This window comes from Neolamprologus brichardi, chromosome 18, assembly GCF_056152115.1.
Source record: "Neolamprologus brichardi isolate AB-2024 chromosome 18, ASM5615211v1, whole genome shotgun sequence".
NCBI classification, from domain to species: Eukaryota; Metazoa; Chordata; class Actinopteri; order Cichliformes; family Cichlidae; genus Neolamprologus; species Neolamprologus brichardi.
Window position 1 is genome coordinate 24,674,832 of NC_142121.1, and position 276,934 is coordinate 24,951,765.

Below are 276,934 nucleotides of genomic sequence, written 5' to 3' on the forward strand. Positions count from 1 at the left end.
AAAAGTAACTATTGCGTTACTTTAAAAAAAAAAAAAAAAAAAAAAAAAGAAAGGTTAAACCCTCTGGGGTCCAGGGTATAATTGGCCATTTTTGACTACTTTTGATCTACATTTCACCTTTAAAAACTATTGACTTTGTTGGGTATCATTCTTTTCAGGTCAACCTCACATATCTGAATTTACAGTTATGTTTTCATTTTGACATACTGTATTAACACAAAATCTAAAATCAGACAAAAAACATAAAATCTGAGCAGAAAAAGTGATATTTGTACTGTACCAACCACAAACATGTTTAATGAATCATATTTCATAACTTTAAATGCAAATATAAATTGTCAATTTTAAAAACATATGCACAAGTTTTGCAAACAACAAAGTTATTTGCAGCCATTTACCTTTTACCTTGATTTTCTAAATAACCATTTCAAACTATTTACAGAACAATCAGCTGTTCTGCATTCAATAAGATGCTACACAAATTATTTGTGCCACTCCAAAAAAATTAACGCTAAACGTCACAAATCTCTCACATCTCAAAACTCGCTCTCTCGCTTTCTGCTGTCTTTATCTCTCTCTCTCTTTCTCTCGCTGTCATTCCTAAAAATTCCCCCACTTCCTAAACAACCAAATATCATGTTGCCATATCATTTTTTGACTGGTTGACATGGTGCATTTTTCCACCAAAACGAACAGGCTGTTTTTTTGTTTTGTTTTGTTTTTTTGGTCATAAGCAGAGAGGCTTGCTAGCGCTGTCCTTAGACAGCAAACATGAGGAAACTATTGAGGAAAAAACACAATTTAAAAACTGTTATATATCACCTTGTTGCTTTGTCATCTTAAAGTGGTCGTGTGATTGGCTAACGACGACTACTTTATTCTTCCTCAGTCAAACAGCAGCACTCATGCGATTGCTTTGCCCCCTAGTTCCAGGTGTTGTGCCAAAAAGTGATCACAGAAAGTGATTGCCGTCAGCGAGAGCTCCCGCAGCTGCTTAAAGCTGTAGCGCCTAGATTATGGTAAACTGAACACAGCTTCAACCGTCTGTTTGTTAAAAAATAGTAACGCGACCACACCGCATTTTCTTGTTAGTAACGGTAACGCCGTTGTAATTGAATAGTTGAATAGTAATTAGTTAGATTACTCGTTACTGAAAAAGTAACACCATTAGTAACGCCATTAGTAACGCCATTAGTAACGCCGTTACTTGTAATGCCGTTATTCCCATCATTGACAAAGATTCAGAAAAACATCACGTTCTGATTTATTTTTTTTTAATTTATGTACATTTATTTATTTGGATGGGCTCAGTCTAGATTTTCCACAAGAAAAACATCATGTGCAGTGAAGCAAATCTTAGCTTTGATGCGATATCATCATCGGGTTGTATGGTGCTTCTCTGTCATCTGTGTTTATTTTAAGGATGGATGACTCAACTTCTGGAGACCTGAAACTGAGCACGGATGGAAACAAACCCTTATTTTATATATGCACTGTTAGCTTTAATTTTTTAATATTTATCTTATAATATTTATCTTGGATTTTATACAAGTTTAAATATTTTAGATGTCAGCATGTTTAAATTAATTAAAGTCAGGGAGTTCTTCCTCTTCTTCCTCCAGCTGCTGCCTTTAGGGGTCGCCAGAGACAATCATCTTCCTCTAATGTCCTTTTTCACTACATCCATGGACTTCCTCTGAGGTCTTCCTCTTGTCCTCCTGCCTAGCAGCTCCACACTGAACATCCTTTGTCCAGTATATCCACTATCCTTCTTCTGCACATGTTCAAACAATCTCAGCCTTGCCTCTAATTTAGTCTCCAAACCTTTCTTATATACTCATTTCTAATCTTCTCCATCGCTCCCAACATCTTTAACTCTGCCACCTCCAGCTCCATCTCCAGTTTTTGTCAGAGCCACCATCTCTAAATTGTACAGCAAAGTCAGGAAAACTAAATTACAGAAAATGTTACAATCATTCCATATTACATTGTAGACATTTTTAGAGCCTTTACTTTTGTCTATTTTGTGTAAAGATGTGAGGTTTGTTTTGTTAGTGCATGTTTAAATGCACAGTGGGCACTTTTTAAACTTACCTGTTTAAGTTTAAATCCTTACTTACTATAAGTGTAAAAAACAAAAACAAAGGGGGTGATGGTTGATCTCTGGAGAATAAGAATTTGGAGATATTTGACCTGAGTAGAGAGAAGCTGTAAATTGAGGACCCTCCTTCTGGTTTCTGATCAAACATTTTCTAACAAACACGACCATTTTTGAGCCACCAGGTGGCAGCAGAGTACCACAGTAGATAGTAAAGAGCATCACACAAAAGTAGAAAATCAGTCATCTAATTGCTTCGTTCTTTATTTGTTTTCGTCAAAACACACAATTTACCAACACTGGTTTTCACCTTGTGTATTATTTGCTCGAGTTATTACTTGAGTCTTCCTCCAAAAGCTGAAGGCAGACCCACATGACTGACACCACCCTCACTGTATCACTGAGATCAGGATCAGAGGAAAGGCTCTCTGCTTGATGGTCGCATGCATCTGTGTTCATGTGTGCGTGTGTGTGCACTGTGCACATGTGTGCAGGCATTTGATCAACATCTTCGATTAGATGTCCACTTAACAAGTCAGATCCCCACCACTAGCTCCCTCATTGCCGGGGGAGGGTCCAGGGTGCCTCGACCCCCACCGTAAAGGTCACTCTGCAGAGGTTAAAGGTGATCATGCACACACACACACACAAACACACACAAACAGACTGAAAGTATCACTCCCCCTCTGCTCCCATCTCTCTTGTGCAGTCAGTTTCTCTGCCCTCCTCCATCACTCTCTTTCTCTCTCCCTTCATCTTTCCTCTTTTTTTTGTCTCCGTTCTATTTGAAATTGATTGTCTCTACCATCACAAAGACACTTGGCTCTGATTGATTGATTGGTAAGGGAAGAGGGAGAGAACATCGACACTGGGGCTTCAAGAGCTCTAAGGTCTGACTGAAGGAAAAAGCAAATGACGCCATTTTAAAACACTGGAAGGAAGCGTATTTCAGCTGCCTGGCTGTCTGTTTGTTTCAGCTTTGACTGTTTCCTAAAGCAGACAAACAGCCAGGGTGATCAAATTTAGATTAAATGCAGAAAAATGAAGCAGAGAAACTCCACACACACACTCACACTCGCGCCTGTGGTATGAAATGATGATATATAGAGATGGAAGTGCAGGGACTACTGGACACAAAGGGAAAGGTTACAACAAGAGGGGGAAACACACAGTAATGAATCTCAAAGACATACAAATATACATATTTTATACAAATACACAAACAGCACATAAAACACACAAGGGTAAAAAGAATGTACTTGAAAACCAAAACCCAGCTTTTTTTGTTTGTTTGTCTATAGTTTGTTTTCCCCCCAGTTTCTCCCCCTCACCTCCACCTGTGGAGGTACAGTTCATCCCGCAGGTTATATACACTAATATAGGATCCATGCATAAAAAGAAACGCTCGTCCCACTCCTAAATGACAGAGGTGCTTTGGTTTGTTCTTTTTGTTTTAATATGTGAATCACTTCAACACACATAGGAAACAATTTTCAAACACAAACGAACAAAAAGAAAATGATGCAAAACAGAAATCATTCTGTCTTTGATGTGTTGTTATTTGTTGATTTCTTCTTTTCTTTTGCTGCATGTGTATTGTGTCATTGCCTCTTTTTTTATCCCTTATGCACTTTTCTACACCCATGTCATGCCCCTTCTTTCAGTCTAAAAAAAGGACTCCATTCAAATCTACACACAATTTAAAAGGAACAAATAAAAAACTGGAAAGCTGTCAAACCAAAAACCAGCTTAAACTCCACACTTTGTTTCATAGAAATTCTAAATAAAACCCCCCAAACAATCGTTTTGTTGTGACTTTAATGTCACGCTCATTGCTAAACATTGTCCTTATTGTTTCACTACATTAACTTTTACAGTCAAGATTTGAGGTATATCAAGATGAACTGTCTACACATGCCTGCCTTGTTGTAATGCTACCCTGGAAAGAGGGACCAGCGAAGAGGGGGGAGCGGGGGAGGATCACCAATGTGCATCATGTGTCGACAGCAGATGGAAGGTTTCTTTTATATATATTTTTTTGGTTTCTGTTTTTTTCTGTTTTCAGACCAGTTAAATTGAAATGGTGGCCAACGAGAGACAGGAAAGAGCAGGAGTGAAGGGCTTTGTAAACAGTTAAATACACACACACACACACACGCCGACTCTCGGATTACAAATGACACAAAAATATCTCTGGGAGGAGTGTGTGTGCGTGTGTGTATCGTGAAAAGAGGACTTGGTGAGATGATATGATCTCGTCGGTGTGTAAAAAAAAAAAACGGAATGGCAAGCGATCGTTTCCCCTCACCGTGTGAAAGGAAGTGCCGAGAGTCCGAAAAAGTGGCCCTTTAATATCACGAGGACCGCTCCAGTGCTGCACCCCCTTCACCCAGTGTGTCCCCCCTACTCCCCCTCATTTAAACATGTGTGTGCATATTTGTGTGTGATCAGAGCAGTCCATCCCCTGGTTGAAGGAAAAAGGCACTCAACTCTTCCCACATAACAAACAGGCTGTGTTTGCTATGCAGCACGACTGCTCCGTGGAAGTGCGTGCATCCAAATCTGCATCTGTCTGCAACTCTGCATGTGTGTGTGTGTGTGTGTGTACATCCCAGGTCCAGTGTGAACACAGCAGGTGTGGATTATCTTTGGTATTTACGACTGGGTCACTGTCTGGTTATTTTCTGCGAGGTAGCCACACACACACATATTTCCCTCACGGACACTCTGCTTTGGGTTTTAACTTTTTTTTTTTTAAAAAATGCAGTTTTCCTCCGTCTAGACTCCAAAATCATTCCCAAATAACAACAACCTGTTTCCGTGCACTACACCTCCCAGTTTATGGGTTTATGGAGTAATGTCCCTTGCTACCTTCCAGTCTCATGATGGGCCTCTGATGCTCCCGCCTCCCCTGCTTCACCCTTCCTCCTCCTGTCTGTGTCTCCTCCCTTATATGATTATCTCCCGCTAGAAGATGCTACACAACAACTGGCTTTGCCCACACACACACACATACACACAGAGAAAAAAATGTTATAAAAAGACACAAAAAAATCTGGCAATTCATATGGTGACAAAAGAAAAACAATCAGCAGAGGAATGCAGTGACTGTCCATTTCAAAGAGGTCAAAGTTTAAAGATCAAGGAAGAGGTCCTTCACATCCACGCAGTCCGTTTGTTCCATCAAACAGGTATTCACAAATATGCACAGTTTGTCTCTGTTTGGTATCCCTTCCTTGTCTGTGCATAGGATCAGTCTATGACATGATGATTTGTCTGTTTTGATTCTGTTTCATTTTTTTTTTATTTTTAAGTTCTTACATTTTGTCAACAAGGTGCTTCTTTATATATTGTTTCAGCACGACATAGCACAATAGTCACGAGAAAGAAACCATGTGTCTATGGTACTATTATTACCCGCATCAATTAGTTGGGGAGGGGGGAAAGAAAATGAAAGAAAGACACATATCAAGAGAGTAGATAAATTGAGAATAGATAAGACAGAGAGAAAGAGAGATGAAATTAAAGATTATTTACAGACATTTCCATTGTGTTTCATGTGGATCACATCAATGTTTTTCTTTTCTTTTCTTTTTTTCGTTTTTTTTTCTGAGGTATGAAATAGGCAAACGTGCCGTATAGTGCTCACAATTTGTAGGTGTGTAATGACACAGACCAGACACTGCAGGGCACACTGGGGGTGGGGGGGACTAAGTGGGCTGCGTCTGTTCTCTGATTATCATAAAGAGGCAAACATCATTGGCACTCAGGATCCTATATTGTGACATTTGACCTCTGTGTTTGGCCGCTAGAACAGAATGCACCCACCTTCCCTCACTCCCTTCACTCGAGGACAACACCTTTTTTTTTATGTGTGGCATGTCATCCCTGTTTGATTGTTCTCCTTTTTGTAACCTGAAAATAACCTTTCAAGTGACTATGCAGTCTGTGGCCGTGCAGCCACTCAGTGTATATAAAGAAGCAAACATTCAGCATGTGTGTCATTGGATGTTTGGATGAGTGTGTTTGAACCATTTCTCCTCCTGTTTGGTTCTCTGGGTGTTCAATCTGCAGCTGTGTGGGGAGCAACGCCAGCGCGCTGAGAACAGGTTGGCGTGTGGTTAGACTGGGCAGCAGATGGCGCTGTTACTCCGACGTGCAGCGGGCTGAGTGGCTGCAGAGGAATAGTAATAATAATAATCATAATAATAATAATACACCCCCACTGTGGGCGAGGTGGTACGCACAGGTAGCGGACGACCTGCGGAGATCGTTTCACATATACGTCACACATAAACGCACCTCTCAATCAGTCTCAGCGTGGCACTGAAACGCGGGTGTAGCTGATCGCAGGCCTACAGATACACCTGCTGTATGATTATTTGTGAAGACCTCTCCAGGCCTGCTGTCTTTAAAGCTACTTGTTTCCTGACGCAAAACCCTCTCTCTCTTTCTCTCTTTTCCATGTTTCCACGCACACCCACAGCGCGGTTAGTGTAAATGGATGCTCTTTGGTTTTTCAGGATGGTTTTTTTTTTTCCTGACGGCTACATGTGGTTGTTGGATCTTTGGTTTCAAGAGTCACATTTTGAAAATGCATGTTAGCCCCTAAGAGTCGGGTCAAAAGATAACACCGAGAAGGTCTGATCCATCTGCACAGAGTCCTCGGTACTCTGAACAGATGGATCAGTTGAGTGGTCTGAAGCCACAGCGCTCGGTAGCTCTGCAGTGACGGAGAGTCTTAGCGGAAAGGAACCCTCCATTCTCTCTACATCCGTCCTGCAGACGTCAGGCCTTGGAGAAGGAAACAGCAGAGGAGGTACCGGGTTGGATTGGTGAGGCGCCGTTATTGTTGTTGTTGTTGTTGTTGCTGCTGCTGCTGTTTCCGTGGGGTGTGTGCACGTGGCCGTGCGCCACGAGACTGTGATCCTCTGCGTCCCAGCGCTCTGGACATCGGCGGCGTGAGTTCATGAAGAAGTTGGAGACGGTGGAGAGCTCCAGGCCCAGCTGCTGGGAGATGGTGAGCTGCATCTCCTTGGAGGGCCGGCGGTTCTCTCTGAAGATGGCTACCAAGGTGCGACGCTGCAGGTCGGTGAAGACCAGTCGCTGCTTCTTTGGCACCTGGTTCCGCTCCCGTCCTCGGTCCTCCTCCTTGCGTTTACATGCTGGAGAGAAGAAGGAGACGGATAAAGGGAGGAAGGGAGAGAAGAATAACATGTTATATGTGTGTCACATATATAGGAGCACAAAATACATATGATACAGATAATTTATACATTTAACATAATACTTAGGGAACAAAAAGTTCCAAAAAATAGCAACAAAAAGCAGAGTGTAGAACCAAAAAGTTTAAAAGTGGTTATTTATGATCATGTTTCAGTGTGATGATGAAGTCCTGATGCTTAAGCGGAATGTGTTTAGGCCTGTATCACGATTCCTAATTGGCTATTTGAAAAGGGCACATTATGGGAACAGATTACTCTGTGTGTGTGTGTGAAACAGGAGCATGCGCAAGCTACAAAAGAAAGAATAAGCAGGAAGACAGAGAGGAGAGGAGCAGATCGAATTTAAATATTTAAAATGTGATTGAGTCTATACTACGGGCTGCCTTCTGAGTGAGAAGATATTAAACTATATTAAAATAATATCTAAACCTCACAGGTTTCTGTTTCAGGTGGGGTTATCCTGATATCAATGACAGAGTTTTTGAAGATTTCCAAACTAATGTTCCGCATTTAAAATCCAATATTATTGCTATTTAGGTTGCCAAACACGCTCTAAGTGTTGAGATTGATTTCCGAACAGGTCTAGTTTTGTCCATTTAAATCACAAATTTAGCGAGGGTGAAACTTGCTAACAGCGGCCTTATCTTTAAGCTGTGCCGTGTCTTCCCCTGTTCAAGTCAAATTTGAGACTTGGTTAATTAAGCGGGGTTTTTCTTGCACCATTTATATTAATAACAGGACTGAAAATGAGCACTCAGATCTCTTACTGTTCCTGAATGCTACACTACATATTCTCGTTGGTTACTACCTGGTGCTGCAGCAGAACATAACATGAACAGTAACACTCAGAGGAGTAAACATCTTGCTCATTGAGACGGATCTGAAGTATCTCTAGACTTTTATTTCAAATGTGTGGTGACATGAGATAAATCGTCAGGCCTGCGGAGAGGGAAATATGTCTAAAACCTGTGCAGGCCTGAGTTATAACTCACCTGCATGCGGATGTGAAGTATTTATGTATGTAAACAATTAGGCTTGATTTGTGACTAATCGAGAAATAACGCGGTTATGGTGAATAGAGTAGTGTGATCGTGGATGTGTGAGTGCCTTGCTGAAACTGGTGGAGATGTGAAATGCTGACAAAGAAGCGGTCTGCCGTGCCTGGATGCACCGTCAGTAGGCTCGGCTCTGGCTGTGGAGACTGGAGGGAGTCTGTTCTGTTCTGCTGCCCTAAAAAGCTGCAATGATCGATTTTCCGCGGTTTTCTCCCGAACACGTGGTCCAGTAATCAGGGCTCCCTTCCCCACCCGATCGATCCCCATCGATCCGAGAGAACTCGGTGGTGTGTATGTGCGCACGCGCGTGTGTGTGTGTATTGGGGGGGACGTGCGCTCGGGCTGGGGAGTGTAGCTCGCGAACGCGCCTTGTGACAGACAGATGAGAAGAAATTGTTAATCTTTGGAAGAACAAAGAAAATGTGGCAGTCATCCAGTCTGGGTGCTTTTGAATGGGGGGGGGGGGGGGGGGGGGGTCTCAGATAGGTCACTGATTACATAGTTTTTAGGCCATATAAAGTGTGTGCGCGTGCACGAGATTGAGTTTGGGGATGTGCCTTAAAAAGCGCCAAGGAATGATCACTGATATTTACCCCAGTGCCAGTGCTGGATGATTGTCAGTGTTTGTGTGTGTGTGTGTGTGTGTGTGTGTGTGTGTGTGTGTGTGTGTGTGCAGGGAAAGAATGAGAAGAAGGAAAGGTGGGGGTGGGGGCAGAAGATAAATACGACTGGCTGCAGTGTGGAGGTGGTGGTGTATGCAAATGATTGATGACTTTACAGCAGGTTTAGACAACAGCAGTAAACAGATTTGACTGTGAGGTGGGGATCAATATAAATGTGCACATGTGTATGCATGACTGCGCGCGTGCACGTGTGCGAATGGTCATTGTTCACGCTTTGTTACTGCAAGCAAAGCACAATTACCAAGATATTTTTCCTCAGCTGAATGTAGGTTATGTGCTCGTCCCTGCATTGTATCCTCCATCCCTCCTCTCGACTTCCTCAACTCTTTTCCTCTTGTTGTTTTTCTCAATTGTTTTAATTTGCCCCCGGATTGATAGCCCCCATATTGATTGATCCGCACTTCAGAACCATTTCATGGAACGTTTATTCAATTGGTTCAGGCCCAGCCATGCCAGAATCTCCTGAAGGCTCTCTAAGTGCTGTCTCAAACCAAACTCAATACTCCCTAATGTAATGACTGAATGCTAGTGCTAATATAGTGATAATTTAATATGTAATGCCTGTTTTCGAACAACTTGTGCTACCGGCCATTTTACAATGCCAACACCACTCTGGGTCTCCTCCATCAGCTCAGATGCTGCTCTGCAGCACAGAGGCCTGTGTGCAGTGCCTGCAAAACACATCTGCCGAGGAGTTAGCACTAGGCCTGGGCCCGCAATGGTCAGTGCATATCTCAGATAATCAATCAATTTCAAATGAGACTCCTTGAACGTCCCTCGCCGCGGTAAGAAACACAGGACCACAGGGAAGGAAAAGTGGGGGCTACTCATTAAAGCGGCCTCTCTTGAGACAAGAACCAAACTGTTATTGGTTATCTTTAGTGTGTCTCATTACTAAATGGGCTTTTCCGAAGAGACAAGCAGTCTCAAGTGGCAGTTGCGCATGTCATCTCTTTCATATGTCCCTGGTGTCAGCGGTGCCAAAGGTATCAGGGCAACCGCCACTTTGTTTAATCTCAACCGCTTACTGATCCAGAGATGAACTCGCTGGCCGTTCGGTGTGTTAAGCTGCACTTGTGCCTCGTTTAAGAGCACCTCGGCTTTATGACTGTGGCTGCCGGTGGCTGCTGTCTCTGCTTTCCCTTTCAGTGTGTGTGAATGTGCGCAAGTGGGCAGTAAGTGTGCACACATGCGCGAACCTACACGTTTCAACACTCTGCTTAGAATAACATAAACAAATCGTCAATTACCCGATTAAAATTGATTGGACTGATATACACTCATTCTGTTTTGTTTCTAAACTTTAGCTGCTTGACTTTAGAGGTCCCACACCTGTCACGCACACCACTCGTGACTGGCTCCTGTAGCTCCTGATCCTGTGTTAAAATGAGATTTAAGGCGAGCATCTGGAAACTTTCTTGCCAAAAACTCTGCACAGTAAAGGTCAATTGGAAACAACAAGAGGTAAAAACACATTTTAGGTAGTCGTGTACGAATAGAGTTTTTGTGTGAAGACTCTCTAGCTGGTGTGCATTGAAATGTTCAATGTGCAGGAGGAAACATGAGATCCTCCGATGTCATCAGCTTTATGTCCTCAAGCCTCGAGAGATGAAAGCCAATAAGTGGATGTGAGTTAGAATTAAAAGATCTTCTCTGGCCTGTGTTTCCTTTGATTTGGGAAAATGAAAATGCACAAGGCAACTCGTTTAATGTTACAGGAGAGTATTGTGTGCCTTACCTGTGTGTGTGTGTGTGTGTGTGTGTGTGTGTGTGTGTGTGTGTGTGTGTGTGTGTGTGTGTGTGTGTGCAGGTGGGGCGTGAGGGGCAGACGGTGAACTAACCGCACCGTGCTGCTGCTAGTCGACGCCTGGACGGACGGATGAGATCGGGCTTTGTGTGCGGTGAGACGGGCCCTCTCCCGCCCTGGACGGACTACTGCAGGCGAGAAACAGTTTGGTGTCAATCACTCTCTGTCACACCTCCTCAGATGTACGGTTATTGATTATATTGATCAAGCTATAGGCCTATTCATTGCATTGCAGGGAAGTAAAGCGCCCGAATGACCCCTGCTCCCACCACAACACTGCGCAAGGATGAAACCAAACCGCCTCTTCGTCCTTTAAAACGGGCCACCCTCGATTGATTAGGATTGGCTTATTTGAAAGCTGTCGTTTATTTCTCAGCTAAAGCCCGTGTTGTCCTGTTGAGACTAGTGATCGGCAGCTTTACAGAGTATTAGATCCTGTCTCGTAGTCCATAAAAGTCATGTAAGCCCTGTAAACCAAGTTTTGCGCCTCTTCGTTTTTCTAAGATTTGTGTTTTTATTTTGAAAACGGAAAAACTAAATGCAGCATTCTCTCCACGGAGCACAAGCCTCAATCAAATATTTCGACAGTTTTTTGAGACCCTGAACACGGCGAATAAAGGAGAACAAAACGAATAAATCTTTGTAAACTAAGCTACAAAGAAGCCGCTGGGAAATGTTCCCGAAACGCTTAGAAAGACTTACAATCAAGCCGTTGTTTAATCTAGTAGAACTTTATTTCTTCGATGATGACTGATTCATTTATAAACTTTATATTCAAGCTTTAAATATTGGGCCTTCAAAGTGATCTCTCTGTTTCTGTATCGCGTTATTAGTTATTATCGCGAAAGTTTAATATAATCTCAGCCTTTGATGTAATAAAAGCAACAAAGAAATAAAAGGAAAACTGCACAACATGTCTCTGATTTAGTAAGCAGTGTCCCGTCTGTAACAACACAAACACACAACCACAAACTAACCAAAAAATATTTTTCAAGCACTTAAAAATACCTGGTGTACTGTAACTTATGAATGATATTATTATCTGGTCCCTATAAACAAGGACTATTAATGAACAAACTTTCTACTCAAATTAAAGGGAAATTCTAGATAACGATAAAATGAGTTGTGGCTTACACATATCTCCGAGACAAACGCTCTCTGACACACAGAACATCTGCAGGGACTCTAAAGTCAAGTCAGTTTAATTTGTGATAACTTTTAAGAAAGAGCTAAAAAGATTAAAAGGTCAGAGCTGAAAAGCTGTAATTCAGTCCTGACTAATGCAGTTTCATTGTTTGGGTGTTTGCACCTTTAACACCGAAATGCTGCTGTGAGGGATTAGAAGGAGCTGTCCTTTCAGCACCACCAGGCCTTTTACAAACTGCCATGAGCAACATAAGGTTTAACAAAACAAGGTGCTGCAAATGGATAATTAAGAAACTACTAACAGATGTTTATTTATGTGTTTATTATTTAACACAAGTCCTGATTTCTACTCTAAAGAAGGTAAATTTGATATATTTCAACCACATATCCTCCTTATGGGCATCAGTTCTTAAACAAAATGCATCACCTTCTTATTACCGCACATCTTTTTTCTATGTATTCTACAACCAGCTCATTTTTATTACTTGTATGCGAATTAAAATATTTGGCTAGAGGTTGTTTTAAATGTTTATGAAGCTATATAGAGCTTCTTTTTGTGTTGTACTGTATTGCCAATCTAAGTCGCAGCACATTAAGCCGCAGTCATACAGTGTGTCAAAATATTTGACACCACTGTGCCAGGAATGGCTATTCAAAATGAGTTCTGTCTGTTACAGAGAGAGATGACCAGAGAGCAGGGATGAATTAAGGCTGGGAGGCAAAGACTCTGCTCTGCTGGTACAGAGCCAGAAAAGAAGGAAGGGGGGAGGCATAGAGGGAAGGAGAGAGAGAGAATATGAGAGAGCCGAAGAGAGCAGAAGAGAGGAAATCAATACCGATTCAGAGCGAGTCAGATAAGCCTGAACAATGTATAGTGCAGACGCACTCTATAACCCAGTCTTACACACACACACACGTGTGCATGTGGAAGCATTTGCACAGACATACGCGCATGCATGTGTGCACACGCACTCAATGAAATGTGCTTGCAGGCCTTCCATAAAGATGCATTACAAACCCCATAAAGCATAGCAACCTTTAAAATCAAATGACATCACAACCTTGGATTGCTTTGAGGATTCGCTGACTTAAACAGAAAGCACTTACTCTGTCTCGGCAGGCAGCTGGATGCTCTGGTGCCCTTTGTCTACTGTAAGACCCTCCTAGGCTGTGATCTCTTTGTGTTTGTCTTTAGATATCATCCTTCCAGCCCCGATTTCACTTGTTACAAATCTACAGTCGTGTTTCTTTTCTGGCTTCATAAATATCTGATTCGAGTTCACAGCAGTGGGAGTCTACAGCATCCTTGTTGGTGTCAGAACTGTGCTATTGATGTTTCACAGGATGTTTAGGGTGTAAACAGCATTTTTGAAAACCACTTACACACCCTGTGCTGTGGGGTTTAGGCAGGAAGACTGCTGTGTGGTCCTCAGCTGTTAACCACAGATTTGACTTTGCTTACCTAGAAGATGCTGTTACAAGTGCTAACACAACCGCTGTCTGCCTCTCTCTTTCTTCCCCATCTCGCCTCCGTCTCTCTTATACTTATCAATTATTAAGGTCGGTATTGATCCTTTCACTACCCTGCCTCTATCTGGCTGTTCACACAAAGCCCAAACCTGCCTGCCCTTACTCAATCAATGGCATCTCCCAGCTCCTGCAGCCCTTTTTTCCACATGTCAGTTTTGTTTTTCTTGCTTCTGCACTTAAACCAAGTTGACTGAAGTTTTGTACATTCCAGTTTTTACCATTTGGATTCCTCAGAAAATATGAGAAAAAGAATACCAACATTAATCTCTAATGGCACGAGTAAGTTTGATGGGCATTAAGAGATGGCTCTGGTAAGAGGTAAGAGGATAGAAAATGGCTCATTGCATTGTTTGACTAGCTCTCATTTATCCTTTCCTCCACTGAGCGTTTTGTTTTGTTTTTTTGTTTTGTTTTGTTTTGTTCTGTGGCGCCGAGCTCCTCGAGCCAAACAACCTGCCCGTCTGCCTGTTGCCAGGTTAACCACTGAAAGATTAGTGATATTATTGTCATGTGCTGCAGAGAAGAAGAGAGGAGAGAGAGAAACACAGAACGAGAGCACCAGGGAGTGGGAGAGAAGGGGGTTGGGAAGGGGAAACGGCCTTATTGATCTCCTATGTGCAAAGCCAGGCAAACACTGAAAGGACAGAGCAACACTATTAATGACACTCAAAGCCTCAGCTTCTAATCCTCATCTATCTATCTATCTATCTATCTATCTATCTATCTATTGTGCTCATATTTCCTTATTGGATTGCATTATCTTGGCATTTCACTGATACAGTGAAATCTTATTGGTTTGGACAGCTATTCCTTTCAGTAGCACCATCTCATAACAAATATGTCATTTTAAAGGGGGGAAGGGAAACATTTCCTATTTGTTTTGTTAGTTTTTGTGGCTTTCAGCTTCACAAACTCTATATTCTCTACATTTTCTTGTTTGTACTTGTCCACATTATCAATCTCCGCCCCAGTTTACAATCAATATTTCATCAGAACAGTTTGTGCAGCTCAAGGTTGCTTTGAAATAGATCTGGTGATCACATCTATGAGCTGCAGTAGTATTTTTCACATATTTTATTTTTTAAAATAAATATTTAGGTCTACATGTTTAATTTTCTGAATGGACACCGGGTTGGAGTGTTAGTGATGTTGTTTGACGTTTTAAAACACTGAAAATCACAGTTTCATTTTGCTGTCCCGAGTTAATTTTTTTAAAAAGGAACCCTGTATCATACCTGCCCCTGTTCTAAATGTAAAGCTCGTGCTACATGGCACTAAATGAAAAGCGGGAGAGATCTTGCGGTTATTGCGTCTTTCAGCTCCGATACGGGCATCGATCGGTGTGCCACATTTAAAAGGGAGAGTGGGAACTGGCGTATTGATCAGGCAGCCTGGGGTCACCCCGCTATTCTCGCGCGCAACTGGTTGGCCCGGTAGCCCCACCGAAGCGCGCGCGCGTGCGCACGCACAAACACAAGCTCGTAAAACAGGCGTCTTGGGAGGACAACTATTTCGAGGTTTTATTGTGAATCAATTGCGATTTGCTGTGTGTAGATCAAAAGCTACAGGCCTGCAAATTTAGTTTACAACAGCAAGTGTGGTGGACGCAAATGTGCTCAAAGCAGTCGCTATCAGGCGATACAGTGGGATGCAAAAGTTTGGGTAACCTTGTTAATAGTCATTATTTTCCTGTATAAATCGTTGGTTGTTACAATAAAAAAAATGTCAGTTAAATATATCTTATAGGAGACACACAGAGTGATATTTGAGAAGTGAAATAAAGTTTATTGGATTTACAGAAAATGTGCAATAATTGTTTAAACAAAATCAGGCAGGTGCATAAATTTGGGCACTGTTGTCATTTTATTGATTCCAAAACCTTTAGAACTAATTATTGGAACTCAAATTGGCTTGGTAAGCTCAGTGACCCCTGACCTACATACACAGGTGAATCCAATAATGAGAAAGAGTATTTAAGGGGGTCAATTGTAAGTTTCCCTCCTCTTTTAAATTTCTCTGAAGAGTAGCAACATGGGGGTCTCAAAACAACTCTCAAATGACCTGAAGACAAAGATTGTTCACCATCATGGTTCAGGGGAAGGATACAGAAAGCTGTCTCAGAGATTTAAGCTGTCTGTTTCCACAGTTAGGAACATATTGAGAAAATGGAAGACCACAGGCTCAGTTCAAGTAAAGGCTCAAAGTGGCAGACCAAGAAAAATCTCAGATAGACAGAAGCGACCACTGGTGAGAACAGTCAGAGTCAAACAACAGACCAGCACCAAAGACCTACAACATCATCTTGCAGCAGATGGAGTCACTGTGCATTGTTCAACCATTCGGCACACTTTACACAAGGAGATGCTGTATGTGAGAGTGATGCAGAGGAAGCCTTTTCTCCGCCCACAGCACAAACGGAGCCGCTTGAGGTTTGCTAAAGCACATTTGGACAAGCCAGCTTCATTCTGGAATAAGGTGCTGTGGACTGAAGAAACTAAAATTGAGTTATTTGGGCATAACAAGGGGCGTTATGCATGGAGGAAAAAGAACACGGCATTCCAAGAAAAACACCTGCTACCTACAGTAAAATATGGTGGTGGTTCCATCATGCTGTGGGGCTGTGTGGCCAGTGCAGGGACTGGGAATCTTGTCAAAGTTGAGGGACACATGGATTCCACTCAGCATCAGCAGATTCTGGAGACAAATGTCCAGGAATCAGTGACAAAGCTGAAGCTGCGCCAGGGCTGGATCTTTCAACAAGACAACGGCCCGAAACACTGCTAAAAATCCACTAAGGCATTCATGCAGAGGAACAAGTACAACTTTCTGGAACGGCCATCTCAGTCCCCAGACCTTAATATTATTGAAAATCTGTGGTGTGAGTTAAAGAGAGCTGTCCATGCTCGGAAGCCATCAAACCTGAATGAACTAGAGATGTTTTGTAAAGAGGAATGGTCCAAAATACCTTCGACCACAATCCAGACTCTCATTGGAACCTACAGGAAGCGTTTAGAGGCTGTAATTTCTGCAAAAGGCGGATCTACTAAATATTGATTTCATTTCTTTTTTTGTGGCGCCCAAATTTATGCACCTGCCTGATTTTATTTAAACAATTATTGCACACTTTCTGTAAATCCAATAAACTTCATTTCACTTCTCAAATAACACTGTGTGTGTCTCCTATATAATATTTTTAACTGACATTTTTATTGTAACAACCAACGATTTATACAGGAAAATAATGACTATTAACAAGGTTGCCCAAACTTTTGCATCCCACTGTAACTATTCCTAGAGATCTGAGGGAAACATAAATAGATTTGTTTGCTGTCTTTACACAAATCATATTCGCTTCCGGTTGAAGGAATTGCGGGTATGGTTAATTACGTTGATGAAGCTGCTGTGCCTCTGCGCACCTTTGCTGGCTGAACTGTCCGTGGTGCTGAATCCTTCTATTTTATTTGAGAGGCGACGGTGGAAGACTGAACGCTTTTTATGTGAAGTAATAATGCTGAAGGGATTGTATATTACCTGCTAGCCTGAGAGCAGACATCCGCTGGAACTCGGGCTCCTGCAGCCACTTCCACATCCTCCTGAAGGTCTCCCGTCCTGACTTGAGCTTACTCCAAGGTTTGGGGTTCCGTAGCAGGTCCGAGAGGGTGCCCTGCGACCGGCTTAAGATCCTCTGGGCGAATATGGCCTGCGGGATGGAGTAGCGCTTCAGCTCTGCTGTTATTCTCTGTGCCACCTCCTTAGTGTTGATCTCCTCGGCCTGAATGCCTGACCCTGATACTCCTTGGCTGGGTCCATGGCCGTGTCTCTCCCGGTCCCCCAGCATTACCGCGCCGTTTGCTTGCGAGTGAAGGTGACCGTGCGGGTGATGATGCATGCCGCTGATGTTGGAGATCATGCCGTGGCCATGTCCCCCTAAACTCCTGGCCAGATGCTCTTGGTCACTTCGGGACAGCATGGATGCGTGGGTCTCGAAGCCTGACACCGGAGAAAGCATCTTGGGGTCGGCGGGGAGGTGCGCGCTGGGCCCGTAGGCTGAGAGCGGCTGCTGGGAGTTGTGCAGAGAGCCCAGCCCGCTGGAAAGCGGGGACAGCGAGCCGTGGCCCATACCGGACACGGACATTTCTTTAGAGTAGTGACTGTACAGATTGCCCATGGAGGTAAGACCACGGTGGTCGTCCCGCATCAGCGTGAAGCTCCCACTCACGTTCCCGGCCGAGAGTCGTTGGTGGGCGGCAGCATGGTGGTGTGAATGCGGGTGGTGAAACTTGTCCGCCACTGTGGATATCGGAGGTAGATGCTGCAGGGGGGTCAGGGTTGTGTATGTGTTGCTAAGGCTCATCCCGGTTTCGCACATGCTGATGGACGGGTGTAGGTGTCCGGACAACGCGGACGGGTCTGTCCGGTAGTCTCCCCCAGACCCCTCCAGAAGCGAGGGCATGCCGGAGACCATGGCCGACCGCGCGCCGGGAGCGTGCGAGACCAGATTCCGGGGAGTAGAGCTGGGGGACGGCGATGGCCGAGCATGCGGAGAGTTCATGAGGTCTCCCGCCTGGGAGTGTGACGAGACGCTGTGAAGGTTCTCCATGGTGAGCTCCATGGCTGAAAGCATATATGTTCCCTTGTCCCACCCTCCCACCGTCTCCCCCTGTCTCTCCCTCTCACCGCTCTCTCACTCTCACTCAAACACACGCACTCTTTCTTACCCTCTAGCCCTGCCGGAGCAATAAAAATACCAACCCGTTAGAATGCCAATCCATTGATAACAATTATCCGACCAGTCCGGTGAGGCGAGGACGAGTTCTGTTCTGTCTGAAGCAGACACGGGACCGAGCGCCTCAGCGGCGTCGTGGCGTTCATGTGGCTAGGAGCTCTCCAGGGCTGTATCTCATCTCTGGTCCAACAGCGCTTCCACTAAGAGCAGGCTGAGCCTCGTACCAGAGAGCTGGGAGCGCGCATCTGTGTATTTAAAATATTGTGCGGACACGAGCAGAGTCCTCCTCGCGGTCTACCTGACCGAGTTTAAAACACAACGAGTCTAAATACAACAAAAAAAAATTGAAAACAAAAAAAACAAAATATCCGAGTTTTATCTGAGTCTGCATGATTATAGTTTGCAGAAGATTTAAAAATCCCCCATAGAGCAGAACAACCTTTGTCATTTGATAGCGCGTGCATGCGCGCCTTCACCTGTGTGCGCGTGGCAGACAGTCAGGACAGGTGAGGTCCAGTGACGCGAAATTTGTGTAAAATACAGTTGGTATCTGTTTATGGACGCGGGAGTTCCTAACAGATAAACTTTGTTTTCCCACGGACTGTATGGTTTTGCATTTATGCGCTTAGTGATAAACCTGATCGAAGTATTGATTGACAGAGATTAATGACGTGGCACAGGCCGGTTAGGGTGGTGGAGGGGGCGAGTGAAGGAGGTCACAAAGTTAGGATCGCAACGTTGCAGACCAATAAGAGAAGAGCTTGCTCGTTTGTTCACCAAAGTTCAGCAAATTGGGATTTTCACCTCAGTGACGGATGCGCAAAATGACGAGATTATTTTTATTCCCAAATTGTTCGTCAAGATTTTACAAATTAAAAATTAAATAAATGACAGTTTAGGTAAATGACGGGAACATTTTAACAGGTAAATAAATATACAGAACCAATCAGAGCACAGCTTCTTGACTTTTGATCGCGTCGTAATTTTATATGAAATTAGTAATTTGAAGCAATTGAAAGTGAAGCTGTAAGGTCTTTATTGAACATAATAATAATAAGAACAAGAACAAGAACAAGAAGAAGAAGGAAGAAGAAGAATTGTACACTCATCTTTGCAGACATATATTTATTATTATCTGTCCCTAATTGGACACTCGGACAGTTTCTCGGTGCCGGTGACTGATGTTTATACCATCCGCTTCATTCAGCTCCGACCGATATGCAGATGCTGCCCGTCTCTGTGTGTGTGTGTGTGTGTGTCACTTGTAAACGGTTTCCTTAGACATCTCAGTTTTAATATTGTGCCAGATTTGTGTTTATTTATTTATTCATTCATTTATTTATTTATAGTTTTTCGAGGCCAACGTGTTTGTATTATAATATTTTATGTATTTGTTTTGTTTTATTTTAGAAAGAGAGAAGTGAAGAAACCACAAACCCACGAAAGAAAGACGTGAGAAAGACATCGGCAGTTTTAGGCCTTATCCATCTGTACTGCGGTTAATTTATTACAGAACATAAAATAGATTTTTTCAAAGGCAATGTGAATGAAGTCAGCCAAAGTACCAAATTAGGCAAGATACAGAATTTTAAAAATAAATAAATATTATTATTATTATTTTACCTTATAACCATTTCTGAAGACATTTATGATGAAAATCTATATTTTTTGTGACTGCATGCTGAACTTTGCTTGTTTTTCGATTTTTTTATTCAACGTGGAGCTTTATTTACAGGCCTAAAAATAGAAATTGTGGGCTACATTGTAAATATTTCACACCTTGGAACTGTTCGAAATTAAAATACTTATATGTGATAAGAAAAGCGGGGACACACACACACACACACACTTGTTTTATTAGCAGAGGTGTGCTTTGCCCTCTGTGGCTAAGCTGTCTTTTTTTGGTTTTGTTTTTTTGTTTTGTTTTTATTTATATTTGCAGATGTATTTTTATTAATCAATAATACTGATTGCTATTGGCAAATAATACTTTTTAAGATATAATTATAATATAGAAGGACTTTTTTTTTATTAAAATCAAATCTTCCATTCCAACGAGTCTTTCTGGATTTCATAAAGCTCCGTGGTTAAGCCCCCCCACCCCCCTCAAGATGATATTGATCTCATCGCTCTATATATCGATCATCGATCATTTCAGCCTCCATCGGTGCTGTTTCCTAAACACTGAGGCATTTGTTTGAGATCGTGACAGCGGTGACCTGTAGCGTGTAAATGTTTGACAACAGAAAAATGCTGAAAAAGAAATGTCAGCTGTTTGTTTTCTGTTCAAGACAACAGCGAAAAATAAATAAAGAAATAAAAAGTAAAACCTAAACTCAGCGCGGTTAATAATAATATCCGCCTTGGCCTTTAATTTAGATTCTTGCATTGACGAGGTCCACAAGCAAGAGTTTTTATACCGTTTTTATTGTTTCATTCGTTGTCGGTATGTGGTACCAAGCCGGAGCTAAACGATCGCAACACATTACGCCACACTTTTACGCGCGCGTGTGTGATTGCCAGTGTTGGATGATTGTCAGTGTGTGTGTGTGTGTGTGTGTGTGTGTGTGTGTGTGTGTGTGTGTGTGTGTGTGTGTGTGTGTGTGTGTGTGTGTGTGTGCGTGTGTAGGATGTTGTAGCTGTATATTCCGGGATTTTTCAGCCAGGTATATTGTATTCAGTGCAGTTTTGATAAACGCAGTGTGGATCTGAGAAAAGTCGCGGTTCCTGTTACATATACAGGGAGACTATTATAACAGAGCAATAATAAATGTAGCACAACACAGGAAATGATTAGAACGAAATTAAATGTTTTATATGTAGCTTCTGGATGAAAAGAATCTGCTTTCTACAGTTCATCAGCAGAAGAAAACATACATGGTTATACTAATACACACACAGTGCAGATATTTATCAAAGAAAGACTGACTGGCAAAACCAAAAATGTCCTTTTCTACAAGAACCATCTTGCAAACAAAAAGGCAAACAGGAAAGAAGAGCGGCAGTAAATATATTTGTGCTCAGGTGTATCATTGGTTACCCCGCAGCCTATTTATTGGCAAACACAATAATGGCTTCAGAAACTTTGCTGTATGGTTATCAAAACATGTTAAATTGACTGAATTCTGTGCAAATCTATAACTATTGATTGTAATTTTGTTTCTATGAGATATGCAATCCACAGCCAAAAATCTAAGCCGTCCACGTGAGGCAGAAACACGAAAGTTTACAAAAAATTACAAATTTGAAACGAGCTTTTCAGCGTTTTTTAGCTGGTGTGTTGTCAGGAACTGGTGAACGTGCAGCATCCTGTGGGATAAATCCAGCACAGACATTTCACACTCACAGTTGGGGAGCAAAAAAGTAAAAGAGTGCATGAAAGAGTGTATATAACGAAGAATTAAATGATATATATAAACATTTAAATGTATCATTTAATTCTTTGTTACTTTTTAAGTAAACACGTTTTAATTTTCAAATATTGAGTCAGTCAGTGTCACAGTATATCTTTTTAAAATTCATATAATGAGAAATGCTTTGATAATTTTTTTTTTAACTTTCTTTGCTATCAGAAGAAACCTATCTCAGTTTTTTTTTTTTTTAAATTTAGCATGATGTTGAAAACCTTGTTTGGAGTGAGAAAATAAATGTAATATGCAGTGTTCTGGTTTAAACCTGATATGAAACACTTTATAGATTCATTAAGCGGCGTCTGGGTTTTGCCTGTAACAGTTATATTGCTGTAGTCTGCATATTTTCTAAAGCCTGCTTCTGTCTATAGATAAATTAATTTAATTCGTCTTTGTGTGAGGGAACAATAAAGCCTAAAGACTGAAACTCTGTAGCCTGACCAGAAAAATATGTTGGCCTTATTTAAATGCAATATGACATAGAAAACAATGGAATCATTTAAATATAAAATCCTCATATTTCTGTAGTGTTTGTAAAACAATTGAAAAAAACAAACAAACATAAGACTTAAAGTGCATGTTTGCTTTTGAATGTTTTGGTGCTGTTAAGGACTGTGAAGAATCTTAATGGTTAAAGCAAATTAATTTTAATACTGAAATACAGAATACATATTTTAACTCTATATTTTAAATCAAGGATAAACTCCCTGCTTCAGATCCTGAGACCCCACTTTCTCTTTTATTTCCAACTCTCTTTTTTTTCGGAATTTCACAACACAGTAATGGCGACATTTTCATCAATCACATTTCTTTATCAAGTGAAAATGCACAGGAGTACAACTTCTCTAGCATCCATATCCTCACAGGCACCGGTTGCTAAGTAACAGAAGGAGAGATGTATTGAGATTGAGATAGAATAGTCAATCAATTCTCCTGTGAGGGCTGTGCGTGTGTGTGTGCATGTGTGTGAGAACGCCTGCTGCTGCAGTTTGTTGCAGCCTTTAAGAAAAACACTGAGAACAAATGTGTGTTTTCACAGCTCAGAAGTGATGCAAAAGTATTTGAAATGTCCCTTTGTCGTAAATAATGTAATCTTCCTAATGGATCACAAATGCTAGGAGAGACCACACTTGTCATTTTTAATCCGCGAATATAATGAGAGCGACATCTTCAACCGCTTTATATCCAGAGGTCAAAGGTCACCTCAGCTCTCCTCCAGGGATCTGATCAGTTTTTCATCTGCCATTAGAGGCTTTTGGGGAAAAGTCTTATCTTCACCACACAGAAGCGAAGCAACAGCTTGTTAGGCAAACGTGCCACTGGAAAAACCTTGTGGTGCCCAAAAGGGGCGGATTGGACCTCATTCGTTTCTCCCAAATCAAAGAACTCCACCAAGAAGAGAAATAAATAAAACAATCCTGACCTCGGCAGACTTTGTTTGTCCTGAAACCAATGAAACAGAACAAGATGCAACACATGATGTGGAAATCAGGTGTTGTTTTTTTTTAATTGTGTGTTTGTGGAGCTTTCTACGGATTAGGTGTGCTGATTTTAATACATGGTGAAACAAATAAGGGACTTGATGCTTAGAAAGGAAAATACTTTAAAGGTTCTGCAATCTCTGCAGACAGAACCTAGTGAGTGCGGTCTGTGCCTGGGAAGATGACATGGAAAATGCCCACGATTTTTTTGCCAAAGGCACCAAAAGGATTAACCCAATAACTTCCTGTTTTATAAATTTGAGCTATAACCAAGACAAAAGGAAAGTGTGGATGTAAACCTCTTTTGTGAGCCACCTTCATGCCCACTTCCCTCAGGTCTCCTCCAGCAGGAGGCGAAGAAATATGCCGGTTTCATACACTCCATCGATTTTCCCCTCGAACAAAGACAGACAGGGAGAAAGAGAGAGAGCGATGGAAGCGGTGAGCGGAGAGCAGAGTGAAAGAAATGAGAGATAGATGAAGAGCGTTTACCTCGATGGTAAATTTTCTTGTTTCATCTGCCCGGTGGAATATATCTGGCAATTACTGGCAACTGGAGAAGGAGATGCGAGGATGTGGCTCTATTATTGGGCCAAATTCAAGGTTCAGTGTGCGTACTTCTGAGGGGAACATACTCATCAAGCCGATGTCGAGCTCCAAACGTTGAAAAAGCACCATTTAATGTGAGAGTGAGTGTGACACAGGGCAACAGAAACACAAACGCAGAGCAACAGGAAAGACGGCGAAGAGAAGTTGGGGGGCTGGGGGGGGGGGGGGGGGGGGGGGGGGAGTTGGGCTGGTGTTAAGGTGATTAGTCTGGTGGGTTGGCGATAGAGAGAGTTGATCAATAACCTATCGATCGCCCATTGCAAGTGTCAGGGGGGTAGTGGGAAAGAGAGGGAGGGTGAGAGAAAGGATAGGGAGGGAGTCAGCCCTGGCTTGACTTTTAAAAATCCTTTACTCCACTGATGACAAATAACCCATTAGACTGCAGGAGAGCTGGAAAATGTGAAAATCCCCCCCTGCTGCACACACACACACACACATACATACACACACACACACACGTGCACCTGCTTTGCCCCAATGTTGCAAATATTTCTCGGTTTCAAATAAGCGTGCTACAGACCGTTTTTCAACAAAGCCTGCGTGGAAAGGAAAAATCATTTCTGTAAGTAGTGTGGAGGAACTATTGAGCTCAGTGCAGAAAAGTTACTTAGCAGACCATTACTTCAAAGAATTCCTCAAGGCTGAAATATTCACTGGAGCACAGAGCACTCGATACCCACCCTAAAACCTTTTCAAATGTTCTGCAATAAGTCTGTTAGAAATGGGTGACAAATTTGAATGCGACTGAAAGCAGTGCAGAAACAGAGTGGGCTGTTTGCGCTCAGATTTTTCTTTAAAGTGAGCTGTGAGTTTTGAACTGCAAAATTATGTAAAAACGAATGTGTGTTTTATCGGTGTGTGTCTTGTTTGTAGCTTTGGGGAGATAAATGATAGGAGGTCTTGTTAAAATAATGAGAGGTGCTGAGAAACAGTCTCTTGGGCATCCCCTTTGAGCCAAGAACAGCGTTAATTAGTCTTAAAAAATGAACGCAGAGAGAAATTTATTTTTCAAAAACTATTAGGACCGGGCTAATGAATCCATTTGACAGTGAAGGATGATACTGCATCCCTGTTTTTTACGCTGAGGTAAATGGACTGGTTCTTATATATCTTATTTTCTACTCTTTTTAAGGCAAAACATGATTTATTCCCTTCCCTCACTTAGAGCTAACATTCACATTACTTGGGGTTCAGTATCTTGCCCAAGGATACTTTGGCATGCAGACTGGAGCAGCCAGGGATCGAACCACCAACTACCTCCTGAGCTACAGCCACCGTGTATGTGTCATGTATCATGTATGTGTGTCACCAAGAAAGGGGTCACGGTGTTACAAGGTTTGTTGCTCCCTGGTGTGGTCCAGCCCTACAGGATGGGGTCAGAGGTGAAGAGTCTCTGAGTACTTGGAAAAATCAGAGTATAAAGGACGGCAGCGGAGGATTGAATGGTTATTGAATAAGCCATTATTTTTTATTATCCACCGGAAGTCTTTCATGATGGGTTAAGGGGTCCGAGATTGTTGTCAGGATTTGGTGTGTGTGCATGACGTGTGTGCACAGAAAGAAAAAAACAACAGCTCTTTTCTCATCATGGCACTCAGTTGTAAAACACTTTCTCTTTGCAGAGGCTTGGAGTTCTGATGGCAGACAGACAATGATGGATTCTCCTCGCACTAGGCCTCAGTTCTCAAACAGCCATTATCATTACGGACCCTGCTGACTGCAGGGCTCATTTGGACAAACGGAGGGGGCTGTTGATATTTAAGGGAAGCCACGTGTAAGAGTGATGAGGAAAACATGGCCTCTTTGCCCAGTCCTCTCTTTCTCATGCACACTCTTCTCTTTCTCATCCTTTTTCCAGCTTTCATTTGCCCTATTTTTTCCCGTTTTACTTCCCCTGTCTCTCTTTCTCTCGCTCTCTCCTTCCTGTGTCCTTGTCTCCTCTGTCTCCCCCCCCACACACACACACACACACACACACAAACGTGTACGCTGCCCTCTAAGACTGCCCTGCCCCCACACAGTGTCTCTCTCAAATTAATGTGAAGATATTGACAAGTGATGGGCTTAGAAGGTATAGATCATCAGGAGGGAGAGGAAAAGAGAGACGAGACCAAGCTGAGTGCTCCTTACTAAATGAGGGCTTTCCCTGTTGCTACCCAGCAGCTTACGTCTGTAAGTGGTGGCTGCAGAAGTGCAGCAGTTAATCAGGTGTTTCTCATACTCAGTCTTCAAGAAAGCATGACAGGTGGAGGCGAGAGGTAAAACAATGACTTTTTCAGGCTTACATGCACAAAGTATAAAATAAAAGCCAGGCACATAAATATGTGTCACACTTGCACACTACTCTGTGCAAACTGGATAAAGCTGCTAACAATAAGCAGAGGACCACTTGGTCAATATGCCAGTTACCCAGATGAAGGTAAGGAAAGGGCAAATCATAGCCAATCAGTGAAGAGCTTTCACTGTCCTCTAGCAAGAGCTGACCCCCTGACCCTATTTGATGACCCTCAGGCCAAAGGTCAACACTCCAGGGGTCAGAGGGCATCTCCATAGACTGGCCAGAGAGGCACTGTCATGGCAACAGCACTGCTAAAGAATGGTAAGGTGTGGCCGGCATGTGGATCGGAAGATCCCTGAGCGGTGATGTGATGGTACCTGATTTGTTACAAACTTAAATTTGAGGGGTTTTCCGTTTTATTGTTGTGTACATAAAATACATTTTATATCTCTGCTCTGGTACCTATGGAATTTTGTTAACCTGGGTTCTTTTCTGATGTCACGGCTCTCATGTCTTTGATTTGTCAGCGGTTTAACCGCTTCACTCATTTCCCTCATTCAAATGTGTGTTTGAAACTCAAGGGGAGAAAATAGACAAATTAATCAAATGTGTACACCAGAACTTCTTTTTTCCCCAATAAGTCATCTAAGTCATCCAAAGTCTGGTAAGATTAATGTTGCGACCCTTTACAAGGAGCCTGAACTTTAGCTTTAGAACAAGTGAATTGCCCCATGTTACTAAACCATCTAAAAGTAATTAGTGAGGTAAGTTTTTTCAATGCTTAAATCCTTCATATTTTAAATAAATTATTCCAGTTTACATAACTGATATTTTGTATTGGACACAGCATTTACATACGCAAAAAAAAGATTCTTTCCTCGTGAAGTAAAAATTTTGAATAAAATGTAACTGGACTATATAGAAATCAATAGGGAAGGAAATATATAAATTAATACAATTCAAGGAAATATGCATGGTATACCAATCACATCATTTTCATTATACTAAAATCCATTAAATTCAAATACATTGTTCTTCTGTAACAAAATCACATGGAAATTTTTACATGTAATTAAATTACTAAAAGTCAACAATATATTAAAAATATATTTTAAGTGCATTTTGGGACTTCTGTGTTTCATATATAGCCTGTTCTGGATGTTTATTTCATTCTGTTGCTTCTGTTAATCACCTGTCTTAAGAGCCGGTGTACCCTTTGTACTGGAATCCATGCTGGGTTGCACCATCTTGTGGTGGTTGTGCGCACAGCTCCTGTGGTATTGCTGCTTCTATTACAGTTTTTTCTGATGACTTAAGCACCTTTTTTGTAACTATTGGCTATTTTTGCAAAACTCTACACACAAATAAGAAAACTCTTCACCCAATCAGCAAAACATTGTAGTTTCCTTGTAAAAGCGAATAACCCTTGCTTAACTCTCCACACCTTTGTAAAAATGGTATTTTCGTATCCAACAGTTAACACAAGCCATCACATTAATAAGCACACAATGCACCAACTACACACTGATGGTATGAATAAAAAAACACATCTGGCGTTTGCTTTCTCTGTGCACAAGGTAGGCTATGTCAGTTTGAGCTCATACTTTTGTCATAGGTCTGTAAACATGGAGGGATCCAAACTTCAAGTACTGGTGTTTATTTACACACATCAAAACAAACACAAGTGTTTATTTCCAAGTATAGGATTATTTGCAATCGCCATATTGACTATATGGGTTTCTTGGTCTGCAGTGAACATGCTTCTTCTGCCCCAGCATCTGGTCGTCTAGCAATTCTGTAAAGTAACAATTTCAGTATTTTTACATCTATGGTATTGTTGTGTTTCTCATTGGCATATGGCAGTGCTACAAATCTTAGTGCAAAGTGACTGTACTAACCGATTCTCATTTCGAAATGTCCTTATGATGCTTGCTACAGTGTAGCGGCTCGAGTTAGGCTGAACCCGTTGGCCAGCTTCCCTCAGGGTCACTCCACGGTTGATTACATGGTCCACTATTGTAGCTCTGATGTCATCAACAATTCTATTTCTTACTCTTCTTACCCTTCCTCCCCCCCCTCCTCGTCCTCCTCTTGTTCCTCCTTGTCCTTGTCGTCCTCTTCATCCTACTACTTCACCTCCACGTCCTCTTGCTCGGCCTCCTCTACTTCTCACTCTTCCTGCTCCCTCCATTGTACTCCACACACAGAGCTGTTAGGAGGTGGTGGGTAGGGGTATTGTTGTTTTTTGGGTTTTGTTTTCTTTCTTGGCACAGGTAGGCGGGGCGGGGCTTGATGGCATTCCGGCACACCTGCGGCGCATCGGACGTCATTAGGGAGCGCTTTTATGGAGCTGAATCTCGGACGTCTGGTGTCGGAGTATTGTCGTTTTCATAAGTGGTAACGTGTTGGTGCAAGCTGAATCTGTTGATTCCACGCGATTGAGCTGCATGTTTTAGGATCCATCATCTGTCTGCTTCTCCTTTGTTTTAGCCTGTCCCGCTGCCTGTTCGCCTGCCTAGTTTTCTGTGTGTGGGCTTCTGTGGATCCGTGACGGAGAATTACTTCATACCAGGCTGTGACCACCGCTACATCTGTATGTCGGTGTTGCAAGTAAGTTCTCCAACTCTCCTCGTCCACTTTTAGTTGAACTCTCGGCGATCGACGTACTCTGTAACTTTGTTTGTCCCTCGCTTTTAGGTAATTCCGGTGCGTCATCGGTCCGCCCGCATACCCCGGCTCCGTCTCGTCCTGTCAGCGTTGCTCTCCGTGCACATTTTTATCTGTCACTGTATATAGCCCCTTCCCTTGTAAATATTCCCTCATCTGTGTACATAAACTTGCATCACTACAATCCTGTGCTAGTGTGTTTCTGCCACTAAATCCATTCGGGTAAAGTCCCCTTAACAAGAGCTTACCTGTATTATAGTGCTTAGGCTGATTGCAAAGTGAACTAATGATCTAAAAAAGTTTTCACATGTGACAGTGTGCCAGACAGTTGGCAAAATAGTGTTAATGATAGCCATACATGTGTATAATTTTGCTAGGAGTGTGTTGGAAATTTGGTAATTGAGTGTAAAGCAGTGAGTTGTGTTTAAAGTTCTGCAAAAATAGTGCTGTGCAGTGGATTGTAGCTACAGGTTTGCAAAGTGTGTGTTACAAAATGGCAAACTGAGTGCAAAGCAGTGTTTGTGCTTTTAGTTTTGCAAACTCAGTGAGTGGTTTTGCTATAAGTATTAATAGTATTAGAAATTGTGCCATAAGAATCACAGTTAGGGTTTAAGCATTCAGAAAAAACTGTAAACTTAGCTGCTAGTATATCAAGTACAATTGTGTTAGTCTATTAATTCACATAGACTGTCGACTTACCTATGTGCTCTGTCCCATGCTTGTGTTAAATTGCAAACAAATTGCTCCTACTGGGTCACTTATGGACTTTTAAGTTGGTTGCCAACATAGAGATGTCTGGTTTCAGTGTAATATTACAGTTTTTTCTGAATGCTTAAACCCTAACTGTGATTCTTATAGCACAATTCCTAAAACTATTAATACTTATTGCAAAACCACTCACTGAGTTTGCAAAACTAAAAGCACAAACACTGCTTTGCACTCAGTTTGCAATTTTGTAACACACACTTTGCAAAACTGTAGGCACAATTCACTGCACAACACTCTTTTTGCAGAACTTTAAACACAACTCACTGCTTACACTCAATTACCAAATTTCCAACACACTCCTAGCAAAATTATACACATGTATGGCTATCATTAACACTATTTTGCCAACTGTCTGGCACACTTTCACTTGTGAAAACTGTTTTAGATAATTAGTCCACTTTGCAATCAGCCTAAGCACTATAAACAGGCCACAGGTAAGCTGTATATGTGGAGTACAATGGAAGGAGCAGTAAGAGTGAGAAGAGGGAGAGGACGTGGAGGTGAAGAAGTTGGAGGAGGAGGACGTGGAGGTGAAGAAGCAAGAGGACGTGGAGGTGAAGAAGCAAGAGGAAGAGGACGTGGAGGTGAAGAAGCAAGAGGGTTAGAGGAAGTTAGAGGAAGAGGACAAGGAGGAGCAAGAAGAGGACGAGGAGGGGAAAGAGGAAGGGTAAGAAGAGTAAGAAACAGAATAACTGATGACATCAGAGCTACAATAGTGGACCATGTCATCAACCATGGGATGACCCTGAGGGAAGCTGGCCAACGGGTTCAGCCTAAACTGAGCCGCTACACTGTGGCAAGCATCATTAGGACATTTCGAAATGAGAATCGGTAAGTACTTTGTAGCACTGCCATACTCTAATGAGAAACACAACAGTACCATACATGCAAAAATACTGAAATTGTTACTTTACAGAATTGCTAGACGTCCAGATGTTGGGGGCAGAGGCAGAATGTTCACTCCAGAGCAAGAGACCCATATAGTGAACATGGTGATTGCCAATAATGCAATAAGACTGCGCGAAATACAGCAGCGCATACTTGATAATGACACCATCTTTCAAAATATACACAGTGCAAGCATTTCTGCACTAAGTCGTGTACTTGCACGCCACAGAATAAGAATGAAGCAAATTTACAGAGTTCCTTTCGAGAGAAACACAGAACGTGTAAAGCAACTGCGATATGACTATGTGCAGGTAACCTAGTGTCATTGGTTCTGAATTTGGAAGTGCATACTGTAGTGCTGTGCATGGGCCTGAGGTGTTGCATTTGTTTTGTCTTGTCCAGAGAGTGATGGAACTAGAAGCAGATGCAACGGGACATGAGCTACTTTTTGTAGATGAGGCCGGTTTTAACCTCAGTAAAACCAGGAGACGTGGCAGGAACATTATTGGACACCGTGCCATCATCAATGTCCCAGGACAACGTGGTGGTAACATAACCATGTGTGCAGCTATAAGCCAAAATGGTGTTGTTCACCATCATGCAACCATAGGCCCATACAACACTGCACACATTATTGCATTCCTGGACACCTTGCATGACATGCTCACTGTTCAGAGACCAGAGCAGACCCGAAATGCCATCATATGGGACAATGTTAGTTTCCATAGGGCTGCTTTGGTCCGCAACTGGTTTACAGACCACCCATCCTTCATGGCACTCAACCTCCCTCCATACTCTCCATTCTTAAATCCCATCGAAGAGTTCTTCTCTGCCTGGCGCTGGAAAGTGTATGACCGTCATCCTCATCAACAGGTAGCCCTTTTACAGGCAATGGAGGAGGCATGTGGAGATATTGACCAGCCATCATGTCAGGCCTGGATACGCCATTCAAGGAGATATTTTCCCCGGTGCCTTGGACTGGAGGATATTGCATGTGATGTGGACGAAATTTTGTGGCCAAACCCAGAAAGACGACATGATGTAGGCTGATTGTCTTTTTTTTTTTTTTTTTTTTTTTTTTTTTTTTTTTTTGGTGAAATTCCTATTTTGTGTTCTGACTTTGTCTTGGTTTTGATGAGTTTTAATAAACACCAATACTTGAAGTTTGGATCCTTGTATGTTTACATGACACTATGACAAAAGTGTGACCTCAAATTGACATCTGTACACAGAGAAAGCAAAAGCCAGATGTGTTTTGTATTCATACCATCAGTGTGCAGTTGGAGCATTGTGTGCTTAGTAGATGATGGCTTATGTGTACTGTTTGATACGAAAACACCATTTTTACGAAGGTGTGAAGAGTTAATCTAGCTGTGTTTGCTTTTGCAAGAGAACTACAATGTTTTGATAATTGGGTGACAGGTTTTCTTATTTGTGTGTAGAGTTTTGCAAAAATAGCCAATAGTTACAAAAATGTGCTTAAGCAATCAGAAAAAACTGTAAATGAGCAAATGGTAAACTTATCATTACTCAATAGTCCACGTTTTTGTCTGGGTTCAACCTCACCTAATGGTACAAACAGCATGAAATAGAAAAACTGAGGGGTAAAGTTTTTCTATTGACCTTTCCTGCTCAGCAATACTCAGTTGAGTAAGCCTATTTGTAGGCTGTGTAACTCTGTAGAGGTGTAACATGTGGACTAAAGTGAACAAAGGATATTCAAAAGTCCTGTCCCTAATTGTACACTGTAGCGTTGTCAAAGTAACTGCTGTTTACTGCTAACAGGTTTCCAGTAGTTCAGAGGCATTGAAAAGAGAGAGGTTGGTATGGGAATTTGCCGTGAGAGCACAAGAGCAACAAAACAAACTTTCAAAGAGAAATTGAGAAATAATATTCGCAATTACAGGCCTGCTGCATCACGTTGCTCTTTCTTTCCATGTGTGTGTAGGAATGTACATTACTGTGTGTACAGCTACATAGGTAATGCATATTCAGTTCAAGTTTTGTTTTATTTATATAGAACCAAATCACAACAAAAGTTGCCTCAAGGTGCTTTACACTGTAAACTACACACCCAACAATAATACAAAGAAAACAGAGAAAACCCCGATGACCAAGCCATTAGGCAACAGTGGGAAGGAAAAACTCAGTTTTAGCAGAAAGAAACCTGCCACTTCTAATTTCATTGTACCTGTGACAACAACAATAATGACATTCTGATTCTGATTCCAGCAGAACCAGGCTCAGGGAGGGGCAGCCATCTGCTACGACTGGATGGGTGTGAGTAGGATAAAGGAGCCTCTGTGGAAGAGAGCCAGAGATAATAATAACAAATAATTAAGCAGCCTACTCCTATTGCAGCATAACTAAGGGAGGATTCAGGGTCACCTGATCCAGCCCTAACTATATGCTTTAGAAAAAAAGAAAGTTTTAAACCTAATCTTGAAAGTAGAGATAGTGTCTGTCTCCTGAATCCAATGCTGGTTCCACAGAAGGGGCCAATAAAGAGAAATTAATATACAAGAAATAAGCTCTCTTTTTTTAGTACCTGTCAGTATTCTCGCTGCAGCATTTTAGATCAATTCAATTTTCAGGGAGTTTTCAGGACATCTTGATAATAACGAATTACAGTAGTCCAGCCTAGAGCTATTAAATGCATGAACTGGTTTTTCAGCGTCACTCTGAGATAGGATTTTTCTAATTTTACAGATATTGCGCAAATGGCAGTCCTATTTGTTCAATATGTGCATTAAAGGACATATCCTGGTCAAAAATAACTCCAAGATTCCTATCAGTGTTTCTGGAGGCCAGAATAATGCCATCCAGAATGGGCATCTGTGTAGAAACCGCATTTCTAAGATTTTTAGGTCTTTATGTCTTTAAGACATTCCTGCAGTTTAACTAACTTGTGTGTGTTATCTGGCTTGATCGACAGATAGTCATATGAGCAACAACAATAACATAAAATGTACATTTTAAAAAAGTTAAAATAACATAAAATAATTTGATTTTTTTAAAATAAAAGTCATGGCGCTGTTTATAAAAAAATGTAATTATGTAATTAAATAAAAGGCAGTGACAAACAAAAATAAACAAACAAAAAAAACGTGTTTAGTCTGGATTTATACGAACTGAGATTTGGAGAGCTGGTGTTTGACGCGCGGAGCAGGAAAACTGTGAACTTAGAGTGTTTCTCTGAGTCCACAGTCATTGTTGGTTTCTAACCCTGCGGCAGCATGTGGGAGGAGAAGTTCCTGGCAATCATACATTTTATTCCGACGTTGATGTGAACGCTTGTTATGACTAACTAGGCTTGGTATTAACATTGACAACTAACAGATTCGTTTATAAGACAGCTGTGCAGATGTGTCCGCAATATAACTAATCCTGAAATCCCGATTGATCATCGAGCATTCAGCGAGCAGAGAGTTATCAGTATGTGTAAGCGAAAGAAGTAGTCTAGTGGCAGTTGATATCCTTACATAAGGATATATATCCTTACATAAGGATATGCAAACACGCTTGTGCAAGCGTTAACACCTACCCCTCCAGTTTTACCAGGAAGGAAAAGTGTGCTTTGTGGGATGAAAGGTTCAAAAGCAATTCAATGACTGAACAGTACAGTTACAGTCTGCATGTGTCTGCTTTTCTTCTTTCTTTTTCTTTCTTTCTTTCTTTTTAATTTCTAACACGTCTATGCACGCCGTGTCTGGTTTGACATGTTGCATAAGGTATCTTAAAGCAACTTTCTAGAAACAGTTTGCTTGCGCTCCTCCAGGTTTTTTGCCAGCATGTCAAATGGAAAAATCAGAGACTTTGACGAAATCACGTCTTTTCTGGGCGACTACGGGCTCTTTCAAATTCTCATTATGGTTCTGCTCAGTGTAAGTACAATGCCCGCAGGATACATGGGTGTAATTGTGGTTTTTGTTTCGGATACACCCGAACATTATTGCAGAAGCCCAAACAGCTCCTCGCGCAACGGCACAGAGTGGGAACAGGAGAATGGTTTCCATTACCGGGGCAGCTGGATGGGACCGGGCAGCTGCTCTCGATACAAGCTCAATGAAAACTGGACAGAAAAAGCAGCCGGCTTCAATGACACAGAACAGTGTTTGGACGGCTGGGTTTTCAGCACTGACAAATACACCGCCACCATCGTTTCTGAGGTTCAGTACTGCCTAAATGATCACTGACAGTCAGCCTGTAGTACACGAATTGTTTCGTATGGCTGTGACATTAAAAGACTTCGAGAGCTAAAACATGTAAAAATTGCTTCATGTATTCGAAATAAACTCACTTTATTCTATTATTTTTATCTGAACGTAACCCGAATAACCATATTCTCTCCTTTTAACTGAAGTGGGATCTTGTGTGCGACAATGCATGGAAAGTCCCTTTCTCCACCTCTTTCTTCTTTGTGGGGGCACTTATTGGATCTTTTATTAGTGGACATCTATCAGACCGGTAAGTCTGTCATATAAAAATATGTAATCAGCCTTTGTTTAAAAAACGTTAAGATAAGAAAAGGAGGCTGAAAGATATCGTGGCTTTAACAAGTAGCCTTTGTCTTTTTCTTCCGTCTCTGATACACGAGGAAAGGTTAAAAAATATTTTTTCTTACCTGGGTGAATTGAAAAAATCATAAAAAGCTTTTGATACATGATTGATAAAGTGACCTACAAATAAAACTAGTTGCTTTAAAGTTTTAGGAGGAGGGTTAAATTGTTTTCAGAACAGAGTTGTCCAGATAATTCATGTAAAAATATTTAATACTGCAGTCTGAAAGATGCAGGAGTGTGGCTCAAAGAGGCTCCTAAATTTAGGTCTGTGTATTAAATGTGCATGCTCTTTTGTGTGAGTATGTATTTCCTGGCTGAAAACTATCAAGAGTGTATTTAGAACTCTGCAGGTTTGAGGTTGAAGCCTGCAGAGCTGTTTTCATGTCATCTGAGGCTTGTGTTTGTTTCCAGTTTGGATTCTATGATCTGTTTGTCTCAGCAAGTTGTTTGGTAAACAGATCAAAGATCTGGAAGCAGATATTCAGTCTAAATATCCAGGTAGTGGGCAACATCGCAACATCTAGTGTACGCACTACTGTGGTAGAAGGGAATCTTTTTCTTAGTTCATAACAAGTAAGGATTGTCTCTTTCACTTTTAGTTATAGGTATTTGGGTTGTTTTTTTTTAAATATATATATATATATATATATATATATATATATTATATTTACATATGTATTATTTGATGAGCTGAAACCAAACAATTTTTAACAGTGGTGCTGACAGAAAAAAAATAAAACCCATACCATCTGAGAGAATCAAAAAAGTAGAGAGAAGAAAAACTGATAACCAGCCCAAACTCACTATGATACTGTTATGTTTTCATGACATTACATCTTTACATCTCTGTATTCCCTATTTATGCATAACTTTTCTTACAGATTTGGTAGAAAGCCAGTATTTTTTTTCACTATGATCCTACAAACAGTCACCGCCTTGATCCAGGTCACCTCCGTCAGCTGGGTCATGTTCACTATCCTCAACTGTCTAAGAGGACTTGGCCAAATTTCCAATTTCATTGCATCACTCGTACTCGGTAAGACAGCCCATTTGCTCCTATCACACTTCAAGAAGTCTCGGCATGTATTCTCCAGGGCTGAAACAAAGTGTAGCACAGAGCCATGCTTCTGTTCCTCAGTGTGACGGTGGTTCAAAACCCATTGAAAGGTTGTGCTGTACCAATTCATTCTGGGTCTTAAAAACCCAGTTGTATTGTGTTGAGGCAGTTTAAAGAAGAATTAATCACTATTTCTTGTCTTTTTGTTAAACATATCACATTTACCTAACACGCACCAGAGGAGACACATGTTTCTAGTAGGGTTACATCATCCAGCGTAAAATATTTTTGTGCCAAACACATTGATCCTTCCGCTGTGGTAACATTTTATAAATAAAAGGTCAGCAAATAGAAGCTTTCATGTGAACGAGCAGAATTAAAGTCTACATAAAAGTTTCTTTAACCCCGAGAGGTCTAATCAGCATCTGTGGTGATCCTAACCATAATTTATTATATTATTTAATTTCTTCTGACTATGATTGCCGACTCCTGTTTGTCTGAACAAAGCTGTATTTTTCAGCTCCAGAGGTATCTCCATGAAATCAGATAAAGTGCCTCAAGCATTGAAGGAGCATCCTTTTGATCTAAGGCTGTGCTCCTTGAAAGAAAGGCGTTTTGGCTTTTTGTAGCTTACTTTTCATCTCCAAGGCTCTAGGCTAAAGTAAAATACTCCTTTAAGCCATTGTCTCAGAAAACCAATCCTCTCATGTTTCCTTTCATTAAAGCCCAATTCTTCATCTTTGTCTTGTCCAGGTTCTGAAATACTGAGTAAGTCTGCCAGGGTGACCTACATTCTGCTGGGACACAGTCTTGGGTTTGGCTTTGGTTATGCCTTATTGCCCCTCTTTGCTTACTTCATACGTGGCTGGAGGATGCTGCTGGTTGCTGCTGCCCTCCCAGGCTTCCTATTTATTCCAACGTGGTGGTAAATCTAATGGATGATGATTCATGTGACCAGTGCACAGAGAATTTTATTAGGACTTTGTGCACCCCTGCATTTCAGTGCATTAATCCGATATTAGCAATGCAATTTTAGAGAAACATGTCAGTATTTGGGTTTTAGCATTCAGTTAAAGGTTACGTAAAAAATCTGAATGGGGAAAGATTTTACCATGATATTATTGTAAGTGCTATTGGCTGTTTTTTAAAACATATATAATATTGTGGTTTGATGAAAATGACCAGAGCAGCTGGAGCTGATACGATGACATAGCTAACTCACATAACTGCTGTTTATGTTTGTGGTGTTCACGACATGCCCAGCCTTGTCAATAAGTAGCTAGGTTCCTGTTAAACAAAACTGGAAAACTGAGTCCACAGTTACTCAATTTCCATGTGATGCTGCATGTGGATGTCTCATAACAGCAACTTTGCTTCTTGTTATGAAAAGTATAAAACATATTCACATACATTATAGAAATATTGGATCAGCGAGTGGAGACCAACAGACGTGTTACAGCAGGCAACATCAAAATTTGTGCATGTACTATTTGGATTCAATTCGATGTAGACTGTAAAAGTAACTCTGGAACATTTGATGAATGCAGAGTTAGAACAGAAGTTAGTCAATGCCTGCAAGATAATGTTTTTGTTTAGTCAGATACATTACATGTGCATATTCTGTCACTCAGTGTAAGGAATTAGAATATTTTTTATTTATCCTTCAATCCAACCAGCCAAGCTAAATGAATCTATTTTTTTTTTTTTGGTTTTATTTGTCTTTGTGTGTGTGTGCATCCTGTTAATATATGACATAAAAACAGTTCAAGTGCAAGTTGCATCAAAGCAAACCAGAAGATTTCTGAAATAATGCCCTTTAGGCAGGCAAGGCAAAAATAACCTATCAGCACAAGCATGTCATGCCAATGTCAGGCACGGTGGTGGAGGGTGGTGATTTGAGTTTGTTTTGCAGCCACAGGACTTGGGCACCTTGCAATCACTAGGCCGACCATGAACACCTCTGTATACCAAAGTATTGTTAAGTGAGATGTGAAGCCAGCTGTCGGACAGATAAAGCTTCATCCAAATTGTGTCATGCAACAGGACAATGATTAAAACCACAGCAGCAAATCTGTGACAGAATGGCTGAAAAACAAAAGAATCAAGGTGTTGCAATGGCCCAGTCAAAGTCCAGATCTCACCCTGACTGAAATGCTGTGGCAAAACCTTAAAAGACCAAATAAACGAATGCCCACAAACTGCAATGAACTGAAGCAACATTGTAAAAAAAAAGAGTGGGTCAAAGTTCCTTCACAGCGATATGAGAGACCCATAAAGTCATGCAGAAAACTTTTACTTCAAGTTATTGCTGCTAAAGGTGGTTCTACAAGCTACTGAATCACAGGTTGTACTTAGTTTTCCAAAGGAATGCTTAGAGTGAAAACAAGTGAAAAATATCTTTTTGACACGATTGTATATATACTGGAGGAGTGTCCACCACACAGAGAGAGAAAACAACAATGGACCCAACCCACTACAGGATCTAAATAAACAGGAATAATGAAATAAAACAGATTAATGAACTTAATTAATGAACCTCAGAATTGTTCCTCATATATATTCTGACATGTAGATTTAGTTGCATCTGGTATCACACAGTACATCAAATCCGTACATTACTGAACTGGCGTTACTGAAAACTGTTATGCTGTCAAATCCACTGAGGGTTTTGCTGAGTGATGCAATAAGTCTTTGTTTTCTTTTAGAAACCAGAATGGCACACACATAAAACAAAGTCCAGCCTCACTATCCTTTTTACGAGCGCATGAAACTAATTTCTCAAAAGCAAAGTTCACTCACGATCAGTTCAGACAAGATAACACTGTTGTCAGTCAGCCTGGATAACATTTGGGTGACAGTTGTGATAGATAACGCGTGTTTTCACTGAATCTGGAAAAATCTCGTTTTGAGGTGCATGTTTTGCTATACGCTTTTCACTGCTCTTGTGTGTGCAGCTTGATTCCTGAGTCGCCTCGTTGGCTTTTGCAGAAAGGTCGAGTGGAGGAGGCTGAGCTTGTCATACGTAAGGCTGCCCAGTGGAACAGAGTCCCCGCCCCTGAGGTCATATTCAGAGCTGGGGATTGCTTAGAGCTCATGGTACCATTTTTTTTTTTATTTCCTTAAGCTATGAAAGCCATTGTGCTCCAGTATAAAATATAACTTAAATTGTAGAAATCACACAATACTTTTCCACCATGCAATCTGAAATTATTATATATTCAATGTGGACAGATGACTTTGCTCTATAATGTTCTGTTTCTTTCTGTGTCTAATTCAGCAGAATAAAGATGAAGAAGAGCAGACATACACTTACATGGACTTGATGCGCACCCATAACATAAGGAACATAACAATTTTAGGTGTTTTCATATGGTAATGGGCTTTCCAGAAACATATAGTAATGCCAGATATTGTGTTGCATGTTGTAGTAGCAATAATTATGCTGTCTAATGTAAAACAAACTTGTATTGCTGAGTCTTGATTATGCTTTTTTTGCAGGATCTCTGTGGCCATGGTCTACTATGGGCTCTCTCTCAATAGCAGCAACCTGCATGGAAACATCTACCTCAACTGCTTCATTTCTGCAGCCATTGACATTGTTGTGTATGTAGCCACCTGGCTTCTGATTGATAGGGCTCCACGGCCCACTTTACTCTTCACCACGCTGATGTTCTGCGGTATTATGCTTCTGGTTATAAAACTGGTTCCTGAAGGTATGTGTACAATATCAGCAGTTCCAGGAATTAGCTAGAACACTCAGTAGATTAGCACATTGTTTAAACTTTTTCTAATCACTGCCTTTTTCTTTCCAGACATGCCCATCATGGTCCAGGTGTTGGCTTTGGTGGGAAAGATTGGTGTATCTGCTGCTTACTGCTTTATCTACGTGTTTTTCACTGAGCTGATGCCCACTGTGGTCAGGAACATGGGCTTGGGGATCTGCGCCACAGCTGGACGAATAGGAGCTATCATATGTCCTTATTTACTTTACATGGGTAAGTGTGCTTTCTTTTTGTTTTTCGGTCAGAGAGCTTAGGGGAGGTGCATGGGCATCAAAGCTGAAGCAACAATATCCATGTTCGGGGCTAATCTAGCATTTTAGTATTTCAGTTAGTGTTTCACTTTGATAACAGGGGCAGTGGTTAGCATTGCTGGCTCACAGCGAGAAGAGTTATATCCATGTTAGGGCATTTCTGTGTGGAGTCGGTACATTTTCCTCGTGTGTGGGTAGTCTGGCTCCTTTGTACAGTCTATAGACATGTGTGGGGTTAGGTTAACTGTAGATGTGAAGCATCTATGGTTGTCTGTCTCACCCTATGATAATTAAGTCTCCCAGCGACCCTAAAACAGATAAACAGAAGAAACTGGATGGATGGACTTTGATTGGACAGCCTAACATTGCATCCTGGTTTGATCATGATTTCTGTAATAGGTTTGCAGTTCATGAGCCTGAGTGAAGGAAGCCGTGACAACAGAATTGACCTTAATGTGTAAAATCGACAGAGACCACTTTCAAATGACAAAGTCCACTTTAGGATTGATGGTTTAATAAATAACACTATGCATGCAGTTATTATCAGAGGCCTCATCCTCATTTCTACTGTGACCTAGAGTTGTCATGTGTGATTTAAGTGGTTTGATTAAGGAAGTCTGTTTTCCAACTCTCTTGAAATTATTGTTAGTTGGTTATATTTTTGTATATTCATTTCCCCAATGGTTTTCTCATCTTCTCTGGACTCTGTATATCTTTTTAATTCAGAAATACATCTTGGTAACCTGACCTCCTTCCATTATTGTGTACAAGAGAATGTGCTAACACCATTTTTCCCTTTTTCCGCTTAGTTTTTTTGTTGCCAGTATATTGCTTTATTGGTCTGGTTTTAAATGTATTTATAAATGTTGTAATATAATTCTTAATGCTTGTGTATTGTGCACATCTTCATGATGTGGAAATCCTTTTAACAGTGAAAAGATCTCTCATCGTTCCATTTTAAATGCCTTTTATTTTTCTTGCAGGTGTATACAGCAAGATCCTTCCCTACATCATTTTTGGCACAGCCAGTATTATGGCTGCTGCAGTTAGCATGTTGTTGCCAGACACCAGAAACAGCAAACTCCCCGACCTTCTCATCCAGACCAAACACATCAGACGGTATGTTGTTGATGGACGTACCGAGTTCAGATTTCCCTTTTTTTTTAATGGCGTAATGTTTGTGGATGAGAGTACAGTATAACCATGACCTGAAATTAAAGGATCCGGCTTTTGGTAATAAGTCTGTTACTAATGTATTTGTATTATGCAGTATATATAAATACACTGGCTCGCATCAGAAACATTTTAATTAAAAGGAGCAAAAATTCTTCAGAGCCAACTGAATCACAGCTTTTTTTTAGTGTATTTTAGCCATTCTTATTTATCTGTTCATTCTGCCTTCATTTCTCTTTACATCTTTAAGCTTCTCCTGCTGTTCAAAGGAAACTCTTTCAACCCGACCTGATGCAACTGAAGGCTTCAAAGAAGTGAACTAGAGTGCCATCTGCTGAAAGGAAATCACACAGCAAGTGTGGAAGGACCACATGCGTTTGAAGATGACCAGTATTGTTAGCTTTAAGATGTGTCTGTAGGACTGTGAGAGGTTAATCTGAAGAAAGTTAACTGAGCTTCTTTGTTCTTGTCATGCAGAATTAGTGATATACTTAAATTCCTGGGTTTACACTTTCTCCATCCAGAGTCTTAGATGGTGCTTTTGTTTTTGGCCTACATGATTGTTCATCTGTTTGTTTTTCAGAATGTATTTTTATGCACTCTTGTATTTACAACATTTATTAAAATAAACTGCATCTCACAATGAGGTAGACAAAAAATAAATTGTGTAGATGGTTTTGAAATAGATTTGCCTAATTTGATAAGTCTTCTTGTCTGTCCAGTTTTTGCTGATTTAGAAAAACACCCCTCATTTCATTATATTGTGCTAGGAAAATCAGATTTATTGAAACATGTGTAAAAATACATTCGGAATACAAAAATAGTTTGCACAATTGTAAAGAGCCTGAAAGTGGTACCGCCCTTATTTTTCAGTATGTCCTGAACTCTTTTAAGCTTTCTTAGGAATAGTTCTCCAGGGTTCTTGAACAAGATTCAAGCTCTTCTTTTTTTTTGTTGGCTGTATTTTGTTCTGTTCCCAGTGTTGTGGTCCAGATGAGGCAAATCCATCACTTCCAGTGTTCCACTAAAGACATGATTTTCAGATTGTGTTCATTTGTTTCTTCAATTTTTTTTCTCTGAAGAACACACTGCACACCATGCTGACATGCTGTGTTTGAGCTAATAACTCTTACAATGTGTAGACACTACACTGGTTTCAAAGTGCTTTTTTTGCTTCCATAATTCATAGGTCAGTGTTTAATGGCTTAATACCAATAAGCAGATACATAGTCTTCTGAAAATGGTCAGGTACAACGACTTGGCCAAACCTGAGTAAAAATCAACCAATGTCCAAAGAAAAAAAGAGGGTCTTTCGAAAGTCTGGAGAATTATTGACCATGATAACTTGAAAAAATAATAAAAATAAATAAATAAATACAAGAAAGGCTGGCAGTGTGGAAGGATGAAATAAAGAAATGAAGGCTGTCTTGAGACCTTCGCACGGTAATGTACATTGGTAATCCGAGAAAGAAGCGCAGTCACAATGGAAAGTCTCAGGCCTCCGTTTTGTGCTTCAGGTGATGGTTGAATGGATGAATTGTTAGCCAATCAAAACAGGCAGCTTGGCAAGGCTATAGAAGACTTTCAAGCAGTACCATCAGCTTCACGATTATTTATTTCTATAAATAAATATTTGAAAAGCCTGCATTCCGGATAATGTTCTAAAGAAATAAGTGTTATTAGTGCCTTCAAAGATAGATCCATATGTCTTTGAAGGCAGGTTAACAAATAGAAAGAACTTTAAATCTTTTGTTTTTTATTATTTTACAATATTTTTTACAACTTTGTTATTTCCCATTTTACAAAACAAAAGGCCCTCACAGCGTGTATTCGCTAAAGTCCTTTGTACAAAAGGTTGCACGTTTTAAAAAATGTAATGTAAATACACAAGTTGAGCGATAAAATAACATACGTTTTTTAAAAATCTAATTAAATTTAAATGATCAAATAACGAGACTAATTTACGGGGTTTGTTTAATTTTTTAATTTTTCCTTTTTTACTAAAGAGTTTCAATTCATTCGGCCATCTGTTTACGTATGCTTTGGTATCTGTTGGAAACATTGGTTGGAAGGGGGGTTGGAAGCTGCTCGCGCAGCTGTCTAAAATATCGCGAGATTGCTACTCTGGACTACTTAAGGCTCAGTCTCGACTGCACCGCGCCCCCGTGATCATCCCTGCTGAGGACACTAGATCCCGGTGTCTTCAGCAATAACACACCTACCCCGCTGAAAGAAGATATTGGGATAAAACAGCCAGTTAAGCTAATGTTTCTAACTTAAACAAAGGGGGAAGTCACCGGAAGAAAAGTGAACAAACATCCGCTTGCTTTCGACTCGCGTGAAATGTGCGGCTGTCACGCAACAGCTAGCAGATGAAGTTAGATAGCTAGCTAACGTGTAGGTGCTGATAGTTATGGCTTTAGCTTTGAAAATCTTTTTTTTTCCCTTTACGTTGTAGCTAGTTAATCCTCGATTAATTGGACATTTACATTTTGGTGCAAGTGCGGTGACCATTATGCTAGTTGTCGTGCTACGTCTACTCATCTAACACTAACCTAGCTAGCTAAGACTGGTGTTATATTACCGTATTTGTATTCATAATTTGATGTGTCGCTCTTCTTGTAGTAAATTAGATTTAAGCTGAGTCACAGGTTAAGCCGGCGTTGATTTGAAGACACAATTTAAGTAAGTTTAGCCAGGTTAACTGTCCTACCTGGTAACAGCTAAACAGAAAACGTCAAGTTATTGCAGATAACATATAGTCTACAAGACAGTGTTTGCCTATTATCTAACCTCCCAAATTTGCACGTGCTAATCACAAGCCCCTTGTCAGCAATTTCTAAATCATATAGATTACAGGATCTTATCATCTGTAGCTGAAGAGGAAAGTGTCGCTCAGTCCAAGTTCATATTTTACCCTCAAGTAAACATGGCTCCTAAAAAGAGACCAGTGCCCTTAAACATTGCTCCTGCTAGTGATGGATTATCCACCTCCACGAATACAGAGATTACATCTGAGTAAGTTGATCTGCTGAGTTAAAATTTTGCAGTTGTTTGAAAATATGTTATTCTAAACTATGTCTTAATTATATCAGGGCCAATTTAGAAGCACTGAAGAAAATACTGGCGGAGCTGGACCTGGATGAACAACAAAAGAAAAGATTAGAAGCTTTCCTTACCCAGAAGGCCAAGGTTGGCGAGCTGAAAGATGATGACTTCCATCGTATCTGCGAGCTGGGTGCAGGCAACGGAGGAGTGGTCAACAAGGAGTGCCACAAACCTTCAGGCATAATCATGGCCAGAAAAGTGAGCTTTTGCAATTATAAAACAAAAAGCTGCTGGGTCTTTTATACTTAATCTGGTGATAAAATGCTTGAGTTGATCTTTCTGGTCTTAGTGTTCACCCTTTGATACCCATTTAATATAACACCTTTCTTCTGTGTTTAGCTCATACATTTAGAAATAAAACCTGCAATAAGAAACCAGATCATCAGAGAGCTTCAGGTACTACACGAGTGTAATTCTCCCTACATTGTGGGTTTCTATGGAGCTTTTTACAGCGATGGAGAAATCAGCATCTGCATGGAACACATGGTAAGAGTTAAAAAATTGTATTCCAGTAGTGTTTTGATCCCAACAAAGATATCATCTTTTCTCTTATCTGTTGCTGAAGACTTATAGAGAGGACAACTGGATTAAAAAGTGTTTTTTACCCAAACAATCAAATGATGTTGTCTAAAATCCCTATCCATTTTGCCCAATGTCTTTGTAATTGAATTAATCTGGTGGGTGGGTGTGTGTGTGTATATGCGTGTATGCATATGCAGCAGTAATTTGTTGGAAGTGGGTTAATGAGGTACACAAACTGTGTTAATTCTTTACAGTATACACAAAAAGGATAGAATAATCTAGCAAGTCACTGGCTACATTAGTCGCCTTGAGTTCTTCTTTGCACCTGACAGTGCCTTCTTCCTTGTCCCAAGATATACACTCTCCATCTGATATACTTGTTCCTAATCATGCCAATTCTTGCCACTCTCAATGTACATCTCAGTTCAATCTTCAATTGAATTCCACCTCATTTTCATCATCAGCCCCTTACAGACGCAGGTCTGTTATTACTTTTGCGTAACTGTTTTTAAGAATCAATCTGTTGGCATTTTCATTTACTTTCTGATTACTCAGTCTTCAGTCTGCCTTCTGTTATTTTAGCACTCGTATCACAAGTTGCTGTAATCTCTCTGGTGTAGGATGGTGGCTCTCTGGATCAGGTGATGAAAGAAGCAAAGCGGATTCCTGAAGAGATTCTGGGCAAAGTCAGCATTGCTGTAAGTATATTATTTTTTGCTTTCATGTTCTAATGTGGTAGTAAGTGGTAGACATTAATGAAACAATGTAGTGTTTTAATTTAATTAATTGAGGCATTTAAAAACAACCAAACAATCACGTTCTGTCATAGTTATGTTATTATTTGTATTGAGATTAGGATCAAAATAACCATACTTGCTTTGCACAAGTGCATCTAAACACTTGTCACTCTTAGTTCTGTCATATTGTTTTCTGTAGCATCAAGCCTGTTTAGCGTCATTGACTTCCTTAATTTTTCTCCGTTTTGAAACAGGTTTTGAGAGGCCTTGCCTACCTAAGAGAAAAACATCAAATCATGCATAGAGGTATCAGCATTTTCATTACGTTTACGATTGTATCTTGAATAAGTGAGTTTCATCTGCAAGTATGATGTGGAGCAGTTTCTATTTACAGCCTAGTTTGATCTCAAGTGGGCCAGATCAGTAAAAGAACTGCATAATAACATCTTACGATAATGATCGTTGTGTGCGTGTATGTTTGTTCCCAACTCCTTCTAGACCCCGTTCATTATTAAACTGAATTAAACTTGCTATATACATTTTTTGGAACTAAACTATAGTGTTTTACTCTTTTTGACTGAAACAAGTTGTTGGGCTAGTAATATTTTCCATACAGATTCATTTGGGTATTAAAACTTTCATCACTTTTCCCAGAAAAGCAGTGTGGCTTGTTGAAAAAAAATGAGAATATTTATGATTTTACTACAACTTCAACACTTTGCAAAGCCATCCAGAGAAGGGCTGGGCCATATCATACCATTCACGGTAATACCGGTATAATGTTGGGCAACGATAAGAAAATAAAATATCGCGATAGAATATGGGTAAAACGCGCATGCGCAGTGCCTTTGTTTTCATACGCACATGGTGGCGACGGAGAATGAGAAAGGCGAAAGACAATCGTTGAATGAAACGGATGAACCAGAATTGGTTTGTAAAAATGCTGCAACTTCAGTGGTGGAACTGGTTTAGGTTTCGTCCGTCAGATAGAGAACAAAACACTATTTTTGGTAGAGCATGCTAGCGGTCCATCGTTATTACCGTGTTTTTTGGAAAATACGGCACACTTAAAATAAATCCTTTGATTTTTCTGAAAATCAACAGATTATAATCCCGTGTGCCTTATGTATGAATTCTGGTTGTGTTTACTGACCTCAAAACGATTTTATGTCGTACACGGCGCTTGAAAATCTGTCAAATGTTTTAGTACGACTTTGCTAAGCTACGAAGCCGCACCGCTTGATGGATTGTCGGAGCATTACGGCTATCGTAGGCAGGAGCCTCGCAGAGTGATACGTACTGTGATTCAACATAATATTACCGTATTGTGTGTGTGTATAACCTCTTTTTAAGTTTTGTGGATATTATACATGGTTATGCTGAGGATATGTCCGCCAATTTCCACTGGAAATGCCTTTTGGTTAAACTGTCAGCGAGGAATTTGCATTTGCACTGTTAAATTTTTATATAACTTTAATGCACATAAAAAAACAGCTGCTTGTTTAAGTGAAAATACATTGATGGGGTTTTTATGCACTAATAAAGTTGTGGAGTTGTAAAGTATTTTGTCTAGTGTCAAATATATCGTGAGTTATATCGTTATCGCAAATTTTCAAATGTATATCATGATAAATATTTTCGGTCATATCACCCTGCTCTAAATCAGAGGATCTTAGTGGATGGATCCTTTGGTGGGCTGATTCTGGGCCTCAGGCTGTTTGACATCCATAGTATAGAGATTCAGTTGGATAACATTTTCATGTAATTTTATAAGTAATAAAATGTCCTTTTTATTCTCAGATGTGAAACCCTCAAACATCCTGGTAAACTCACGCGGGGAGATCAAGCTGTGTGACTTTGGTGTGAGCGGGCAGCTCATTGACTCAATGGCCAATTCCTTTGTTGGGACAAGATCCTACATGTCGGTATGTTTGGGTCTGTTTATGAAACCTGTGTACAAGTTTGTTTTGCATCAATGTTCATGTAATGTGAGAATCTTTTTAACTCATTTTAGGTCAGTAACTTAAATAACAGGATTCTTTTCTGCTAATTTTGATGAAGAGATTTATCCACTGATATTTATTTAACTTGAGATTAATGCTTCAGCTGTTTGAACAGTATTCAACAGTTCCATATTACTATAATAAAGAACTGATGATTGTTTTGTGTGTTGTTTATGTTTGATGTCTAGCCTGAGAGATTGCAGGGGACTCATTACTCTGTGCAGTCTGATGTGTGGAGTATGGGCTTGTCCCTTGTAGAGCTGTCAGTTGGACGCTTTCCCATCCCCCCTCCAGATGCTAAGGAGCTGGAGGCCATATTTGGACGACCGATCTTGGATGATACACAGGGACAGACCCACAGCACATCCCCTAGACCCAGACCTCCGGGTAGACCTGTTAGTGGTAAGCTACACAATCATCTGTGTGTGTTTCAGGTGGCTGGCTGAAAGTGCAGTAGGCAAACCTTGCATGCAGACTGCTCCAAGTTTCCACATGAAATCATGTAACTTGCTGATATCAGTGAATTAGACACTCTGATTTATGAACCTGTCTGCTCCGTGATTGCTCGATGCCCCAAAGGAATGTTTGCCATGTTTTTAATTGAAGGTTTTTTTCTGATTGAGTTCTCACTTGTTTTGTTAAACTGACTTCCCCAGGCCACGGTCCGGTAATGGCTATCTTTGAACTACTAGACTACATTGTCAATGAGGTAAGATTACAAGAAGTTATCCAAAGCAGCATTTATTGTCAACCACGTAAAATCACGAAGGAGTCGCTTTCTGCTGTTTATACTACAACATTTTCTTTTAACTTTAAGCCACCGCCTAAACTACCCCATGGAGTATTCACCCCTGATTTTCAGGATTTTGTGACCAAGTGGTAGGACATTTTAAAACTCAACATATTGCTCACCTTTCCTCACTTACACATGTTAAGCATCAAGTAGCATGACAAGTAATAGTGACATAACATTGGATTACACGTTTACTAACTTGATGGATGATCTTGATCTTCTTTGTGTCCAGTCTCATCAAAAATCCAGCAGACAGGGCTGACTTAAAAATGTTAATGGTAAGTGTCCATTTGACTTTAAGTTCCCTATTTTTTTTAAAACAGATTATCACAAAGTAAAATATGTGACAGGCCTAAATCACTATGTCATTTTTATAGTAAAAAACTTCTCAACTAAACCGGCAGTGCTGTTTAACTTGATAGCAACTATATATTTAGTCAGCTGAGTTAGTGTGTTGTTAATATTTGTGCTTTTTCAGAACCACACGTTTATCAAGCGGTCTGAAGCAGAGGAGGTGGATTTCGCTGGGTGGCTTTGTAAAACAATGGGACTGAACCAACCCAGCACTCCCACACGCACTGCAGATTGAGCTATGTATAGTCACTCAGACATTATGTAAAAACATGAAGACACTGCTGCCTAAAACTGTACATTCAGATATACTGTACACACCTTGTGTGACACATCCTCCCTCAGGTGGATCCGTAAAAGCTTCATCTTCAAATCAGCTCTATTGATATTTTATCACATAATTCACATCCCAGGATAGATACTTAAACAATGCACACAAATGATTGTTGGAAGTGTTGACAGCATAGAGTATTAGAGATTTATTCCGTTCAGGATTTTGACTCATTAAGCCACATATCTGGGCCACTGCTGCACTATTATTATTTTTTATTTATTTTTTTGCCCCCAGTAGCTTTCTGACATACAGCAGATCGTACACATACTGTATAGAATTATAAAAGACTTACTTGGAAAGGTTCATAAAACAGAACAAAAGAAATAACCAATATTTGTAATTTCATCCCCAGCCCCCCTAAATCCAATGTAGTTTTCCAGCTTTCTTGTCTGAAATTTTCTGAAGTGCTCTGAGGCTTACGCTGTTTTCACACATGCACTGGAAAATGTTGAAAGAATCCAGTGTGGATACTCACCCAGTTGCTATGTATGGTCCCCCTTACATGCGGCTCCGCTGGGTAATGTCCAATTAAGGGCTGCAGTGCATGTTTGAAAACAGCATTACAGTACAAGTATGTCAATCCCAGTTATTACAATCATGGCTAGGCTTTGTGTGTCTACAGAAAAATATACTTATGAGTTTCTTTATATGTCTGTTATGCAAATACACTGAGAAATTTAAGGATTAGCTTATTTTACTGAACAGGTTGCGCGCATCTGAGATGTTTCTGAAGTTTCTTGCTTTTCTTAACATGGCAGATTTCTACAAATTTTGAGATGTCTTGAGGTGAAGCACAATGTTTCATGCTTTACAGCATGACCCTCATGTCAAAGCCAAAAATAATAAAAAAGTGTTTTTACAAACGTTAAAAATAGTCTGTTCTCTGTTGCCTCTCTGTTATAGGGTTATGTTTTGTGTTGTTTTGTTTTTAAAGTTAAACATCTCTGCATTTTCCTTCTGCAGGTTTCGTATGTTTAGTAAAAGACTTCCTTTGCAAATCCTAGAAATTCAGCCCTGGGCAGATTCTGCTTTTAAGACGGCTGCTTTTATCCGTTGAATGAACTCCATCATGGCTCAATGGGCATTGTCAGCTTAAACAAATTATCTTTTTTTTGTATACCCTCTAATGTAAACAACAGGATGTGGATTGGCCATGTGCATCCTGCGTTAGGGCATTTTGACTTTGTGTCCTGTCACCACCAGTTTAAAAACATAGATTGGGGTAAATTCTTCAGAAACTTGATAAATCACAATGCTTCGGAGATGAATAAATGGTATGCACTGTGACTTCCAAGCATGATGGCTTCATTTACTGAAATATCGCATCTGTCTTACACTTGTTTTACCAGAAGGGGGAAGCATATTGGGTGCATAGTGCTGAGGACCTCCTGAACAAATACTAAAAAATAAAGTATAAGATATAGTAGTCTTCATATCTAAATATATCTGGGCTGAGAGATGCATTGTGAGGGCACTTCTGCTACCAAGTTAACGTTTGCATAATTGAATAAAGCTTAAGCTTGATATTGACCTGAACCACTACCAGGTGAAGAAAAAAAAAAATCCCCCCTCCCTTCCCTCTTATTTTGCACGGACAATGAAAAACTATCTAGTGTTGATTAAGCGCCTTCTTTTAAATGGGTGTCAACTTGCAGGATTAAAATGTAAGACACTGAAGTGTGAGAACGATACAGTGTTGCAGTATGCGGGGTGGCTAAGTGTTGACGGGAGGGGGACTAATGCAGCATAAAAACAGCAAAGTCTGCAGTCATTAATATGCAAATATGCAAATGAGAGGGTAATTAAGATTGGGCGTTTGTCAGTGGCTCTTTGATTGCTAATGAATTCCAATCTGCAAGAAAGGGGGAGGGGATGATGAGCTAAAAATTAGGAAAAAGAACAGGATGACATTGTGCTCCTCTCTCTTTCATACAAAAATAAGGAAACGAGTGCAGCATGAAGGCTTTTACCAAACATTGCAGTTTTTTTTAGCTTGCGTCAGATACTTAAAAGGCCGTCGCTGTTGAAAACGTGAAAGATACCTCTCACTAGAAACGCTGGAGCTAAAAAATCAGTTTCAGCACGAGCAAACATCTCAGAAAAATGGGGAGGGGAGCGTGTGCCAACGACAATTAACCATTCACGCCGTCGGTGAGCAGTCAGCATGGCAGGCTTGAGCCACCGCAGGAAGGTAGAATGATTTCTGCTCATTAAGAGTGATGGGGCTGACCCCTGTTGAGAGATGCTCAGGTATCTTGGTGGGGGATGTGCACTGCCAGCATGGTGTGTGTCACAAACAGTGTTATTTTGGCAAATGGGGACCTGCAGTTCACACACGAGCACACACACACACACACTGCTGTTATTGCTGTTTCAGTGGTCCCCTGACACTTGTACGTCTTCCTCTCTGTGGCATGTGAAATGAAAGGACGTATACGTAAAATAAAAACAAATTAGAAGAGAATAATAGTGTAAGACAGCTGCTCAAAAGGTGTAATGAGCATCAAAATGCTACCACTTTATATATTTCAGTCGGCTACAGCTATGATGCTGTGTCACACAAAAAAATCCCACTAAAAATCTGGATGAATCTTCTGTCAGTGAATCTAATCAGCAGTGTGATGTTCGGGTTTATTTTTTTTTGGGGGGGGGGGGGGGGGGGTTGTGTGTGTGTGTCTTACTAAATTCTTGAAACAGGATTACAAGTACAAGAGCTCAAGCTAATCTATTTGAAATGGTGTGTTAGCAGCTGATCAGAGTTTTGCTCTGTTTGCAGCATGAAAGACTGTGTTTGTGTGTGTGTTAGGAGAGGGGGGGCTGTATTTTTTACAGGAAACAGGAAACCAGAAGTCATAACAGGATGCCCCAGGTTTTGATACTGTACCTGATGCGTGGGTGGCTGCATGGGGGTAACCCATTTACAAAGCCTTAGAGCCTGTGACTAGAAGAAGAAGAAAGGGCCCAGGAAAGAGTAGGTGGTGAGGAGGGTATACGCTTTGGGGTTAGGAAAATGGAGTTCCACTCTAAATATAGCCCTTTCTTTCTTTCTTGCACCATACCGTACAACTTTAACGTCGCATTTCCTCAATTCCCTTTGTCCTACTTCTAAAAAGGCAACAGACCAAAGAACGTTTGATGTTTGGCACAGAGCAGCGATACGATCACTTCCATGCGAATACGTGCACCAACTTTCCCCAGGTGTATTGTAGGAGCTTTGCACTGAATCTGTGACATGAAACTGGTTTTGTCACAATGAGGTTGATGTGCTCACACTGACTTGGCGCTCACGCTGCAAAAAAAGCTAGAACTGGGTTTATGCCCTTTCTGCATTTACCCATCTAAGTGCATGTGTCTTTAACAAAGCAGTTCTGAGCGTGGATGGTCATTTCCTTTGGGCAAGTAAACAATTTGGTTGTAATTTTTGGGGGGTTTTTGCAACACTGAAAAGAAATATTAGGTCTACTGAAAACCTCATGTTGCCTTGACTGTGTATTTAAAAGACAGCAACATAACCAGTCCCATGGATAATCACATACAGGTGTGTGCTTGAGTTGCATGCGTGCAGGGCATGGTGTGAGTGTGTGTGTGTGTGTGAGAGAGAGAGAGACCACAAAGTGGATGGATGAGTTTTCTCGTAAAGGCCAGCACAGATGTTACTTGGGGTTTTTTTTAATTTCCCCCTCAAACCGGTTGAGGTTTTCTCTAGAAAGTCACAAAACAAGTTGTGTTTACATACCCACCAAGGCACAACTGATGAAAAACACCAGCCAGGCTATTTTAGTGAGTTAGACACTGGCCCATGCTATCAACTTGTAATTTCTGTTTGACAAAAGGAAGTAGCCATGACATTCCTTTTCCCCTGCAACTTCTGAACTCGACATGCAGGAACATTTTAGTTAGTTTGTTTTTTATATATCACTGAAAATTAAGTAAAACTATCATACCTTAAAAAAATTTAATATTCTCATAGGTATCATAAGTTAGTCTGTATACACAATAGCTTGTGCACATTACTGTACATATGCACGTGCTTTTTCTCACTTCCTGCGCTATAACACCTTTACCCAAACTGACGTTGACAATGCTATTTTATATTTAATGTTTTCACACATATATGTGATAACTGCAATTAATTAATGGCAAGGTCACCCCGCAGTTTAGCGTCTTAGGCCACGAATTCAAACAGCATGGCCAATTAAGACAAACTTTATTATATTCTCACCCATGTTTACCTTTAGTGAGGATGGACTCCCTCAACTGTTTGACACTTGGGATCATTTTTCGTAGCTCGGGCGCTATTTGAGAACAAAATTAAAATGCAGGAAAGCCCATAGGCAAAATGAGACAGCCCCCGAAGTCGATATCGAAACATATTTGGACGGCCCACATGCCAATCAAAATTTCCTCGCATCCTATTGGTCCTCCCTCCGATATTATCGTTCCATCTTCTGCTCGTCTAGTCTGTTAGGCTTTCCGCTGTCCCCATCCGCCAGCACACATAGACCCCCTCCAAATTGGTCCTCAGATCCTTTTCTGTTTCGTTCGCAGCTACGAAAAGGTGACATTTTGCGGTGTGTACGACCAACGCTGCATCAGTACACAACAACGCTACTGAAGCGTGCTTGGCTCGATTTTTTGTCCTTTTTAGCTGAAATCGGACACCGCTGATGTTATAGCGTCAGTGTCCTCCCGTAGGCTGCGCTGCGGAGTGATATTCCATTGGAACCGACAATGTGGAGGGTGTTAAAATGTCTACTTGGAAAATGAAATGGTTACAGTTTCTTTAACACTGAAGAAACCGAGTAACACAAGAGTTATGGTTCGTGGGACACACGTGTGTTCAGCTTCGTGACAAAAACGACAGCGAGTCGAGGCGACAGAGGAGCGCTTCATATTCTCTTTCCTCATCTTCATCAAGCCACAGTCCGGACCACGGGGAAAGGATCCTATCCCTAACTTTGTTTTTTTTCCTCCTCTTTTTGTACTCCAGCCGCTAATTTCTCCGTGTTGGATGTCACATTGTTAAATTCAGGTAAATGCGTGCTAATATACATTCATAACAAGCAAATGCATTTCAAACAGAAGCGGTTTCTCACGTTGTTAGCGGAGTAATAACCCAAGTTTTTAGCGCATCGTTGAAGTTGTGCTGCGAGTGCCACAGCCGGGAAAAGCGGGGTCCTGGATTTTTCGGCCCGAGCGAACTTGCACTGTTATTAGTAAGTGCCGGGGGCTTGTGTGGGCTGAAAAAGACTTCTTTGTTCACTTCAAAGAGCTATAACATTAACGCACATTAGCATATGACCAGACTGAGTGAGCTCCTCCGGGATTTTGTTGTCTGTACTGGTAGTGTGAGGTGTTTACGGACGCGAACGTTCGCCGTGAAGCGTTAACGCAGACAGGCGGTGTTGGCTGCTTTTCTCTACTTGTGGGAAATGCTAAACATTTCCACCGCTTAGTGAAATGAATTTTATACATTTATTTTAAGTTTTATTGATTTATCCGGGGGCACTTATATAAACCACAAAACTACGTATGTAAAAACACCCCAGTAAAAAAAAAAGTATTACTTGGGTATTATTCATCCCCCCTTCAGCCTCTCAACCGTTAACCACAGCAAAGAAGCAGCGATAAGGTCGCCAAACGCTTTAGTTTCTCTTCCCCACTTATTGTTAACCCCCCGATATTATTTTATAGCGTTTTTACATTACTTATTGTTTTATTTAAGTTTCTACCATTCATCTGAAACTTTAGGAAAGGGGGGGGGGCGAGTCTTTGTGTGCATCAGTGTCTCATTCTGCTGCTCGACGTCAGGGCAGGCAACAGGTTTTTAAGTCCTTTTAAACGGCCCGCAGGATTTTTAACCGAGCGATGAGCCGCCGATGGCTCTCTTGTGAAGCCAGGTTTCACCACTTGCATTGCTATTTCTGCCGTAAAACTTTTTTTCTTGACACCTAAATGGGCAGGCCAAAGGTGGGGGTGCTCAAGACAAGCGTATGCAACTTCCATTTGTTAGGAGGGGCTGAGCACTTATCCCCCATTTTGACCTCAGCTCACTGAGAGAAAATGCTAGATTATATTCTGTCAACGCATTGTTCCTGAACCCACAGTTTCTCCCTACTGGTAAGTCATAATGCTGTTGTGTCAGTATTTATCCTTACACCCTAGTTAGATTTAGTGTGTGCATCTTCTCTTGACTTCGGGGTAAAGTAGGTTTTATTGGCTTTATTGTTAATATCTATTGTTGACAAAGTACTAGGGTAACTCGCAGTATTTGTCTGCTGTAATGGATATGATAGTGGTATTCAAATTACTGATATTTTAATGGGTTGGGCAGTGCAGTTGTAGTTGCCATGCATAACTAACATTAACTGGCTTTCCCCTTTTCTGGTGTATAGTGTTTAGAATAAAAGCCAATCTTCAGTCGTGGCGTTGAAATGTTTTTGTTGTTTTTTTGTTGTTGTTTCTTTTAAAAAAGATCAATCATAATGAAAAATATATTACAAATTATATTAAAGGCCGGCAAGTGTACATCCCACCCTAGCCTTATTGTTGTTGTTTTTTGTTGCTAATTTTAGTATTTACTTATCCTGTTGCTGTCTTCACTCAGTGCACTATGAAAATAACTAAAACATACAGGTTTATTGCTAAATAAAAGAAACAAAAAACATTTTGAGGCACACCAAGGAGGTCTTGGCATCTATCTGAAGGAAAATCACCAGTACTGTGATTAAAATATAGATATGTATTTTTAATTTTAATAACTTAAAACAATTAGGTTTATTTTTTATAATCCAGGGGAAGGAAAAACAACAGAAAAATGCACTTTCTGTTAAGTAAGGTGGTATCAACTCTTACTTTAGATGAACACCATTGGTGATTATGTGCCTAGTCACCCCCCACGGCCCATTTTAAACCAGGAAAAACCCTGACATGTAACACTCCCAGTAGAGTGTAGACATAAGGACAGCCTCCCAGTGGTCGTCATTTGAAAATTCCCGAAGTTTATTCAGTATTACACCGTGCAGAAATTTCAGTGTTCTGTTTGCAGTATGTACTTTTCACATAACCTGTTATTAGTGTTGGCAAATAAGGACCCAAAATTCTACTGTTGCTGGGACTAATAAATTAATTACCTGCTTGTTTAATTTTACAAAATATCTTCAAGTTGCTTTTAGGTACAAATGGGTACGTTGGTACAAAATATTTTAAAGTGGCAAGTTTTAAAACTTGAAAATGTCTTTATGTCAGAGTCATATCTCTGACATAAAGTCTCTCTGTCATATCCAATCATTTTTAAAGATTGCTAAAGGCTGGTTATTTGTGTTTGTTGTAGCCATACTTTACTTTTGCTTACCGCTAATGATCTCTGAGTCAACTCTGAATTTAATCGACATCTCTGACAATATCAAGATTTCCTCCAGGTGGCATTTCTTCTTCTTCTTCTATTTTTCTTTCTTCTTTTTGTTTGTGACTTTGTCCACAGTGTGTAGAAATGATACTTCTCAAGATGTTTTCCCCACTCAGACTGCATTTGCTTTGATATAGGCTGGTACTGTTTAGGTCTCCAAAATAGTGTGTTACCACTTTGTAAATTTTAGTGAAAACAAAACTTAAAACATGTTGGGTTTTGAGGTGGGAGGGAGGAGTTTGAGTTTAGTGCCTGACTGACAACAAGTGCAGAGTGGCCTGTGGCCAACCATGGTCACTCATGTTAGATGTGGCCTACCAAGTTGAGATTTTCATAACTTGGTCAGTATCTCGCCTGCTTTGTGGCATTTGAATGGTAAAAATATAGAGCAGATGAATTTGCAGCTTATGTATATCCACCGTTGCACTATGCTGTTTAAATGACTTCCCTCAGTGCTTTTACGATGCCTGCATTACTACAGTGCGAGAAATTTATTTCATATGGACATTGTAGTGCAGATCCATATATCTGAATTTTTGTAATGTTACTTTATTTTTTTAGAGAGATAAAAAGAGGTTTTGATCAGCCTCAGCCATTTTTACACACACACACACACACACACACACACACACACACACACACACACACACACACACACATCATTTCTGCTGATTGAGATTACATTTTATTTAAAATCCTAACATTTTTTTGTGTCTGTATGTCTCAGCTTTTTAATTGGGGAATAACATGTCATCCTAACCATTAGGAGTGATGAATGGCATGGTGAAAATGACACCGTATTTATACAGGTGAACGAACTAAATGATCAAATTTCCTGGAAATCTGAGCTGAGTGTAATAAGCAGTAAATATTTTTGTCTGGTTACTATATTCATATAAGTAACGTTTCTATAATTGGACCATTTCGCCTCCATTTTTGGATTAGATATTGCAGAAAGCACCAGTTGTCAGAACAGTTAACCATCTAACAAAGAGGCAAAATAAACTTACACGCTCCTTACCTTTGCTTGTAGTCGCTTGCTGAGACTGAAAAGCCCAAGTGAAGAGCAGCAGCAGAGAATGGCTGCAGTGGAAACAGACAAGGAGCTCAGCGACTTGCTGGATTTTACCGCGGTAAGATTTCTCCAGAGATTGCTTGAACTTGTTGATTCAATTCATCATATTCTCACAGATGGCAGATTTTAACTTTCATAACAGATTTTGAACAGTTGTCAAGTGGATTGAAGTATGTATGGCATTCATGTTTGAGCAGGAATTGAAGGACTGCAGCGGGTACATGAGCAGGTTTTATATGAGACTCTTGTTGTCTGTTTAATTTGTGGTGTTAGTCAGGCAAAGCTGCATTGTGGAGATTGCTTTATGCCTGTCATACCTGCTGGTTAAACAGGATAAGATAAAGGATAGGGTAGTATAAATTATTACCTAACTATCCTTCCCACAAATGAGGAGGGAAAGTCTTACACTGAATTCCAGTGGTTTGTTTACAGTGTCGTTCCTCTCTTTCAGATGTTTGAGCTTCCAGTTTCAAATGGCAAAAACCGGCCAACAACTCTCAACAGCCCTAAATTTGGAGGTTCAGGTAAGAAAGAAATCTTTTAGACATTTGTTTTATCTCTGAGCCTTGTTTCAGGTCAAATTTCCTTTAAAGACATAATGATATAAATGCCAATACTGAACAACCGATACCCTTCTCATCTTTTCTCTCAGCTAAAGGTAGTGAGAAATATTGGGGTTTTTTTGTTATGCACTGTAGTACATTTCCTGACAATAATCTGAACCAGTGAGGGGCTTCTTCCAGTTTCAGTATCCGACCTTCGCACACTCTTTGTGTTTTGAATTAAAATAGAATAGGAGACAGTTCCTTCTCACCTTTGCTTCTTATAAACTGTTTTTTCGATCAGACTTTTTGAGAGAACTTCAGGAACAATTGTCATCTTATTTTACATTATGCAGAACAAGCATCATCTCCCTTACACTTCCTCATCCTCACCTTCTCAGCTGTTGCCATTCAATCACGTAAGGACAAAGGCAGAGGGTGGGGGTGGTGGAAGCAGCCCAATTAATCTCCTGTGCTTACTCTGTGAAAAAGTGTATTCCCTTGTCCTGCAATCTTGCACCCTACTTTTCTTCTCCACATAACTCATTTTCACCTAAATCTATTATCTGTCCCAATCAGCAACCCCACCAGGCCGACACTTGCAGTCAACATTAAGACGCATGTGTTGCTTGCAGTGTAAAAAAGAGCCCCAGAGATGCCTATGACATTGCTTTGAACATTTATCTGTATGTGTATTTCCTACAGTAGGCCTGCCTGGGTTATGCTTCATCAAGTTGATTGATAAGGAACAGCAGTTGTCATTCAGTATGAGTCGGCAAACAATCAGTGTCATAGATGGAGCTAAGGCAGTTGTTAACTTGTGGGACAGAACTAAAGAGGAGATATAACAGGATTCATTTTCATTATCCCCTTACATTAGTTTGTTTTTACTTTTAGTTTGCTTCACTCTTAAAAGCCTAGCAAAACCAGCGTATCAACAAGGTTGCACATCAGTGTTGGCTTAAAAGCAGATACAGCAAGGTGACAAACTTTAGCAATTTAAAGACAGGATTTCAAGTTCATCATATTGATTCTTGGCATGACAAACAGGGTTAACTCAATATCCTTTGCTTACACTGGTTGAACTTGTGAGACGCTATCAAAGGGTTACTGATGTATATTTGGGGCACAGTGTTATGTTCTTTCTGCTGTTAAATCATATGATCTATACAGTTCTTTGAATTAGAAAATGTTATGTAGTTAGCTTAGTGTGGCATCAAATTTAGAAGAAAGAGGGAAACATTGTTCCAAAGTTTAAAAGTTCACCTTTGAAAGCTTAAAAATTTGATCAAATCTTGTCAGTCTAAGAGAGTGTGACTTCTGGAGAAACTGGCAGCGTGTGTGTGTTTTGTGTTTTATTTTTTCTTCTTCTTCTTCTTTGTACGATGAAATGACTTCCTGAAATTGTGTCATGTCAGTGATGTTACGAGGTCTGCCACCATCAGCCTAGCCACAGAGACCTATACTAAACCGACCATGTTTCTGCAACAGGCCAAAATACTGTTGCGCAGATTGATTGTTTCCTCTAATCAGGAAATGAGACACATTCTTTGTTGTTGTTTGTGTATCCCAGTGTGTTAAAAGATCCTTGCATTTCATTTTTAGAATGAGAGCTTTGTTTCCTACATTGTTTTCTTTTTTTTAATGTAGTACTAAATTGTACTGTTTTCTGACTTTTGGGGAGTAGGAATGGGTACAGAAACCTAGTAGTAAACAGGCAGCAGTGCTAAACAATTAAGACCTTAATACTGACAAATGTCAGTTTTTTTCTCTGTACTGGAGAAATCATGGCGTATGCTATTCCCAATTCAGAAGAAAGCTGTTCTGCGCAAAGAGCAGTGGCAGCACTGGGTACCAAACACACAAGTTCAGCAAGTACCACGTTCAGTGGGGGACATGAACAGTCTATGGAAACATGGTCTAAATGCATCACATACAGGGATGAGGAATGCATGGTTTTCATCTGCCTTGGCTCTTAGTTCATCTCTCAGTGACCCATGTATGTAGTGTTTGGTTTCATGGTTTAATGATTAACAGCAGGCAGCTGATTGGGTGTTTCTGAATTCGGTCTGATATAATCATGTCATCACTTGTCATTCTGATAGTCACGGTTTCGTTTTCAGAGCACTTAGAGCTTAAGCAGATTCAGTGATAAGATCCATGATTTGTACAGTTGAGATAAGAAAATAAAACTCCAAAACAAAAAAGGTACTGTTAAAACACTCAGCCATTAAGCATTATCATTAGTAGTAGTGCTGTTTAAAACTTAACAGTATAACTAAATATGATTTCTTTTGCAACCCAGCTTACTCAGACTGTTCTTTTGTGTGGAGCAGCTGCTGTTTGTTTTCTTTATGGAGTTCGTTAGATGCCTTTTCCCCCCAGTCTGATTTAGGTTTGGGGTATGTGGAAGTTTAACATGTGGGGCTGTGGGGAGCCTCCCTTTTTAGATGCTTCAACACTGATAATGTCTCTGCTATGGTCTTATGTCCGTTAAAGTCCTTTCACTCGTTTTTTTTCTCAGTGCACTTTCATTTTTTTGGTTGCTGGAAACTGAGAATCCTAAAATATATTTTTAAACTTTGGAGAGAAATGCAGAAGAGAAGGAGGTAAAAAAATTTGCATGAAATGTTTCATTTTTCAAACGTGTTCGTGATTCTCGGATACTGAAAGTCACAAGTTAAATCCTTCCATCTGCCAGTACATTTTCTTACCCACTTATCCAACTTGGAGGCTATTCCAGGTGCCACAGAGTGGGAAGCAGATTTGATCTTTAACATTTTAATCCCTGGCACATATTGCTGTTAAAATTGTTTAAAAAAACCCCAAAACATCACCTGGTTTCAGAAGACATTTTAATGTTATCAAAGCACTATATGGTAGTGGGATAGGGTGGATTGTGTTGTGTTTGAGAAGTTGTCGGTGACTCACAGCTTAAAAACAGTCAGAGCTTTGCTATTGTACATTGTTCAGTATTTTATTAACAGTGTTCACTCTCTTGAGATTTATCTGACATCATGCTTTGTGTCTGTGTGACTCACTTTGCCGAGGGAAGGAAGAAGTTGTGTAGACAAATGGCGCACTCAGTTATAGGTGCCTGGGGCAGTGTTCCTGTAAAAACGAAGACATGTCTGCAAGTTTGGTCAATGTATGTGCTTGGGTTTTGCTCATGAAGCCTATGACTCAGGCTGGCTGTCTGTTTCCAGTGTCTTTCTTCCTGTGTAATTATAGACTAGCCATGCTTAAAGGGGCGTTGCATGCTGGGAGGAGAAGTGCATTGGGGTTCTCCAGAGACTTTGTCTGATGTTACTCACCCTTCTCTTCGTTTTCTCTTTCCAGTTGTGGTAATTTGTCTGAATAGCGCGCTACTCATTATTTTCTCACGATTGTAGCACTTCAAATGGCATTAGCGGAAATGTGGTCTGTAGAGAGCTATATAATTTTGTCCTTTTTTTTTTAAATTCGTAGCCACACAATTGCTCAAAATCCTGTGGATGTTTATGTATGATGAAGTTTCTTGCAGTGTTGGCAGTTTGATCATTTTTATCTGTTAAAGCACTCTAAATTTTCCTATAGAGCTGGATGAGCATAATTTCCGAAAAGGAGGATGTAGATGAGTAACACATTACAAAAAAATGATTTGTCAGAAACATGAAAGCGCTGTTGGAGGTAGTGAGGAGGAGAATAGAAATACATCCAGTATGTGCTTTTGTCAGAGAGAGGGTCACATTCTGTGGTTTTGACAGATTTAAACAGGGTTATGACTGTTGAATTCCTTTAAATATAGAGTAAGTACACAGATTTATCTGTCTGTATGAAATGACACAAGAATCCCGCATGAAAACAAGATGATATACATTTGAGAAAATAACCAGACATCACAGTTTTTCTGAATCAGATTAATTTCATTCATTTTTATTGCATTGATAGTAAGATTCTTTTGAAATGGTAGTAGTTCAGAAAGGGTAGGTTCTGTTATAAAAATATAATAAGTAATGTCACTATTTTAATTACTTCATCAAAGCAGTGCAACAGATTTGATTACTTTTTAAATAACTTTTCTAAAATGTTTAATTGGGGGACTGATTCTGGTTTTTAGTAAGTTATATTAACTTACATAATTAAATTATGTAATGCCCTGTAAATATCAGGTCACAAACCTTTTACTTACTATATAGTGGCAAAAATCAGGACACGTGTGTGTTTTGCATAATATGCTGAGGTTGGAGAAAACCATTGGGAAGCAGCAGCGTGGCAGGAACAAAAATCAAGCTGTTTTGAAAAGGTAGCATTTCTTCTTCTTTTCTTTTCTTTTTTAATAAAAAAGGTGCATTTATTTAAGTTTTAATTTATTAATTGATTTTTTTTCATTGATTTTTTTTTTTTTTTTACTTTTGACTCTTGACATCATCACCTGATACTGTTAAATTTGCTTTTACCATCAATTACAACATGTGTTAATCCCAGTAAGTGCCTAGAAGAAGGACCGCTGCCTTACACAGGTCTTCTAAAATGACAGGATTTCTAGAGGTTTCTGAAAATCAGACCCCATGAGAGGTTTTAGTTTCTTGCTAGAAGGTCTTCTAGCACAGTCTAAATCACAATTTCTCCACATGGATTTTGTTGAACATATGGTCACATGATCCTAAATGTTTGTGGGGTTTTGTTTTGTTTTTGCTGCAGAGATGTGTAGAAATATTAGTATGTACGTTACATAGAGAGAGTGTGAAATGAGCGTTGCCTCCTGTTTAGTTGCAGCATTTATGGACAAACATGGCAACAGTGACAGTGTAAATTAATACTTTCAAAAGCACAGCACTAATTAACCTCACCCATCACAACGCGGTGGGGTTGATTAGAGCCTTAACAATAACAAAAACATGAAATATACATCGAGCTAAATTGGATATCAAAGTTTGATGAAAGTGTAAACAAATTAAAAAGAACATAATGTTATGAGATAGCTCATTACAGCAGCTAAAAATTAAAAGTAGCTTAATTAAAACACAGTTATATATAGTTGATGAAATACAATTTGACAAAGCAAATGTAAAATGTCAACTTGCACAAATAGCTGAATAAGTATATTCACAGTCCAGGAAATCTGTTTTCAAAATCAGTTCGCAGCTGTTCTTTGTCTGCCAAGCAGTTTTTAGGTTAACAAAATAAGCTGAACCTCTGAGATACACAGTGGGTCCAGTGAATTTTATTTAAATTGTGTCACAATCAATCACTCTTTTGCCTAAATTAGTAAGAGTAGGAAAGCATGGACAACACATTAAAGTAGTTTTGTTTTTTTGTTTTTTTGTTAAAGCAATGCGGCAGTGTGGAAAAACAGACCACTTGGTAAATAATACCATTGATTAAAAAAAAAAATATATAGATTGACCATTACAAATCAGGTTTCTCTTTCTTCTAACTTGCTATTTCTATTCCTGTCGAGGAAGAGAAGGTGCCACATATTAATGTCCTGCTAATTAGCGAGATAGTTGTGGTGTGGTGCGTGATTCTGAATGTGCAGTATTCATGTCGATCGGTCAAATAAAGCAGCTGAAATACTCCACTGCTCTGTAAACCCACATTTCATTCTAATATGCTGAAACCGTGAAGTGGAAATTTGATTCTTTAAATAGTTGCAGTGTATTTATTTCATTTTTAAAAAATATTTTCAGAAATGCAGTTGTTATACACAACAGTGTAAAATAGAAAACACTGAATTGAAGCCTTTTCTTCTCTCTATTGTGGGCACTGATGATTTACAGTAATAGTAATTCTTTTACACATTTTCTTTATCATCTTTGATTGACATGAAGAGTGACAGCCAGCCATAGAGAGGGGACAAGACATTTTCTCCTTCATCTCCTATTCTGCTGCTGCTGTTTGTATAGATCACAGTTGTCACAGCAATCTAGCAGCTCTCGGCAAAGTGGACCCATCACTCTGCTGTACTGCTGATCCTGTCATGATTCTAGCCCCCCTCTCCCCCCTCCGCTTTTTAATTAGACAACAAAACAAAAATATGAATATTCATAGACCTGTGCTTCATTAATATGTACAATTATGCAAATCAGTACGCAATTAAGCTTCAGCTTCCCCCCCAGAGATGCCGTGTTGCAGTACGAGAGGAGATTGAGAGCAAGGGGACAGGCAGGAATTTCTGCTTCACCAATCTTTAAAATCACCCCTTTCAAACACATTCACCTCTTTGAACGCTGAGGTGCTCCGGCCAGGGATGACTTGTGCAATTTGTGCGAGATTGAGACCTTGAGTCTGTGTTAAGACGAAGGTGTAGGCCAAGTGTGTGAGAATAGATGAGCTGTGAATGACTGTTGCCATGGAAAATGTAAAAGAGTGGAGTGGGAGAATGAAGAATGTCGAGGATGATTCTGGGAGCCTCACACTGGGTGTTAATTATTCAAACTTCCTACAGCTCATATCCACGCTATGTGACAGCACTGTCACTATGCTGTCTCTGTGTGAGCTGCAAAGTGAAGCTCCTCGGCGGAGGTTACTTTGAGCTGCCTGAAAAACTTGTATCAAAGCAAGTTCGCCAAGTTAGACATTTCTTTGCAAAGTGACACTGTAAACCTGTGACAAGAATTTAGTGGCTAATAGCTAACCCAGTGCTTTGTCTTGCAGGTATAGATGAGAGGAATGGGTCCAGTCCCTGGGGAACAGGGGAACAAAACAGTCCATCTTTCAACCAGGGAAGGGTATGGCTCATTTTCACTTATTGCATTAAGAAAAAATAAATAAATAAACCCTTAATGTTACAGCCTAGATTCCTGCCGTTCTCAATAATGTGAACAGCCTAAATTTATTTAATTTAAACGATGTCAGAACTGATCTGTAAAGTCCAGCATGATGTTACATATTAATTCTGAAGCTTTTTATGACTTTTTTTCACACCTTATAAAAGGTCAGTACATCAGTACTGGAGTACTCTACAGTGCTGTAGAACTGTATTCAGGGTTTCTAGCAGTGAAGTTGTTAAGCTTGAGAGTAGCAGTAGACTCATAAGCTGCATCAGCTTTTATCTGAGATTGAAAAAATAAACAAAAATTCTCAAATCTTTAGGCCCAGCAAGGGGTCTTTCTTAGGCCCATGAGCTGGGAGCTTGAAATACTTTCGCAGAATACTCTACTTTTATCTGCAGGAGTTTATTTTCTTACATGGTAGCTTTGGTCTTTATTTATTTGTGTTTCTATTCCCAATACCTTTTGTTTTCTTTCCCTTAGGGTTATGGAGAAGAAGGCCTTTACAGTGAACAAGAGGCCATGGCTTCTGCTCCCATATTTGAATCAGGGATTGTTGGTAAGGACTTGTTAACTAAACTGAATAAGGCATTGAAGCGTGGACACCACAACTTTCACATTGTCCATTTTACAAACCAAAGAGAGTCGGGGAAGTGTGAGGCAAATGTTGATGATGATGATAATAATCGTACTTAATTATGGAAGAACACTGACTGAAAAACACAAGTTTATATGAATGGGTAGTGTGACTGAATCAGAATGAGGAGTTGTTTGGGGGACAGAGCAGCTATTCTTAGGCTGGACACTAACATATCAGTTTAAGGCAAAAGGATTTTAATGGATGAAGTGTGAGTAGGGTAGTGGGGAGGATGTGGAGGAAGGGTTTGTTTGTGTGCAGTTTGTGTGTTCAGTGTGGGAGGGGTGCGGAGTGTAAAGGGCACCCATGCACAAACAAGGCTGTCCCTTGGGATTACATTGGCCTATAGCTCCCCTCTGTTAACTGGCAAAGGAGGGGGGTGTTTGTGAGCACAATTGCCCCTGAAGCATTTATAATGGGCCAATTTGTCTTTTTTCTTTTTGCTGTCCACGGCCATAAATACCGCAAGTCTTCATATATACTCACATACTGGGAGGTACCCAAATAGAGAAAAGGGGATATACAGTTTGTAATTTAACATAAAAAATACCCTCTACAGTTATAGAACCTTAACCTGATTTCTTGTAATTTCCCCTCAACAGGGAAGGCAGAACGAGGACCATACTCGTCACTTGGAATGCAGGTAAATAAATTTGAATGGTGCTTCATCCCCATTCGCTGAAGCTTCTTTTCACAAATTTTGACTCTTGGTCAGTTTTCTTTCTTTCTTTTTAATTTACGTCTCATATTTTGCACTCTGTAGCCGGGCTTCATGACCAGTGAGATGCCCATACCCAGTCCTGATGCCCTCTCTCCATCTGGCACGAAGCCAAACTCTCAGTTTTATCCCTCCTATACAGGGAGCAACCCTCGCAGGAGACCCTCACAGGACCCCATAGGTAAGGGTGCAAATCATTATTTCAGGCAGGGTGTTGAACGCTTAGAAACCGAATCTTCTGTCACATTTATTGTCTTGTTCTGATCTATTTTAAGGTTGTGTGTACAATCACTTCTCCTGTTGAGGTTTTTAAAAAGTGTCTGAAAAATCTCACTTCTTCTTAGTGAGAGAAAATGAAAATCCTGAGCTCCCAGGGAAGAAAATTGGCCAATAACATCACCTTCATTATCTTTAGATTAGACATTAATGAGCAGTAACAAATGCAGATTGATGGATCAATTCGGCAGGAAAAATCTTTGATTGTATAGTTACTTGTGCAATAAGGTCTTTTTGTGTAAGCTGGCTGATATGATTTCCCCTCCTGTCTGCCTCCACAGAATCGCAGGCAAAAAAGATCAGGAAGGTGCCCCCTGGCCTGCCCTCCTCTGTGAGTACTTCATCCATACTCCAACCCCATACTGTATCTCAGCCCTTGCATTCACTTCATGCGAGCCCATGTTTTAATGCTTTACGCCCTTTTTCACATTCCATTTGGCATCTGAAGCCGCTCCTTGGCTTGCAGAGCAGTGTAAAAGCTGCAGTACAGGACTTCCAGCTCTTACAGCTGCGCATCTGCACCACCAAGTAAAAAAAGGAATCGGAAAAAAGCCACTCATTCACCCAGTCCCTCATTTGCAGTATGTATTTATAGTGTGTTGTATTTGTAGGCCCTTTACTTTATGACCACATTTCTTTCCCGCTGCCAAGTATACTCGTTAGATCACTGAAGAGAATTCATACTGGGGTTTGATGCTTCTTACTCCTCCTCATTTTTTTCCTCCCACTCTCCCTCTCTGGGCACCCTATTTCCTCATTTTCTCTACCCTCCACCCCACCCCACGCCACCCCACCCCACGCCAGTTCTCTCTCTCCTTCCCCCTCCACCGCCATCACCCGCAAACAACAGCCCTCCCCTTTCTTTCTCCCTCCCTCCCCCTTCCCTCTATCCCAGCTGCCAGAGAAGTTGGCCGCCATCCAGGATACGGCAGATGGTTCAGTAATTAGGAGTGCATCTCTCCATTCCCTCTTCTCCTCTCCCCACTTTTTTCTCTCCCTTTTCTCTGTGTAATCAAATTATAGAAGAAAACTTCAGTCCATTTGGATTTGAGACTTTCAGACACAGTTTGATACTTGAATTTACAAAGAATGGCCTTGATTGAGAAAGTTGAGGTGCCATCATAAACATGTACCAAATCCAGCTGAAACTTCCATTATATGGTCACATCGTCCCGTCCTGTCTGTAAACTATTCTCAGCATGTTTCTGTTTAACAGGTTAATATGTAAAAATGGTGGACAGGGCCCATAAAAGTGCTGGCATGATTCATTCAGTACACACACTGCTCTGTGCTCATGCCTGTAAAAATGTTGTAATCCTCTGTTTATTCAATTTAAGTAGTAAAACCAGATAGAAAAAATAGATTCTAACCTTGGATTGAACCCATACTTTTAAGGGCTGTAATCAGGTACCTACTGCATATGTTATTTTAGTTTTGATGTTTCAAATACCCCAGACACAGTTATTTTTAAGAACATAGTTTTGCTTATCTACAGAATTATGTTCAGAGAATTTTCCAGATGAAGTTTGAGCAAACCCACTTTAAGCGTTTTAAGGCAAATGTAAATTAAGTTACTGCATGCCATGCGTGCAACAAGTCACCATATAATTTAGCAGTTACTTAGCTTTATCACACTGAGCATTCAAGGATTGAGCTAAGCGGTGTTTTTGTTTTGTTTTTTTTGGTAGGTTTATACATCAGCCTCAGGGGAGGAATTTAACAGAGACAATGCTTGCTACACAGGCTCCAAGACAGGAAACGTCTACCCACCACCATTCTTCATGCAAGGTCAGTTGAAACAACATGTTTTGAAATCCCCCCCCCCCCCCCCCCCCTTTTTCTTTGTGTTGAGTTGAAAAGTTCAGCCTGACCTAAACACTTTCATAAGGTTTTTGTGAACTGAGAGGTGAATTGCTCACCTATGTAGAAAACAAATATCCTTTATTTCCCTTAATAGCTTTTACAGCAGGGAAATTAGTTGTCTGCTATATTCGTCTGGATGTCCAGATGAACTGTAGATGCTGTCACTGTATGCCAGTAAACACCCTGTGGTGCCAGGGTGTTGAATGGTGCATCACGGTTGAATGAAGTGATCACAGTAATGTGACATGTCTCATATGTAGCCTTCATTGTCCTTTTATCTCTTGTGGCTGGTTTTCTCTCGCCCTTCTTGCTTCCCCCCCTCACTCTGCTGGATGTCCCCTGACAGAAGGCCTCCACCCACCCTCCGACCCATGGGGCTCTGCCGGGTCGATGGTTCAGCCTGGTTATTCTGCCATGCTGGGCAACTCCCCCCATCTGAGCCAGCATGGTCCCTTTACTGCCATCAACCCCCAAGACAGACTGGTAAGCTCTGCAGTCACACTTAGGTTTGTTGATGAGGTCAACAACACACATTAAGACAAATGCATCATTAGGAGCTTCTGTCTGCTTCTCTTTTTAAATGGTTTTGGTTTTGTGTGTTTGCTTTCAAGAAACGGCAGCCACTGCCCCTCTCTCCTCAAAATTACCCCCTGCATGCCAGTGAAGTGAGCGGGGCTCATCCTGCTGGCTTCCACTCTGGCTCCAGCAGCTTTGGAGTCCCCAGCCACACACCCCCCATCACTGGCAGCGAAACCATTATGGGTAAATCCTTTAATGTGTGCTCTTTTATTTTATTTTATTTTTGAAAAATGCTGGTGTTGTCTTAATTTAAATTATCTGCTATCCTAATTGATGATTATTACTCCGCTCCCCCCTCCATTTAGTAAATCGGGGTGCGATACCCGGAAGTTCAGGTGACGAGATTGGAAAAGCTTTGGCATCTGTAAGTAACAACATATTATAATCACATAGACTTTTTAATATTAAACATGATTGCTCTGTTTCATAATACATATAAATTATTATATTGCATTTCAGTGAATTAAAAAAAACAAAATTCTGTGTCCAGATCTATCCTTCAGACCCAAACAGCAACGCTTTCCCTCCGTCCCCTTCAACTCCCTCTGGCTCTCCTCAGGCTTTATCAGGTAAGTCAGTGACTGTAGTCCTTTAATCCTGAGGCCTCAAGGTCAGCTGGGCCTCAGCTGGTTGTTTTGTAGCTTTGTTTGTTCAAACCATGTATTTGTTCTTTCCTTTGCTACCCCGCAAGGCCATGATACATACTTTGAAAAACCTGTTGTTTTCACTATGGCGATACATGAACAGTTTAAAGTGACAGTGCAGCTCCATCTGTTGGGTTAAACATGGAAGTAATGCATATTGTTTAAGCCTTTAATTTTGTGTAAAAAGGGATGTTAACTTTCTTGTGTTAAGTTAAGCCATGAACTGTTTCAGTGCCATCAATAGATTCCAGTACTTCTCATTTCTTACATTACATGGAAAACTAAAATGCTACCTTGGATATATCTTGTGACCTGCTGGACCTTTTTAATGTGGAGTACTGTTGATTATCAGTTCAAGTTAGAAACATAGATGGGAGTAATCTTAGTTCATGAACTTTTACCACGTGTCATTGAGTTCATGAAGGCCTTTTTCTTGCATTGGCACTGTACAAACATAGAACTGAGATAAGTTTGGCATCCAAGATTATCTTGACATTTAGGTCATCAGATTTGGCTGCACGTTGGTAGTAAGGAATGGTTCAGTTATTCACCAAACCCTTAACACAACTTTTTTCATATTTTATTAAACCCTTGCTGTAAATGCAGGTGTTTATGCCACAAACAGGGATATTTTCTCTGGACGTACTGTAACTGGGGTGATATAACTACCCCATTCACAGCTTAACCTTCACTTGATCTTTCTCACACACATACACCAGCCAAATATAGCTTATGAGAGAGGAAGGGAAAATACCGTAAAAATAAAAAGAGGGTGGGTCGCTTCCTTATTTGTATATGCGTTCAGTCCATGCATGAGCTCATCACCACCTAATTTATCAACACTTATGTTGAATTAAGAAACAAAGTAATAAAAGTGATACGTATTAGATTATATTGGACAGAGAAATTTCTTTGAAATGTTTAATAAGTTTATACTCAATACCATTCCATATCTATTGTATCTATATCTTCACATTTATTTGATGTCTCTTTCACATTACAGCAGTTTCACGTGTTGAGTTTCAGAAAATTACAGCCCGGTTTTTCTCAGTTTCTCAGCAGTTGATGGTTGGCCACACATGACAATGAACATGATTGGTCCACTTACAGTGAAGGCAGTGAGTCTGTGTTACCTTATTCACTAGAAATGTCTGCATTTCTTTTTGAATTTTGGCCATTTAAACATAGATTGCACTTAAATGACTAATAATAACCATGGTGAACTGCGATCTGTTATTGGCCATTACACTTAAGAGACGATATTACACATGAGCCATGTTGTTAAAATTAACAACTGTTTGAACAGTGAGTTCAGATCGTGCTTGTTGTTGTTCAGCAGTCTGATGTTATGGAGGCGGGAAAAGGTGGGGATGGTGGCTTTTGCATTCCTTGTGGGTAGCAGTTCATGTTATGGATCAACGTTTTAGCTAATAGTGCTTTTTGGGACTAGTTGTCAAATTAAACTATGTAACTTGCAAATTGGTTCTACAGTATAGATAGAAGTGAGTATAATGCAATAAAATGTAAATATCAAATGAGTTACAATTGTATTTACATTAGACAAGTAAAAAATTTCCTCTTGGGAATAACCCAAAACAACTTTAGTGGGCAAAAATGAAAAATCTAACAACAAAAGTAGTTTAAGTGGCACACAACTTAAAAACCTAACATATGAAATGCAATCTTAAGTATGCATGTTATTTCCACTTGGCCACCATCACATGACAGTGACGTTAACAGAACTTCAATTTTGGACCTATGGGTCTGTTCCTATCTGCATGTCTGCGTCATGGCTCGTTGTGGAGAACAAATACTAGAATATTTAAAAGCCTGATTAACGACATTCACCATGATGATAAACACAGTTGGAGAAGGTAAAGAAGATGCTAAACAAGTTGACTTTGATAATTTAGCTTTGAGTCACTAAACACGTGCTAAATGAAATCAAATGTATGTATTGTGCAAAAATCTCTTTGTATATGATGCTTTGCATCTAGGTTGTTGAAGCATCTTGCGAACTTGCCACAGTTATACTGCAGATTTAAGCTGCGTCTTCAGTCGCATACTGGCTCAGTGGTGTTGAAATTGGGGCTGTGTAGGGGCGTATCAGGACTTCCTGTTCTTGTAGTTGAAGGTGGTATTTTTTTTTTTTTACTCTCGTTCAACGTTGTTTTCATATGTTGCGCATTGAACTCGGGAAAAATCAGCGTTAACCTTCGACTGAAAGGCCAAAGCTGCAAGGAATGTGTTCAATGCGTCACTGCTTTTTTCTTTTCTTTTCTTTTTCTTTTTCCCCTTTTCAAGAGTATACGAACATATTTCCTAATGTTAACAGAAAAGAGAACATAACCATCTAAGACAGGATAAAACTTTAGCATGAGGACACGACTGTTTGCACAGTGATGCAAAATATTTCTCTACATATGAATATCTCTAAAGGTAAACCTAATAGGCCTTTATGCAAGACAAGCATAACATGTAGCTAAACATTGTATGGAGACTGTTACTCACTTTAAAGGACCCCAGGTGCATCAATAATAAGAGAGAAAGCTTCCTGCTGACTACTACAAATTGTAGGGCTTGTTTTTCTGAATAACCTTGTGATCTTTGTTTCTCAGGCTCTGCATCCCAGTGGACTCGATCCTCTGGTCAGGCCACACCTTCACCTAACTTTGATGGGAGAATTCAGCCTATGGTGAGTAGGTTTTTCACTCTTCATTTTTGTCAGAGATTAGAGTTGTACAACCCTTTATGCCTCGTCTTGCCTCATCATTCCACTGTTCTTCTTTCTCTGTTGCAGAATAAAATGGAGGACCACCTGGATGAAGCCATCAATGTTCTTCAGCGTCATGCCAGCGGGCCAGGACTTGCTGAAATTCACGGCCTGCTGCAGTCGGGCTTAGGGTTACCGCCAGGCTTGTTGGTTACCGCTGGCAGTGCAGCCGGACTTCCCAGTCGCCTGCAGGGAATGGTGAGATTCATGAATAGTGTGAAAGAAAAGTTGAAGAAATGTAATATTTTAGTTTAATTCCAAAGTACATAGCAAAAGTGGTATGTCCATTTTTGCTACTGTTATGCCAGTATTAAGATTAATTTCTGTTTCAAGGTGTCTGGTCACCACGAGGACTCTGCTAGTCTGCCATCTAGTGGGGGACTTTTGCATGGGCACCATGGCTCTGCATCTGTGCCACCAGGCTCTCAGCATGAAGGCTTTACAGGTGCGACTTTCTTTTCATGGTGTCTTCCTGTTTTGTACAGCATGTCTTCTAATACTACACCTCTTTTTGACTGTGTATTGTTTCTTTCAGTGTTTTATAAAAATATTGGTCCTCAGTAACTTTTGTTTCTGGACTGTGTGTAGGCCTACCTGGTAACATAAATCGCCCCACTGCTGGTATCAAACAAGAGCTGAAGGAGGACGATGAGAACTGCTCCATGACAGACAAGTCGGAAGATGAGAAAAAAGAAATGAAGAACCGCTCTCGAACAAGGTGCACAGAATCTTAAACCTTATTTTTATTAATGCATGTAATCCTGTTTGTTAAATCTTACTCTGTATTGTAAATTTGACAGGGACTCAGTCTAGTTGTTACTTACTGGTAAAGCTTTTTAGCTTTAGCGATGGTGTCTTATATCAGATGTACAACAAGTGAACTGTACCCATACTGTTGTTTTCTACCTCCTCCTCTACCATGACTCCTCACTAGTCTGGATGAGGAGGATGACGATGAAGATCTACCAGTGGAGATTAAGGCTGAGCGGGAGAAAGTGCGGAGGTTGGCAAACAACGCCCGCGAACGGCTACGTGTGCGGGACATCAACGAGGCTTTTAAGGAGCTGGGCCGCATGTGTCAGCTCCATCTGAACAATGAGAAACCACAAACCAAACTGATCATACTGCAACAGGCTGTTAACATTATACTCAACCTGGAGCAGCAAGTTCGAGGTCAGTGGGTGTCCAAGGAGGAAGGAAGTGGAGGGGAAGGGCATCTTTACAAAATAAAACATCCATATGGCTTCACTTTCCAGCTTCATGTCCTACTATTCTAATATTAAAGCAATCTTGTTGGGATGGTTGTTACTCCATCCACAGTCTTAAACATACCGACTGGTTTTAAACATAAGTCTTTATGCGCCATTTCCTAAAATGGCCAATAATAAAGGACATGTGAGTAGCAAGTCAAGCTGTCTGGCTGTTTTTAAGACAAGCCCATTCTCCAACAAATCGTAAAAGTTTAATTTTCCTGTAACACACAGGACTGCTGTGTGTTCTGCAAAGCCTCAAAGCTAGTTGCTTGTTTCAGAGAAAGTGCTTACATGTCTGTCTGCTTCATTTTTGGACAACATTAACAACTTTTGTCTGCTCTTTTTTGTTTATTTGCTTTTGTCTCATTATGCTTTTATTCACCTATTAAGTTATTTCAGCATTTTAATGTCTTTAATCTCTCACAGTGTCCTTTACACCATGCAAGCAGAGCTCTGTGCTGTGTATTAACCCACCTTTGTAGCACTGTTTTTGTGCTGCGTGTGTTGCTCTTTCAAGCATTTAAGTCTCTAGCTTTGCTTTACTGTTTAAAATAAAAAGGAATCGTTTCGCCAGTCATTCTCCCCTCCCCTTTTATTTTCTTTACAGATGCCAACCGCGACCTACTCTTCCTTTCATTCCGATAAATACATCTCCCGCTGCTGATGTATTTAACATGACACCTTCAGTGTATCTCATTGTGTGTTTCTTCTGTGTCTTTCTGCGTAATGCATTTCGGCACAGGGTGTTGCTTCCTCTCTCTCCTTTTCTGTCTCACTTGCCATAACGTGTCTCATTCTGCTGGACAGTCACAATAATCCCCTCAACTTCCACCCTGGACCCAAATGACTGAAAGCTTTTTTTGGTGATTAGGTACCCTAAAAACACCCTAAAAACTGGTGATGCTGGTCAGCTGTTGCATTTTGATCCAGTCCCTGAGTGTTGAGTCTTCAACCTAAAAACTTAAGTGATTTTAACTCAAGCAGATTTTATGTGCCCATGCGCGCACACTCCTGCAGTACAGCTCCGCTGAGATCTTCATTGGACGTTTAATTAGTCTCTTTGTGGGAGTTTGCAGTCAGTGCGAAGGTCAAATTTTTCCTGGCAATGGGAAATTAGCTTAAATTTTTTTAAAAGCAGTCTAACTGGAATTTTAGTGAGACCACCTTGTCTAGGTTCAGTGAGGGTTGTGATTTGGGTTTGTTAACCAGCCCCTCCAACCACCCACCTGTCCTCCCAGCTGCAGCCTTGTCTCGGTGACCGATGAGAACCTGACTGCTGAGGAGAAGGAGCAGAGGGAGCGTGAGCGCCGCCTTGCTAACAACGCTAGGGAGAGAGTGCGTGTTCGTGACATAAACGAAGCCTTCAGAGAGCTGGGCAGGATGTGTCAGGTCCACCTGCAGAGCGACAAGGCCCAGACCAAGCTGGTCATCCTGCAACAGGCTGTCCAGGTCATACTGGGTCTGGAGAAGCAGGTGCGAGGTAGGTCAGCCAATTCAGAACAATCTGATTCCAACAGGCAGCCAGCCATCTCTCAAACATAGCTGGACATAAGTCGCTTGGTAGTCACCCAAAGGACATTTTCTCTGCTCCTGCTGAAAGTGTAAATTGCAGTTTTCTCTTTGCTTTTATCGCATGCGTGTTGTTGTTTTTTTTAAGGGGGGGAGAGAGAGAGAGAGAGAGAGAAAGGGAGAGCATCTGAGGAAGTAAATCCCTGCTTTTCTGCCAGACACCTGCAGCTTCTGCCATACTTTCCATTCTCACGTCTTGCTTGCTCTTTTATATCCCTCTTCTGTAATAAACCATTTGTATGTTCATAACTCTGCTGTGTATGATCTGTAAGGATTTCTCTAAGCTTAACAAGTCCAGTTTTGTGTGTTTTTAATGAATACATCTTTTTTAAAATTTTTGTTCAAGAGCGTAATTTGAACCCAAAGGCTGCCTGCCTCAAGAGGAGGGAGGAGGAGAAAGTGTCCTGTGTGGACCCCCAGATGCAGCTTAGTGGGGGTCACCCAGCTGTAGGAGATGGACACAACTCTGTGAGCCATATGTAACTCTTAGGTGAGTTTGCAGAATACGTGGATGTCAAACTCATTTTACACTATGGCCCACATACAGCTGACTTATTTGATGTGGACCGGACCAACAAAACTCCCTTTTCTGTTAGTGGAAAGAAGTTTAACTACACATTCAATCCCTGAGATGTCTTAACATAAGAATAATCTATCAGCATGACTGTTTGGGCATAAATTATAAGAGGAACATGTGTAGAAATGTGTGGCTCACTTGCTTAACATGTCCTGTAATTTTAATACAGAATCTCCAAAAGTTGAATCTGTTCATCTGGATGTAGTGTTTTGTGGGAGAAACGTTTCAGTCTCCTGAAGAAGTCACTTGGATGAGCGACGAAACATTTCTCCCACAAAATGCTACGTCCAGATGAACAGATTCAACTTTTGGAGATTTACTTTCCTGGATGATTGAGAATGCATCAAGACATAAAACAGAATCTTTGTAAATTCACAGAATTGGGGAAAAAAGGAACTTCTTTGTTATTTAGTTGTGTATCTGTTACTTAATTACTTTGATATGGTATGAATGGCCATGGTGGAGGTCTTTATCCACAGGAAAAGATGTAAACTTTTTAAGTCCAAACATCTATGTCTTTTTTTATAAATATCCAAAGCCATCCAGTGGGCCAGTTTGGAGTCTTTACCAGGCTCATTCTGTCCCCCAAACCTTATGTTTGACACCCCTGACCTACAGTAAGAACATCTTGTTCTTCCGTCTTATATGTTGTTTGTTTTCGGTGCTTATTTCAATTTGTAGAAGAAGCTAATTTTTTTTCTTCTTTTCTCTTCTAGTTCCTGTCGATTGTACAGCCCTAAGAACAAGAGGCCTTAATATTTCATAGTCATGGATCTCAGCGTGTTAATCGACTGTTTGAAACACACGCACACACCTCATTACTGACGAAGCAGGTGGCCACATTCCTGACGATGAATCCAAGAATAACAAGCACACTGATACAAAAACCGAAGAAGAAAGATTTATTGATCTCCACACAGAAACACGTTGAACTGAGGGCACTGGTTTAAAGAGAGTGGAAACTGGACATAAGGACATTCTTATGATCATCGTGGTTTTGTAAGACATTTAAAAAATTTCTTTATGCTTTGGGAGCAAAACTTGTTTGGATCAAATGAAGCGTTCGGATCAATTGCTCATGAGAGCAAAGTTAGGATTTGTATTGATGGATCATTATCGCCATTCCCATCAGAAAAAAGGAGGTCTTACATTCTTCACAAGAAAAAAGCGTGGATTTATCTGTTTAATTACACCAGAAGTGGGCTTTATGCATAGTGTTGATGAAAATAATAAATATTCTCTTGACTGAATTGAAGAGGCAGCTTACACCTGCCAGTGGAAGCTGACTGCTCTTTTTGCCATGCTGGTAATCCGGGCTGTATTTCCTACATTTATTAAAGCGGCTGAGAAGGCGTCGCACACTCGCACTGGGTTCATTTTTGCTCTTTAAGTGTGGAGCCGACCTGAAAGTCCTACACATCTGTTACTGTCACTGCCATGCAAGTGGAATGGAAAGACTAGAAGAGACAAACACGTGACTCTGTGCAGAACCCACAGTGCTGTTGAATCAAACATGCACACCGACACGCCAACCCCTGTCCGCCCGTGAGGACTTGAGCATCCTTCTCAGTTTCAGCCACATCAGCCTGCCAACATCCAATCGTATATAAAGATGCTGTTGCAGCACGTAAACCTTACTTAACACAAGTCTCAGAACAGTTTGTGTTGTGGTATATTACATTTTGCTAGAAGACAGAAATAACTGAGTATTTAAAGGGATCATGAGTGTTACTGCCACCTTTTGGAGAATTTATTGCCACTGACTGACTTGTTTTGGTTGCTCAGTGTTTGGTGTTTTGTTTTGTTTTTCCCCTCTCCTTCTGAACAATTGCCGAGCCTGTTATAAGGATCTTCCTTTTGTAGAACTGATTTGCCATTGTTTGTTTTTTTTTTACTCTGTATGATAGTTGTAAGAGTTTTGTTTGTATCATTTAAAATGTTTTTGTTTGTTTAAATTGTTTTGAGTGTAAGATGACCCCGTTTAGATTCCAGGAACAAAGTGAGGTGTTTTCTTTAGTGCCAGATGTGGGGGGTAAAAGAAATATTAGAACTGGCTGCAACATCACATGTTGTGACTCTAATTTTTTATTTATTCATTTTTTTTAACTCTTTGAACACAAACCTGTCAGGCCGTTGGTAGTTTGATTGTTCTGCTGTTTGACAGTTTCTCTTAAAATGAAATTTAATGGGTTTTTTCTTTAGCTTACCCCCTTCTGCTTTCCCTGATGTCAGACTCTTTGATGAGCCTGTTGATTAGTTTCTGAGGAAGGTGCAGAAGGGGCGGTCTGCACAGTCTGCAACAAGATTTGCTGTTTCATATTAATATGAAGCATAAAAAAATAAAAAAGGGTGGCCTTGGTCATTTTCCTGACTGTGGGAGTTTTGATATTGGTTTCTCACCAGTGCCTGAATATGTCTCTGCTACACGGTGGATAATGTTGCATTTAAGGATTTGTAGGTTATACCTTGTTTTCCCCCCTTAAATAATAGAGGCGTTATAAAAGCATATGCACTTCAGCAAAACCGGTCAGTGTCTCAAACACCTAAATGAAGAGTCACTCTCTGTGACCAGCTTCTGTGTGTGTGCGTATGTCTCATGAGATGTAAGATGAATTATCTGGTCTACAACTTTGATGCTGAAAACTGTACTTCTTGCCTTTTGTGTTCAGAATTTTACTTATGATTTTGTTCTGAACTGGCATGTGCATTGATACATATGTACAGCTGTATGATATGTCCTTATCAGCTTTATCATTGCAAGCTGATACTGATTTGTAACAGTATTTGTCATTATTTCACAAAGTTGGCCTGTGGAGAAGCCCCCAAATATCATTTTCTTTGCCACTCATTCTGGTCTTTTTCCTTCCACAATAACATGTGTGTGTGTGTGTGTTTGTGATGTGGTTTATTGCTACTGAACACTTTGATTTCTTTACATGAAAGATGCAGTAAATCTGTATCAAACACATGCACCTGACCCTTTCTGTCCACCACAACAGATGACCTGCTATAGATCTGTCTTCACTCATGTTTGAGGACAACATCTATGTAGGCTATGTCCTCAAAGTGCCTCCAGTTTCCTATTTTTTATATATAAAGTAGATATTGAGAACTGTTGTGTATATAACAGTAATGTAGCAATAAATGTGCCATTTTTATTAACAAAACCTTCCCCTTTTTAGTGTCTTGGTTTTTGAATATACTGCATTACCTGGGTGAATCGGGATCTGTTTGATCTACTCAAATGTTTTCCAGCCATGTTTAAAGATGTAAAAAAAATTATCTGCTGCATTTTTATACATCTTTATAAAAATCTGTTATGTCAGCTATAATTTCTGCACTTTAACATTCAGTTTATCTGCTCACAAGGTTTTAAAATCAGCACATTTTCTGTCATTACAAATCCTAAATCTGTGACTGCCTGAGACGTCCACAAGAACCTTCATTCTTAATGTCTCTGATGTGCAGGTGTGCATGTGTACAGTTGGGTCCAGAATTTGTTGGATAAAGAAATTTTTTTGCACTTTTTCTTCTGTGCACCAAAATATTTAATATAATATTTAATTTTAAATGCAATGATAGCTGAAGTCCTGATTTTCAGCTGGGCTGAAGGGCTTTAATAAAACATTTGCATTAATTGTTTAGGAGTTGGAGTGCCCAATTTTAAGAACCTCCATATTAACTGGACAACACAAAACTCGTAATGTAAGTTGTCAGGTTTTGTTTTTAATGCTTGGAGTTAGTGAGTATCTGCCTGAAGTCGAGTACAAATACACTTCACCAAATGCTGTTTCCTCCATTCCTCCAGACACTGTTAGTACTTGTTGGACTCTCTGACTTCTGTTTTGTCCTCAGTAACTGAAACGGATGCACTATTGGGTTGAGGTCAAGTGATTGACTTGGCCATTGCTTTTGTAGTTTCCTTTTGGGTCATTATCTGTTTGCACTGCCCAATTAGTTTTGCAGCAATCTTTACAGTGAGTACACTTTATAATTCATCCTGCTGCTTCTATCAGCAGTCACATCATCAGTAAACACCAGTGACCCAGTATCACTGGCAACCATAGATGGTCATGCCATGGTGGTGCCTCCACCATTTGGGACAGATCATGTGGTACATGTTAATCTTGGTTTCATCTTCAGTTGTCTTCTGTCGTCTTGCAGGTTTTTTTAGTGTTGCTGAACTGACCCAGTGCATTTCTTCTTTTAAAGAACCAAATTGCTGATTTTACGTCTCCTGATAGATTTATTTTGTTCTTTCAGTCTAATGATGGCCTCCTTCACTTCCACTGACATGTCTGTGGCCCTCGTGTTTAAAACGGCAGTGAAAATCTATTAAATGCAAATTTAAATAATGCAGATTATGCAAATTCAACACTTAGAATCGGTTTCAGATATCACATCTGCATCGTTTGTTGTGAAATAAGGGAACAGACCTCACCCACCCATGAAACTGCTCATCAGCCAATTTTCCCATTACTTTTTAACCTCTGTAAATGGGGACTTTGTATACAAATGGCTGTAATTCTTAAACTTTTCGTTCAAAACTTTTGAAAAACCCCTTGAACTGAAGCTGAAAGTCTGCAATGTATATTGATTTTTTTTTTTTTTTTTTAAATATACTGTGGTGGCAAAAAAAATTGTCTATGTTCAACAAAGTATGGCCCTAACTGAATGCAGCGTGTATATTTTATTTTTGAGCTGGAAAAATCAAACCAGTCTGAGAACCAGATCTGAGCATGTTTTGTTTTCTCTGGCCCCTACACAGAGCCAGGTAAGTCTCCACACGTGCTTCACATTTGCAAGTAATACCCCCACACTTCATTAAAAACCTTACACCTTAAACGAATGAATTCAAAAAAATCTTACATACACACGCTACTCATTTGTTCAATTTGAAAACATTTAAAAGCACAGTAACACCTGAAACCAGATGCAGTTCTTTTTTCTCAGTCCACTAGGGTGCAGACATGCGCTGTCAGCTGTGTCCATAAAATCCAACACTGTCCTCTCAAAAATTACACGGCAACTTGTGACGGAAGTCAAGAAAAACAGTACAGGTGCTATGCTGGATTACTGCCTTGCCCCTGATTTTTTTTTCTGTGCAACTTGGTACAATGCACAATTTAAAAAAAAAACAAAACACTTTTCGTTGCAAGCGCCATATAAAAAACGTCAAAAATGATTTTGTAATTGAGACAGGACTCATTTCATGAAATATTACGATGTTTTATAGATTTGCCACATAAAATCGTGTTCGTTACTATTTTCTTAGGTGCTTACAAGCGCGTCAAAAAATTTCTTCGTCTTTAATTATTAAAGGCTTTTATTTTTTACGTAAGCGGAAGTACCTCTTGCGCTTGCGCACTAGATATAGGCTGCCGAGAAACTCGGAAGTGCTTCCAATCTTTTAAAGTGGCACGTCCTGCGTAAGGAGGACAAAATTCAGCCAAAATGATCGGTAAAGTAATCGGTCAGAAATATGTGGCCATTGCCAAGTCATGGTAAGAAGTTTTTACGTCGCGCCTGTGAGAAAAAGCGGAAAGAAATCGGACCTGTGCTTAAAAGAACCTCGATGTGTCCTTAGCTAGCATTAGCCGTTAGCCCAACTGAGGTCATAGTCGTAGGGACATGCTGACTTTAGACTGTCTGTTAAAGATGTTATGATTTTTATGTATTAATGCGAGTGTGAACTATCTTTTCGTTGTTAACTCTGCCTGTTCACAGAAGAGATTGGGAATCGCTTTTTTTAATACATCGAGCTAAGAGATTAAACCATGTGATCTCGGGCGAAGGTTTTTAATGTTCTTAATAAATCTGCTGCAAAGGCTGCATTAAACTTTATCCCAACTGGATTAAGTTACAGGATCCCCTCTCCTAAACAGTTACTTACATCATTTTGCAGCATGTTTATAGCTTCAGTAGATAAAAAGGCATAAACCCTTTTGTCTTCTTCTTCTAATAACCAAAACCACTAAAATGAATATTTGGTTTTACCCAATAAAATGTATTTCTCTCTTCAGTTTCATAAATCGATGCTGAAATTAATAGAAAGACAACGGACAAATTTTCACTGTCTTCTTTCCACAGGCTCCCAACTATGGCAGTATGGGGAACAACTGGAGGTGTAGCCCTAGTGTACCTCACAGACTGGCGTTTGATTTTGGATTATGTCCCCTATATCAACGGCAAATTCAAGAAGGATGACTAACATGTGTCAGGTTAGTCCAAAGAATGGCAGCGTAAAACAGTCATTCGGGAGATTATCATGCACCGTTGAATAATAAATAATCATTTAACAATCAGGAACCACATCCTAAGTTAGACTGACAGTGCTTAACAGAATGACAGGTGGCGTAAAGGTAGATCTAGGCGTGAGACTTCAGTGAGGACCAGGCATCCCCAGAGTCAGTGATGATAGTTCCAAAGACTTTACAAATTGTAGTGAATATATAATTGGTTTGTTAGCGATGACCAGTGGCCCATAAACCAACGGGGAGTCCTTTATGTGAAGTTGACATAGCTGCATGAAAATGAGAACAAACAGCTTATCATGAAGCATATATAGTGATAGAACATAAAGTAAGTAATAACATAATATGCAGCTTGTTGCAAAAATAACTGATCAGGCTACTCAGTACCAGTTTTACTTCTATGTTGACTTTAAACTTGTTTGAACAGGCAAGAATCACATTTCTCATGTGTGGCATTGTGTAACACTAAATGTTTTCAGCTATCTCTAACAGGCAGCACACGTGCGTGATGCTCAAAACAAACACATTCAGAAATATTTTATTGTTTTTTGTTTTTTAATAATTATTCTTAACATCTTTTGGGATAATTCAAACTGCTCAAGTCTAGCTTTGGTTTTCAGTAATTTTCTTGACATTGTGGATGTCCAGTCTACAGAGGGATGTATGTGACTTTAAAGAAAACAAGTCACAGTACCACAGTCGCGGGTTTGTTGGGGCCAAAAGTCGAGTCTTTCAGCATACTTAGGTCTTCAAGCGAACAATTTTGAGTCAAGTGAAACACAGACTCATTTCCTCCAATGCATACAGACCAATCATGAGTACTCACTCCCCAAAATCAAATTGTGAGCCAAGAAAAACCTACAATATTACATGTTTGTTGGGCATAGATATATATGTTTTTCCTGTTTACTGACCCAGCACACAGGCTGTCTATATAATGGTAACAGTCATGCCTCAATCCAGAGGTAAAAGCATCACTGGGTGGAGTATTAGCCCCCTGTTTCCCAAATATATTCTTTAATAAGTATTGCCTGAACTACATGACTCAACCGAACAGAATGGGACACTACATTAATATCAAAAACAAACAAGCAGACATACTGTGATTTCCGAAACAAATGTCCAGAGTCGGAGCTGAGATTGAAAAGTCTTCAACTGATAGGATGGAAACAATGAAGTGCTTGTCGTAATAATGTGAAGATTGAAAATGTGATTACTAAATGTGAGATGTCATCTGACACAAAGCTGCCAGGCGATCTTTTGGTTTCATTTATTTCTCACTTACAAAGCAGACATTCAGAAAGGCAATGAACAAATTCAGGAGCTCATTATGCTCAGTCACTGGAAAACACTAGTCATAAAAAGACTTTCTGGTCTGATCAAATTAAAGGGCTTTAGCATGAATTGTATTTACTACAGCTCTGGAAAAACAGGGGCACATTTCATCAGTTTGCTAAAAGAAAGTATTGACAATTGTGGTGACATACTCATTGATATATTTTATTTTTCTTTCCAGTTTGTTTTTGTATGTGATTTTTTGTTTTTGTCATATTGTATATTGTTGTCCTTAAAGGTTTGGTTGCTTTAACATAGTAATCGGCAGATGTTTGGGATAAATAAATTAATAACTTAAATGAGACTGGACAGTTCAGAGAGGACACATGACCAGAATTAAGGAAAGTGGCCTGTTTGAGACTATATTTGGCAGCTTCTAATGAAAAGACTGTGACCACTTGAAATTTAAAACTCATAGGCATTAACTTTGAATTGGTTCATTCAGTTGATGTTGATTCAATTTTGAATGACTGTTTCAAACGAGAAAAAAATTACAGTTAATAAACAAAAATGCTTTAATATTCCATTAAGTTTTTCTTTTCCGTTTGCCCTCAGCATCCAGCTTTGATAATTTCTTGAACACATTATAACACATGTACATTCCTCCTCCTCAGGTCAGCGCTGTTTTTTGTTTTTACACAAGGACCTACAGAGAGACTACGGACTGCTGCAGCCAGGACCTTCCACTGCATGGCAGGCCACCAGAGACCATCATTCTCACCCTCCAGCTCATTCAGCATTGAACTGTTCACTACCAACGTCCAATGAAATGATCCTTGGGTTTGGCATTTCAGCGTTCTTCTGCCAGTAAAAATATGAACAGACGAAGAAGAAAACAGTCACGATTTAAACGTGCATTTGGTTTCTTTCCCTGTTCAGATTAAGGACGTGTATTTATTCTAATCATCTGTGCTCTGTGGGTCAAATTTGATTCTTGATTTTTGTGAGAAGTAAAGTATGTGTGATTTCTCCTATATTATGGCTGTTTATGGATTTATTTACTTTTGCTTGTGTTCTTGCTGAAGTTAAATGTGTAAATGTGCATGAAGCAAATTTAAAAACAGCCCCTCTTACTCATCCTCATAACTGGTCACAATGAAAAGTACTGACAGTTTCACTCTTTTGTTAAAAAGCTATAAAATATCAAGGCACTTAATATTTTTATTAACAGCTGGGTAATTAAAAAAAAAAAGGTTTCTAAACTTTTTCCATCTCCTTTTACAAAACGTGGTGTAGTAGAAAATACTGGTCCAGGACTTCAATTCTATACAAAGTGAATAGAAAATGTATTAATGTGTAGGTAACAGTTTAACAATTAAACAAAAATAAATAAATAAAGCCTGTTAAACTTGGATTTTAATCTAGCTGGCCTACCTGTTACAGCATCAAACTAGTGTAATTGCATTATTGTATTGTGTCATTAGACTTTAGATACAGACCGTTTATCCAGAAATATCCAGTTCACAATAACTAAAAACAAATATCATTTTACAATTAAGTAACATGTTTTCCCATAAATGCAGTTTTGAGTATAATTATGAACACGATGAAAACGTTACAGTGTCAAAACTCTGTCATAGTTACTTTCCGCCTATGACAAAGCCCACGTGAGACCTGCGCGAGCTTTACTTTCGGACTACTTTACAGCGTGTGACGCATAAGTTACTAATACGGCGGAGTGATCTGCACTCGAGATCTGCAAGATCTCGAGCTGAGACAGACAGCTAGCAGACAAAATTCATGCCTGTGGTAATATTAATAAGGTAGTGAAGTTTTTGTCGTTTATTAGCAAAAATTAGGGGCAGAAATATTGAGACAGCCGGGACCATGGAAAGAAAAAGGTAGGACTTTGTCATGTTTAACCGATTGAGTTATTGTAATAACGAGGAAATGCACGCACGCCTGCATACATCCGTGGGGCACTTTAGAAACGGTCATCAGTAAATGAATCGATCTGGGGAGGTTTAATTAATTTATTTGCAGCATTACTTTTGTAGCTAAAAGTTGACTTTAAAGCGGGTTGAGTTCGTTTGGTTTAAAATACTGCAGCTTCAAGCAACAATTGACACGCTTTTGCTACGACTTTGACGTCCCGGTGCTGCTAGCTTGATTAGCTAGCTAAGTTTCATTGTTTACACACGCTTGACTTGCAGTGCGCAGGCCCGTCACAGCTACAGCAGCACGAGCGCTCCAAACTTCACGTGGGGCTCACCATGAGTACGCTTCAGACACGCTTCAGTTAGAGACGGTCAAACAAAAACAACCACGTGGATATTATCAGCTACTGCTGGTCAGACCGCTTTTAACCACAGGGTGGGCTACAGAGGTGCCTGAATGACGTCTCTTGACTTGTTGTCAGCACACCTGTTGGGGTCCCGTGCTCGACAAGTTATTTTATATTATTTCTTTGAAAATATCTTTTTATGTCATTGTGTATTTGGAGTTATAGGCTATATGAGTCTACGTTATTGTGCCTACTCAGTGTTTACTTAATTTATATTTTAGAGCTGTTTTGTTAGATGTGTTGCAATTTCTGATTCCCTTTTGGCCAGGCCTCTTGAGAAGGTTGTACAAAACCCCTAAGTACTTTCTGGATCAAAATGGCTCTATGTCATTCATGAGAGAGTTTATGAGGAATTTAGAACAGTTTAAATACCAGTAGTCAATTTTTGGCAGATGGTCACTAATATCTGATAACCTATTTTTAAAAAGACACACAAATCGTTTCACTTTCTTTTAGTGTAAAGGAGTGTAAATGCACATTTAACAAATCATTCATTTGTACTCCGGTCATGATTACACAATTGTCTCAAGAAAAATAAGTGCAAGTTTAACAGTGCCAATGTAGTAAGTCAAATTAAGCTAAATGCACAGCTACGTTTATGCCCTCCTTCACAATTTTCATGCTAACAAAAAAACAAAACGCATCTACTGGGGTGGCCCCAGATACCATTTCGAAGTGTGGCTCTGTCAAAAAGCTTATTCAAAAAAGTAACTGAGAGTGTCTGTGGAGTACTAAACTCTTGGACATCTCAGTTAAAAATAGTGGAATGAACCCAATGAGCCTGAGTTAAATGCAATTTTTTGTTCTAACTTTGTTTCTACACAGCGTTCAAATGTGATTATAAAAACAGCTGTGTTGATGCAGAAGAACTGTGTATTCAGACTTTTTTCCTTTGATCAGGAATCAGTTAGTAATGGGCAAGCGCCTGTTTTTATTCTTGTATATAATAAAGTCTTTATTGTATTATGGATACAGTAGAATTCATTGAGTGTTTTTTATCTGACTTATTTTCATTTCCTATTTAATTGAGCCGCTTTTGTGGATTTCTTTTTTTTTTTTTTCTTCTTCTTTTTTTCTTTTTTTTTTACACCGACTTTAATTTTAACATGTTTTATTTATCTAACTATTTTACTTTATTTAAGCTGTTTTGTTATATGTTGGGTTTAATGTTTGGGCTGCTCTCACACAGGACTTTCTGAGCTTGTGGGATAAATATTAAAGTACTTGTTGTTTTATCTTAAAGAATTGTACCTGCTATAAGCAGAACTGATGTATCTTAAATACTGTTGATCTCTGGTGGACGCTTGTTTTGATGGTTTTTCTGTTTTTCTTTCTAGTCTACCTGTTAAGCGTATTCTCAACAAGCCGCAGATATTCCGCGGCAGCCCTCACGCTGATGTGAATGCTGGCCACTCCCGGGGCGAACAGTCACTCCTGATCAAAGGGCAGCGCAGCAGGCACAACCATCTCTATGACATCAGCCATCAAATAAGGGTAAGACAGTTTGGTCTCTGGTGTTTATGAGGCTTAAAAATGTATACCTGTAAGTTTAAGTTGTACTTCTTCATATTTAGTTTAACTGCATACACCTGTCCAAAAAACAGAATAAGAGCAAAACCCTTTGATTCTATTTGCATATGCCATATAAAAATGTCATTTTTGGAAGAAAGAATTTTCTTAAATGCAAAAAATATATCAATTATCTCAAGTACAGTCAAATAAAATAAGATGCGTATGCAGCACATCGGTTTCATGCTGTTGGAATCATGTTAAACTGCATTGTCCCTTTTTAAATAAATAAATAAATAAGAAAAAATATATTAAGCTAAACAAAAAATTTACTATTACTCTGTGTTCTTTGAAGGCTTTCTGACATTAATAGGAGGCTGTAAGGCATCAGCAAGCTGTATAGTTTAACCAGTTTGGTATCAGTTGTGGCTAAAATAAGAGTAATTTCAGTCCTGAATTATTAGCTCCAAGTCTGATTTTTGCCACTTCATTTGAGTGTTTGTCATAAACATCATAACCAACAGCACAGCTCATCAGGCTGTACACTGATCACACTGTCTGCCTGAGGCCTTTTAGCAAACTGTGCTTAAAATTTCATGACCGTCACAGGAACCTCTCTGTCATGAAGCCATCACAGATGAATTGCAGTAAAAACAGACTTGAGTCTGACGTGCTCACTTGTTCGCTTAAACCTACCTACGTAAGGACGTTTTTCTCTCGTGAATTGAAACTTTAGATTCCTAACCTGAAATATCCAATTTGCACATGATTTTTGGATGGTAGATTATTACCTCTTGACATTTGAAACCTGTCGTTACTTCATAGTTGCTATTATAGAGTGCATTGTGTCCTTCACCAGTAAACCTCCCCCAGAGATGAGGTTTTATGATTGACCGTTGACTGTACAAGTGGTAAATGTTGTAAAATTAACATCATGACAGCCTTTTATGTCTGCTGTTAAGCTGAAGGATAGGTGTTTTCCTTGTAGCTATTTAGTACGTTTTTGTTTTCATGCCACATTGTGTCATAGTAGTCATTCCATTGCCTTGTAATGTTTTTATAGCCTCTTCACAATTAAATACGGGATGCAGCAGCCACTGCTATACAGGATTGACAGCAGTAAAAATAAAGCAGTAGGATAACTGTGTTGGCTTTAAAAGTGGCTCTTTTTAAAAGTGTCATTAAAAAAAATCTGCTCATATAGTAGAAAACTAACTTACGGTTCTCTCTTAAAGGCTAAGCCTGATTTAAACACAACGCTGCCAGTTCGACAGACAGCTTCCATCTTCAAACAGCCAGTGACCAAAGTAACAAATCACCCCAACAACAAGGTGAAGACGGACCCCCAGAAGGCTGTGGAACAACCAAAACAAGTAAGTCAGAAGCAGAAAAAGTGTGTCAAGTGTTTGTTTGTTTTTTCTAATGGTAATTTAAATTTTTTTGTGTGTGTGAGAGAGAGAGTGACTGAGATGTTCAGTTTTGGAAACACTGTGCCTAAAATACACAAAAGGTATCCTCTTCCTCTTTGCTTCACTCTTTAGCTGTTCTGGGAGAGGAAGTTGAGCGGGTTAAATGCATTCGATATAGCAGAAGAGCTGGTCAAAACGATGGATCTCCCCAAAGGCTTGCAGGGTGAGGTTAACCTTTAAAACTTATCCGTCACATATAATTCAAACAGAAATAATTCTACCAGGTTGACCCATACCACCTAATTTTTTCTCCTTAGGGGTGGGGCCTGCATGTTCAGACAAAACGCTGCTCTCTGCGATCGCCAGCGCCCTGCACACCAGCCCGGCGCCCATCACTGGACAACTCACTGCTGCGGTGGAGAAAAATCCAGGAGTCTGGCTCAACACTGCGCAGCCTCTCTGCAAAGCCTTTGTAGTGACTGATGATGATATTAGGTGAGATACTTTCATATTTAACACAAAGGAGCTCTGGTTTTCTAATTGTAATACTGAGTGATATTATTAACCCTGGAGAACCCATGGGGTCAGAGCCGACCCCATTGGTTTTCTAGGGAAACCATGGGGTCAAATTTGACCCCATGGGGTTCTCCAGGGTTAATGCATAGGAAACTGATGAAGGCTTGAGTCCACTGCTGGTGGCTTCTTCTGCTTCTGCTGTTTTCAACAATCAATGGCTTGACTGTCAGTGACTGCTGTTTTCTGTTCTCATGTAGCATACGCCACCACAGTGACAGTTTTAAAGTGTCAGGTTCTCACAAAACTCTGCATGATGAGCTTCAGTTTTGGAATCATTTGGATTTTTCTTTTAAAGGAAAAACTCCTAATGCTAAGGCTCCGGTTGCCCAGGTAACCCGCTAACGTTGGGCTTGCTGAGGCAATCTGTTTAGGGTAAAATCAGGTAATCAATTTATTCTTGGAGCGGTCTAGAAACCAAAACTGACCACCATGTATTGACAAATCCACAGTACTCTTCACACTCATAGGTTGTTGCTTCCATCACTCACCTCGAAATTTAGAGAAGTTTATCCTGCAACCCGCCCAGTTTGCGTCACTACTGGGGGTTTCTTTTGTTTGTCATCTTTTTTTTTCTTCTTGTGCTTGTAGTTTGCTGAATGTCCCAGACTTTCTGTGGTCGTTACAAATCACTTCCTGTGTGGACATGGCTTTAAGGTGTATATTGTCAAAAGGCAAAGGCTTGTGACCAGTTTAAAGTAAGAAATAAAATGAAAAAGGGCCTTAAAGCCTCAGACAACATTATCATTATTATTATTTAATCAGGAAGTGAAACTTCAGATTAACAATCTCTTGTTTCTGTGAAGAACGCATCATTAACCTGGGGAGCTGAGCTCTTGGAGGGAAAAACTCCACAAGGGGCCCTTGCTGGGTTCACATACTGGACTCCAATAGTAAAACCATTAAATAGGCTTTAAAATTGCACAGTAATGTCACCGAGGACATCAATATCTTGTCTGAAAAAGCTTTGTCAGAGCTGTCAGCGGACAAATGCAACTGGTCTTGGTATTCACATTTAGTATAAGCTGGTAGCCGGTCACTTGACCTCTGAGCACAGAAGTTTTCTATTCCAGTGACACAAGAATACAGCTTTAAATTCAGGCTCAACATATAGTGAATCAGCACTTTGTACCTATTTACTGAAGCTCCACCTAGCATGCTACAGCTGATGACCAAAAACTTGTGCACTGCCAAAACCAGCGCACTTTATTTTTTATTGCAGGACAGTAGATGTTTGACTGTTGGAGCGTTCTGAACCAAGGACATTTCATACTGAGAACAAGTGTTACACACTGAAAACTTGGGACAGTTGTATCACAAGTCACCATTATTATTTTTCTATTTGACCTTCAGTTCAGGCACATTATTATATAAATGTTAGAAAAACAAACTAAATTCACTGTGTTCAAAAGTTCAATCTTGAGATTTACTTTGCTTCTCTTTTATGGCTTTGTAATGAGTCATACTTCGCATTTATATTCTTATACCAAATTGAACTATGGTGTCTTTTTATGGGTCATTGTTCACATGATGAGAACAGCACATCAGCCTCAGTCCATTTAGCGAAAAGCAAGATAAAATGCAGATATGTGGTTTTTCTTCTTTTTCTTTTTTTGATACGTGACCACTAACCATGTGACGTTAACTTATCTATCATTTTGGACGTGTGACAATCATGGTCACAATGTAGGATCAAGTGACTAAGGACCCAGTCACACAGGCCTTGAGACCAGTCTGTGACCACCTGGCAACCACTTGTCACTAGGAGAAAATGTGTGTTACTCAGCCAGCAGGCAGAAACCTCCCTGTCCTTGGTTTGGTCTCTGGTACTTGCTGCCGTAGTAGTTATAATGGAAGTGATGGACAAATGTAGGTCAGCTGTATGTCAGACAGCTCTCAAGTGATGTGTGTATGACGCCAGGTGAGAAACAACAATAGAGAACAGGGCTATTTCTTTGTATATTTAATGGGAACCTGTTATTCTGACTTTTATTCTTGGACTCTGCTAAAGTAGATTTGCATGACTTGAGTGCATGAGTCAGCTGTTTTACCTCTTCTTCCATGAAGGCCACCCTCACTTTATGCCAGCGGTCCCCAACCCCCGGGCCTCGGACCGGTACCGGTCCGTGAGTCGTTTGGTACCGGGCCACGAGAGTTGAGGCTCAGTTGTGAAATGTATGGTTTTCAGGGTTTTTATCGGTTTTCAACGTTATTTTGTTATCGTTTTTATCGTTAACTCTGTTTTCCTTGGTCGTTTCACGTGTGTTATGAATAAATCTTCTTTTTTTCGGTACCGGTATTAGTTTTATTTTGTTGTATTTATCCGCGACACCTTAAAGGCCGGTCTGTGAAAATATTGTCTGGCATAAACCGGTCCGTGGTGCAAAAAAGGTTGGGGACCGCTGCTTTATGCCACCTGTCTGCTGATTGGCTGCCCCTCAATCACATACGGTTTGAAGAGCACGGCTCTGAAGCTACTGTGTTCACAGACATAAATGTGTGTCTGAGATCGTATCAAAGATTTGCCCTGTTATTGAGTGTGCATACATACATACATACATACATACTATCCTCCTTCACCGGTGACATTAATTTCCCAAAACATGTTATCATTTTTAGTTATTGTAATGATGTGCAAAGTTTTCTAGACTGAAGTGCTCATATTAAAATTTAGAGCACACGTCTCCATGTAGAAGTCATAAAAACAGACTTAATCTCCACAGAGGAGATGCACATTTCTTCTGTGTTCATGTGTTGGATGTATCATCTACAGTTATCAAGCTTCATGTCTCTGGGAATTGAATGTATTTATTTATTTATTGCTTATTTTGGGTCTGAAAATGAAATGATTTTCTGGAGTGAGCAAAAATAAATAAATAAAAATCAGCCTCCCTCTAAGTTCACATGGTGGGCTGAGGTGTAGTGTGCAGCTCTTTGGTGGACATCAAATGATTTGCACTTTTCCTTCCCTGAAACTTTTTTCAAGTCGTGAAAGACGTTATGTCATTAATGAAATTATGTGTTCTTGTCTGTGCCCCTCAGGAAGCAGGAGGACTTGGTGCAGAATGTGAGGAGGCGGCTCGAAGAAGCCCTTATGGCTGATATGCTGGCTCATATAAAAGACACCGCTGCAGACGTAGAAGCAGAGGTGAAGGGTGAGCAGGTGGAGAAGGAGGAGTTATAGCCAAGGTACACAGAAAGGCAGTAATCACTACAGTATGGCTGAATTTCTCATGGTTAATTGCATTTAATATGACCTACAGTATATTCCTAAACAAGTAACTCTCCTCTATCTCTCCCACAGACTTGTTTGAGACATTTGCTGGTAAAGTCTTTTCAATGCTCGAATTAACGGCTCCATGAAGGTTTGTATGCAGTTAAACTGAAGCAGACTTTATATGCAGACATTCTGCAGATTTTTTTCCCTAACCTAAACAAAGACTGTGGTCTTTAATTATTATTTTTTAAACATATGACCTTATAATCCTGTAAGGGTGCTCTGAGTTTTCATTTTTACCTCTACTAAAGTCCGGCAGCTGGTTATGGTGCTCTACACAATGCAGTGTTATGTTTAGTTAACAGCTGTTTAAGCTCAGTGTTGAAAACGCAAACCTTTATGTACACGACTGATCTGTGTGTGTGTTACATTTTAATTGGTTTTAATAAGTGTTTTTATTTCCTGCTATTGCTTTTTATGTTTTACTGACACTGTAAGTTAGCATGTCATGTTTGAAAGCATAGAAATGCAGCAGTATTTTTACATGGCTCTGGATGGTGATGATTACAGTTTTACAGTTCAAACTTTTTTTTTTTTTGATCACAATAATTTGAGTTTACATAGCTTTGAACATGAAGCCATGGTATTTGTATTTTCACTATTCTTTGAACAACTACTATTGCATTTCAGTAAAAGGTGCGTTCCCTCAGATCATACAAACACACTGCTGATGTACTGTTTTCTGTCAAATAAAGGCATTTTTCTTATATGTGTCCTTTTGTATGTTTGTTTGTATTTAGTGTCTGTTAAAGTGATACCTACAAAAAACGAACTTTAATGTCCCCGCAGAACAAATTTTATTAAACCGTATCCATCCAGGTCATAGGAGAGCAGTGTAAGCAAAGACACCCACACCACCCATCCCCAGCCACCTCCTCCAGCTCTTCAGAGGGGATACCAAGCCATCCAGGGGATACAATCCCTCTAGCATATCCTTCTCCCACCTCACCTAGGAGGCATGCTGGTCAAATGCTAACCACCTCAGCTGGCTCTACTCTGAGTCCTTCCTGTATAACCTTTCAGACAGACCATGAATCAAAAGACAATATTCGGAAATAGTTTCTTTATATCGATGAAGAAGGGGGGGGGGGGGGGGGGGTAATAAATTAGTATATTCCTTTTGTCTGTGTTGGCAGTGGAGGGATCCCTACACCCATGTAACCCTTCATCCTTAAATAACATAAATCAGTCAGCATTAGTAATAAATTTCATCTTTGTGCCTCTGACTAAAGGTATACAAGGAAGCATGCCGATGTGTTTTTTTTTTAACATGTATGCGCTTATATAAAAATAACTTAAATCAAAACCCCTAGAACAACCCTGTGGCGCGTTAATGAGTTTGGTTATTTTTTTTAACAAATATCTTAGAAAGCAACTACTAGTGCATGAGCATCGCTCAGTGATGCTGTTGGACCACCCCAAACACCTCATTGGTAGCCATGATGAACACACCCAACCGTGGTCACATTTTTTTAAACGTATATCAGTGCCTTAATAGTTACGCTACAAAAACCTCCACGAAAGAGGAGAGTGAAATAGTGCTCTGACAGACCCGGCGGGGGTGACAGTAGCCCAGACTGCTGTGCGTTGATGCTCTCCCCTTGCTTCATGTGGCCTTTGAACTCATTGTTGTGTCGCGGGTGACGTCAGTGCCGTGTGCGGGAGACGGAGCGGCGTGCGCCTGGCGAGACAAAGGCGGCGGACCGACCGGGGTCAGGCAGGCAAGAGCAGCAGCAGAAAGCCGAGAATCACTGTTTTTTTTTTTTTAACTAAAAGGTAACCGCTAACCTTGGACTTCAGTAGAGCCCTCCCTGACGCTGGGAGAAATGAAGAGGCAGTGACACTCCTGTGGAAATCTCCTGGAGGAGGAAAAACAACAGTGCCCTCTTTTCGGTTTTAAACGTTTTTTTTCTTCTCCTCAAACGCCCCCCTTTCGGTTTGCTAGTTAGCCGAACCGCTAGCTCCTAGCGCTGCACAGCACAGCACAGGTCTCCTCCTTCAGTCTGCTCCACGTCTTTCCCTAAAGAACTGGGCTACGAGTGAAGAGAGGACTTCATCGACAAAACGTAGATAAAGTAAGTTCTCGTGGTTTCCGCACCTATTTAATTTTAAAAAATAACACGGCAGTCTGTGAATGTGAACACAAGTTCGACTGTCAGAACAGAGCTAAAGCAGCTAACCGCGGCGCTCTCAAACAAAGAGGTCGACAACGTGACTGAGTGCCGACTGTGTGGAGCTAGCCTGCTAGCTTTTGATTCTTGGAGCTAACAACAGCTCATTTATCTGTTTATTGTTTTTAAATTTACGTTTAAATTCGGTCAGCACACACCGGACCGGCTGGAGTCGGCACCGAAAAGGCTCGGGAATATACTGTATGTGGTTGTGAGGACGGGCAAAACAGTCAACCTCCTGGATGAGCTCAGTTGTCAGACAAACAGCAACAACAGACAAAGCAAAGGCGCTCAAATCAATACTGTTAATGCGTGTTGTTATTGTTGGGTGATCTGAGGCTCCACGGTGCTCTGTTACACTCGTATTTTGTGTATTTTAATAGAAGACATGGAAAAACCTTTTATTTTTATTGTTGTTTTCTTTGAATTTCAGCAGAGGGTGAGCGGACTCCCAACAAAACAGGCATCCGTGATCTGATGTGAGATCCACGGAGAGACTATGCCTAGCCCTTTATTTCACCCCGAGATTATGGACCACGACGTGGTGATCAGCAGCCAACACAACGGGGTCGGTCTGTCCAGGGAGACGGATCAGGAGTCCCGGGAGGAGGACCACCAAGAGGCGCTCCGCTTCGCCCTGGACCAGCTGTCACTGATGGCCATGGAGAAGGTGGACTGTGGGGGCGGCGGAAGCAGCGGGCTTGTGGACAGCCTGGATGGGACCCAGGGTCCGGGACCCGAGAATTGCAACGGTGTGAGTGGAGGGGGGTTCGTGGATCTACAAATGCTGGACCATCCCAGCGGGTCTCGGGACTCTCCGACGTCCTGCTCTCCATCCCCGGAGTACTATGGCTCAGGGGGGTACCACATGGCCGGCTCCCACGCCATGCTCCACGGGGAACCAAACTCCGTCCTCTGCAGCAGGAAAAGAAGTGTCAACATGACCGAGTGTGTGCCCGTCCCCAGCTCCGAGCATGTGGCTGAGATAGTGGGCAGACAAGGTAAGGCTGTGCCGTTGAGCAGCTTGTTCTTTGTTTGGGTGACTGCCTGGTGAGCTGGGTCTGTGAACTTCAGCTGTCTGAGCTTGATGTTGTGGTCGGGCTGCACTTCCCTCTCCTGCTCTTCAGTGGCAGCATAATGCGGATACTCCACTGAAATGAAATGCCGCTGTAGTATTTGTGATTTTTGTTTGTTTTGTTTTTTTAAAATCAGCAATTAGACAATGCTCTGACAGAGGGTGAGGGAGTGAGCGTGGCTGAGTGGGAAGGGAGGGGGAGGGGAGGGAGAGGGTCAGACAAAGCGGCAGATTGTCGGGAGTCTGGACATGTCTAGCAGCCTGCACCAAACAAAGGAAATATCGCGAAATGTGTAGATTTTCTTCGTACCGCAGATCACATGCGGCGCTGAACTCACACCTTCACCTCATACATGCGTTTGTGCTTTTGTTATATTTGCTTCTCAGAGCAGATGTGAGGCTGAAACGGGGCAGCAGCAGACGCACAAACACGGGACTGGGCGGTGTTACGCCCTGCACCCAGCTCAGTCTGCCGCTGCTGCTACTTGCCGCTACGTTTATACTCGAGATTATTTCTTTAATTATGATTTCTATTCGGATGTGTCCTACACTTTAAATTTAGTCACGCCGTCGGTTTGTTTTTCCCGTTGCGCTCGCGCTAACGTTACAGCATTGTTCTCTTTGTTTGAAAAAGCCATGCTTTCTGCTTCCCAGAATGACATCACGCTCCGTGCGTCCTATTGGCCGCCAAGAATGAAGCGTCCGCATTTAAAGACACAGAGCGCAGTGTGGATGCTGCTGCTGGGAGGAGGCATGCAGTGCAGCACTGATTTAATGTGGAGAGCTTCATGAAGACCTGCTGGCTTTACTGCCTGTTTCATAAAATGATCAGCAATACCTCAGTTTGAGCTGATGATAAAGGAATGGCTGATTATTTTTCATTTATGCTGTAGTTGCCAGTTAATTAGGTACACTTTGTGTAGTTTGGTGGCTCTCTGACTGTGGAGCATACACCACTGTTGCGGGGTGTGGATTATGTCAGGAAAATGCTTCTCATTTTTACTGAAGCGTGTTTTTTGGCTTCTGATGCCAGAGTAAGTCTGAGTTTATATTAATACAATCATGTTGTAGAAATGCTACTTTCAGCTCCTTCCTTTTTCACAAAGGGTCACCACAGTGGGCAGATATGCATATTTGATGTGGTAGACCTTTACACATTTTACCCTTCCTGACACAACTCAAAAGGATTTGTGTCTCCTCCTGGGACCAAAATTACTTTATTTATCCTTGCGACAGACTGGCGATCTGTCCAGGGTGTACCCTGCCTCTCACCCTATGGTAGCTGGAATAAGCTCCAGTCCCTCCACGACCCTATAAGGATAAGCGGAAAAGAATGGATAGATGGATATTTTATGGCAAATGTGTAAATTACTACACCAAAGTGCTACCAGGCGTATGTTACAAAAATATTTTTGATGTCAGGCTTTAAAATTTAGGCTGAAATTTGTGCTCTGCCTAATATAGCCCATTCATATTAGTGAGAGCAACTCAATTAGAAACATTAGAAACTTTACCAAGTGAAGCATTCTTAATTGTCAGCAAAATCAGATCAACTAATAAAACTAACAAAAAAAAACATTGCAGTTGATTGTGTGCTTCTGAATCTTCCAGGTTGTAAGATCAAGGCCCTGCGTGCCAAAACAAACACCTACATAAAGACTCCGGTGCGAGGCGAGGATCCTGTGTTCATCGTGACGGGACGCAGGGAGGATGTGGAGATGGCCAAGCGTGAAATTGTGTCTGCAGCAGAGCACTTCTCTATGATCAGGGCGTCCCGCTGCAAAGCTGGAGGGGGTGGAGGAGGCGGCTCCCTTCCCGGACCACCAAACCTACCTGGACAGACCACTATACAGGTGCAGTAGCCCTGCTGTGGTGCTGGGTCATGTTTTTACTTTTTGTCTTGTTTTGCTTGAGAATCAGCTAAAATATCATTTTATTTTATCCCTGATCCAGGTTAGAGTGCCGTACAGAGTAGTCGGTTTAGTTGTTGGACCAAAAGGGGCAACAATCAAGCGCATCCAGCAGCAGACTCACACCTACATCGTGACACCGAGTCGAGAAAAAGACCCCGTGTTCGAGGTGACTGGGATGCCAGAGAACGTGGACAGAGCGAGAGAGGAGATCGAGACTCACATCACCCTGAGAACTGGAACCTTTGTAGACCTCCAGGGAGACAATGACTTCCACACTAATGGCACTGATGTCAGTCTTGAAGGCCTTGGCTCCCTGAGTGGGGGACTGGGGGCGACTTTGTGGTCCAGGGCAACTAGCCACCATTCTGCCCCCCCTCCTCCTCCAACATCCCCACCTTCTGCTCTTTCCATGTCCGTACACCACTCGTCCGGCAGGAAGATGTCCTCATCGGTTCCCTATCACACGCACAATGGCGGGATGAGCGCAGACAGCTTCAGCACCGCCCGGAAGGCCACCGAGGGAGGCAGTCCCACTAGCCCTTTTAGCACAGGCTCCAGCAGCGCTGGGGGATTCACTTTTGGGGGCGACTCCACCCCAGGACTGCCTTCGTCAGACGAGCTGGGCTTCGAGTTCAGTGCTTCCAACATCTGGGCGCCTTTCGTCAACAGCGGATCGGGCAATAAGACGGGCAGCTCCTCTCAGCAGCAGCCTCTGCGTCGCAATAGCAGCGGCGTCAGCGCCGGCGCCATCACTCCACGATTGTCCCCGACTCTGCCTCAGGACACAGGCGTGGTCCCCCCTCTGGATCACCCGCTTGCCCGTCGTGCTCAAAGCGACCCCCTCAGCACTCTTTCCTGGCTGCAGTCTGGCAACGCAGGCGGCGGCTCCTTCTCCGGAGCATCGAGCTCCAGCTCCGGCGGCTCATCGACCGGTTACTCCTCCTGCTCGGCCTCCTCCCTCCCCGGTGGGTCGCCTACTGACTCAGAGGGAGGCGGCAGCGGTGTGGGTCTCACCTCTGGGATTTTGAGCCGACTGAAAGGCAGCTCTGGCTCCGGGGTTGCGGCTCTGGTTGGGGTCACCCCCGGGGTCAACAGGGACTGCTTCGTGTGTTTCGAGAGCGAGGTGACGGCAGCCCTGGTGCCCTGCGGCCACAACTTGTTCTGCATGGAGTGCGCTGGGCAGATCTGCCAATCAACAGAGCCAGAATGCCCCGTCTGTCACACTCCTACCACACAGTGCATCCGCATCTTCTCGTAATGTCCCGGGCAAAGGAAGGGGTGGTGGGGTGGGGTAAAATGTGGGATGGGAGGGGAACGGTCCCAAGTGGGGCACCAGCTGCGGCAGAGACAATGGAAGGAGTCACAATAATAACCTTCACACACATGATGGACCATAATAAATGCATTAATAGAGATGACGATACTATAAGGATGCTGATTTATTGCTGGTAACTGTCGATAAATGATGATGATAATAATTAATAGTGACTTATTTTCAGAGTGAAGTTAATTGAAACTGGTCTGTAGACAGTTGGAGCTCAGCCAGTCTCTTGGTGTTGAACTTAACGGAAGGAAACTAGTGTCTTATCTCTCTTCAGGCCTTCTTTTTGACCCAGAGCGGCCCTTGTGGCTGCCTGCTGGTCTGTCTCAACATTTCTTCATTCTGGCTTCTTCTTCAGATCTCTGCCTGCTCTCTCTCTCTCGCTCTCTCTCTGTCTCACAGCCTTTCTTTTTGACACTTTTGTACTTAACAGATATTTTTCAATGAAGCTGTCGACGAGGCCTGCACTTTTCTACTCCCTAATTTTACTGTTCTCAACAGGGCACTGCCCGTTTCCAACAAATCCCTTTGTCCTTTGCTCTCACTCATGCTGTTGTTTGTGGCACAAAGTGGCAAGGTTCCTCTTTTTTTTCTGTAAGTTTGGGACTTTCCTCTCTGTTTTTATTTTAAAGATCGCCGTGTTGTCAGGCACCTAGAAGAACAATAAACCCAAGGGACCTCTTAAGGATCAATTCCAGTTTCTCTTTGCCACAAAAGAATAGCCATCAGTAAGTAAGCCAAATGAATGTTATTAATAGGCATCTCTTGAGTGAATTCATGTTGGATGCGTTTGGATGAGTCTGCCCCACATTTCAAATGTGGCTGTCGCATTGATTCACATTAATTTTCCTTTAATAGGTGAGAAACGTACCATACGTGAAGTAACGTGTTTGAGGTCAGGTCTCTGTGTTTGGGCAGCCTGACAATCCCTTTACACCCCTCTGTCTCTGCGATATGCGAGTATGAGTGTGTGTGCGAGAGAACAACGCCCACTCATGCTGTTCGTCGCACCGCCGTGAGTAGGTCTGCTCCCTGTCCCGTTCTTCGCTGCACACTCGGTCTTGAAGGAAAGCGACGCTCTGATCCATCCACACTACTGTAGTTGTCCTCCCACGTCTGTTACACCCAGAGCCGCCTGTTTCTGGTGTTTTATACTAGTTTTTGACTCTTGACTGTCAAGTGTGTGGCTTACAGACAATATTTTGAACACTAGAATAAGATGGGGCTTTTCTGATGTCACACAAGAATGTGTTGTCCAGTTAAGGTTAAGGAGAGAGGCCTCCTGCTGCTCCTCCTACACTAAACAATTACAAGGGGCCTCCATTGAACCTTCTCTTCATGCACTGTAAGGCCCGGCCCCTCTAAACTAAAAGCGAAAAAGAAACAGCTCTTACTGTTTTTGTTAGGTCTTCCACCTGTTTCTCACAGCGAAGCTGTACGGCACTCTCTGACGTCACTGTTGTCCCCATACAGCGCTGTACTCCTGGCAAAATGTAGTGCACTATGTGGCCGGTTGATTGGGGTCTGTCATGTGTTTCATAGCATTACTGAGTAACTCCAGTGAGGCGGGTACATCCTGTTTTTAAGTTGTTTTTTTTTCTGTTAGTGTTTTGATTTCATTGAGTTTGCAGTAACTGCCTCCTGTAGTCTTTATACTATGTGTATGATTTTTTTCCAACGTCTGTGTGACGTTACACAGTTGCAGGTTTTTTTGTTTTGTTTTCCCCTCTCTCCTCTCCCTGACACGCGTGGATTCAGCTCATAGAACGAGACAAAGCCATGACAGCTGAATTTTAAAGAAAAAGAAGAAAAAAAAAAAGAGAAAAAGACGTACCTAATTTACAAGGGCTTCCTCTGAACGCACAGACACACGATCACATTTTCAGGCTCACACAGTAGGAAGAATCAACTTATCCTTTATGGCAGCTAGTAGCTAGGTCATCCAGGGCTTCCAGACACTCGTCGTGTTCAAATCCCAGCAGCTGCAGAATGTTGTGCTTCTTTTTTAGTTATTCTGTTTGTTGCTTTTTTCTTTCTTTCTTTTTTGGGAGGGGGGGGGTCTTTTGTGTGTTGGGGTGTGTGTGTGTGTAATTGCCCTACACAGTCATCACATGCAGATCCTGTTGGTGTGTATGGCGTTGCATCAGGGTGTCTCACAGATCAGGACGAGTTGCAGGGTTTAAATGTCAAGGAATTAAAGGTAACTCTTGAGTAAATATGTGGGCTGATTTTGCTGTGCTTTGGTGCTGTAGCCTGGATGATGATGTTTAACTTATTTTTGTCTGTTTCCTACGTGCGTGACGAGGCTGTCCTGGTTGAGCAGCAGCAGCGCACCAATTGGTGCGCAGATGAGCTCGTGGTGCTTCTAGTGCAACTCCCTGCACAAACGCAGGAGAAATAAGTCTGTAAAGGGAGGCCGTTTTGTTCTCAGATCAACTTCTCCAATGCACTGTAGACCCAATGACCCTGTTCTCATTCTCGCCCTCACCCCTCCCCCTCTAACTGCCCACCCGGCCCCGTGGGGCTGGAGCGTGTTCCTCAGAGCAAACACGGGGCTGCGAGCGCGTCTAAATGAGCCATTCTGTGATGACTGATGCGAGTCTGAGGCCCAACTTAAAGCTCTTACTTTCAACTGTCTGAGGTGACGCGTTAAACAATAAAATGTGTTGTGATTTCCAGATGGGTTCAGCATAGATCCTGCTGTTGCACCAGGATGTTTGTGGCCGTCGAGAGAATGCTAGGGTTGATGTACAGTAGTTTAATTGTTAAAAGGTACTTTTTTTTTTCCAGATTGACTGGTGATTTTTCTTTTGTTTTGTTTTTTTGTTTTTTTTTTAACAAGACGTCTCCCCCTTCCCCCACTTCCTTCCTAAAGGTTTGAAAACAGGGTTTCCTGAGGCATGCTAGCCAGTGACCTCTGACCTTTTTTGTGATTAGAGGTGGGGGGAATGCAAAGAGAGCCACGCCAGTACGGGGTGCCAGACTCCCCTCGAACCTCTGCTCTCCTCTATTTTTGCTTTAATTCTTTTTGTATGCAGAACCAAAATGTAAAACGTCAGCAAACTAGGTTTCAGGCCTAACCTGTGTGTATGTATATACCCTGGATACAATCATCGGGATCTTGTTTTTCAAAGCAAAACAACTTAATTGAAGATGAACGTAGTTTCTAAAAAACATGTATTATTATTTGTAAGTTAACCATCTGCATGTCTTCGAGCCTTCTGGCATTAGCTAATAATTTTTAAGATACAAAAAAAACAAAAATACAAAAAAACAAAAAACTTTTTACACATTTTATTTTTTACAATTTATTTGCTTACCTAAATATCCCAGACAATAATGTGACCCTTTTTATTACTTCAAATTTATTTTTGTTTTCCATTTTCTTTTCTTTTTCTTTTTTTTTTTTTAATTTTCCTTATTTCCTGTGTACTACATATAGGCGATTTATAACAAAATGAGAAAATTATTGAAGAAATTTTAAAATTGAAATATATTTTATTTGAAAGTTTATGGACCTTTTAACCGTGAGCCGGGAAAAATTGTATGATCGTATAATTTGAGCTGACTTGACGGTTATGAGAAATGTATCAAGAGTTTTATTTTTTATGCTTCTTTAATAAAGTCTTGTTTTGTTTTTGTTTTATTTTTGTTTCATTTTTTTACTGGAAAATAATAACTTGTCTGTGTGCTGTGTCTTTATTGTCAGTGGAAATGTGCACAAGATTGCAGCAGCCGCATCTTCCGACCACATGGTGGCAGTAGAGATGCACCTGCAGAGGAGTAAACCATAATGACGTGAAAAGTGTAGCTCGGGAGTGTTTGCTTGTAAATGTGACAACAAGACGAAGTTTTTCATTTAGGAAAAGGTTTTTCCAGCTTGTGCTGTAAACTTGAAGATTGTGTGTCAACAGTATGAATCCAAACTGCTCAACTTTAAATACAGTCCCACTGTTTTCACTCAAACGTCACTCTTAAGTGGCAGCATTTAATGTACTTTGGGCTCAATCTGAGCGTTAAGAGATGTCAAGGACTCATACAGCTATTGGGAGGAGTGAGTAGGATAAGAGGAGGCAGTTTGCTTTTTTTGCTGCTTCAGTTTGATGTCAAAATGCATTTGGTAACTTTTTTTTAGAAATACGTATTTGAAAATCTTTTAAACCTGAATTTTATTTATTTTTTATTTTTATGTTTACACTGAGAACATGTACAACTCTGAGAGAAACGTGATTCGATGGAAGCTAGACGTCTCAAGAAGTTGGGAACTAAAAAGAGACAGCTGAAGAAACATTTAATGAACATTTAATTACAGCAGGGCGGTAATATGGCTGAGTATAAAAACGGCGTTTTAAAAATGTGGAATAATTTTAAAGTAATGTTCTTGAATGTAGAATTGTGAATACTTCTGTCATCATCTGCAGTACAAAAGAGTCAGAGAATCTCTGCGCTCGCCTGAAAATTGATACTGGATGCCCGTGATCTTCCGGTCCTGACGCGTCACTGCATTAAAAACAGGCCTGATTCCGTCATGGACGTCAATGCACCTTGGGGGGCGAGGGGGTGGGTACAGGAACACTTCCATCCACCAGAAACGCTGCTGTTTTCTCTGAGCCAAAAATAACCAGAGAAAAAGTGAAAAACTGCTCTTTGGTCAGATCATTCTAAGTTCCTGCAGGATAAAGAGGAGAGAGACCATCCGCTTGGTTTAAAAGTCTGCATCTATGATGGTAATGAGGTGCATTGGTGCCTGTGGAGTTGCACATTTGGAAAGGCTGAACGCTATATATAGGTAATAGAAGAACATATGCTCCGTCCAGATGATGTCTTTCCGGCTCTTGAATCTTTCACTGAGACGATGCTAACATGCGTACTGCACAGCAGCAAGGCTTCACAGCAGAAGCGTCCACGTGATGAACTGACCCGCACCAGCCCAGACTGTTCACCAACATTTGGCACATGAAATGAAATGGGGGAAAAAAGACAAAGAAGACTCGGGACTTGTTTTTTTAATGCTCCTCCCACCAGAATTCCAAAGCTCATCAAAACCATTTTTACTTCTGTCAGTCACAACTGAAGAGTGATCACTCACTTTCCTGAATACTGTCCAGCACTGCATCAGTGTTTTCAATCAAATTACCTTTTTCAAAAATGTATGAAGGAGCAAATAGAGAAATACACTGTCAGAGGTTTACTTGCAAAAAACAGAAGTACATACTTTCCGTCTTGTGTCACAACTGCTCATCCAAGGATGCCCTGCTGCTCTGAGATTTGGTGACTGTGGAGGACATCTGTGTGCAGTCTGTGCAAAATGTAGCCGCAGTTACTTGTTTTTAGCTTACAGGAGTGGCCACCACTGTGGTCTTTTGCTGCCATAATCTGCTTTCAGAAATGCTCTTCTGCATACCTTGGTTATTTAAGTCACTGCTGCCGTCATATCAGCTCAGAGTAGTCTGACCATTCTCCTCTGACATCATCAAGGTATTTTCACCCGGAGAACCAGAGAATTTTGTCATTTCAGACCATTCCCTGTAAACCCCGAAGATGGCTGTGTGGGAAAATCCCAGGAGATCAGCAGTTTGTGAAATACTCAGACCAACAACGATGCCGCTTTCACTCACCTTTCTTCCTGATGCTCAGTTTGAACTTCAGCGTGCACATCTGCATGCCTTAATGCTTTGAATTACTGACCTGTGACTGTTTGAGTGGATAGTTGCATTAAAGAGCAGTTGAACAGGCGTACCTAATAGAGTGGCTTCTGAATGTATGTAGTCTGACATGTGATATAAATGCTGTTTCAGGACCAAAAAGCGTGCACTTCACCGAAAGGGAAACCCATGCATTTAAATCTGAAGCCTGAACATGCGCAGACTCTTCAAATGGTTTTGTTTTGAACTGATCACATAAGTGTTTATTTGATGTTTTGCAAGACACAGGCTGATAACAGCTGTGCGGGTTGTTGTGGTGGAGGTAAACAGAAGAGAGGGCACGGTTTTGAGTGCCGGCTTTCATTTTTCAGAAGATGTTTGTTTTTAAAGGTGCGGTTTTAATTCCCTTCAGTTTGTGTTTAGATTTCTGAGACGCTGTTTCTGGAAATCTGTTTAAATATTTGGCAAAATTGTAACAGGAAGTGTTGAGGCTGTTTAACAAAAAGGCAGCCTTGGAGATTAAATATCTGGATTATAGAAAACCAAAACCAATAACAGCAGTATGGCATCAAGTCACATGAACACTTTTATATTTAACAGAAGGTTAAATTGCAAATATCCTAATGTATGACAACTAAACCTTCCAGATTCTCAGATATGGAAACTTGTCTCACACTGGGGTCAATGGACTGGTAAAGCACACATTTTATAGAGAAAATATTTTATTATTTGATATCATCCTTGTTAAATATAACATAAATGAAAATACTCATCTGTTACAACCCTTATTAACTTTGGGATAAAACACCACAGTTATTTCTTCCTGACCACTTATCTGGTTTAGGGGTGACAGATGATCAGTGGCAACAGGAAGCACCTTATGTTTTTGTTTTGACTTTTAATAAATTTGCAATTATTTCAAGCTAACGTTTTTGTTTTTTTTTAACTTTTTCATTGTGGAGTATTATGTGCAGAATTTTGAGGTGAAAATAAACCTAATCCATACTGGAATAAAGCTGCAATGCGACAAAATGTGGAACAAATGAAGTGCTGTGAATACCTCTCTGCTGAATCACACTTGTTATTAATCTCTGTCTCTCTTCCACAGCATGTCTTTCATCCTGTCTTCCTTCTCTCACCCCAACCGGTCGCAGCAGATGGCCCCGCCCCTCCCCGAGCCTGGTTCTGCCGGAGGTTTCTTCCTGTTAAAAGGGAGTTTTTCCTTCCCACTGTTGCTGAAGTGTTTGCTCATAGGGGGTCATATGATTGTTGGGTTTTTTCCTCTGTATGTATTATTGTAGGGTCTACCTTTACAATATAAAGCGCCTTGAGGCAACTGTTGTTGTGATTTGGCGCTGTACATATAAAATTAAATTGAATTTTCTGGTTGGCCAACTTAAATCACCAGTCACTCTAAACATGCATGTCCTTGGACTGTGGGAGGAAGAGGAGTAGCCGTGCAGACACAAGAAGAACATGCAAACTTATGGACCTTGTCGCTATGAGGTGACAGTGCTAACAACTGTGCCGCCCACAATATACTAATCTCTGGGCTTAGAGTACAACATGTATAAAGCCTAAGTCTGAAATGATCACCTGTCTTTCCTCACTCTTCACAGTGGAGAGGCAGCTGAAACTTGTGTCATGTGTGATCCCCTCTTTTGCTCCATATAGAGGTCAGAGGTCACACACAGAACAGAGAAGCCAGTTGATGTGTTCAAAGACTCACACTAGAAACTTGGATTAGGTCTCACTTGCATCCCAAAGTAAGAATAACAATGACTGTTTCTGCTTCGACTCAGAGGCAGTGATGCGATTCTCAGAGAGACGGTTGGGTTGTGACACAAATGTCCTTTTAATAGGAAGCAGATCACAATCAGGCTGCATTCCAGGTCCACTTCATCCTCATTAAAGAACAATCGATAATGATAAGAAACAAATTAGAAACATCCTCGGTAGAAAATAATTCTCTCATGCGAGTTCTGTGTTCACTACATTCGTATTGGTTACAGATGACGTATTCACAAGCCTTTTGGAAACAACAGAAAACACCGATGAGCTGTCGTTACATAGCTTTGAAAGTAAAAACAGGGAAGGAGGAGAAAAAACCCCAAAACAAAACAGCAAGAAACATCAAAGAGACACGTGCTGGCACAATAAAGTTTCCCATCATGCAACTGGAGTTGATTCTATTCACAGGGCGCCATCGTTGGTCTCCGCGGAGGTGTGTCAGCGTGCATGCATGCATGTGTGTCATCTTACATGTGCCCTTTTGTGCTTGAGCAGAGGTCTGTGTGTGTGTGTGTGTCATCAGTGCATATGTGTGGTGGTGTCTGTATATGTGTACACACATACAGACGTGAACCAGGCAGCCAATGAGCCTCGGCCCGGGTCATCACTTATTTATTGTTGCTTTTTTTTTCAGCTACAACCTGACATGGCAAGTTTTTGTCTTGAGCCCTGGGGTTACCAACGGCAACCCACCAAAAAAGTTTAACTGTGTTTAAAGGAGCACTCCGCTGATTTGTGTGCAGGTAAAAACAAACAAAAGAGAGGGGGAAAAAGGTAGTGCTTGGAGATGTTGTTCATATATTCTTCTTCCTCTGGGACTGCATTACCCACGATGCAGTCTGGGTTAGTTATTTGTTTTCCAGTTATCTCCTCCCTCTGCAGAGCTTTAAGCCACAAGCAGACAGGACTAAGCAGGACTGACTCTCTCACCCCTCCCTCTTTTTAAATAAGCAAACGCTCAAATCTTGTGCAAGATTTCTTTTTTTTTGCATGTGCAACAGTAAAAATCAGTGGAGTTCCCCTTTTAATGTTGGGCAACAACAGCAAAATCAAGCACGATCAAGTCATTTTTATGACTCGCGTGAAATTTAATGGCCTAAATCAGAGGCATGATTTGGTCTCCCCAAGAAAGACGTGCTTTTAGGGTTGAACTATCCCGACGATCGGAGAAAGAAGGCTCTGCTGAGAGTGAATAACATTCAGACGATTAGTTTTTGGTAGCTTTTGAAGACAACATGTGACAGGGCCAGCAGTGACGCCCGGGTTAAAACAAAAACCTACCCACGGCGTCACTGACATCACTCACTTTTACACAGAGACTACAAGACGAGCCGGATGGCGACCGCGAACGCTTGCTCACCTTTTCACATGACTAAAAGTGACACTTGTACACCATAAATGCTTGGCGGTGACTCTGATGGCTTCATTCTTTGAATAAAAAAACAAAAGAAAAAAGAAAACATGAGCTCTGCTTCCTGCAAATTTGGTCCTACTGAAGGCAAAGCAGTAATTCAAAAGCAAAACACGTTCCTTCTTTCTTATCCAAAATGTGTGAGAAAGAGATTACACACTTCCAACAGGAATGGGAACTTTATGAGTCCACAAATAAAATATTTCAGTGAGTTACAAAAACCACGTGATCATAACTTTCCCATTCCTTTCATGCAGAGTGTGCAGTTGGTGCTTCTGTTAGTTATTGACAGCGCATACGTTTTGGGTGTGTAGGTACAATGTATTGCTCACAATCTCACAGCCCATTTTGCAGGTGTGACTATCAGTCCACACAGGCACACACACACACACACACACTCACAAACACACACCCCTTCACGCATACATTAACAAAAAGCGTATTCACCAACTTTGTTGGTGAAACAAACCACTATTGCCTTGAACAGATGTGTTCAGATGCGTGTGCAGGCGATCGGGAGGAAAGTGTTCCACCGAGCGGTTGTTCGGCACCACGTGTCCTTTTTATTTGTTTCGAGTTCCTCCACGGTGACACTTAAAGGTTTAAATGGCAGAACAAGCAGGCGGGCAACAGAAGCACGGACAGCATGAGTTAGTGCATGAAGTGACATCCCAGTCCACCCATCCTGTAGCCCTTTTTTAAAAAAAAATTAATGTGCACTCTTCAGGGGGGAGGGGAAGGTAAGACGTCGGGGTATTGCTCCGTTTTGTCGTGACGTGAAGCAACAAGAAACATTTTAAAAACTGCACATTGTGTGTGACCGCGGCTTTTGCCCCTAACGGCACGTCACACGTCACGGCACGTCATGGATCCACTGGTGGTGTTTCTTCTCCACAATGACAACGCTTAGTCATGTCACATTTTATAAAAACCTTACTGTACCGGGGTTAAATGCACCATGCTCACACAGACAACATATCGGAGGCACCCATCTTTAACACGGGAGCGGGAACGGTATAATCACAGTGTTCCTGGGGGTCAACATGCAGGAGATTACATTACAGGACTAGCAGTGATGTTGACCTTGTCAGATGATCCAGGGTCAGTGTTGTGTTTTTTTTTTTTGTTTGTTTGTCTGTTTTTGAGGGGAAGGAGGGCTGATCTTAGATCTGTGTCTGAACTCCAAATTACACAATATGTCACATCGTGGGAAGCCTACAAAGAGCAAAACAACGAGGGTCGGGGAGACGGACTGGAAGAACGACACACAGTCAGGCAGGCAAGCAGACGGACGGACGGACAGATGGACGGACAGGCTGACGGAGCATAGCTATGGCGAGGAGCAAAGTGCAAAGTGGTCATTCTCAACCTATTCACGTGGACTTGTTGTCAATGCAGTGAGCGTTATCTCACATCTAAATGCGCGGCGTATAAAAGGCGTAGTGTGGCAGGAAAGAGTGAGTGAGGGATGGGGATGTGAGGCTTCAGTGGAGAGTTTTTGGGGGAAATGACTAATGAGATTCATATAAACATATTCCTGCATGTTTGCATTGATAACATTGCGATGTAAATGTTGCATAATGTAAGCGAGATATGTACAACTGAGCATTTTTATGTGTGTGCTTGTGTATTGCACGTGGTTGTCTAACTATGCAGGTGTGAGTAGTATGTGTGCGTAACACTTTGCCGGTCAGGTACGTCTCTGTGCACATGTGCTCTCTCGCTCTCCTCTCCCTCCCCTCAGCTGCGGCCCTCTTCGGCCGAACGCTGGTCTGACTTGAGTTTGACGAACTCTTTCGCCACGTCGTCGTTGTTGCGCTGAGAGAGGATGCGCAGCACCGTCAGGCCCGTCTCGTCCATGTGGACGCGTCTGCCCAGCGGCATCCAGCAGGTGACGCTGCCCTTGTTGGCTATGTCCTTCACCTGCAGCACGGCCATGCCCACGGTGCGGTCCTCCCTGGCGAAGCAGTAGTCCTTCACGCACACTTGCAGCTCGTAGCTCTCCGGCCCGACCTCAGTGCCCAGCGAGCTGGAACGAGACAGAAAACACACGATAAAGGTCAGCTTGTCTCTTCTGGATCAGCTGGTGCTGCAAATCAGACTGAGTGGACACTCACTACTGGAAGCTCTCATTGAACTTTGGCGACCAGCTGTTGTTCTTGGACTTGGTGGCAAATTTCCTCTTCTTGTCACTCAGGTGAGGGCCGATGATGTAGACTTCGACGAAAGGCCTGAAGCCCTGTGCTTTCCATTTCAGGTCATTAGCAGCGATCACTGGACACAGAAAGCCAGGGTAGGCAACATGAGTAATAAATCCATAACAAACTTTCAGCATGATTAAATTGGTCTGAGAGGAAATTAAGGCTCCTGTGGGTCTGCTTTCAGACTTTATAAAATACAGGAGACCAGATCAGCAGTGGAAAATACAACCAGTGACTTTAGTCCTTTCTAAGGACCTCTCCTTGTGCACCTCTGGACTGCTTATAGAGCAGCTGTTATTCTCATATTGCTATTATACAAATTCTGTTTAGACTCTGTTTGCTGTGGACCTCAGTGAGAGGAAACATCAGCTTCTGTGTCAATGATCATCACAGTGATGAGAGCCGATTCTCTGGCTAGGACCCCGAGACCAAACAGCAGACATCAAAGTCCACTCTGTCTAAATCTGAAGGCGACACATCAGGAGCATGCTTGTTTTTTTTGGTTTTTTGGTTTGTTTTTGAACTCATCGGCTTTTGCACTGAGAATTCATCCCATAGGGTCAGACTGTTGACTGTAATGTGCATTCTGTGGAAGTGGTGAGAGCATGAAAGGCAAGACTGAGTAGAATAAAATCACATTTGGCTTTTGCTTTGTTTTGTATACAGCAGTGCATTTTACGCTGTGGACCACATACAGGCCACTTTGATGGTAAATGGGCCGGTTCCCCTTTGTGTTAGTGTAAACAAGTTTAACCACACACCCCTGAGACGTCTTGATTTAAGAAAAAGAAGTGCAGTTTCAAGAGTTCTATGTGTTTCTTTTTTCTACATGATAAAGAAATGTTGCTGTAATGAATGAAAGCATGCATCTATCAGCATGACTCCTCAGGCTAAATTTGTAAAAAACAGATGTGTAAAACTGCCCAATTAAGCAGAAAGATTTGCCCTTTATTTTCAAACACTTACTGTCTGTAGCAGATAGCAAAAAAACCAGGTGGTTTTATGCCATTTAATTGTTTATCTATTACTTATTTACTTTGACGTAGCATGAATCACCATAGGCGAAAGCTTGATCAGTAGCCAAATCTGTACAAATTGTGAAAATACAGTTAAAAGTTCCAAATGTATGACCTCCATATTTTCCAAAGATATCCAGTGAGTCACACTGGAGTCTTTGCCTGGCCGATTCTGGCCCCTAGACCTTATGTTTGACACCCTTCTTTGAGCATTTGAGCAGCTTCCACCTGAAAGAGCAGGGTTTGAATTCTGCCATGATGCAGATGGCTGTACTAGTCTGGTGGGAGGGGCTGTTTGTTTTTCTGCCTTCTTCACATTTCTGCCGACTGAACAGCTTTAAGTGAAAAAACAAAAGAAGGTGACAGAAGACACAACAGCAAAAGCTGCTCTGCTATTTTTACCTTTCACACTGATCTTGTGTTCTCCATTAGGCTGGGGTAAAATGTCCACATTCATGACCACCTCACCGACTGCATCCACTCCAGACGCTGCAAAGACACGCTCTGTTAGTGGATGACAGGCAACTGTGCCCCTACTTTATCTTTCCATGGCTGTGAACTTGTGTTTTCTGCAGACCCTGATGTAGCACAGTTGAGATGTATGACTTCAAGAATTGTAATGTATCAGCAGACTGTGAACTATATTTAAACATGCAGATGTTACACACATGCGCAAACGTGCGCATGCAGGCAGGAGTTGTCTGAGATAATCTGGTGGCTGGGTAAAGCGGCTTTTGTGTGAGCTGTAATGCAAAGAAAATGGCAAACTCTAATGCAGTGACAAATCTTAATTTGTTAAAGATACTACAAACTCTGAACTGAAAAGAAAAAAGGAGATTAATATGAAAGGAAACTAAAACACAGACGGGACAAACACTGCTTTTAATTAACTACCACTGCTGTCTTAAATATCATGTTTCTGTGTCTCATGCAGCAGGCAGGGTATGCATACTGTAATGTAGCAGGCTACATCTTTCATAACTGGGCATGTACTTTAATCAAGAAAAGAGCAAAAAAAATAAAATAAGAGGGAGCAGAGTGAGATCTGAGCTGTGCCCAAAGCGAACACTGCTCGCAGTCAGGTTATCTTGGGTTCCTGACAGTTTGATCACAAATGTATCTGAGCAGAAGCTTGAGTGCTGCAGGTTTGCCCTGGGGGACATGCAGACGTTACATAACACTGCAGACTTGTACCTTTTTCTGGTGGTGTGTCTTCGTTCGCTGTGTTCCTGATCCCTTTTCCTCCATGGACTGAGGGGAAATGGAAAGGAAGTTAGTATTAAAAGAACAAGCTCACACTAGTACATCTGCACATGAATATCATTTTCCAACCCAACAGTTTATAGAAGTGGTTCTGGCTGATGTGTCTGACACCTAAAGGATTAGGTATCCCTCAGCAAGGTGTCCAGAAACATGTCTCTGACCTACAAACCATCTTCAGGCTTTTAAACTTATAGACTTTGTATCTAAAACAAGCAAAGGCAAAGAGTAATTTGCAGTTTTTCTACCATAACTCACTCAACCAGCGAATTAAGCATTTTCTGTACTGTAAGCAAGTCATTCTTTTTAATCCCATAATCCTGTTTAATTCCATAAACCACAGTAACAAAGAATAAGCAGCTGAGCGCTTTGAGAAGATCTGAAAGCTTATTTGTGTGAAATTGTTTGAAGCTACCATGTGACCGTGTGTGTGTGACTCAGATTGAAGTCGTACCCTGAGCGCTCTGCGAGAGGACAAACTTCCTGATGAGTTTGTCTGTGGCCTGCGTGTATAGAGACAGGGCATAGCGCAGAGACTGCAGATCCGGACTCTTTTCCAGAAACGTTTTCTTCAGGCCCACACCCCCGGCGTGGAAGTATTGCTGTGTAACAGATGTGACATGACACGCTTATTGAGGATAACCGAATGGCAGATAGACGGCAGACACAGCGAGCTCTAAGCAGAGCGTGTAATGTGAGCGAGTGCGACTAAACTGCCTTGTAGCGTGCATCAGGGCTGTCAGTATGCAAGCAATGAAGAAGTAATTTAAAGATCTCTAAATGTGCGCCAAACCTGGCAGATGCAACAGTGATTAAGAGTCACATTTAAGGTGGGTTGATTAAGAATGGAGAATACTTCTTTTTTCTATTGATTTAAAGACAAGTCTCATGTATGATCACAGTGTCCATAGTAAGTAGGGAGATTCTATAATATGTGCTGCCTAAAAAACATGTGATCACCTCCTCATACCTTAATGGTGTCCAGCGCTAGCTCTATTACTGCACACTGCTTAGGAGTCAGAGCCTTGGCCTCCTCTCGGCCCATGTGTTCCTGCAGGACAGGGAGAGAGGAGTTATTCTGTACTGCTGACATTCAATAAACGCAATTTTTTAGACATGTTCTTGTTCCACTCATCTATTTTTAATCACCTTCAGCTTTGAAAGCTGTCCCAACTCCTTTGCAGCATTGAAGATCATCTGAGTTCCCTGTCGAGGAGAGACACAAAGACCAGGTGGCGCAGAGTGAGTGGATAAAAGAAACAAGTGGAGTTTTCTGAGATGTGCCAGTGAGGAAGATTTGCAAGGTGACAGGTGAGCATACTCCAAGTTTTATGCTGGTTTATGCACTTTAGGAACGTTGATTTGAGTGAAAATTACCTTCTAAACAAACAAAGCAAAAAGGTTACATCTTTGGAAAGTTCTCAACAGCAAGGAGGATTATAGTTTAAGTGCTTAAGTGTGCAGTCAGCAGTACTGCAGGGACTCATTGTCACGTAACGCTGCCTCTGGTGCACTGTGCTGCCATCTGAACTGAGTTTTTGAACTGATGCACTGTATCCATATAGAAAAAAGTGACAAAGGCTATGAAGAGTGAAGTTAAGATCCCTGTTTAAAAAAAGAAGAGTGTTTCTTCATGCTTAAAAAGGCTGCACATATACTTACAATCACCTATGAAAGGATGAACAAGAAAAACGGCAGGATAGATGGGTTAATGTACAAATCCAGGGTAACGCAGCAAACCAAAACACTAAAGAGGAAAAGGGTGAAAATATCCGGGGGGCGGCTGTCTTGTTTTTTAAACACGTACCGTCTGGTCAGTAAGGGTCGGAAGCACGATTGTTTTTTCCATCGTGTTCATCACCAGCTTCCACAGCTCCTTTAGCACTCTCTTCAGGACCGTTTTCTCACAGATCTTAGCAAACAGTGATAAGCTAAAACACAAAGAACACAGAATCTCTTAACACACACTATAACACTATAACAGCTTAAAACATGATTTCAGTCATGGGTGTAATTTCTTTTCATTCATTTTGATCATCAGATACAGCCACAGGGAAAAAATTGACATGACCCTTGTTTGAGACTTTTGGCTAGGGTTTTTCAAAATAAAAGTATCTATTTGTTTTTTTTTGTTAGCAGTGGCATTGTTGGACTTGGAGCAAAACTTTTTTTGGTTTCATGGCAATCCTTTTTTTTTCTATAAAATGCTTATTGTGCAAAATATTTTAATTTTTCATAGCAAAAGCAGCAACTGAAAATGTGGCCATTTAAAAAAAAAAAATTAAAATCAATAAAAAGTATCTTTTTCTGTTTTTCTAGGTAAGGTCAAGAAATCTCAACATTTGATCCCAACAACAACAAGTTGTTTTTTTAAACTTTATTGATGGTCCATGGAGAGACACTTACTTGCTGTCCAGGAAGTCCATGATGGGTTGCAGGACATTGTCAGCTTCCTGCACTACACTGCCATTTGCTGGGACAGTCTGACCTTTGACCTGGGCTAGGATGTCCCCCATTTGCCTCACGTTATCCTCGATCTGCGGCTGGAAACTATATCATCGTGTGGAAATATTAAAATGAAATGGACTCAAAAAATTATTCTTTGCCCCCACGAACATGATGGAATAATTCTGAATAAAATGTAACTGAAAAAAAGAAAATCAAAAGATCATTTATTCAGATTATTAATCATTAAGGAAAATATACTTGGTATAAACCGAGTGTATACCAGCCAAGTACAGTTCATTTGACTATTTTCCATAAAATTTAACATTTTGTACTTATGTAACAAGATTACATGAAAGATTTAAATGTAATTGAATAACTTAAAATCAGCTTCTTTGGGCCACAAATATTTTTCTAAGTGTGTGTTAAAGCTACTGTGGTTTCAGGGTGACAAACAGACGCACACACCTGACAGCAAAGATGCGGCTGAGGTCATCCATGACGCTATTCAGTTTGTTCTGCAGCTCCTTCAGGAAGTCGCTGGCCTCCACATTGAGCTGGAAGAAGACAGATGTGTTGAGTGCAACAGCCGGGTCACATGAGAACAACCAAAATGACAACAGCCCGTTTGGAAACTCACATCTTTGCCTCCCATGGCCTCAAACATCTTCTCCAGCTGAACTCTGAGCTGCTGGATGTTATTGATTATGATACATGGCTGACGGGAGAAGGAGAAAAATCATTACACACACTTTTGTCTCTTTCACCCCCTCTCTCCATCCCCATCCTCTGTCTGCTCCTGGCTTTTTATTGTGATCAATCAAGGTTAGGCCTCAACTTTTTTATTGCCTTGTCTGTGAAAGCACTCTTTTGATGCAGGGTAGCAGAAGCAAGAGTTTTCAGTAATTAGTGCACCTCCGGGGGCTCCCAGTCTCTCTGGGAGTGCAGCCCACGTTTCCCCAACCTTATATCACATTCAGCTAATTACACAGCCCTAATTCACTTTGAGAGCTGCAACCTGGGCACAGCTATTACACTGAGGAACAGTTTATTATGTTCAAATTAATCAACTTGACCATTTACACCAATCAGTGTAGAACATAAAATGCAGTTCGAGCTCCACAGTTTTTCCAGGCTTACCACTTTCTCTTTCTTGACATGATTTGGAAAGTCCTTTGCTATGATGTCAGCATAAGACAGCAGGACATTGCCAATCGTCTAAAAAATAAAATAGTAATAGTTAGACATATATGACAGTGGGGAAACACTCTGTGAGAGATTTAGTTGGTGAAAGTCACCTTGGCAAATCTCTTCATGTAGTTTCCAACGATCTGAGGGTCAGGACACTCCAGTTTACGGATGATTTCAAAGCTCTGATTGAGCTGAGAGAACACGTCCACCACTGAGCAGGAGAACAGAGCGTGCTCTGACGTTACCTGGAACTGTTGATCAACAAGAAAGAGCAGGAGAAGTATTAGAAGCATCACATCACATTGACCTGAGCACTGACACTAACACAGACAGGGCTCGAATCCCTTGATGGCCACCAACGGGAGAAATTTACATCTGGAACAATGGAGCTGACTTTTTAAAAAAAGTTCTTCTAAAATCTTTTGGATCAGAGTGATCAAGGCGATCAGAGGGGCATGATGGGAAACAAGTCCCTCATTAACAGCCCGGCCATTAGCCAAGAAGTAAATAATGTTATGGTAAGCGCCGGAGCCTGGGGATCGTTTTTTTTGCTGACACAGGAAAGCAGAAGCCGCCTCTGGTGACAGTAATTGGACCCAAAGGATCCCCGACATATGAGCTGGGAGACTCTTCAGCTGCTTTGTATCGACTTTTTGGTGTGAGCCAGACTGAAGGTGTGAGATGCTTCATGGTACTTATGTGTGTGTGTGTGTGTGTGTGTGTATGTGTGCACTAACTGGTGCAGTGAGGCATTTTTTCACTTTGGTATTGAGTCAGTATCGAGCCATTATTGGCTCCCTTGAGGCATTCAACCCTTTCGTCTTAGTTTGGGATGCACTGAGTCGGAGAGATGATGAGAAATTCCAGAATTTGCATGAAAATTGCATGAATACATTTTTCGGGGGGATTTGCCTTCAGGTGATAGGCCTCATTTAAGTTTTTACTATGTATTCAGCTGCTGTCTCAACAGAATGTGATTGTTCAACATTTTCCTCCATAATTTTGTAGTTCCAAAAAAGTTTAACTATTCCTTAAAATGAGAAATAAGGCAGGCATAAAACTGCATCTCATAATGTTTGACATTTTGGGTGTAATCTTATGAAGTTTTATGCATATGTCAGTATTTAAAACAGATACATATGAGGATTTAACTACAGCAACACCTGAAAATCTGATAATACATAACCTAAGATCATGTCTGAAAACAGTTACCCCATCTTTTTTGTCCCTCTCGAGAGCCCCGTGGAGAAAATCTCTGGACACTTCCTCATTCTCATCCAACCACATGATGACAAATGGCTCAAACCAGCTGCACAACACAGAATGACAAAGGGCAACATAAATCTTTATGCCACGGTGGTAAATGTTTCAGGAAAAGCATGCGGTGCTATAGAAAAGTACTCACGCTGGATATTCAGGTACGTGCTTCTGGAAAGTGGGAAGTTCTTTGCAGTACTCATTATAGAGCCACTTCACCTTGAAGTGCAAATTCATATAATCTGCACTTTTGCACAGGCGTTGCTTCTCATGCTCTGAATATCAAAGTGGAAGAACGGGTGAGGAAAATTACACGCAAAATTTCCAAAATAAAAAAAGCCCATCACTCCCATCTCATCACCCTGAACACTTACCCTCCATAGCGTACTTCATATCTTGTGCAAACATGTTCCACATGACTTCAGCGCTGATCTTGCCCACATTGAGTTCCTGGGGAAACCTGAAGGAGACATCACAGTACTCAGGACTAAATCCAGCTCCATATTCAGTATTGGTGCTGTATTATTTAACAAGACAGCCCAGGCTCTTTCTTGTGTAACTCCATCAGTGCTTTCACAGCATGTTTTCAGCTGCCAGCAGAGAGAAATCCACCACAGAGAGAATATGAAATTATCAAGATACTATTATTCTCAGTTTTCTTCCTCCAAAAAAAGCTATGGGTTTGTTTAAATTTGTACTAAAACATTAAAAATACACAACCAGCAAAGCTGCAGGAGTTATTTTATGAACATAAACTAAGGGACTGCTGCAAGCACAGTTACATAATAGAGTTGATACTGTACAGCTGTTTGATTTCTTAGACATTGTGCCCTCTTTGGATTTTGTGCTGAAAGGATGCTATTTGTGTCTCATAACAACTTCTGTTTCCCTTTTTGTTCCTTTTTCACACACCCACCACCCATTAAATAATAAAGCCTTTCATAGACTAGTCAGTCCTTACAAGAATCTTTGGACTCAGACGAAAACAATTATGCATCGTGTAGACTGCCTTTCATAAACTAGCCTTGATATTTCAGCATTGCCTGTGTATAATAACTACAAATCTTATAAGCACACACTCACTGATTAAGGCAAGGAGTGTACGAGTTTTTGTCCTCCTCTATGATGGACACAATAAGGGTGATGAGTTTCGACCAGAAGTCCAGGTTCTTGACGCTGGGACCCTGCTCATCTGGAGGGACAGCTTTTGACTGAAATGAGAAAGGTTTCTTTCACTGTAAAGGCCCTAAAACTGCAACAGCAGCATCTATACACAAAAACAGAGGCACACTCACAGGATCTGTCTGATATTCCCTGTTGTAGAGGTCATGGCAGTTGTTGAAAATGTATTCGTAGGTGGAGTTGAGACAGGCTTTTACACAATCCTTAACCACCTGACTTGCCCTTGGGGGACTCTGCAGCTCCTGGACCTGAAAACAAATATTAAAGAGCATATTGCTGAACTGAAAACACCTCAAAGCATTTACCAGGCACACACAGCGTCATCAGGAGGGTTTTCTCACTGGGAATTTAACCGTAAACTCACTGAGCTGCATAAATGGCACCCGTGTACAGTAGCAGCCACACAAAAACGAGCACACACACACATATTACAGTGCTTCATGCTAATAGCTTAAGTTTATGTAGGGTTATGCTGATGAGGCTGATTCTCAGTTTGTGCCTCAGGCTGCTTCTAGAAAGTACTGACATTTTTCTAACGTGTTTAGAAGGAAAAAAAGAGAAAAGAAAAAAGAAAAGAAAATTCTTACCTTCATCCTAAAAAAAGTGATACTAGTCAAAAGGTCAACAGTAGACTTGAGGTCTTGCAGTCTTTCGGGACTGCTGGCAGGGAAGTTATTCTGAAAATGCAAACAGAACAAATTAAAAAATATAACATGTCAAAGTAGCTTAAAAGCATGCTTTTCTTATTTAAACAAGGCATGCACTCAGAAAATCAGGAGTAAGAGACTGACAAACAGGAACACTTGTGATACTATGTAAGCTGCGTGTAATTAAGAAAGAAACTGTTCAGCACATTTTCGAAAAGAAATAAGAGAAGTAATTACCCGATACATGGACAAGTCAATTCTCAGGGAGTTGTGCAGCTGATCCAGCAGTTTGACAAACCTCTCCTTCTACAGAGGAAAAGATGCAGAAAAAAAAATGCAAGAACGTAACACGACTGGAGGATTATTTGCAACCATTTGACTAAACAAAGTTAAGATGGATCTGATGATGTTCAGCTTATTACAAGTTTAACAAAGTAGGCAGCGACACATTTAACGTCCTTTTTTAGGCTGTTTAAGTGAGATACTATCTTATTTCTCATAGGATTTTTAAATTATCATATAATTCCTCTTACACTATACACTCACTGGCCACTTTGTTAGGTACACCTGTTCAACTGCTTGTTAACCCAAATATCTAATCAGCCAATACTACTGGGATTTTCCCACACAACCATCTCCAGGGTGTACAGAGAATGGTATAAAAGCAGTTTTCTGGATGAAAACGCCTTACTGATCCCAGAAGTTGGAGGGGAATGAGCAGCCCGCTTTGAGTTGGTAGGAAGGCCACAGTGACTCAAATAAACAAATTTTCCACAGAAAAGCATGTCTGAAAACACAACATGTTGAGCCTCGAAGCAGATGGGTTGCGGCAGCAGAAGATCACATCGGGTGGCTCTCCTGTCAGCTACGAACAGGAAACTGAAACTACAGTTCACACAAACTCACCAAAATTGGACAATCAGAGGCTGAAAAAACACTGTCTGGTCTGATGAGACCTTATTTCTGCTGCAACATTCAGATGGTAGTGTCAGAATTTGGTGAAAACAACATGAAAGCATGGATCCATCCTGCCTTTATCAACGGTTTGGGCTGTTGGTGGAGGTGTAATGGTGTGGGTGACATTTTCTTGGTACACTCTGGCGTCCTCCTGCCAACTGAATTTCATTTAAACACCACAGCCTATCCAAGTACTGTTGCTCAGCATAACCATCCTTTTCTAACTGTGCACCGTGTCGCAAAGCTCAGATCATCTCAAACTGGTTTCTTAACATGATAATGAGTTCACTGCACTCAGATGGCTTCCACAGTCAACAGATAGCATCATTATTATGTATGGACCAAAATCTCTGAGGAATGTTGCCAGTACACTGCTGAATTTGTGCCATGACAAATTAAAGCAGTTCTGAAGGCAAAACAATGTTAAAACTGGTGCTAGCAAGGTGTACCTAATAAATTGTCCCATGTGCGTATAGTCACATATAAGAAAGGACAAAATCTTTCAGGGACTCACTCCAAAGTTTGATGCAGCAAATCTGTCTGAGGCTGAAACATTGTTGGAGGACTGGGTAGTGTGGGCGTAGTAAGCATTGATGTTGGCAAGTAGTGTGCTCATCACGGCTGGCACTCCTGGGCACATGTACTTCGATGACAAGCAGGCAAAGTGGCTGTGGGGTGGATGTGGCAAAAAGGCAAAGATTTAGTACATTTACTTCTCATCTCATCTCATATTCCTGCATTGCACGGTAAGAAAATACACTGTGTGGTCAAGATTTAGATGCACTGTGTGCTTCATGAAACCATTTATTAGCACGTCAGCGCTTCATGTTTCAAACATTTAAATTTGGCTCCCGTGGATCTGTTTGGGATACTAACGTCATGGCCTGGTAGATGGACTCCACTCCGTATCTCATGGCAAACTCATCAACGATCTCCTGAGCCGTTTCATCAAAGTACACCTTCCAGGCATCATCTCCTTTGGCGTCAGGAATCTTTACCACACCGCCGTTTTGCTCCTCAGTTGTGTACTGGAACAAATGCTGAACACATACAAAGAGGAAGTAAGGGCGATTTTATGTACTAAGCTATAAAAACGTTTACATTATCACTGGCAGTTAAATAGCAATTAGCAGGATAAAATGATAGTATTAAACCTAAATGTGCCCATTTATGTCTGTGTAAACTGTGTGACATCCACAAGTAAACTGACTGGATCTGATATAATAAATAATTAAAATATTCCGAAAAGACCTCCTAAGACCCGAACTCTTCCACGGTATGCATTTTTAATTTCTCTTTGATATTTAGTCATATTGGGGCCCGATGAATGTAAAAACAAAGAATTACCAGATTTTTTTTTTAACCTTATTTTTGTTTTTAAGAAAAATAAGAGCCAAATATGAGGATATTCGTTTAAAATTTTGATAGAACAGTAGCAGTATAATGTCCTCGTAAGTGGATATCAGGCCCTTGTAGAGCAAAATTGAGTATTTTGGTCTAAATAACCCAAAATATGATGTCCACATATGTGGACGCCAAGTCCTAGGAGGTTAAAGGATTTCCACCACATGTCTGTGCAGACTGACCTCATGCAGACAGGTGTACTGGACATGGTAAGGAGCCACCGTCTCCTCTCCTTTGATCTCCACACTTATGTGCATCCGAATTGCTCCAGACACAGCAGACTTATCTGTTCTCTTGTCTGTCACGAGAAAGTAAGAAATGTCCCCTTAGTTGGTGAAAATTTCTCCTATCTACAACAGACAAGCACTTCAATTATCTGTTATTTCTTACTGACTTGTTGATCTTCTCATTCATCTCTAACTCACTATCCCCTTTTCAGCCTCTTCTCCTGTCCCACAAAAACTCACCTAGGTTGTACCAGACGTCCATCTCCCCGCTCAGAGTGCGGACTTCGATGATGGTTTGACCCAGGAAGTCATCGCTCTCACGTTTGAACCTCTGTTTCACGCGAGACTTGATGTCATCGTCTTCATCCCACACACGGACCTTGATGCGGTCAGATGAGTTGTGGCATTCACTGGATGAAGAAGGGGGACAAACGGGTGGAAAACATAAAAAGTTGACAACTGTAATACAGAAAGGGTGGGGGAAATTAGTCCAAATAAACTACAACTACTGCGTGGGCCTTAGACATAAAAACAAACCATAAAAATTTAATTTTCAACAACTTTTAATAAGATATCATTTGCATTTCAAACTTTTATGATAGGCTTTTTAGTGGACTCACAAGTGGAAGCTCTCTTCCCACACAGGGTTGAGGTTACCATAGATGGTCTTTGTCCTCTTCTTGGTTTTTCCAACTTGAACAGTTACATAAGGGTCGCTGGAGCCTGTTTTGTCTTTAGCCTGAAGGCCCTGGGCACACGCCACTGAGCAAGAGGCGAGAGAGAAAGGTAAATGTATAAAAACATATTTTCAACTCTCTTACAAAAGAAAGAAAAAGAAAATACAGCTTTTGAAAATAAAAATCAAACTTGCATCTATGGGCTTTACATCTCCAAACATGTGTCCCACTATCCTTCAACAATTATTTCAGGTAAATATATAAATGTATATTCAATTGTACCTGTGATGCTGATTTTAGCTGACCATTTGGAAGTCCCATCAAGCACACTTTGCTTGATCTGTTTCATTTGCGTGCCATGCATTGCTTTGTCGAGGGCAAACACTTCCTGGATTAGCTCGAAGATCTCTGGCTTATTCCTCTCTCTGATCTTCATGCGATCCTTTAGGACCATGATGATGTTCTGGGTCCGGTCCTCTGCGCCATGCTTGGAGCTCTTCTCTGCAGCTCCTGAATAGACAGGAAAAAAAATGAATGAAGGGATGCACAACGAATAGCTGATAGTGTGAATATGTTGGGAAGGGAATATATCTGAGTCACTGCAATATATTTCCTTAAAACTGGGCACCAAGTTAAGATAGCATCAGATCAATTTAGAAAGACGTTTCTTGGCCAGGAGTCAAAGCCCTAAATTCCCTCAAACAATGACAGAGACTGACTCCACTTAACCATTGATCTACTCGGGAAAAACAAGATAGTCAAGTAACTGTAAAAAGATCAACACATGTTTCCAGGATCAAGATCTTACAAGAATCTTTGGACTCGGAAGAAATTAATTATGCATCACCTAGACTGACTCTAAGATGAGGATGGGAACAGGATAAGTCACTCTTTGTGAAACTAAATTAGACAAAGCAGTATGGATGCAAAGCCTATGGGTAGAAGGGAGAGCGAAAAAGGGCAGGAGTATGACAGCACATTACTCAGGAGATAAATTGGAAAGGAAGAGGGAGGAGAATGTGAGAGTGGACAGAGGACAAGAATAATGGGATGTCAATCGGGCAGAAGGATACACAGGAGGAGCTAAAACAGTTTGGGTGTGTGCAGATGCGCAATAGAAAGATGTGTATGTTTTATGCCTGTCCGCACAAGTGCCAAAATCTGTGTGGCCTTACTCTGCAGACAGTCGGCATTCAGCAGATCCTGGCACTTTTCGTGGCATTTGACACCGCACTCTGAGCAGCGCATGCCTTGACGTGCGATGCCCCAGAGTAGTCCCTCACATTCATAGCAATAGGTGGGAGTGGTGGCTGTCCACACCTCAAAGTTGTGTGGTGTAGTGGAGGAGATGGGGTAGATCAGAGCCTGCAGGGTCTTTTTATAAACATGAATCTTCTGCAAGTGCCACACAGAAAAGAAACATACGTTTAAGTCCAGCTATTTATTAAATTCTGAAGGTCCTGAAAAAAAACTGACAAAGAAACATGTAGAGGAAAACCCACCAGCTCCTCATTGCCGAGAGTAGTGGAGGCCATGGCTGAGGTGATTCCAGCTTTACGTGAGTTCTGCACCAGAGACTGAGGAGGAGATGGCAAACAAAAAAATGTTTTCAAGTGTGCAGCAACTGCATAGATCCTAATATTTGACTTCTTTGATGAATAAAATACACTCACCATCGCCTAAAGATATCAGGCAATGATTAAACACAGGAGCAGGGTGGAAGGAGACAAAAACAGATGTGAGCAAAGTTAGGGATATTAAAACAGTGAGCTATCAGAATCTAAATGATCTGTGTGTGTACAAGTATGTTTCCTAAACTCTTATTTACTGCTATGCAGCATTTATCAGCAAATCAAGCACAGCAATCAAACTGGCTACAGGTGGAGTAAATTTACTTTTGATTATAAAAAGAGGTGAACTAGAAAAGTAGAAGTTCAATCATGCATAAGGTAAGAGGAAGAAAAACTAACTACAACGCAAAATAAAAGACAGTGAATCAATGACAGAGGAAAGATCGTAGACAAAAATCAATTGTGTCTACACAAAAATGATTCTTAGTGTGGGGTTTATTACATGTGTGTGTCTGCGTGTTTGTGCACGTGTGTGTTAATGTTCTCACCAGATCTCTGACTAGAGGAATGGCTTTTCTCTTACGAAGGTCGGGCATGCTGTCAATACTGTATAGTGCACCTCCCATTCTGTAAGTTAAACAATAAACAGTAAAATTTTTATGCATATAATCATCAGTATTTATATTTTAATAATCAAAATCCTTTACTATAAATTTGCGATTTGGAACAAAGAGGGTGATGGATTTATCTCAGTCCCTTTTAATGCTCAGTCAAGGACTTCTCAAGGACTTGATTGGGGAGTTTAATTACAGCGGCTGCTTGTATAAAATAGTGGGCATGACACTCCACACACCTCGCATTAACTGCTGGGTTTCTAATTGGCTAAAGTAGCATTTCTTCAGCATGAAGCTTCAGTTGAGCTCTGATGTCTCCCTCATCTACAAACGACCTGCCAGCCAAGTCGGGGCAGCCCAGAGCTGTTCAGTGCTTACTGGCTTAATGCCACAAGCTGAACGAGCCTCAATAAAACAGAACAAAACATTTCTGGGCTAAAAAAAAGGATTGTCAATCTAAAACGCTAAAGGATTCTTTCACCAATGAACTGAGGATAACTTTAATTGTACTTGAGGTAACACTTTGTCATACTTCCCAAGTAATTAAATGGAATTTTAATGTACTTTACTTGAAATGACAAAATAATTATATTTACCTACAAATACTTAAAGGGTAAATTTACTAGAATAACAGGGCTAACATGTCAGGAAACAAAGAAACAATTATATTGTGAGTAAATTTAAGTAGTGTGTAAGAAAATTTACAGGAAAAGAGACAAATTATTCTGTTAGTAATTTTTATTACTGCATAATTTTTTGGTAATTTTGTGGAAAAATAAACAATATTTGCCAATGTACTGTACATTTCAGGGTTCAGACAGTGTTAATGTTATGGAGTGGCTTCACTTTAATGTCTAGGTATTTCAAAGGAAAGGAAACAGTTATTACCTGTAAAAAGTTATATAATATTTCAAATTTCTCATGTACTTTGTAAAATTGCTGATATATTATTTGACCTAACTGAAACACTGTCTGATGTAACGTCATGTAAGAGAACATAAACGACTCACCCTCCTTTACCAAACCACAGCGAGTTGGACGTCTCTCCTCGAGCCTGAGAGAGAAAGAGGAGGAATGTCAAAGAAGAAAAAAGACATCTGAAGTTTGTCCCTACAGGGTTTTCTTTTCCTTTAATATGCTGCATGAATACAGCTGCATCACCATAATGAAAGTTATCTGATTATGAAAGTGCTCAATTAAACTCTTCACATTTAAACCCCATCCCATTTTGAATTATTGTATCACTGTTTGAAGGAGGGCGGGTCAGAGAAATTACAGAGTTAGTGTGCTCTTTGTACAGCTTTGAAACAAAGATAATGGCATTTACAAAGGCATTTACTCTATAGGCAGCAGAATTTAGAACCAAAAGAACCACTTATTCAATAAATAACTATGGATTATGGAGCTATGCAAAGTACTCTTATTTATGTAAACTTTCAATTCAAAGGTGTTTCTGGAAAGCCAATTAATTTATGTCACATATGCAAACTGCTCAGCTCTTGAAAGATACACCAAAAAAAGGTCAAATTGTTGAGAAAAATGAATGAACGAAGCGAAGGTGGCTGTTTATATAGATATGCAGCAGGACGCATTTCCTTCTGTCTTTCAAGCAACACGTTCAGGCTGTACCTACCTGTCAGCATGCTCCAATGATGGCCGAGCAAAGTGCATGTGAGTGTCACTATGGCAATGACATGAAACTGGAAAGAAAACAAAGCGTGTTGGCACAAACAAACAAAAAAAATCAAAATAAAGAGAGGGGAAGGAAGCCAAATGTACAAAAACATAATGCAACACACATCAAAATAAACATTGAAGCAAGTGATTATTTCTCTGCACAACTGAATTCAAACGCAATGAACAGCAACATAATATATAAATAAAATATGCAAGTGAAAACCGACCAAGCAAAACTTAATGTATCTGGCTAGGCCATGCAGTTCTTGTCAAGCAGTGGTGTGGAGCTGCACCCAGGCTAAAATATGAAGTTTGCTCCCTGCCAAGTATTTTTATTTTTAAGTAAGCCAAAAAGGTATCAATTATAGAATATGAAACACATTAAGTCTGCATAAAACTCTATCAAAACAGAACTCAAGAAGGTAGTGTATGTACCCTGTCTCTGCACATAAATAATGCATAGCGCATACATATTTCAAAGACCTGGTAGACACTTTAGAGTCCCTGGAACTGAGGTGTATTTTTGATATCACTGGGTGGAGCTGAATCAGGCACACAGCTCAGTTGAGTGGACTGTTGCAGTGAGGCTGGAAGGGTGTGGCTCGGCCAGAGCTGAGACTGGGAGTAAATGGTGCACTTACCTCCCGGAGTTGTTCTAAGACCTTGTTGTAGAGTCTGTGCCAGTTCTCTTTGGCTCTAACTGCTGGATCAACTGGCTCTTTGGGCTCCTCTGTTACTGGAGGACTAAAAGAAAAAACAACAACATTTTTTGGACTTTTTTCCGCTGAAAAAAGGTTGTTTTCAGCTGAATTTTTTGTTGATTCCGTGAATTGATCTTATTTCCATTCAACCTTCAATCCTACCTCTCAGGTGGCATCTCTTTTTCCTCATCTGGGGTCACGGGTCTGCTTTCTTCAAAATTCTCCTCTTTCTGCTCAATGGGAATCATCTCTTCATTCTGTGCGGGAGGAGTTCTGGCCTCCTTCTCCAGCATTGTTTCCTGCTCTAGCCATTGTTCCTCCTCAACCATGGGAGCCTGGTCTTCAAATGACATTGACTGGGTCGCCGGATCATTGAGATTAGATGGGGTTTGCTCAGATGAAGGGCCCATTGCTTTGGAAGGGGGCTGGGACGCAGCAGGGGCTGAGTTAGCCAAAGTGGCTGGGTGAGATGGAGGGACAGAGTTAGCTGCAGCAGAATGGTTTTGCTGAGATACAGCTGAAGGTGAAGGGTGAGACTGAGCTGGCTGGGCTGTGGGGACAGAAGACAGGAAACTGGAAGCCAATCCTGTGACAGCAGCTGTTAGAGGTTTGGCCATGGAGAAGAAGGACGTGGCAGAAGGAGCTGGCTGCGGCTGGGGTTGTGTTTGGGTCTGGGGTTGTTTGGGCGGTTGGGCTGTTTGTTGACCAGAAGGGGGCTGTGTTGTTGGTGCCATACCAGCAGAATGAGCCTGGTTGGACTGGTTAGAGGGTTGAGCAGGAGGCTGCTGTTGGTGCAGGGAGTTTTGCTTCTCTAGAGGGGGCCTGGAGTTGGGTACATCAAGTGCTGGAGGGGCAGTTGAGGTTGGAGTGGGAGTGAAGGGAGGTTCCATGTCCTCACTGAGGGTCCCATCCAAATTGTACAAATCCTCATCATCATACATCATCTCTTCATCCTCATAGAGGCCTTCCTCTTCTCCTTCATACAACAGTCCTCCGTCATCCTCCTCATACAGAGCAGCCTCTTCTCCTCCATCTTTGCTGTAGCCACCTTCATCGCTGTACGCCCCCTGAGTCTCATCAGGGTCCCAGTCTGGAGAGCCTTTACTATAGCTAACGGAGGAGTGACAGGAATGGTAGGAGTCATTCTCATCGTAAAGGTCCCTCTCCCCGTACTCACCACCATAGTCTTCCTCGCTCAGCTGACTGCTGCATCGGCTGAGCTCTGCAGATGATGCATAGCTCCCAGTGGGACTGGAGGGAAGAGAAGAGAAGAGAAGAGAAGAGAAGAGAAGAGAAGAGAAGAGAAGAGAAGAGAAGAGAAGAGAAGAGAAGAGAAGAGAAGAGAAGAGAAGAGAAGAGAAGAGAAGAGAAAAATATAAAAATGCAAGACAGCATTGCCTGGAGAGTACCCAAGGTACTAAGAAAAGGTTGAGAGTTTTATAATAAACATACATACACTTTAATTTATGCTATTATTACATGTATATTAGTGAGTATCTAGGCATATTTAGAATAAATGGTTTACCATCCCTCTATGAACTATTATCTTAAAAATGCTTATAGAGCACTGTATTAGAGCCCTTTATGGCCGATACACTGCTAGACAGCTCAACAAAATACCTTTTCTACATGTCTTGAGGCCGCCTGAAATAATGCTGATGGCTAATCAATGAAAAGCACCAGGGATACAAGAGTACCAGACAAGTAGCAAGAAATAGAGCAGAACAGAAAGGTAAGAGGCCCAGAGAAAGCTGACAAAGGAAAAAAGAAAAAAGCATCAAGAAATGCAACAAACGGGGAAAACTTATTCATGCTATTTGATGAATGGGGTTATTAAAAACAAAATAGAGGCACAGAAAAGAAAAAGGATGAATGAGGGAGAGGCAGGCGGTGTAGATAGGAGGGATGGTGAGCACGGTGACAAAACAGAAGTGCAGAGAGGGAGCGAGTGCAGAGAGCTGAGAGGAAGAGATGAAGAAGGATGTGCGGGGATGTGAGGAGGTTGCCCTGTCCAATACACTCACAGAGACAGCTAATCTTATGTGCAGTATTGACCATGAGATTGCCACCTGAATAATTCATAAGGCAGAGCGTGGATGAATGTATATTTTCATTCTAACTCTGTGGAAGATATGTAAATGTTGAGAGGTCTAACAGTGTTGTAAACAACTCTGAAACTCTGTCTGAAAAAAACAATGAAAGGCTTGCATGTGCACCAAAGACACTGCACAATTTCATTAACTGTACTGAGTCATTAACAGGACTTTCTGACTTGTCACAGCAGGAAAAGCACAGGCGGACATGAATTAATGAATGGTTCATGGCTGATTTCCCCTTAGGTGCCAGGTATTGTTCATACAGGCCATTATCATATTGTCGTGGCTTATTGAGGCACCTGGAAAAATACTTTTTTTTAATATCCCCTGTGCCTTTTCTTACTATAGAAGATCAAAACATCTGCGACAAAATTGGTTATAGCTGAACTAAACATCACATCTAATCTGCCAGCCATGGTACTGTTGGGACAGACACGCCTACACCAAAGCAGAAACACACCTGACAGTCCTCTGATGGTGGTAGTCGAGGTCATGGCTGTTGCCAGAGCGAGGGTAAGAGAAGCTTCTGGAGTTGCGGTGCTGGTGGCTGATAGGATACTGGTGGACAGAGGCGTTGGGTTGGGATGTGCTGTAGTAGGGAGGGGGGATGCTGTTACTGGTTTCACTGCGGTAGTCGCTGTCTCTGTCGTCCACAGCACTATCTGGGTCTTCATCTACAGAGGAGCACACACATTCATAGCAAGAAAAAAAAAACTTCACAATTTGCTGTAGCCGGAAGAAGAAATTCAGAATAATTTACCATGAAAATAATGAAACCGTCATGTGGTATAGAGATAAGAGGTTCTAATCAGCACTAAACCAATTTTTTACACTATGGTAATTACAGATAATAAAGATGAGCCGCTGAACCCCAGCTACACCCATAAACTGCAGGCCATTCAAAGTGAAGTGAAACATGAAGCACACGACAAATATCCGCGTGTTCCCTCTCACCCTCATCGTCATAGCTGAATGTAAATCTACGCCGCTTGCTGAGGGGACGCTTTACTTTTCTGTGGTGTCCATAGATTGGATTAGATTAAAAATCCCAGAGGGAAGTGATGCAGACTTGAACAGTGCTGAAGCAGTCGAAAGAGAAACCAGCTATCTATTAATCATTCATCATTATCCATCATCTTTTGCACTCTGAAAGCCACTGATGGAGGCAGCCGCTGCACCGCTCGCACCTTCATCTTCATCCGCCTGGGCATGTAAAAACACTAATTAAAGGCATCAAACTTCGTGTCCCCCACGTGTGCCCCCGTCTCTCTCGCTCTTTGCCTGTTTCTCCCCTCTCCATCAGCTCAGCATCCATCATCACACCCCACTCCCTGCTTTTTCCTTTTTTTAAATCTGAGTGAAGAGAGATGAATCGCTGCAGTTGTGTGGGTGAGTCTGAAAGGCACTTATATAACACCATCTGCTAATCACAGTGAGAGAGAAAGCTATAGTCAGGAAGGAAGCAAGACAAAGGACACTTTTTGTGTAGATTTGAATGTCTGGACAATGAGATGCTGAATTTTTTTTTCTTTCAATCACTGTATGAAATAAATAAATAAACAAGTAACTGATGTTAAAAGTTCAGTTCATCCAAATTACTTGAAATAATATGTAAACTTTTTTGTCATTGAAGTCATTTTTGTTTACCAGCATGGCCGTAGAGGTCTGTTTATTACCTGCAGTAACAAGTAACACTGCTACTGGAAGTAGATATTCGTTTGTACTGCTGTGACTACCACAAATGGAATTTAATATAGCCACACAGCTTTCAGAGGTGGCTGAAATCACAATCACTCCAACGCAGTTCACCCGATATATACAACTACAAGAAAACGACCTCAAATTGAAGCTCAAAGTCAGCGCTCCATCGATCATATTGCTTGATTTCAAACCTAATGATGGATTGCAGAGTCAAAGCAATTTAGAAAGTGTGAGTGTATGTACACTTACTTTGTTGGTCTCCCCACAGACTCCAGTTACCTGCAGGGAAACAGGAGGGAGTCAGTATTGATTATGAATTATACCGGTGTTAAAACGTAAACATGATTCCATGCCATTAAACACTTCAAATTTCCAAGATGGAGGTGGTGAATGGAAAGCCTTTCCAGACAGCTGGCTCAGCAAGCCTTGCAGACGGAGTTAATGGTCGAAACACAGAGGATTCTGGAGGAGCTCGCCTCTGGATATCTGATAACGCTATCGATCTCTTTACAGTGCAGATATCCGGGCCCTTTTCCCCATCTTATGCTCAACAACCCTCGTGTGGTTATACGCACCATGCACATGCTGATCTTAAACTAATTACATCTCTGAAGCTAGACACATAATTCTCCTGTTAAGCACAAACTGATTTGTAAAAACAGCGACGGGTTACTTACAGCACTGGGTTCCTGGCACACGCAGAGGGCGTTCCTGTTCCTCCTGGTATGAGTACTGGAGCCGAGACCATGAGGATAATTGAAAAATAATGAAACAGAAGTGGAGAAAATGTTGGATTTCATCTCGTAAACTGCAAAATATTCCCCCAATTAATCATGTTGGCTTGTTCCTAAAAAGTACGGATGTGCCGTAGGGATATTAAATCAAACTGGGTAGCTTACATCTTGGTCCCTCATGGCATTGAGCTGCTCCAGTTTTTTGGCCCAGTACCGTGCTTCATCCTCTGGGATATCTGCAAACAACCAGCGAGAAAGGCTCACTTACAAACACAGCAAAAACAGAGCTTCTCCTAAATAAGCACTTAAAATAGTTTTTCACAGGACTGTCTGCATAAGAACTGTTTTGTTCTATGTCACAAATGAAAGGCGACCCAAATGAAGACAAAGTATTGTATAACAAGCCATCCGTAAATATTTTTGACCCAGATTGGAAACTTTGGTCTAACTAGGATACAGTGACATTGAAAATTGCCCTCCTCCACTTACAGGTCTAAAGCCAAGTACCTATAAATAGGTCATGTCCACAAACTGTGGAGTCAGGTGTGCAATACTGACTACAGGAAGGGAAAACTGCATGAAAATGACACCTAATCAATGCTAAGTGGAACACAGCATGATCACCGAGAAAAGAAGTGCACAAACACTGCCCTCCATGACACACATCTGCACACAACGTCCTCTCAAACATAGAATTGAAAAGTAGGTCAGCTTAATTAATCAGTCAGAAATTATTGGTCCTCATTTATCACTGTTTGCTGTGAAAATGTACCAACAGACATCATTTATTTGCTCCATATCCCCCTGGTTGCCAACAGGATTGATGACTTCCTGTAATTTCAAATTCTCATTTTTTCCCACCAACTGACAGTTTCTGGTTTTGATGTGAATATTGATTTCTCACCTAGAGGCAGTTCGAAGCGCGTATCGAGTAAAACCAGGTGGAGGGTGGGATCTTTGGTGCCACAGATCTCATTATCAGCCATGATGACCTGAGAGTCCAGCGTGAGCCACTCCCCTGGACCTTCCTGCATTACACAAACATAAAACCGAGTGAAGAGTCCTCAACCACCACTTGACAGCTATTTCTAAAGTTGTGATCGTGGTTAGTGTCAAACCTCATTGGACTGCCGGATGCTGTGAAGTGGAATCCACACAGTGCCAACCATGGTGTCCCAGATTAATCCTTTGTTCCACACCTCTACTGTCAGACCCAGGTCCAGGCGGTTAATTTCACTGTGAAGACAAAGAAAATTCAAGTCCAAAATCCAGACAAAGAGTTTGACTATTGCATGCGTCTATAGACTTTAAGAGCATTAAAGAGACTAAAGCTGTACTTTTTCATTAGGAACATATGATTAGCTTATAAAATGCAAAACATTGTAACAGATTTAAAAAAAAACCTGTGTTAGTAGATTAAATGGCACAGTTGTGTAACTATAAATTAGTACACTTTCACATTGTTTCACATATCAGTGTCAAATAAAATATTTTTCCTGCGTAACAACTATTATTATACACTCACTAGCCACTTTTTTAAAGGTATGACTGATATACTTGAGCACCACACAGTTGCTGCTGATTTGCCAGCTGCACACAGATGATGTAAATCTCCTGTTCCAGAGACCTAGTGACTGTGCAGGTCACTGAAGGACAGTGAACTCACTGTCATGTTCAAGAAACCAGTTTGAGATGATTTGAGCTTTGCAACATTGTGCGTTATCCTGCTGGAAGCAGCCATCAGAGGATGGGTATACTATGGTCATAAAAGGATGGACCTGACCAGCAACAATACACAGGTAGCCTGTGGAGTTTAAACAATGCTCAGTTGGTACTAACGGACCCAAAACTGTGCTAATAAAATATGCCCCACACCATTGCGCTACTATCATGAGCCTAAACTGAAATTGAGACTATTACAGCACAAGGCAACATTTTTCCAATTTTCTGTTGTCAGGTTTTGACGAGCTTGTGTGAATCATCTTTTTTCTTTTTAGGATCATTCTCTGAAAACCCTATAGATGCTTGTGTGGGAAAATCCCAGTGGATCAGCAGTTTGTGAAATATTCACACCAGCCCTTCTGACACCAACAGACCACTTTCATGCCACTTTCAAAGTCTCTTAAGTCACCTTTCTCACCCATTCTCATGCTCAGTTTGAACATCAGCAGGTCATATTGATCATGTCTACATGCCTCAGTGTATTGAGTTACTGCCATGTGATGGGCTGATTCAATATTTGTGTCAATAAGCAGTTCAGCAGGTGTACTGAATAAAGCAGCCAGTGAGTGTAGGTCTACAATTTATACTTACTATAAGTCTATTTTGCCATGAACACTTAAGAATTTTTAAATTCTAGTGTACTGGATGACCTTTGCTTTGTTTTACAAGTAGTTTTACTTAAGTAATGAATCTGAATACTTTTCCCACATTAAACAAACACAAGTAATTACTTTTGGGCTCTGCTATGACAAATTTAAAACATGTTCCTTTGGGATGTGAGAATGAACCATAAAACATTTACAAGACAGCAGGACAGAAAAAAAGAGTGAGAGTGAGGCATAAAAAGGGGGAGGGAGGGTAAGAATGTGATGAAGGCAGTGGAGGAGGTGATTGTATCGCATGCCTGGAGGGAGAAATCGGGAACTTTAATTAAGAAATGGAGGGAGTGGATTTCCCATCTCGGTGGTGACTCCTTTTAAGAAAAGTGCCTGTTTGATTCATGGTGGTGACTAAGGGGGCACAGTCATTTAAAGACGGTTTGAGTGAGGGCATGAGGCACTCTCTGCAGCCCAAACATTACATAACGCAGCTTCACTGATGCAACCCCAGCACACCACTCAACGCCTCCGACCATCATACAGATGCACAGGACGCCGCAGTAATCCTGCCTGCTGCATCCCACATGCTAAGTGATTCTCACCATTTATCACCCATATGCTGCCACTCTGTCAGTACCACGCTGGATCACTCTATATGAAAAATACTCAGTGTTGTGTAATATTTTATTGGCTGAAACCACCAATTACATCCTTAGTAAAATAAGACAAAACAAACGAATTTTAAAGTGAATAAAGACTGTTAATGCAAGCTGTGAATATGATGGGTGCTGGGGTAACTATAAAATACAGAGAGGCTGAAAAAATGAATAACAAAGAGATGTGTTTAGAGGAAATGACAGAGAAGAGGAGAGGAGAGAGGGGCTGGGAAGGAGCCAAGGTTGAGAATAAGGATGAGATGGGCAGAAGTATCGAGGGAGAGCAGATGAAAAAGAGCATGAGGCACTTGTAGGCAGAGAGGAAGAGATATTTGAAACAATACAGGGATAAAGGGCACTTGGGATGGACTGAAAAAATGGAGAGGGCTGGAGAAAAGCTGAGATTTAAAAAAAAAACATCATGAAAGCACTCAAGTAGCTGGAGTTGAGAGTGTGATGGGAGAATGGAAAGAGAATGCAGTTAGAGAGAGGAGAGTACAGAAGGAGAAAGAGAGGAAGCTTTGTCAGAAGATGACAAAGGACTCACAACATGAAGTCTTGCTCCCAGCTGGGCAGGTTGCCCCTGACAGCGATGGTTGTGCTCTTCACATTTTGTACTTTTAGAGTGACGTAAGTGTTGAACTTCTCTGTTGAGGAGAAAGGGAAGAAGAAATAGGTGTTTTAAAATGGAAAACAATAAGGTAGTCTCCCTCTCTTCAACTGTATTCCTACACAATAACAGATTTCCTGTCCCTCTATTCTTTGACTTTACAATGTGTGCTCAGTCTTTTTAAAGACTTATATCTCTGCCCCTGCACCTCATGTTACTTCCAGGATCCCAGGTCTTACCTTGGGGTCCATCCAGCTTGGCTTTCTTCACTGTGAAAACACAGAGAGGGACACAGTGACACACAGGAACACCATCTGTTGCCATGCTAATGTGTCTTCTGTTTTTAGCTTTTGCACTGAAATCAGACAGCACGGAGATGCTTGCGATGCATAAGAAATGACAGTGTGAGTTTTAGTAAAACACACATAACATGAAATCACAACAAATTACTGCATAAATTAATCGCATTATTAGATTGAGAAAAAAATAGCCTCGCATACTTTCCAATATGATGGAATTGGTGACGACTGCACAGCAAACATCCACATTTTACACAAATAGCACAAGTCTTGACTCAGGGAAACTAAATTTTAATGATCCAGACTTGAACTCGGTGCTTATAAGTTCCAGCCGAGTTGGCAATGAAAAACACGGATGTCCTGCTGAGTTTCATCAGTGTGGGATACAGAAATGGTAAATACAACGCATCTACATGCTAATACTCGGACGCGATAGAGCTCAGATGTCAGTCTCATTTTAGTTAATAGGTTAGAGCAGTAACACTACAGCATATTAACCCATAAAATGTATCCTATTCATTTCAGTTCCTTTTAGTCTGAGAAAGAACAAATGCAGAAAACACTTAATGAGCTTTCCAATTACACAACAATGAGCAGCCTCAGACAAATGATATTCTATCCATTTTTTAAATACATTTAGTAAGTCATTTTTAATTCCTTTCCCATTTAGTTTTACTTTGTTGTTTTTATTTTCACTACTTTTCTGCTCTAAGAATTTTACTTCAGCCTAAAAGGTAGTGCTTTTGTTGCTGAGCTGCAACTCTACAGAATCTGATGCGACAGAAATCAAGCACCACGGTGTTGCTTCTGAGTCATCACGCACCAAGTTAAATCAGTAAGGTGTATTCAATTAAAACACTGTGGTGTTGCCCAATGATAGCTGTGGCTCAGGAGACAGAGCGGGTCGTCTACTAATCAGAAGGATGGTGGTTCTATGCCCAGCTTCTCTATTTTGCACGTCCAAATACCCTTGGGCAAAATACTGAACCACAAGCTACCCCTGGTGCATCAATTGGAGTGTAAGTGTTAGGTAAAATGGGCTTGTATATGGTCCTGATACAGGGACTAGCAGGGTGGAAAGGGTTAAACTGAAACCCAAACTAGAATTTTATTAATTGCGTTTATTCAATTTTATTAATTCCCCAGTAGTAGACACAGTGCACATATAAAGCAAGTGATTTAATTATGAAGTCCTTAACATAATGCAGGAGCTCAGTTATATGGCTTGATTGTGGTTTATTGTACGAGCTTTCAAAGGGAACATCCACCTTCACCACGTGTGATTTTTCAGTATACAGTTAAAGCCCAGGCTCTCCTCTCTCTCTCTCTCTCTCTCTGCAGCACCTTTTTACCAGCCCTGACGTAACGCCCATACATTTTTAATGCTCCACTACCCACTCGCTCTCCTCCATGCAGATCCCCACACTACATGTGTGTGCACATGTTAATAAAACGCCTCGCTGGATTATGCAACCAGATCTTTAAAACAAAAACTATTTTAACACCAATTCACAAATTACTTCACAATACTCTCCACAGGCTTGTCCACACAGAAACCGACCACCATAAAATAAAAACTGCTCTGAGTCAGCAGAGCACTTTCATTTTATTTTTTTTTTATGTTTCTATTTCTCACTTCTTTCGTGCCGCACACAAAAACTCAAGTGGCACGCTGTTACATCAGCAGGTGTGTACGCTTGTTTGCACACACCTGCAGCAATGAGAGTAATGTTAAGATCCACCACCATTGGTATTGCTAAACACAAATAAATATCCAAACAATGGGTTATCATATTTGCAATAACATTGATTTTTTTTTTGTTTTGCCCTGACACTCTGCTTCCTTTTGATGTCTGTAAAAGACAACCGAAAATGAAATTGTTGATTCAATGTTACATCTTTACATTGTTTGGGAAGACCCCATCAGAGCCTGCCTCCTGCTGTGTTTTAATGTCAACACTAACACGGCCCTGGAAAAGCAGCAGTACGTAAAAGAAGGATCAATAAAAAGTGAATTGGATTTTCAGTGGCAGAAAGCTAAAGCTTAATGATAGCATGCAATCATAAATCTCTCTGACAGTGAGCGTTATGATGAGAAATACTCTGCAAACAACATTTCATCACAGCTGCACGCCAACTCAGCTGTCAGCACAATAAATAAAATTTTTATTTATTTATTTTTTGGTATGTATCTCTGACATGCCAGCAATTTCATCTGGTGTGCCAGAAATCTGGACAGGCTCACAGATGAATGATGACACTTCATTAGACATATATAACATGATATATGTCAATCTTTCCAGAATGTATCTGTTATTGTCTTACGTCAGGGGCTTTTTCCTGGTAAAAGGAAGTTTTTCCTTCCCACTGTTGCCAAGTCGTTGCTCATATGGGGTCGTCTGATTGTTGGTGTTTTCTCTCTATTATTGTATCGCCTTTACCTTTCAATATACAGTGCCTTGAGGTGACTGCTGTTGTGATTTGGCGCTATATAAATAAAGCTTTATTGATATGAATTATTAAAAGCTATACATCTACCATGATTAGCAGTTATGGTCATAAGATTTTATGACCAGCTTGTCTGAACTGCAGGTTATGGGTGAAGTCAAAGATGTTTCGACAGTCATCGTGTGAATAAACGACTTCTAGCTAGCTGGTTTCCTTTAACAAAGAGGATATGTGGCACAATCTTAAATACTCAATGGTAAATTTTGCACAGCCCAGTTTCCTCAGGCAGAAACTTCAATCAGGAAGTACCTCTGACACAGCAGAGTCTAACTTAATGGATATAAGTGGATTGCCAAGAAAACAGAGACTTGACAGGGAATCAACCAAACGCCTCAACTTGAACTGTCAGGGAATATAAAATAGATTGACGGTGAGCTGAGTTCAGCCATCCAGTGACAGAAACGAGGGATGACATGACTCAGACAGACAGTGCCTTATACTGAAGGATCACATATACATGAGATCTGCAGCAGCCCCTGCAGTTGCTGATAGTGTCAGTCCCTGATTTAGTGTCCAAATCGAGAGGACAAGGAGAATAAGTGGACTTCAGAGTACAGTATGTGGGATATCTGCTGGAAAAGAAGCCAAGTTTTTCAGAGTTAATCTGTATCAGTGTCTGAATTCTGCTTGGTCGGCAGATGCGCCAAAGAAATGCTGCCTATTCGAGAGGCATGAAGTACTGTGGAGGCCAGAAATAGCTCCAGTCAGGTAAGCATGAATGATGTAAGCGGAACAGAAAAAGGGCCCGCTGCCAAGTCTCGTAGACTACAACACTGACAGCCGCAGCCAGTGTTTATGAATGAATAACGCTCAGCGTCTTAATGACACTTGGGACTGACTCAGAGCAGGAACAGTCAGTGGGTGGACCCGGTGGGACAAGATGTGGTGGGCTGGCATCCATAATGGGCCTGCCATATCAAAGGTGACTTCACAAACCACTTAACTTCTCTTTTGTCCTTACGCTGCCACTAACACACATGTGACAGCTGCCTAGAGCTCACATACACTGTATGTCTACACTACAGCCCAACCGTTGATCTGTTTTAGAGGCTGTATTAGTCACAGCTTTAGAGAATTGATATAAAAGTCAATAGTCAAGTAAAAATGACAAATATTCAGTAGTGCACTTGTGCATGTAGGCTCATCTGGGCTTTCTTTACACATCACATATGTAAAAAGTAGAAAGCAGGTACCCATTAAATTACTTTGAATGACTTTAAACTGAAAGCTTCTGTTTCATTTCATGTTTCATGGCATCTTAAAGACCAGACCAATGTAGATGAATAATTACAAGACACCGAGAGCTCTGGCTGGAACTTTCTTAGAGAACTTGCTATTCAACACCAATTTTGCTTAAATTCCATCTACTGACTACAGTTTTTAAACAGTTTTGGGTTTTTTGAGGTGGCAAGTTTTTGCTGATTCAGCCCCAATCTATCATCAAACTATGCCAAAAACGCACTTGAGAACAACCGCGTGTCTCTCTGTAAAATCTCCCCCCGCCTCTCTCACCCTCTCCTCGTGTGCGTTCACCGCGCCCTGGATGTGAAGCTGGAGGTTCCAGCTTATGAGCAATCACAGCAGATGCTTATTCATGGCGCGGAGAGGCAACAGTATCAGCATCAGGTGCTTTCGGGGAGTCTGGTGGGAGGAGGTGACGCATCGCTTGAGGGAAAACGCGCAGAAGTGACGCGCACCTCCAGACTACCGCCAGTATTCCCTCACGGTGAACGGAGGAGGAGGAGGCGAGGGGTGCGGCAGCGGCAGGGGCTTTTCCTCGTCTTCCTCCTCCTCCTCCTCCTCCTTGGACTGCCCACGCATGAATGAATGAAGTGGATGACACACACGCAGGCTTACACCGGGCAACCGCAACAGTGCGAGCCGGGAGAGGAAGCAGCGGTTCTCCCCGGGCTTACAGAAAGTCAAAGAGTCCGTTCATGCTTTCTACTACAAACAGTCACAACTGCTTGTTTTTCATGTTAGACACACGTGAGCACAGACAGCGCTGAACAAACACACACGGTGCTGCTGAAAGTATCCCAGTGGTGTTCCCCACGCAATGAACGTGCTGTTTCTGCTCTGAGATTTAATGACTATTCAGCACAATAGCTCGGGACACACACACGCATACACATACACACTTTTGCTGGGAGCTGATAGCCCGCAGGCTCTGTCAGACAGCTGGTGCAGTTAGTAATACTTCAATAACATGAAACACGCAGGCTTTCACGGCCTCTTTCATTTCCCCTCTTACCTCCCACACACAGCAGGGACATCTCTGGTAGCGGTGTTGAGCGTCCCCGGCTGTCCTCTACTCAGACTCCGTGATTTGTTTGGTCAGTCCGTCCGTTAAAAAAAAATTAAAATTAAAAAAGCCCCGTTAAAAACCGTTACCGTAAAAGGTAACGGAAACAAATCAGCACCATCTCGGAAGCGTGTCGTCTCCTCCTCTGCGGGGCTGTTGCTCTTTTGGCAGGACAAGAAAGACACACAGAAGTGAATTCCTCGCCCCCCCTCCTCTGCATTGCCTCAGCTCTCCTCCGCCGCCGCTGCTCCTCCTGCGCGCACAGCCATCTTGTTTCAGCAGCAGCACCCTCCGCGCGAGGACAGCTCCCCCGCGCCGTGCCGCCCTGACGTCACGGGTGATGAGTAGCAGCCAGAAGGGGAGGCGGGAAGGTGGGGGTAATTAATAATATCGTTTTGGCTGATGTAATGTACTCAATGAACAATATGGCGACCAGGAATTTCCATTCACTGCCTCAGAGAGAAAGTTGTCCAGTATTTTTCTCAGTTCACATCCGAGGCTGGATCAGGTGGTAACATCAACACCAGGTGGTGCTTTCATTTAGCAAGTTAGCATCCATGGTCTTTTTTTCTTCTTCTTTTTTTTTAAAGTCATGTATATGGAAAATACACCCAGTGATGAAGTAAATAATCTAATCCCATCCAATAGCACTTAACCCTTTAACTTAGCCCTCTTTTCGGTGTGTTGATAGGGGTTTCACAGCAGATCCACTATCATGTTCAGAAATCAGTCTGAAAATAGAGTTTCACTGTATAACTGTCAGTTAGTGCAGCCCCCAGAAAGCATCACTGCAGTATCCGCTGAAAATATTCAGGAGGTCATCCACTTGTCCACAGAACTTTGTACCCTCATGGTAAAAAAAAGTGCACCCTATCCAACCTAAGCTTTTACACATCAGGAAGCACTAAAAAATGATCTAGTCTGTAAGTTAGCTAAATACTACCTGAGATGATCGATAACATCAATATTTAAAGAAAGGAGAAGCAGGTTGTGAGAAACTATGCACACTGTAAATATCAACACTACACCGAGTTCTTTTGATTCCTCAGAGGCATCCGATAGAAGACAAAACACTGCTCAGTAGACCATTTAACACTTTATTACTCTTTCACATTACTTCTAGAAGGGAGGTGCGTCCTGCATGACATGCTGCCATGGATCTCAAAATGCTGGTGTGCCCCTAACAGTTTTATTACAGAAGCTACTACTATTATACTACTATTATAGTCTAAACAACAGTGTCTCAGTAACTTTCCACTAGAGATGGTCCCCTCTTATCTACATTTTCCCAGGCAAGCGTGAGTGAGAGTCTGCAGCTTTCTACTCCCCAAGGACACATGGTCCTTGCCTTTATTTTTCAGGGTTGCGTCCACTTAATACTACACTATATAACTTTATAACACTTATTATTAATAAAAAGCATAGCATTATTGAGGCACTGCAAATTATTTAATTCCAACAACACCTATGATTAAGTAGCTCATAGAAGCCTTTTAGAAGCAATAACTTGGAGTAATCATTGTCTGTATGACTTTATCAGTCTCTCCCATCCTTGGAGGAAACTTGGCCCACTCTTCTTTACAGCGTTGTTGCAGTTTGTTGACGTTTGCAGGAATTTGATAGTGCTCTTAACCTCCCACTGCAGCTTTTCAGTCAGGTTGAGGTCTGGATTTTGACTGAGCCATTACAAAACGTTTTTTATTTTCAGCCATCCTATTGTAGATTTGCTGCTGTGCCTCCCTGGGATCACATTCCTGGTCCAGTTTAAGCCAAGCTTTCGCTGTCAGACAGATGGCCTAAAATTTGACTCTAGAATACTTTGGTGTACAGAGGAGTTCATGGTCAACTCAATGACTACAAGGTGCCCAGGTCCTGTTGATGCAAAACAAGACTAACGGGTGGTTGTAGCTCAGGTGGCAGAGCAGGTCAGCCACTAATCAGAAGGTCGGTGGTTCGATCCTGCCTCCTGGCTGCATGGCTGCATGCCAAATATCCTTGGGCAAGATACTAACCCCATGTTTGCCTACTGGTGGTGGTCAGAGGGCCCGGTGGCGCCAGTGTCCGGCAGCCTCGCCTCTGTCAGTGTGCCCCAGGGCAGCTGTGGCTACAATGTAGCTTGCCATCGCCTGTGTGTGAATGGGTGAATGACTGAATGTAGTGTGAAGCGCTTTGGGGTCCTTAGGGACTAGAAAAGCGCTACACAAATGCAGGCCATTTACCATTTACTAAATCATCAACCCTCTGCCACTGTCAAAGAGCCCAACACCAAACCAGTACATGGTTCCTGTGGTTTGTTCGGATGCAACTCTTTCAAAAGCGTTTTGTTATTACTGCAAGCATATCCAGCATATCCACATCCAAAGCATCTGGTCTAACATTCCCACGAAGTCTTTCTACAGTTTCAGGACTATTCAGGTACAGCGTTGTACTCTTTGACTAGAGTTTCATTAGTCCACCCCTGTGCATCCATGAGAACAAGCCCAGCACATTGTCTCAAGCACATTCAAATTTGTAAATGTGTGTTATAGGTGGATAAAGTACTACAACATTGGCTATAATCTCTTTTTTTGTTTTGTTTTTTGCCAGACCGACAAAGAAAGTGTCACAATGGAGATGGAGACAGAAAAAAGGGCTTTGCTGTGGAATAGGCGCTATCAAACATGCATCTCAGGGGTTTGTCAAAGGATGACAAGCAAGGAAGATGGTAAAAGTGGTGAAATGCAAAGACTGCAAAACATAGACTCAGTTGAGTCACACTAAGAGACAGTAAGATGAAATATAGACAGTGCCAAGTGACAGCTAATGTGTGCAAGAGTATATACATGAAATAGTTAAAGGTGATAAAAAATGTTGTGGTCTGAACAGCTGCTCATGAAGCAAATATCCAAAAAAGCGATTATCATCATTATTTTGAGTCTTGTGAAAATTAATTATTATTGGTGCACATGAACGTGATATAAATCAACTTATCTGTCAGTTTAAAAAGACAGATAAGTGGATCCATATCACAAAATATAAACTCTGGCTGCCTTTTGTTCCTTTCTCTTTCAACATGATCCCACACTGCTTCAATAGTGTTGAGGTCTGACTCTGGGGAGGCCAGTCAATGACTGATAGTGTTCTATTGTGTGTTTTTCTTTATCCAGGTATGCGTTCACTGTGTTGTCAGTGTGTTTGAGACCACTTTCATACTGAAAAATGAAGTTATTGCCAGTCAGACACTTTACAGATGGTAGTGCCTGGTAGATCAACCCCCAACGGTACCTTTCGGACCAGTTCTTTTGTAATTTGGCACACCTCAGCCCTTTGTATCTCTCATGCTCTCTGTTGTTCACATTTCTCTCTCTCTCTCTCTCTCTCTCTTTCTCTCTCTCTCTCTCTCTCTCTCTCTCTCTCTCTCTATATATATATATATATATATATATGTGTGTGTGTGTAGTTTTTAAGCCTGCCACGTCTTCTTTTGTCTTTTGTCCTCCACTTGTCCTATATTTTCAGTTTTTTTAAGGACACACTGTACACCGTGCTCAGATATGCCAAGGTTTCAGCTAATAGCTTTTTTGGAATTACCTAATCACTGCAAAAATGCTATTTTTTGCCTGTCAGACTGTGTTATCTTTTGCCTTGTTTGCAGATTCATTCAACATTCAGCATTCTTTTGAAAATGGCCAGGTACACATACAAGAAAGTCTGGCCACTTGGAAGCAAAATATAAAGAAATAAGGTGTGGCTCAAGGATTTTGCACACTACTGTCTGTTGGCTTGTTTAGAAATACATTGCTTGGGCAGCTATGATATTAACTTACAAAATATTCCACATTCTTCTCACAAATATAGTATAATATTGTGTTCTTTCAGATCATTTTCTGTACTACTTTTAGTTGCATGGTTGTGCACTGTTTTGTTTCTTGTAACACGCTTGTGTGTAAAAAGCCTTTAACGCCTTTTCCAATTGTTCTCCACTGCTGATTATTGAAAAAGTAGCTTTTAATCAAGTGTGGGGTGGGGGTTTAACGAGGTATTACGCAAACAATAAAAATACCTACTGGTGCAGATTATAGCTTGCAGTACTCGTGATAAACGCTAGGGGGAAGCAAAAAGCAGATGTGACTGTTGAGCCTGCTAGAAATAAATAAACAGAGGAAGTGTGTTGTTTACGCCTACTCTGGGTTCAAGATGGCTACTGGAGACAACAGCGGCAGGCCTCCTTGCCTCAGTTTCTCTGGTCCGGGTCCTTTGGGAAACAGCCAACCCAGCAATAGTGTTTTCTCCATGCCCGCATCCAACGGCGGAGGGGTCGGTGCAGCTGGGGGGCCGCAGGGAGCCGCGAGGCGGCCCAACCCGCAGCTTGGGCCTGGAGGGGGAGACGGCAACGGTGTTTCGACCGGAACTCAACCGACTGCGCAGAACTCTCTGCAGCAGCCCGTTGCGGCAGGTGCTGCGGCAGCCGGAGCAATGGCCTCTCCGGCGTCCAACATGGCAAGCACCGCGGCGTCAAACGCCTCTCCGGCGGCGGCACCGACGGCCACTCCGGCGGCCGCCTCCGTGCTGGTGTACCGAGAGCCAGTGTACAACTGGCAGGCAACGAAGAGCACCGTGAAAGAGAGGTTCGCTTTCCTCTTCAACAACGAGGTGCTCAGTGACGTTCATTTTTTAGTGGGCAAGGGGATGGGAGTTCAAAGGATACCGGCACACAGGTAAGAGGATTAAGAGGGGGGGGAAGAGGCTCTGCAAGCAGCTCTGCAAGCGACTTTATCCCCGCCTCTGTCTCTGCTGCTGTCAGGTTCGTTCTGGCTGTGGGCAGCGCGGTGTTTGATGCCATGTTCAACGGGGGAATGGCGACCACGTCAACGGAGATCGAGCTCCCAGATGTGGAACCAGCTGCCTTTTTGGCCTTGCTAAAGTAAGGAGCTGAGTGTCTTTAACACGACGCTCACCTTAAAGTGGGCGTGGTTTTATACCGATCAGTCACAACATTAAAACCCATGACAGGGATACCTGACAATGGGACCTGTGAGGCATTGGTATATGTTAGGCTATGGGGGACGGTCAGCACCTGAGTGTGGCTTGTTGGAAAGCACAGAAAGTAAGGACATTTGTGTTTGTTTGATTTCTTTCTTTGTCTTCTACCGTTGGGGAGCCTTCTTATTTCCCTTTAAGTGGTGCCACGATTGTAAGGAAAATGCATTTGTGGATTGCAGTGATGGAAAACTTGCCAAATCTGGTCTGGGGCTGAACTCTATCCTCCAAGATGACCGCACTTGCTCCCACAGAGTGGGGTTTATCAGAGAATTTGGAAGTAAAGAATTTGGAAGTAAAGAGGATTGAATGGCCGGCCTGCAGCCCTGATCTCAACCCCACTGAACCCTTGTGGGATCAGCCTGGACATGCTGTTCATGCCAGAGTGACCAGCACAACTGCACTGGCTGATATTCACACTCTCACCTCTGCTGCTCAACCCACAAAGGCATCTTCCTTACAAATGTGGAAATAAACAGGCTTTTTTGTGTTTAGTTGATAACTTTGTGTTTAGTTGATAACTTAATTGTTGTAACAATGGTATAAGGATTTTGCCAAGAAACATTGTTACCACAATTAAGTTATCAACTAAACACAAATTTCCTTACTTTTTTTGCTAAGTTTAGAAAAGTGGGTCGGAGCATCTCCTGCAGGCCTTGGCAGAACTGGGAACCCATAAGATTAAGCAGTGAGTTAGTGACAGGGTCATGAATAACCAAAGGCTCAAGGGGGAACAAAAACGCATAAATCTAAAAATTGCTGTAGTTGCTGGTTATAATAGATTGGTTCATTGCAGCTCACTGAATACTGGTCAGAGTGGCCGTGCAGACTCCTGTCCACTGACAATAGCTTAAAGCAGGCATCAGAACTGCATCAGTGGAGGAACGTGACCTCATTCAATAAATGTGTTGAGGTTAGAAGAAGGTAAGCTGGCAGGTGCAGTGAGCACCTGCTACCTCAGCTGTTTGGTGGCAAGATATTGGGCAGGTGCTGTTAATGTTGTGTCTGATCTGCTGCTATTCATAATCGTAATTGAATATTAGGGCATATACACATGCACAGTAACTGTAATGCAATAACATGTGTAATCTGCCATCTTTCTGCAGGTTTCTCTACTCTGATGAGGTCCAGATCGGGCCTGAGACGGTGATGACCACACTCTATACGGCAAAGAAGTACGCAGTTCCAGCCCTGGAGGCTCACTGTGTGGAATTCCTGAAGAAGAACCTCAGAGCAGACAATGCTTTCATGCTGCTGACACAGGTCTGCCTTTGAAAAATGGCTCCACCTTTTGGCTTTTGAGTGCGATACTGTATTTTCAGCATTCCTGTGCAGAGCATTTGTTAACGATTTAGTCCATCTTATTGAACTTCAAGTTACACATGTCTAAGCATAAACTACGCTACAACCCTTGCAGATTGCAGCTGTCATCTTAAACCTTTAACTTATCTGTGTATTCAAAATAATTTGTAATTTCAGGCACGGTTGTTTGATGAGCCACAGCTTGCCAGCCTCTGCTTGGAAAATATTGACAAGAACACTGGAGACGCGCTTGCCGCTGAAGGCTTCACAGACATAGATCTGGGTAATTTGTCTTTGTTATTGTGAGCGCCATTGTGTCCAAGTTTTGTATTTCAGAGTAACAGTGTAATATTTTTTTTGTCATCCTTTTCTTCTCTAGACACACTGGTGGCAGTTTTGGAGAGAGATACTCTGGGAGTGAGGGAGGTGCGTTTGTTTAGTGCTGCAGTTCGTTGGGCCGAGGCCGAGGCGCACAGGCAGCAGTTGCAGCCAACGCCCGAAAACAAGCGTAAAGTCCTGGGAAAAGCTCTCACACTCATCCGGTTCCCTCTCATGACCATCGAGGAGTTTGCTGCAGGTGGATGGGAACATTTTTAATCAGTTTTTTAAAAACCATTTCCCTCTCCTATAAACACACACTGTGATTTAGTCTTTGACGTGTGTCCTCGGGTTGAATCCCTTTCCCTCCAGGTCCAGCACAGTCCAGTATCCTGACTGACCGGGAGGTGGTGAGTCTCTTCCTGCACTTCACAGTCAACCCGAAGCCACACGTAGATTTCATTGACCGCCCTCGCTGCTGCCTCCGCGGAAAGGAGTGCAGCATCACACGTTTTGGTCAGGTGGAGAGCCGCTGGGGCTACAGCGGCACAAGTGACCGCATACGGTGAGTCAGGAGCGTTTTAAAACCATAACTATAGATTCTGTCTTTTTACGAAAAACGTAAAATATGAAAATATGGCGTCATGTATAAATATGACAAGTAATTCAATAAAAGGTTAATAAGGTGAATGAGTGAAAGTATTAAAAATACTATTAAAAAGTATTTTTCAAAATACAAAATCAGTCAAGACTACATAATTTAAAAAAAAAAAAACTTTACTTTTTCCATCCACTGCCATTAACACAACATGACAGTATAATCAAATTCACCATGTTCTTTGAAAAACATGATAAGAAGTTTATTGAAATGAGGCCTGGATGTAACTAATAATACTAACAGTGGTCGTACGGCCTCAGTTTGATGAGCTTTTTCTGTAATCACATGCAGTACTGGCTAGAAAACTAAAGAAGGAACATGTTTATATTCTATATATTTATTTATTTTTTGTTATTCACAGGTTCTCTGTAAACAGAAGGATATTCGTGGTTGGTTTTGGGCTATATGGCTCAATACACGGACCCACAGATTATCAAGTCAACATACAGGTATGGTCTTTAAAACCTTTCTCTCTAAACATATTCTTGTTGGTTTTCCTCCTTGGTGTGAATATGATAATCACAGTTGCGTATGGCCCAAAAAATCTGCACCCTTTAGAGACCCTTTGGAAAAAGAGGAACCCTTAAACTGGTTCTAAAGGAACCCCAGGGTAGTTTGTGGTGGTGATAATGTGATCAAAACTCAATCCAACCCAACTACCCGGTGTACCCTGCAAGTTCAGCTAGATGCCTTCTTGTAGCCTGGGATGCTTTATATTCTGGGATGCAGCACAGTGCACAAACTGTAGCAGCTAGCCAGAGAATGAACTGAGGCCTCACTTGGAGTTGGAGACTTTTATCCATTGGTTCAGAGCACATCATCTTCTTCCCATGTTTATTTTTGTTAATTGCATCTCAGACAACAAGTAGACTGAACAGCCTCACATGGTTTGTAATGATGCATTTGCAGAGTTTTCTCTTCGGGAAAAGAAATCACACCATTTGGTAAAAACTGCAGAGTAAACTAGCAGTTATTGTGAAAAGCTGCCTGCTTTTCTGTCTGGTTGTAATGGAGGTGGTATATGCATTTTCCAGATCATTCACACAGACAGTAACACAGTGCTGGGGCAGAACGACACAGGCTTCAGCTGTGATGGCTCAGCAAACACCTTCAGAGTCATGTTCAAAGAGCCAGTGGAGATCCTACCCAATGTCAACTACACTGCCTGTGCCACACTCAAGGTATGTAATGTCAAAAACTTTTAATACTTGAAGCAGGAAAGCATAAGTACTGCACTGTTCAGCATATTTTTCTAATTTATTTAATTTTTTAAATTTTGACCAGGACATGTCCTTCAATGTACGTATATAACAAATATGTAGGACTGCTTTCCTGCATTTGCTCAGTATGGCATTTATTACTTTTAGGCTGGACAACTGCAATTCATGACTATCAGGCTGTCCTAGAAACTCCTTGAAAAGTCTTCAGTGGTTGATCCAAAATGACTACTGACACGGACTAGAAAGAGAAAGCGTATTTTTCCCATACAATCTTCTATTCATTGGCTCTTCACAGCATATAGTTAGGGCTGGATCAGGTGACCCTGAATCATTTAATCATTAGTTATTATCAATGTCTGGCTCTCTCTCTCCTTTGGTGTTTTTTCCTCTCTTTCCCTCCCATCACCCCCAACCAGTCATGGCAGATGGCTGCCCCTCCCTGAGCCTGGTTTCTTCCTGTTAAAAGGGAGTTTTTTCCTTCCCGTTGTTGCCAGGTGCTTGCTCATAGGGAGTTGTTTGATTGTTGGGCTTTTCTTTATTTCCTGTTGTTGTGATTTGGCACTATATGTGAATAAAACTGAGTTTAATTTTCTGTCTTACAGGGTCCAGACTCTCATTATGGCACTAAGGGAATGCGAAAGGTAACTCACGAGTCGTCATCCACTGGCACAAAGACATGTTTCACCTTCTGCTACGCAGCAGGCAACAACAATGGAACCTCCGTAGAGGACGGACAGATTCCCGAGGTCATCTTCTACACATAGTCACCTCAGACATTGCAACAATCTTCCATCAAATGTGACAACCGTGACACCAGCGAGCGCAGGGCCGCACCTCAGCAGCTGTACTGGGGACTAATCTGTCAGACTTCATACTGTTCCCTCCATATCGCGCACAACTGTTGGCAACATGGGAAGGCAAACAGCCTGGAAGCGTTGTAGGTCACTACATGGGTCAAAGCTTGTCATTTGAGATGTCTTTCTCCTTCTCAGTGGCTTTCCTTTATCCCATTGTGTTATATTGACACCAGCCTCTGAAATTGACTGGAACCGACTCCACTTAGAAACAAGAGGGAAGGAGAAGCCTCTCAGATTATTCACAGTATCAGTGTCACTGCTGTGGATTGATAAAGGCTTAAACTGTATGATTCCTCTTTCTGTGCTCCACAGCATTAACACAGAGGAGAGTCTCAACTGTATGAATGTACAGTTTATCAGATTTGCCAAGAAAAGATCCTCATCACTGTTTAGTACAGACTAGAATCCCACATTAGCTGTAACTTCCACATACTGACAGACCTCATAGGCTTTATGAAATCTTGGTAAATTTGAACCAAACTTCATGTTAATCTTAACAATATGGTTAGGGGTAAGAATGATTACTTTTTGGGTTTCTACATACAGTACAATCTGTGATTTCTTGTGTCCTTGCTTGGTAGTTGCCTATATCCAAGATAACCTTGCACTTCTTGGCCTTGCATATGTTAATTTGGTTGTTGTATGGATGCACACTAACTCTTCAGATATGTTTCTTTTATGCTTTGTTTTAAAAAGTGTGGGTGGAACAGCTTTCCAGTCTCGGTATGGAAGTGAGAGGGTTGTATATTAAAGTGGCATTTATTAACATTATATATGTAACTTGAATTGAGCATCGATTAAAGAGTGAAGAAAAACCAATTATCGTTCTTGTATTTTGTCTGCAAAATGGAGAGAACTGGAGAAAATCTTCACCCACAGCGCAAAATATTTGACTCCCCTCGTCTGAAGGAAATAATATTCACCTGCAACCACAGACAGAACATATATCATCCTCTTAACGACCAGACCTCACTTACTGAAGTCAAATTCAAAGTAAGCAGAGAAAGGAGAAAAAAAAGTTAGGGGTAAAAAAAAAAGTTTTATTATTTAGTAGAGTTTTATTAGATCATTGTTTTTGTCAAATTTACATTTAAGACCAAATACATGTGATTTTTTTTCTGGTTTAATCCTAAAGAAATATCTTTTTTATATATATATATATATATGCTGCCCTGGCACCTGATCTCATCCAGTCAGAAAGCAAATAAGCATATTTCTACTAGTATCTACCTAGATGAGGGGTTCTCAGACTGTAAACTGGGTGGGTGAAACAAGCAGATTGCTAATGCTGATTTTTCATTCACTGAAATTCATTTGTGAACATTTTTGGCTACTGACGGCAGGAAATAGAGAGAAAATCTGGGAAGCAGCAGAAAAAAACCCTCTAGAGCAAAAACAACATTTTAGGAGTCACATTTTCATCATGAGTTGTTTTTATTCATTACATCCACTGAACAAACGTCCATTCCAGTGCGTTTCACTTCTATAACACTTTTATTGTGATTGCCACGCTTTAATCTGGCCATGATCCATATAAATATGCATTATTGCAGCAGTATCACAGTGCACTGTACAGGCCCAACCTGGCAGATACGTAGAAGGAGAAGGGGGAGGATGTGAAGGAATAGAAGAAACAAGGAATTGATAATACAGCTGCTTTGATCCAATTGCTCCCCCAAACCCTCGCCCTAGGCACTTGGTGTACTGTAGCTGTGAAATGAAAAAAATAGCATCGCTGCTTCCACTAGCCTACAACGAAAGCTTAAGCTTTGTTTCTGCTCCGCGCTCAAAGATGAAACAATTGGTGCGATGTACCTTTAAGCCTGTGCAAAGATTTGAAAGTGCCCACGGGGTAGGGTTTAGAGAATGATTTGGTATTTTCTAATCCGGGGTGAGTGGTTACAATTTGTCCAAGTAGTTGTCGAGGGCAGGTATGCCCTCTTTCAGACCTTTGCGTTTCCTAATTTCAGCGACAACTTGGGAGGGCCTGCTGGCAGGGTCGCTGGGGTCTCCCTGGAGAATCTGCCAGTGATCAAATACACACTGGGGGAAGGCCTGGCCTCCAGTGTTACTGCGCAGGTCAGCTGTGAACCCTGGAGGTCAGAAAAACAGATAAAAGCATTATTTCAAATAGAATAGCTTCATATACAAAGACAGCAACTCTGTCTCCTGAAACTAAGTTGCTGGATATGCCCTTTACATTTGTCTCAAACATGTTTGTTGAGACATTTACCAAGTTTACCAAGCATGTTTAAGATACCAGACTGAGATGATTTGAAGATGGGTGAGGTGGCCGTAAAGGGATGGACATGGTCAGCAACAATACTCAGGAAGGCTGCGGTGTTTAAATAATACTAAGTTGGTACTAAGGCATCCAAGGTGTGCCAAGAAAATATTCCTCACACCATTACACCATCATCACCACCTCTTCTGCTACTGTAGCCCAGCAGATGTGTTGTGCATTCAGAGATGCTTTTCTGCATATCTTGGCTGTAATGAATGGTTATTTAAGTTGCCTAACTGGATGTTTTATCTTTTTCACACCGTTCTCTGTAAACTCTACAAACGCTTATGCAGGAAAATCCCAGTAGATCAGCAGCTTGTGGTTCCATCTGGACCAAACAACCACGCCACAGTCAAAATCACCTAAATCACCTAAATCACCTTTCTTCCCTATTCTGATGCTCAGTTCGAACTTCAGCAGGTTTCTTGACCATGTCTACAAGCCTGAGGATAAGACGCTGCCACGCAATTGATCAGTTGATTCGACAGTTGTGTTAATAAGCTGTTAAACGGTGAGCCCGATAAAAAGGCATGTGAGTGTATATCTTCACAAACATTTCAGAGATCCACTTTAGTTTTTAGACTCTGCAGCCCTCCTTTCCAGCTGAGAGTTAAAACCCACCACAAAAGACTGCAAGCAGTATCGACTGAAACTCACCAAAGGATTCGTTGACTGGCAGGTAGGCTTTCACCACAAACATGGGCGTGCCCATCACTTGGGATTCCTCAAAGACATGACCTCGTTTCCTGTTCAACACGCCATAGATCCCACCGACAACCTGCTCTGGGCACTGCATGGACAAGAGGCACAGCCACAGATAGTTACTAAAGTTACTAAAATGTTTTTTCTTTCAGAATAAAGAAGAGCTCCAAAAAATTACAAGCCTGTGTTCAAGCAATGTCCAGGCGCCCACTCTAGTCCAAACACCAACCTGAATCTCCACAAGATAAACCGGCTCCATGAGCCGAGGCTGAGCAGTGAGCTGGCAGGCGTACAGGACCCTGCGAGCTGTGGGAATAATTTGTCCTCCCCCGCGATGAATGGCGTCTGCGTGCAGTGTCACATCATGAATGTCAAAGCGAATTGCGCGCATGTTCTCCTCACACAGTGCACCCTGCAGGGCGAGGACAGAGACAGGAGTGTGTGAACGCAAGGTTATAAATAGCTAGCTGTTTTACAGTGTAATAAGAATTTAAAATGCAACACGAGTATGAATTAATTAGCTGCCCACCTCCTTAGTTGCCCACTGGAAACCAGCCACTACGCTGTCCTTGATCTCATTGAGGTATTGAACCCCTTTTGTCATGTCTATCAGCAGGTTGGGCCCGGTTCCATCTGGACCGAAGCACCAGATCTTCCTGGCTTCTGTCACCTCCCACTCATACTTGTCAGCAAGGTAACGTGCACGGGCTTTGAGCTCCTGCCGAGCAGTGACATCCCCTTTCTCGATATCTTCAGCCAGGCCGTCGGGGAACGGACGGGACTTCATGAAGAGACGATTGTGCTTGTTGGGGGACTTGGACAGACACAGCTGGTCGGATTCTTCCGTCACCGTCTCTCTGTAAGACACCACTGGGTCGGATTTCTAAAAAAGAGGTAAAGAATTGGTCAGGATTGATGGTATGAGCAATACTTCAAAAATATGGGAATAAAATGTATATATATATATTATTTTAACTAATTCTAGCCCCACATAATCAATAAGGCTATGTAAAGCTCTTATGTTTAGCATTTGAAAGCTACTTGTCCTAATTCAGCGGTTGTCAAACTGTGCACAAGCAGAGGAAAAATATGGAATTAAATGAAATTAGCAAATAAATATGATTGATGTATGCAATCACAAGTTTTATTGTGATTAAAAGTGAACCTGGATTATATTTAGTCTCAAGAATGAGAGAGAAAGAAAAGGCAAAATTAAGTCAGTCCTAAGGGGTTGGAAAAACAAAGCTCGTGCAGAAGTAGCAAAAACTGCAGTTCCTCTAGTCGCCACTTGAGGCTGGCTCCAACATCTAGTCAATCCCCTTAGACTAACATGTTAAAATGGTCAACTTTACTGCATTAAAAAGCACGTTTATAGCTTGGTTCAAAAAACGGTTCTGACCTTTATGAAGAATTACCCCACTTATAACAACTCTGAGTGGGGTGATTATTTTTCTTTAATAACTCATCTACCCTAATAATTGATTTGATAGGCAGCTGGAGCCAGTCAGAGTCCACTAGGCCTCATCCACTACTTCGAGTCATTAAAGTGGACCTCTTCTTTTTAATGGGTTACCTGATTAATATTATTGCTTGCTGTGTGGTACAGACCATCCCATCTATTTAAGCACAACAGTTTAAATTGTATTCAGTTTTATAGTTTGGATTGTCTGTCATGAGGCTTCATTTTTATCTTTTATGTAGTCTCTAAAACTTTTTCCCAACTAAGACAAGAGTTATTTATCCTCAAATGTGCAAAACAACTGAACCAGTGTAGGTCTTTGACTTTGACTTAATATATGTGATGTAAACAAATCAGTACTTGTAATAGCTATTAATATTAACCTTGCATCAGTGACCTGTCTTGCACCTTGCCGGTAAACCTCTACTCCTTTGCTCACCTTCAGTGGAATGCAGGCGTGGTCCTCCTCCAAGTCCTTCAGGCAGATCTCCAGGTGAAGCTCTCCTGCTCCAGCGATGATGTGCTCCCCGGACTCTTCGATGATGCACTGCACCATGGGGTCTGACTTAGCCAGACGCTTCAAGCCCTCCACTAGCTTGGGCAAGTCAGCAGGATTCTTGGCCTCCACGGCCACTCGGACAACAGGGCTCACGCTGAACTTCATCACTCTCATGTTGTGGGCCTGAAGATGGAGTCGATGAGCGATAAGACTAGATTCTTTTAAGGTTTGTTTATCAGGAAGCCACACCAAATAATGACTCCGTGTTAATAGCTATTGATTCATTTGTCATGCCTCGGTTTTTAAACTAGAGCACACTCGGTGTAGATACAGAACAAAGGGAAAGTGACACGCTACCTGTTCAAAGGTGGTAATAGTTCCAGTCTTAACCAGGAACTGGTCTACTCCAACAAGACCCACGATGTTGCCACAGGGAACATCTTCAATAGGCTCCACATAGCGACCCATCATCAAAATAGTCCTAGATTGACGTGGTGATAAAATAAGAAGGATGTAACAAAAAGACGAAAGGGGAGTCACACATTCTGAGCTTTTCCTACTATCTTGGACCTGTACTGTGTACAGTTTGTAGATAAACATGCCCACCTCTGGATGGGTTTGATGTAGAGGTCTTCCTTCTTGCCAGGGGTGAAGTTTGGCCCCATGATGCGCACCTTCAGCCCTGTGGACACGCAGCCAGAAAACACACGGCCGAAGGCATAGAAACGACCCTTGTCACTGGTTGGGACCATCTTGGAAATATACATCATCAGTGGGGCCTTAGGATCACAGTTCTTAATACCTGAGAAGAGAGTTTCGAAGTTATGAATTTACCACAGTCAAAATAAACAGTGATCATTCTTCTAAAGCTACTTAATAATAATACAAATACTTTTAATTGAATTGAATCACGTGAAGGTGTTCTACTGACCCATGGCAGCCTCGTCATCTCCGGGCCCTTCGTAGAGCAGCTCACAGCGGTATTTCTGCGCAGTGACGGGAGAGGGCAGGTGGATGGTAATCATCTGGAGCAGGGCCTCTCCGGCAGGGAGCCAGCGTCGCATTACAGCCTTTAGCAGGGGCTTCCCCTCCTTCTCTTTGTCCTCTGAGTCAAGTTTGACATCCAGCTTTTCAATTAGCTTGGCTGTCTCTTCTTTTTTGAAATTCATGATGGCATCAAACACCTAAGAGGTCAATGAGAAAAAGGACAAAAAAAAAAAATTAGGGCATTAATCAAAGGCAGTAACTTTTCAACTTTTAAAGTCTAATCATCTTAATTTGGATCTGAAATGTCTGAAATTTAAGAGCTTTAAATCACCTTTTAACAATGTTAGAAACATAAAAAATACACAATTCGCTGAAATAAAGCATCTTTAGTAAATTCACCTTAAAGATGGGATCCAAAACAAGCTGGGAGAAAGTTCGAGGTAATTTCTGACCATCGGGGCTGGTGGCGGTCTTACTGAATTTTCCAACACTTGGATCAAAATATCTGGAAAATGCAATGAAATTATTATATAAAAATATGTTGCCCAAATATCACTTGCTGCCCACTGTCTTGTATTAATGCTTAAATTTTAAAGAACCACTAAACACCACCTGAACATTGACACAGAAAAAGGGGTGTGGTCCATGCACAAGCATCCTTCTTAACGCATGCAGCACCTCTGATGTACCGCACTGTAACCAGAGAGGGCACTGTACGTGCACTCGTGTTCACCTTTCTCCCCACAGTTTCTTCATCATGTCCTCCACTTTCTTGCACCTCTCTGCTGGTCCCAGCTGTGCAACTCCTTTAGCAGCAAACTTAGCCACATACATCTCAGCGAACTGCTTCAAGGTGAAAGCCCATCCGTGGAGGCCCGAGCCAAAGCCAACTGTTCCAATAACAGGGTCAATCTGAGGAATAAATGATAGCATTTATTGTAACTACCCATATATTGAAAGTTTTTGAAGGTATTTTACCAGCATAAGTATCTATTTACCATAATGTTCCCCATGGGTCCACCCTCATCCTCTCCATAGGTGGAGATAATGACGTTAACGTTCTCCACAATACGCTGGAAGGTCTGATAGAGCTCATCTGGCTCCAGCTGCAGCTCAAGCAGGGCCCGGTCCATCTTGTTCATCATGAGAACCGGCTTTATGCGCTCAGCGATGGCCTGACGCAGTACGGTCTCGGTTTGCACGCACACACCTGTCAGTGGAAACAAACAGGTAAGCCTCAGTGCGTACGAGTGTGTATGTGAGTGACAGGACGAGTGTTTTATGTCTGATTACCTGAGACACAGTCCACCACAACCAGGGCTCCATCAGTTACTCTAAGGGCAGCGGTGACCTCAGAAGAGAAATCAACGTGACCCGGAGAATCGATCAGGTTGATGAGGAAGCCGTTTCCGTCTTTGCTCTGCTTGATAAACGCCAAGTCGTTCTCTCCAAGCTCATAAAACATGGAGATAGCCCTGAAAGAGAGAGGGTGAGAGAACATAGAAAAACCTTGAGATGTGTTAACTCTGCACTGATAAATTTAATGATTTTCTGTAAATAAATCTCAAAAACTGCACTCACACTGATGAGTCAGACCATCCTCTAATAAAAGAGACAGCAAAGACTTTCAGCTGCTACAAAGTGTCCTGACTGCATAGATTTGAATTAATATTTGGTGATCTCTGCTGGTGCATTTATTATATACAAACATCCATGTGTAAATCTCTGAAACAGTGTTTTTTAACACCTCTCTAAATTTGGAACAGAGAAACAATTCTGCAAGTCAAATATGGTACTTAACGTGTGTCGATAAAGTATAACACCATGAACAACTTACAAATAAAACAAGTGCTGTGATTATGAACCAATCGGCCGCCTTTAGAAACAATGTGTACCTTGAGGTTAAAATACATAACACAATTTCATAACAATAATGAACTCAGTATGGGTCAGCACAAATATTTCTTATTTTGGTAATGTAATGTATAGCCCTTCTTTTTATCGGACATATATGCCCTACAAACACAACCAAACAGGGAGATCTGACAGCTGAAGGCCAAGTACGTCTTCTTTTTGAGTCAAGGTCTTAGTATGATTGATGAGTTATTATGTGTACCCAATATTTCCTGCCAAAGATAGAACAGTATTGATCGCTTCCAATCAGTATATTTGTCTATGACACAGACTGTATATAAAGGATGGCCACACTTGCCAGTCGCAACCTGAAATATACCCTTTATGTGCTTTATTATTTATTATCCTCAAAGTGAGATAATAATTTTTAAAAAGGAACATCAAACTGTATAAAATAAGACTTGTGTTTAGAGAATGAGGCCACAAAGTCATCAGGTAAATGTTTCCTGAAGCAGCATTGTCATTTTCTTTTACACTTCTACACAATCAAACATCTTTTGGAACCAAAGAAGTCGCCCCCTGCTGGCCATTAGAAAGGATGCTGAATTTTAGCTTCACATTTGAGAACCGGAAGCAACGCCCGTGTCTCGTCTCTGCATTTTTACTCACTTGATTAAAGTTTGAGTGTGATGTCAGCGTATAGAAATATCAAACTCAAACCCACACAGATCTGATCAGGCAGATGACGAGAATTTGGGAGGTTGAACGCGTAATAAAAATGTTTATATTAACCAGTACTGTTAGGATAAATTATGAATAGTTCCTGCTACAAACACAAAGCACATACGTAGATTTGATGGTGATGCAGCGCTCCTGCTCGTCTTTGCGTGTGTCTGTGAAGCGAGTTTCTCCGGCACGGGACGATGCAATGATCCCCGCTTTGGATACCAGCGAGTCGGTCAGCGTGGACTTCCCATGATCCACGTGTGCGATCACGGACATGTTTCTGATGTTGGACTTTTTGTCCATGATGGCACGGATCTGATCCACCGTGAAGTTCACCTGGAGGGAGGGTTGGAGATTTAGAAGGGGAGGGGAGCAGGGGGCTACAGTCATCCATTTCCAACTAGCACAGGCTCATTTTATTCATCATATGCATCTATTTCTGTCCACTACCAGCTCTCCCCAGCCGCTCCGAGAAGAGTTATAAAAAGAAAGACATGTCTGAAACTCAACCCAGGAAGAAGGAGAGTGGACACCGCTTAAAGACTTTACCTCCTGATTTCCAGAATTACTGAGTCACCATTCACCATGTGGCAACTGAGTGGGGGTGAACGCAATGTACCACAATCGCAAGAAAACATGGTCTCTTGATTTTAGACCTTAAACTAAATCTACAGAAAGAGTGTTAACCACTAAGTTTGCTATTTAATATGTAATATATGAAGAGGGCAGTCCTCTAAGATGACAAGATGACAGTTTGTCTAGCAGTGGGTTGTTAAGACTATATAAAACCATCCCCATAATCCTCTGTAAATAAAATATATGAAGAAAACAAGGTCCAGTGTCCCTCAAAGCTTTCCTAGCAGAACAAATGTATTCATCAATTCAGAAATATCACACTGGATATATAAATTAACACAACCAAAGACTCTTTTGGTGAAATAATTCATTTTTACATCACCCACTGCTGCAAAACACTCAGATGAAATGCGGTGCAGCTCTCTGAGTGTGACGTAGTGCAGCCTGCCTATATGTAATAACACGTTTCCATTGCTTCTTAAATGACGCAATCTCTTCTAATCAAATGAAAATCTATATTTCCCCTACACACAAACAGAGCTGATGACATTTACATTAGACAAGCCATGGCCATGTGCTTTCCCTCTGCGGGCAGCTGTATATTTCTGCGGTCATGCCAGAGCAGCGTGATATTAAAGGCTTTGCAGTGGACGTCACAGTGAGCGCTGAGCGGCCCGTGCACTGGAGGCCACAGCCCTGCGTTATCGGCCGGCTGTTGCGCATGTTATAACGGCGCACAAACACAGCCCTTATCCGATCACATAACACCACCGGGCATCGGCATCCATGACCTGACGGGATCCGGTGCGGCTGCAGTCGGAGCCTACAGCTCATGACGGTTGCTGGGTGCAGCAGTTGACAGCGTGTTTTCCCTCGCTGCTACAAATACATTAAAGGCATCATCTATACATTTAAGGCTCTAGTTTCACTCACCATGTTGTCTGCAGGTCGTGGGTCTTTATGTGCGACGGGTTATTGCCGTAGTCGCTGCCTCTGAGGACAGGCAGTCCCGGTGGTGACAGGAGAGGCGCTGCTGCTGCTGCTGATGCGGCTACCGTGTAGCGGTGTCCGGTCAGTGACTGCAGCGGCAGGGGGCGCTGCAGCTCAGCAGCCCGTCACATATCACATGTCCGTGGCGCTTTGCCATGTTATCCTAATACGTCCATGCTGAGTGCGTGTGCGCGTGTGAGTGCCCGGCTGTGTTTGTGAGTGCGCGAGAGAAAGAAGAGCGCTCTTCTGTTGACTTAACCATGTATGTTTGTGCCTCCAGCTGCCATGAAAGATCTAAAATTTAAGAACAAGTACTTTTGTACAGTTAACATTTACATTGTTAGAAAGTAACATAATCGAACCAAAATGCACTAAAGTCAAAAGATAAAGTGGTTTGGCAACAGAGATGACCATTTTCTAAAGGAGGTAATAGCAACTTAAGCTTTATTCAGTGATTAGTTTCTATGGCTTCAGCTATACAGACAGACAAACCTTTATTGTAATCCAGTCTATACACAAACAGTGCGAAGACACGTTTCCTGGCTCGGAATAGTGCAAACGGTGCGGTAAGGTCCATATAAAGGATACAGAATTAATTAAACATAAATATGGATATCAGTATAAATATATACTGCACACTAGATTTCTTTGCTTTAAAGCTTTAACTCAACATTAAAAAAGAGCTTCATTCGAATAACACATTTCTGTGGTATAGCATTTGTAATAGCCTATAAGTCCAGACGTTATAGAATTTGTATTGATATTTGCTGTGTTTTGAGTAAATACTAAATATATTGTTGACATATTGATTGCATTTGAGACTTAGCGTACTTTTTAAAATACACACTACCACACCTATGATATTGTTTTTGGACTTAAAAACTTTTATTTATTTGATAATTTATGTATGTATTTATTAACAAAAAATATATTTATTTCTTTGCACACACACAAAAAACAAAATTCAATTCAATTCAATTTGTTACAGTGTGTACTGGCCTAATTGTAATCGTAAACATATGAAAATTCCGCAGGATTTCACTGTCAGTGCATCTGTTTAACCACACCTTCTGGTTAATTTCTCTTCAGCCCACCTAAGGAGCCAACGATGCATTAGAAAGCATGTATTACTGTTGGTTGTTTGCTTGTATTTATCCGTATCTTAGCATGCAGCTGCTTCTGGGCGTGTCAGTGAATGACGTTTAGCAGCACTTGGAGAGTGCATGCTAGAGCCAATTTCACAGAAAATCCTTATCCGCAGCAAAACTGAATGTTTCCTTCCTTTTTTTCATGCTCCGCCTCTTTCCCATGCCCCCCCCCCCCCCCCCCAAAAAAAAAAAACCCAAACAAACCCATTTTGATGTACAGTCAAAGGAGCTTGCAAAGAAACCTTCACAGACATATTTTGATGTACACCTCCGCCTCAGAAATATCGATCCCCGTGGAATAAAGCAGGCCACTGCTAGACAGGGCGCCGTAGCAGTCCTCCACCAGCTGAGGGCAGAGCAGGACAAAACATGTTTGGGAGGTGCCAACACATGTGGAATGGGACACTGAAATGAAAACTGAGTAATGTAAAGAACACATTTAATCCATCTGGTGTAATAATAAGTAGCTCTGCCACTGATACAATCCCTCCCCCTGTGATAACAATTGTTGGGGAGGGGGTCTTTCTTATTAAACCAGTCGACTGTGCTCTACATGTCCAGAAAGGAAATAACTGAAAAATACATTATTCGTGGGGTTCCCATAATAAGCACATAATGGGCTCTCGTGAGAGCAGATGATTATTACCTCTAAAGAAAGCTTTACTCATGAATTTAAGATGAAGATAAAACCACAAAGCAAACGATGCTGCAAGACGATTTCTTTTTTCAATGTTTATTTTTAGTTTTGAGCTTGCATTTATAATTTCTGCTCATAGTCTCTAAATGTAGAAAATCTTTTGTTAAAACTCCCTAAAATACATATCATTAGAAAGTTCTACTTTTTGTCTTCAGAGCACTATAAGAAGCAAAACAAATTTAAATTTAGTGAGCAACAATAAAGGATCTACACAGCTCCAAAGCTTATTCATTGTATAATGCCCTTTTTAACACAAGGGAGTCCAGATATTAAAGTTTGTGGTGGCAAACAAGAACCAGTGGTTTCCATGGTCAGTGCAGCTGATAAAGCTGATATTACTGCAATATCACTGCGCAGTGTGTCACGTTTCCTCCAGCAGGGCTGACCTACTAAGACAGCAACGCTTACAGCAGAAAGAGCGTGTTGTGGTGTGTAGATTACTTCATCTGAAAAACAGTGTCTTTCATCTAATCATCAGATTTATGCAAAAGCTACAGAGGTAGTTTTCATTATCTCAGTGAAGCAGTCTTAAAATTGCAAAACAGTGGAGGACGATATCTTGATTGACCTTTTAGCAGGAGTCTCTCTGAAGCGTTCGGTGTAGGACGCTGACTGCCACAGTGCAGCTTAAAGTGGAGCATGTCTGGCTTTTTTTTTTCTTTCTTTTTTTTTTGTCAAACTCCAAACGGTGGGAAATATATTCCCTTTACTAGTCACAGGAGGATTTTACACATTAAGGGAACTGATTTCCAAACTTGGCAGTAGAAAAAGGACTAGATAACATTAAATGTAAGAAATAACAAAAACTATCGATGTTATGATATCATATTTTTAAATGTAATAATAAACTTATAAACTGATAGAATCCACATGATGTACCTGCGGATACTGAATTTAGATTTAAAATGAACATTTGGGGTTGTTACCTGAAGATCTTTAGGGAAATCAGAAAGCCAACGAAAAAAAAATCATACATGATTGAAAACAATTCCCAGTTGTATGTGGGCATTCGCTGCAAGCGTGGCGCTGAAGAAACCAATTGAGAGTGAGGAGAAAGCTGTGGATTATCTCATACTAGTGGCACACATGATAGGAAATTTCAAAAAGCAGACACTGAGCTAGTACTCTGTTGTAGCTGTAGCTGAAGGCTGTGTTTAATCTTTGTCTCCTAATTGCAGAGTTTAGGATTTTACCAATAACGTACAGTCATCTCCACTAGAGACAGCGGAGAAGCGTGTTTCTCCTATTTGCACACACTAACAATTTCCCAGCTGTAGATATAGAGCGATTTTGCTCACATTAGAGCAATTACTGAGCTTCAGATAAGAGCTAATGAAAATGCACTCTGTGGCTGGTTAAATGACCTTGATGTAAGCTTCAAACATGTTTTCAGTCCGTGACTTCACACCCATGGACCTGAAGAAGGTCTTTTCTTTGATCACTGCAGTAGCTGTGTATTTTTTATATGATTCTTTTGCTCTCCACACATTGTATTGCACGCTTTCTTGCCAGGGGAAAGGGTGAGCCGTGAGACCATTTCTGTGGAGCTGAAATGCAGTCATTGGTACCTGTGCAGGTCATTTCACTGGAAGAGAACTGACCGCATAAAAGTGATTTCATGGTATATTTCATTTTAAAACATCCAAAGATGTCCAATAGATGTTCTTTTCCTTCACCCTAACCAACCTGGTCTCACATGGAGATATCTGAATATGCATTCACAGTATGATCTCATATGCAATAACAGTTATGTGTACTGAGCAGCAACTTATTCCTGGTATCTAGAGATGTGCTCAAAATGTCCCGGTTAGATAATCACTGCACTGAAAGTACTTTGATACTCTATAATCTCCAGTTAGAACAACAATAAAGATAGCAGCGCTCTGCTGCCATTTAATTAGCCGTATTCATGGATATGTTGATTTTAAAGCAACTAATATACTTAAGAAGCAAGTCTTTGAAAAACTAAAGTATAGCGGCCATAATGGATTTGTACGCTGGCTTCACTGTGAGTGTTATTTTCTTAAGTAAGAAAGAGTCTAACACAGCAGAATATGCTAATACACCACCATTTCCATTAGTCCCACCAGAATGTATTTAAATAACCTCTTTTGGCCTTATACAACAGCGGCTTTTTGAAACATTTGAATTGTATTTTAGGTCTGGAAATCCAATCTAGCCTGTAAAACAAGTGTCTCCACCAAGCCTGGGAATCAGACACCTCGGAGAATTTGATTTATTCACATTATGCATGCCTGACAAACAAAAGATAAGAAAGATTTGCGTCCTTTCTGCCGTGCCACAGTTTCACTTTCGTTCTTCCCGTAAAGTCCCTCTTCACTCTGACTTTTGAACAGCTTAGTAAAGGTAACAAAAAATACATAAATTCAGAACCCAAAGAAAATATCTGGCATCTGTCTGCTTCGAGCCATCTGATGAAGGCAACAATGTCATATAAAATTATGTGAAGAGAAAGGAAAATGGCTTTGAATTATTTGAGCTACCAGGCTGTGTTGCCTCAAAGGTGTAACGATGCTTTGAAGGTGACATGGCAATGGGAGGTTTGAGCTGATGGTGTTCATTCTTAAAAGAATGCAGACTATTGATTGTGCTTATTCTGCTTTTAGACGGGTGTAATACTAAGTAGCTCTGCCACTGAAACAATCCCTTCCCCTGTGATAACAATGAGATAATCTCTGCCAATGTGCATGTTCCCCTTGTGTAATTGCTGGAAGAACACATTATGTAATATCTTTTGCTTCATGGGGCGTGCTAGCATGAAACAGATGCTGTTAATTATGACAGCAAAGATAAGGAACGGATAACGTTGTTTTGCATTAGGAAAGCAAAAAAAAAGAGTCATTGATCAGCTTTCTAAAGAGCTGTAACTTGAGGAGCAAGTGTCTATTTGATAGACACAAAAAAAAAATACTTCATTTAGAAGGATGCATGTTTTTTTTCCTCATGTCGATCCACCTTGATTGATCCATCCCTTCATAGTAGCTTCAGCTGAACTCTTTGTTCTTGTAAACAGTTTGCTGAAAAAAAAACACACATTAAGGTTATTATCAGTGTTTGTTTGCTGCTGGCGACTGAAAGAAACTGTCCAGAATCTGCAGACAATCGCATTCTCTTTCTTGATTCTTTGACAACAAGCTTCACTGAAAAGTCTTTGCAGCTGTTTGCTGAAATTTTATTTTTCTCAAACCACTGAAAAACTGCAATTCTTGAGCCACTTTTTAAAAAAGAGTAGCTTGGACACATCTGCTGTTATAGACCAAAAAAACCTTTGTAGATAGCAATTATATTTAATCTCAGTTTGGTTTTTGGTTTTTTAACCGTCCCACTTAAAGTTTGGTTTGGGGTGGGGGGTTGGTTATAATGGAGAAAACCAAGCACGGTGGTGGAGGGGTGATGATTTGGGCTTGTTTTAAAGCCACGGCATCTGGTCACCTTGCAGTCAATGAATCAACTGCAAACTCCTCTGTGTACCAAAATATTCTAGACTCAAATGTGAAGCCATCTGTCTCAGATAAATCTTGGCAAGCACAGCAGCAAACTTTTGCTAAGCAAAGTATTGCTATGGCCCAGCCGAAGTCCAGACCCTAACCTAACTGAAACACTACACTTAAGATAGTTGTGCATAAACAGGTGCCCATAAAATCCACCACAGTGATTTGAGAGACTGATAAAGTCATAAAAAATGTTATTGCTGCTACAAGTAGATATACAAGCTACTGAATCATTGGATCATGTGTTTATTTTTCATGAGACTGTATCTTCTGGAAACTTGTTTCTGTAACTTTGGATCTAACTGGACCAACAGGAATTTGGGGGTTCCCTGCAGCTCACTCATTGTTCTCTTCTATTTGCACATTGAGCCTTTCACTGGGCTTCATTATGTGAAATATTACCAAGACTATCATTAGAAACTCTTGGACTGTCTTAAAATCATTTTAGATGTGCCAGAACTGTCTCCAGCTAAACGACAGCTAACTGAAAGATAGTTCTCATCTCGGTTTCTGGCTTTGATGACCAAAGACCAAGCCCGAAATCTCAGTGTAATCCTGACTTTTATTGACTTTTACCTTTTAATTAAATTAGTTTAAGTCTTCATTCAGCCTTAAAGCCATAAGAAGAATCAGGAAGAAGTCCCATAGAAGGTGAGCATTTTTTCTTTTCCTTGGATTTCCATCCAGAAACCTCCCAGACAGCTTCAGCTCTGCTTCAAATCAGATCTCTGCGCTGTCTTTCAGTGTCAGTGAATAGAGTTTGAAGTACAGCTGCCCTTTTTATTAATCCCTCAGTGGCTTAGAAGCACATGCTGACTTTCTTTTACTAACTCTCTCTAATTTTCAAATAATCAAATAGACAGTTTCTAACCCTTGAATTCAGATGAAACCCTTTCATGTGTGTTTCCACTGCCTTGTGGATTCCTTAGTGATGAGCAGAGAGAGGAGTATTGAACTTTTGTTGGGCTTAGTCCAAACTGGTGCAAATTAAATGTCAGTCTTTCCACTTTCTGTGTTTGAAAGCAATAAATTGGGCTTTAAATTTAGCTTGTCCAATTTAAAAAATAAAAAAAGAATTTGACAGCATACACCAACTGCTGATTTATGACATCAAAGGTCACACTTATTTACAATTAAGTAATCTCCCTTCTTCTTGTCCCAATTGGCTGTCTCTGCTGTCTGACTAAAAGGGGATTGGACAGTGTTCAGCTGGGTTGGGGAATGCTGTTGTGTGATATGGCATTTCAACTTTGTCCCTGAAGGCTGACTCAGACGTTTCTCCTTCACGCTAAAGGCACAAGGAACGTACCAATCTGGCCGTGTGCTGCATTTGTATGCCTGAAGGAGACTTTCACTGAAATTCCACCAGCTGCTTTAATGTCAGAATTATGACACTGACTACAGACAAGGTAAGATCACTGGGTGCAGTTGATGCTTTTTGTGTAAGAGAGTGATTCAGCATGAGTGCGTGTCAAGAAAGCGTCGCTTTAAAAAAGCCGAACGTGAATGCAAGTTTGTCAGAGACAAGTGAAGTGTGAGATTGAGTTTTTGACACCCAGGTGAAATTGGGTAATACTGTGGAAAAACATTTTATCTTTTGAAAAACTGAGAAACACTTCAATTTCAGAACCATCACTGTTTGTTTCAGGTGTACGATGGGATGGACATCATTGACCTTCTGCTCAAAAACACAGGTGAATCCACCAGTTGCCACAGCAACCAAACGTGGACCAGCTCAACTAATGATGTAAGTGTGCTGCTCATTATGCACAGTTTGCTCCTAAACCGAATCACTCAGGGGAAAACATAATCATGGCCACAAATTCACCTCATCATGAGAACCTGACTGCTGAGTTTAAACTGTATTCTGGGGTGTGCCTGATTGTATAGCGGCAAGTGTTGCAAATAGCAGGAACCAAAGGAAACAGAGAGAGAGAGCAAATTGAAAGCCTGGTGTGTTTATGCTTCTGTGTCTGCTTGTTTGTGTGATTACTATTATCTATGATCTAGATTAATTCTGCCAATCAAGCCATAATGTAATTATGTATGCATACTCTCTTCAGACACTGAGCACTAAACGAAGCAATCCTGATGATTTCTTGGAGTTCCTGCTGCATGGGAGCGACTCATCCTCTGTGCCAGCATCACCCCTGTGGTCTCCCTGCACCAGTGACAGTGGCATCAACGAGGACCCCCTGACAGATCCCACAAACAGCCCTCACACAGCCTCCTGCACAGCCTTCACTCCCTGTGACATTCAGGCTTTCACGCAGTCTTCATGTCTCGTGAATCAGACAGTGGCAAATGAAAAAAAGCCAGATGTCGTCATCGATCTCGGTAAGACAACATTTAAATAGCAAAGGGTTAACCGGCTTGCTTTTTTATACAGGCCAGAAACATGTACTGAACTTCAACCTGTAAAGCAGTAGTTTGTTTTAACAATGAGCGCAAATGTGAGGTCGAGACGCGTAAAGAACAAAGTAACCAGGGCACAGGACTACCAGATAAAAAAGGGGAAGCTTTTGACATTGTGAGATCTCTCATTTTGTGCTTTCTGTAGTGGGATAATGGGGGCTTTTGACTGCGCCTCTGATGGCGGACCTTTCAAAGAGCCACTTGTTTGGTTTTTCCCATTTTTGAACATCTTTAAAGATAAACGGTTGTGATTGTTGCCATTCATGAACTGTTTTGTGAGGGCAGCTATTTTGAATGTTGGTTCATTTCACCGTGCAGGTTTTTGACCCACCACTAGTGCCTGACATATCTGAAAATGACCGAGTAAACCTAGACACATACATTTCATTTAAAAAAAACCCCCACATATATCACCTTCTAATTCCAACAAAAGGTTTTAAAACACAAGCAAATACATCCACAAGGTCATACTTATGAGGAAAGGAAAGTAATCTTTTCGGGCTGTAATTTCTTTAACTCTTTACATACCTGCTTAATTACTCATCGGCATCACAATTACGGTGGAAAGCTGTTTTATTTGTCTGTACTGGACTTCATCAGTGAATGAGTGAATAAATTCATCATTTACTTGGATTTATACAGTATATATTGTCTGTTAGGTTAAAGGTCAGTGTTCTTTTAATTCATTACAGGGAACAATTGTTGTAACACTGGTCTTATGCTTGTAAGACCATATTACAAAGTCACTTTCAGCAGCTGCTCGAAGCTTTGTAACAGCTATTACCATGAAGGTTAAATCCATTGTGCATTTGAAAGGTAGCGACAACTACACAAACCGCCATAAACTGCAGCCTTTAACTCGCCACAGAACCAGTGTGGGTGTAATTCAAATGTATGAATTTATATCCACGAGGGAAGCGTTACTGATTTAAATGCTCCTGCCAGAAAAGATCAGCAGATTAGACCAGAGGGTTCCTAATGATTCGAAATGGCTGTGGAGTGTTGACATATCAATATTAATGCAACCCTCACAATTTAACATTAGTGTTTCCCAGTGTTTCCAGTTTTCCACATTTGCTTTGACACATTTCTTGAAACCTCACATTATTTCTTTTTCTAAGCTGTTAACACAAAACCTAGACACAATGCTCAAAGTCAAACTACTATTCATAAAACCTCTGACTCTTGTAAACAATCGTATCGAAATAGTTTCGACTGTGCTTTCAGGTCACACTCAAATCCCGCAACAATAAGAGCACTAACGAGCCTTCATTGAGCAATACATCAAAAAAATGGAAAACACAACATCATGGTGTGGACTTTAAAAATAGTTTGAATAATCAGAATAAAATAGAACAGAAAATCAAAATGCAAAAAAATGAACAGAGTACAAGAAAACGGATCATTACAAAAATAACTACTGTTAATAAGAATCTTAATGGAAAACAGGCACAGTTAGTGATTTTCTGAGGTTATTTAATAGAAAAAACTGTACTGTGCTGATGCTGTACTCATAGTATCTACCTAATAATACACAGGAGCAAGTCTGCAGTTTATAATCCTACGATTTATGTGTGATCTATCTATGTATCAAAGGTGGAGAGGCATGCCATGGAGGGACATTTAACTTTGTGCCTGCACCTTCAGTCTGAAGATATTAAAGATCATACCTATATTTTATCATTGGAGAAGGTGTCCACCTCAACAATAAGCGAAAACATCCATCCATCCATCCATCTTCATCCGCTTTATCCGGGGCCGGGTCGCGGGGGCAGCAGCCTGAGCAAAGAGGCCCAGACCTCCCTCTCCCCAGCCACCTCCTCCAGCTCATCCGGGGGAACACCAAGGCGTTCCCAGGCCAGCCGAGAGATATAATCTCTCCAGCGTGTCCTGGGTCTGCCCCGGGGCCTCCTCCCGGTGGGACATGCCTGGAACACCTCACCCAGGAGGCGCCCAGGGGGCATCCTTGTCAGATGCCCAAACCACCTCAGCTGGCTCCTTTCGATGTGGAGCAGCAGCGGCTCTACTCTGAGCCCCTCCCGGATAGCCGAACTTCTCACCCTATCTCTAAGGGAGATGCCAGCCACCCTTCGGAGGAAGCTCATTTCCGCCGCTTGTATCCGCGATCTCGTCCTTTCGGTCACTACCCACAGCTCGTGGCCATAGGTGAGGGTAGGGACGTAGATCGACCGGTAAATTGAGAGCTTCGCTTTTACACTCAGCTCCCTCTTCACCACGACGGACCGGTGCAGCGTCTGCATTACTGCAGCCGCAGCCCCAATCCGTCTGTCGATCTCCGGCTCCCTTCTCCCATCACTCGCGAACAAGACCCCGAGATACTTGAACTCCTCCACTTGGGGCAGGACCTCATCCCCGACCCGGAGTGGGCACTCCACCCTTTTCCGGCTGAGAACCATGGCCTCAGATTTGGAGGTGCTGATCCTCATTCCCGCTGCTTCACACTCGGCTGCGAACCGCTCCAGTGCGAGCTGGAGGCCCTCACCCGATGAAGCCAACAGAACCACATCATCCGCAAAGATCAGAGATGAGATCCTGAGGCCACCAAAGCGAAAGCCCTCCGCCACTTGGCTGCGCCTAGAAATCCTGTCCATAAAAATTATGAACAGAACCGGTGACAAAGGGCAGCCCTGGCGGAGCCCATCACCCACCGGGAACGAGTCCGACTTATTGCCGGCAATGCGAACCAAGCTCTTGCAACGGTTGTATAGGGATCGAATGGCCCGTAGCAATGGGCCAGACACCCCATACTCCCGCAACACCTCCCACAGGACACCCCGAGGGACACGGTCGAATGCCTTCTCCAAGTCCACAAAACACATGTAGACTGGTTGGGCAAACTCCCATGCACCCTCAAGTATCCTCGAGAGGATGAAGAGCTGGTCCAGTGTTCCGCGACCAGGACGAAAACCGCATTGTTCCTCCTGCATCAGAGGTTCGACTAGCGGACGAACTCTCCTTTCCAGCACCCTGGCATAGACTTTCCCGGGGAGGCTGAGGAGTGTGATCCCCCTGTAGTTGGAACACACCCTCCGGTCCCCCTTCTTAAAGATGGGGACCACCACCCCGGTCTGCCAATCCACGGGTACTGCCCCTGATCTCCACGCAACATTGCAGAGGCGTGTCAGCCAGGACAGCCCTACAACGTCCAGAGCCTTCAGGAACTCGGGGCGGACCTCATCAACACCAGGGGCTCTGCCACCAAGGAGTTGTTTAACTGCCTCAGTGACCTCGCCCCCAGAAAATGGCGGGTCATTCCCCTCATCCCCAGACTCTGCTTCCTCCTCGGAAGACGCGTCAGTGGGATTAAGGAGGTCCTCGAAGTATTCCTTCCACCGCCTGACAATTTTCTCAGTCGACGTCAGCAGCGCTCCACCAGCACTATACACAGTGCAGGTAGAGCACCGCTTTCCCCTCCTGAGACGCCTGACGGTTTGCCAGAACCTCTTCGAGGCAGTCCGAAAGTCTTTTTCCATGGCCTCTCCGAACTCCTCCCACACCCGAGTTTTTGCTTCAGCCACTGCCCGAGCCGCATTCCGCTTGGCCTGTCGATACCTGTCGGCTGCCTCCGGAGTCCCACAGGCTAACCAAGCCCGATAGGACTCCTTCTTCAGCCTGGTGGCTCCCTTCACCTCTGGTGTCCACCATTTGGTTCGGGGATTACCACCACGGCAGGCACCAACCACCTTGCGGCCGCAGCTCAATGCAGCAGCTTCGGCAATGGAGGCGCTGAACATGGTCCATTCGGACTCAATGTCCCCCGCCTCCCTCGGAATGCTGTTGAAGCTCTGCCGGAGGTGTGAGTTGAAGATCTCGCGGACTGGAGCCTCTGCTAGTCGTTCCCAGCACACCCTCACTACGCGTTTAGGTGCACCAGGTCTGTCCAGCGTCCTCCCCCGCCACCTGATCCAACTCACCACCAGGTGGTGATCAGTTGACAGCTCAGCTCCTCTCTTTACCCGAGTGTCCAGAACATATGGTCGCAGGTCTGGTGATACGATTACAAAATCGATCATCGACCTACGGCCTAGAGCGTCCTGGTGCCACGTGCACTTATGGACACTCTTATGTTCGAACAAGGTGTTCGTTATGGCCAAACTGTGATTAGCACAGAAGTCCAATAACAAAGCACCGCTCGGGTTCAGATCAGGGAGGCCGTTCCTCCCAATCACGCCCCTCCAGGTCTCGCTGTCGTTACCCACGTGAGCATTGAAGTCTCCCAGCAGGACAACAGAGTCTCCAGGTGGAGCACCTTCCAGCACCCCCCCCCAGGGACTCTAAGAAGGCTGGGTACTCCGAACTGCCACTCGGCGCATAAGCGCAGATGACAGTCAGGACCCATTCCCCGACCCTAAGGCGCAGGGAACAAACCCTCTCGTCCACCGGGAAAAACCCCAACGTACCGGCAGCAAGCCGAGGGGATATTAGAATACCCACCCCAGCCCGCCGCCTCTCACCAGGGGCAACTCCAGACTGAGACAGAGTCCAGCCCCTCTCCAGGAGACTGGTTCCAGAGCCCAAGCCGTGCGTAGAGGTGAGCCCGACTATATCTAGCCGGTACCTCTCAACCTCACGCACTAACTCAGGCTCCTTCCCCACCAGAGAGGTGACATTCCATGTCCCTATTGCCAGTCTTGGCAGCCGGGGGTCAGTCCGCCAGGGCCTCCGCTCCTGGCTGCCACCCGGCACACAATGCACCCGACCCCTATGGCGCCTCCTGCAGGTGGTGGGCCTGCGGGAGGATGGGCCCATGTCGCCTCTTCGGGCTGTGCCCGGCCGGGCCCCATGGACTAAGGCCCGGCCACCAGACGCTCGCCCTCGGGCACCCTCCCCGGGCCTGGCTCCAGGGCGGGGCCCCGGTAACCCTATCCCGGGCAGGGTAAACTGTTCCCTCTGTGTTTTTTTCATTGGGGTCTACACCTCAACAATAAGCGAAAACATCTGGATAAAATGTCATCCTTTCCTTCTTATCTCAAGCCTTACCTCCTGAACTGAAGTCACACGAAAACATATGCACAAATTTATTTATTCCTGATATTGTCGCAATTACAGTCAGTAGATTAGACATGTGACCCTCCAGTCTGGGACAGCTGACAGAAAACAACAAAAGCTGTTTGTAAATTAACATTATGGCAGCTAATTTCTTAAAATTCAAACCTTCCCTCTGATAAACAGCTTGATTACATTCTCACATTGTATGTGAGTTTATTCATCAAAGCCCAACAATGTTACATCAATTTTAAAGAAAGTTTCACTCATCCTGGCAAACACCAGCTAACAGCAGCAAAAACAACAGGCTAAGGCTTAAGCATATCCTCAGCAACTCACCTCATCTCATATCATCCATCAGAACTGACCTTCGCTAACTCATCAACTCATAACGAACTCTCACAAACGTCCACAGCCCACTTCAAAGTAAATAGATGTGGACACCTCTCACCCATCATTGGCTGCTGAGGTAAACAGTGGGCTGACAGCCTTCACACGAATAAAGAAATTGAGCTCAAACAATAGTAGATACACACTGGCTGGCTGTGGCGATTATGGAGTACAGTCTAAAAATAATGTCTTTGATCTCTCTTGGCTGGCTAAAACATTTTTCTCATATTGCAGCAACTGTAGCTCGGATTATGCATTTGAATCGAGATGGGTAAGAAAGCAAAACTCAGTTGACTGAAATTTACTGACATCTAGAGGTAAAAATGTTTACTTACTGTAACTTTAAATTGAAACAAAGAAACAAACAAAACAATCATTTTTAAAGGAGCTCACAGAGAGCTAAACAAAGCTGGAGTGGGAGAATATTCCATATTCTAGGTGCCACAGACTGAAATGCTCTGTCAGTCCTGAGTCAGTCTGAATGCTGAACCATTATATTCAGCCATCACCATTATTTGTTTTAAAAGTGGCATATCAGGTTTGATTAATTGCGAAAAGCTGACAATATAAAAATCACACGTTCTTTAGCCTAGGTTAACTGGCTACCTTAAAACTTTCTCACATTTTTTTAAATATAATTACAAGACAATGTCGTGATGTCACAAATAGTAAAGATACATACTCCAAATCAAGCCAATATTTTGTGTGAGTTTTCAAGGTACTTGGCTGGTTGCTTCTTTCAGGTGGCTTTTGTAGATTTTGGCTATCTCGACATCTTTAGTCTCTCCCAGACTGACTCCATGAGACAAGAGCTTGATAGGGACTGTGACATCTGGTGCATAATTGGTGCAGGCATGATCAGTCTCCTCCCTGGTGGTGCCACAGGATGGACAGGAATCCAAGTGTCTAAAATGCCTAAAAACCTGTGCAGCATTGTGTGTTTGCAAAGTGTTTTTAAAGCACAGAAAGATGCTGCAATGACTGACGTTTTGTGGTGGGTTTTGTTTGAACTGCAAATACAAGCAATTTTGTAAACCATGTACTGTTTTCTCTGCTTTAATATGCAGGCTGTGAGTCTGGCAGCTTAGATGAGGATATCGGAATTTCATACTACCTCACCACAAACCAAAATCCTCTGCAACCACCCAGCCATTCTCTCACCGTGAAGGACCTGCTGTTATCCAACCTGGGAGACAAAGTAAGAAGGGTTTTATAATTGTGTTGAAAATTAAAATACGTGTGGTGTCCTGTCCAACTCTGACTGAAGGAGAATTTTATTATCTGCCTGTGCCTTCTTGGGGAAAGCTGCAAATAGAGTAACTTTAAGTGAAATGAATTCTGTCCATCTGGTTCACAGGCGCAGCGAATCCCCCAGCATTCCTTGCGGGAGCTTGTACTTAATGAGGATGAGAAGAAGCTTCTGGCTAAAGAAGGGGTAAACTTGCCCAGCAGGCTGCCTCTGTCCAAGGTACATGAGCGATATACACATGTATGTAGGGCAGACGTCTCTGCACAAGCATGCTCCAAACACATCCACAAACACACACTCGTGATCTAAATCTGTATCCCCAGTTACACAAAGTCAGCCAGATATGATGCCCCCCCCCCCCCCCCCCCCCCCCCCACACACACACAAACACACACACACCTCTCTCAACCTAGTTTCATCTCACATACCTTTTTCTTTATTCTCTCTTGTCCTGGTCTCCCATGTGTTTCATCTCCCTGACAAGTTTGAAGAGAGAGTTTTGAAAAAGATCCGGCGGAAAATCCGCAACAAGCGCTCAGCTCAGGAAAGTCGGAAGAAGAAAAGGGAATATGTTGATAGCCTGGAAGAAAGGTATGACATTATCTCTGCACCGACTTAGGAAACATTTTTTTAATCATCTGCTTTGGATTTTTTATGTTTTTCAGTGATTCAGTGAGTGTTTTGTTGTTCATTAAGTAAAGCACACTTCATGTTTCCTGGTATTTGTCAAATAGTTCCCTGAAAAAAAAATCCTCACAGCTCAAAAGCTCAAAAAGCTCAAAAAAACAATTGTACAACAACCTCAAACAACGCTAGTGAGGTGTTTTGAATTAAAAAAAAGAAGAAGGAGAGCTGTGCAGCAGTAGTTGTCATTGCCTCCAGCAAAACCAATTAATTACAGAAACGTATTCAAGAGAAAAATTATATAGTGCCAAAATTGATAAAAGAAATACAACCCATTGAAATTCAGTTCCAGTGAAGCAGCCCAAAATGAAAGACATAAACCTTGTTATTTCTTTATTTATTCACTAATAAAGGTCATTATCTGGATACACAAAGAAATACCATTTTCAAGAGATTGCTGCAAAAGAGAATTTCTTTTTCATTTGAGGAATATTTAGATAAAAACAAAAAACAAACCTGTACATAAGCATTACTGTCTATAATGCCAACGGCACTTCAGTAAGAACAAACATACAAAAAGATGATGTTTTAATAATGCATAATAATGAAGGACAACAACATTCTCACATTAAACTGTGTTGTGACAAAAAACTAAACCAAGATCCAGAAACAGTCCTGTGAGAAACTAAGCACACCCAGTGATTCAGTAGCTTGTAGAAATACCTTTAGCAGCAATAACACGAAGTAATTGTTTCCTGTATGACTTCATTAGTCTCTGCCATCATTGTGAAGGAACTTTACTCCACTCTTCTTTGCAGTGTTGCTTCTTAAATTCATCCACAGAGCTTTTAAGGTCTCACCACAACATTTCAACAGGTCAAGGTCTGGACTTTGACTGGACCATTGCAGCACCTTGATTCTTTCCTTCCTTTCTTTTTGGGATCGTAGTCCTGTTGTTGGACCCAGTTTTGCCCAAGCTTTAGCTGTCAGACAGATGGCTTCACATTTGGCTCAAGAATACTTGAGCCAAATGTGAAGCCATCCACCCCCCCCCCCCCCCCCCCCCCCCCCACCACCACCACCACCACCACCGTGCTTGACAGCTGGTGGGGGGGTGTTTGTGCTGATACACTGTGTTTGGCTGTCTCCAAACTTGGCACCGTCCATTATGACCAAAACACCTCAATTTTTGTCTAATCCTTCTAAAGGACATTGTTCCAGAAGTTTTGTGGGGGTTGTTTTTTGTTTTAGATGAAACCCTTCTAAACAAGCCACACTTGTTCAGCCTTTTTCTAATTGTACTGTCATGAGTTTTAACATTTAACATGCTCACTGAAGGCTGAAGCTCTTAGATTTTTTTTTTAAGTTTTTGTAAGGATTGGATGGTCTGACTGAGGTGAATTTTCTGGGATGTCCACTCCTGGGGAGATTGGCATCTGTTGCTTTCCACTTGTGAATAATCTTTTTCACTGTAGAATGAAAACATTTTCTGAGTGGCCTGATAACCCCAATTGCTTTTCTAAGATCGTTGCTGATGTCTTTCCTGCTTGGATTTGTGATAACGCGTACCTGAATGCTCCAGACCTGCAAACTAGCAAATCGTCTTGACGATCTGTTAGTCAAGTGCATTTCATTAGCAGCGGCTAATTTTTAACGCTCTTCTTCTGCACTTTGACTTCGTTTTTATTGACATAGTATAATATGTCACGGTTTGCAGTTTATCTGAGGTTGTATATACTCATTTTAAGGCCTCTTAGAGATCTTAATATTGTTTATGAGAAAAAAAATCGGTGTTCAGTATAGTCAAAGACCTGAAAGTTTCTACAGTCATTGAACATTGTAAAGAAACTCAGAATACCCACCATACTGTGATAACTGCTCCACTGTGGGGCACCAAAACACTTAAGGTCGATCTGGACCACTTTCTCATTGTGCATAGACGCAAACTCACAGATGTAGTCAGGAGAGAGAATGGATTATTCCTAAACACGATGCCGCAACCCAGAACAGCAAGCAGGTTTTCTCAGAATCGCGTCAGTCTTCCTCCTCCTTCTCTACCTCGAGGCTGCTCGGAATCAGCCTCACCACACAGCCAGCAAGCCTTTGTCACCAAATTTATTAATCCCACCTGCCTCCCACATGCTGGCGCTTCAACCACATCACAACTCCACAAACAGCGCTGCGTGGTCGAGCATGTAATTTGACTCGCCTCAAAGAAACGCAATGCAGCAATGTTCCCCAAATTCCTTTGTTTGTCAAATCCCCCTAGGTTTATCATTCATCAGCTTCTCTTGGGGGTATTTTTAGAACTTGTTTCAGTCTGATGTGGTTCTTGAGATTGACTCCCTCGCACTGCTGGACTCTTTTAAAACCTGCCATTACTGATCTGTATCAGAATAAAAGAGTCGATTGAGAATGAATGGAGGTGTTTTGGACCACGGGTGTAGCGGGTGGGATAAAGCCAGTACACAGTTTGAGCTTTAAAAATGGCCAAACACAAAACTGAAAACTGTCTGTGTGTTTTGCGTACTAATGAAAATGTCTTACTGATGTAACACAGGAGGTTTATATATCTAATTACATGCTATCAACATCTCAATCAAGCTTGAGCTCTACTGTCTCCTGATAACAAAAGTTTCATGGCAGAGTGAGATTGTCTCTCCCAGAGTCAGCATTCGTTGATAATTAAACCAGATTCAAGCGGAGCGTATCAACAGGGTGTCATTATCAGTCGAAGGCATAATGGATTCACAGTGACTGAACCGAACAAGAGAGACACCAGAAGAAGAAAGGGGGTGGAGTCCCTGGATGACAGAATGGGGTTTGCGATAACAGTCAGCAGGCTGATATTGGCAGAGAGAGAAATAGAGGGCAGGCGAGGCAACATCATAAAATGATATATTTTTTAATACGATTCTGCCCTCATTCTACTCCTCCTCTTTCTGTAGGATGTCTGCATGTGGTGCTCACAACCTCGAGTTGCAGAGAAAGATCCAGCAGCTGGAGGAGACCAACAAGTGAGTCCTTAAGTGAGGCAACAAGTTTAACCTGATGATTATTGGCATTAGATGCCTGGACGACTCAGTGTTTTGTACAATGATGGAGAGCTTAAAGTTCAAAGTCCAGAAAATACAGTAAAGAACATAACACACTTGATTAGCTTTACCTGTGACAACATCCAGGACTTGCTTTTGAAAGTTGCAATGAAAAGCAAAGAGTTACCATAACTACAGCCCAGTGCACTACACTTCAGCATATGGTCTGGAAAAGTTCAAGTCTCTGAAGCTTTGGAAGCTATATCCTGGCTCAGGCACAGTCAGGGCACAGCTGCAGAGCTCTGGCATGATCGAATGGTCACTGTTAGATTTTAGAGAATGGCTATTTTAGCTCTGCAGCAATTGCTCCTGTAAAAATAGCACCACAGATGTCTCGGTTTTTCAGTTTATTTCCCTGTTTCAGTTATTTAGCTACTGTGTTTTCATTAGTGGGATTATGTCTGGTAGTATTTAGTATTTTCTTGATGGCCTAAACCACTTCATCTCAAGGCTATGACACCATAAGGCCTGTTTCATGAAGCCTAAAAGCAGAAATATAGGATGACAGAAAAAATTAAGATTGACCATATATAGTCAGAACATCCGGGTGTCGTACATTTAACAATGGCCAGACTGAGGAGGTGCAGCCATATGAAAACACGGCATAATTGCATTTGTTTCCCATCAAAGTCCCTACCGGTTGAACAGATAAGGCAGCAGGATTAATCAAACCTGGACGCGGGGCTTGTGCAGAGCAAGCTGCACAAAATAAATCTCCACGACATCTTTTGTGACACCGCTTTCATGAAACTGAGTCACGGCTGAAAATGGCCAAACCGTTCTGCCTGTTAAAGATTCGGGACTGAAGAGCCTGAGAGTAAAATTACCAGAATACAAAGTGCATACCATTCCAAATCTTCACACAGCTTTTCCAACTTTTCTTTCTTTTCACTCGGCAATTTCACTGTCCTGATTTTTTTTTATTCTTTTTTCCCTGACGCTGGCAGACTGCTGCTTGTAAAAACAAAATGTGTGAAGGCTCCACACACACACACACACACACACACACACACACACACACACACACACACACACACACACACACACTCTTCCTTCAATTTATCGTTCTCTCTCTCTCTCTCTTTTGCGAGAGTGATCACAGATGCTGGAAATGATGAGACCCCTTATGTCAAACTTTTGCACAGCCTCTTTCATCTTTCTGTCTGGATTTGTGTTGCAGTGCTCTGCTGGAGCAGCTAAGCCAGCTACAGGCTCTCCTTCCTAATGGCCCCAGCAAAACAAGACAGAAAGCAACCTGCATCCTGGTGAGATAGAGCATTATGTAATTTTTCAGGCAGTCATAATTGTAACAAAGAAATACAGTAAACATTAAAAGTTCATAAGCACATCGAGGAGCGCGAGTGTTTGTACCGGCAGGACTGCGGCTGTGAATGCTTTGAATATTTAAATGAGTCAGAGAAGCACCCGTTGTGCAAAATGTTATGTAGTTGTGTGTGTAACAACCTACTCAGTTTCTTCTTTCTGATCTGTGTTTTCTATGCTTGACCTCTTTTTGTCCATCTGTCTGTATTTACATCCAGGTCTTGCTCCTCTCCTTCTCTCTGCTGATTTCTTCAAATCTTCGACCAGACCCTTACAGCCGGCTCAGTCAGGCAGACTATGCAGAGACCAAAGGTCTGTAGCCATCATGCATGGCCAATCTTGCTTTCTTTTTTTCTTTTTCGTCCATGCACACTCACTCATGCACACACACTCACTCTTCTCAACCGCATCTCTGTCTCTCAGTGCCGTCCCGCTCCCTGCAGTCGATGGATGATGCCCGAGACATCCCTCCTCCTCCTCCACCTCCTCCTCTTCCTCTTCCTCTCCTCTGCGTTACCAGGGGCTTTGAAGCCCTGCGCAATCTGACAGAGAAGATTAGGCCCTGGACAGATCTCCCCAAAGCAGACGTCCCCTTCTCTCGCCATCAAGATCACAGGCACAAGGACCTTCACTGATTTATTCTAACAAGAAAAACGTAGCGCAGGGGTGCGAGTTTGGATGCGAGTGCAGCCCCCAACAGGTGTAGTTTAAAAGCTTCTCTGCATCTGCTTTTCACTACAGAGGCTGGGTGAGAGGCTGCTCCAGCACATAAACATCCAGTTGAAAGGTGTTTCAGGAATGCACTTTCACAAAGGCCAGTAAAGAGGTCATTGACGAGAATGTAATCATTTTTCATTTTGCTCTGAATAGAAAGCCTTTAAGCACCTGCTGGATCACGTATGCTGGATCATACCTGTGCAGCTGATGCCTGTTAAATACAAACACATTAAATACACATGCACGCTCACTACTGTGATTTATTATTTTCTTTGAATATATACCTTGATCTGTGGCGCATTCAGTAGGAGCTCTGCGCAGTAATTTAATGATGCATTTGCATTTTTCACTGTGTGTGCATGTGTGTGTGTGTGTATGTGTGTGTGTGTGTGTGTGCTGAGGCTTAGATGGTTAAATCTTTGAGACAGGTTGCTACTGGCAGGATCAGCCGGGTGTGAATTCACATTTTCCCCAGGGAGTTTTGGACCTGAAAGTTTTGTTGTTGTTTTGTTTCCTTCCTCCAGCGATACCATGTGTCCTGTGTCGAGGAAAACCGATTTGCAAAAATAATGAGACAATATTTTGAAAGCAAAAATGATTCGGGGTCTTCAAATATGACTCAATGAGCAAATAAAAGCTTCAGGTTCACAGCCAGCTGTCAAAACACCAGAGGAAAGTGGGTTTCAGTTTCATATCATTATTTTTGAGAAAGAAAAATATTGCTTACTGTAATTGTGGAAATGTAACTAAAGACTGTTTACAGATCGACGTGACGTGCCTTTTTTCTGGTGAGATGAAATGAGATAAGCAGCTTAAATGTTCTACAGCTGCAAACCTCGAACAATTTAATCTGAAAATACAATAGTAGTAGATTTTAAGTCAGAAGTAACAACTGGCTGTTGGAAAGGAAAAGAGAAACGAATTGAACTGTGATTATTTTTAAATGATGAGTATGTTATGGATTATGTTCACATAAAGAAGGCACAGAGGACTCTGTAAGTGTTGTTGATGTAAAAGTTTCTAACAGAAGGATCTGAGAGCAACTTGAGGTGGGATACCTTGGCTACCTGATCGACCCCATTGTACTGTAGTACTTACACAGTATTGTTCAGTACTGTGTGGGGGATGAGCTGTTTTATAGTGCAGTACCTCTATCAGAAAGTTTATTTTTTGTTTTTTGTTCTTAACTATGAAATCTGTCTCTGTAGGTGAGCGTGAAACATCTTGACAAATTTGTAATTATACAATAAATGCAATTTTGAAGCAGAAAAACAACCCCCCAAAAAGCATCAATGAAATATAGTACAATGTACCATTTTACAATAAATTATTTATCCGTATTCATTTTTATGGATGTTTTTTTCCATATTTTTTAACCAGTTATTGACTTTTACCAATTACAGTTTAGCAATATGTCCATAAACTTCCATTTTAAAAAAAAGAACATATACAAAAAATATATATAATATCACTATAATTTCTCCACAGTACTTTATACTTTCAATCAAATATCTGCAAAATTGATGCCCATCACACTCAGCTACAGTTTTCTGCCTCATATACTTACACAATACTTTTAAAAGAAACACTGTTGGCATTTCCGTCAAAGCACAGCTGTGCATTCAAATCTGCTTTCAACTCTATAATTTTAATACTTCTTTTTGGTTTATATTTTTACACAGTTGATTTTTTTTTCGAGCCTTTCTCCCTGAGAGCTCTCGCTGAGCAGAGAATGTGGAATAACCGAAATAAATAAATAAATATTTCTGCAAACCAAGCTCAAAACCACGGGTTCACTATACGCACACACCGGCTAGGAGTCGGAAATGAATTATTGATGAGGCAGGTTAGGCAGTGTGTTGTAATGATAAAGAGTTAAAGATGTAGGTGGAAATTCAATCAGGATCTCAGAGCTGAGCAGAGGTGCTGCTACCCAAGGGAGAAAAGAGGTTGCAGGAGGAGAAGATTGCTCAGATAATTTTAGAGGGTTAGGCTGTCCGCATGGGGTTTCGTGAACATCTGAGCATAGCTGCAGAATAATTAACCTGCACTCACAAACATGAGCACATAATTCTGACTTAATGGTGACAAACATGAAAGCAGACGAGGCTGATTTTGCTCAGCAGCCTGAACTCCTTCACCCTTTTCAGTGAGTTTGTTCAGTGTCTTTTCTTTAATTCTTATCCCTGCGCAACCTTGCATATATTTATTGTTTAAACTTTAGCCGGCTAAATTCTTGGGGCATTTAATATATATTTGATTTTTCTCTCCTTTGAACTAAATTTAATTTAATCTAGAGGTTTATTATTATTATTTATTTCTTCCACTGCCATCATATTCTTTGCATTGCAGCAGCTCTGAGGAAGGCATTTAGAGTGTGAATTCAAATCATCCTCTCCACCAAAGAATGACATTGACAAAACGCCCTCGATCAGGCCAAGAATTTGTATTTGAAAAACTGTATGTATTACTAAAGAAGAGCTTGTTTTTATAACTGTGTCTGGGCACAAATTCACATTGTAACACAGTCAGTGTAAAGTGTTTTCACCTTGATCAGACAGAAATATTCACATCCCTACACACACAAACCAAAGTTTGCCTCAGCTTTACTTGCACTTATTTGGACTATAGTCGAAAAGACGTCAGAAAAGCCCAACAGTGTCAGAATCTCCCCATCCATTTATTTTTAAATGAAAGCTGAATTTTTAAGCATCTTCGAAAGCCTCAGCAGAATGACAACAAGCGGCTTCATGAGGGAGATTTGGTGGGTCAGACTTCAACCACATCTGCATTTCTTTCCATGTCAGCACTGTGTACAAAATATGATTTATTAACATCTGAATTTGTGATTGACTGCTTGTGAAAACAGGAAAAAAAACCAAAAGGAAAGGATACACTTTCTTCAAAATGTCCCAGCTGCTCTTATATTTGCCCCCTTTTACTAAGTTTTAGAGGCAAGGATCAATTATTTAATAGCACTTGGAGCAAACTGGTTGAGGTTAAGATGTTGAGATCTCTTCTTTTTAAAGTTACAGACTGTTTTAATATGAAGGTGCTGGAGAAAATGTTTGCTGCACTATGTTTTTTCTCTCAAACGCACTCAGTTTAGATCCCAGCGACACACTTTGCAAATACCAACAGTGACCTATAAGACATGCAAATCACAAGTGCACACACACACATGCACGCACACAGCTCTTCCACTAACAGCATCAAAAAGACTGAAAGCTTTCTGATTTTCTAATATTGAAATGAACACTGAAAAACCCTTGAAGGCAAGAAAATCTATAAAAATATGATCAATTTATCTTTAAAAATTAAAGTTAAATCTGGATTACATCAAAAAGGGGTGGGTGCGGGGGGATATGAATGAAGCTCAGCCAAGAGTACTGACATCTGAAACTTGGTTAGTGGGGCATCTGCTTTAATAACGACAATAATATATCAACACTGGGGAGTCCGTGTGTGCACCGACAGAGCGCCATCATGCGGTGAAACGAGAAGCTGGGCGAGTATAAAAGGCTCCAGTGCGAGGATGCTGACAGAAGAGGCAACTGCATCATGTCAGACTTCGGCCTGAACGCGCCAAAGTAGGTGGATGCGGATTAATCAGCTCTTTCTTTTGTTTTTTCAATATCTCAGACATTTCCGACTGGAAACCACAAACAAACACAAGATTCAAGCAAAAAAAGAAGAAGAAAAAATGCGCATTTTGGAGCTCTGATCTCTTTTCATACTAAATGCATGAGGAGAAAGAGATGGGGATTTTTGAAGCTGCACCTGCGCACCTGCGATCTCGAAGTTATCCCGGTGGAAGAAGTGGATAGTTTTGCGAAGTAGCGCGCCCTCTTTTCCCTTCCCCGCCTGCAGCCGAGCCATGCAGGTCAACAACAGCAGCTCCTCTGGAGCTCTGACAGGACTGTGCGGAGGGGAAGAGGATGAGCGCAAAATCTCCGAACTGGTCAGTCCCACGGGAGCAGCCTCCTCTTTTAACCTCTCGTTAAACTGCTGGCTTCACATACTCTCTCAGGAGTCCTCGTTGGATCTGCATGGAGACAGCGCCAATCTGGCAGTAGGTTTGCTTATCTTCTTCTTTTTTTTTCTACAAGTCCAGTTGGATCAGATTAATAAAAAATGAAACGGTAATTGTGCATGAATCTTGGAGATAATGTTGTTTCTTTATTCTGACATTAAAGGTTATACCATTTAAAAAAAAAAAAAACCAAGTCACACATCTTCAGAATCTGTTTCAGCTTAAAATATCTTACCATTTATTATTGCAGCACTCTGTACGCATAAACTGTATATAAAAGATGACATTGCCACCATGCCACTCATTGGTTTGGTAAGTCTGGAGCCAAATGTTTTCACAAAGTGTCATCTGAGCTTTTTGAAAGGACACCCACCCTAAAGAATAATCTGCTTTGTCATCTTTTTGGACTTGAAATAATTATAAAATAAATATTATTTGCATATAGTGATCTTAAAACTAGCATTTGAGACAAAAAAATAGACTCAACAGAAAAGCTTTGCCGAGGGTGTGACTTTCCCCCCATAGACCAGGCATTAGAACGCAGGTTGAATACACTTCCACGTTTTTTACACCCAGAAGCTATCTTTTATATACAGTCTTTGTTTATATCTCTTGTTTTTAGTTCTGCTCATATAGGCTCTAACTTTAAATGCAAATAATCTGCTGTGGGCCACACCATCCTTTAAATTATCAGGTTGGAAAAGTCTCCGATTTTTTTTCAGTTATGTTTACTGAAAACACCCTTCAAGCACAAAACATGTATGTGTGTGTGTGTGTGTGACAGGTACGAGTTGTCATTGCCCTGGTTTATCTGGTTGTATGTGTTCTGGGGCTCGTGGGTAACCTCCTGGCACTCTTCTTGCTTCACTCCCGTCGCCGTGGATACCACCACTCCTCCATTGACTGCTTTGTGATGAGCTTGGCTCTCACAGACCTCCAGTTCGTCCTCACCTTGCCCTTCTGGGCCGTGGACACGCTGCTGGACTTCCGCTGGCCCTTTGGGCAGATCATGTGCAAGATCGTGAGCTCGGTCACCACCATGAACATGTACGCCAGTGTCTTCTTTCTCACCGCCATGAGCGTGACACGCTACCGCTCCCTGGTTACTGCTCTGAAGATGGAGAGCCCAAGGAGTGCCACCACTCGGGCCAAGTGGGCCAGCTCAGCCATTTGGGTGGTGTCTCTGGTGGCCACACTGCCTCATGCTTTCTACTCCACCACTGTCCAGGTTTGTTGAATCAGTACTCAACAACTAGTCTGCCTACAGTGCATGCTCTGATCTCCCTATTTATGTTTCCAGGTTTCTGCAGATGACGAGCTCTGCTTGGTTCGCTTCTCTGACTCCGACTCCGGTCACTGGGACCCCCAAGTCCTGCTAGGACTCTATCAAACACAGAAGGTCCTTCTGGGTTTTGTGGTTCCCCTTATTATCATCTCTGTGTGCTATCTCCTCCTGCTGAGGTTTATCCTGAGCCGGCGCATTGTGTGCAGCATGGTAACCGGGAGTGCCACCGAGAAATCTGAGTGTGAGAGAGGCCGCCACCGCCGCCGATCCAAAGTGACCCGCTCCGTCACTATCGTAGTTCTCTCCTTTTTCATCTGCTGGCTGCCCAACCAGGCCCTCACCTTGTGGGGGGTGCTGATCAAATTTGACTTGGTGCCCTTCAGCAAAGCCTTCTACAACACCCAGGCCTATGCGTTCCCCCTGACTGTGTGCCTGGCTCATGCTAACAGCTGTCTGAACCCAGTCCTTTACTGCCTGATCAGAAAAGAGTACAGAACTGGCCTAAAGGAGCTTCTCCTGAGAATTTCTCATGCAGTGCAGCATGTTTTCTCTCTGTCCCTGAGGGGAAGGAGAGTGGAGGAAGCACCGCCCAGCATGGTTATGATACATAAAGACATTAATATGTGATTTATTCAGAGCAAGAGAATAGCCTGACATTTTTGGAAACACAGTTAAATGTATTTTTATTGTGTGTGCTTCAGGGGTGCTGGAAGGTGAATTTGGTCACTTTCTGTGCTAAACCAGTCTAGCTGTTTCCATCTCTCCCCAGTCTTTGTGCTAAGCTAGGCTAAACGGCCGCTGATTGTAGTCTCATAAATAGAACGCACATCATCTAAATGTTAGCAAGAAAGCCACTACGAATATTCTGCCAAATGTTGAATGTTTGCTTTGTAATTCAACTCTGTATGCCATATTTCTTTGGTGTCGTGCGTGACATATTAAAAGAAGAAATAAAGTGTTTAAGTAAGGCATTAGGCCACTCTGTTCAAGCAGGAGCTTTGTCATTGATTCTCAAGGTCTCTGGAACATAATCATGAGTACCAACTAATAAATCAGTCTAAAATCTGACTCAAACAGAGACTTTTTAAGCAAATCCTGACTTGAAATTTATCAGCAAATTCTGCAACAGCAAAGATTGTAGTAGAAGTATCATTTTTTATGGGAAAAAAGGTCTTTAAAACTTTTATGAGCCAAAGTTAGCCTTTTAACCATTTTAAATAGGTTTAATACTGGTAATTCTATATATGTAGTTCCTGTGCACTGGTAACCATTCAAATTTGAGTTAATTAACTTAAGCTTTAAAAATTCTTTCATAATTTTTATTTGGAGTTGTCTGCTTCTCATTCATTTTCAGTAGAGTCCTTGAACCTGACCATTTTCAGAGGAGTGTTTGTTTGTTTTCTTTAAGCCGCTTAACACTGACCTGTGAATCACTCGAGCATAAAAACACATCTAACTCAAGGAATAAACCAATGTTGTGTCTATACCTAACAGACAATTAGCAAAGAACTAGTTTAAATTGTATCTTTAGCACTTTGTTACTAGCAGCCTGTTGCAAAAACACATCATGTGTTCCCATTTCTTCAGCTGAAGCAAATAAGATATTCTTAAGAAAGGAATGCAGCGAGGGAAGGCTGAGGTATGCCAAATTACACAAGACCATAAGAAGGTAGTGCAACAGGTCTTATGGGGTGATGAATTAATTAATTTAACCTGGGCTTTATAATAACTCCCCCCGAAGTGTGTCCAGAGGTGCTTCAAGGTTACAGAGTAGTTAGGCTTGCTTCTCTGAGAGCTTTGGTTGAAATCTAGTGACTGGAAAATTCACAGTGCATGACTCACATCATTTTCATATTCATCTGCAATTTTAGTGGGTCCTTGTCAACCTTGAAGATAGCATAACCTCGTTTAACAAAAGAATAAAGGTGAATAATCCTTACCGGCTGCAAGTGGGAGCCAAATTGCCCCCCATAGCATCACAGAGCCAACCAGTTCCTTTTACTGCAGGATTCAAGGGCTCATGTCTTTCCTCTAATGCAGCACCCGTGTGTATGTTTTATTTTTGTTATGCACTTCTGTGAAAAAAACTATTTGCAAAAATACTACAAGAGACTTTGGGCGTTATGTCCATTGTTAAATAGTTCAATCAGCCTGTGGCCTGTTTTTTTTTTTTCACTGCTGTTTGATGTTTGAATAGATGATCTACAAAATGATTTGTTTGTACTTTGCGTCTTAATTCCCCACAGAGACCATTATGAGGACTTGTTACAGTTTCATCAGGATTAACGTGTGAAATACTTTCTTGTGTTATTGCTGCTAATTTATCCACCGCGCAGGAATCTGCCGGAGAAACTCGTCTCCAGGACATTTTGGCATTCACATTCAGTGTTTGATGCTCGCCTCTGTGTCTGATTTCCTGTCCTGCTGTGAATTGTTTTGTGAATACACGTGTGTGCTGTGACATTAAATAAAACAAGAGAACAAGAGTTTGGTGACATCTCGGGAAAGTTAATCTCTCCTGCGGCCTCACGAAGACAAGGTAAACGAGTCAGCCACACAAAGGCTCTTGCACGTTTTTGCCCTTTAGCAACCTTTAAATTTTGAACGGAAAACTATCTTCAGCCACTCACAGACAGTTCCTGACATACAAATACCACACACACACGTACACATGAGCTCCACCACACCGTTTTCATTGTGCGCCACTGTGGTTGTAATTATTTCCCAGCCCTGCTTCTTACATCAATAATTACTTGCCTGATTCATTCAGCAGGCTCTCTGTGAGCTATGATGATGCCGTCGGTTCACCAAGGGAGCCTGCGTCTTCCAGCTGAGAACAGCAACAATCACAAGTGCTATCTACTCAAGATCCTTACTCAGACTATGCACTGTTATTAAGCACAAAAAAAGTCCTCTGTTATTTGAAAGGCTCCTTTAGAAGAACTCACTTCACAACTCATTGAGAGCAAAACAACACACACAGCAGCTACAGTTCATCCACTCAGACCCTGGTGGGCCTTTCTATTACAGAGCCAGTTCACAGAAAAACATCTAAAACGAGAGGGTACAAAGCACGTGTGCTCGGCTATTCATCTTCAAGTGCTGTACGGAGAGGAATTTCACAGTCCCGCTGATGAAAACCACTCGAGGAAGTGTCATCCGTAAGTGTCCACACACACTCTTGGATTACTGATTTATAACAAGTGACAAGTTTATTTCCCAGGTGGACACAAACATTAACACAGCTGCAGAAGAAAGCTACAGGGATCGTAACACCATCAGATATGAAGCGAGCAGCATGCATGCTTAAAAAAAAAAAAAAGGATTTAGATAATGTCAAAAGAATAATGTGCAAAGTAGAAAATAATGGACTCTCTGGATTCAGTGGTTGTTTGAAATCACAGAGACACAGTTTGAGCTCAGAGGAACCATAATGCTTAAAAATGCAAACGTAAGGACAAATATTAATCATAGATTTATATGTGTTGCAGGGGAAACAGATTTCACCATGAATTTTTCAGAAAACTAAAGCTGATGTTAACTTAACCTGAAAATGCGTTCATCAACTTTTTATCATCATCATGATGAAGAATCTGATCCTGCTGAACGCTCCAGTTTCAAGGTCAAGTGCAGTACAGTGTAAAAGTCTTGAGCCACCTCATTTCTTTATACTTCCAGACTTACTTAATTCTTTAAAGTGGTCTTGAGTAATAATTCTCCAAACTTTCCGAAGAGCTTTCAAAGCTGTTCCCATTTCTTTTCTCTGACGGGCATAAAATAATATTTTTGCGCCAACAAGGTGACTCCCAAAGACCATGGCACCATGGTGTGCAGCGTATCCTTAAAACATTGGAGGAAATTGGACAAGAAGAGGACAAAAGAAGAACTTGCAGATAGACTTCATCTACAGCAGATGATCAGTATCTGAAAGTCACCTCTTTAACAAATAGGGGGGGAAATCCAGCAAAGACCTGACACAGCACTGGAGAGACTCATCTGATGGAGATCTTGTCAAAATTAATGTAATTATGAATGCAGAAAAGCCTCATCAGATTTTCATCAATCTTGTAATTCCATCTGGAAAGCTATGACTGGCAACAGCTTCAAAAAACACACACAAAAGAGCACCATCAGTAATGGATTGGCTTCCCCAGGTCCCGGAGTTCAACATAAGAACTGTACAAACTCTGTTTTTGCTTTATAAACTGTATTTCCAGGCATGTTTGCATATATTCAAATAAATTGCTGCACCTACTTCTCATGGGTGGCCCAAGACTTTTGCACAGTACCGTATATCTCACACTGTTAACCTCAGGGGACACGCAGTGGTCTTTCAACCTCATGTCACAGGTATCACCATGTTTGAAAGTCCAGCTTCTAATCATGGTCCTCATCATGAAGAGATTTCATCACTGAAAGCTTTTGAAACACCAGTAAGTGGAAACATTTCTTAAGTATCAGTTGTGGAGCTTGTTTACCTGTAAAAATTCTAAATTAATAAAGTTATCTGATACATTATATCTACATGACCTTCAAAATCCTTCAACTAGAACATTTTATTCGTATCCAGGAATGATTCTCAAAAGAAATTGTGTCTAACTGCCCAACAGAAAGCCACAAACACGGTTGGTTTACATGTTTTTCTCTTTTTCATGTCAATTCACCATCTGTTTATTTAACTCGTGCATATTTTTGTGAAACTGATTTCCCTCAATTCTGATCAGCCTCACTGTAAAAAAAAAAGAAGTAAGTTTTTAATTTGTTACAGTTTGTTGGACAAAGACACATCTGTACATCACCACAATCACCTGATTTTAAATCCGACAAATGAATATATAACCTTTCAACTTTAACTCAAGGAGTTTTACAAAGAAAATTGCGTTAACATTTTAAAAATTACAGTGCTCTCCATTTTCAGAGGCTTAAAAACAGTTGGAGAATTGGCTGATGAGCAGTTTCATGACCCGGTGAAGCCATGACAAAGAATTTGTATAGTTTTTCACTGTAATTCTAAATGTGAGGACCAAAGAGATGACAGTGCAAGTGAAGTTCATCATTAGGTTGAAAAACCCAAATAAATTTTTCAGACAGACAGCAGAAACATTTCGAGCGACCAAATCAACAGTGTGGTTCATCCTGAAAAAGGAGAAATGCACTGGTCAGCTGATCAGACAGAGCTTCACCGTGCAAAAGGATAATGACCAAAAACAAACTGCAAAAGCAATCAAAGAGTTTCTCAAAGCAATGGGATATTTCTCAATGGCCAAGCCGAGTCACGTGATCTCAGTCCAACAGAGTGAGGTTTTCAGTTCCTGAAGAGGCAGAGAGAGACTCACAAACAAGCAAACTGAAAGTCTGGCAGAGAATCTCAAGGGAGGAAACAGAGCATTTGGTGACTTCCATGGATTTTAAATTTCAGAAAGTCACTGACTGCAAAGTATTTGTCATCTAAGTATTAAAAACAATCCTTACGTTTAAAATTATCTTAGTTTATCTAGTTAATGCTCAGCCTCTGAAAATGGAGAACTGCAAATAAAAATGTCTGTAATTCCTGAACATTCAATTCCAAATTTGTGTTAAGCTCCTTGAATTAAAAATGAAAGTCTGCACTTCAATCACATCATGATTGTTTGATGTAAACCCCACTGCAGTGGTGCACACAGGAAAAACTTCACAAACAGCTCGAGATTATGTTTGCACTGGTTATTTAGCAATCTAATCTTCAGTGTTATTCTCCATCTGCGAAATAGCACTTTTAAGACCATAGTTATCTCCACCAATGTGCGGCTTTATGGGCCATGACGGTAAATTAAATTTGCAGTTATCTTTGATATTATGCGAGGAACACTGTGTTCCAGCGTAAGCAGGAAAAAACAAGAACAGCCTTCCTCTCAGGGGAGTGATCCTTCAGGAGCTGTAATAACGAATCTGGATGCGAGACGTGACTCAGTTATTTTATAATTGAAAGGCAACTTCCTAAAATGGTTTTCAACAAAATCCTTTTCCTCTGTCGCCCACACAAGTGTCTGAAATTGTTTATGAAATAATGACATCAAATAAATCCAATGTGAGGATAAAAGGGTCATCAAGCCTTTAATTGGTGCCAACTGCAACTTCAATCAGGACACAGGACAAAAAAAATCTCCACTGATGGACTGAAACATCAATTTAGTGCCTTATAAAATTCCCCATCCTTTTCCAGTTTGGCATAAGATAAATGTTTTTGTGAATTCATGGATAAATGCCTCCAACTGAGAAAAAGTGGATTAATTTATTCACCAGAGAGGATGCCATGATGCAGAAAGAGGGAAGCTGGGCCTGAAAATGAATAAAAGGAAGCTTTATTTTCCCCTAAAACTGAGCACGTTATACTGAGAGAAAATATTCTCTTTAACATGACGCATGACGGTACGTTATCAAGCTTTGTCAACAGATAAAGCTTCTGATAAACTCGTGACTGTTGAGGCTCTGATGAAATAACATATTTGCAGTAGTGAAACCCGTCTAAGCACATCCTGCTCAAAGTCAGCGGTACTTCAGGCTTAAAAGAATTTCCAGTATCTCAATCATATTTAGTTTTTGCCTCTCTTGATGTCATTCTCAGTAACAATGGTTACAGCTTCTCCGTTCTTCCTCTGAGACTCACCTGAGCTCGGTTATACTGAACGTGGAGCTTGTCTAAAGCAGCTGCAGACTCTGGTTCCACGATTTGCTCGCCTGCTTTTGTGTGACAAGCACAAGAGAGCACGAACTCCCTGACTGTATATATATTTTTGAAAGTCTGTAGCAGGGTTTTCTGACTTTTGCTGGCATTATTGGTTGCTCTCACTTTCCTTAAAAGCACTTTCCCAGTAACTACCAGTGAAATGCTTTCTCACAGCATGAAGCTACCACCCCTGATGGTGTGCCTGCTCTCTTCTAAATGAAGCACTTTGAAATACAATGGAAAAGTGTTCTTCAGACTTCATTATATCAACATTTTTAATGTGGTATTTTGCTGCCTTTGCCCTGGGTACAAATACGCTTGCTCTCGCTGACTGGCTACTTATCGTCACATCAGGGCTCCGAATCTCTGACCAGCATCCCTGTTGCTGAAATCAAGAGGATGAAAAGCTGCTGCTGAAAAATAACTTTCCACTTCCTACCAAACACCAAGGAAACTCTTCACAAGTTTTTTCCTGTTTTGAAGATAACTTCCTGTGTCCCTTCTGTCAAGTCTAACACACCTTAGAAAAGAGGTATCATCATAAAATTCTGGGAATCCATAAATCAGACTCTACCTAGCTGAGCTCATCTAAGCAAGATCTGTTATTCCTGGTTTAGAAACGCAGGTTCAACTTGAGTGACACAAAACTGTCAAGCAAGGTGTGGCTACAAGGTGGATTTGGGTAAATTGAAGTTTTATTGGATTGTATTACTGCCTCTCAGAATATTCCTATGCAAACCAGTGAAGTTCCTGACAAATTAAAAAACGTGTGATTAAATTCAGTCCCTTCAAGGTTTCAGCGTTTTGATTTTTAAGTGGAATCCTGGACCTTTTTGAATGCTTCTCGTTTGCTTTGGTTAAAAAGCTTTTTTAATGTATTTTTTTGCCCTTTGAACTATAAAAAATAATTTTCACTTTCACAGCAAAAAAGGATATTGATTTCATGACACAGGTTACACATGCTCACTAAATTGGACAATGGAAAATTGGAGAAACGTTGCTTGTTGCACTGGTCTCTTAAACATGACAGTGAGTTTACTATACCTTGTTAAATCTAAGCCACAGGCAGTTCTGAAGGTAAAAAGAGGTCCAAGTCAGTACTAGCAAGGTTTATCCTGAACCCAAAGTGAAAGCTAATCTGACAGTGGACACATTATTTCATGAAACACCAACACACCTTATCACGAGTAAATTGAAAAGGTTTCAATTTCAATCATAGCGTGTGGACATCTCTCGAGTAGACATGATTAAAACACATTTAAATGGAGGTACAGACAGTAAAGGCATTATGTGTGTCTAATGACCCGTTCACATTCAGGCAGTTTAAGTGTATGTCATTGTGTCTGCAGCTGTTGTGTTTTTTAGCTTTAACATTTGTTGCTTCTGTGTGTGTCAGATCAAAGTGCCTTAATGGACTGAAACAGCCAAGCAGCCACACGTCTGCCGCAGTAATTATCTACCTTTGCAAACACCTGTGACCCATTACATAAAATGGATATTCTGGCTTCATAAAATAGAGAAGGTAAGTGCAATCCAGATGCAGCAACCATTTGACTTATGTGGAGGTGGAAAAACCCCCAGATGTTCTTCTCTCTTTTTGTCACTGAGGTCATTTCTGCCATAGACCTTATAACAGTATTAATTCATAAAGCAGCGATACACCATTAGAGAGAATCTGAACATTACTAAAGTGTTTAAATGTTGACCTCAGAGGTGTAAAATCACAGCAAACACAATTAATCAGACACTATCCCAGCACAACACAGCTTAGTCCAGGTTCTCTCGAATGCTGATTTCCATCTGCAGCCACTAAGCAACACTGTATACAGATTGTTCCACAGATTTTTTTGGTGTTTATTGTCAAAACATATACAAACTGTATGAAACAAACAAACAAACTGAGAGCACAGTACTTTTATCCTGAGTTATAAATATTTTCCTAAAAATATACAGCATGATTATGAATCAAAACTGAAATTTCCCTCAACTCAAAGTAGATACTTGTTATTCATATTTTCTAAAGAGTCTTTAGAGACAAGGTCTCCAGGGATGAGATCTGGAGCACATGGCTATGAATAAAGCTTTAATATGGTGCAGCTATCTTACAAACCTGATTAAAACTATATTTGTCATGAAGTGCTCCAGATCTCATCTCATTATCCCACCTGCAACAGCCCTGCTCTCCACCTAAAGCAAAACACCTTGTTGCCCGAGATGCCCCATACTATGGCAGGAGGAACTTTTACATCCTCTCTGTAACTCAAGAGTTCGTTCAGGCTCGAGCTGCATCAGTTTCACATCGCCGCTTAACATGACAGCAAGGGGAGTGTCAGAAATCTCTGATTAAAAAACCCACTACAGCACTAGAAAAGTCTTTGTTCCAGATGAGAAGAAGCTCTGACCTCCGTGAAACAGCTCAAATCACCTTCGGCTGTGAGGTTCTGTTGTGGACGGGTTTGTGGCGTGCTTTTCAGAAAGAGCACCTCAGGCTATTTCTCTTCATTTATCTCCACCGGGAGGTCCGCTCTCTCCCTCTTTACTGAAACTGTCTCCTCCTTAACGCTTTCATCGTCCGTTAGCTGTGAAGCTTCTCTTTTCCTCTCCTCCTTAACAAAGTTCTTTTCCACCTTTTCCTTCGCAGTAACTCCACGCGGTGGTTTGACATCGGTGGTTGTCTCAGTGGTAGCTGTGGAGCTCTCGCAGACAGTTGGTCCGTCCCACTTTGGGATTTCCAGTCCCAGCAGCTCCATCAGCTGTTTCATGACGTCGTCCACATAACCATGCATACGCAGGTGTGCATGCTTGTCCTGCACTCACAGAAAATTGCAGCCATTGAGGTAACAGTTGATAATAATTTTTTTTCAGCATTTACACACATCATTCAACACTTCAAAGGTAAATAATTACACGTTTACGTTTGTATGTGTTGGTGTTGCATACATGACACTCACGTGTTTGGTCGGCTGCAGGTTGACAATAACCAGTTTGCCACCCTTGCGCTTAGTGAGGAGTGGGAGGTCTCCACTGGGTTTGATCTGCAGGGACGTGCCCAGAGTCAGAGCCAGGTCCGCTCGTCTAAAGAGGACGACACAAAAACCAGTTTTTTCATCATTCGTACATAATTGATGCAATCTATATATCTAATAGATTATCTTAGAGTGTTAAATTACATTATTCATTTATTTAGGTGTCATTTCTTGCAGTGGCACCACCTGACTTTTACTTTATGCTCTCCCTGTGCCTGGGCTAATTCTCTCCAACTACTCCAGATTCCTCCCACAGTCCACAGACATGCAGTTAGTGGGGTTAGGTGTCTGTGAAGGTTCTCAGTCATCCAGGTCATCGTAGTCAAAGGAGCTTGCAAAGAAAAGCGTCTGGACTTCTTTAAGTTACTTGAAGACGTTTCACCTCTCATCCGAGAGGCTTCTTCAGTTCTAAGGTCAAATGGTGGAGAGTCCCAGATATAACCCTAGTGGGAGTGTCCCCCCACAGAGGGACAAAAGGACCCCCTGATGATCCTCTAATCGCCTGAGCCAAGGTGTGGAACTGGGTGTGGGTCCCAATCAGCCAGAGTTTCGGGTGGGTTCATTGTAAAACCTGGCCCCACCTTATCATGCGAATTCCTGAGGTCAGATGGCCCAGGGTGTGAGTGGGCGTTAAGGCGTCTGGGAAGGGATCTCAAAACTGGATTATAGATGGCAGAGAGTTGGTGTCGTAAACCACCGCCTCTGTTCAAAGATGGTCGCTCACAGTGGACATAGATGGCTTCTTTCACTCCTCTTTCAAACCATCTGTCCTCTCTGTCCAAAATGTGAACATTGGCATCCTCGAAAGAGTGTCCTGTATCCTTAAGATGCAGATGGACTGCTGAGTCTTGTCCTGTGGAGGTGGCTCTTCTGTGTTGTGCCATGCGCTTGTGAAGTGGCTGTTTGGTCTCTCCAATGTAGAGGTCTGGGCATTCCTCGCTGCACTGTACGGCATACACCACATTGTTAAGTCTGTGTTTTGGCGTTTTGTCTTTCGGGTGAACCAGTTTTTGTCTGAGTGTGTTGCTGGGTCTGAAGTACACCGGGATGTCATGCTTGGAGAAAACCCTCCTGAGTTTCTCTGATACACCGGCTACATAGGGGATGACAATGTTGTTGCGCCTGTCCTTCTTATCCTCCCTCGCTGGTGTCTGATCTTCTTTTCTGTGCCTCTTTGCTGACTTTAAAAACGCCCATTTAGGATAGCCGCACGTTTTGAGTGCTTCCTTTACATGTGTGTGTTCCTTCTTTTTCCCTTCAGGCTTAGAGGGAACATGTTCTGCCCGGTGGTGTAGGGTCCTAATTACTCCAAGTTTGTGTTCCAGAGGGTGATGGGAGTCAAACAGGAGGTACTGGTCCGTGTGTGTGGGCTTCCGGTAAACTTCGATGTTGAGGTTGCCATTCTCTTCAATGTGCACAGCGCAGTCCAGGAAAGGCAAACAGTCATCCTTCGTGTCTTCCCTGGTGAACTTGATGTTTTTATCCACAGCGTTGATGTGCGCAGTGAAGGATTCCACTTCTTGTGTCTTGATTTTGACCCAGGTGTCGTCTACATATCTGTACCAGTGGCTGGGTACTCTTCCTTTGAAAGAGCCAAGAGCCTTGCTTTCCACTTCCTCCATGTAAAGGTTGGCTACAATAGGTGACACGGGGGAGCCCATGGCACAGCCATGTTTTTGTCTGTAATAGCCTTCGTTGTATTTGAAATATGTGGTGGTGAGGCAGAGGTCTAACAGTGTGCAAATCTGATCGGGTGTGAAGTTGGTCCTGTCCTCCAAGGAGTTGTCTTCTTGTAGTCGTTTTCTGACAGTCTCCACTGCCTCCGTGGTGGGTATGCAAGTGAAGAGAGAGACTACATCAAAGAACACTATGGTTTCATCTGGATCCAGGGTAAGTTTCTGGACCTTGTCAGTGAAATCGGTGGAGTTCTTGATGTGGTGTGGGGTGTTCCCCACGAGAGGAGCAAGGATGGTAGCAAGGTGTTTTGCAATGTTGTAAGTGGCTGAGTTTATGCTACTGACTATGGGTCTGAGTGGGACAGCTTCCTTGTGGATTTTTGGAAGTCCGTAAATGCAGGGTATGGCATCCCCTGGGTAAAGGCGGTGATAAGTAAGGCGGTCAATGATTTTGTCCTTTTCCAAGTCTTGAAGGCAAGCTATAACTTTCTTTTTGTAGCTGCTTGTGGGGTCTCGCTTTAAGGCTTCGTAGGTATTGTTGTCACTGAGGAGAGTAGTGATCTTTGTATGGTAATCTGTAGTGTTTAGGACCACGGTGCATCTTCCCTTATCCGCTGGTAAAACAGTGATGTTGTGGTCTTTGCTCAGGGAAGCGACGGCCTTCTTTTCCTGTATTGTGAGGTTGGACGGAGGGACTTTGGCACTGGAGAGGGTGGCTGAGACTTTCATCCTGATTTGCTCTGCTTCTGTCTGTGATAATTTATTAATCCGAATGGCAGATTCTGTGGCTGTGATGAGGTCCACTATGGGCAACTGATGTGGAGAAATGGCAAAATTGAGACCTTTGGCTAATACTCTCTTTTCAGGTTCAGTGAGATAAAGAGTTCAGTGAGATAAATCTCACTGAACTCTTTTCAGGTTCAGTGAGATAAATCTCACTGAACCTGAAAAGAGAGTATTAGCCAAAGGTCTCAATTTTGCCATTTCTCCACATCAGTTGCCCATAGTGGACCTCATCACAGCCACAGAATCTGCCATTCGGATTAATAAATTATCACAGACAGAAGCAGAGCAAATCAGGATGAAAGTCTCAGCCACCCTCTCCAGTGCCAAAGTCCCTCCGTCCAACCTCACAATACAGGAAAAGAAGGCCGTCGCTTCCCTGAGCAAAGACCACAACATCACTGTTTTACCAGCGGATAAGGGAAGATGCACCGTGGTCCTAAACACTACAGATTACCATACAAAGATCACTACTCTCCTCAGTGACAACAATACCTACGAAGCCTTAAAGCGAGACCCCACAAGCAGCTACAAAAAGAAAGTTATAGCTTGCCTTCAAGACTTGGAAAAGGACAAAATCATTGACCGCCTTACTTATCACCGCCTTTACCCAGGGGATGCCATACCCTGCATTTACGGACTTCCAAAAATCCACAAGGAAGCTGTCCCACTCAGACCCATAGTCAGTAGCATAAACTCAGCCACTTATAACATTGCAAAACACCTTGCTACCATCCTTGCTCCTCTCGTGGGGAACACCCCACACCACATCAAGAACTCCACCGATTTCACTGACAAGGTCCAGAAACTTACCCTGGATCCAGATGAAACCATAGTGTCCTTTGATGTAGTCTCTCTCTTCACTTGCATACCCACCACGGAGGCAGTGGAGACTGTCAGAAAACGACTACAAGAAGACAACTCCTTGGAGGACAGGACCAACTTCACACCCGATCAGATTTGCACACTGTTAGACCTCTGCCTCACCACCACATATTTCAAATACAACGAAGGCTATTACAGACAAAAACATGGCTGTGCCAATGGGCTCCCCCGTGTCACCTATTGTAGCCAACCTTTACATGGAGGAAGTGGAAAGCAAGGCTCTTGGCTCTTTCAAAGGAAGAGTACCCAGCCACTGGTACAGATATGTAGACGACACCTGGGTCAAAATCAAGACACAAGAAGTGGAATCCTTCACTGCGCACATCAACGCTGTGGATAAAAACATCAAGTTCACCAGGGAAGACACAAAGGATGACTGTTTGCCTTTCCTGGACTGCGCTGTGCACATTGAAGAGAATGGCAACCTCAACATCGAAGTTTACCGGAAGCCCACACACACGGACCAGTACCTCCTGTTTGACTCCCATCACCCTCTGGAACACAAACTTGGAGTAATTAGGACCCTACACCACCGGGCAGAACATGTTCCCTCTAAGCCTGAAGGGAAAAAGAAGGAACACACACATGTAAAGGAAGCACTCAAAACGTGCGGCTATCCTAAATGGGCGTTTTTAAAGTCAGCAAAGAGGCACAGAAAAGAAGATCAGACACCAGCGAGGGAGGATAAGAAGGACAGGCGCAACAACATTGTCATCCCCTATGTAGCCGGTGTATCAGAGAAACTCAGGAGGGTTTTCTCCAAGCATGACATCCCGGTGTACTTCAGACCCAGCAACACACTCAGACAAAAACTGGTTCACCTGAAAGACAAAACGCCAAAACACAGACTTAACAATGTGGTGTATGCCGTACAGTGCAGCGAGGAATGCCCAGACCTCTACATTGGAGAGACCAAACAGCCACTTCACAAGCGCATGGCACAACACAGAAGAGCCACCTCCACAGGACAAGACTCAGCAGTCCATCTGCATCTTAAGGATACAGGACACTCTTTCGAGGATGCCAATGTTCACATTTTGGACAGAGAGGACAGATGGTTTGAAAGAGGAGTGAAAGAAGCCATCTATGTCCACTGTGAGCGACCATCTTTGAACAGAGGCGGTGGTTTACGACACCAACTCTCTGCCATCTATAATCCAGTTTTGAGATCCCTTCCCAGACGCCTTAACGCCCACTCACACCCTGGGCCATCTGACCTCAGGAATTCGCATGATAAGGTGGGGCCAGGTTTCACAATGAACCCACCCGAAACTCTGGCTGATTGGGACCCACACCCAGTTCCACACCTTGGCTCAGTCGATTAGAGGATCATCAGGGGGTCCTTTTGTCCCTCTGTGGGGGGACACTCCCACTAGGGTTATATCTGGGACTCTCCACCATTTGACCTTAGAACTGAAGAAGCCTCTCGGATGAGAGGTGAAACGTCTTCAAGTAACTTAAAGAAGTCCAGACGCTTTTCTTTGCAAGCTCCTTTGACTTAGTGGGGTTAGGTTAACTAGTGATTCTAAATGGGCCATAAGTGTGAATATGAGTGTGAATAGTTGTCTGTATCTCCGTGTCAGCCTTGCAAACTGTCCAGGGTGTACCCCAGCTCGCACCTGGAATAGGCTCCAGCTGTCCCGCAACCCCGAATTGGATAACCAGAAGAAGACGGATGGCTCCGCTCCACAGTTTATACTTTAAATTTATTATCATTTGAACAGCATTTTTAGTCGTCCAAATCTGTCCATTCAACAGGCAGCTAAGGCACCTGACATTGTTAAAGAATATATATTTGAATGCAATAAAAATCTATTCAAATAAAAAAAAAAGTTTTATAGAATAAATTCTACAATGTCATAAAATTAATGAACAGAAATTATGCACCTCGATAAAAACCTCAATGTCACGTCTTTGGCCCGTGTATATATACGTTTGTATCAGTCAGTAAAAAGGCAGTTAAAGCTCATTTAACCTGGCTGAAACTGAATAAATGGGAAGGCCAGCTTCAAGGCACTTTCTATGTCAGCCAGTCAAGGTACAGCGCGTGAGTTACTCTTCAGACTACAGCTTTTGCAATTTGATTTTATACATACTTGTGCTGTTTGTTGTTATAAATAGCAAATTAGCTTCTGCGTTATGGTCCAAAAAATGTCTTCTTTTATTTTTTAAAGCCACTCTGAGGGTTTCCAGTGAGCGTTCACTATGAAATCTAATCAGTTTGTTCTAACTTTGAAGAAATCCGCTCAAGGCTGTCAAGAGATACTGTGTTCATAAGTGAGAAACAGTCCAAACCAAACACACAGTCCCTCCCTCTGGCCTCGGCTGTTACAGTCACTGTCAATGGAAAATTGTACTTAGTAGTCAGTATAATCTTTTAATGATATAAGTTTGCATATGGTAGAATACTGCATGTAATCATTTGTGTTTAGAAGTATATATTTGGTGGCATATTGAAAGAATGTCTCATCCTAGGAGGTCTGTAACATTCCAGGGTGTTCTGGCGTTCACCCCCACATCCTAGGAGCATGAGAGAAGTCATATCTTGTCTTATTGTTTTACGGTAGGATTAACGTAGTTATATCTGTCTTAGTCTAAGTGCTTTTGGTTTGATGAACTGCTGGACTCAAAGTCCAGCAGGTTTAGGGAAGTCATTTATGGGGTCACACTCTGACCACACACACACACACACACACACACACACACACACACCTCCACATTTCAATGTATGGAACAAACGCTCACTGAAGTGTATAAATAAAAGACCAGGGCAGTCCTCAGGGCTTTTTCTCTCTGAGCCTCACTCTTGGAGTGTGAGTTCTGGAGGCTGCCCTTGCTAGCAAGAAATTCTGTGTGTTTCTCTTCTCTGATTCTCTACTGAAGAAGTGTTTTAGAATATATCTCTTAACAGTCACAAAGGCAAAAATGGCAAACAAATAAATAAAACGGATACTAAAACAGATACTTAGTGTATGCAGCTCCAATCCTAAACCACAAAGAAAATAAAACAAACACAACTAAAGCCAGAAATCAAATTTCAGTATATACAGTCTGGTCACACATAACACGCAACATTTCCAGCTGTGCAATGAACACATGCTGAACTCCTGCACTGTGCTGTCCCCTGCTCGCTTGAGCTCAGACAAATTTGGTCGTTTTCATCTTCAAACCGGTGCAACGGACGGATTCCCAGGTCTGCGCCCGGACAAATCCACTGCATGAACTGCAGCTAAACCTCACATTGATTACAGCTTGCTAATTTTCCACCTTTTTCCGCTGCCATGAACACATAATTCAGAGTGGTCGGAGCTCCAAATCTCCCCTTTGTACTTTAGTTAGTAATAATACATCCATTACAAACAGCGCATCAAGGTGACACATAAGCAATAAGAGGGTTTTTTTGCGGAGGGAAAGAATGAAAATTTTCACACTCCAGAGGAAAATGGGGACATCAAAGTGCACTATATAATCCCTAAAAAGGTTTTCAAATAAGGTCTTCTTTGCATGTCAGGAGCAATAGCAGAGCCACAGAAGGCTAAAGCAAATCATCAAACAGTTTCCACATTTTTCAGTTCACAGGATGTGTTTGAACTACTGCTTTCGCTTTATATTGAGATAAAAAAAAAAACAAAACAAAAAAAAACAGACATGTCAGAGGAACTCTGACAGAAAAGAGCATACATTTTCTGTTTCCGCCTTATCAAAGCAGATGGTTAAACAAAGAACATCTACAATATAATGTAAAAAAAAAAAAAAGGAGTTCAAACTACTGCACCTCTCACCTGCTTGCATCATCTGCTTTATTCAGGTCTCTGTCAGGAAGAGCATCCTCCCAGTCAAGTATAGTGCTGATCAGCTTCCCTCTTTAGTATTAAGGAAACACAAAGGAAATAATAATTCAACAATGACTCACTTTTCGAGTCTTTAAAATGCACAAGCCTACGCATGTGTCACCTGCACGCTCTGAGCCCTCTGGATCGTACCACCTCACAGTAGCGTCCTGTTGGTTTCAGGCCCATCACACCGATCACCTTTTCTCGGACGTACTGCCTGGAAAACCAACAAGAATTCCATTTTATTCTCAGTGCGTCCACAGCAGCTTTACATGAATTACAAGAAAGAAGATCAAGCTGCTCCCAAGGCATCAAAGCAAGGTCTAATTTTACACAAAGCCTGACACTCAGTGGCTACTTCAAACCACACATCTTTTAGACCTAAACGGTGGACTTTCTAAAAAGGTTCTCTAAAGATTTCAGGGATTTAACCACATCATAAAACTCTGGCAGACCTGTTTAAACATGCATTAATTCTCAAGCCCCTTTTTTTCCACCTAATCCCGGCGGTAATCTAACAACTTTGAAGGTCACTGGAACAAAGTAAAGTCACTGCAATGTGACTGAGAGCATTTGGAGATAATGAGTGTGGATTAAGCTGCTGCGGTCCTGCTCTTTCCAGATTCATTTCACATTAGGATCCCTTACGTGTGCAGGGGGAACCACTCCTTACATTTACGTCTTTGAGTGTTGCCAGTTTTTGTTTTTACCTGCTGGAAGTGGAAACCAGCATGGGTTTTCTACAGCTGCAGGGCATCTGCTTCAGGGCTCTTCTGAGCAACTATCTGTGTACTTATGGAACTCCTCTGAATACATAAAGAGGAATTCTACCACGGCATGTTTTGATCAACACATTACCCATGTAGATTGTGTGCAAATTCCAGGAGGGAGATGGTAGAAAGTCCATTGTGACCGTAGGAAATGTAAGGTGCAGGACTCCTTGGATACTTGCATTCTTAAGCAGTAAACATAAACAGATCCTCTTATTTGCATGCTTTACGCACTATGTGGCAGCCTCGTGGTTTGCCGCTAGTACTGCCAAACAAGCGCCTAATGAAATGTGAATTCAATGTAAGACAACCTGTTTTTATATCAAAATGTAACTTTTTGTGTTTGTGTGCATGCACATACCTGCCACACTTCTCACACTCCTCCACAAACATGTTCCCATGAAGCTCTGATAACAAATCCCTGACAGAGAGAGGCAGATGATATTCCTGTTATTCACCGTCGCCAACGCAGATAAAACTTTTTGGTGCCAGAACCGAAACAAAATAACCACCAATGTTATAAAATACTTTTTAAAGTAGGTTCGTTAACTGGGGTTTCACTGCCTCTACACCCATATGAACTCGAGCGACATCCTGGCTTCAACTCTTCCGGGAAGGCTTTCCACGAGGTTTAGGAGTGTTTATGGAAATTTTTTTGGCATTTTTCCCAAAGTGCATTTGTGAGGTCAGATACTGATGTTGGAAGAGTTCTTCCACACCAAACTTGATCATGTGGGCCCCCCCACACCATGATGCATGCTGGGTGCTGGTTTTTTATACACCTGTGGCAATGGATTAAGTGATTTGAATGGCTGAGTAAATGCTTCTGCCAATATAGTGTAATAAAAACCTGTGAATATTTCAGCCAAATACCACCGATTCATAGCCTGTTACCGTACATAACATCCAACAAAGGCTATTTTGACCCAGGAAAAACCTGTAATGTGAGGACACTACAGCTCAACTTTTTCTCTGTCCTTCTTTTCAACTTGGACTCTTATAAATATTCTGAGCACTCATATTAATTTCTGAGCATCACCTGGCACCTGTGCCGATTAGGCTCAACTGGTTTCCTTCGCCAGCTTAATTATTTCCTCAGAGAACCACTGCTACGCTGCCTGGTCTCATTTAAAAAACCTGACCGAGGGTGGAGGAAGGCTTCGAAAAAAAAGAAAAAGAAAAAAAAAAACGTCTTCCAGGGAAAGCAAGCCTTCCAATATGCATAAAGGCCGGATGTATGTGCTGAATTAAAAATAGGACTCCTGGCCTTGGGTTAGTCCAACATGGCTGTGTAACCCAGACTCAGACCAAACATTTTCCATTGCACTGAAAATTATTTCAAGCTATTCACCGCAGCTGTTATCACACAGCAGCAGCTTCAAAATTTACACAATGAGTCACATGTGGGAATGAATTGATATGATTGGGGAAAAACAACAGTAATGTGGTTGCTGCATGGATTTCATAAACAAGTCAGGCTGAAAGCTAAAGAGCTACTTTACACCTCCTCCATTCATTCTGCTTCAGCTCCAAAGCATTCATCGTGAAAGTTAGTGATATTCTTAAGATCTGACATATACTGTATAGTCGCGTATAGAGAATAGCAATGTCTCTACGATTTAAATTACCTGGGGAAGCCTGATCGCACATGCAGGCCGTCCACATTCTGGCTGATGAGATATTTGAGGTACCCTGCCCTCTGCAGTCCCAGGAGAGCCATGTGAGTGAAGCTTGGGCGAGCATCTTCAAATGTGGTATCAAAATGAGGTGACTCACCCTTTTCTTCAAGAGTCCACACACCCTTGGGTCCCCTGAAAAAAAATAAAGATTATAAATACATGGAGTGAGCATAAATGGGACTGGATAGGTTGTAATATAGTGGACTAGAGGCTTTACATCAGGTGTGTGTAACAATAAACCCATTGGAAAGGTTTCTGTAGAGAAGCTCTACAGAATATCTGTATGAAATTGACATTATTGTTAGTCTAAGACCAATAAAACCACTGCAAATATATATAAAGTAAGAAAAAAAATCAGAGCAATCATTTTAAACAACAACAAAAATAAATCATCACAGTCTAATGTGAGAGGAAAACTTTTGTTGACTATGTGGATGATGTTCAATGTGAAATTGCTCCGTTTCTGCTCCTGTGATTATCTGTCAGTTGTGGATGTCTGAATGGTCGGATGAACGCAGTGGTACACTCGCTGCTGGAGCTGTCTAACACCGTGACAGTTGCCAAGTTACTCTGAGGGCATGCAACTTATCATTAAGCATCAGACGATAGAGCGCATCCTACAAATCCAAAAATACAACCACATGTCTCATCTTTTGCTCTCAGCTTGGACTTTAAAAACCCCGTCTTTTAGCCGACCGGCTCAAAGCCTCATCAGCGGTGAGGGAGTGATGCGTGCGTCGAATACAACACCCTAATCATCCCGTGAACGACGCTGCGCGACATTAGAGCCACTGAGTCTGTGAAGCTGTTACATTTACATATTAACGTGTCAGTAACCGTAACTTAATGAGCTGAATTTCTTCTGATCTGGAGTACGTGTGTTTATGTGTGTCTGAGCAGCAGAAGGAACACAGTTTGCATTAGTGAGCTTTATGTGTATGTTTTAATCTTGGCTCTAATGATAAACCCTCCAAGGTCAACTCCACCTGACTGACAGGCGAAGCAATGAAATATTAATTTGCCTTCACATCCGAGTATTTATGCGTTTGTGTGAATTCACATAATCCATAGTACAACTGAATGTCTACAATGAAGAGCTCCAACCGCTCCACATCTCTGCATTCGGGAGGCAAACATTTGCCACAGTACCAAAGACAATCTAAGTAGACAATAGAAGTATTTTCCATTATATTTTCAGTGTGTGTTACACAGTGCTAGACCTTATGTGAAGTAAGCAAGCACCACCCTCCTCTGCTCAAATCACGGTACTACAAGAGAAACAGGAGAATAAGCCGAGAGGTGCTTGTTACATCTCCCAAAATACCAATAAGGCGTCAGAAATGCTCAGCTCACAGTGAATATATTGATTCTTATATAGCGCTTTCTATTCTCCCAACATGCCTCATTTACACGAGCACTTTTCTCCCCCTATGCTTAAGCGCTTACTTACACTGGAGACCAATTTGGGGTTAGGATCTTGCCAAAGAATATTTGGCATGCAGACTGGGGCAGCCAGAGATCGAACTACCAACCTACTAATTGGTAGATGACCTTCTCTATCTCGTGACCTCTCTGACTTTCAAGAACAAGGTTCAAAAACGATCAAATATTGTCGTAGTCCTGACTTAATTGGACTCAACACAGGAAACCTCACCCGGCCCAGACATGGAAGGGATCGACAACTTGATAGCTATTTCTGGATCCTGTGGGTGGTGGTGCATGGCTGTTCTTAGTTGGTGGAGCTCATGACCGCACAACACAGCTTTTCTGCACACAGTAACAATTTCTGTAGCTATGATATTTGATGATGCTAATATGTGCTATTCATAAGAGAACAATTAAACAAATTAAAAACAAACAAACAATCAGAATCATTCATTTGTGCTGCCTATTAAATTTCATGACTTCACTCTTTAAGGTCAATTAAAGTATAAAATTTCCATCTGAAAAATATTCAGTGACAAAACTGTGAAGCAACACTGGCCAACTTCGGGCTCAAAGGATAAAACACACTTGGAAGATTTTATCATTAAGCAACAGTGAGGTTTTACTGCCAGTTTTAATCACTGCTGATCAAAACTCTAAATTAACAGCATTATAATAATAGGAATGAATCGGTAACACTGACTTTTTTTAAACTGATAAAATTTCTTAACTGCAACTCAGATTTCATAAAATCAAAACAATCAGACGCTACATCTATTTTAATTAACAACTAGGCGGCATCTTCTGTGGATACTGCATCTATCACAATGGCATAGATTCACAGTAGAAGAGTCTTGGTGGAAAAACATCTGGTGCATCATTAAAATCAAAGCATGTGACTCCAAATTTTTTATTTGCTCTGCTGCCATTAAATTCAAAATTAGCTAATATTTTACGTGAAGTAGTAAAATGTCTGAATTTAAACACTTTAACTGTTTACTGTTCTGTTGTGGAAAAAAATGTGGGTTTATGAGATTTGCAAATAATTAGACTGTTTTTATTCACATTTTACTCAGTGTCCCAACTGTATCATCTGCCAAGGTGACGATGGTGATGATTTTGACCTGCTGTAAGAAAAGAACTTCCCAAATCTGAGATAAATTAAGTATGTCTTGTGTTTTCTTTTCTTAAGATTTGGGCTCCAGAAAACAAACATAATATTTGTTTTTGTTGGAACTGTGTTTTCTTCTTTGCACTTCTAAAAGAAAATGTAACTTGGCTAGAGGTCTATGCAAAAAACTGCACGTCAACATAAAAAACAAAACAAAAACACTTTTGTTCTTGTCTCACCTGAAGTCGGGGATACCTGCCGAGGTGCTGATCCCAGCTCCCGAGTGGACAACCAAGTACTGAGATTCTTTAATCAGCTGAGCTAGAGTCTCCACCTTGGCCTTCAGCTCCTCAGGATTATCAAAGTGCTGCAGCAGAAGAGAAAAATGCGACTTCAAGAGCTGACCGAGAGAACCACGTTCAAATCAAATTACAATGAATAAGTCTGTTTGACAAAAGGTACAAGCACACAGCTATAACACAGTTTATTACAGCTCAGCACTAATTTAAAAGAAACACTGACAGTTTTGAAGTGCTGGTACTTGTGACTCCTCTAACCCCCTCCCCTTGTAGCTTTCAGATCTATACGTGTGTGCTGAAGATAGTATCAGTATACGATCTGTGCACTGCCTAATAAAATACGTATAACTAATGTGATATCACTCGTGGATTATTATCTAATGCTTGGAGACAAACAGAAGGTCTTCGTGTTACTCTCGGATGTTGCCGTTTTTAAAGACCAAGCTCTCCAAACGGACTATGCGACAAACGTCCGCGGCTAACCTGCTAGCTACCTGCTCTTAAAGCTTCAGTTACCTCAGGAAGTCCGCAGACACCTTTGTTTGCGTAAGGGGTGAGTCCAGCTGCATAATTCACAGACATGGTTGCAGACGGTAGTGTACTTTTGTTTTTTTCTTTAATAAAATTAGTCGTGTTTTGTCCGGGCGGCGAAAATTACCAGGCGACGATGACGACATCAAAAAGCGACTGGGTGATGCTGCATTCAAGGACTTTGGGAAATTAAGACTTCACCTCTGTGTTCAGAAGACGTTCCACATTGAACCTCCAAGTTGTTACATATATACCAACGAATGCTAAAGGTCTCTTAATAAATTAAAGTTAATAAACAAAATGATGGATATCTTAAGAAATAAACAATTTTTTTGTAATAAATTATCTTAAGTTAACATTATTATTTGAAAATCATTTTAATAGCACTACATTGTGAATGAAGACTGTTTTATAGACACAATTCCCCGTCACTTTATTAGGCGCACCACAGAGCTCCTTAATGGAAAGATCTAAGCAGCCAATCATATGGCAGTAGCTCAGTCCATTTATTTGTGCAGACATGGTCAAGACAACCTCCTGAAGTTCAAACCGAGAATCAGAATGAGAAAGAAAAAAGTGATTTAGGGACTCTGAACGTAACATAGTTGTTGGTTGTTGGTCCCAGATGAGCTAGTCTACTGGGATTTTCCCACACAACCATCTCTACAGTTTAGAGTATAGTCAGAAAAAGAGAAAATATTAAGTGAGGCAACAGTAACTAACTAAAAAAAAAAAAAAGCAATGTGAATGCAGAAAATGTGAAGATTTTGCCCGAAATGCTTAAAAATATTTGAAATATTCAAAGCAGTTTCTGATTGGTGTCAGCTTGTGTGCCTGCTTGTTTCTATACCACTCAGTCTGCTTATATCACTGTCTTTTACAGTCATGTCTAAATCTGCTGAGTTTGATTCCCACCAATCAGGTGAATGGATGAAAGTTACAAAAAAAGAAAAGCATAAGCATACGTCTCCAGAAAAGGTTTTGGTACTATAACCGTTTCTGTAGCACAAAGTACGCAGAAGTGTACAAAATAAGAATAACATAATGAACTAGAAATAAATAAAAATATATCTTCACATTGAGAGCTGCTGCACACAGCTTGTGAAGCAAACGGTACAGTCTATTGTGAAATCAGTGGATTTCGACACGCAGTGGCAAATAACATGACACATGCTCCAACATGAAACCTGTAAATGGCCTGTATTTGTATAGCGCTTTACTAGTCCCTAAGGACCCCAAAGCGCTTTACACGTTCAGTCATCCACACACACATTCACACACTGGTGATGGCAAGCTACATTGTAGCCACAGCCACCCTGGGGCGCACTGACAGAGGCGAGGCTGCCGGACACTGGCGCCACTGGGCCCTCTGACCACCACCAGTAGGCAACGGGTGAAGTGTCTTGCCCAAGGACACAACGACCGAGACTGTCCAAGCCGGGGCTCGAACCGGTTCTGATTACAAGGCGAACTCCCAACTCTTGAGCCACAATCGCCCCAATTATGTATTAAGGAATCAAGAAGAAGCAGCCTTTACCTTATAATAACCTTTTTTATAAATAGCTATGCAGCAAAATATCAAAAATTCTTAAAATACAAAAAGTAACCCGTTTAAATGCAGGCATACAAATCAAGTGAAACAGAAGAAAAAGCACTGTGGGTTTTTTTTCTTCCAAATAAATCTTTATTTTTTCAGTTTTTAAATAGCTGAAAAATAAAAAAAAAAAAATACACAGGTGAATAAAACAACATAGTAATCATTCATACAGCTATATGTGCATATCTGTCACGGTTCCTGTTAAAGATGCAAACCAACACTGAAGACCACCGAAAGAGGAAAATAGTTACTTTTTCTCAATTGTTGTGTCACATGTAATTCATTATCCTGAGAAATTCAGTATGACTTCCCAATTTAATTAAAACAATCAATATTGCTGATGAAAAAGTTCACACAGAGCACACCCACACACACACTCTTGAAGAAAAAAAGAAGAAAAAAGTCCAATCCCAACTAAGACAGAATAGCAATGGAAGAATAAAACATGATGGTCTTGTTCACTTCCGAGGACTGGCAGGAGAAAAAAAGAAAAGAAAAGAAAAAAAAAAAACCTTGTTGAGAAGTGTGGGATCATAGATTATGAGACAATACCTACAATTGTTTCTGTCAATCAAACCTAATAATCTCGTCATCACATAACTCATTCTCAAGCAGAAAACAAAAAAACAACACAGGCATAACATCTATCTGAAGAAAACAGTAAAATGAAAACAAGCTTGCAAGAGAGAACACAAAGAGCAAACAGAGTGCGACAAACGGTTACCAAATGTTTTGGGCTTTCTTTAAAACACACTTCTTTTGGTCTTTGGGTCAAGTGGGGCCCATCAGCGAGTGACCTCCCCCGAGGAGAAATGCAATTCTGATCAATAATTAGCTCCGCCCCAACAACTCCCTCGTGATCATCCTACACAACTCTTAATCTGAACTACTTCAAATAACACAACCCTACACTTAAAATGACAGGAGAAATACATCCAACAGTAACCAGAAGAAAACACGGCAAAGATCAACTTCATGTTAGGAAAAAAAAAAAAAGAAAAAAAAAAAGTTCACGTGAGGATTTGACCTTCCGATTGAGCCAGCCGGTCCTCCGGGCAGAGAGTCCTTGTTGTTGAAGTCTTTGTCATCACGCGGATCATGACGTAGATAAACGGTCCACCAGTAAAAGAGACAAAAAGCTTTGAAAAGAAGTTCCGGCATGCACAGGAACTTTGAAAACATCGTCATGTGACAATTAAGGTCTTGTCCTATCAAAGCGGAACAGACTGTGACACTTGGGAGAGGGGAGAAAAAAAAAAGAACAAACAAACCAAAAAACAAAAAACAGAATATTTGCAGCACACCAAACGTGCTGTTTGAAGTCCTCAATCTTCTGTTCATCACTGTGACCAACTAGCAGTGAGCAATAGCCAGTTACAATTAGGGAAAGAAAGATATGCAAAAGACAGGCTGAGAAATGTTTGGAAGTGTTTGCACCAGTGCAAATGTTGCTATTGTTGACAGTTGGGTTTTTTTTGTTTGTTTTTTTAACCCCACAACACCTTACACTATACATGGGACTGAGAAACTCGGCAGGGTATGTGAGAGTTATGTTTTTTTGTTTTGTTTTCCTCAAAGTAAGGATTTAGGTGATGATAAAAACTGAAGAAACTGGTGACTTTTGTGCTGGTGCAAATCTTACCAGGTCAGAGCCTTCCTCAGCAAGGCATCAATTTCAACCTCCAAGACGCATTCAGAGGCGAGAGGAAAAAAGCTCTGTGTTGGTTTAGAGGAGGGAAGCTTCCAATCTTTCTTGGTTGTAAACCTAGAATATCTGGCAACCCGGGCAGAGAGAGGAAGGGTAGCACACGTCAGCTAAGATCGGGGTGCCGCAAAAAAAGCGCGTCAGGACTCCTCATTGCCCGAGTCGTCTTCGTCATAGCAACAGTCGCCATCCTCGCCTTCCACGTCGTCTTCGTCGTAGCAATAGTCATAGAAGAGGTCGGAGCCTTCGTCGGGGGCTGGGGCGCGTGTGCGGACGCAGTACTCCGCCAGCGTAGTGGGCACTTTCACGCCATCGCGCTCAGCTTCAGCCTTGGTAGCCAACACTTGTTTTCTGAGGGGAGATCAGAGTGGCGTCATTACAAACAGCTGGAGATTTACTATCATTTTCTGTCTTTCCATAAAAGATCAACCAAATCTGAAGAAAAGTTCCCACCTTATCCGCCAACAGTCAGCGGATCTTTTGCTACATGATTGAAGCCGTGCAAAATGTTACCTTTATGCTATCAATATTTTACAAGTACAGAGTCCACACACCCACAACAGTCATCTGGTTAGGTCGCCTCCGAGGTACTTCCCTCTGGAGGTTTTTTTGGGGCACTTAAAAAAAACACCTGCAGTGGATTTGCTAACACTCTTTCACAATTTGATTTTGCCAAATGTTTAAGTGAACTCCAGCTTTGAACATTCAAGATTTTTATTATCTGAACACATTTATTCCCAGAAGAATGGCGGTTCACCAAGTTTTAATAATGCACTGGACAGTTTTAGCTGTTTCAACAATCACTACAGTTGTATTTCTCTGCTTGATGCAAGGCATTAGTTTGACCCTCTGAATCAGTAAAATCTTCTCCATAACTACGGGATACATCTGACATGAAATGACTTGTTTTGCACAGCGAGTGAGTTTACACCATTTCTTTGAACTGTGAATCATGCAAACTGTTTACCTGATGATCTCCACATACTCCCGGTCTTTGCCTTTGCTGTCTCTCCATTTGCGGTACATGACAGACGCATCCACATTGGCAGGAGAAAAGGTGTTGGGTTCATTCAGCAGTGAGATCACACTCAGCAGAATGGTCCTGGAAGCAAACACAAAGGTGGCAGTCAGCATGGCATCTACTGCAGGACAAGTTATGGGAATTAAAACAAAAAGAAAAAAAAAAAAAAAAAAAAAAAAAAAAGGAACTAATTTCTACTTTCTCCCTTATGTTCATTTTTTTAAAACATATTTTATTTTAGTATTGGGTGAATTTAAAGAGTCTCCAATTATGGATATAATGCTAATTATTCTGGCGTACAGCAACTGTGTGTGAAAAGTGGTCAATAAAGAGATGCTGAAAAGCATGTTCATGCAAACATCGTCGGGTCTGCCGTGGTATGTTTACAACGGGACTTCTGCTCCTGAACCTCTGCGCACAGCGTCTGCAAATCGGGGCTGTACGAAGTTACTTTCATCTTTACGCAAGACTGTAAGCTGTCATCTGTGAGGCGTGAGCGGTGTTTGTTTTTAACATAGTTCACGGTGGAGAATAGCTGCTGACATTATGTGGATCCGAAGATCCATAATTGGCCTATCTGGGGTTGAAAGTCTCAATAAAAGGCACGGCATTACTGCAGGTATACCGGCTTCCGCGAGTGTGACGCTTATTTTGAGCGATGAAATAATAATAGAATCTAATTGTACTTTCATATTTCAATATCACAATAATCTAACAATTTAGAACTACACGTTAAAAAAGAAGTAACATAAATAAAATACACTTCAGCTAAATACTTCTAATTTATTTTCCCAAACCACGCGGAGCCGCATTATAAAAGGACTAAAGAGCTGCATGTGGCTCCGGAGCCACAGGTTGCCGACCCCTGTCCGAAGACAACAACGCAAAACAACGCTAAGATTGTCACTGAATGTTCAGCATGTTCAGAAATGGTGACTTTTGTATTTTTGTGTAATAACTTGTGCATGGATAATGCCTCCATACTGCAAAAAACAACAGGCGACTGCTTTAACTAACAAAGTGTATAATACATTGAATGCCCACATATGGATTCAGTTTCTAGATACAAGTAAAAAGAAGCCAATGAAGACGAATGTCATGCGATAAGACTCTGACTTGGGTAAATTATTGAAGTGGCTGAGACAGGACAAAGACGGGAGGTACCCAAGAAAGGAGAGACATGAGAGATAATGAGGGAGTGCTAACCGGACGTTCTGGGTGGGATTCCATCTCTCTGAAGGCAGCTCTCCGCTCTGTGGGTCGTCCACTGGCGGGTGCAGTATAGAAATACACACATCTCCATTCTAAAAGACACAGAGGGGAAAGAAAGCTCCTTCAAATGTGATTCCGTCAAATTTTAGTTATAGAGCACTTTTAAAAAAAAAACAAAAAAAAAAAACAGGAATCTGATTAAGTCCTGTATAAAAATACTAAACACACCACACAAAATATATATTTAAAAAAAAGCCAATCCCCCCCTTACGGAGAGATTATGGAGCTTGATTGCCTGATGTTTTCAGCTGGGTTGAACACCTTAAGGTTGCTGGCAGTCAATCAATTAACTACCAGCAACCTTAAGGGAACATATGTCAGCAGCTCAGATATGTATGGTGGCGCTGATCCAATAAAGGCTTCAGAAACAAACAAACACATTTTTTTTTAATGGGTCTAATGGGCCCCATGATGCAAGTGGTATTTGATCATATGAATCATGAGGCAAGCCTAGGACAGCTGCTCCCATCACAAACAGCAGTGGGAGGGCATTCAAGTATGTCAAGTTGTTACCTCATAGATGTTGGGGTGCCACATCTTGGTGAGGAAGCGGAAAGCCGGAGGGGAGTAAGGGTAGTCTAGAGGAAACTTGATTCGAGCCTAGGACAAAAAGAGACCTTTGGGGCTTGAGTTGTGTGGCAATCTTTATTCATTCAGTAAAGCCTGTGTATTGTATTACATTAAGTGAAGTAATCACACCACTTTGGCTTTCTTACCTTGAAATATCCCCCTTCATAGTGAGTGTTTGGTGGTCCAAAAATGGCCACTTCCCAGTTGTATAAATCAGCCTCGTCCACCAGTGTTATTTTGAATCCCTCCACGGGCTCCTCCTGAAGGCTCTTCAGTTCCAGCATGAGTGCTTTCTGTGAACTGGCTACATGAGGGGCGTCGGGTTGCGCCATAATGTTGTTGTTGGTGGAGGTCTGGGTGGCTGTCGGGATATTCTGGAGTGAACAGCGGACAGTTTCCTTCTGTTCACGCGAACACGGTAAAGTTAGCCTAATAAGCCAAGCAGCCTACCCCGAAAACAACAACAACAGTACCGAGACAATAAAACAGGCCAAACGTGTCAGGCTGTGCTCGAGCCAAACAAAGGTGGCGTTGATCTGTCCCCGAAACAGAGGAATTATTTACCAATGTCAACACTCGGAGAAATCTGCAACTGACCAACCATTGTGTCAGACCCGCGCCTCCAGCTTTAGCTGATCTACCTGGCAGAACAGCCGCGGATATAAGCCGTAAATCTATTGATAGCTGTAGGCTAATGGGAGCTAGCTAACAAGCCCTACCTCACCAACCAGATCGAACCGATCCTAGCGCGGCGCGAATACTTCCTAACCGCATACAAGAGCCAGGCTAGGACAGAAAACACACCTATATACCCAAACCCATAAATTCTTTACGGCAACAGCCGGAAAATATAGCTCATACGGCCATAAGAGAAGACAGGATAGAGAAGAATGTTGCTGAAAGGAGTCCCCTTTCCTCTACAAACAGGCAATGGCGCCCTGTGATATGCGGGATTTGTAGTCCAATTTCCACCTGTCAACATTATTTTTTCCCTTTAGAGCAGCAAAGAAGGCGTGCGGTGACGCATTCAACTGTCTTATTACATAAGTTTATATAAAATTAAATTTACCCAGAAAAAAATGATAGCTTTTAGAGCAATAATTCTTTAACATTTTATTTGAGAGAGAATTTAGGGAACTGCATTTGCCACTTTCTGACGTCACAAAAACGCCAAATGTTGTTCGTGCTTCTGAGCTGTTTTCAGCCTGAAGTTATTTCAACACACTGACGGTTCTCAGTTGTATTCAGATGGTACTCCGAGGAGGGGTGCGGATTTCATAAAAACAGCAGTTAATAAACAGCGGGGCATTTGTTTCTAGTTTATTTTTCTCAAGGTTCTCGTGACGTAAATAATACGCGCCATTTCACAGAAAGCCCCTTTGAGGGGCCCCTTTGCTGCCCAGTTAACTAGTTAAATATATAACGGTTTTATTTTATTTTTTATTTTTAAAAATATGACCTAAAAAATATGAAATATTGACATTATTTGCTTTTTAATCGTTCCAGTGCCGTTTAACCTGGTACAAACATAATATGTCTTAAAAAGGCCCATTTGTTACATCTTATTTATGCGACAAACTGGTGTTGGGACCCCCTATTGAGAGAAAGTTCGCAATGAGTTCCAAGTCTCGACGTCTGGCTCGCTCCAAGTCCAGAAGTCGGAGCCGAGATCGGCTGAACAAGTCAAGAGGAAACAAGTCTAGATCCCCAGATGAGAGGAGAGACCACAGTCGGTCTGCCGACGGGAAAACGGCCGCTCGTGGTAGGGGAAGATCCTGCAGTCGGGACTCAAGCGATGGCTCTCCGGCCCGACGTCGGCCTCAGCACAGGGGCCGCTCTGGTTCCAGCAGCGGCTCGGAGAGCGACCGGAGGCGAGAGACTCAGAGTCAGAGGAACAGGTCGAAGGGTCGGTCATCAAGGTAATCTCTTTGCGAAGCGGAGTTGGCTGCTTACTTGGGATTTTACATATTATGATGGTAGTAGCAGGCCTCATTTGAACACATCGAGTGACTCCGTAAACGTAACGTTTTTCTGTCCGAATTGCGACAGCGAAAGGACATCAACAAAAACTATCCTTTTTGGGGGGAATTCCAGGAATCAGCATGCATCTATGCTTTTGCTTAGGCGCTAAATATAATTTGATGTTGACTTGCAGAACTGAGCAAGGCCTTACATTTAAAAAGGAAGAAAAAAGATGTGTCTGTTGTTTTATTATTTGAAGAACTCATACCACCAGTGCGTGTGGCGCAGTATTGCTTACTAGAAGGCAACATGCCAGTGAGACCTTCGTAGATATTCTGTCTATCCATCAATCAATCATCCGAAGGTTGTAGTGGCAGCAGGCTAAGCAGGGTATTCCAGACTCCCTTCTCCCAAGCAACACTTTCCAGTCCTTGCTGGGAGATACTGAGGCATTTCCAGGCAAAGTGAGATGTATAATCTCTTCAGTGGGTTCTGGGTCTAGCTCGGGGTCCCCTCCCTAAGGAGAAGGCATCTTATTAGATCATCAGGGTTCCCGCCCCCCCCCAATATCAGCTTTTTAAAAATGTATTGCCGGAATCAAATTTAAATTAACCCTTCTTTTTGAAAAGCAAATTATATTTCTGAATTGAATCTTTTGTTGTTCTGTATGATTTTTAATTGGATGTAGGTAGGGTTTAAATCATTGTACAGCATAAGGCTTGTTGTCACTGCATAAAATATACATAAAAGGGATGTGTGCACAGTATATTGCTGTATCGATGTTTGTCCCATCCTTGGTTGAGTGCCAGGCTGCTGCACAGTAATCCAATCAACTGATAGCAATGCTGATGTTCAGTGGCGTTAGTGTTAGTCTTTATGTGAATGAAAAGACCTTCTGTAGATATAATCCCTATATCAACTTGTTATGGTAACTCCATTGCATGTAAAAAAATAAATAATAATAAATAGGTTTTTAACTGTATTCAATGGGACCTTACTTTCAGAGTTTCCTGTTATGTGGTTCTTCTGTAGTTAATATTGTATTCCTGCAGTTACTGTATTAAATCACACTTTCTGTCTCAGTCCTGATTCAGATAATACAAAAATGAGAAGGAGGAGAAAGGAACAGGAGAGTCGTAGAGCAACATCCCGAGAGAGGAGAAAGGGAAGATCCCAGTCCAGTTCTGACTCCCATGATGGAAGCGGCGACAGAGAAAGGAGAAGAAGAAGGAGTCCTGAGAGAGGGAGTCCACCGAGAGACAGACACAGGAGGGAGTGGGACAGAGAGAAAGAGAGGCACAAGAACAGTGGCAGAGACAGCGACAAAAGTCGAGAGCGAAGGAAGAAAAGTGAAGACAGGGAGCGCGGGAGGAGTAAGAGAAGCCAAGAGAAGTCTGACCGGGGCAGAGGCAAGCAGCACTTCAGTTCGAGTGAGTCATCTGAGAGCTCAGAGTCTGATTGCGAGAGAGGCGCACTCAAGGAAAAGGAGGAGAGGAAAAAACAGAAGGAGATGATGAAAGCTCTTGAGACGCCAGAGGAGAAGAGGGCGAGAAGGTTGGCAAAGAAGGAAGCAAAGGAGAAGAAAAGGAGAGAGAAGATGGGCTGGAGTGAGGAGTACCTGGGATACACCAATGCAGACAATCCTTTTGGGGACAACAACTTATTGGGGACATTTAAATGGCAAAAGGTGAGTTCCTGACTGCAAAAGTTTGGATATTTGCCTGTCATAACCTGCCTTTGAGACCTTGTATCCCATCCACGGTTCTTTTTGCTTCCTCAGGCGTTAGATAAGAAAGGTATCGGTCATCTCGGAGAGAAAGAGCTCAAAGAAAGGAACAAATGTATTCAGGAGGAGAACCGTAGAGAGCTGCAGAAGGTAAGAACTGTGGGATAAAAATCTTCCACATTAGTGCTCACACAGTGCCTGACTTTTTATACAAAAGCTTAAAAAATTTCAGTTCCCAGGCAAAACATGGAGGATCAGTTTTAAGTTTAGAGATTGGGAGCCACATATTTATACACCAACTTTATGTTGATGTAGGTGAAGCAGCTGCGTCTGGAGCGGGAGCGAGAGAAGGCCATGAGAGAGCAGGAGCTGGAAATGCTGCAGAGAGAGAAAGAGGCAGAATATTTCAAGACCTGGGCTGAACAGGAAGACAACTTCCATCTGCATCAGGCCAAACTAAGGTTAGTGTGGCTCTTACTCCACTATGATTGGATCAGTTTGTTTAAACTTCCACCTTCTACATCTATTTATCTAATTAACCCTGCTTCACACCCTTGTTCTTTGTCTCTGCAGGTCTAAGATTAGAATTCGTGACGGCCGCGCGAAGCCGATCGACCTTTTGGCGAAGTACATCAGTGCAGAAGATGATGATTTGGCAGTGGAAATGCACGAACCATACACGTTCCTCAATGGGCTCACGGTCACTGACATGGACGACTTGCTAGAGGACATAAAGGTTTGTAGATGTGCTTAAATAAAGTGTAAAAGTTCTGTTTATGAAAGGACCGATTTTAATACAGTGTTTCATAATATGCCCATACAGATACAATATTAAAAACCCAGCTCAATTTGTAGTGTCAAGTTTAGACTGTATGTAAAACATAACACCACTCACTGCGTTATGAGCTACTGCTATGAAATCTCATGTTATAGTACTGTGCAAAATTCTTAAACTATCCCGTTTCTTTATATTTTGCTTCCTGATGTTAGATGTTATTGACATTTTTTAAGTGCTCTTGAGCAATAGTTCTCCTGGCTTCCTGAAGGCCTTTCAGTGCTCTTCTTTGATCACTGGCATCTATTTTGCTTATTTTCAGTCCAGTCCTTGTACCTGACCTTTCTCAGAGGAATCTTTGTTTGTTAAGCCACGATGAATCATTCGAGCATGAAAAGAGACCTTACCTTACGCAAGGGATGGATCTGTACCATGTGCCATTTATCATCGACAGACAACTTGGCAAACAACCAATTTGAAATTGAATCTTCAGGCACTTTGTTACTCCACAGCACATTTCTTTACTTCAGTCAAGAACTGTCTCAGTGGAGGGGTGGCAGGAAGGAAGGGAGGAAGAAAGGGAAACAGGGAGGAACGGGTTAGGTATTCAGCTGGACTGAATCTGTTCAAAAGGTCTTGTAAAGTAATGAATCCAAATTTGAAGTTTTTCATTCAAATTGTCATTAACATGTACAGAGGAGGTCTAAAACTCAGTGTCCGCAACATTCTGTAAAACATGGTGGCCTCGCTGTCATAGTTTGGGGCTGCTTTTCAACCAGTGGTGTTGGACAGGAAGTCAGAATTGACTGAATTATCAACACAGGAAAAGAAAATGCTGGAAGGCATCTGATTGGCAACGGCTTCATGACAGTGATCCCAAACACACTATCAATTGGCCTTCCCAGTTTAACATTATTGAAGCAGTGTGGGATCATCTTGATAGAGAATTGAAAAAAAGGCAGCAAATATCCAAAGAAGGACTTTGAATTTCCTTCAGGAAGCCTCGAGAACTATTCCCGGAGACTACTTATTACAAGTCTTATTATTATGTATTACAAGAAAGCTGTCTAAGAGAGTTGGTCATACAAAATACTGACTTTCAAGCTTGTTGGAATTGTATATTTTTTGCCTTTTATATACTGTATTTCTATGTACGTTTGCATCAATCTTCCTTTTCTAATAATGTCATTAATGATTTAAAGATAAGGGGTGGCTCAAGACTTCCTTACAGCACTGTAGATAGTATCAAGTCCTAACATAAATATTGACTTTTACTTTGTATAATAGCTTAGCACAGATTAGTGTAAGTATCCACACAGCAAATGGTGTTAATTGGTAATTGCTTTAAAATTCTCCATTTGTCAGAATCACTTCAAACATGGTGGTGAAGTCCAATTCAGGGACTTGGATTAGCAGACCTCATGCTTAGCAGGCTACCTCCTAGTATGGCCACCTAGGAAGCGACCATCTCTCACACTTCAAGTCTTAATAATATAAATGTCACAGAATAAAGGTGCTATTAAGAGGCAAATCAGCTGTAGGTTGTTTAGTGTAAATCTATATTTATGTTTTAACACATATTTACCGTAAACATGTCAAAAGATGCATGTTAACATGTACTGATCTTAAAGTGCAGCATAATTAAAACATTACTGCATGCGCAATGTTCTGGTAGGTGTACATGGAGTTGGAACAGGGCAAGAACGTGGACTTCTGGAGAGACATGACCACCATCACTGAGGATGAGATCAGCAAACTGAGAAAACTGGAGGCCTCTGGAAAAGGGCCTGGTAGGACACCCTTCACATTGTCCCTCTCTAATGGCTTTTCTCCTGATATGATTCTCTTTTTTTTTTTAAATTACTGTAATTAAAGTGGAACCCTGACTTGCGAATACCCCGTTTCACAAAAAATTCAAGTTACGAAGGCACTGAACCGCAATATTTTTGCCCGTGTTACGGCAAAACGCCAGCGTAGCGAAATCCGCTAGCTCTGATTGGCTGAGCCTACAAACCCCACGACGCCTTCTGAATCACGTGACAACCCCTTGGCTACCGTACTTGCGCTTCGCTGTTCCACTTGAACGACGCAGCAATTAGCCTATAGCCTGTCGTTCATCCAAAATGAGGCCTGCAAGTGATGCGAGTGAAAAGAGGAAGCGTAAAGTGCTCTCGATGAAAACAAAGAGAGAAATTATTGATAAATATGAGCGAGGTGTGAAACTTAGTGCTATTGCACGTGAGTATGGCCAAAATCCTTCGACCATAGGAACAATTCTAAAAACAAAAAGAAGTCATCAAAGCAGGTAAACCTTCAATGGGCACCACCATCATGTCCAAAAGGAGATGGAAAGTCTTCTCCTTGTTTGGATTAAAGACAAGGGAAAGACTGGCGATACCCTCACAGAGACGATCATTTGCGAGAAGGCGTCTTCAATTTATTAGACAGCTATAATGATTTAGTAAGTAAGGCAGCTTCCAATGAGCAGCCAACGGCATCAAGGTCCTCGCAGGAGGCACCCCCAACCTCCCCAGAGTTCAGTGCATTGTATGGGTGGTTTGATCGGTTCAAGAAGAGGACTGGCATCCACTCCGTTGTGCGTCACGGCGAGGCAGCAAGTTCCGATCACAAGGCTGCCGAAGAATTTGTTAAAAAATTTGAGGAGCTTATAAATCAAGAAGGCTACATCCCCCAGCAGGTATTCAACTGTGACGAGACTGGCCTCTTCTGGAAAAAAATGCCGCCGCGTGCGTATATCATCGCGGAGGAAATAAAGATGCCAGGCCACAAGCCCATGAAGGACCGTCTTACCCTCGCCCTGTGTGCTAATGCCAGTGGGGACTGTAAGGTCAAGCCACTCCTAGTGTACCACTCAGAAAATCCGTGTGCCTTCAAGAAACACAAAATTTTAAAGGAGAGGCTCGAGGTTATGTGGAGGTCCAACCCCAAGGCCTGGGTGACCTGACAGTTCTTTGTTGAATGGGTCGACTTGGTCTTTGGCCCTGCTGTCAAGAAGTTCCTTGAGGAGGATGGTCTCCCCATGAAGTGCCTGCTGATCATCGATAACGCCCCCACCCACCCCTCTGGCCTCGAGGACGACATCCTGGAGTTCTCGTTCATCAAGGTTCTCTTCTTCCCTCCCAACACGACCCCTCTCCTCCAGTCCATGGACCAGCAAGTGATCTCTAATTTTAAGAAACTGTACACAAAACACATGTTCAAACGGTGTTCCGACATAACAGAGAGTACGCAGCTCACCCTCAGGGAGTTTTGGGAAAGTCATTTTGACATCGTTGCATGCCTCAAGTTGATTTCTTTGGCATGGTGGGAGGTGAGCCGTCGAACGCTGAATTCTGCCTGGAGGAAGCTGTGGCCTGATGCTATTGCCCCTCGAGATTTTGAAGGCTTTGAGGGGGAGGAGGGGGAACCTCAATCTGATGTCGAGGTTGAGGAGATCGTAAATCTTGGCACCGCCCCGGGACTGGAGGTTGACGAGGAGGATATAAACGGCCTTGTGCATGAACATCAAGAGGAGCTGTCAACGACAGAGCTGCAAGAGTTGGAGGCGATGCAGCACTCATCAGTACAGCAACAATTCAGCAAGGAGGAGGAGGAGGCCGTCATACCATCGGCCGATATCAAGTGCATTCTCTGCACTTTTCAGAGGGTGGCCGATTTGTCGAAAAAAATCACCCTGAAAAGAACTTTACCGCTCGGGCTATTGAGCATTTTGGTGACGTCTGCCTCTCCCACTTCAGATCCATTTTGAAAAGTAGACAGAAACCGACGTCGTTGGATAGATTTTTCACAAAGAGGCCAGCAACAAGTCAACCTTCAGGTGAAAGTGTGCCTTAGAAGGCGAAAAGCGATGAAAGTGGCAGAAGTGATTAGTTAAAGAACATAAAAATGCACAAAAAATATAAAATAAAAAAAAAGGATAAAATAGAAAATTTAAAAAATTATACAAGTTTAAAAAATATCTAAGTTTTAATGTTTAGAATGTTATGTACACACAGTATATGTATGCATGCATACAGCTGACACGTATATATACACTTATTCCTCTAATTTTGAGTTATTGGTAATATTTTTACCCAAATGCGATACTTCTTAAAATACAAGCAGACATTACAAAGGTTCCACTGTATTAATTTATCCGTTTATTTCTCAGGTGATCGTCGTGAGGGCATCAATACAGCTGTGAGCACAGATGTTCAGTCTGTGTTCAAAGGAAAGACATACAGTCAGCTGCAAGCACTGCACCAAAACATTGAGGCAAAGATTCGGGCTGGAGGATCCAATCTTGATATCGGTTATTGGGAGAGTCTGTTGCAGCAGGTCAAAGTCTACATGGCCAGAGCAAGGTATGACAGTGATGTGGCAATGCCCACTGTTTTTGGCTGGCTTAATAAAGTTGAGTCCCATCTTTATGCAACTTAATATCACACTGCTGTCTTTTTTGGCCAGGGCACTCTTATAGAAGAGATTTGTAATCTCAAGAGTCTGATTATTGAAAACTAAATCTAACTTTTTATGCTGTAGGCTGAGAGAACGACACCAGGAGGTGTTGCGTCAGAAGTTGTTCAAACTGAAACAGGAACAGGGAGTAGAGAGTGAACCTTTGTTTCCCATCATCAAAGAGGAGCCTAGGAGTGAGGAAGATGAGTAAGTTAAAATGTACAGACCTGAGTTGCAAATTCCTCTTTGCACTATTGCAAGAGGTGCATTGTAAAATCTAAACCAACATTTCCTTATTCCAGTGAGAGAGGAGGGCAAAGTAGAGAGAAAAAGAGAAACACTGAAACGGAGCCAGAGGAGGGTCCGTCCACATCTGCAGCAGGAAGCCAAGATGAGGAAGGCGGCGAAAAGGGTGACAAGAAGGATGGAGAGGAAAAGGATGAGGTTGTGGAGGCTGTTCTGACGGAGGAGGACCTGATCCAGCAGAGCCAAGCGGAGTATGACTCTGGTCGCTACAGCCCCACGTTGCTCATGCAGTCTGAGCTGCCGCTGGACACCCACACGATCACCCCAGAGGAAGACGCACACCGGCTGCAGTTAGCACGCAGACAGCTCCAAGTCACAGGTATGAGATGACAGCAAAGCATCCTCCCTGCAGAAATGTATAACCATGCATATTGGGAACTGTAGCCTCACTGTTTTACCACTTTCTGTCTGTCAGGTGACGCCAGCGAAAGTGCAGAGGACGCCTTTGTGCGACGGGCCAAGGAAGGCATGGGCAACGATGAGGCCCAGTTCAGCGTTGAGTTTCCGGTCACTGGGAAAATGTACCTGTGGGCAGACAAATACCGCCCCAGGAAACCACGCTTCTTCAACAGGGTCCACACAGGCTTCGAGTGGAACAAGTACAACCAGACACATTACGACTTCGACAACCCTCCCCCTAAGATAGTCCAAGGTTACAAGTTCAACATCTTCTATCCAGATTTGATCGACAAGCGATCCACGCCTCAGTACTTCCTCGAGCCCAGTCCCGACAACAAGGACTTTGGGATTTTAAGGTTCCACGCGGGCCCGCCGTATGAGGACATTGCTTTTAAGATCGTAAACAGGGAGTGGGAGTACTCGCACCGACACGGCTTTCGCTGTCAGTTCGCCAATGGGATCTTCCAGCTTTGGTTCCACTTCAAGAGGTATCGCTACAGGAGATAAATGCCACAGATCAGTACGGACCAAAGCCGCCAGTGACTGGGTTTTACACATGCTGTACAGTAAAGGTGCTTTGTTGTTTTTGTTTTAGCTGCTCTCTTAGAAAAGCAGTATTAAAGCTTCAAATCACTGTACTGATGTCTAAGAAAGCAAAACTGTAATTTAGTCAAAAAGTTACACATTAAAGATTTTTTTTCATTCTCCTTTTTACTTTTGGCCACTGGTTAATGGGTTTCATACTAACTTCACAATAGAGATAAAACAGTAAGCATTTTAAACTCGCTGAAACAACTTAAAGAACATGTAAAAATTGTTTAATTACAATAAAACAAAGTCTTGGTAGCTAGTGGTTACAGAATAAGTGGCTCGATTTCAATTACTGTACATTCCCTGTTTAACAAAAGTCATTGCAACATATTCCAATCTGTGGTACTTAAACAATTAGTAGGAATTTAAGCACAAACCTGCATATAAAACAAAAAGGCAGGAACTCAAGTACATCATATTTGTACCAAAAATAACTTAGTTTTATCAGTTTTATTTATCAAAACAAGCATTTGAAATTTACATCCAAGTTTCTATGCAAATATTACCGCTGAACCCCTATTCTCATTAGTTCAGGGCAGAAATGAAACAGTTTCGGTGTCCCCCGCATTGATTTGACTCTAAAGTCTATCTTTGTTAATGTCATGCGCTTCAGCTTTGTGACTCTCAGTGTTGGTTGTTGTTACTGTTGCTGCTGATGACCACGGACTTTTCCTCTCTGGGTGCAGCTTGGTAACTCACACCAGAGTGTAAAGCCTCCTGGTTCTGGCTCTCCTGAGGTTGCTCTTCACTTTTACTCTTAAAGCAACTCCAAGGCAGACACAGATGGCCTTTGTAAAAGTTCCAGGCCAAAAGGGCAAAAAAAGCAAGCCCCAAAAGAGCACATGCAACCTGCAGTCCTGTAACTGATGCACAATCAGTCTGAGCTTGGGTATCCAGTGTCCTATCACCTGAGTCTGATAGCTCAATTGTGACCAGATGCTCAGTTACAGTTATGCTGTGCTTTTTAGCTCTGGAGTGCTCCACAGACAAGCAGCGGTAATGACCGGCATCGCTTAATGAAACATTCTGGATCAGAAGTCCGTCTTGTAGCTGAAGTGCAGCTGAAGGCGTCAGATCGATATTGTTCTTCTGCCACATGATTTTTCCCAAGCTGGAAAGGGGTAGACAGCTGAGCTTCAGGTCCTCACCTTCCCGGACGGACAAATTCTCAGGCTTGATAGGGTCTGAAATTTCAAGAGACACCCATAAATCCATTTTCAGTTTGACAACTGCAACAGATCACATGCAGAAACGTGCAAACTCCAGAAGATTCTGTTTCATGAATAAACTCACCAGCGTCAGGACAAAGGGAAGCATCTCCAACTTTCACACTTTGAATTATTTCACTACAAAAAAAAGAGCAAGTAAATGGAAAATTAGTTTGAATATACAACATCAATATCACTTGGTTCTTATCTTTAGAGTGATGCCTACCGGTGTGATTTAGAAATGAAAACACATTTCCCCAGAGCACTGTCCCAGCCACAGTATGGGTCTCTGGCTAGAACACAGTCCATACAGGATGAGGACCTCTCACAGGTGGCCAGTGGTATCTGGGCTACTCCAGTGTCTGAGCCTGCATAGAGCTGACCGTGTACACCTTGGATCTATGACAGAAACACAGAGCACTGATGATGCTGATGTACATTGACACCAAACATATTGAACCTGTTTATTCTTTCTGAGAATACTCTTTATAAATAACTTAAATATGTGTTTTTTCACATTCTTGATGAATCCAGTCTTGCTGAAGGATAAAAAAAATAAAAATGTACTGGACTTCCTGAAACAATATCACTACTGAGGCATCAGCTGTGATATAAACTTTTTTAAATGAATGGTTATCTCAAATTACCGTGATATTTGAGAATTTAAGAATCTTGATTGGCTGAGGGGGGTGGAAGATTTGTACTTCCTCTATGATGAACATCTCTCTGTCGTAGTTCACAGCTTTCAGCACAGTGCCTTTGTCTTTTGTATAAAAACAAGAAAACATATTTACATGCATAAAGTCCAGTATGCTTAAGTCATCAAAAACAGCAAAATGGACAATAAACAGGAAGTGACAGAATGATGTACTGATGCAAACCTGTGCCTATAAACATCACGGGGTACTTGTTGCCATCTGCAGCTTTCATTTGGTTTACTATGATTTGTGTGAATGTAGCTCCTCTGCGCACCAGTAGAGGTTTATCTCCTATTGGCTGGATAACCTGGTCCATGAGGGGCTTGTCCTTGACAAACTGAAGGGTTCGGTCTGGTAGATCCAAAGTTGCATGTATGCCCGCTTTACGAGCTTCATTATTTATACACTAGCAAAGTATCAACAAAAAGGAAAGAGAGCGGGGTGCAAAAAGAAATCAGCTTCCTGCTAGGGTTTTCTTTAAAAGAAAAAAAATGCACAAGAGAATTTTGGGAAGACTTACAGCTCCAGGCCGAGGGACGGGCACTTCTCCGCTATACATCACCCACTTAACAAAGGAGGTTTCTACGGGGACTGGGGTCTTGTACTTCCCCTCTGCAAACACTCGGCTTATGTCTGACACGCGGTACGCACACACTGCAGACAAGTCTGATGTGTCCCTTAAATAAGCACACACACACCAAACATGCAGGAGATCTTAGCCAACTGGTGTCCTAAAGACATAAAAGAGGAAGTTAGCCTTTTCCTTCTTACACAAACATATCCAAACTTACGACTGTGCTGTGAAGACGGTGTAAAAAATACAGCTCTTCCAATCCATCTCGGGGTCACACCAGCGGTATGCGTCCCGGATAATGTACGGCAGCTGGGACTCCAGCACCGGACAGTCTATTCTAGCTTTCAAGAAGGTTGTCCACTTTTTCTGCAAAGTCCTTAGACCGCCAAGATCCCCCTGTGAACACAGAAATGTATAACAGGAGGAAAAATACACATAGCAACGAAACAACAGAAAGGGCTGCAGGAGCACAAATGGAGGAAGTGCCATTTATGTGCCATTGTCATTGGAAGCGCATGCAATGTAAAACCTTTTATCACCTTGCAGACGCGGGCCACGCGGGACACCACCAGTTTGTTGTAGCAGTCGCACTCCACAGCGGTCTCACTAAAGAACAGGTAAACTTTGTCGTCATCTCCGCTTTCACTTTCCTTGCCCTCTGGCATCTGAGCCATGGAAACAAAGGTGGGCTCTGGCACAAGAAGAAAAGAAAACTTTAACTTTGACCCAACTAATAGGTTAAAAAAAATTTTTTATATCTTACCATTAAGCCAGGAGCTTTTAAAATCAGTCCGTATGTTACCAGACGAGCGCATTAGGGCGGGTTCAGAGCCGAGGAAGTTCATTGACGTGGCTGAGTAAAGATCATCACCTAACGAGACCAGAGAGCAAAAGAAAATATGTTTGCTCTGCTAATCTTTTCAACAGGTTTCTTAGTGTAGTTGGCTAATTCTACCTACCTGCCATGATTGAAGCGTATCTCTGGAAAGGATCAAATGGACACTTCCCTTTGCCATCCTCCACCTTCTTCTCAAAAGTCAATGCATCACCTGAAAAGGACTGCACCGGCAAACACCGTTTTATCTTTGGAATTATTCTGCACTTATTGGGAAGCTGATGAAAAGCCACAAAAACCATCTATTCAATCAGTTAGGGAATTTATCTCACCACGTATTTGCACTCGGGATCAAAAGCATTGGTTCCACACACATACATTCTGTCATCTCCCACCTCATGCAGGATCCTGATATAGTTCAAGCACTCCGTCTGTAAAAGGAATTCCAGAACCAGTGACTGCCTCTGCTTAATGTAAATTGACCTTTACAAAACTACAATTAACCAACCTCTGCATTTTTTCCTTTGTTTTTACATTCTGTCTTTTTTGTTGGAGTTGCTTCCCATGCAACCTAAAAAATAAAAAACACAATTTTGGTCACACTTCAAAAAAATTAATAGAAGTTCTGTTGAATAGGGTAAAGTTTGGGCCTGTCATAATAACTGATTGATTACAAACGTTACGACAAGTCCACAACTCTGACATTGCTTTCATTACTGGTCACACTACTCTGTGTGGTAGGAGAACATGTTTCTCAGGGCTAACAGGTTTTCTGCTGTACAGAACAATACTTTCAACGTTTACATTTTTTTAAAGGAAGCACAGCTGCTGTTAAGATGGTTAAACTGTGAAGATGTGGCTAAAATTAATAAATAAAAATAAAAAAATAAAAAGTTTTAAACAGGTTTTTTTCCATCTTTGAAAAATGTGTCAAAAGTCTGTGGTTATGAGGCTTCCTGTTAAGCTGGTGGTTGGTAAATGGTTGTGTCTAAATGATCACATCACACACAAAAAAATATACATCAAGAATTGGACTGTGCACATTAGAAGAGTTAGATCAGTTCACACTGTTGTTGACGAATTAAACAAATGAACCCGTGTCTTTTGTTTGCCTGAAGTTAGGCTCTCAGGAAGCACCATTTCCGGATCACAGATGGATCAATTCCAGCTCGCCCCTACTCCCTCCTACTCTGCAACAGAGCGGGACTTTCACAGCTGTGAGGAATAAGTTCTGTCTTGTTGCCTTTTGACAACCAGCATGTATTTCAATGGATCTGTGAGCTGATTTTTACTCAGCGTTCATGGTAGATAGAGTCTGTGAATTTCTTACATTACCACATGAAAAGGGCCAATAACATCAGTGGCTCAAGCGATGGGCGAACATTTTAAGCTTTCTTTTCTTTGATAGATGTTGAAACAGTTCTATCAGAATCAGAATCAGAAAGACTTCATTTATCCCCAAGGGGCAATTAAGATACAACAGAGCAGCATGATGTTGAAGATAAGGACATAATAAATAATAACTAATAAATACACAGAATATACAGTATGTACACAGTTTCAAAATTACACAGTTTTAAAATTAAAGTGTCTGAATAGGTGAATAAATAACTGTAAGTGACTTAAAGTGAGTAAAGTGTCGGCAGTATAAAAAGAGTGTAGAGTAGTTTATGTTTATGGGTATGGGAAATGGTCTTATCGGCTATGTTGGGCACTTGCCCTGGATTGGTGAAAGAGATTGTTTTAAAAGGAATAAAGTGGGTGCTGCCTGTTAAAGAAAAACAAACAAACAAAAAAACGGTGTTCTTACTGAAGCACGTTTCTGGGAGATGTTATAGAGGTCAAGTGCGTACACTTTTTCCCTAGCACCAAGCATGAGCACGCCTTTATCTTCTATCAACAGCATGGTGGAGTAGTTATAGACATCATTCTCACTAAAGAAACAAGCATTGTCCCCTAAAGGAAAAAAAAGAGACAGCAGACAAATGATTAACTCGGCAACCACCAGTGATTAAATCCCATTTCCTTTTGAGTCAATCCAAATTATGAGCTAACACAAGCTGACGCACTGTAAGTCAAGTTACAAGTTACACAAGACAAAAGAGCAGCACTTACTGTGATAAGGCACAGATCTGCGGGGGATGCAGTTCAGTGGTAAGTTTTCCTTGGCCATCAAGGCCAGAGGCAGCAGGCAGAAGACAGTGAGGGACAGCAGCAGATTCATGGCTCCTTTTGCTCAAGCTCAGAGGATTTTTGGCTTTATTGTTTCCTCAACAGTCAGTCATAGAGCGGTAAAGGCGGCAGGGTGGCATCTATGACGTGACGTGGTCTGTGGTGTTTGAAGGGTAGTAGCCCCTTTACTGGCCCCGCTCTGCAGGCTGTCCATGAGGAGATGGATGGCACGGACCAAAGACACAAAGGCGATGGGGGCTGAAAAATACAAGGGTGTACAAGATATTAAAAACTGTTCATGAGTAAAGAAGGAAAAGTATATGGATGTACAGCAAAACACCAGGACAATAGCTGACAGGGGTAAACATTAAAGTGCATCAAAACAAAGTGTAAGAATCTTAGCCAAAAAAAAAAAGGAAAAAAAAGAAAGAAAGAAAAGAAAAAGTAAAGGAATCGCCAGAAAGGACAGAGTGAGCTAAAGTCAGCACCGCAGTAATTCTGTCAGTGCCATAGTGATGTTAATGCAGGGCCATGAAAAGCATTCAGCAGGGTGCAGGGATGTCAACCTCAGCTCTCCTGCAGCACCAAGCACCGAAACAATGAAAGATTCACACAGAGTGCCAAATTCTGGGCTCGATTAGAGACGAGCTCTTGCACAAAGTTGGTTGCAAGTTAGTTAGATGCAAGAGTGATTTCACTGCACAGAGCAGGAAACTGAGGGTAACCTTTAATTAGGTCGTTGTTACAAAAAGAGCATCTGTTTTCATTACTCTCACAGTAATCACATTTAAAGTAATGGAGGTGTGTGTGTGTGTGTTACCTGATGAGCCACAACATGTCAGAGAATGCACCCCGATAAGATTATGTAGCCTTGAGGGCCAATCCCAGCTTCACTCTACACCCACATGCAGGCGCACACTCACACGCACATGCGCACACACTCACAGCACAGTGCCTCTCATGTTTACGTTCAACTGAATGTGAACAGTAGAACAAACCCGATAAGTGTGTGAAAATCAATGTGGAAACAAAAATCCATAAAATAAATGAGAATTTAACAGTACGCTAAATTAGTTATAATAATAGTAATAAAGTACGTTACCCCGTGTAGTGAAGCTTTAACGTGAAATTCCCCCTGAAGCTGTTAATAAAGTAGCTCTTGCAGGTTAGCTAAGAGTGAGCAAACACTCGAATCACAAGTTAATCTCTTACCTGCGCACGGACACACCCCAAGGTTTCCTCTAAGAAAAAAAATAGTCCCAGCACCTGTTTACGACATATTTCACCACCGCTTCACGGACAGTTTCATAGTTTAAAAAACAAAAACAAACAAACAAGGCAAAATCAAAAACTCCCACATACCTTTAGCAAACACTCAATAAAAGTGTGAACAACTGAGACTAACGTCTAACGTACCCCAGAGGTGTCAGACGTTGGCCGTAGCCAGCAGCTTCACTGAGGTTTATTATCTGCAAGCTCGCGTCTAAAAATCAGCGACCGCAAAAAAAATTAAAAAGGAAAGGCGCTCAAGCAACGGCTCAGCAGCCCGTCAGCCTCCAGGGAGTGTTTCTAAAGACACAGCGGTGATTCGTTTCTGTCCACAGCCTCTCTCAGCGGTAATATCCCGCGGTCGGTGAAAGGATCTGAATGGCCGGGGCTCCTACTCCGGACAGCCGCGCAGGGTTTTTTTTTTTTTAACTAGTCCCCCACACCCCTTCAGAGTGTGGCGGAAGGCGCTGACCTCCGGTCTGATTAAATGTTCGTTATAGTACTACTACTGTCTGTAGAGGGCACAGCTGACTCCAGCTGGGCGGATCAGGTAAACTGTAAAAACACCTGGCAGCGTGTCCAAACAGGAGTGATGAAGCAATGCAACATAGCAGGGCGGCGTGTTGTTATCTGCCCTCCACGATGGAAACGATGTATTTACATTAATGCCACCATCATCTCCCTGCATGTGCAATATTCTAGTACTCTAATAATCCTGCACATGCACAGAAATATGAAAAGCGCAGAGAACTGATGCATATTTGTTATGATCTTATAGTTACATTTTATTGAGACGCCACAAATCAAGAGAGAGGTTGTAGAGAAAGGGGGGATAGAGGGTTAGCCACTTTGTTATTAAACAAAGAAGCATGTTTGACAAGGTAAATAGAATGATTTTTCTTCTAACTTAGCAAAACCTCAAACTTTAAAAAATATTCTCCTTGCTTCCAATTGAAACCAAATGTCTAGCTGTATTTCTAGCAAGACATTTCTAACCGTTTAAATGTGTAGAAACTGTCGATTACATATTAACATTTATTTCTGATAGTTGTCGAGATTGTGGAAGGACTAAAATCGCAATAATCCCCATGTTAATGCCTTAACTTTTAACCTAAAATATTTTTTTAAAGGAAAAACAGGGCAATAATAGTCTTTCTAATCATCAACTTATAGTATTGATAAATTCCACTGTTATCTCGATAACAAGAGGTCTTAACTCACAACGGATCCATGCAAAAACACATTTAATTCTTCAGATATCCAACTACCTTTGATAATAAAGTAGACGAGACAATCATGTACCAACATACAAGAAACTGTTCACTGCAAGACATTTAAGAGTCATTTGACACTGATCTGTAAACGTTTTTTACACGTAGAGTTACTTGTCGTTGTTTGAGCACCTTCAGACCTATAATCAGTTAACTGTAGTGCAGCTGGAAAAAAAAAACTATAACAAAAGTTTCAGGTTTTCTCTGCAAAGTAAAGGGGTTGACCTATTGTAAGTGATTGTGCTCAGTGTCATGGGACAGACGTACCACAAGAGGGCGCCCTCACTTATGACTACAGTAGACTGATTTTTTTTTTTTCTTTTTCCCTTTTTCTTACAGAGGAACAGAAATCATCTAGTTACATACAGTCTGTGGTTTCCAGGCAGGTCTGGTCAATCATAGCACCATACAATAGCACGTACACAAGAGAAGAGAATAAGGAAACACGCACAACACAGTTAAAGTTGAGCTGTAAATGAGCTACATTGTATCAACAGCAGTGTTAATGGTTGCTTATCAGTCAGATGTAGGACTCGGAGCAGGCAGGCAGAGAGTGTGCAGCTAAGTTGTATTGTTATTATTCCAGTCATGCTACATGTAGTGATGTGAATGAGGAAACTCAAGTAGCTGAGCATGCCTGGATTTGTCTCATGTCAGAGTTTGTTGCTTTGGAGTTGATCATGGCAGTCTACATGTTGTTTTTTAAGTGGTTTCCAGTGTTGTAGCAGCAGTTTAGCACCCAGCATTTTTTCATTTATTTGTTTGTTTTTTGGCTCAAACAGGAAAACATGAGGCTCAACTGGAGGTCCGATATGTGTCAGTCCTTCTGTGAGTGATTCATAGTTCTTGTGGACTGTATTTTTGCTTGGAGGCAGCTTGTAAACAATATTATGCAACTGGACAACGCGCAAGTGGGTCATCAGCCAAACAGGGCGGGCAGCATTTTGAGAGATTGCATGAATGTAATCGGTGATAACCAGTCGGTCTTGCTCTTAGGGAGCTAGCCAGAGTCAGTTAACTCATGTCAAATCTAACAACATAAATACTGAAATAAACAAACAGTTTTAAGGTTCCCCAAGAGAAAGTAGTGGTTCTGTAGTCCCTTGTCTTCCACACTGAAGGCACAGGATGAGCACGTAGCTGCAGTGAGAGTAGGTTTGGCACCGAAGATTGAGTATGCTGTGACAGGGAGTCCCTCCCAATGAGTAAAAGTCATTCCTGACTCGCTCGTCTCTTCTCCAGCTTCATTTTGAGCTCCTCATTGAGCGCTGTGGACAACCAGGGATAAACAATTTGGGATTAAAGGACTGCAGATAAACTGCCGCAAATGAAATCAGCACATCTTGTACTCACTCTGTGTGAGAGGTGAAGGGGAGAGGATCAGTCGTCTCATCGGGTTGCTGGGCGAGGCCGGGACTGGTGAGGTCAGAATGCGACGGTCTGGGGCGGGGGACCTGGACAGGGGACTGCTGGAGGACCAACGATCTGCACCAGAATGAGAGCAGTGATCATGATATGCTCTCTGCCTCTCATTGCACATGGTTTATATGACCGGCACAAACCTTGTTTTGGAGGAAGGGCAGGGGCCCTAGGCAGGGGGCTTGAGGGGGCAGTGTGGAGGATCCTCTCTCCGTTCTCATCATTGGCAGAAACATATGCTGATGACATAAACTTAACAAAATTAGTATTAAGAATTTGTTTAAAAACGTGGGTGAGAAATGTTTAGTAATGCCTCACTTATATTCTCCTCATAAGGCTCCTCGAGTAGGAAAGGCTGAAGAGTTCCTGCTGTTTTCTCTACTAGTGCATCAATGACCTCATGAAGAGTGGCACAGGGGATCTGTAAGAAGATACCTCTGTGTTATAATAATAATAACAATAAAAACAATAACATTAACTTAAAACACACAGCTACAGTGTGTTTCATAGTTTGGATAACAGCTTTACATTAAAAATAAGTATACATGATCTAGCATACAGACAAATAGTCAATCATATGTTATTGACATACTCACCTCCATATACTCATTAGATCTAAACTACGGCTAAAAAATAATGGGAGAAAGATGAAGGGAAAGCTAATCTATAAAAAATTAGTTTTCAGCAGTTGTTAAAAACAAACCACAGATTCACCCGACCTGATAGGCTGAGGGAAGCTGTTCTAAAGTTTGGGCACTCCAACTTCAAAAGCACCTCAATATCACCTCAGGCTTAAAAGTGAAAACGTGGAACAGTTAAAAGAACCTGTTCAGCTAAACTGACAGGCTGACAGCTGCTGTAAGGTCTTGGTATCTCTGCTAAATAAGCAGAGCCTGGCATGTAGAGCTTTATATGTTAACAGTAGAATTTTAAAGTGGATTCTGAACATCACTGGAAGCCAGTGAAGAGCAGCAAGAATAGAGGTGCCTCATTAGGGCCAGTGACTTTTTAATAGCAATCTTAAAGTTGTAAATTATGAAATGACAGCGACTGATTTTTGCAGCGTTTTTTAAATGAAAGAATCAAGTCTGGATTCCCTTGGAGGTGTATTTCAAATTTCAGTTGCAGGTCAAAAATAATACCAAGGTTTTTAGAAGATCTGATATTGGTGGAGATGGGGAACAATGTAATTGGCTGGCCTCCCTAGAGAAGTTGTCAGGGCTGAACACAAGAGCCTCAGTTTTACCAGTGTTGAGATGGAGAAAATGTAAATACACGCAATTATTAATGGCAGTGAAGCATTTGCTGAGGTAGGAGAGGGCCCTGAGGTTGTTGGGCCTAACAGAAAAGTATAGCAGTGTATCATCAGCATAGCAAAGTAGCTGTTAAGCAGAAGACCGAGGGGTACTGCATATGAACAAACAAAAACTGGTCCAAAGATTGAGCCTTGGAGACTCCACATACAAGAAGCACAAATGAGGACATATAATTGTTAATATGAAGTATAGCCCTGATTCTCCTGCTTTATTCAATCTCTCTACTCAAATTTATAATTTATGTCTTACAGTTCTATTTTCAAATAATGTTTTTAAGGCCTTCTGTGTGCCAAAATATCCACAAAAATCCTCAAAACTTGAAAACTCAATAAGCTTTAAAAGATTAATGTGAGGACAGAGCTATATTTGATTTTGACCAGCTGTCAGTACAGAGAAAATAACAGCTCTGAAGAGATCTGAAACATCAAGTTTGTATCTGACATCTTGCATACAAACTCTTGGCATCATGGTTAAGTAGCTGTGATTGGACTGATTCACAATAAAAGAGGTGAACTGAGACCCGTGTTTTTAATAATCTCATGCCTCATCTGATCAGTTGGATTTAAGCGGTTTGATGTTTGCAAAAATAAACAAACAACAACACACATTTCTTCAATAAAAACACAGCCATGATATAATGTTAAAACTCTGAACCTATAACAGTAAGGCCTATGAGCTGAATTTTGGCGCTGTGCACCACCACGATTGATTTGAAATGATGCAAATAAACTCTTTGACTCTTAACTTTGATTCAAGACAAAAATAAATAGCATTTTCCCATAGAGAAATTATATTTTTTATATAAAGGCTTAAACATTGTTTTCAGAGGGATTATTTTCAGTGCTTGAATGCAATCCTTTGCATACAAGGATTCTCTGTTGTCTGGAACTCATGGATATCACCAAACAATATTGTTCCTTCTCTGTGATGCTCTGCCAGGCCCTTATGTGCAGCTGCTTTTGGTTGCTGCTTGTTAGTGGATTTCTGTTTTGTTTTTTTTCCTTGCACAGGTGAAAAGCATGCTCATTTGAACGGAGATCCTGAGACTCACTCAACCACTTTTATTTCACTTCTCTGGCTTATCAAGCTCCTGGGTTACTTTTGCTATAACCTTTTCAAACTGTACCTTTTTTACTCAAAATGTATACATCTATTTCAAAGTTCACCCACTTACTTCTATGAGCAGTCATATCATCAGTAAACACTGGTGGACTTTGTTCCACTGGCAGCCATGCATGCACATGCTATAACGCTAATTCTGGTGTATTTTACAGCCGATGTGATCTACTTTGGATCGTGTGCTGTTATTTTCCTTCTGCCCACTCTTCCCGTTCTTGAGATAAAAGTTCATCTTGGTTTAATTTTAGCAAAGAATCTTATTCCACAATAATATATTGCTTTCTGTTTCCAAGCAAAGTCTAATCTGATCTTATTGTTCTTAAACGTAAACAGTGGTTTTTGTGTCTTGCTGTAAACCGTCTGCACATTCGTGAAGGCGTCTCTTGATTGCAGGCTTTGACAATGATACACTTACAGTGCCTCCTCGAGTGCTCTTGACTGGCTAGATGGTGTGAAGGGGTTTTTAATCAGTTAATTCCACAATCATCCACTTTACTTGTCTGTTATAGTCTTTAACATCTTTTAGTGTTGCTGAGCTGGAGAATAAAAGTATTTTTAGAAGCAGGTTTTGCCATTTGAAAGCCATAGTGATGACACTTGTGGCAGTTATTTATATGTGTCATCTGACCTAACCTTGATGGTCACTGAGATATAAAAGAATCAGCAGTCAAATCTGATAAACATTTTAAAAATGTGCTGACTTAACACCAAAATAAGATTTAAAATCACTGTTTTGTTACCACTTTTACTTGTGGTAGAAGTCTTGTATCTCCTAAATGAAAAAAGGCACCCATGTCCACAATGTGTAATTACTCTTGAGCCTGTGAAAATGCTGTAGTTTCTAAATGGCTGATGCAATAATTGTTAAAATCCTTCCTTTTCCTTGTGTTTACGTTAATCACACCATTCCTGATCCACTGTGGTGTACACTAGAAACATTAAACCTCTTCTCCTTTTCCTAATACTCATGAATCTGAAAGTAGGTCAGTTATACTAACATGTTTTACATTCCTCTTATGAAATGTTGTAAAACTGTAACTGATGACACTTTTGCACTTACAGGATTTTCAACATCAATGACATAACCACCTTGGTCCCTCTGTGTGACTCTGTAATGTCTGAAAACTGACCTGGAGCCACAAAAAAGAAAAAGACAGCATGTAATGATATTCTAGATAACCTTTGGTGTTTGTGATTTTGTAACTGCGGTATTCAGATATTCAGAATGTGTTTACCCATTGAGATCCTGTCGAGTAGTAACGGCCAACGAGCATCCGTCTCTGCCTGGACGAAGCAACATGTTGCCACAGTCTGGGTGTCTCTCTAAAAGGACTTCAGCCTCCGTCCGGGACACGGGCCGAAAACATCTGCAGATGAAACACACAGTATTACAGGTAATGTGGTGATATGCCAAAGCCACTTTAGCTGCAGTGCATCTTCTCTATGTAGCACAGAGGAGCGCTCACGGTGGGATCTCTCCTACTAAAGGAACGGAGAGAGGCGAAGGAGGAGCTCGTGCAGGATTGCGACTTCTCCGCCTGGCTCTTTCTTTGTCCACCACCTCCTGTAGCATTTGTAGCTGCCCAGGCAGCAGTGTGAGATAGGATGGTACATTCAGCTGTAATTGGACAGGAAAAACATATGAGAGGCAGGCTGGTACAGGGACGCAGGGACAGCAGCTGTGTAAAAGATTAACACCTACATCTATAACAGAGTAGAGGAATCCTTTCCACAGCTCCCGTGATTCCAAGTTTGGTGCCTGGAAAAGACAGCAGCAGCATTTCCTGTCTCAGCAAAGATTTGTTAATTTTAGCATCTTTGCGTCTGAGTGTGTGAGCCAAGTGGCTTACTGTGAGTTTGGTCTCTCCATCCTTCATTTGGAGGATGAGCCTAGCTGCCTCTAGGTTTCTGTCCCGGCTGCAGTCGTCCTTCAGGGACACAAAGCCGCTGAGGTCCAGCTTCTCCACATACTGTTGCACACATAATTATATTTTAGTGCCAGCACACTATTATATGAAAAAAGACACACAAGATGCTATATAATCTGGAACTTACATGAGTGTCCTTGGCGTTGTTGAAGAAATACAAAGAATTCCCACACAGGCACGTCCACAGCCGCCTGGATGCCTGTCACATACAGATGGACACACAGACCTGAACTAAAAATGTTAAACCAAAAAGGGCCAGTGCTGTCTTCCCTGTCAGTGTAATGGATATTTTCTTTTTATCACCCCCACATTTCCTGTCCCTGGAGATGGCTGTAGTGAGTGAGCCTCAGCTGCTGTCAGTCTGTGGCCATGGATCACTGCGACACCCTGCACCTGAGCCATGCTCACATTACATGTCCACATTGCATTAAAAAGGAGCCTAATCAGAGAGGGGTAGGACACCTGGGGAGTGTCTTCTTTATCGTCTTCCCTATAAATAAAGCTAATACGTGAAAGTATCCTTGGGCAAAACTGCCAATTTCTCTGTGTAACTTTATTTGAAATCTAGGATATGTATTTCAGAGATCAGACTGGCGGATCAATAATTCAAAAGATTGAGTGTCTGTGAGTCAGCTAATGGATTCTGAGTGGAAACACTTGGCTGGGGTACCGTTTGTGACAATCAGATGCCCCGTTATCAACAAAATACAGCCCTGTTCGGTTCATGTGGCAACCGAAATAACATGTAATGTTTGACAGCAGTCGTGATTTCTGTCATTCAGACGCTGTGATTAGATGCTACATCGTTGCATGCTTTGCCTCCAATATGCTTCACCGCTGTGTGAATTAAATAAATCCCCGCCAGCAGCAGCAGTGCAGTTTCGCCTCACCCACTCTCGCACAATAAGGAAGTTGACAGCTCTCTGGGAATGGTGGCTCAGCCGGTGTGCGGTCCATACACACACATACACACCGACCCCGACTTCCAGCATCTACAGGACGCGCCGAAACCAAAATACGGCAATTTATGTGCACCGGGTGAGCCTACCTTTTCTTTCGGTCCTCGCTTCTCCAGGTACCCTTCGTAGTAACAGGGCGGGAGCTGTGCCCGCTGCCCCCCTGGTCCGGAGCGCTGCCTGACGGGTGCAGCCGCCATGAGTGTCGCTGGCTGGCCACCGAACGAGGACAAAGGGGCGCTGAGTAATTCGGGGACTGACACGCCTTCCCCGATGAGATAGTGCCGTGGCAATAATCCAACAGCTGGCTGATGCAGCCTGCTGTGTCTGGGGGTCATGCAGACGGGTGGTTATAGAGATTAAAAATAGGATGACTGGGGGATGAAGTCCCAAGTATTGAGATGTTTACTGAGCAAGAAAAAAAGAGCATTTGTCGAAACGTCAAAATATGTATTGTGTGATAATCAACGAAAAAAAAAAAAAAAAAATCAAAACAAAAACTGTAGCAGTTTAGTTTTACACAGACACACGGGACAAATTACTTAACATTTATTTAAAGAAGCAAATGGACAGCATTCATTCATACACCGCATTAATTATACAATACACAAGATTACATTTAGCATAGAGGTAATTCATACATCCTAAAGATAATCCAGGATAATCCCACTTTTAGTCTCAACATTTCTCCCTATTGTGTCACAGTTACAAAAAATGAGGCATTGCATATGGCAAAAGCTAGAATGAAAAAAAAAACATACAAAAAGTTAGGCTACTTTCACAGAAAATTCAAAAGCATGCATGATGGGGGAAAAAGAAATAAAAGCTTTATTTCCACAGTAAGAGCAGCAGCTGACAAAAGCTGATCTTAGCCCTTTGTTCTTCATGAATATTATTACAAGCTACAGAACAGCTCAACCTGAGCCCCTGACCCTCCTCCTCTCCTAAACTTGGGAAGGGGGCTTTTGATTATGTGTAATGAGGCATGTAAACCCACACCTGAACCACAGTTATTAGTCTGCTATGCCAAACCCCCGGTGCAATGCATACCACTAATAACAGAGCACAGATGCAAGCAAAACATTAAGAGGTATCTACTGTGATAGGAATGATGGTATTATGGACTGGGAGACTGAGCCTCAGAGGCACCGTGGGCTTGGGATGGGGTAGATAATGAGAAAGGGGGTAGGGGCACAGGGGCAGGTGGTGAATAACGCATAGTGGGGGAGGGCATAATCCAGTGCTGTGTGCCCTTGCCTGCTGAAAAGACCTGTCTGTTCCACTCTCAGTTTAAATGGAGATGGGAGAGATGAGTGGGGCAGGGGGCGGTCTAACAAGGGGATCATGACAAGAGGAGAAAGTTGGCATTCTAGTGAACAGCACAGACCATGACAGTTCATAGTTTGCTTGTAATAGGCTTAATTGGAACTGAAACCAGCCATTGTGCAAAGGTCCTTCCTTATTATTTGTAAATTCAGTACACAGTCACTGGAAGATAGTAACCCCCATCAGGTCTGATGCAGTTTCGGCCTAAAAACTGAGGCAGGTACAAAAAACACCAAACACACATCAGATTAAATTCCACGCATCAAATTGGAGGTTAGAATAATAAGGCCAAGCTCACCCGAGCACTGATGTGGAAAATGCACCAGTGACAGAAAGTTCATGAAACAAACAGCTGAATTTAAAAAAAAAAAAAATCCCACAGAACATTATGAGTGACACTGCCAGCAGTATCAATAGAGCCTGAGAAAACAGGAACTAAAAGAACATGGTTTTGGCTTTGGTGTAACGTTGCACAACATGAACGGTGGGATGCTGCATGTAATCATCTGAAATATCAACACAATTGTGCACACTAACAGCCCTTTGCATTTTGGAAAATTAAAAAAAAAAAAATTCTTTGGCATCCATGTTTAATAAAATGAGGGCAGTATGATCTAGGTTGTAAGTAAATGAATTCACCGATAACTTGATAACCTGCGTTACATAAATAATGTTAAATTGTAATTTTTAGAGTTTAACTGGAATTCTTTTTGTTAATGCTAAAACTACCAATGTTTAGAAAAACAACATCTATTGACTCACTCACGCTGTTTCAACATCTGCAAACTAAAACTTAGGACAAACTACCCAACATAGATTTGGTAAGAAACATCCAACAAACATCACATGATAGTGTTGCTGAATAAGGAGCTAAGAAGAAACTCTGTGACCACTAGAGGGCGGCAGAGACTAAACATTGATAAAGGGAAGCCAGTCCTCCATGTTGACACACAGTACTAAGGCCTTAAGGTACAGAGATTAAAAATGGGAGTGTATGAATAGTGTTTAGAGGAACGCATGCATGTGTGTAGTACCAATATGAACAATGCATAGAACGAAACGTAATATTCTGAGTATAAAAACAGGATAAGAAAAATAAAGTAGTTGCACTTAAGAGTTTGTAGACCATTTCTTCCCCAAACACCATTCTCTCTCAGCATTTCTTAATCCGTCCTGGTGATAGAGGTGTAGTGTAAAAAGTGCACAGGTGCATAGAGAATGGCTATAAAACTCAGGATATGACAGAAGCACCCAAATATTACGATATAATTTGGCTCATCGAACATTCCTCTGCCCTTGATGTTTTGACAAATCTGTGTGTACTCTTTAACCTTGAGATATAAGAAATATCATTGTCTTGATATTTACTCTTTATATAATCTTTGTTATTAAGAGATCTGGTAATCCTTTATCCTCCACTTTTCATAATCTTAACCCCTGCTGTTTTCAGTGTGGCAGAGGGACCATCACTTCAACATAGTTGGTGGGGAAGTATCCTGATTTTCCACGGAGGCTTCCTTCATACCAGTTCTCATCGATTTGAGAGACCAATTTAATGATGTCACCCTCCTGGAAGCCCAGCTCTCCGTCATTCTCTGGCTCAAAGTCATACATGGCCTTACAGCAAGGCTCAGCTGAAGAAAGAGACAGAGGCACAGAGATGGAGAAAGGGAGAAAAACAAAACAAATACAGTTATTCCATGGAAACAATTTCCCTTCAACGAGGTTAGTATATTCTCCTTTGAAAGGTTTTCATTATAGGGAATTTAACACCAATGTTTTCCAGTCCACTCTGTAGCCATCAAGTCCAAGTCATAAAAACAGGAAACATAAAGACTTTTAAGTTAGTCACCAGTGTGCTTAAGGAGAATCCTTCTGAACCTCAAGAAATCAACGCAGGAGTACAAATCAGGCTACATATTTTCCCCATTATTTTCTTCTCTTTTGTCTGAGAATTGATTCAGACTTTAAACTGCAAATTAAATATTTGGGTATATCACGATTGTTTTTTTTCTTGAGATTCAGAAGATTCAGTCATCAGTGCACTAAGCTGTCAGATACATACAACTTCATACATAATACCATAATCAATGGTTATTTAAGATGTGTTTTTGTTTGCCAATGAATGAATGTATCTGCAGCCTTGGTTATTAATTGACCCACCAATCATAGTGTAGCAAAGCTAGTGAGACACTTCACACTAATGCATAAACTTTTCTGCTACAAAGATGTGCAACAGGCTGAGTAGTAGTAGTAGTTATAGTTCAGTGCAAGTGACACATTTTCTTCCTCTGTCCACTCACGCCGTCTGTTCTTGATGGACGGTCTTTGGAAGGATGGCCCTTGATACTGTGCTGTGTTTGCTTAATGTTGCAGAAGGAAAGACACATCAGTCATATGAATGAGACGCACGCACACACGCGCATGCATGCACGCACGCGCACGCACGCACACACACAATATGAAGAGGGAAAAAACAGAAAGAAAGAAGTGTACCAGAAGAGTAAGCTGGAGGGCTTGAAGCAGATGAAGAGTATCCTCCGTTTGAGTGTTCTACTTCTCCAAAATCAAAGGCTGGTTTGGGTTTAGGTGTGTACTCTTGTCTTGGGCGAGACTGAGCATCATTTACCCTGCAAACAATCAGAATCACAAACCATTACCTCTTTGAGTTCACAAGTAGAGGATGTGCCAATACAAATACAGACATGCTAACAAAGAGTTAGCTGATCTTATTTTGGGCTTTAATCCAATCACAAAAACTAGACACATTTTATTAAAAGAAAACAAAATGATCTAAAGTTGTAAACTAAGCTGATATTTTGTTTCTCTAACAGAAAAACAAAAAAACAAAACATATTTTGCAGCTTGGTATTCATTGGATGTAATCAGATGGACAAAAGATACGGCTGAATCATCCTGTCATGAGCCAGAGGACGAAGCCTCAACATACAAAAGGCATGCCACTTTCCAAAAATAGTCTGGTGCTGACCTTTCTCTCAGTTTGTCAGAAAGCTCCTCCATGATCTGTGTGGCCTGTCTGTGATACTGCAGCAGAGACTCCACAAAAGACGACAGTTGACTCACCTGCTCCACCTACAAAGGCAGAAACATCAGGAGTATTTAAAAAAACAGAAAAAAGAAAGGAAACATGGTGAGTTCTTTAAGTGTGACTTGTATTCTCGTCATTTGTTAATCCTCGTGAAAAAAGCTTTGAATGGTCCACTGATGGCACGAAAAACAGAAAATACCACACCAAACAGGTTTGACGGGTTTCACGTAACTGCACAGCACATTGGAAAAAACAAGGCAAGTCAGCTGATACGTACTGTCCTTAAATACGTGTGTGTTTTGATGTTGGAGAACATGTGAGCTACCAACTACATGTATTTCCAAAACATGTAACAGTGAAACAGTTGGGCAATGTAATTTCACATGGTTCTCATGTTCGCTACGTAGTTTCTTACGTAACTTGCCACTCTTTTCTCAGTTTAGTGCTATTGTATTAATGCACCACTACAGACTTTAACAAATAATCCATCAGCATACCATTGCATTATAATACATTTCCTCCTAGACTTAGATCTGCAAGTACTGGTACACAGATAGCTTGGCAGCCACAAAATCTGCCCTAAATCATTATTCTTGCTAAAATGATTAAAGATGACTATAGACTAAATAACCATGTTTGTTGACACTGAACTAGGTTAACATATGGTCAAAATTAAAAGCTACTGCTGCTTTTAAACTCATTGGAGATCTCATTCAGTCTATCACAGTATTGTTCATTATGCATGATGCTGATAGTGCTGTAGAATAACAAAGAGTGTCTCACTGGCACTCCTGCAGATATATAATCTAAGTTTATACAGTCTTCCTACAGGTTAATCCTTTTGGTCTTACACAGAGCCACAAATGTGGCATTAATCACATCAATGCTTTTGTTACATCAAACTCATTAAACAATGTCAGGTTTTCTTACAACTATCTGTTGAAGGAACTTGGCACAGCAGTTCTAAAAGCCACATTGTACTACTTAATACTCACATCTGTCTCCAGGAGGTTGTACATTGAGCGCTCAGCCAGTTCTTTGGACTCGTGGAACTTTTCCAGGGCCTGCCTGATCTCTTCATCTTGGATTTTACCTTGACGTTTCTTTTTATAGTCATAGTCTAGACGGCGGCCCTCCAACTTCTTCAGGTGGAACTGCAAAGTGGGGGTGGGAGATTAGTGTTACAATTAGGAGGATGAAATTTCACAGAATATATACTATCATACAAACATCAAAAGATTTTCACTTGTTCATAACTGCTTTGACAAATGTTCTTTGTCATTAGTGTAATTCAATGTCAGCTTGGTTTCTGAATACGTTTTTATAACATTGTAAATCACATGCAGACTGCAGAGCTCATTAGTGAATGCCTAGGCCTGTATGCACAGAATCTTTTGATTCTACCTGAATGTCTTTGATGTCCTTTTCAGCGATTCCCTGCAGTGGGTCAATAAAGTTCTGCTTCACATCAATATCCAGCGCATCCTTGACCTCAGCCAACCTCTTCATTGACTCTCCTGCATCTATAAGAGCCCCACCTGTGGAAAATGCACACGCAATTAGCATGAGCATGCCTAAGTTAATATGAGTCATGTAATTAGCAACAATCAAACACAACAAAGCCCCCAAATTAACCATGTCTGTCAGCAACCCCCTCACAAATGCACACAACTCCCCTATCATACTGTCCACATTCTTGTGTCTTTTCCTAATTTAAAGCATATGCTATCAAGTATAACATGCCTCTTCTACCTTATATCTTTTCCTGCTATTAACTGCTGTTCTTACCAAAGTTGCTACTCTCGCCGATTTCATGTCCATATTTAGTCATACACTCCCCCAGCAGGCCCTCAGCCTGGGGGTAGCCTGGACTGTTGACCTGCCCACGGATTTTGGAAACTGTGGAGAGCATGCTAAGCTTAGCTCTCGTTGCTGGATTAGGCTGGATGTACTCTGATGTTTTATTGAGGACTTCCACTACTGCTTTGCTAGTAATATCAGCTTTCTGGTGGCACACAAGAAATGAAAAAAATTAAATGCAAGTTGAATGCCATTAGGGCCACTTATGTAAATCAAAAGAAGCTGGAGGAAATCATTTCAACAAGCTAATACAACTTAAACACATGAGCTGTAAGTATTATGTGGAATGCATTAAATACCCTTTCAAGGTCCTTGAAGTCTTCATCCAGTTTGGTTCCCTCTGCACCTCCAACCTTCTCACTCATCAACTGTGAACCCAGAGCAAACAGAAAATTGCAACTGACTGAAATTAACATTCTTACTGGCCTTCACGGAGGATTACGAAGACTGAAAAAGAAAAATATCTCATATAAAATTTCTATTGATATCCCTGTGAATGTTTCTGAAAACTGTAAGCCACTTTTTCTACAAAAGTTGTAAACATTCGAGCTTGACAAAGTCTGGCTTCTCTAAATAATCTCCAGAGAATCTAAAATGCTGGTTGTCTGCGCCATCACAAAATGCCTAACCCTTTGCATACAACTCTATCCACTTCCAGATCCAAGGACACCTGTGCTTTTAGAATAAAATAGAATAGAATTCAACTTTATTGTCATTGCACATTTCACAGGTACAAGGAAACGAAATGCAGTTTGCATCCATCCAGAAGTGCTTTAGCCATGATATAGATATAATACAAATATATATTAGCAATAATATAGATATGTGAGTATGTTACAGAAATTGGTCTATTATGGTATGTTATAATGTACACGGTATGAAATATGTTATGAATATGCTATAACTATAAGTATGTACAGGCTGTAGTGAGTACAGGCTATGAACAGGATATAAATATGAAAAACTTTACAGAATATGAAATAAAAAAATATACAGAAATATGAGATATACAGCTATACAGATGTGAACTATGCAGTTTATAAACAGTTGTAGAATTAAAAATTATCGAATTGTACCGAATGATTATTTACACAGAGCTATACAGTAGTGCAGTTAAGATAAGTGAAATATGTGGATAATTTCTACAGAGGCTATATAAAGTGCTAGTGGTTGTGATTGGTGGCTCAGTCCATGTTATTATTGTGTGTATGAGGGTACAGTTGTCCATTGTATGTGTGGGTGGTTGTGGGTGTATGTCCAGTCCATGTGTTAACGTGGGTCAGATGTCAGGAGGCAGAGTTCAGGAGTCTGACAGCTGTGGGGAAGAAGCTGTTCCGGTACCTGGTGGTCTTAGTCCGGAGGCTCCTGTAGCGCCTCCCAGAGGGCAGGAGGGTGAAGAGTCCATGCGATGGGTGACTGGGGTCTTTGATGATTTTCCCAGCCCTTTTCAGACACCGCTTCCTGTAGATGTCCTTTATGGCAGGAAGTGGTGCTCTGGCGATGCGTTGGGCAGTTTTCACAACCCTCTGCAACACCTTCGCTTTTGTTGCTTTTAAAACTTTGTTGTTTATCTTTCAAGATTTTGTTTTAATTAACTCCCAAGTTCCAATACTTGTCCATTTTCCATGGGGGAAGCAACCTCCTCAGCTCTGTGTGAGGGACTGAGTTCTTTCCTCTTTACTTAGAACCATAATTCCATAAGGAATTATACTAGAAGTTTTATTTTTTCCATCAGGCCAGCACAGACTTTTAGCAGAGTTTCCTACACTACAGCCACATCCATGGATAATTTTAATAATCACAGATGCAGGCTTCGTCTTTCTTCCACTAGGTCTCCTGGCAAGCTAAACAGAGGCTCATTGTGTGTGCGCGCTCTTATTTCAGTTCAGTCCAGTGCAGCTGTCAGCAACACACTACACATAAAACTCTATGAACAGATGGATCGATCAATCTCTCCAGTTTATTGTACACAGGCCTGGCAATGTTTTTTTCTAACCTTCAATGACTCTGAAATTCGCCCTAAGCACCTATCACCAAAGGGTTCATGGGAAATAGATTAGCCCTGGATGTTTCCCTATTTAGAAACTGAAATCAAAGAATCTCTTTGTACCAGATGAGAAGTTGTTATGCACAGTGGGAAGTGAAAACTTAGCTCATTGCAGCTCTGTGGTTTTCTGCCCTTATAACAAATCTGATCTGATCTGAAACTAATCAGAGGCTTGAGTTAAAAATACAACTATTTTTCTGTGCTTTATTGAACACAGACAAACACACATTCCCATTGCAGGCGGGAAAAAAGTGAGTGAACATTTGGCTTTAATAACTCACTGAACCTCCAGCAATGACCTCAAACAAGCAATTAGGTGCAGATCTGACCTTGCAATGTTAGCTTAGCCATCTTCTATTGAGCACCACACGAGACAGTGGCAAGTTTAATTCAGCTTAGTCCAAGAAATGTCTTTGGCCAACAAGAAAAGTAAAACCAATTCAGCTTCTGTGAAAGAGTTTGGCTTCCGTATACTAAGGAGCAGAAATTACCACTTTAAAATCAAAATCATTTCTAAGTTCAAAATGGGCTAATTATAATGAATTATAATGTCAAATAGGGCCTGCTGAGCTGACATATTTTCTGCAAAAATATGTTGGATGATCCATATGACACCATGAGCCTTATGGATGTACAGAAACAAAACACAGTCTGACAAGATGACTGGCAGTCTCCAAAAACTGGCAAAAAGGGAATACTGTAGCCAAAAGATGCAAAGCACAATGCCAAAACCCTACACACTTCCTCCCTTTCGGGGTCACCGCAGCAGATCATCTCTCTCCGTCTCATCCTATCCCTAACATTCTCGTTTTTCACACCAACACTGAGGATCTCTTCCACCACTAGCTCCATGAATCTCCTCTGTGGTCTTCCTCTGTTCCTCTGGCATGGCAGCTCCATATTATTGGTAAAAACACAAAACTCTGTCCTGGGCCTGCATGTCTGGGGTATTTGTTTGGGATATTTTAATAAGATAAAGGGTAAAGCAACACAAAGTCCTTCTAATAAGAAGCAAATTAAAAATGGCCTCTGAAGAATGGCAGAAATTTGTGCAACACTGGTGGCCACATGCCGAGGAGAGATTAGTCTGTCAAACATAAAGGAAATCTTAATAATCTGAGTAATTAAAGGTGCACTGATTTTTTGATACAATTATGAACAATTCAGCATTTATGTGATATTGCACAGGGATTTGGCACTTCACTTATAAACTGTAAAACATGCTGAAGGGCTTGTTTATTTAGTTGTTTCCTGCAACAGTGGCTATAGGAAATAAAAGTTGTGGGGGTTTTTGTGTGGGAAAAATACTAAAAACAGTAATTTGAAAAATCGCACATTTTATTTAAGATTTAACTTTAAAGTGTAAATGTAGAATCTATATGTAATTAATATCTAGGCCATATGACGTAAGTCTGTTAGGCAATTACCTTACACAACTAATAATCTCCACCCAATTTTTTTCTTTTTAAACCTGAATGACAAGATGCTTAGCTGTGCTGGGCCAGGTATGTACAACTCAGATAAAAAATACTCAGTATAAATCTTGTGTGTTTGCAGCCATAGCATATTAAATAATTCTTGATTTTTCTATGACAGGAACTGGTCACTGTTCTGTATAGTTAGCAAACCACTTGTGCAGCTAGTTTAGCAAGAACTGGTTTCTGTGGATTCACCTATCCATTGTTACAGTACTAACATAACAACTAGATCTGTGTTATTACTTATGAGTTTGAAGCTGGCTTGGGCAGTATCCACATTACTAGGATTCCATTACTTACAATGGAGGACAGACACACCCACCGACGTAAGAGCAATCACTTGACATGATGTTAGCAAAGCTGGTACAGGGACAACGCAGGTCATGGGCAGGTTTTGCATTTACATCAAAGGGCAGCTATTTATATTTCTCTGATAACAAGCATTACTGTTAATGGATAAGTGGAAACTGGAGACAAACCCAGTACAATAAATTCATGATGTAACAAGAATGCACAGACTTACATTTGTGTAATCATCTGAATCTAAGCTTTCAAATCCCTCAGCTGTCTATGTTAACGTGTGCTGCTTCAGTTTTTACATGCTTGTTATGTGACATAGGAGATGCTCAGCAATGAGAAAAGCTAATGTTTAAAACACAGCACTGAACTCTTAAGCTTAGAGTTTCATACTTCCTTATTGAAGATGTAAAAAAAACCAACAACAACAACATTACACCAGATGACTGATGAACAGAATATCTAAGAAATAATGACAGATCATTTTACACAGCTGGGAAATATATGAAACTTAAACACTTAAAATTAGTTTACTTTTAACTGTTATCATGTTAACAAGACAGCTCATCTGTCTCGGGGTTGTTGCGATACACCAAGAAACAGATAAGAAACCTTAGTTTTGAACAAGACTGGCTAACTGCCCTGCAATGGAAAACAACAAAACACCGAAAAACGAAACGTAAAAACAACCTAAAGGATATCAAGAAACTCCACCCAACGTACGAGGTCTCTGTTTGGGAGAAGGAAAAGAAACCTCCGATTGTCTGCTGCTCTTTTAACGTCAATTTAACAAGAGCACAAGCCAAGTAGTACAAAACTTTGGTAGAAACTCGGTACAAATACTGTTCCCAGGTCTCACTTTCTTAGGGGAAAAAGTAATTTATCAGAAAACAGTGGGTGCATAAATACAAATCGTTAGACTTGAGGAAAACAAAACTTTTATGGAAAGCTTAACAGCTGGATTAACCAGTGCTGTGTCAATGTTTCGCTAATTAGCATTAGCTAAGATAAAGTCAACTATTAACTTTTATGTTAGCCATTACGTTAGTAACAAATTTGTCATATTCTGAAATGTTTAACAACAACATAGCCTGTGGTATGTGCAGCAAGCTGGAGGTGTTTAATTGTTTGTTGTTAAAGTTTTCCGTTCTGCTTAACCAGGTAGCCGGAATGCTACATGGCTAACTAAACGAAAGGCTAATGTTTAACTGTCGCGCGCTTACCTGAGTGGCTTTGTAAATCTGTTTTTTAAATCCTGCGACTGACATCTTTGCAGGTTTCAGCGTTGCCACCTGGACCTCAAAGAAGGGGGGAAACGTATGGAAAGCAGTTGCTCTGAGTTCACAGCACAAATAGCGACTGAGCAATACGTCTCCAAACTTTGGATCGTGGATGAGAAGTTTGCTAAGCAACCACAGTTTCCTGGCTTCAGGTTCGTGTGGGAGGCTCCATCCGGCTGGATAAAGTAGACCAAAGCACTTCGTGTAGACTAATAAATAAAAATACTAATAAACTGCCCACCTTCAGGTATCGTTACTCCAGATTAAAACTGCAAGTACTGAAGCCTAAAGGTTGTTTCTCTATTCTAATAAGTAACTGGTCATTCGTTTTTCCACACGATTTCCACTACTGATTAACCTATTATATTTTCAAATAATATTTTATAGCTAAATATAAAAGAATAAATTGCATTTTAAAAAGTTACAAAAAATTCTAAAACTTAATTTGAGGTGTTAAATTAATTTACTGAGGACAAAACGAGTTTGTAGGAAGAAAGTCACAGTCAGCTAAAGTGATTTCCTGAACTAACTAATTCTTGCAGATCGATTTTTGTTGTAGATCTGTGGTTAATGGCATGTGGAAACTTTAGAGTGTACAGTGTACAAGATTAAGTACAACAATGCTCTTGGCTTTTCACGTTTGGTTTTAGCCCACACCGAACGGTAGCCATATGCAAGAACTTTTTTCATGCAGCACTGTGAATTTTTTTAGGTTCTAGTCAGAATGCATTTATCAATTATGGTGCATGAATAATTTTTTTTTAAGTGGCAAATTACACTTTTTTTTATATAGGCAAATTAACCTTACACCAGCACATTCTTGCATCTTGGTGAGCTCACCATGACTCTTCTGTGGATTTAGGCTGTCTGGATTGCTTCTTTACATTCATGTAATCCCAGTCTCTCCCCCTTATATGGTGATCAAGGGTCTGTGGGGATCAGACCATCTGCTGCAACACTCCTAACTCTTCCAGCGGCTGAAGACAGCGCTTCACAAATCCCACTGTCTGGTGTTGGGGGTCACAGAAGCATGAATTTGGGATCAGTCTGAAGCCTCCCTGATAATGCTGTACAGTGGAGAACCGCCTATACATTTGCCTATATATTTTTTTTTTGCATTGACCTGTATAAATTGACACAAAAGCAAATAAATTACACAAACACTTCAAAAGAAAAAGAAACAATTTATTACATTCTTAAAACCACATATAATGTATCCCATTGGACAACAATATACTGTATATCGAGCTGTGTGACTCTTGGACTAGTAATATACCTCTTGTACATTTTGTCATACAGGGAAAGAGAAGGGAGACAAACATTTTTTTGTTTGAAGTTTTCTTTCTTCAATTAAAAAAAATAGATCACTGACTTTACAAGACGAAAGTGGAGACACGTAAAGAAAAAAAAAATGTGGAGAAAAAACAAATAAATGAAAATCACAGCAAAAGAAACATTAAACCCCGATAACGAAATTCATCCTGAACTCTAACTTATTTACTTTATTTATTTTTTGTAATCCTATGCATCTTAAATTTAAAGTTACAATATTAGGACAAACGGGAAGGGCTTTGACACTTTGTGAGTAACATTCACAAAAATAACTTACGTCCACAGTGATTATGGTTATGAGTTTCATCTTAGGTGCAAAGGTGTGAGGAGTACAAGGCTAAAAGACGACACTGGTAATAAAGGGACAGGAGATCACAGCTAGCTCCCTGAGCAGCAGGCAGCAGGTCCTCGGACTCTGCTCGACAACCATCGCCCATCGTAAGACATTTATCCCCATCTCTATGCTAAAATAGAACCTTTAGAAAGTGTGTTATTTATGTACATCAAAAATGTAAACAGTTATGGGTGACTTTTGTGTGACAGGCTTCTAACAAAAGATACAAATAGCTCAACAGATTAAATGAAGTCTTAACTGGCATTGAAGCCCAACTCAGGGGGGCAGCTGGTAGCTCTGTCTGGCCTTAGACTAGTGTCCAATGAGAACGAGGAAAAGTATAAGTGCTTCGTAATAAGACAAGTGTCGGGTTTGGGACTACAGGAGGAGAGAGGAACAGCAAATGTACAAAATAATACAGTTGCACCAACCAGCAAAGAAGGTTAATGATACATATTATGGACCATCGTTATCCTGGCCTTTAACCACCTGAAACACTGTGAGTGAAGACAGTTTAGCTGTGTACTGACTGCTGGTTAGAAACAGGTGGGCAGTCCTGGTCTGTCCGCTTGTGTTATGCAGTTCCTGAAGTCGTCAGTTGCCTTTTTGCATTCTCGTTTCCTTACTGTTTATCCTCTTGTCTTTTTAGGCAGAGGGGAGGGCGGAGGGACGGGATGCCACAGTGCAAACCGAAAGCTGACAGTTCAAATTCAAAACAATGTTTGTTTCGTTAAGTTTGAGAACACCGCCTCCCCTGCTGTGTTGCATCTGCAGCAAATGTCCAACCCGTCGCTTGGGGTGACGGCCGCGCCTTTGCCCGGTTGGGGTTGTTGGTTGCCGTGCAAACCTGAGAGTATTGTCAGGAGAGGAAAAATCATCCAGGCAAAAAAAAAAAAAAAAAAAAATTCCAGTCCAAATATCAGTTCTCCTCACATATCCACCCATTAAAAAAAAAAAAAAAAAAAAATCCTCCTCTCACGTCTTGCTATCCTCTTCTCTCTCCCTCTCATGCCAAACGGAACTCACACATTCTAACTCTCTCCATACACTTATATACTATTATCTATTTACATTCTTATTTAAAATATTTCTTTTATAAATGTGTATATAAATTAAAGATAATTTCATTATGTCCTGTCACTAAGTGGCATTTACAAGGAAGGGGGTGCGTGGGACTGAGGTTTGTCATTGCATTACAAGAGCCTACAAAAAGGCAGCACCAAACACTGTCTAAATAAGTGAGTGAAACTGGTACTTAGCTTTTTGAGTTAAGCCGAAGTTGTGAGTCATGGAGGAAAAAAACCCACAAATTTTGACTCATGATCTTGGTCCCTAAGTGATGGTCAGTACAAGGATGCTGTCTGTATGAATACGCGGACGTACCATACTGAGATGCATGAATATCGACTAAGAGCTGCAAGAACAGGGAGACTTGTTACTTCACGCAACTTTATACAAACGCTATTTGTAAAACTCTGTCTCGAAAGTGGCAGGGTTGTACATTCTCTGTTGTTTGTTTCTCGCTTGTGCACTGGTGCTTATTGATTTTTTTATTTTTTTTATTTTTTGTGCTTATTGATGAGGTACATTCATAAATGGTTGGGTGATCTGCAGTGGATCACATGCTGAACATGTGTTAGAGCTTGCAGCTGTTACATGCTTAGTGGGCTGCTGTGGTATTATTATCATTATTATTATTATTATTACTACTACACCCATAAGTGTGTTGTTAATGCTACAATATGCAGAGGACCGTGAGCATGTGTGGTCTGTAGTGTAAGGTGCTTTTGCCTGCTGGGAAAGTGGAGGACTACTTTGGGATCATGGGAGACGGAGAATTTAAAGTCCTGGATTGTCTCTTAACTGCTGGTTGTGGATCTTAAAAATCCTTACCCTTCTCTCTCTCTCTCTCTCTTTTTTTTTTGCTTCCCTACATCTTAATACACTTTCTCTCTCTTTCTCTGTCTTTTGCCTAACTGCCTGTCTAGCTGTCGGTGGAGTCCGGCAGAGATATCTCGCTGCCAAACACTTCCCGGTACAGTGGTGGGAAACTGTAGGCTGTCTCTGGGTGGACCAAACGGAAAAACTCCAGTTTATCAATGTGGAGGTTACAGATGGACTTCATTACAGGCAGCCTGGACAGCATCTGTGGGGATGAAAAAAATACAAGGGTAAACGTGTGAATACGTAACTGTGCGTGTTTAAAAAGGGCAACGTTTGCTTAACCTTACATTGTCCAGTTTCTCGTCAGATGCGCCACTCTTTTGTAGACTGTGCTGCAGAGCCAGATAGACTTTCTCCTGGAGTTTCTGAACCTTCTGCCCTTCTGTCAGCCAGGGTCGGTCTACAGAGATGACATTTAGATATTAGCCACCTACAGTGTAGGATCTAAAGATGAGATTTTAAACTAAAGCCTTGATAGAGATGTGAGGGCTGGCTGACACCATCCAATCGAATAGAAACATCAAGTGTCAGGATTTCTACACCTTCTCTCCCAGCCTGATACTGTATATATCCCCAGGAAACGATAAATAAGGTAGATTAAAGCTTCATTTATGCAATTATGTCATGAAACTGTTCTACGCTTTTGTCATCCGAGCAACCCACAAATGTGATGCTGAAGCTGATACACGGATGCATGAAACCAAATTAAGGTTTTTTACTGCAAGTTAGCTTAATAATCAGTATTGCATTTAGAATAAACATCTACAGCATAAATGTAAGTGTAGCCTGTTTTCTGATTATCACTATTATTTTGCAGTCCAATGTGTAGCTCTTTCCAAGCTTGTTTGCTTTTATAAGTGTGTATGAGCGACAAGGAGATGTGCATGAAAGATAATCACCCGGCGTTAGAAGGACAGCAGCGCTAAAGAGAGCCATCTCGTCGTCGGACAGCTGTAGACGGCAGAGTCCTTTCCCCAGGTCAAACACTGCACTGACGAGATCATCACAGCCTGCACACATGCATTGTGTTTGATAAGTTAATTGTCAGAAATAATAAAGATAGCACTGCTTAGAGAAACAGGACATGCATAGAGATTGAAGATCTCTGTCTCTCTTCCTGATTTGGAAATTTCACAACAGTTAAATGAGCTGCTTTCTGACTCAGATTACTGTGTATCTGATTTCTTAGAAGTGTTTCAGAAAAGGGAAAATCCTTCCCCACTGACCAATCTGTCTTTTAAAATGAGACCCGAGCAGCATTCCTTTAAATGAGTTCATCAAACAGCTCATTGCTGTTTTTAAAGCTGATTTTTCTTCTGTTAGAGCGCACCGGTGATACCGCAGAGGCAAAAATGAGGCAAAAATTGGAAAATCCATCTGCAGGGTTTCAATTAGCCCTAATTAACATTAATATCTGTTCTCGTTGTGATGAACTGCTGCTGATAAGAATAAAAGAGAAATAACTATCTTAGAGAAAAAGCACTACAGAGACAGATATGACTGTTATGTCATTTATAATAATGATTTGTGTTGATCAATGTAGGGTTTAGGTAACAGGTATAGAGGTGTTGGCTGTATTTCTTACAGTGGGATCACTGGCAGTTTTGAATGCACTAATGGTAGATTTGCATATTGCATTTAGAACAGGTGTTTGATTATAAACCTTGCATAAAGAAAAAGAAATGTGATATTTCGGACATTTATTGTATTGTTTTTAATGCTCTGATACTCACCTAGTGCTTTGAAGAACTGAGCTGAAGCAAATTTTCCGTTGAAGAAAATGGTGTTGTTGCTGCTGTTGAATGCTCGGCACATACGTATAAGGAGGACCTCCAGGCAGCCTAAAAACGGAGCCACAGATAGAGCAAAAAAGATGGAGACAGAAGAAAGGAGGGGAGGATAGAAAAAGCCCAACGTACAAAACAAACAACAAGATGTAAGCAATTTTGACCCAGATTGAAGGACGGCATATATAAGACATTTTTGAACAGTTTTAAAGTGTTTTAAAAAGTTCAAAACATTTACAGAAATGCATTGTCAGATATATGCAGGTATTCAGGTAACATAAAATTATGTTTTGGGTTTTGTTCAGATCAGGAGCGTATAGTTTATTCAAACAAACGAACGGGTAGTTAAAACAAAAGGCAAAGGTAGAGTTGGAGACAAAAAAAAAACAAAGCAGAAGGAATCACAGTTAGCAGGTTTCAGCCTTTGTTTACTTACGAAGAACAAACTCAGTGAACAGAGTATTTGCGATTTCATAGACTGTGCACTAACCTGCTTTCAGCAGAATGATCTGATCGTTCTGACACAGATCCATGAAGCCTGCAATACGTTTGGCAAACTCCACAACGTATTGGATTGCGTTGGTAATGTGGTGTGCACACTGCTGCCACATCCACTCAGCAGACTGAAAAGCAAAGTGTACAAGAAAGAGGAGATTTAAGTTCTAAAAGTTCATCAATGTCAGAATATTAATGTGATAGTCTTCTTTTGGATATTCTGATGCCTAGCCTCCCATTAAAAAGAAATACGATCATTGATGCCCAAATATTAATATAGATGTAAATAGTTTTGTTTTTCTGTTAAGTATAGAAAAACATGCATATTACAGTACAGCTTATGGACACGTGTCTTTCTAATTTTCCGACTGACTCATAAAACCACAATATGGATGTTCACGGTTAAGAACATGCCAAGCAACAGTGTGGCTTACAGTGAGTTTTAGATGAAGACTGGGGGTGTATGCCACTGAAGAATAAGCTCCATCACGCTTTGACTATATAACCCATGCTCACTAATAGGATCAGTCTTCTTGGTTTAGGTCTTTTTTTCCTTTTCCTTATGATCTTCAGGAGGGCGGATTATTTACCTTGTTCTGAAAAGTGCGCATTTCTTCAGGTGTATATTGTACATAGTTGAATCTCTTCATATCTTCGGCGCTGTACTGACACGTTTCCAAGTGCGACTTAACAATACTCTGAGTGATGTGCTCTGTAAGACAAAACAGGTGTATACACACACAATCAGTGCTGTTTATTTGCGGTAGCACCGATTTTGCGCTTTGGAGAGACAGCATTGAGCTCAGCAGAGTTACAGTGTAACACTGGTATTGTTTACACATCTACAGACCATGGCCATGTGACCTTGAATTACTAGATGCTTTGCACCACTCTGCTGTTACTGCTGACTGACCCTGACAGGAGTGTTAATGGCTCATTTCCTCACCTTATTTCCACAGCCGTTTGTCATTTTGCCACCTCCTGCATTTATTATTCACAAGTGGTTTTTTTGGTTGATTTAAAAGTTCCCCCAAAACCCCATTTAATTCCTCACAGTCTGTTGTTGCAACACCTGTAAAGTGAAATGTGTTCACTCTCAAGGTCTCCAGAGACCTTGAGAGTCCCTTCATCCCTTCATCTGTTGCCGTTTTTGGAGAGATGATGTACTACATAGTTTGACTATTATCATTTTTTGTGTTCTTTATAACACTTGCCAATGTTCTTTGCTTTTAGATTTAGCATGTATGACTCAGATTCCTTTTATTGAATCAACCTTTTGATGAACCATGTCCTTGTCCTTGAATTGAATATGATTTTTTTTGCCGTTAACTATTTTTTCATGTAGTATATTATACTTATTGCTCAACCCTTTTGCTTGTTGACAAAGAAATACTTTTAGCATTTCACTGTCAATTCTCAAAGCAAAGCCTGCATATTTTACTTGAAATAATGATCCAGACTGACTCTGCTTTGCTTAACCAGAATCAGTCATAAGCTTCACGAACCATTAAGAGTGACTGAATGTCAAACGGCTGAAAGACATATTAACGTTGCATGAAAAGCATGCACTAGGAAAATACGGACTTCTAAATCACTCTTCTCTTTTATTACATCCTGTCAAATAAAGTTCTGTTACACATCAGCCACCGCTATTTGACATTTTGAGGTACTCCTGTACACACGGGTTTACGGGTGAATAACAAGAACTTTTTTTTGTTGTTTATTATATTCAGCACTCACCAAGGTCTGTTATTGAGCAGTCATCAGGCAGCTGGTCCAGCAGTGCATGTGTGTTTCCCAGAAGCGAATGTGTGTGAGAGTGCAGGAGCTGGATGCCATTACTGTCCGCGCCATCCAGTATGGTCTGCTGTGGGGAATTCTGATTGGACAAAGACGAGGAAGTGGAAGAAGAAGACGATGAGTTGGAGGTGTTCCCGGCACTGGCTCCTCCACCTCCGAGCAGCTCCAGGCTGCAGTATTCGCTGGCCTCCTCGGGTGTTAACGGCAGGTCAAACAGGTCAGGCAGCGCGGCGATGTCATCCAGGTCACTGAGGGTGGAGCTGGAGCCGCCGCTGCTGTAGGACCTGCTCAAACCCTCTTCGCCATCTTCCCCACCGCTGCCACAGACTCCATCTTCCCTGGGTAAGGAAAGAGTAGCAGAGCCCCCGCTTCCAGACCCCACACACTCTTGGGACTTCTGGTGCTTCTGAACCTCAGCGTAGAGGCTGTCGCGCTGCTTCTTTGACATACGGCCGAACTTCACCGCTGCAAAACAGAAATACTTTCATTATAGTAGACAAACAAATACATTTTACAGGTGACGGCTTGCTTTATTGCTTGGCTGAATGTACAGTATGTGATTAACTGTCACGTTTAAGCTAAGATAAAGATTATTTTATGTTGCTGCACAGTGAAAATGGAGTTCAACTCATCATTCATTCCACAGAATAAAATAAGAATATAATAAAATAGCAAATATAAAAGCTTAAATAAAGTTCTGCTGAAAAGATAAAAGGATATTGCACTTTCAAATGTTTTTTTTAGGTTAATTCAAGAGCTTGTGTAAACATTTCTTCCTCAGTCTAATTGTAGGATATCATACCTCACTTTGAATCCCCCATTTCTATATATGAGCACTGTATTACCCAGCCCTGGGTAGCAGACACATAATGTTTGTCTTCTTTCTGCAGCCCACAGAACAGGCCTATATGTGACCAACCCTCTTACAACAGCTGATCTCGATCTTTACTGGTGAGGTCTTCAAATTCCTCTGGCATCAGCTTTGAAACCGATGACACCCACAGGCCTTACATGTCACTGAATACACACATATCTCTTTACTTCCCTTATTTAAGCAAGTCTCAGATTAACCAAATAGGTCGTGATGACTGTTAAAAGTTTAAAGACTGAGGAAGTTGGTAAGGTGGATAAAGTGCATGGTTTTTGCGTGTATTTTTTTTTTACCATCTCGGCTCATGCCCAAAGCCAGACATTTCTGTAGGCGGCAGTGCTGGCAGCGGTTACGGTTGGTTCGGTCAATCAGGCAGTTCCTCTGACGGGAACAAGAGTACATGGCATTGTTCTGCTGGCTGCGACGGAAGAAACCCTAAACACACACAAGAAGACAAAATACAGACACTGCGAATGAGATGCAAACGTTCGATAAAACAGCTCGGTTAAAGTGAGATTTGATACCAAGGCGTTACTCTCGGCTCACCTTGCAGCCTTCACAGGTGATGACTCCATAGTGGATTCCTGAGGACTTGTCCCCGCAGATCTTACAGGGGATGACCTCGATCTGAGCTGCATTGATGAAAAGAAACATGGAGGAGAGGTCAGAAAACTGCTCCTTAATGTGTCTCAAAATTAAGAGGAAAGCCGTGCTTCACATTAGGCTTTCAGACTATATATTCAGTCATACTTTGGCTTTAACATCCAAACACACAACACAAAAACAGGAAGAAAAATATTTAGTAAGCCTTACAAAAATAGTTTCATACAAGTCCATATTTGGCAAAGAAATGCTGTTTTGTGCTGGCTTTCCTTTCTCCTAAATAATTTCCTTATTTTTTAGGAAACTGGAGTCCGACATCTGTTGCCCACACAGCCCTACAACTGTTCAAAATCTGGAAAAGTTTTAGTTTCACTCTCAAATTAAATCAGCTTAATACAATTAAAGCTACTCCTACATCTCTGTTCCCTAAGCCAGGCACAAATTTAGCCATTAGACCACTTTTATGCCTTCTGATCTCTGAACTTCTTTGTGTTGTAAGCTGCTCGGTACACCATATGATTAACTGAAAACAATGCACCTCAGGCCTTTTCATTGGTATTGGTAAGAAATTATTACCGTATTTTGACGTTGACCCAGACCACTCAAAAACACATCTTGTAATTAGTCCACTGAGTGATCTCCACTATGTAGCACTGGCATCGATTATTTGTTTAATGTCAACAACCCCATAAACAAACCGTCCCACAATTAGCACACAGTGTATATGAGAACTTGCCATAAACTGTGTTTGTCTGCGCCCTGTAAATGGCCCCCATGAGGGAACAGAGTTCACAACCACATATGAAATCACATGACACTTGCACATATGACACATACACAAAGACTCGTTCTCTTTAGGTCGTGGTAAAGACGACAAGCTCTATATCATATGATAGTTACAGCAGAGGTTTTCGGCCTGTGCTATCCTAGATTGATTTACAAAATCACCCTTTGTGCCGCGAGGATCATGTATGGAAAAGCACTTAGCGATTGAGAAGGAATTGTTGCACTCTTAGGTACTGGAAAACACAACTTTCCACTTCTTTTTCTAATGACACAGTCGGCTGTCTCTTCTCTAAAACTGTTGACTGAAACACTCCAACTGATCAAGGCAGCTGCAGACATGCAATGGAAAAATATCACCCTCCCTCCCTTCCTTCTTCTCTTTCTCTCAGGTTCCCCTCCACCCCTCCCTCATCTCACGATTATATAACTCCTGTCTGTGAGCATTCCTAACAACACTCATTCAGCACGCTCACTCTAGCAACACTGACAACCCGCCCTGCTCAGACTCTCTTTCTCCCACTGGCTGAGCTGCATTAGCAGCTTCTTGGTATTGGCTGAGTCATACGTCACTCGGGCGATGTAGCCTGTCAGCCCATGTGGACGGTCTGTCCTACTGACACACTTTCCCACTGCAGGGGGAGAGGGAGGCGAGCGCGATCCCGGCGCTGCGGAGCAGTTTTAAGGTGGAGCTGAACAATGCTCAGACTTCGCCATAAAACATTTCCCTGAAGGCTTGTGGCCTGCATTAGCAAACTGGCTTGGTTACATAACAGCCAAATTTAACAAGAAAGGCAACGATAGCAGGCCTAGACAAACTGCACATTACCTAATATCCAACACAGGCCTTCACAGTTTTCTCCTACTTCTGTATGGATTAATTAGGGCTTCACCTTGCTTTTATATTAAAGATAAACTACATTTGCTAGAACTGTGATTGCCCTCTCTTCCTGTCCCTGGCTGCTGTCCATGCAAACCATACCATTTCTGAACTTGAATGTCAGTTATTCAGCCCCCACTCATCTCCCAGGTCTTTGACATTGAGCTTCTGCTTCTATTCCTGTCCTGTGCTGAGAGCCAGAATAACACAGATGCCCAGCCAGCCACCCCTGTTGCTACAACCACACATACATACTTTCATGGGCCTCTTTTCTGAATCTGTGCAGACATCCAAGAAAAACCAGAGACAGAAACAGATGCATCTACTCTATGTTCCCCTGTTTTAAAGTCGCTCTGAATAAGGAACAGCCATGCAGTTAAACTGATTAGATAGAGAAAAAAATCTATACAGAAAATTAAGAGGCATGCCTTACAAAAGAAGCGGTCGGTGGAAAAATAGGTTTTTAAATAGCAGCTATTTTAATTACTGGTTAACTTTCTTCTGATTGGCTGGTTAATGTTTGACGTAAAAACACCAGTAGTGATAGGATGGTGTAAAATGCCCCCTCAAATTGACGCATTTAGATTTTGGACCAACACTGTAAAAGTATTATTTTTAACCATGATTAAAGACTATGAAGCCCATGCATGTATTAAAAGCCATTTTGTCCTAATTTTTGCAGACTATGGTGCCTTTAGTGATTAAGGGATATTCAGAGTGGTTACTATTTTGTCAGATATTTGGCTAATCTTTACAGAATTATTGCTGTTAGCTAACTACCTGATAAAAATTCAGCTGCTTGAAATGCTGATAGCGACACAGCAACAGTGGCCACACTAAACTGCAAAAAAACCCAAACATGTACCTTTAACCCTGAAAACTAGTCTGAAGTATGTGACCTTTAGCACTCTTCAGACAGCCAGCTCTCCAAAAGGATAAAGGTAGTTCTTCTTCTCGCTAACATAGCTCATATATCCTGTAGCTTTATTAGTGGGTGACACATTAACTTAGTAACAAATGATGAGAAATGACGCAAATGGCAAACGCAGAGTATTGTTTGAGTACGGCAGGTGTTTCGTCTCTAGGACTTTGGCGCACCCAAACCTTTTGCACAAAATAAACAGGGAACAGACTCTTTAACGGTTCAGGCAAACACGTTGGCCTCACAGTGTTTATCAGGCAGCTAAATGTGTAACCTTGTTATCTCTAAAGAGGCTAATTCAGTAGGGGTGGGGTATGGAGAGGCAAAGAGAGAAACAGGAAATAAAATCACTGACTTTGAGCTTCCAGCAGTTCACTTCTCTGCATCTAACGAGGAACAAACAGTCAGTAATTCACCCAGGAGCCGCCTGCCTTACGGGTTAAATGGTCAGTATGTCAGTGTGTCAGTAGCTTAATAAAAGAGAAAGCTGAATTTTTACCTTCCACATGTTCCCTGAGACATACGTGCAAGAACACACGCACACATGCCACTTCTCGATGATATAATCATAAAAACGAAATTATAAGGAGGACAATTTGTTTGTTTCGGTTTATTATAAGGGTTAAAATAACAAGTGATACACTAAGATTGATCCTACTCTTTATAAAAGGCCGCGTGCCTTTAATTCTTTGCTACCTACTCATAATGACTGGTAGAAAATACCTTCAACAAAAGGTGGAGGCCTTGTGCTGGAGCTCTATACTGTACATACTGGAAACACTGAAGTGCTTGTTGTGTCATGCTTTCTAATTGGGTGTAGGCTTACAGTGTTTCAAAGAGCTGTATAACAACAGTCCACTGTGACTGTTCCTTGTTGCATTGGAACTACATTACATTGGAACCGTCTTAAACAACCTATGTGCTCAATTATATCTCTGATATATATATATATATATATATATATATATATATATATCTCTGATATATATATATATATATATATATATATATATATCTCTGATATATATATATATATATATATATATATATATATATATATATATATATATATATATATATATATATATTAATTAACTCTCTTAGAATAATACAACTTAAAACACAAGAACTTGAGACTGCAGCATGCATTAAATTAACATATACAATCTGGCCACCCGTGCATTTAGCTTACTTTATTTAAAAAGATGCAAAATCAAGCCAGTGGAGGCCCAAGTTGAGGCCCCACTTGGGAGAGATTAGAACAGAGCTAAGAAAGTCACAGACCTCCTACACTGGCTGTCAGCTTATGACACGAGTCTTGTGATCTTTCACTGTCTGCTAGGTTATAAATAAGTGGACCACATTTTGTAGAAGTGCTGTCTAGTGCAGCAAATGAGAGGAAGTGTCAGAAGTCCAGACATCACAACAGGCCAGAGCCCATCTGCATGCCTAAACATTTGGAATGACTCAACACTCTGAAACCAAAACGATTCAAGATGGGATAAAAAAAAAAAGCAAAAAATGCTGATGTGCTTTTCTAGTGAGGACACGACAGGTTGTGTGACTAAACTACATTTTGAGTGCAGCCAACTAAGAAAGGGCTGTGGATTGTTTACATTTGAATATCCTGCCAGAAAGGGAACCTCCCTCCACCAGATGCCCCCCTTCCCTACCTCCCCACCTCTCTATCTTTTAAGTACAAGAGAGAGAGAAAACTATCTTTCTTCCCCTGCCAAAAACCCCCCCAAACTCCTTGCAGGTAATCTCCTTTCCTGTACATGATAGATTGTAATCCTTGCTCTGGCCAAAACTCCCAAATTGCCAAACATAAACAGATCCAACCATCAGAACACTATCAGCCTCTTTAAAACCACTGTAATTGGAGGGGGTTGTCTCATATGCTGCCTCTTTCCAACGAGTAAAAAAAAATTCATATGAAAGTGATTTGCATTTTTTGCAAATCTGAGGACTAGTTTGATTTCATGTAAAATCGTATCTAACCATCTTTAGTATTTCACTATAAAAGCCCCTTCCCTTTATCACTTGGAGCTGCCCTCTTCCCAGGCCAAGGCCAAGTTCAAGTTCAAGTTCAGCCTGTGTCAGGGAGCGACACAGTGAACGTCGAGCCTGTAACCGCACATGAAGCCGCACGTCTGAGCGGCACGACGCTTCCCGAAGCCGCTTCCCCTCCTTCCGCTGTGTGTGCTGTATAACGTTGGGTGACATAACTAGGTCAGTGGAACAGCCAGGTCCGTCTCCCTCTGTACGCTCACACAGTCGGCCATGCTGCCACAGCCACTGCATCACAACAATAACACAACTACACAAACTGCCGCTCAGATCCGTGTTGTAACATCAGCTGCAAAAAAAAAAAAAAAAAACAAACCACGAAAACACGCGCAATTGAAGGGCTCTTTTATTTTTCAAATATATGGAAATATTAACAAAATATATGGTTATAAGTTTACAAATTCAAGATTATGTCTTAATTTATTATTATTATGATGTTCGATTGCGTGATTATTGCTAAATGTGGCCTATTTAAGCTTTAGTTTAGCCGATTAGACACCTGATAAGGTCAAATAACATCTCGATTACATAATTCTAGTTTTGGTTAACAACATCCTCCTTCCACGCCCCTCCCTCTCCTCATTGCATAACCCCAACATGGACGCCCTGGCAAAATTTGCAGGAGTCTCAGGTGAGATCGCGCTCACACTTCTAAGTTTTCTTATTTATTTATTTATTTATTTATTTAAAAAGGTAGGCTTGCAAGGTCTGTCACTGCACAAGTTACAAAGCACAAATGCGCATGTGTGCATTTAGGACTTGGTCTGATGTTATCATAATAAGCAGATGCATAGGAAAAAAGAAAGAAAGAAAAGTAAACATGTATAACATTTAGCATTTGTCACGAGTGAACGCCATGCCTCCAGCGCTGCGTCCTTTAGCGTTTGGCGTGCAGCTCTGTGCGCCTATAATCCAGTCATGAGGGATTAACGCGAACCGAGAGGAAAACAGGCGCACTCCTAAATCCCTGTGCGCACACATGTGGCTGTTCCAGCCCGTACATAACCACAAAATACAAAGTTCATCCCCCAAAAACTCACGCATTTATTGTGACATTTAAAAAAAGAAAAGAAGTAAACTTACCTCTCATTTTGGTGTTTTCTTATTTCTGGAAAGAACGACGAAGACTGGACTACATGGGTTTACTGTAAGTGACAGTGGGGAGAGAGGGGAATACGGCGCTGGAGCCAGAGTCAACTGACTCTGTAAATATTAACTTCGTCCCAGCTGCAGGCAGCTTTCGCAAACCACGGCAGGGGAAAGACAAAAAAAGCTATCCGAAACTCTTCTTTTTTATCGCTCGGTAAAGTCCGGGGAAAATAAAAGAGTGTACGAAGTCGCTTTGGTTCGCATCGTAACTGTCTCCGCGCACTGGTGAATAGATTTGGATCAAGTTTTTTTTTCCTCCTTCTTCTTGACAGAATAGTCCCACGGTGGAAGAGCGGTGCTCGGACCCCCCCTTTTTGCCTCTGTGACTTCTCCGCCTGCTTTCCTCTCAGTCTACCCTGCTAACCTACTTTCTCCAAGCGTGGACTCTCACATGATCTCACTGCCGACAGCTCCTCTCTCAGCTCTCGCGGGGACGCGCAGTCGGGAGCGCGTTTAAGGTGGCTTGGCGTTTGATTCACTAGTTGCCCCCCCCTCCACCCCCGACTACTGACAGCACACAGTTATAGTGTGAGAAATAAATATTATTACCATCCAGCAGGGAAAAGGAAGGCAATTAAACCTGCAGTCAGTTCTGCTTTAACACACTGTTTCCCCTCATATAAGACATAATTTACTGTAACAGCACAGGTTGTGACCTATAAATTAATGTAAATTTAATACCTGTCTAATCAGGCTCTTGCTGAAGATGTAAACAAGCGTCATGATGCTATCAAAAGGCTGTTGTTTACCAGAGAGTACTCCCCCCCTACACACACACACCATTTGTTGCATATTTTCCAGATTTGCATTAATGGTGTATGGAAATGTGGCCTCAATGAAATGCAAAAATGAAAGGCTCAAAGTGAATATTTCTCCTGGAAACAAGCTTGATGTTCAAGCTGATAAACTAATAATCAGTTGGGTGCTCATTGAAGAATAAAGTAAGTGACTCCAGCTCCTCAAATATTGGTTTCACGGTTTAAAGCATGAATACAATCGCGCTATTTCTCCACTGACTCAACGTTTCCTAATTGTACAATGCCTCTTCTATTCAGCCTCTGTGCTTATGTCACCTTTTGCAGTTCTCGTCCCATTCCTGAACATTTATGAGCGACCTTTCTCCTCAAAGAGAGGGAGGGGGGAAACAGAGGGGTAAAGTGGATTTAGATTATTGTGACAAGGACTGATAGACTTTGTGGGTCTGTAAAGTATTTATTTCAGCTTGTGCACTCAGATGAGCTTTGTTCCTCAGTGGTGTTCATCTGGATTTGGAAGAATAGATGGGAAAATATTCCTGGCTGTTTTCCCGGTGATTGCTCACCATCTCTCAGTGTATTCTCGGTGGAACTGAGCGAAGTTTAGACTCAGTAACCTCAGGTTTGCTTTGCAAAAGTCTGGTTCCTGTTTCGTGTTCATATTTCTGCACTGCACATGCAAGGGCATGCAATAGAAACCCTGTTATCGCATTTGCGTCTCATTTATTTAATCTCACTATCAGGTCTCAACATCGGATAGTATTTTGACTTTTTAAAGTTTTTGTTGCAGATGCATGTGTTATTCTGTTGCTCTTGTGAATCGTTTGTTTTCATGGATTCTTTGTGTGGTTGTTATAACAAATCTCTGTCTTTAACTGATTAATAACAATAAAAGAATTGCACACCGATGAATATGCGTGCTTGGGAAAGTATGAGCCTGTGAGTGTTAATGAGGATCTGGGAGGGTGGAGGAGCAGGAGGAGTGTGTGTGTGTGTTGCCGTAGCGGGTGGCCTTATGATGCAATGCGCTGGCATCACTGTTATGAAACAGCATGAAGGCAGAGATTACTCAAACTAGGTTAGTGGAGCAGCTGAGCACAGAACACCTACAGCAACAGATTTTGTTATTTTTATTTTGTGTCCTTCCTTTCCTCTATACACAGACACACACGCACAAACACACACATACAGATGTCCAGAGTCATTTATTTTTTCCTCCAGAGATCCTTTTCCTCTTCCCCTTCCTCGTTTTTCGTATGTTATCTTTTTTATTTATACACTTCCTCGTCACTTCCTCCTCATCGGTATCAGCCGGCGTGAAATAAATTCAAACTCCTCAGTATTTTTAATCCTTCACTCGCGATAAATATCCTCTTCTTTGTGGCACAGTTTTTCTTTTTTCGTGTCTTTCGTCGTGCGTGTATCTCCTCCGAAGCCCCCCCGTTCTGTGTTTCCCTTGACAACTGCAGCAACACTTTGACCTTAGCTCTTACGTAACGGCTGTGCTGCTCAGTTAGACAGCAGAGGAAGCAGAAAGAGAGACAAAAAGAGGGAGAGAGAGGGAGTTAGTGGGAGGCGAAGGGGGGCTTCGGCATTGGCTCTTATGTGGCAGACATTTTGTTGATAAAGTAAGAGGTGAAGAGGGAAGAGTCGCAGAAGAAGAAGAAGAGCTTAGAGCTGGAGAAGACTTTGGAAGGTTGCCAGGAGAAGCATAACAGGATGAGGGAGCAGATGGGGAGGCCGGCAGAAGCCATATATAAATGGATGGATATTTATATCAGAGAGGTATAGAAAGGAGGTATGCAGAAAAATTGGCTCCCTGAGATGAAACAGGCTGTGAAAGAGCCCTTTGAATAATGTATAAGAACGTGTAGGATGGGGAACTATAGCTCAACACATGGAAAAGCACAGTGTAGCTGCTTTTAGTTCAGAGTAATGGATTTTTCACATTTTTCCACCACCTACTGAATCTGCGCTTGCCACTGAATCTTTGAATCTCAGGCAAGCAAGCCTTTTTTGTCTTGTTGTGAGGAATGGAATAAGGTTTCTCCTGACTGCCATCAAAGCCGCTATAACCTCGTGCCTGCCCAGGGTTGAATTTAAAGTCCTCTCACATCAAAGAGTCTTTGTAGGGACGAGGGACCAACTGTAACTGATTGGCTGCACATGGTTTCAATGGGGCCCCATAGGCGATCTCGCTCTCTTTCTCTCTCCTTGTGTTAGCGGCATCACCTCCCGTCGTTCGCGTCTAGCTCCTCATACACATTTATCTGCAAACAGGGGTCAGTTTAACCAACATTTTTCATGCACCACATTCACCGCTTCATGCCCTTTCATTTCCTAATTTGTACAGAAATGCTTTCACCCTCAAGAAGGTTGAAATTTAAACACACACACATGCACACACTCAGTGTGTGCTGGGCTGTGCCAGTCAGTTGGCTGGGATTATTTCAGGTTCCACTGAGCTGTAATCCCTACTTCCCTCATTCAGTTAAGCTCCCTGTTTTCTTCTGTTTCGAGGCTCCGTTAATCCCCCCTCCCCTCCGCTCTAAAAAGCCATGGCTCTTTAATCTGGACAGTGAGCTTTGCTGCGTCACTAGGTCAGTGTGTCAGAGAGAGTGCAAGCGCTGTTCTCTCCTGTCACAATCTACTTTTTTCTCCATGTTTCATACATGTCATTCTCAGTTCTTTTTTTTCATCCTTTCAGCTCCTGTTACAGCTTTACACTTGTGCATCTGCTTCATTTCGCTCCTAGTTTCCCCTTATCGGTTTCATTTTTCATGTCCTGCACAACTTCACAGTTTGATAAAGGCTGCAGGATGAATATTGCGAGTTCAATCATGGGTCACAAGGTACAGATTATCTCACCGAGCACTTCCTCAGCACTCCCTGGACTTGCATGCATCGTAATGGGAGCTCAGGCATGCTGTTTATAGTAGTGGTTTTGGCCTGTATAATAATCAGCTACAATAATAAAAAAAAAAATCAGTATCTGATTTGAAGGTCTAGCGTCAACGGCACAAGGCTTGTAGCATACAAAGCCGCATTTGAAAACCAAAACGTGACAACATATCCCCAGTGACATTTTGATGCATATTGATGCAGCAGAATGTTCGGTTTTGATCATATTGTCACGTTACAATTGATAGACCAAGATACTGGATGGGTAGGCTGGTGGTCTGCTTTGGCTCTTCATATCTGTCTGAGCAATCTTTTTCTGTGGCTGGTTCTAAGTAGAGGCCCTCTTCACTGCACTTTCCTGTGGTGTGCTGCAAGGTTTTCTGTTTCTGTTATGTCTGTCCCCCCATCAAAACATTTTGAGCCCTTTTAATGCCATTTCATGCCATCTTATATGCAGATGACATTCAGTTATATATGTATATATGTATGTATATATATATATATATATATATATATTTATATATTTGTATGTGTCTTGTAAGCTGTCTTGTATAGTCTTGTAAGCATCAGGATGTTTCAGAGTTAAAGATCTTGTGTGTGTGTGAGACTCTAATAAACGTTAATAATGAAAACACAGAAGTCTTTGTTCATGCCCTAGATAGATTTGTAGCTTGCGTAATAGAAACTCGAGCCTTTTGCTAAATCCACCATCACCTCGGGGTAACTTTCGATTCAGTTTTTACTTTGGATGCTCATGGTTAATTTCTGGTTTATTCTTGTTTTTAATCACTTAAGAAATATTGCCAAACTGAGTTTCACTGTGTGACATAGTGAAGTGGAAATTGTTATTCATGCTTCAAGCTTCTTCTTGCTGGTCAGTTGCTGCTTTTTTTGTGTGCCTAATTTTTTATAAAATAAAGAAAAGACCAAGAAAAACCAAAATGTTTTACTTGAAGCATTCATGCAACAAGTGTGGAGTAAGGGAGCACTGTGGTGCAGTGGTTAGCAGCACTGGTTTGAGTGCAGCAGCTGGCTGCGGCCTTTCTGTGTGGAGTCTGTATCTATATCCATGTTGGTTCTTTCCAGGTACTCCGGCTTACGCCAGAGTCCAAAGGCCTGCGGTAAACTGGCGATTCGCTTGTATAAATGGTTATCTGTCTATCTGTGTTAGGCCTGTAATAAACTGGAGACCTGAACAGGGTGAACCTAGCCCCTCACCAGATGACAGCTGTGATAGACTCCAGCCTATCCAAGAAAGGCTCCAAGAAAATCGATGGATGGATGAACAGACATTTGCAATACAATATGATCTCATTTGTTGGAACATTTGGTCACTTCCAATGAAACGTGCTGTCATCTAGAGGGGAAAAAGCAGACTTAATATAGAAGAGATTAGATGAGGTTATGCCGAGTATATTTCCTCAAGAAAAACAAACAAATAACAACAATATAATAGCCTAGCTTATTTAGTTGTAAATATCTTATGTTCTAATATTAAATTGCATTTCCTGGTGACTCTAAACAAGCAAATCCAAACTTGTTTACTGTACTTTCACAGGCATTTGTCTTATTTTACACATATCTATTCAGTTACTGGATTTCTAGATATTGTCCCAGCAGTTTTCATCTTTCTAAAAAAAAACATCCTGAGATTTTCTTAGTGGATCAGAATTTCATTATTGACCCACATAAACACTCACCAGCAAACGTGGCATGTGCAGCATACCAGCGTGTCTGCTAAACAGGACGCGTCTTTCTTTCGTGTTGCTAAATTCAGACATGTCTTTATGGAGAGGTTCTCTATCGTTATTTGAGTTTATAAACGATTTAACCACACACGCACACAAACACGCGCACAAGCCTATGTTTAAATTTCTCCAGTATGTCTGAACTTGTCTTGACAAACACAATCAGCAGCAAAGCTCTCGTTCTGTCACTCACTGTCTTTTCCTCCACCCTTCCACGTTTCTCTCCTCTTTGTTCTTCACAAAAGCAGGTTCACGTCCACACCCACGAATGCTTGAATAGAGGGAGAACACTGTGGTGTTGACGCACTCGTACTACTCATGGAACCTCTGATTTAGAGAAGACATCATCCAAACAGTCGACAGCCGTGATTGATTGCATTCGTTCAGATCCACAACTGATAACAGTGGGATTTGGTGGGACGTCACACACTGTCCTGAATCTGTAGCTCGTGTATGTGTTAACAATACAGCTGAGATCTGATGCAAAGACAAATGTATAGCATGCAAAGTTGTGGGAAGAGGGAAGAGAGGTTACTATGGCAACAAGGTTGTGTTTATCTCCAGCATGAAACAACGTGCTTTGCCATGTGAACTTGACCCAGTTACACCCAGCTCATTGTGACTGTGCACACACTGAGACACACACCAAATGCACATGGATTAGCACATGTAATAGCACATGGACGCTGACAACAGTGTGATATTTCCACCCATGCTAATTAAGGCCAGTGAGCTCAGTGAATAGAAAGAAGCTACTTCTTTTCTCTTCTCTGGTTTCTTTTCCACCTCACAGTGATGTGTTTCCTCAATCACCGATGACCTAAATCTGCTGTGTGCCAACAGGCAGGGCACTACTGGACAATCGCACTCTGCTGCTTTATCTCAGTGTTGTCCTCCCATTTTCTTTCATCATCCCATACTCCCATCAGGTCCTTGCTTCCCTTTCTCTTAAATCCAGCTTCTCTAAGCGCCTCAAATGATCTAATCAGGGGAGAGCGATGCTTTTGTCACTCCATATTATGGCTAAAAAAAAAATCAGTGAATTAATCTTTTTTATTTTGCAGCTCATTTATGGTTGTTGGCTGGAGTTTGTGATATTTTCTTGCTTGCGAGATCAGCTCTACACCTACAGATAGCAGGATCTATTTCCTGGTTGTTGTTTACCAAAATACATTTAGGAATCAGGCATGAGTGAGATTGATAATTCAGTTCATATATAACCTCCCAGATGACTCATCGCAGCACAGCAAGCAGAAACGGAGACATCCAGTGTCGGGATTGTGCCATAACAGGCTGGACTTATGTAACACATGGAGTTAGCACTTGTGCTTATTTTGTGATTTCCAGTCCAAACTGTTCGAAGAACGTGTCAGACACATCGCAAGTAACAGGCCGAATATGTCATGGGTTTCACAAGTTGCAGATAAATGCATTAATTTCTATCTGCTATATCACTGGTGTGCACCAGCTGACTTTCTGTAAGAGGATGTTGTTCCCAAAGCAAACAACACTTTATGGTGGCCGCACTGTTCCTCCAAATGTGCAAAAGGCTGATCACAGATTGACAACCCCCACAAACATTATGCAATGCCGGACCATTATATAATCTGTAATCACAACAAGAAGCCGGGCCAAATCACTGAAACTTTGGCCGATTAGAAGGTCCACATGGTGCAGCTGATTCATCTTGCCCGGGTTGGCATCTATGAAAGTTGTTTTTTGTGCGGCTGTTTTGTTGGATGTGTCAGTCAGTTAATGAAATGGAAGACTGTGCTGTGTTTTTCAGCTTCGGGAGGTTTGCAGAAAGTCTGCATTGCGTCACAGCAGGGAGCAGAGGAAAAAGGAAAGGAGACAAGCAGGAGGGGGAGAGGAACAGGGGCACAGCCAGGGTAGAAAGGGGTGTGTCTTCACTGACCTAGTTAGAGCTGTGGAAACCCCCACCTCCCTGCACCACCCGCCTCACTACTGACGTGTAAAGGGCACTTTCAAACAGTACCAGAAAGACAGAAACGAATGCAGGGAGTCAGAGCGAGAGAGACAGGTAGGAGCGGATCAACTGACAGGCCCGTGTGCGTCAAGCAAAATGAGACTAGTGGAGGAAATATATCCACAAAATATATCAGATCAAAGTAGATCTGGGAAATATCTTTGTGAAAACAGGATAGGCCTTAAAGGGATTTCAAACGAATTAATGTGAACAACAGACAGCATCTGAAATATCAAACCCCTTCATATCCTGTGCAATATTAGATTTCTCCCGTTGTTCTAAAGAATAATATCTTTAAGGCATAAAGTAGCTTTTAATAAAATCACAAGATTGCCCCCTCCCCCCAAAAAATGTAATAACTGCAAAATGCATACTGTAATTGCTGATAAACTACATCTAATCCGACATTTCCTCCGCTTTATAGAGTTCCTCATCTTGTTATGAATGTTAAAGGGTGTTATAATGGGAAATCGTCTGGATGCACTACATTGATTTGCAGGTATTTTACTTAATTAAGCCACTCTGTTTAAAAAAAAAAGAGGCCCACGGTCAATGCTCATTTAATTCTGACCTTCAGGCTTTCCCCTAGGATCACAGTTTAGTTCACAGAGGACCCAGACGGATGGAGCCGATTACTCTTTTTTTAAAAGCGACTGCAAAACTTTCCTGAAACCAAGCTGCAGGGCCTAAAATAGCTTTAACTAGTAAAAGGACAAGCTCACACTTTGAGCCTCTCTGCTTTGTCATCTGTTTTCTCATTATTTCCATTAAGCGCGTCAAAAAAAACCCTTTCCAGATTACATTTTCAGTCACTCCATATAAAATCAGTTGATCACTCTCAGTATTTTTCGTCAGTAATTCCCTTCCCTTGGATGAACTTTCAGCCTGCTCCAACTTTTTTTTGTGGAAGTCCAAGTCTAACGGAAAAAATTTCACATTCTTCTAGTTCTAGTTTTCTAGTTTTTCGTGCTTTGTCATCATAGTCCCTGAAAAATCATTGACAGGAAGTATAAGCTTAAAACCCACATTATGAATCAGTCACTCACACCATGACGGTTTTGTATAAAATGTTGCCGGGAGCCAGAATGACTAACATCCTGGCTCTTGCGTGTGTTGCCTGTTGCTAACTAGCACTTCACTGTCCATCGCTGTCTGGACTTGTGCACTAAAACTTGAACTCACTGTGGGACCACAGCTGCATAAAGAATTATAATGATGATTATTACATGCATTATTATGGTTACGGTGACAAAAACACAAACACAAGCACACATATTCTGTGACCAATCTGTGGCCCTGTCTAGTTAAATTCCCATTGACTGTGCGGAGTCTGGCTTACATGAGTGTCACCCTCAGAAACATGTCCTCATCATAGAAACACTTTGATGAGGACGTGTTAACAAAATAACTCATGAGCCTGAAGCTGTTTCATCAGGCAGAATAAAGGTAGAAAAAGTCCCGCAGATGTCTTGATGAGCTCTCAGTCTGTTTCAATGATCTGTGCATGCTCATAAACAGATGTTGAATCCTGGAGTCTTTGGCTGTTGTGCCGTGACTGTCTGCTTTTGACAGCATTTGGAGAAATCATAGGTGGTTTCTGGCTCATCTGCTGACAACAGAAAATGACTTAAACATTTTCACAATCAGGGCTGACACACTGACACATATTTTCCAAGGATCGTCGCTTTCCTGTTTGTGCTTGGTGAAATTTGCTGCCTCGTCTGGTGCATTTTATCTTTACAATCTACTGTCAAGTGAAAAAGAAAATTTACACCCCGTGATTCAATAGCTTGTAGAAAAACTACTAGCAGCAATAATGGGAATTAACTGTTTTCTGTATGATTTCATCACTCTTCTTTAAAATGTTGCTACAGTTCATTGAGGTTTGTGGGTATTTGTTTATGCAGAGCTTTCTCAAGGTCTTGACACAGCATTTCGGCAGAGTTGAAGTCTGGACTTTTACCAGGTAATTGCAACACTCCAAGTGTCTTCTCTTTCAGGCATTCTTTGTTAAATTTGCTGCTGTGCTTTGGATATTTTTTAGGTTGCACAACCCAGTTTATCTGTCAGACAGATGGCCTCACATTTGACTCTAGAATACTTCAGTATACAGAGGATTTCACTACCAGTTCAATTACTGCAAAACAAGCCCAAATCATCACCTGTCATGAACTTTTAACATGCTGACTGAGGCCTGAACAGTTCTCTTTGAGAAATGAGCAGTTTGACCTTGGGATGAAATTGTTCAGACGTCCACTTCTGGGAAGATTGGACACTGTTTTAAATGTTTTCAAGTTGTGATTAATTTCTCACGCTGCAGTCAAGAGAGTGTCGGGACTTTAAAGTAGGGAATATAACTGGCGAAGAGAGCGAGCTTTCTGAAATAATGCACAAAATGAAGGTAGATTTTCATTTTTGCAGGAGACAAGGTGAAAAGGGGAGCAAGAGCTCAGCATTAGAGGGGGATTCAATGTGTTCTACCATAGTGTAGATGGGGAGAGAAATGGAGTAAAGATAATTTTGAAGGAAAAGCATGTAAATAGTGTTGTGGAGGTGCAGAAAGTCTTATCATGAGTCATGAGTTTGAAACTGGAGATTGAAGGGGTGATTTTGAATGTTTGTAGGCCATATACCCCACAGCCTGGATGTCAGGCAGAAGACAAAGATGAATTTTGGAATAAACTGGAATAGAGTGTTCTCAGGGGAGAGCGACCAGTGATTGGAACAATTTGAGTTCAGTGGACAAACTGGTGAAGCGAACAGAGGTCTTGAGGAGGTGTTGGTAGATGTGGTGTTAAGAAGGGAAATGCAGAAGGACAGATGGTAGTGGATTTTAGGAAAAAAGGATGGAAGTAGCCATAGCCATGAAGATATATTTCAGAAGGTGGACTACATCGTATCCAGGGAGTGCAACCTGAAAGAGAAAGGAGATGTCAGGGGAGTTAGGTAGCACTGGATGGTAGCATGTATGATTTTAGAAATCAAGAAGAGATTTCTAAAATCAATCAAGAAGAGAAAACAAGTGAAGTAGAGTTGAAGTAGGACGAATGTTGCACAGAGTTCAGGGAGGGGTTGAGACAATCTCTGAAAGCTGAAGTGGAAAGGAAAACGGCCAAGAAGGTTTTTGGTGTATCCTCCAGACAGAGGAAAAATGAGACTTGATGACTAGGTGTACAGCTAGAAAGAGAGGTTACAAAAGCAAATGAAAAGGCTTATAGTGAGCTGTATGTGAGGCTAAACACTAAGGTGGAGAACAGGAGTTGTGTTGATTAGCTAGTTAAACAGACAGACTAAGGTGGAGTGGACGTGCAGTAGTGTAGGGTGATTAAGGATAGATATGAAAATGTGCTAATACGTAGAGAGAGTGAGTTGAGAAGATGAAAGGAGTACTTTAAGGAGCTCATGATTAAAGAAAATGAGTGAGAGAGGAGGATGGGTGGAGGGCAGTTAGTGAATCAGGAAGTGGAGAGGATTAGTAAGGAGGAAGTGAGGGCAGCCAAGAAGAGGATGAAAGCATGCTGGTCCTTAGGCTGCTACCCCTGCGACCTGGCCCCAGATAAACAGAAGAGGATGGAAGGATGGATGGATGTTTAACACAATCTTGTAGAGTGAGAGGATGCTTGAGGAATGATTAAGCGTGTTGTTACAGAACAGAACTACAGAGGGATGAAGTTCATGAGCTATACCATGAAGATATGGAAAAGGGCTGTTAAAGCTAGGAGCCCTACAGATGCAACGTCTGTGTGAAGAGTGTTGATGGAGAAGGTCAGAAGAAGTTGACCTGTAGATGTAGAGAAAGCATATAAAGGTGGAACTATGGTGCTGTACGACAGGAGTGGCAGAGAAGTATGTGAAGGTGATGCAGAACATGCATGACAGGAAGACAGTGGTGAGGTTTGCAGTAGGAGTGACTGAGGAGGGGGGTAGCATTACATCAGGGATCAGCTCTGAGCCTCTTCTTGTTTGCAATCACGATGAATGGGTTGATAGATGAGGTCAGGCAAGTCTCTGTGAAGTTTGCAGACGACATTGCTATCTGTAGTGAGAATAGGCAGCAAATGGAAGAGTGCTTGGAAAGGTGGAGGTATGCTCTGGAGAGAAACCTGTCGAAACAAGACAGAATATGTGTGTCGATGGATGGGAGGCAGGTGTAGCAATGAAAGTGCAAGGTGTAGTGGTAGTTAAGGTAGATGATTTTGAATTCCTTTCCTTCCTTCCTGAAGAGAGTGAAGCCAGGGTAGAACAGAAGGATAGCAGCAAGAGCCAGGCAGGAGGAGAACAAAAGACCACAATGAGGGAGGAGATGCAGACGGTTGGTGTGACAGAGGATTATAGCAGATATAGGATGAGACGGAAGCAAATGATCTACGACGGTGATCCCCAAAGAGAGCAGTTGAAAGAAGAAGACTGTGGAATAATGGACTTCATCTTTGCCCAGACTGATCAGCAGCAATAATTGCTTAAGTAAGATCAGTGCCGAT

General features: G+C 41.5%; 20 protein-coding genes and 1 long non-coding RNA gene across 37 annotated transcripts; 12 read left to right on the forward strand and 9 right to left on the reverse strand.

The window, feature by feature from the left end:
• Window positions 1–5,720: 5,720 nt before the first annotated feature.
• On the reverse strand, window positions 5,721–18,168 carry onecut3b (one cut homeobox 3b). Of its 3 annotated transcripts, none has more exons than XM_087831620.1 (3): window positions 17,076–18,156; window positions 7,033–7,263; window positions 5,721–6,951 (listed from the first exon to the last, which is right to left on the reverse strand). In XM_087831620.1, the coding sequence occupies exons 1-3, from the start codon at window positions 18,154–18,156 to the stop codon at window positions 6,887–6,889; spliced, it is 1,377 nt and encodes a 458-aa protein (XP_087687746.1). In that variant the 3' UTR covers window positions 5,721–6,886. The 3 variants fall into 3 exon arrangements, with proteins under 3 accessions (XP_087687746.1, XP_087687745.1, XP_087687747.1); XM_087831621.1 differs by lacking the exon at window positions 5,721–6,951 and adding an exon at window positions 10,908–10,996 and having other exon boundaries at window positions 7,057–7,263; window positions 17,076–18,106; XM_087831619.1 differs by having other exon boundaries at window positions 5,721–7,263; window positions 17,076–18,168.
• Window positions 18,169–28,368: 10,200 nt separating this feature from the next.
• On the forward strand, window positions 28,369–28,883 carry LOC148097752 (uncharacterized). The gene is made up of 3 exons (XR_015716818.1): window positions 28,369–28,445; window positions 28,539–28,658; window positions 28,746–28,883. It is a non-coding gene; the product is annotated as an uncharacterized LOC148097752 (long non-coding RNA).
• A 1,045-nt stretch (window positions 28,884–29,928) lies between these two features.
• Window positions 29,929–31,421, forward strand: LOC148097753 (uncharacterized). Its single transcript, XM_087831329.1, has 3 exons — window positions 29,929–30,314; window positions 30,400–30,682; window positions 30,774–31,421. The coding sequence occupies exons 1-3, from the start codon at window positions 29,929–29,931 to the stop codon at window positions 31,419–31,421; spliced, it is 1,317 nt and encodes a 438-aa protein (XP_087687455.1).
• Window positions 31,422–33,987: 2,566 nt separating this feature from the next.
• Window positions 33,988–41,805, forward strand: LOC102792346 (organic cation/carnitine transporter 2-like). Of its 2 annotated transcripts, none has more exons than XM_006786644.3 (10): window positions 33,988–34,540; window positions 34,735–34,838; window positions 35,815–35,969; window positions 36,744–36,915; window positions 38,945–39,086; window positions 39,268–39,362; window positions 39,489–39,703; window positions 39,803–39,985; window positions 41,007–41,142; window positions 41,447–41,805. In XM_006786644.3, the coding sequence occupies exons 1-10, from the start codon at window positions 34,163–34,165 to the stop codon at window positions 41,517–41,519; spliced, it is 1,653 nt and encodes a 550-aa protein (XP_006786707.2). In that variant the 5' UTR covers window positions 33,988–34,162; the 3' UTR covers window positions 41,520–41,805. The 2 variants fall into 2 exon arrangements, with proteins under 2 accessions (XP_006786707.2, XP_035761995.2); XM_035906102.2 differs by having other exon boundaries at window positions 39,271–39,362.
• Window positions 41,806–43,326: 1,521 nt separating this feature from the next.
• map2k2b (mitogen-activated protein kinase kinase 2b) lies at window positions 43,327–49,916 on the forward strand. Its single transcript, XM_006786645.3, has 11 exons — window positions 43,327–44,214; window positions 44,292–44,502; window positions 44,644–44,790; window positions 45,447–45,524; window positions 45,818–45,869; window positions 47,364–47,488; window positions 47,755–47,968; window positions 48,223–48,275; window positions 48,384–48,445; window positions 48,592–48,637; window positions 48,838–49,916. Exons 1-11 carry the CDS (start codon window positions 44,126–44,128, stop codon window positions 48,946–48,948), a joined length of 1,188 nt encoding a protein of 395 aa, XP_006786708.1. The 5' UTR covers window positions 43,327–44,125; the 3' UTR covers window positions 48,949–49,916.
• Window positions 49,917–53,538: 3,622 nt separating this feature from the next.
• On the forward strand, window positions 53,539–78,885 carry tcf3a (transcription factor 3a). 4 transcript variants are annotated; one of them, XM_006786649.3, is made up of 20 exons: window positions 53,540–54,076; window positions 57,486–57,585; window positions 57,979–58,051; window positions 64,709–64,782; window positions 65,308–65,383; window positions 66,064–66,104; window positions 66,225–66,360; window positions 66,737–66,786; window positions 68,144–68,243; window positions 68,665–68,801; window positions 68,930–69,080; window positions 69,203–69,261; window positions 69,388–69,466; window positions 72,160–72,236; window positions 72,342–72,512; window positions 72,648–72,759; window positions 72,903–73,032; window positions 74,806–75,047; window positions 75,483–75,626; window positions 76,430–78,885. In XM_006786649.3, the coding sequence occupies exons 2-19, from the start codon at window positions 57,532–57,534 to the stop codon at window positions 75,617–75,619; spliced, it is 1,899 nt and encodes a 632-aa protein (XP_006786712.2). In that variant the 5' UTR covers window positions 53,540–54,076; window positions 57,486–57,531; the 3' UTR covers window positions 75,620–75,626; window positions 76,430–78,885. The 4 variants fall into 4 exon arrangements, with proteins under 4 accessions (XP_035761909.2, XP_006786712.2, XP_006786713.2 ...); XM_006786650.3 differs by lacking the exon at window positions 74,806–75,047 and adding an exon at window positions 73,249–73,487 and having other exon boundaries at window positions 53,545–54,076; XM_035906015.2 differs by lacking the exon at window positions 53,540–54,076 and adding an exon at window positions 54,888–55,164.
• A 2,174-nt stretch (window positions 78,886–81,059) lies between these two features.
• Window positions 81,060–84,276, forward strand: uqcr11 (ubiquinol-cytochrome c reductase, complex III subunit XI). 2 transcript variants are annotated; one of them, XM_006786651.3, is made up of 3 exons: window positions 81,060–81,217; window positions 81,804–81,934; window positions 83,917–84,276. In XM_006786651.3, the coding sequence occupies exons 1-2, from the start codon at window positions 81,168–81,170 to the stop codon at window positions 81,922–81,924; spliced, it is 171 nt and encodes a 56-aa protein (XP_006786714.1). In that variant the 5' UTR covers window positions 81,060–81,167; the 3' UTR covers window positions 81,925–81,934; window positions 83,917–84,276. The 2 variants fall into 2 exon arrangements, with proteins under 2 accessions (XP_006786714.1, XP_006786715.1); XM_006786652.3 differs by having other exon boundaries at window positions 83,946–84,276.
• Window positions 84,277–84,966: 690 nt separating this feature from the next.
• On the forward strand, window positions 84,967–93,063 carry mbd3a (methyl-CpG binding domain protein 3a). Its single transcript, XM_006786653.3, has 7 exons — window positions 84,967–85,143; window positions 86,924–87,080; window positions 88,331–88,468; window positions 88,637–88,727; window positions 88,822–88,999; window positions 92,120–92,266; window positions 92,382–93,063. Exons 1-6 carry the CDS (start codon window positions 85,130–85,132, stop codon window positions 92,259–92,261), a joined length of 720 nt encoding a protein of 239 aa, XP_006786716.1. The 5' UTR covers window positions 84,967–85,129; the 3' UTR covers window positions 92,262–92,266; window positions 92,382–93,063.
• Window positions 93,064–93,893: 830 nt separating this feature from the next.
• On the forward strand, window positions 93,894–102,500 carry LOC102794769 (RNA-binding protein MEX3B). 2 transcript variants are annotated; one of them, XM_006786654.3, is made up of 4 exons: window positions 93,894–94,429; window positions 94,959–95,526; window positions 97,212–97,453; window positions 97,554–102,500. In XM_006786654.3, the coding sequence occupies exons 2-4, from the start codon at window positions 95,025–95,027 to the stop codon at window positions 98,769–98,771; spliced, it is 1,962 nt and encodes a 653-aa protein (XP_006786717.1). In that variant the 5' UTR covers window positions 93,894–94,429; window positions 94,959–95,024; the 3' UTR covers window positions 98,772–102,500. The 2 variants fall into 2 exon arrangements, with proteins under 2 accessions (XP_006786717.1, XP_006786718.1); XM_006786655.3 differs by having other exon boundaries at window positions 94,962–95,526.
• Window positions 102,501–106,310: 3,810 nt separating this feature from the next.
• LOC102795251 (protein unc-13 homolog A) lies at window positions 106,311–140,241 on the reverse strand. The gene is made up of 41 exons (XM_087832520.1): window positions 139,888–140,241; window positions 135,066–135,095; window positions 134,764–134,863; window positions 132,358–132,475; window positions 132,144–132,267; window positions 131,405–131,475; window positions 131,183–131,237; window positions 130,755–130,784; window positions 129,265–129,478; window positions 126,871–127,959; window positions 126,649–126,751; window positions 125,341–125,384; window positions 124,265–124,343; window positions 123,648–123,722; window positions 123,321–123,540; window positions 122,428–122,655; window positions 122,089–122,230; window positions 121,709–121,878; window positions 121,424–121,539; window positions 120,714–120,877; window positions 120,352–120,505; window positions 119,118–119,186; window positions 118,821–118,910; window positions 118,347–118,481; window positions 118,135–118,262; window positions 117,426–117,511; window positions 117,200–117,326; window positions 117,007–117,103; window positions 115,902–116,045; window positions 115,744–115,821; window positions 115,244–115,321; window positions 115,072–115,160; window positions 114,565–114,708; window positions 113,966–114,089; window positions 113,308–113,364; window positions 113,129–113,209; window positions 112,613–112,760; window positions 112,093–112,149; window positions 111,301–111,387; window positions 109,799–109,955; window positions 106,311–109,710 (listed from the first exon to the last, which is right to left on the reverse strand). Exons 1-41 carry the CDS (start codon window positions 139,907–139,909, stop codon window positions 109,422–109,424), a joined length of 5,613 nt encoding a protein of 1,870 aa, XP_087688646.1. The 5' UTR covers window positions 139,910–140,241; the 3' UTR covers window positions 106,311–109,421.
• Window positions 140,242–142,556: 2,315 nt separating this feature from the next.
• On the forward strand, window positions 142,557–150,131 carry LOC102795736 (BTB/POZ domain-containing protein 2-like). Of its 2 annotated transcripts, XM_006786660.3 has the most exons (11): window positions 142,557–142,642; window positions 143,573–143,662; window positions 144,115–144,635; window positions 144,722–144,841; window positions 146,064–146,220; window positions 146,437–146,542; window positions 146,639–146,836; window positions 146,950–147,142; window positions 147,597–147,684; window positions 148,270–148,416; window positions 149,058–150,131. In XM_006786660.3, the coding sequence occupies exons 3-11, from the start codon at window positions 144,115–144,117 to the stop codon at window positions 149,217–149,219; spliced, it is 1,692 nt and encodes a 563-aa protein (XP_006786723.1). In that variant the 5' UTR covers window positions 142,557–142,642; window positions 143,573–143,662; the 3' UTR covers window positions 149,220–150,131. The 2 variants fall into 2 exon arrangements, with proteins under 2 accessions (XP_006786723.1, XP_006786721.1); XM_006786658.3 differs by lacking the exons at window positions 142,557–142,642; window positions 143,573–143,662 and having other exon boundaries at window positions 144,092–144,635.
• Window positions 150,132–150,727: 596 nt separating this feature from the next.
• On the reverse strand, window positions 150,728–159,475 carry LOC102796634 (elongation factor 2b). Its single transcript, XM_006786662.3, has 14 exons — window positions 159,333–159,475; window positions 157,945–158,159; window positions 156,537–156,718; window positions 156,242–156,453; window positions 155,977–156,155; window positions 155,643–155,748; window positions 155,188–155,440; window positions 154,863–155,058; window positions 154,614–154,737; window positions 154,197–154,439; window positions 152,828–153,181; window positions 152,528–152,710; window positions 152,254–152,386; window positions 150,728–151,405 (listed from the first exon to the last, which is right to left on the reverse strand). The coding sequence occupies exons 1-14, from the start codon at window positions 159,333–159,335 to the stop codon at window positions 151,212–151,214; spliced, it is 2,577 nt and encodes an 858-aa protein (XP_006786725.2). The 5' UTR covers window positions 159,336–159,475; the 3' UTR covers window positions 150,728–151,211.
• Window positions 159,476–166,134: 6,659 nt separating this feature from the next.
• LOC102796938 (cyclic AMP-responsive element-binding protein 3-like protein 3-B) lies at window positions 166,135–179,493 on the forward strand. The gene is made up of 10 exons (XM_006786663.1): window positions 166,135–166,155; window positions 166,395–166,493; window positions 166,810–167,083; window positions 173,626–173,756; window positions 173,916–174,026; window positions 174,292–174,398; window positions 177,380–177,448; window positions 178,707–178,791; window positions 179,068–179,161; window positions 179,273–179,493. The coding sequence occupies exons 1-10, from the start codon at window positions 166,135–166,137 to the stop codon at window positions 179,482–179,484; spliced, it is 1,203 nt and encodes a 400-aa protein (XP_006786726.1). The 3' UTR covers window positions 179,485–179,493.
• A 3,635-nt stretch (window positions 179,494–183,128) lies between these two features.
• LOC102797226 (relaxin-3 receptor 1-like) lies at window positions 183,129–187,360 on the forward strand. Its single transcript, XM_006786664.2, has 3 exons — window positions 183,129–183,638; window positions 184,384–184,827; window positions 184,900–187,360. Exons 1-3 carry the CDS (start codon window positions 183,444–183,446, stop codon window positions 185,509–185,511), a joined length of 1,251 nt encoding a protein of 416 aa, XP_006786727.1. The 5' UTR covers window positions 183,129–183,443; the 3' UTR covers window positions 185,512–187,360.
• Window positions 187,361–192,854: 5,494 nt separating this feature from the next.
• Window positions 192,855–207,755, reverse strand: sirt6 (sirtuin 6). Its single transcript, XM_006786665.3, has 8 exons — window positions 207,594–207,755; window positions 207,018–207,145; window positions 204,192–204,374; window positions 202,925–202,984; window positions 201,915–202,010; window positions 201,743–201,823; window positions 194,542–194,665; window positions 192,855–194,397 (listed from the first exon to the last, which is right to left on the reverse strand). The coding sequence occupies exons 1-8, from the start codon at window positions 207,657–207,659 to the stop codon at window positions 194,080–194,082; spliced, it is 1,056 nt and encodes a 351-aa protein (XP_006786728.2). The 5' UTR covers window positions 207,660–207,755; the 3' UTR covers window positions 192,855–194,079.
• A 1,544-nt stretch (window positions 207,756–209,299) lies between these two features.
• LOC102797818 (ubiquitin-conjugating enzyme E2 R1-like) lies at window positions 209,300–214,713 on the reverse strand. 2 transcript variants are annotated; one of them, XM_087831755.1, is made up of 5 exons: window positions 213,920–214,713; window positions 213,717–213,803; window positions 213,076–213,235; window positions 211,878–212,052; window positions 209,300–211,261 (listed from the first exon to the last, which is right to left on the reverse strand). In XM_087831755.1, the coding sequence occupies exons 1-5, from the start codon at window positions 214,103–214,105 to the stop codon at window positions 211,051–211,053; spliced, it is 819 nt and encodes a 272-aa protein (XP_087687881.1). In that variant the 5' UTR covers window positions 214,106–214,713; the 3' UTR covers window positions 209,300–211,050. The 2 variants fall into 2 exon arrangements, with proteins under 2 accessions (XP_087687881.1, XP_006786729.1); XM_006786666.3 differs by having other exon boundaries at window positions 209,302–211,261; window positions 211,878–212,012; window positions 213,138–213,235.
• Window positions 214,714–215,364: 651 nt separating this feature from the next.
• cactin lies at window positions 215,365–224,113 on the forward strand. The gene is made up of 10 exons (XM_006786670.3): window positions 215,365–215,692; window positions 216,819–217,422; window positions 217,516–217,611; window positions 217,777–217,922; window positions 218,035–218,197; window positions 219,912–220,026; window positions 222,408–222,600; window positions 222,779–222,901; window positions 222,997–223,319; window positions 223,416–224,113. The coding sequence occupies exons 1-10, from the start codon at window positions 215,388–215,390 to the stop codon at window positions 223,904–223,906; spliced, it is 2,559 nt and encodes an 852-aa protein (XP_006786733.1). The 5' UTR covers window positions 215,365–215,387; the 3' UTR covers window positions 223,907–224,113.
• An 88-nt stretch (window positions 224,114–224,201) lies between these two features.
• sema4e (semaphorin 4e) lies at window positions 224,202–231,255 on the reverse strand. Of its 5 annotated transcripts, XM_035906018.2 has the most exons (16): window positions 230,894–231,255; window positions 230,690–230,768; window positions 229,421–229,735; window positions 229,116–229,261; window positions 227,814–227,876; window positions 227,638–227,736; window positions 227,430–227,529; window positions 227,234–227,341; window positions 227,010–227,161; window positions 226,688–226,866; window positions 226,417–226,573; window positions 226,080–226,302; window positions 225,846–225,961; window positions 225,425–225,597; window positions 225,284–225,336; window positions 224,202–225,174 (listed from the first exon to the last, which is right to left on the reverse strand). In XM_035906018.2, the coding sequence occupies exons 3-16, from the start codon at window positions 229,527–229,529 to the stop codon at window positions 224,615–224,617; spliced, it is 2,238 nt and encodes a 745-aa protein (XP_035761911.1). In that variant the 5' UTR covers window positions 229,530–229,735; window positions 230,690–230,768; window positions 230,894–231,255; the 3' UTR covers window positions 224,202–224,614. The 5 variants fall into 5 exon arrangements, with proteins under 5 accessions (XP_035761911.1, XP_006786731.1, XP_035761912.1 ...); XM_006786668.3 differs by lacking the exon at window positions 230,690–230,768; XM_035906019.2 differs by lacking the exon at window positions 230,690–230,768 and having other exon boundaries at window positions 230,840–231,255.
• A 718-nt stretch (window positions 231,256–231,973) lies between these two features.
• stap2a (signal transducing adaptor family member 2a) lies at window positions 231,974–239,093 on the reverse strand. The gene is made up of 11 exons (XM_006786671.3): window positions 238,848–239,093; window positions 237,927–237,998; window positions 237,722–237,841; window positions 237,574–237,630; window positions 237,338–237,489; window positions 237,107–237,238; window positions 236,932–237,001; window positions 233,755–233,857; window positions 233,580–233,675; window positions 233,371–233,502; window positions 231,974–233,285 (listed from the first exon to the last, which is right to left on the reverse strand). The coding sequence occupies exons 1-11, from the start codon at window positions 239,091–239,093 to the stop codon at window positions 233,230–233,232; spliced, it is 1,236 nt and encodes a 411-aa protein (XP_006786734.3). The 3' UTR covers window positions 231,974–233,229.
• Window positions 239,094–239,309: 216 nt separating this feature from the next.
• Window positions 239,310–250,256, reverse strand: LOC102799392 (endophilin-A2-like). Of its 2 annotated transcripts, XM_006786672.3 has the most exons (9): window positions 250,036–250,256; window positions 245,290–245,358; window positions 244,919–245,135; window positions 244,535–244,668; window positions 244,126–244,284; window positions 243,071–243,174; window positions 242,578–242,711; window positions 242,385–242,444; window positions 239,310–241,715 (listed from the first exon to the last, which is right to left on the reverse strand). In XM_006786672.3, the coding sequence occupies exons 1-9, from the start codon at window positions 250,078–250,080 to the stop codon at window positions 241,528–241,530; spliced, it is 1,110 nt and encodes a 369-aa protein (XP_006786735.1). In that variant the 5' UTR covers window positions 250,081–250,256; the 3' UTR covers window positions 239,310–241,527. The 2 variants fall into 2 exon arrangements, with proteins under 2 accessions (XP_006786735.1, XP_006786736.1); XM_006786673.3 differs by lacking the exon at window positions 242,385–242,444 and having other exon boundaries at window positions 250,036–250,253.
• Window positions 250,257–251,256: 1,000 nt separating this feature from the next.
• On the reverse strand, window positions 251,257–265,469 carry LOC102799854 (nuclear receptor ROR-beta-like). Of its 2 annotated transcripts, XM_006786675.3 has the most exons (10): window positions 264,997–265,469; window positions 259,202–259,287; window positions 258,949–259,090; window positions 257,725–258,249; window positions 256,575–256,696; window positions 255,980–256,112; window positions 255,436–255,543; window positions 254,602–254,712; window positions 253,990–254,102; window positions 251,257–253,904 (listed from the first exon to the last, which is right to left on the reverse strand). In XM_006786675.3, the coding sequence occupies exons 1-10, from the start codon at window positions 265,001–265,003 to the stop codon at window positions 253,743–253,745; spliced, it is 1,509 nt and encodes a 502-aa protein (XP_006786738.1). In that variant the 5' UTR covers window positions 265,004–265,469; the 3' UTR covers window positions 251,257–253,742. The 2 variants fall into 2 exon arrangements, with proteins under 2 accessions (XP_006786738.1, XP_006786737.1); XM_006786674.3 differs by lacking the exon at window positions 264,997–265,469 and having other exon boundaries at window positions 259,202–259,324.
• Between the last annotated feature and the right edge of the window lie 11,465 nt (window positions 265,470–276,934).

What these genes read in the sequence shown, in the direction of transcription:
- LOC148097753 (XM_087831329.1), top strand. Translation starts at nt 29,929, where the DNA reads ATGTGGAGTACAATGGAAGGAGCAGTAAGAGTGAGAAGAGGGAGAGGA. An exon ending in ACATTTCGAAATGAGAATCG is followed by an intron (nt 30,315 to 30,399) that starts GTAAGTACTTTG and finishes GTTACTTTACAG; the next exon opens with AATTGCTAGACGTCCAGATG. An exon ending in TGCGATATGACTATGTGCAG is followed by an intron (nt 30,683 to 30,773) that starts GTAACCTAGTGT and finishes TGTCTTGTCCAG; the next exon opens with AGAGTGATGGAACTAGAAGC.
- LOC102792346 (XM_006786644.3), top strand. Translation starts at nt 34,163, where the DNA reads ATGTCAAATGGAAAAATCAGAGACTTTGACGAAATCACGTCTTTTCTG. An exon ending in ATTTTAGGTGTTTTCATATG is followed by an intron (nt 39,363 to 39,488) that starts GTAATGGGCTTT and finishes CTTTTTTTGCAG; the next exon opens with GATCTCTGTGGCCATGGTCT. An exon ending in CAGACCAAACACATCAGACG is followed by an intron (nt 41,143 to 41,446) that starts GTATGTTGTTGA and finishes TACATCTTTAAG; the next exon opens with CTTCTCCTGCTGTTCAAAGG.
- uqcr11 (XM_006786651.3), top strand. Translation starts at nt 81,168, where the DNA reads ATGATCGGTAAAGTAATCGGTCAGAAATATGTGGCCATTGCCAAGTCA. An exon ending in GTGGCCATTGCCAAGTCATG is followed by an intron (nt 81,218 to 81,803) that starts GTAAGAAGTTTT and finishes TTCTTTCCACAG; the next exon opens with GCTCCCAACTATGGCAGTAT.
- sema4e (XM_006786668.3), bottom strand. Translation starts at nt 229,529, where the DNA reads ATGAATCTGCTGCTGTCCCTCACTGTCTTCTGCCTGCTGCCTCTGGCC. An exon ending in ATACGCTTCAATCATGGCAG is followed by an intron (nt 227,342 to 227,429) that starts GTAGGTAGAATT and finishes TGGTCTCGTTAG; the next exon opens with GTGATGATCTTTACTCAGCC. An exon ending in TTAAATTCTCAAATATCACG is followed by an intron (nt 225,598 to 225,845) that starts GTAATTTGAGAT and finishes TTTCTGTCATAG; the next exon opens with ATCCAAGGTGTACACGGTCA.
- LOC102795736 (XM_006786660.3), top strand. Translation starts at nt 144,115, where the DNA reads ATGGCTACTGGAGACAACAGCGGCAGGCCTCCTTGCCTCAGTTTCTCT. An exon ending in CATCGAGGAGTTTGCTGCAG is followed by an intron (nt 146,837 to 146,949) that starts GTGGATGGGAAC and finishes CTTTCCCTCCAG; the next exon opens with GTCCAGCACAGTCCAGTATC. An exon ending in GGCACAAGTGACCGCATACG is followed by an intron (nt 147,143 to 147,596) that starts GTGAGTCAGGAG and finishes TGTTATTCACAG; the next exon opens with GTTCTCTGTAAACAGAAGGA.
- LOC102796634 (XM_006786662.3), bottom strand. An exon ending in TGTGGTGGACTGTGTCTCAG is followed by an intron (nt 156,454 to 156,536) that starts GTAATCAGACAT and finishes TTCCACTGACAG; the next exon opens with GTGTGTGCGTGCAAACCGAG. An exon ending in GACCCATGGGGAACATTATG is followed by an intron (nt 156,156 to 156,241) that starts GTAAATAGATAC and finishes TTTATTCCTCAG; the next exon opens with ATTGACCCTGTTATTGGAAC.
- cactin (XM_006786670.3), top strand. Translation starts at nt 215,388, where the DNA reads ATGAGTTCCAAGTCTCGACGTCTGGCTCGCTCCAAGTCCAGAAGTCGG. An exon ending in ACCGTAGAGAGCTGCAGAAG is followed by an intron (nt 217,612 to 217,776) that starts GTAAGAACTGTG and finishes ATGTTGATGTAG; the next exon opens with GTGAAGCAGCTGCGTCTGGA. An exon ending in CCTAGGAGTGAGGAAGATGA is followed by an intron (nt 222,902 to 222,996) that starts GTAAGTTAAAAT and finishes TCCTTATTCCAG; the next exon opens with TGAGAGAGGAGGGCAAAGTA.
- LOC102799392 (XM_006786672.3), bottom strand. Translation starts at nt 250,080, where the DNA reads ATGTCAGTCGCAGGATTTAAAAAACAGATTTACAAAGCCACTCAG. An exon ending in CGGCGAGAGTAGCAACTTTG is followed by an intron (nt 244,669 to 244,918) that starts GTAAGAACAGCA and finishes CATTTTCCACAG; the next exon opens with GTGGGGCTCTTATAGATGCA. An exon ending in TCTGACAAACTGAGAGAAAG is followed by an intron (nt 242,712 to 243,070) that starts GTCAGCACCAGA and finishes GATTGTTTGCAG; the next exon opens with GGTAAATGATGCTCAGTCTC.
- LOC102795251 (XM_087832520.1), bottom strand. Translation starts at nt 139,909, where the DNA reads ATGTCCCTGCTGTGTGTGGGAG. An exon ending in GGACGTCTGGTACAACCTAG is followed by an intron (nt 121,540 to 121,708) that starts GTGAGTTTTTGT and finishes TTCTCGTGACAG; the next exon opens with ACAAGAGAACAGATAAGTCT. An exon ending in GGGAATATCAGACAGATCCT is followed by an intron (nt 118,263 to 118,346) that starts GTGAGTGTGCCT and finishes TTCTCATTTCAG; the next exon opens with TCAAAAGCTGTCCCTCCAGA.
- tcf3a (XM_006786649.3), top strand. Translation starts at nt 57,532, where the DNA reads ATGGCTGCAGTGGAAACAGACAAGGAGCTCAGCGACTTGCTGGATTTT. An exon ending in CCCCTGGCCTGCCCTCCTCT is followed by an intron (nt 66,787 to 68,143) that starts GTGAGTACTTCA and finishes TTTTTTTGGTAG; the next exon opens with GTTTATACATCAGCCTCAGG. An exon ending in TTGGAAAAGCTTTGGCATCT is followed by an intron (nt 69,262 to 69,387) that starts GTAAGTAACAAC and finishes TTCTGTGTCCAG; the next exon opens with ATCTATCCTTCAGACCCAAA.
- stap2a (XM_006786671.3), bottom strand. Translation starts at nt 239,093, where the DNA reads ATGACCCCCAGACACAGCAGGCTGCATCAGCCAGCTGTTGGATTATTG. An exon ending in AGCGAGGACCGAAAGAAAAG is followed by an intron (nt 237,999 to 238,847) that starts GTAGGCTCACCC and finishes TGTATGTGACAG; the next exon opens with GCATCCAGGCGGCTGTGGAC. An exon ending in ATGGAGAGACCAAACTCACA is followed by an intron (nt 237,631 to 237,721) that starts GTAAGCCACTTG and finishes TGTCTTTTCCAG; the next exon opens with GCACCAAACTTGGAATCACG.
- onecut3b (XM_087831619.1), bottom strand. Translation starts at nt 18,168, where the DNA reads ATGCTTTCAGCCATGGAGCTCACCATGGAGAACCTTCACAGCGTCTCG. An exon ending in GTCTGCTCTCAGGCTAGCAG is followed by an intron (nt 7,264 to 17,075) that starts GTAATATACAAT and finishes TCTTCTCTCCAG; the next exon opens with CATGTAAACGCAAGGAGGAG.
- LOC102799854 (XM_006786674.3), bottom strand. Translation starts at nt 259,309, where the DNA reads ATGTTTCTTTTCATCAATGCAGCTCAGATCGAGGTCATCCCCTGTAAG. An exon ending in TTTGGGCATGAGCCGAGATG is followed by an intron (nt 258,250 to 258,948) that starts GTAAAAAAAAAA and finishes TCTGTTTTGCAG; the next exon opens with CGGTGAAGTTCGGCCGTATG. An exon ending in CTGCTCAATAACAGACCTTG is followed by an intron (nt 256,697 to 257,724) that starts GTGAGTGCTGAA and finishes TTTGTCTTACAG; the next exon opens with AGCACATCACTCAGAGTATT.
- LOC102796938 (XM_006786663.1), top strand. Translation starts at nt 166,135, where the DNA reads ATGACACTGACTACAGACAAG. An exon ending in TATCCAACCTGGGAGACAAA is followed by an intron (nt 173,757 to 173,915) that starts GTAAGAAGGGTT and finishes TCTGGTTCACAG; the next exon opens with GCGCAGCGAATCCCCCAGCA. An exon ending in AGAAAGCAACCTGCATCCTG is followed by an intron (nt 178,792 to 179,067) that starts GTGAGATAGAGC and finishes ATTTACATCCAG; the next exon opens with GTCTTGCTCCTCTCCTTCTC.
- LOC102797226 (XM_006786664.2), top strand. Translation starts at nt 183,444, where the DNA reads ATGCAGGTCAACAACAGCAGCTCCTCTGGAGCTCTGACAGGACTGTGC. An exon ending in GAGACAGCGCCAATCTGGCA is followed by an intron (nt 183,639 to 184,383) that starts GTAGGTTTGCTT and finishes TGTGTGTGACAG; the next exon opens with GTACGAGTTGTCATTGCCCT. An exon ending in TCTACTCCACCACTGTCCAG is followed by an intron (nt 184,828 to 184,899) that starts GTTTGTTGAATC and finishes TTATGTTTCCAG; the next exon opens with GTTTCTGCAGATGACGAGCT.
- sirt6 (XM_006786665.3), bottom strand. Translation starts at nt 207,659, where the DNA reads ATGTCTGTGAATTATGCAGCTGGACTCACCCCTTACGCAAACAAAGGT. An exon ending in GAGTGTGAGAAGTGTGGCAG is followed by an intron (nt 202,011 to 202,924) that starts GTATGTGCATGC and finishes TTGGTTTTCCAG; the next exon opens with GCAGTACGTCCGAGAAAAGG. An exon ending in AAAGCAGATGATGCAAGCAG is followed by an intron (nt 194,666 to 201,742) that starts GTGAGAGGTGCA and finishes CGTCCTCTTTAG; the next exon opens with ACGAGCGGACCTGGCTCTGA.
- map2k2b (XM_006786645.3), top strand. Translation starts at nt 44,126, where the DNA reads ATGGCTCCTAAAAAGAGACCAGTGCCCTTAAACATTGCTCCTGCTAGT. An exon ending in AATACAGAGATTACATCTGA is followed by an intron (nt 44,215 to 44,291) that starts GTAAGTTGATCT and finishes TAATTATATCAG; the next exon opens with GGCCAATTTAGAAGCACTGA. An exon ending in GCATCTGCATGGAACACATG is followed by an intron (nt 44,791 to 45,446) that starts GTAAGAGTTAAA and finishes TCTCTGGTGTAG; the next exon opens with GATGGTGGCTCTCTGGATCA.
- mbd3a (XM_006786653.3), top strand. An exon ending in CTGTGGAACAACCAAAACAA is followed by an intron (nt 88,469 to 88,636) that starts GTAAGTCAGAAG and finishes TTCACTCTTTAG; the next exon opens with CTGTTCTGGGAGAGGAAGTT. An exon ending in TCTCCCCAAAGGCTTGCAGG is followed by an intron (nt 88,728 to 88,821) that starts GTGAGGTTAACC and finishes TTTTCTCCTTAG; the next exon opens with GGGTGGGGCCTGCATGTTCA.
- LOC102797818 (XM_087831755.1), bottom strand. Translation starts at nt 214,105, where the DNA reads ATGGCGCAACCCGACGCCCCTCATGTAGCCAGTTCACAGAAAGCACTC. An exon ending in GGCACCCCAACATCTATGAG is followed by an intron (nt 213,236 to 213,716) that starts GTAACAACTTGA and finishes TGTGTCTTTTAG; the next exon opens with AATGGAGATGTGTGTATTTC. An exon ending in GAGTATGTGGAGATCATCAG is followed by an intron (nt 211,262 to 211,877) that starts GTAAACAGTTTG and finishes ATCTCCCCTCAG; the next exon opens with AAAACAAGTGTTGGCTACCA.
- LOC102794769 (XM_006786654.3), top strand. Translation starts at nt 95,025, where the DNA reads ATGCCTAGCCCTTTATTTCACCCCGAGATTATGGACCACGACGTGGTG. An exon ending in TGAGATAGTGGGCAGACAAG is followed by an intron (nt 95,527 to 97,211) that starts GTAAGGCTGTGC and finishes TGAATCTTCCAG; the next exon opens with GTTGTAAGATCAAGGCCCTG. An exon ending in CTGGACAGACCACTATACAG is followed by an intron (nt 97,454 to 97,553) that starts GTGCAGTAGCCC and finishes TCCCTGATCCAG; the next exon opens with GTTAGAGTGCCGTACAGAGT.